This window comes from Melozone crissalis, unplaced genomic scaffold, assembly GCF_028551555.1.
Source record: "Melozone crissalis strain CALT ecotype California unplaced genomic scaffold, PUWL_Pcris_2 ptg000005l_1, whole genome shotgun sequence".
Lineage (NCBI taxonomy): Eukaryota > Metazoa > Chordata > Aves > Passeriformes > Passerellidae > Melozone > Melozone crissalis.
This window is the reverse complement of record NW_026535783.1, coordinates 24,103,606-24,383,796: the sequence shown is the minus strand read 5'-3', so window position 1 is coordinate 24,383,796 and position 280,191 is coordinate 24,103,606.

Sequence of the window (280,191 nt, the reverse complement as noted above, 5' to 3'; positions counted from 1 at the left end):
CCCTTGCAGACGCTGCCGAAGCCGCCGCGCCCCAGCAGAGAGCCCAGCCGGTTTCACCCCTGCAGGGCCTCCTGTGCCTTCCCTGGGGCCGAACGCGGCTGGCGGCGCTCGGCCCGGGTCCAGGAACGGCCCCCGACCGCCCCTCAAGTGTCCCAGGACAGGCAGCTCTGTCTGAATGGGGCACCCTATTTCTCCTGAGCTCTATCACCAGCTGTCCTAAGCAGAAATGGCAAGTTTGGAAAGAAATTGAAATCTATGCCTTAAATGTCAGACACGCTCAGGAGACCCATTAGACAGTCCGAGGTGTGCTTCTGAAGGAGACATTTCACCCTGGCTGCAATAAGCACGCAATCTTCTCTCGGAAGATCTCAACTTTTATCTGATTAAAACTTCTGAAATGGAAAATTTGAAATCTGAGTGCGATTCCTTTATTCCTACTGATGTGGACACTGAAGTTTTACAGCCTTCACTGAAGAGCCTTCAGAGCGGCAGCCAAAGCAAGCACTGCAGCTGCTGCTGCTGTGCCAGACAGCCCCGGCTGGGGAGGGATGGCCTGACCGTGCCGCGGGCTGCTTCTCCTTCCACAGCCTGGCGGTGCTTTTGAGCCAGTAATGACAAGTGGTAGGAGAACAAAGGAGACTTTTCCAGCTCCAGCACTTACGGAGGCATTAGGGCCACCTTCAGGGCAGAGTTCCGGCTTGCAAAAATAAAGCAGAAGGACACAGTTGGAAAATGCCTCCCTTGAGGTCTTCTTCTGTGTTGGAAAGGAGGGAGCCAAGTGCCGGGAGGAGCAGCAGGGCCCGGTCCCTCCTCTGTGCCTGCAGTGAGGGGCGGCTGCCGCTGGGCGGCGCCATGGGAAAGGAGAGCCCCTGTGCGGGGTGGGCGGGGCGGGGCAGCCGCCAGGGGACGCCCGGGGCAGGGCGGGGCCTGTCTGTGAGGGGGGAGAGCCTCGGGCAGCTACATCAGGGCAAAGCACAGCGCCAGGGCAAAGCACAGCGCCAGGGCAAAGCACAGCTCTAGGGCAAAGCACAGCGCCAGGGCAAAGCACAGGGCCGAGGTAGAGCAGAACGCCAGGGCAACGCACACGCCAGGGCAAAGCACAGCGCCGAGGCAAAGCACAGCGCCAGGGCAATGCACAGCACCGGGCAATGCAAAGCGCCAGGGCAATGCACAGCGCCGCGACAATGCACAGCTTCAGCGCAGGCTGACCAGCAAGGGAATGTTCCCGTGGAGTGCAGGATTTAGGCCTTTTGATTGCCAGTCCTGTGCTGAGCTGGCCCAGCACAAAGCCTCCTCAAGCCCTGCTGCCTCCTCTGCAGGCTTCCTGCAAGGCCTTTGCTGACTGGGTCCAATCAGCCAGGCTGGAGGCAGGCTCAGCTGATGTTGCAAGAGCTGCTGTCCAAAACAAAAAACTACAAAAGCCAAACCAGAAAGGCACTATTAGTTCCCAGGCCCAGTTCCTCCCAGGCGGAGGCCGGATTCCTCTGGTTCCCGGAAAGATGCAGGAATAGGACATGAGGGCACTTTGTGCCCCTTACCTTCATGTCCAGCACCTTGCCATTGCAGGCCAACTTAGCTCAAAATCACAGTGGCCCCTTTATCCAGAGTCTTCAGCTTGTTGGGATTTTCCCTGTGGGAGCAGCCTGGGAATGCTGCTTGCTGTCACAGGGCTTTGTTCCTTGCAGGAAACTCCAGAGACTCACTTAGGTCCCTCCTGTCTAAAACATGGCCTGGGTTAGCTGCCAAGAGGATGAGCAGTGTAAATCGTTCCTCAGCACATGCCAATCTCTGTAAGAAATGCTGATTCCAGTGGGATTGAGGTGTTGTTCTCAAGAGCACTGCAGTTCAGGCTTTCAGCAGCAAGACAAGAGCAGGCAGCTTGGCAGGCCTCCAGCATCCCCAGCACTCACCTGCCTTGCAAATTCCTCTGCTTCCTGTAGCCATGGGCTGAGGCCCTGTTCCTGACCTGCGGCCTTCTCCGGTTCCCCATGGCAGTGGCACCTGTTTGCTCCTGCCTGTGGCATATTGTGGGGAAGTCTAGAATGAAATGACAGCGGAGCATTGCACAAAACCTGAACTTTGGATCATTTGCCCCATTTGGTGGTTGCAGCCATCCCCAGCAGACATGGAGTTTGCAGTTCTGTGAGCTGTGCCATCCAGGAAGGAAAAACTAAGTTGGCCCAGGAAAAGCGCAATCAATGTACTAAGCTCCTGCAGGCCAGAAATGAGAGTGCAGCAAAGGACTGAAAAATGGAGTACTATGCAGTATGCACTGTGGGCAGGATAGAGACTTAAAAGCCGCTTCCGTGGAGGAATCTGACCTTGCCCATTTCCCACAAGCTGAAGGGAGTGGGCTTCTGCAAAGGCACCAGGAGTGCCTTCAGTGTTGGACAGAGAACTTTTTCAGGAGAAGAGCTGCCTTGGGAGCTGGAGAGAAGGAGCAAATGCGCCCATGCGTGCACCCACAGAGTGAGGGCTGCTCCAAGGGCACTCCCTGCCATGCCGAGGACACGGGCACTGCCCGGTGCAGAGGATGTGTCCCTGTCATATTGACAACACCAACACTTTTCCAGTGCCATGCAAACACCTCTGGGTAGTTTGTTACTCAGGTTACTTTCTCCACTAAGGTGTCGTTCTTCCTTGAGCGAGCCCTAGAGTTTTCTGGTAGATGTTAGCCATGCAGTAAGTGGGCAGGAAGGAGAGGCAATCCAATTTAGGGAACTCTCAGGGATATTACCAAGGCGTGATTTTATCCACAGAGCTGAAGCAAGGGTTGCTTGTTTTAGTCAGAAGCATTGGTGGCCAAAGTGCTGTGTGTGTGCGCGCTTGGTGCCTGCTTTGTGTTCCTTTGGGATCCCTTGAGCTAGGGGTTATGGACTGAAGGAGAGGATTGTGCTGCTTTGGGACGGAGGAGAACTTTCCAGGCTCTCTTTTGTGTTAGCTGTAGAGAAGGTTTGGTTGCTAGGCATGAACTGACAGAGCAACCCAGAGCTGCTGCTATTGTGATGTCAGTGCAGAGCTGCCACGTCACAGCGTGGTCATCAGGAGGTTGCCCTGGTGCAGGCAAGGCCTCAACGTCCAGAACAGCTGTTGGCGTTCTCGTTGCAGGAGGATCCTGTTCAGAGGAGTTCTCTGCCAACAGTCTGTGCCCTGAAAAGGGAGTCTTTTTCTTTTGCCTGCCGTTGTACGAGTCGGCGCAGACTCGTCTAGGCATCCTTTTGTTTCCCCTGCGGTTGTAGGGTCTGCAGACACCTACAGGTGTCTTTTTATTTTCCTTTTCTTGTTGTACGGTCTGCAGACTTGTGCAGGTGTCGTTTGTTTTTTCGCTTCTGTTTGTACAGTCCGCAGAGTGCCGCGGGTCTCCTTTTTTCTTCTTTTCCTTGCAGAGTCTGGGGACTTGTGCAAGTGAGTTTTTCTTCCATTTTTGTTTTACGGCCCGACGACTGAAGCAGCCCTGCTGAAACGATGGAGCGAGTCCGTAGAGCAGTCAGCAGGGCTTTTTCAGCGATATCAGCCCGCAAAATTGTTAGCGGTCTGAGACGTAAGTAGAAGTTTTTTCCTTGGGGGCAGAACAATGAAAGAAAAGTGCCATGAAGATGCCATAACTTTGGTAAAGCTCCTGGCAACAGTTTCAGCCAAAAAGGGGGTGTGCCTTGTCCAGCAGGGTGTGGACAACTTCCAAAATGCAGACTGGAAAAGTTGTGCAGGTGTCCTTCTGAAAACTGTGCAGTTCTCTGAGGAACTTAAGGAAGGCATCGTTTTTCTGCATTCCCTCCTTAAAGGACGTGCCTCTCTAACTGGCCCCCCTCTGTGCGCTACAAGAGGGATTGGCTTTGCAGTGAAGGGCAAACTGCAGAGCAGATAGTGTGGGCTCCTGAACCCCAGCTCTGGGCCTGTGCTGTGTCCAAACAAAGCTGCAAGCGCCAAGAGGGGTTCAGTGGAAGCTTTTGTGGGGAATTGTTTACAGCAACCACGGGGCACATGCTGCATGCAATTTACAAAAAGAAAAGGAAGTGCAGGAAGGAGAAGAGAAGGAAGCTGCTTTAGTTGTAGGGGGGACAAAGAGCTCCAATGCAGGCAGTGACTGCTAAGGAACAATTTGCATCTTCCTGGCCCCAAGTCTCTAGTTCCTTAGTGGCAAAGCCGAGCAAAAGGTAGACGCAGCCTAGGATACTGGCCTGCAGTCCTGCTTGCTGGGCTACAGAACTGCTGCTCCCGGTAGGGAGGTTGTGCAAGGAAAATGCTCTCTGCTTGGCTGGCCTGGTTCTGTGGCATTCCTCAGCACCAGCAGTCTTGTAACAGCACCTGGTTTGTTCTCTCTTGCCGCGGCAGGTCGCCTCAGAGGTGGAAGGAGTCAAGTCTACGGTTCGGTGAGTGGGACGGGCACCCTTGACATTCCTGGTGCCTGAGGATTATGCAGCAAGCTGTGGGCTTGGCCTGTTGTAGTTGAGTCCAGGCTGGCAGGCCAAAGGAAAGTCCACACCAGTCCACGTCTGCATGTGCACTACCAAAACAATTCCCTCAGTTTCTTCCTTTTCTGTTGAAGAGGATTTAACTAATGTAACTGATGAAACTACGTTTAGCTGACAGAAGGCTACATGCTGATTGTAGCCTGGCTGAAATATCTCCTTCAGAAGCACATGGAGTCCTGTTGAAACATTAGTCTCATCAGCCCACTTGAAATGAGTATTAGAGACTGAGGATCCCATCTGTATTGAAATTCATGGCTTCTCATTAGGACCACTGGTGATAGAGCTCAGGAGAAATAAGGTTCTCTATGACAGCTTACTGCCTGTCCCTCATGCTGCTCTCTGTCTGCAGAGCACCACAGTAGCAGCCGCAGCAGCAGAAGCTGCTCTGGCTCGCTCTCTTCCACCAGAGGGTAAAGGGGAGGCAAAGCACAACAAACCTCCAACTGTGTTGTCAGTCCAGGCCTGAGCATCCTGCAGCAATCAGTGGCAGCTTTGGTTGTTTCAGTGCAAAGCTTTGGTGCAGTGCAGAGCTGGGTGTTTCTGAGCAGGCAGCACTTGCCCTTTGTGGCTGAAGATGCTGAGGGCTGGAGTTCTGCCATGACCTAGCGCTTCAGCCCAGCCACTGACACGTGGGAAATGGGGTCTGAACTCTCACATGCAGGCATCATTTTCCTGCCATTCTGACAGGGACTGTGAACTTGCCTTGGTGTCAAAATAGCTGCAGCGTGATGTCCTTTAGTGCTGCTGGGGAGAAAGTGAGCCCCGTGTTGCACAGTGTGTGTGCAGGCTCCCTGCTGCCAGCAGAGAGAGCGGTGCCAAGGCGCAGTTCACAGCCTTGTGGGGAGCACAGGAGCCACCGTTGCTGCAGGGACTTGCCCATCTCCAAGCACTGTCTAAGGAGCTACAGTCTCTTCTTTGACTACACCCTTAACTTTGACAAGAGCCAAGTATGCTGAGAATCCTGAGCAGCTCTGCATGGCTGAGACATTCCAGAAGGGCTGGAATGCAGTTCCTATTGGCTGCTTCCTAATGCTTGAAATCCTGAGGGGAAGCCTTTTGACCAGAGCTGAGCAGGGAAATATTCCCTGCTTCCATCCTGAGCCATTCCAAGCAACACAGGCTTAGTTGGTTACCCACATAAACAGCCCCACACAACAGCTTTTGCCTTCAGGTGAGCTGTGTGTGGCCGCTTGTTGCTTCTTGCAGCTCTCAGGAGCCAACTTCCCTGCTCCTTATTGCTTGTTTTCCTTTTCCATGTCCATTCCTTGCAGGCCCCGCTAGGAGAGCTTCTTGCCTCTCAGAACTCCTCGGCCCAGGCGGGAAAGGCAGAGAGGGAGCAGAGCACAGATAGAGTGTGCAGTGCCCAGCAGTTCAGGTGTGTGTTAAGCTTTCTCGCTTTCTCTGAGCAGGGTTGGGCATTGCTGGGCTTCAGGAGGTTCAGAGTCAAAGAAGAAATGTGGCTTTCTCATGGTTTGACTTGCTCAGCATAGACAGGGGAAGGCAATCTGTGGGCGGGTGTGGCTGCCTCCTGGGACTCACTTCTCCAACCTTCTCAAACCTTGACAAAAAGTATGCTGAACTGGACCAGAGGAAAAGCAAGGGAGGTTCAGGCTGGGTTGATGGAAAGGAAACCTTTGGACTGCAGAGGCAGCAGAACAAGTGCCTCAAAGAGCTTTTGCAGATTCCACCCTTGGAAATTTGGAAACCCCAGCTGGATAGGGCCTTGAGCGGCCTGTCCAGATGCCATAGCTGACTCCAAGTGCTTGGAGCTGAAGATGGGCCTAGAGGCTCCCTGGGGTCCCTGCCAGGCTAAACCATCTTGGGATCCTTTGATTATTGGATTGGAAATTTGTACCCACGTTCTCCCCAGGCTACAGCTTGCGGGCTCTTTCCTTGTTGCGCTAGTGAAAGCAAGAGTAATTGTGGGAGTGCTCATCTGGACTTACCAGGCCTCTCTTAGCCAAAGAGGAACTTTTGCAAGTCCGGTATCCACTGTATCAGAGAGGAGCACTAGCAGGCAGGAAGCTGCTAAGCTGAGAGTACCTGAGCATTCTGGAAATGTTTGGTGGCTTCTGAAAGCTAATTTGACTTCCTCCCTGGTGATTCTTTCACCTGCAGAAATGACAAAGAGAGATGGTGGTCTAGAGAGGGAATGGCAGCACTCTCTTGAGGTGGAAGTAGAGGGCTGTTGGAAGGCCCTGAGACTGCCCTGTGAGGGACATGGTGTGTAGTCCTGGTCTTCTTGCAAGGAGACTGTGTTTCAATTAAAGGCTTGCTTGTCTGTCCCCTTGTTGTAGAGGGAAGGAGGTGGCTGCATTTGAGAGCAGGCGCCACTCCTCACGAGAGAGGGCCTTGCAAGTGGCAGCAGAGACAGCAGAGGAACCAGAGCTTGCGAGGAACCTGCTGAAGGAAGAGGTTCCTCTGGCGGTGCCAAAGGTACGCTCACCTTATTCCTAGGCAGCACTTATGGGACAGGGAGCTGCCCCTAGCAAGACCGCCCCAAAGGCTGCTTCTGGCAGCAAGCCAAGAGTGAGACTGTGCTGTTGTTGTTCCTCTTGAAAAATGGTGCCCCCTCCACTTCCAGGTTTGCCGCCGGCAGCGGCCAGCCCACAGGGGTCTGGAGAAGCTGCTCCAGGAGTTCTCTCGCCAAGGGCACACACTGCCCCGGGGGTGCAGAGACAAGGCGGCACAGGCACAAGAGAACGCTGCCCTGGAAGCCCGACTGGCAGCCACGGAGCGGGAGCTACGAGGCCTTTCAGAGCAGCTGGCAGAGGCCAGGTAAGGGCAGGGAGGAGCACCTGGGTGGGACATTATTGAGGGTCTGGAATGACAAAGGGGGTGAGCATTAAGTCAGGATTTACTGCCTCCTGTTTGCACTGCAGATGTGTCTCTGTCTGAGAAGTGAAGAGACAAGAGAAAAAAGAAAAGGATACTGTCACCTGAGTGTTACTTTTCTGACAGCTCCAGCTGTCAAAGCTCTTCTGGGCGCCCGCCTGGGACCCCCTTGCACATTCCTGGGCCATGTGCAAAGCAAGCCATCTAGGCACTGATATGAGAACTAGGGAAACTGTGCAGATGTTTGCTGATATCAGGAATTTCCCACAGGCTTTGGTTTCTCCTTCAGTGCATCTTCACTTCAATCTTTCTTTGCCAAGTAGTTGGACATGGCATTTTCAGAATTCAAGGCTCTTACATGTGAATGTTATCAGTAGGGTGCTGATGCTTCAGGTGAAAGCTGCAGGGTTGAGCTGATAATCTTGAGACCCTTCTGACATAACTCTTGTAAGTTATGGTGCAGGAACCTGGAGTTGCTTACAATGGAGCAGCAGAAGAAGGCAAAGGTCTTGTGGCTTCTCGACAATGTCCAGGGATTCTTGCTGAGCACTTGTCCACCCACCTCTGTTACCTGTCAAGGTCCTCAGGCAGCTCCCTTCTTAAAGAGTATCAAGACATTTGGGCATTGCTGGCTCAGTTTACCAAAAATCAAGGGAGCAAGCATTCTTGCTCATGAAAATCCAGTAATTGAAATGGCAGGACACCTGACATCCCTCCTCCAAGACAGTGCCAACCAATTTGGATAAAACCTAGTTCTGGTTTCTTACTCACACTTGTAGAAGGTGGAGCTTTCATATATCATTCCTTTAGTCCCTTTGAGTCACTTTGAGAGCATCTGGTAAACAAAGTATCTCTACGTGCACTAGGAATAACAGTAAACATTGAGGAGGCAGTGCTCAGGAGAACACTGGCTTCTGTCCCCCTGCAGAGTGACTTGGAAGGGCTGATGAGCTCAGGGCTCTGAGCACGGGCTGGGCTTTTGCTTGTTGGCAGAGACTTTGTGGGCACAGCCACCCATGAGGACTGTGTCTGGCAACAGCAATTTGAGCACTGACTGCTGAGCTCAAACTCAGCTGGCCTTTCTGCGCTGGCCTAGGTCATGAGGAAAAGCTGGCCAACCACCTGGATGGTCCTGCTTTGCTATTTTAAGTAACAGAAACAATCTTGCTGGAGCTGAGTTTCCATGCATGCCCTTTTCCATGCTCAGGACATGTAACTGAAGGTATGTCCAACTGGAGAAACTGCCCCTGTGTGCCAGGAACAATTTCTCCTCATCTTCACACCTTGTAGGTCAGAGAAGGAGAGCCTGCAAAGCAGCCTGCTGCAGGCTCAGCAGCACGTATCGGAGCTGGAGATCACCAGGAGCCGTCTGGAAGCCCAAGTGCGCACGGCCACACGGGCCCAGGAGGTGATACTCGGTGAGAGCCTGGTGTGCTTTGTTTCTGGTGATGGCCCAGCCTAGTGCAGTTGCTCCAAAGGCAGCTCTGTCCACAGGGCTCCTGAGGAGGAAGGGAACTGAGCACAGGTCCCTCCTTGCCTGAGACTGAAAGGGCTTAAGGTCAGTAGAGTCTCTGCTTGTGTAGTCTCTGACTGTTGCCGTTTGTCATGTTTGCAGAGGATGTGAAGGGCCTCCGTCAGGAGCTGCAAGCTGTAAGATCTCTCAGCAAGCAGCAATGTGAAGAAATGGCTCAAGAGCTCCGCTGGGCAGAAGAGCAGTGCTGCAAGGCTCTCAGACACTGGCAATCTGCTCAGAAAGAGGAAAAAAGGAAGCTCCAGCAAGAAATGGTAAGCGACAATATGCACGGAAGTTTTCAGGCCAACTTGGTGGGCTGGCTTAGCAGAAGAGCAGCCTGGGTGACATGGCTGCAAGCATCTGCTGTAGTCTACACATTACTGGGCTACACACAGCAGGGGGCTTCAAGGGCTCCTACTAGAAAGCCTGTGAAGACCAAGAGGATGGTGCCGGGACAGTACCTGCAGCCTCGGTTTCAGGCTGGGTGTAAGCCAAGTTCCCCAGAGAGCTGGGTGGTTGCCACCCAAAGCATGGCAGCGAAGGATCTTGCCCACAGGCTGGTGCCATGCAGCAGGCAGCTGCTGACCTTGCTGCACTCTGCAGTCCCAGCAACTGGGTTCCTTGCATTCTGTCCTTCCACGGTGGACAGAGAGTCTCCCCTTTGGGCTTGAAGCATACGCAACAGGCCCCGTGTTGCTGGTATTCCAGCTGGTGGCCTGTCTTGTGACTAGGGCATTGGGGTGCTGGCTTCCTCCTCATGCTGCAGTCCACCTGCAGGTTTTCCTTGATCCAAGGGCTGCGGCACTTTGAGAAGACAGCCTGTGAGAGCAGGCAGAAATCCTGAGGAGACAGGGGCTAGGAAACAGGCAGCCCTCAGAGTGGGGAAGGAAGGCGGAATCTCCTTTCCTTCCACCTGCTGACCCTCCTGTGAAGTTCCTGGTTAGAAGTGCTGGAGGGCACAAAGCCACTACTGGGGACTCTTCAGGTGGGGGGCTTGTGGGAGGGATGAAGCTGTCATTTTTTTCTTTGAGGAGCACGGCTGGGACTTCATCTGGAAGTGTCTCTTCCTCTCCTCAGAAGCAATGTCTGGAACGGCAGCGCTTGGAGGCGCAGGCGATGCTGGAGGAACGGGAAAGCTTCCTGGCAGAGGTACAGAGGGAGCAGGAGAAAAGGCTGCTTGAGATGAAGCAGGATGTTGCCATCAGGCAACCTGAACAAGAAAAGATAGGAACCAGAGTCAGTCAAGAGGCAGCACAGAGTGTGAAAAGAGAGTTTGTGTGTTGCTTCGGTCTCCTCTGGGCTCCTTATGGGCACTGCTTCTGTGGACACTGTCTGTCTGAGTGGGACTGCCTCTTAGCTGGCCCGTGGTGAACATGAGGAGGAGAACAAAGTGTTTTTGGAAAGCGTGCGCACCTCAATCTTGGTGGCCACACAAGTGGTGTGTGGGACATTGAAAGGCGTCTTCTCTTTGTTCCTGTGCAGCTCCAGGGTGAGAATACTGCTGTCTTAGCCAAGGTGCAGCAGCTGCAATGGGAGCTAGAGCAAAGCCGGCAGCAGCTGGAGCAGCTGAGGCAGCAGCTGAATGCGGAGCGTCTGAATGGGCAGGTGAGCCTGACCAGGCAGGGTGCAGAGGGAAGGGCAGTGATGGGGGCATGAGCTGGACATCTCAGGAAAGGGGAGGCAAGGACTACTGCAGGCACTGGGAGCACAGAGCCGGGCAGGCTCCAGCGCTGTGCACCAGGAAGAAGAGTTGAGGTGAAAGAGTGAGAGCTGGGTGGAGAAGCAGAATGGAAGTGCCTACGAGACTTGGAATTGAGAAGGCTGAGCATGATGGCAGGAGCTAGTGAGACTTTTCTTGACAGAATATCAAGGACAAGATGCAGGCAGAGCTGCAGAAAGCTTGGAGCGTGATGAAGGCAGTGGAGGAGAGGTGCATAGAAGAAATGGAAAGGATGTGCAGGATCCAGCTGCAGTACAGGCTGGCAGAACAACAGCAGGTGAGTGAGAGAGCAGTAGGCACTGCAGTCATGCAACAAGTGGTCTCTGCTCTTCTCACCTTTCCCCTGCAGAGCAGCAGGTGGATGGCGGCAAGGCCCCTGACTGCCAAGCTCTGTGGTCTGCGTTGCAGCTCGCCAGCACAACACTTACTGGGCCACTGAAGCACAGCTTTGCTGCCCTGGGCATCAAAGCTAGTGCTTTGGCTGGTGGGCCAGCAATCCTGTGAATGTATTTCTGCTGGCTTCTTAGTGCCCACTTTGTTTATTGAGGAGTTTGCTCAGGTGAACGTGGTGACCCATGCACATTCTGAACAAGTTGTCCCTTTCCATGGCGAATGCAGGTCTCAGAACGGGGTGAAATTTTAAGGTCTTCTTTCCCTTTCACCATCTCTACTATGGCTGGCTGTGACAAGCTGTAGTCTCTGACTGCTTGTTTGGCTTTGACTTGAGGTGGAAGAGTTGACAGCTCAGTGTGCAGCCAAACACCAGTGTTGTTCCTGATGGCATGCCTGTGAAATGTGCTGTCAGGGGCATCTCTGCCAGCCACTTTTCTGACACAAACAAATTTCTTGTCCCAGATGGACGAGGGCTCTGCCGTTGAAGGCGCCGCTGCAGCAGCACCCTCCGAAGAAGCCTCCCCTCCGCAGCCTGAGAACCCGAGCAGGAGCAGCTGGCTCCGCTCCGGCCAGGAGAGCGAGAAGCAGTGCCTGAGGCTGCTGAGTAAGTCCTGGGGATTTCTTGTGCAATCCAGCAGTGTATTATGGGGTGTGTGCCTCAGCATGAGCTGTAGCGCATCTTCCTCCTGACCCTGGTGTCGGGGAGACATTCTGGACTCCCTACAGGAGCCATTGTTGTGCTTGGAGGCAGCCAGGGAGCATTTTGGGGCACTCCTTTTGCCTTTGAGGGCAGCTGGGTGTGGGTGGCCTTTGCCTGAGGTTCCATGTGCGCTAAAGGCAAAAGCAGGGATTGTTTCCTGAGCAGCAGAAGGCTGCAACCTAGCCAATGACTGAGTCAGCTTGTGTGTGCTGGTCTGGCCATATTGATCATAGTAGTTGGCTTCCTAGATTGCCTTTGGACTGCATTTGGAGACAAAAGACTTCAGAGAAATTGTTTGGCTGTGGGGCTGGTTTCATACTGGTAGTGTATTCATGACTTCTACTATTCCTTCTACAGTTTGCTTGGATAAAAATTCTACATTTTTGTTAGTGTGACCTCCTTGGAAGGAGCTTCAGGTGATAGCAAAACAACAGAGGAAGGGGTCTTTTCAGCACACCCCAAATGTTAAGAAATTGTATTCTTAGAACAATCCCTGGGAATCAGAGAGCAAGAGGTGTTTTCACAGTGCAGCCAACAAAGAAAAACACAATTTGTTTTTCCAATCCCTCTTGGAGAGTTCAGTTGTATGCCTAGGGAGACGCATCAAGAGACACTTCTAGGTGGCAGGGCCAGATAAAACTGCCCTGCAGGCAATTCTCAGGAGGAAGCCTGCAGCCCCTCTGCTGCATCTTCCTCCAGTAGAAGGCACTTTGTCAGGGCTAAAGCCCAGCCGGTAAATCCTCTTGGGATAGTAAGGATTGGCCTCAATCCCTGCACTCTTGGAAAGCACAGCAAGGCCTTGGTGACTCTGCAGTGCAACTCAGTTGCTCCTTGCAACTGGTCATAGCTGCCAGTGCAGCGCTGTCAGAGAATAAGAAGCGGGCAGGTACAGAACAGAGCCCAGTTTACTCAGTGTCGGCCATCAGCTGTAGGGACAAGAGGTGAATGGATGGACTTCTGCTTGGCTCTGAACTCAGTGACACCCATGTTGTGTCTCGAGTGGGGTCAACAGCTTGTAGCAGTGCTCAGTCTGGCTCTGGCTTCTTCACAGTGCCTGTCAGTGGCCATTTGTGGGCTCTGCCCAGGTTTTGGTCATACCTGCCCTGCCACTGATGGCTGCTGTGACTGCAGGGGCTGGAGCCTTCCTTAGCTGTGAGGTTTCAGCAGCCACCGCGTTGCTGCAGCTTTGCCTGGACTCGTCAGAGGATCAGCAGCTCGTTTGTGCAGGTGTCTGAGCCACGGCAGCGCCTGAGGAGCGGCGCTGTCCTTGTTACCCGTCTGGGCTGTGCCCTTGGGGAAGATGGGGCACGTGGCTGGTGTCCAAGGGGCCGAGGGCAGTGCCAGTGACTGCTGCAGCCCAGGCTGAAGACATGGACTTGTTGTTCTTCACTAAATGGGGAATGGGCAAAATCATCTTCAGAACTTAGCCTGCTCGTAACAGAAGAGGGTCCTAATTCTTACAGCCATTGTTTTGGATGTAGCACAGCATGAGCTGCTGTTCTCTGAAAATATCAAGGCATTCTTTAGGCAAACTGCTGCGAGGTAGAGGAAATCCCCTCCTCTCCTGGATTTCACTTTGCAATATTCCTTCAGCTCTGCAAAAAGCAGCTGTTGATAAAACTTCATCCCAGATGGCAGGGTGCATTGAAATCTTGGAATTCTGAAACCTTTTGTTGAACCTCACAAGAGAGTGTTATCTCTCAGGAGAATGAAGGGTCCTGATTTTTCAGCCCTCCTTCCCCTTTGTGGACCACAAGCACTTGCCACGGTGCCAGTTCTTTTCTGGTCTCTGTCTGCTCTGACGGTTTCTCCGCGGGCTTAGTCTCCTCTTCAGAGGATTGTGCAGAATCAGACTCTGTGCAGGCCACGTGTGTTACAGAGCTGCCTGTCTTCTTACTGCGGCTGCTCTTGTTGTTCTTGTTGACACTGTTGTTTGGCAACCGACCAGAAATTGCTCCGAGCCCCTGAGAGTGGAGCTGAGATTCTGATCCACTGGAAGTCAGGATCTCTGTTTTGAAGTTTGCTTCTTGCATTTTCTTTCTTTCAGGGAGTGTGGTGAGCGGGGCAGATCCAGAAAAGAAATACACTGGATGGAAAATTATTGGCAGGGGGTGAGTTCAGCCACGCTTACTCCTCCAGAACCATGAGTCACGTACGTGGCTGCTGGAATATCAAGAGGGAAGTCAGGCAAGCTGCAAGCATCTTCAGACCCTGGCTTTAGATTGTCCCTGTCTCAGTACTGGTCACAAGGCATCATCAAAGATAACTGCATGCTGGCAACCAATGTCTTGCCTGCCCTCAAGGAGGCACTTGCCTGTCCCTCAAGCGTGTGGCACAAGATTCCTTATTTTCCCAGCAGATCATGGTTTTGCCTGATTCTAAGTAATATGGCCCCACAACTGAAGGAAGAAAAAACTGAGAGAGCAGCTTCCCCCCTGAGAGCCGTCAGACAGCAGCTCTCAGCAGCATTTCTTTCCAGTATTTTGCTGAACACAACTTTCAGTGCTCAGGACAATAAGACAGGCTGTGTGGCGCTGCCTGAGTTTGGCAGGCAGAATCAAAAGAGAGCTCTGAGTGCAACAGGACTATGTGTGTTTCATTGCTTGGAAAGGCGCCCCACACGCACAAGCGCAAAAAGGAAGAGGCAAAGCAAACCCTCACATCCATAGACTAGTGTGTACATTTGAGATTTGTAGCAGCTCTTTTTTCTTCCTGTTGGACTCAGTTTGCTCTTGGACAAGCTGCATGGCAGAGGGTTGCTGGGCTGCTGTGGTATTGTCTGAAGAGTAGACAAAGGCTGGTGTTTGAGGGACGCTCCAGGCAGCAGAGAGCTCCTGCCTGGGCTGCCTTTTGCTTCTCAGCACTGAACAGCTCCTCTGTTCTTGCTGCTGTTCTGTTCCTAGGGGTTTTGGAACCGTTTATAAGGCCTTGGATGCTGCCACAGGACAAGCGGTAAGTGCCAACAGCCCTTGCAGATTTCGCAGCTCTTGAGCGCTTTCCCTTGGGATGTCATCTGTGGCCAGAGCTTTGTGTTACCGGTCTTTGCTGCAAAGGCTGCCTAGAGGCAGGCTGGAAAATGCATGGTGGACAGACTTTGTCTCGCATTCTGAATCAATGTGAGGATGGCAGTGGTGTCTTTCCAAGAAGACCATGCTGTCTTGGACTGACTGGATAAGTGTGCAGAGATTAGCTGATGGCAGCAGCCGTCATTCTGGCCCAATTGCTCTTAAGCCCAGGTTGAGACACAGATAGGATTTGCCATTGTTTCCCATCACGAGGTACACTTTGAAAAGACCTAAAGAAGGAGAGGCCTTGTCTGGAGCGCACTTTTGCCTTGCAGTCCTAGGGAGCCAGGGTCACACACACACACAGACACTGGCACACGGATCAGTGAGAAGAAGTTGATGAAGAGCCTTAAGTAATACCGCCTTGTGTTGGTCCTTTGTTGCTGACATTCCATTACAGAGATGCTTTTTGTGCTGAACTGACATGCTGGTGTCTTGGAGAGTCCCATGCTCTTTGGGGCTAACCATTCAGAGTCCTGAATTCTCCTTTCTGGCTCTCAGCAAATACAACTCCATCTTCCTGGTAGCTCCTTATCCACCTGCAGTGCTGTGCTCAGCAACTGCACTTGGAGGGATGTCTACAAGGAGTCTGAAAGCCCTAAGCCCTGCTTATCACCTGGAGTGCATCCGTAGTGGTCCACAGAAAGGATTCTTCATTTTTTAATGCACTCAATCATTACACATCTAAACCGTGTTGGGGAATGCTCTTCAGAGATGCAAAATCCAGAAGAAGTTAGGATGTGCTAGGATGTTAACTTTCCTTTGAGTTGCCTTGGAGTTGTTCTTTTTCAGACAGCATTTTCTCTGTAATGGATTGGTGTATTTACTTTGGAGCACAATCAAGAATGGCAGCAGTTTCTGAAACACTGATCAAATCCCCTAGAAATGCTAACCTATTTTCCACAAGTTGAGTTTCATTTCACAGAAGCAAAATTCCTTTGGCTTGCAAAACGCGTGTAAATGATAAGAGTAGTGAGAAAGGAGGTCTCACGGAGGAGTCTGCAAGGGCTGAGAGTGCTGTTAGCACATTGTGGCTGATGCTTTAGAGTCCCTTTTCACCGAGGTGACAAGGCATCCTGGCCCGTGAGTGCACGGAGGAAGAGGCTCTTGTAATGTCTGTTCCTAACGGCTTTCAACGTCATTGTAGGTGGCCGTAAAGGAAATTAATCTCCAGCACCAGCGCTGCAAGGAAGTATTGAAAGAAATCCTGGTCATGAGGGAAATGAGGAACCCCAATATTGTCACCTACCTAGAAAGGTAAGTAGTTCTGTATTTTTATGGGAATGTCAGTTTCCATACTTGCAAGACAAAGGTTTCAAGCACTTTGCTCGGTGGCAGAAAATTGATCTTGCTGTGAACATCAGTCCACTGCTGTATGAGGCATGGGAGGAGATTGCATTCTTCTGGTTCCCGGCGGAAATAGCTTAAAGATAGTTCTCAGAAACCTGGCTCTCTTACTAAGCCAGCAGCCTCGATGTTCACTTGCTGAATGTTCCTTTGCTGTTTTGGGGCGTGATTGTTTTTCTGAGTGTCGGAAGAGAAGTGCTGAGAAAGCAACCCAGAAATTATTTCCCTTGTGCTGTTCCCACTATTTTCTATTGCCTTGCATGCCAAAAGGCTAGCCAAAGAGACACATTATTTGCCGGGTTTGAAGTAGTTTTTTCCTGTTGGTGACTGTCCTTTATGCAAGGCTTCCCAAAGGGTGTTGGCAGTGCTGCACCTCCACCTCCCCTGTGAAAAAGCTGTGAAAACTGTGTCTCCTTGCTGTTGGAGTTAATGGTGCAATTTGTGTATGAAGACAATGGGGCAGCTGCTGGGATGTGTCCGCTTCCAGATCTGCCTCTGCTATCACAAACTGCCGTTTTCCCCTGCTTGCCCGCTAAGCCGTCTCCTTTCCCACGGGTGTGCAATTAGATGGCACAGATTGCAAGCTCTGGATAGCCTGGGTGGAGCGTGTCTCCATTTTATTCCGTCTTCATTTCCCAGTGACCTGCAAGCAAAACTCAGCTGTAGTCTTTTCATCCGTATGGCAATTTAGCTGTGCCCATTTCGGTCTACGCTGTTGTTTTCATCTTCCAGCTACCTTGTCAATGAGTTTGTCCTGCTGGTGTTGGAGTACATGGATGGAGGCTCTTTAGCAAAAGTGGTCAGCGAGAAAAGGATGGCTGTAGGACACATGGCAACTGTCTGTCAGGAGGTAAGGGATCCTGCTTGTGCTTGGGATGCCTTGGACAGCCTCATAGTTCAAAAGCGCCGCTAAGTGAGTGATTCCGTGTTCAGAGCTTTCTTGCTGTGCCGCTCTTTTGCTTCAGAGAAGAAAGAGCATCTGGACGGAATGCCTGCCAGTGTCCCTGCCCTTACTATAGTCTGCTCTTTAGCTGCTTTTGGCTTCCGTGCTCTCTGTCTCTCTTCAATTATTTTGTTTTCTGTTCTGCGCTTTGCCCCTCCAAGCCTTTGCCCAGAACCTTTCTGCATTGCCTTCTTTGCCTGTAAGCGCAAAGATGCCGGTGTGTGAGTTCTAAACCAACAGCAAAGGCAAAGAGAGACTCATCTCTCACGGGTCTCAGCTTCAAAGGAGGGCATGGCACCCACCACGGTTCTTGCTGCTGAAAACGGACAAATGACTTGAAATGTCTTTCAAATCTGCTGGCCAGGCAGCCTTACAGCCCTTTACCTCCAGTCTCCCACCTGAGAGTGATGCCCTTGGTACCCAGAGCAGGGACTTTTCCTCTTTTGGCCAACCGTTGTTTGTCCTCGGAATGGGGAGAGCGCATCGGCTGCAGCAGCGGTCATTCTGACTGGCTTTGCAGGGGACAGTCTCGAGCAGCAACTGCTGTTTCCCCCTCAAAGCCAATATGCCTTGCCTTAGAGAGATCCTGCGCTCCCAGGCTTGCAGCAGCAAGCTCTTCCTCTTGCCAGCACTCACTGCTCCTCTGAGATCCATGAATCTTCAGGAGCACTTTCCTTTTGTGCATGATGAACTCAGATCAGGCTAACTTTTGGCCTCCTGCTTCTTTTTTTCTCTCTCAGTGCCTGAAAGGCCTGGCTTTCCTTCATGCCAACCAGGTGATCCACAGAGACATCAAAAGCGACAACATCCTTCTGGGCCGGGATGGCTCCGTCAAGTTGGGTGGGTATTCTTGCTCAGGGCGCAGCTGTAGGCTGCTGGGAGTCTGAAAGAGCAACAAGTATCAAGGGGAACTGTGGTTTGTGTGTATCCCTTCCAGAGGGAGGGAGGCTACAGTGGAAACCTTCAGTGTAGATGAAGAAAAGCCACCACCCTGGGAATGGTGGTGGGTTTGTTAAATGGACAATTGCTAGTTTCCTTGGCTGCATCCCTGAGGAAAGAGAGCACAGCTGCTTTTCCAGCTCGATTCAGTACTACATTCTGAGACTTAGAGTGAGGAAATCTTTTCCTTGGTTTCCTACTTGAAGCAGTGTTTGTTTTTCTCCTCAGCTGATTTTGGCCTCTGTGCTCTGCTCACACCTGAGCAGAGTGAACGGAGGTCAATGGTGGGGACAACTTGCTGGATGGCACCCGAGGTGGTGAGAAAAGAGCCTTACGGTCCCAAAGTGGACACCTGGTCCCTTGGCATCGTGGGAATTGAAATGGCCAAAGGAGAGCCTCCTTATGTTTGGGAGACCAGTGACAGGGTAAGGTACAAATATGCTTCCGAATCCGGTATCCTTCTGGTCTGTCTCCATTAGACAAAATCCCATTCCCGCAGCTTGGATGAGTTCCAAGAAGGTCCACTCCTAAAAAGGTCCCTGCGGCTCACATCAGCTGTCAAGGCAAGACCTGTTGCCCCTTGGAATAGCTGGAGTTGCACTGGGGCCTTTTCACTTTTGGGGAAGAAGGCTCGTCTCTAACCATCTGCTAGGCAAGGAATTGCCACTGCAGACTGGGGCTGAAAAGAAGGGGTCTAGGTGAGCACTGAAGGCTGTGGAAGAATCACGTAGAGTCTTGTGTTTCCTTTCACTTCAGGCTAACCGCCTGATAGGCACGCAAGGCATACCAGATCTGCACGAGCTCAGCCTACCCCCTGCCTTGTGTGAATTTCTGGGCTGCTGCCTGCAGATGGATGTGGACAGGCGAGGCTCTGCCAAGGAACTTCTGCAGGTACAAGGCAAAGGGGCTGCAGGCCAAAGAGCTGCTCCCTGTCTGGGTTTGCTCCTCGGCCCAACTCCAGGGCATCAGATGGGTCCCCCACAGGGTAATCTCTGCTCTGGCAGCTTTTCAAATGAGAACCAAGTAGGATCCAAGACTAGTTAAGGTTAGAAGGGAGTGGTGGAGGTCATCTAGTCCAAACCCCCTGCCACTGGCAAGGACATCTTCAAATAGGTCCGGTTGCTCAGAGCCCCAGCTCACCTGACCTTGAATGCTGACGGCGGGGCACCTCCCAGCTCTCTGGGCAGCCTGAGCCAGTGTTTCAGCACTCTCCTCATAATGAGTTTCTTCCTTAGAGCCTTTCTGAATTGACTCTCTTTTAGTTTAAAACCATTCTCCCTTGTTCTCTCAATTGGCCCTACTAATAGATATGTCGCCATCTTTCTTCTAGGCCCCTTCAAATATTGAAAGGTCCCCTTGGAGACCTTGCCCTTCTGCAAGCTAAACAAGCCCAATTCTCACAGCCATTCCTCAGAGGAGAGTTCCCACCTTCTGGTCATTGCTGAGGCCCCCTTTTGCTCTCGGCTGCTGTTTTCAGGTTTAGCTGGTAGCAAAGGAACTGAAGTACAGCATTGCTGGGGAAGGAGGCCTGCAGTGGGGCTTGAAGAACACAACAAAAGCACTCCCTGCCAAGCGCTTCTAGATTGGTCTGTGGGAAGGTGGGGCCTTTGCGGGGGCTGACTGAGCATCCAAGGGCATCCAGTTTGTCCTTCCTGCCCCACTCTTAGAGGCTTCTGCCAGCCAAAGAGAGACAGCTGAGCAGGATTTGTGCCAGCCTCACGTGCTGCCTGGCCCGCTCAAGTAGATGAGAACCACTGCAGCTTTGCTGCCACCTTTTGTGGCAGACAGGCAGCTGGCGACCGCGCCACTTCCTTGGCTCTCCCTGCTGTGAAGGAAGATGCCAGCCAGGCCAGGAGGAGGGGGGCATGCCAAGGCAGAAGACACTGCTCTCCTTGCAAGCCAGAGCTGAGTCCATCTGCGCTCTGCCCCTTCTGACGGTGTGTTTCTGGGCCCTAGAAGAACCCAGCTTGACCCTGTTGGAAGCTCAGTTTGGAAAATAATGGTTCCTTCTCCCTTGGTCTCTTTTAATTTGGTTGCTTTGGTTTCTTTTTCCCTTTGGGCAGCATCCATTTCTCAAGCTAGCGGAGCCTCTCTTCAGCCTCCTCTGAGAGCCTGATTGCTGTCATCCCTGCAGCAAAGTAATGCAGGAAGCAGAGGAGATGACAAGGACCGCTTCAGCACAAAGAGAACGGAGCCTCTGAGAACAGGCAGGAATCCTGGGGAGAGAGGGCCCAGCAAACAGGCAGACTGAGACAGAGCGGGAAAAGAAGGTGCCACCTCCTGTTCTCCCATCTGCTGGTCCTTCTAATTTTCTGCTTAGGACAGCATAGCTGGAGGGCACAAAGTCACTAATGTTGTGCAGATTTGAGCAAGGCAGGAGTGGCATTGCAGGCGTGAAGGGAATGGGAAGGCCAGAGCTGTGTCTCAGGAGAAGGGAGCTCCCACAGGATGCCACCGGCAGAGCCAGGCTAGAGCTGTGGGAGACGGCTGGATGTTCCCAGCTGCGGAGGAGGTGCCTGAAGCGGCTGGAAACATCCTGTGCATTCTTTGACCCATGGAGCAGGGTGCTGCGTCTGTGCTTGTCTGGCCAAATTGTTCAGAATAGTTGGCTTCCCGGTTTCCTTTTAGACTCCTGCCTTGTTGGCAGTCACTGGAAACAAAATTCTTGAGAGAAATGGATTGGCTTTGGGGCTGGTGGCATACTGGTGTTGTATCATGACTGTTTCATGACTTCTACTATTCCTCCTACAGATCACCATGCAACTCTCCACTCCAGATGCTTTTCAAATGAAAAGGAAGGAAAGAGGCAGTGAATCAATTGGAGAAGTGGAGCACATGACCAGGAGCACTTCAGGATTCCTTTCTCCGATGCCAGCTCGGAGCCCACCTCAGAAGAAAAATCCTAGACATCCACAAGCCATTTGGAAGAATCCCTTCCTTGACCATTCCAGGCACACCTCTGTGGCTCATTGGTGTACCCATGACTGGCAGCAAAGAGGGGGAATGTCCAGTGCCACAGCCAGCTTGGGCCGTTTAAGGTTGACCCATGAGATGCCAGGACCGTGAGCCAAGGCCTGGGTGGGCTCACCTAGAAATTGTGTGCAGACTTGGAGGCAGGTGCCACAGGCAAAGTCCATCAGTTTTGCCTGTCCGCTGGCCAGGTGGAGGAGGATGTTGTCAGCTTTGATGTCCCTGTGCAGGACCTCGCAGCTGCTGCAGTGCCTCACAGCCTCCAGCACATGGCGGAACAGCCCCCGCCCCAGTCTGCCGACAGGAATGCCGGCACACGAAGGAAATCAAAGAGGTCGTGGGATCGCTCTGGGCGCTTCATCACCAACAAGAAGTTTTGGCAGCGCCTAAACCAATCCAGGAGCTGGACAACACCATGCAACCCAGTGGACACCCAGCCCAGCAGTTTGATCTCCAGGGGCACGCAGGAGTTGGGCTGCTGGAAGACCACGATGCTGTCAGTGGGACTGATGCCGTAGCAGGGCTCTGGAAGCTCTCAGCCATCCTGGGATGCTCTGTGCCCTCTACTAATCGCCCTTTGCTCTCCCTCGAGGCGTGCTGGCGGCTTCCACCCTGCCGAGCCTCAGCTTATCCCGCCCAGCACAAGCTGGTTTCTGCTGCTGACCCCACTCCCTCACCAGCTCACCCCAAAGATGGGTGCAATCCCCTGACACACATTTGACGGCCACCTGCTAGCCAAGGGGAGCAGCGGGCTGAGCTTCCCGCCCGCTCTGCCGAGCCCCATCCTCCTCCCCCCTCACCCTCCTCTGCCCCCCGCCAGACCCCCACTCACCGGGGCGCTGTGCTCCAGGCACGTCCCCTTGCAGATGCTGCCGAAGCCGCCGCGCCCCAGCAGAGAGCCCAGCCGGTTTCACCCCTGCAGGGCCTCCTGTGCCTTCCCTGGGGCCAAACGCGGCTGGCGGCGCTCGGCCCGGGTCCAGGAACGGCCCCCGACCGCCCCTCAAGTGTCCCAGGACAGGCAGCTCTGTCTGAATGGGGCACCCTATTTCTCCTGAGCTCTATCACCAGCTGTCCTAAGCAGAAATGGCAAGTTTGGAAAGAAATTGAAATCTATGCCTTAAATGTCAGACAGGCTCAGGAGACCCATTAGACAGTCCGAGGTGTGCTTCTGAAGGAGACATTTCACCCTGGCTGCAATATGCACGCAATCTTCTCTCAGAAGATCTCAACTTTTATCTGATTAAAACTTCTGAAATGGAAAATTTGAAATCTGAGTGCGATTACTTTATTCCTACTGATGTGGACACTGAAGTTTTACAGCCTTCACTGAAGAGCCTTCAGAGCGGCAGCCAAAGCAAGCACTGCAGCTGCTGCTGCTGTGCCAGACAGCCCCGGCTGGGGAGGGATGGCCTGACCGTGCCACGGGCTGCTTCTCCTTCCACAGCCTGGCGGTGCTTTTGAGCCAGTAATGACAAGTGGTAGGAGAACAAAGGAGACTTTTCCAGCTCCAGCACTTACGAAGGCATTAGGGCCACCTTCAGGGCAGAGTTCCGGCTTGCAAAAATAAAGCAGAAGGACACAGTTGGAAAATGCCTCCCTTGAGGTCTTCTTCTGTGTTGGAAAGGAGGGAGCCAAGTGCCGGGAGGAGCAGCAGGGCCCGGTCCCTCCTCTGTGCCTGCAGTGAGGGGCGGCTGCCGCTGGGCGGCGCCATGGGAAAGGAGAGCCCCTGTGCGGGGTGGGCGGGGCGGGGCAGCCGCCAGGGGACGCCCGGGGCAGGGCGGGGCCTGTCTGTGAAGGGGGAGAGCCTCGGGCAGCTACATCAGGGCAAAGCACAGCGCCAGGGCAAAGCACAGCTCTAGGGCAAAGCACAGCGGCAGGGCAAAGCACAGGGCCGAGGTAGAGCAGAACGCCAGGGCAACGCACACGCCAGGGCAAAGCACAGCGCCGAGGCAAAGCACAGCGCCAGGGCAATGCACAGCACCGGGCAATGCAAAGCGCCAGGGCAATGCACAGTGCCGCGACAATGCACAGCTTCAGCGCAGGCTGACCAGCAAGGGAATGTTCCCGTGGAGTGCAGGATTTAGGCCTTTTGATTGCCAGTCCTGTGCTGAGCTGGCCCAGCACAAAGCCTCCTCAAGCCCTGCTGCCTCCTCTGCAGGCTTCCTGCAAGGCCTTTGCTGACTGGGTCCAATCAGCCAGGCTGGAGGCAGGCTCAGCTGATGTTGCAAGAGCTGCTGTCCAAAACAAAAAACTACAAAAGCCAAACCAGAAAGGCACTATTAGTTCCCAGGCCCAGTTCCTCCCAGGCGGAGGCCGGATTCCTCTGGTTCCCGGAAAGATGCAGGAATAGGACATGAGGGCACTTTGTGCCCCTTACCTTCATGTCCAGCACCTTGCCATTGCAGGCCAACTTAGCTCAAAATCACAGTGGCCCCTTTATCCAGAGTCTTCAGCTTGTTGGGATTTTCCCTGTGGGAGCAGCCTGGGAATGCTGCTTGCTGTCACAGGGCTTTGTTCCTTGCAGGAAACTCCAGAGACTCACTTAGGTCCCTCCTGTCTAAAACATGGCCTGGGTTAGCTGCCAAGAGGATGAGCAGTGTAAATCGTTCCTCAGCACATGCCAATCTCTGTAAGAAATGCTGATTCCAGTGGGATTGAGGTGTTGTTCTCAAGAGCACTGCAGTTCAGGCTTTCAGCAGCAAGACAAGAGCAGGCAGCTTGGCAGGCCTCCAGCATCCCCAGCACTCACCTGCCTTGCAAATTCCTCTGCTTCCTGTAGCCATGGGCTGAGGCCCTGTTCCTGACCTGCGGCCTTCTCCGGTTCCCCATGGCAGTGGCACCTGTTTGCTCCTGCCTGTGGCATATTGTGGGGAAGTCTAGAATGAAATGACAGCGGAGCATTGCACAAAACCTGAACTTTGGATCATTTGCCCCATTTGGTGGTTGCAGCCATCCCCAGCAGACATGGAGTTTGCAGTTCTGTGAGCTGTGCCATCCAGGAAGGAAAAACTAAGTTGGCCCAGGAAAAGCGCAATCAATGTACTAAGCTCCTGCAGGCCAGAAATGAGAGTGCAGCAAAGGACTGAAAAATGGAGTACTATGCAGTATGCACTGTGGGCAGGATAGAGACTTAAAAGCCGCTTCCGTGGAGGAATCTGACCTTGCCCATTTCCCACAAGCTGAAGGGAGTGGGCTTCTGCAAAGGCACCAGGAGTGCCTTCAGTGTTGGACAGAGAACTTTTTCAGGAGAAGAGCTGCCTTGGGAGCTGGAGAGAAGGAGCAAATGCGCCCATGCGTGCACCCACAGAGTGAGGGCTGCTCCAAGGGCACTCCCTGCCATGCCGAGGACACGGGCACTGCCCCGTGCAGAGGATGTGTCCCTGTCATATTGACAACACCAACACTTTTCCAGTGCCATGCAAACACCTCTGGGTAGTTTGTTACTCAGGTTACTTTCTCCACTAAGGTGTCGTTCTTCCTTGAGCGAGCCCTAGAGTTTTCTGGTAGATGTTAGCCATGCAGGAAGTGGGCAGGAAGGAGAGGCAATCCAATTTAGGGAACTCTCAGGGATATTACCAAGGCGTGATTTTATCCACAGAGCTGAAGCAAGGGTTGCTTGTTTTAGTCAGAAGCATTGGTGGCCAAAGTGCTGTGTGTGTGCGCGCTTGGTGCCTGCTTTGTGTTCCTTTGGGATCCCTTGAGCTACGGGTTATGGACTGAAGGAGAGGATTGTGCTGCTTTGGGACGGAGGAGAACTTTCCAGGCTCTCTTTTGTGTTAGCTGTAGAGAAGGTTTGGTTGCTAGGCATGAACTGACAGAGCAACCCAGAGCTGCTGCTATTGTGATGTCAGTGCAGAGCTGCCACGTCACAGCGTGGTCATCAGGAGGTTGCCCTGGTGCAGGCAAGGCCTCAACGTCCAGAACAGCTGTTGGCGTTCTCGTTGCAGGAGGATCCTGTTCAGAGGAGTTCTCTGCCAACAGTCTGTGCCCTGAAAAGGGAGTCTTTTTCTTTTGCCTGCCGTTGTACGAGTCGGCGCAGACTCGTCTAGGCATCCTTTTGTTTCCCCTGCGGTTGTAGGGTCTGCAGACACCTACAGGTGTCTTTTTATTTTCCTTTTCTTGTTGTACGGTCTGCAGACTTGTGCAGGTGTCGTTTGTTTTTCCGCTTCTGTTTGTACAGTCCGCAGAGTGCCGCGGGTCTCCTTTTTTCTTCTTTTCCTTGCAGAGTCTGGGGACTTGTGCAAGTGAGTTTTTCTTCCATTTTTGTTTTACGGCCCGACGACTGAAGCAGCCCTGCTGAAACGATGGAGCGAGTCCGTAGAGCAGTCAGCAGGGCTTTTTCAGCGATATCAGCCCGCAAAATTGTTAGCGGTCTGAGACGTAAGTAGAAGTTTTTTCCTTGGGGGCAGAACAATGAAAGAAAAGTGCCATGAAGATGCCATAACTTTGATAAAGCTCCTGGCAACAGTTTCAGCCAAAAAGGGGGTGTCCCTTGTCCAGCAGGGTGTGGACAACTTCCAAAATGCAGACTGGAAAAGTTGTGCAGGTGTCCTTCTGAAAACTGTGCAGTTCTCTGAGGAACTTAAGGAAGGCATCGTTTTTCTGCATTCCCTCCTTAAAGGACATGCCTCTCTAACTGGCCCCCCTCTGTGCGCTACAAGAGGGATTGGCTTTGCAGTGAAGGGCAAACTGCAGAGCAGATAGTGTGGGCTCCTGAACCCCAGCTCTGGGCCTGTGCTGTGTCCAAACAAAGCTGCAAGCGCCAAGAGGGGTTCAGTGGAAGCTTTTGTGGGGAATTGTTTACAGCAACCACGGGGCACATGCTGCATGCAATTTACAAAAAGAAAAGGAAGTGCAGGAAGGAGAAGAGAAGGAAGCTGCTTTAGTTGTAGGGGGGACAAAGAGCTCCAATGCAGGCAGTGACTGCTAAGGAACAATTTGCATCTTCCTGGCCCCAAGTCTCTAGTTCCTTAGTGGCAAAGCCGAGCAAAAGGTAGACGCAGCCTAGGATACTGGCCTGCAGTCCTGCTTGCTGGGCTACAGAACTGCTGCTCCCGGTAGGGAGGTTGTGCAAGGAAAATGCTCTCTGCTTGGCTGGCCTGGTTCTGTGGCATTCCTCAGCACCAGCAGTCTTGTAACAGCACCTGGTTTGTTCTCTCTTGCCGCGGCAGGTCGCCTCAGAGGTGGAAGGAGTCAAGTCTACGGTTCGGTGAGTGGGACGGGCACCCTTGACATTCCTGGTGCCTGAGGATTATGCAGCAAGCTGCGGGCTTGGCCTGTTGTAGTTGAGTCCAGGCTGGCAGGCCAAAGGAAAGTCCACACCAGTCCACGTCTGCATGTGCACTACCAAAACAATTCCCTCAGTTTCTTCCTTTTCTGTTGAAGAGGATTTAACTAATGTAACTGATGAAACTACGTTTAGCTGACAGAAGGCTACATGCTGATTGTAGCCTGGCTGAAATATCTCCTTCAGAAGCACATGGAGTCCTGTTGAAACATTAGTCTCATCAGCCCACTTGAAATGAGTATTAGAGACTGAGGATCTCATCTGTATTGAAATTCATGGCTTCTCATTAGGACCACTGGTGATAGAGCTCAGGAGAAATAAGGTTCTCTATGACAGCTTACTGCCTGTCCCTCATGCTGCTCTCTGTCTGCAGAGCACCACAGTAGCAGCTGCAGCAGCAGAAGCTGCTCTGGCTCGCTCTCTTCCACCAGAGGGTAAAGGGGAGGCAAAGCACAACAAACCTCCAACTGTGTTGTCAGTCCAGGCCTGAGCATCCTGCAGCAATCAGTGGCAGCTTTGGTTGTTTCAGTGCAAAGCTTTGGTGCAGTGCAGAGCTGGGTGTTTCTGAGCAGGCAGCACTTGCCCTTTGTGGCTGAAGATGCTGAGGGCTGGAGTTCTGCCATGACCTAGCGCTTCAGCCCAGCCACTGACACGTGGGAAATGGGGTCTGAACTCTCACATGCAGGCATCATTTTCCTGCCATTCTGACAGGGACTGTGAACTTGCCTTGGTGTCAAAATAGCTGCAGCGTGATGTCCTTTAGTGCTGCTGGGGAGAAAGTGAGCCCCGTTGTGCACAGTGTGTGTGCAGGCTCCCTGCTGCCAGCAGGGAGAGCGGTGCCAAGGCGCAGTTCACAGCCTTGTGGGGAGCACAGGAGCCACCGTTGCTGCAGGGACTTGCCCATCTCCAAGCACTGTCTAAGGAGCTACAGTCTCTTCTTTGACTACACCCTTAACTTTGACAAGAGCCAAGTATGCTGAGAATCCTGAGCAGCTCTGCATGGCTGAGACATTCCAGAAGGGCTGGAATGCAGTTCCTATTGGCTGCTTCCTAATGCTTGAAATCCTGAGGGGAAGCCTTTTGACCAGAGCTGAGCAAGGAAATATTCCCTGCTTCCATCCTGAGCCATTCCAAGCAACACAGGCTTAGTTGGTTACCCACATAAACAGCCCCACACAACAGCTTTTGCCTTCAGGTGAGCTGTGTGTGGCCGCTTGTTGCTTCTTGCAGCTCTCAGGAGCCAACTTCCCTGCTCCTTATTGCTTGTTTTCCTTTTCCATGTCCATTCCTTGCAGGCCCCGCTAGGAGAGCTTCTTGCCTCTCAGAACTCCTCGGCCCAGGCGGGAAAGGCAGAGAGGGAGCAGAGCACAGATAGAGTGTGCAGTGCCCAGCAGTTCAGGTGTGTGTTAAGCTTTCTCGCTTTCTCTGAGCAGGGTTGGGCATTGCTGGGCTTCAGGAGGTTCAGAGTCAAAGAAGAAATGTGGCTTTCTCATGGTTTGACTTGCTCAGCATAGACAGGGGAAGGCAATCTGTGGGCGGGTGTGGCTGCCTCCTGGGACTCACTTCTCCAACCTTCTCAAACCTTGACAAAAAGTATGCTGAACTGGACCAGAGGAAAAGCAAGGGAGGTTCAGGCTGGGTTGATGGAAAGGAAACCTTTGGACTGCAGAGGCAGCAGAACAAGTGCCTCAAAGAGCTTTTGCAGATTCCACCCTTGGAAATTTGGAAACCCCAGCTGGATAGGGCCTTGAGCGGCCTGTCCAGATGCCATAGCTGACTCCAAGTGCTTGGAGCTGAAGATGGGCCTAGAGGCTCCCTGGGGTCCCTGCCAGGCTAAACCATCTTGGGATCCTTTGATTATTGGATTGGAAATTTGTACCCACGTTCTCCCCAGGCTACAGCTTGCGGGCTCTTTCCTTGTTGCGCTAGTGAAAGCAAGAGTAATTGTGGGAGTGCTCATCTGGACTTACCAGGCCTCTCTTAGGCAAAGAGGAACTTTTGCAAGTCCGGTATCCGCTGTATCAGAGAGGAGCACTAGCAGGCAGGAAGCTGCTAAGCTGAGAGTACCTGAGCATTCTGGAAATGTTTGGTGGCTTCTGAAAGCTAATTTGACTTCCTCCCTGGTGATTCTTTCACCTGCAGAAATGACAAAGAGAGATGGTGGTCTAGAGAGGGAATGGCAGCACTCTCTTGAGGTGGAAGTAGAGGGCTGTTGGAAGGCCCTGAGACTGCCCTGTGAGGGACATGGTGTGTAGTCCTGGTCTTCTTGCAAGGAGACTGTGTTTCAATTAAAGGCTTGCTTGTCTGTCCCCTTGTTGTAGAGGGAAGGAGGTGGCTGCATTTGAGAGCAGGCGCCACTCCTCACGAGAGAGGGCCTTGCAAGTGGCAGCAGAGACAGCAGAGGAACCAGAGCTTGCGAGGAACCTGCTGAAGGAAGAGGTTCCTCTGGCGGTGCCAAAGGTACGCTCACCTTATTCCTAGGCAGCACTTATGGACAGGGAGCTGCCCCTAGCAAGACCGCCCCAAAGGCTGCTTCTGGCAGCAAGCCAAGACTGAGACTGTGCTGTTGTTGTTCCTCTTGAAAAATGGTGCCCCCTCCACTTCCAGGTTTGCCGCCGGCAGGGGCCAGCCCACAGGGGTCTGGAGAAGCTGCTCCAGGAGTTCTCTCGCCAAGGGCACACACTGCCCCGGGGGTGCAGAGACAAGGCGGCACAGGCACAAGAGAACGCTGCCCTGGAAGCCCGACTGGCAGCCACGGAGCGGGAGCTACGAGGCCTTTCAGAGCAGCTGGCAGAGGCCAGGTAAGGGCAGGGAGGAGCACCTGGGTGGGACATTATTGAGGGTCTGGAATGACAAAGGGGGTGAGCATTAAGTCAGGATTTACTGCCTCCTGTTTGCACTGCAGATGTGTCTCTGTCTGAGAAGTGAAGAGACAAGAGAAAAAAGAAAAGGATACTGTCACCTGAGTGTTACTTTTCTGACAGCTCCAGCTGTCAAAGCTCTTCTGGGCGCCCGCCTGGGACCCCCTTGCACATTCCTGGGCCATGTGCAAAGCAAGCCATCTAGGCACTGATATGAGAACTAGGGAAACTGTGCAGATGTTTGCTGATATCAGGAATTTCCCACAGGCTTTGGTTTCTCCTTCAGTGCATCTTCACTTCAATCTTTCTTTGCCAAGTAGTTGGACATGGCATTTTCAGAATTCAAGGCTCTTACATGTGAATGTTATCAGTAGGGTGCTGATGCTTCAGGTGAAAGCTGCAGGGTTGAGCTGATAATCTTGAGACCCTTCTGACATAACTCTTGTCAGTTATGGTGCAGGAACCTGGAGTTGCTTACAATGGAGCAGCAGAAGAAGGCAAAGGTCTTGTGGCTTCTCGACAATGTCCAGGGATTCTTGCTGAGCACTTGTCCACCCACCTCTGTTACCTGTCAAGGTCCTCAGGCAGCCCCCTTCTTAAAGAGTATCAAGACATTTGGGCATTGCTGGCTCAGTTTACCAAAAATCAAGGGAGCAAGCATTCTTGTTCATGAAAATCCAGTAATTGAAATGGCAGGATACCTGACATCCCTCCTCCAAGACAGTGCCAACCAATTTGGATAAAACCTAGTTCTGGTTTCTTACTCACACTTGTAGAAGGTGGAGCTTTCATATATCATTCCTTTAGTCCCTTTGAGTCACTTTGAGAGCATCTGGTAAACAAAGTATCTCTACGTGCACTAGGAATAACAGTAAACATTGAGGAGGCAGTGCTCAGGAGAACACTGGCTTCTGTCCCCCTGCAGAGTGACTTGGAAGGGCTGATGAGCTCAGGGCTCTGAGCACGGGCTGGGCTTTTGCTTGTTGGCAGAGACTTTGTGGGCACAGCCACCCATGAGGACTGTGTCTGGCAACAGCAATTTGAGCACTGACTGCTGAGCTCAAACTCAGCTGGCCTTTCTGCGCTGGGCTAGGTCATGAGGAAAAGCTGGCCAACCACCTGGATGGTCCTGCTTTGCTATTTTAAGTAACAGAAACAATCTTGCTGGAGCTGAGTTTCCATGCACGCCCTTTTCCATGCTCAGGACATGTAACTGAAGGTATGTCCAACTGGAGAAACTGCCCCTGTGTGCCAGGAACAATTTCTCCTCATCTTCACACCTTGTAGGTCAGAGAAGGAGAGCCTGCAAAGCAGCCTGCTGCAGGCTCAGCAGCACGTATCGGAGCTGGAGATCACCAGGAGCCGTCTGGAAGCCCAAGTGCGCACGGCCACACGGGCCCAGGAGGTGATACTCGGTGAGAGCCTGGTGGGCTTTGTTTCTGGTGATGGCCCAGCCTAGTGCAGTTGCTCCAAAGGCAGCTCTGTCCACAGGGCTCCTGAGGAGGAAGGGAACTGAGCACAGGTCCCTCCTTGCCTGAGACTGAAAGGGCTTAAGATCAGTAGAGTCTCTGCTTGTGTAGTCTCTGACTGTTGCCGTTTGTCATGTTTGCAGAGGATGTGAAGGGCCTCCGTCAGGAGCTGCAAGCTGTAAGATCTCTCAGCAAGCAGCAATGTGAAGAAATGGCTCAAGAGCTCCGCTGGGCAGAAGAGCAGTGCTGCAAGGCTCTCAGACACTGGCAATCTGCTCAGAAAGAGGAAAAAAGGAAGCTCCAGCAAGAAATGGTAAGCGACAATATGCACGGAAGTTTTCAGGCCAACTTGGTGGGCTGGCTTAGCAGAAGAGCAGCCTGGGTGACATGGCTGCAAGCATCTGCTGTAGTCTACACATTACTGGGCTACACACAGCAGAGGGCTTCAAGGGCTCCTACTAGAAAGCCTGTGAAGACCAAGAGGATGGTGCCGGGACAGTACCTGCAGCCTCGGTTTCAGGCTGGGTGTAAGCCAAGTTCCCCAGAGAGCTGGGTGGTTGCCACCCAAAGCATGGCAGCGAAGGATCTTGCCCACAGGCTGGTGCCATGCAGCAGGCAGCTGCTGACCTTGCTGCACTCTGCAGTCCCAGCAACTGGGTTCCTTGCATTCTGTCCTTCCACGGTGGACAGAGAGTCTCCCCTTTGGGCTTGAAGCATACGCAACAGGCCCCGTGTTGCTGGTATTCCAGCTGGTGGCCTGTCTTGTGACTAGGGCATTGGGGTGCTGGCTTCCTCCTCATGCTGCAGTCCACCTGCAGGTTTTCCTTGATCCAAGGGCTGCGGCACTTTGAGAAGACAGCCTGTGAGAGCAGGCAGAAATCCTGAGGAGACAGGGGCTAGGAAACAGGCAGCCTTCAGAGTGGGGAAGGAAGGCGGAATCTCCTTTCCTTCCACCTGCTGACCCTCCTGTGAAGTTCCTGGTTAGAAGTGCTGGAGGGCACAAAGCCACTACTGGGGACTCTTCAGGTGGGGGGCTTGTGGGAGGGATGAAGCTGTCATTTTTTTATTTGGGGAGCACGGCTGGGACTTCATCTGGAAGTGTCTCTTCCTCTCCTCAGAAGCAATGTCTGGAACGGCAGCGCTTGAAGGCGCAGGCGATGCTGGAGGAACGGGAAAGCTTCCTGGCAGAGGTACAGAGGGAGCAGGAGAAAAGGCTGCTTGAGATGAAGCAGGATGTTGCCATCAGGCAACCTGAACAAGAAAAGATAGGAACCAGAGCCAGTCAAGAGGCAGCACAGAGTGTGAAAAGAGAGTTTGTGTGTTGCTTTGGTCTCCTCTGGGCTCCTTATGGGCACTGCTTCTGTGGACACTGTCTGTCTGAGTGGGACTGCCTCTTAGCTGGCCCGTGGTGAACATGAGGAGGAGAACAAAGTGTTTTTGGAAAGCGCGCGCACCTCAATCTTGGTGGCCACACAGGTGGTGTGTGGGACATTGAAAGGCGTCTTCTCTTTGTTCCTGTGCAGCTCCAGGGTGAGAATGCTGCTGTCTTAGCCAAGGTGCAGCAGCTGCAATGGGAGCTAGAGCAAAGCCGGCAGGAGCTGGAGCAGCTGAGGCAGCAGCTGAATGCGGAGCGTCTGAATGGGCAGGTGAGCCTGACCAGGCAGGGTGCAGAGGGAAGGGCAGTGATGGGGGCATGAGCTGGACATCTCAGGAAAGGGGAGGCAAGGACTACTGCAGGCACTGGGAGCACAGAGCCGGGCAGGCTCCAGCGCTGTGCACCAGGAAGAAGAGTTGAGGTGAAAGAGTGAGAGCTGGGTGGAGAAGCAGAATGGAAGTGCCTACGAGACTTGGAATTGAGAAGGCTGAGCATGATGGCAGGAGCTAGTGAGACTTTTCTTGACAGAATATCAAGGACAAGATGCAGGCAGAGCTGCAGAAAGCTTGGAGCGTGATGAAGGCAGTGGAGGAGAGGTGCATAGAAGAAATGGAAAGGATGTGCAGGATCCAGCTGCAGTACAGGCTGGCAGAACAACAGCAGGTGAGTGAGAGAGCAGTAGGCACTGCAGTCATGCAACAAGTGGTCTCTGCTCTTCTCACCTTTCCCCTGCAGAGCAGCAGGTGGATGGCGGCAAGGCCCCTGACTGCCAAGCTCTGTGGTCTGCGTTGCAGCTCGCCAGCACAACACTTACTGGGCCACTGAAGCACAGCTTTGCTGCCCTGGGCATCAAAGCTAGTGCTTTGGCTGGTGGGCCAGCAATCCTGTGAATGTATTTCTGCTGGCTTCTTAGTGCCCACTTTGTTTATTGAGGAGTTTGCTCAGGTGAACGTGGTGACCCATGCACATTCTGAACAAGTTGTCCCTTTCCATGGCGAATGCAGGTCTCAGAACGGGGTGAAATTTTAAGGTCTTCTTTCCCTTTCACCATCTCTACTATGGCTGGCTGTGACAAGCTGTAGTCTCTGACTGCTTGTTTGGCTTTGACTTGAGGTGGAAGAGTTGACAGCTCAGTGTGCAGCCAAACACCAGTGTTGTTCCTGATGGCATGCCTGTGAAATGTGCTGTCAGGGGCATCTCTGCCAGCCACTTTTCTGACACAAACAAATTTCTTGTCCCAGATGGACGAGGGCTCTGCCGTTGAAGGCGCCGCTGCAGCAGCACCCTCCGAAGAAGCCTCCCCTCCGCAGCCTGAGAACCCGAGCAGGAGCAGCTGGCTCCGCTCCGGCCAGGAGAGCGAGAAGCAGTGCCTGAGGCTGCTGAGTAAGTCCTGGGGATTTCTTGTGCAATCCAGCAGTGTATTATGGGGTGTGTGCCTCAGCATGAGCTGTAGCGCATCTTCCTCCTGACCCTGGTGTCGGGGAGACATTCTGGACTCCCTACAGGAGCCATTGTTGTGCTTGGAGGCAGCCAGGGAGCATTTTGGGGCACTCCTTTTGCCTTTGAGGGCAGCTGGGTGTGGGTGGCCTTTGCCTGAGGTTCCATGTGCGCTAAAGGCAAAAGCAGGGATTGTTTCCTGAGCAGCAGAAGGCTGCAACCTAGCCAATGACTGAGTCAGCTTGTGTGTGCTGGTCTGGCCATATTGATCATAGTAGTTGGCTTCCTAGATTGCCTTTGGACTGCATTTGGAGACAAAAGACTTCAGAGAAATTGTTTGGCTGTGGGGCTGGTTTCATACTGGTGGTGTTTTCATGACTTCTACTATTCCTTCTACAGTTTGCTTGGATAAAAATTCTACAATTTTGTTAGTGTGACCTCCTTGGAAGGAGCATCAGGTGATAGCAAAACAACAGAGGAAGGGGTCTTTTCAGCACACCATAAATGTTAAGAAATTGTATTCTTAGAACAATCCCTGGGAATCAGAGAGCAAGAGGTGTTTTCACAGTGCAGCCAACAAAGAAAAACACAATTTGTTTTTCCAATCCCTCTTGGAGAGTTCAGTTGTATGCCTAGGGAGACGCATCAAGAGACACTTCTATGTGGCAGGGCCAGATAAAACTGCCCTGCAGGCAATTCTCAGGAGGAAGCCTGCAGCCCCTCTGCTGCATCTTCCTCCAGTAGAAGGCACTTTGTCAGGGCTAAAGCCCAGCCGGTAAATACTCTTGGGATAGTAAGGATTGGCCTCAATCCCTGCACTCTTGGAAAGCACAGCAAGGCCTTGGTGACTCTGCAGTGCAACTCAGTTGCTCCTTGCAACTGGTCATAGCTGCCAGTGCAGCGCTGTCAGAGAATAAGAAGCGGGCAGGTACAGAACAGAGCCCAGTTTACTCAGTGTCGGCCATCAGCTGTAGGGACAAGAGGTGAATGGATGGACTCCTGCTTGGCTCTGAACTCAGTGACACCCATGTTGTGTCTCGAGTGGGGTCAACAGCTTGTAGCAGTGCTCAGTCTGGCTCTGGCTTCTTCACAGTGCCTGTCAGTGGCCATTTGTGGGCTCTGCCCAGGTTTTGGTCATACCTGCCCTGCCACTGATGGCTGCTGTGACTGCAGGGGCTGGAGCCTTCCTTAGCTGTGAGGTTTCAGCAGCCACCGCGTTGCTGCAGCTTTGCCTGGACTCGTCAGAGGATCAGCAGCTCGTTTGTGCAGGTGTCTGAGCCACGGCAGCGCCTGAGGAGCGGCGCTGTCCTTGTTACCCGTCTGGGCTGTGCCCTTGGGGAAGATGGGGCACGTGGCTGGTGTCCAAGGGGCCGAGGGCAGTGCCAGTGACTGCTGCAGCCCAGGCTGAAGACATGGACTTGTTGTTCTTCACTAAATGGGGAATGGGCAAAATCATCTTCAGAACTTAGCCTGCTCGTAACAGAAGAGGGTCCTAATTCTTACAGCCATTGTTTTGGATGTAGCACAGCATGAGCTGCTGTTCTCTGAAAATGTCAAGGCATTCTTTAGGCAAACTGCTGCGAGGTAGAGGAAATCCCCTCCTCTCCTGGATTTCACTTTGCAATATTCCTTCAGCTCTGCAAAAAGCAGCTGTTGATAAAACTTCATCCCAGATGGCAGGGTGCATTGAAATCTTGGAATTCTGAAACCTTTTGTTGAACCTCACAAGAGAGTGTTATCTCTCAGGAGAATGAAGGGTCCTGATTTTTCAGCCCTCCTTCCCCTTTGTGGACCACAAGCACTTGCCACGGTGCCAGTTCTTTTCTGGTCTCTGTCTGCTCTGACGGTTTCTCCGCGGGCTTAGTCTCCTCTTCAGAGGATTGTGCAGAATCAGACTCTGTGCAGGCCACGTGTGTTACAGAGCTGCCTGTCTTCTTACTGCGGCTGCTCTTGTTGTTCTTGTTGACACTGTTGTTAGGCAACCGACCAGAAATTGCTCCGAGCCCCTGAGAGTGGAGCTGAGATTCTGATCCACTGGAAGTCAGGATCTCTGTTTTGAAGTTTGCTTCTTGCATTTTCTTTCTTTCAGGGAGTGTGGTGAGCGTGGCAGATCCAGAAAAGAAATACACTGGATGGAAAATTATTGGCAGGGGGTGAGTTCAGCCACGCTTACTCCTCCAGAACCATGGGTCACGTACGTGGCTGCTGGAATATCAAGAGGGAAGTCAGGCAAGCTGCAAGCATCTTCAGACCCTGGCTTTAGATTGTCCCTGTCTCAGTACTGGTCACAAGGCATCATCAAAGATAACTGCATGCTGGCAACCAATGTCTTGCCTGCCCTCAAGGAGGCACTTGCCTGTCCCTCAAGCGTGTGGCACAAGATTCCTTATTTTCCCAGCAGATCATGGTTTTGCCTGATTCTAAGTAATATGGCCCCACAACTGAAGGAAGAAAAAGCTGAGAGAGCAGCTTCCCCCCTGAGAGCCGTCAGACAGCAGCTCTCAGCAGCATTTCTTTCCAGTATTTTGCTGAACACAACTTTCAGTGCTCAGGACAATAAGACAGGCTGTGTGGCGCTGCCTGAGTTTGGCAGGCAGAATCAAAAGAGAGCTCTGAGTGCAACAGGACTATGTGTGTTTCATTGCTTGGAAAGGCGCCCCACACGCACAAGCGCAAAAAGGAAGAGGCAAAGCAAACCCTCACATCCATAGTCTAGTGTGTACATTTGAGATTTGTAGCAGCTCTTTTTTCTTCCTGTTGGACTCAGTTTGCTCTTGGACAAGCTGCATGGCAGAGGGTTGCTGGGCTGCTGTGGTATTGTCTGAAGAGTAGACAAAGGCTGGTGTTTGAGGGACGCTCCAGGCAGCAGAGAGCTCCTGCCTGGGCTGCCTTTTGCTTCTCAGCACTGAACAGCTCCTCTGTTCTTGCTGCTGTTCTGTTCCTAGGGGTTTTGGAACCGTTTATAAGGCCTTGGATGCTGCCACAGGACAAGCGGTAAGTGCCAACAGCCCTTGCAGATTTCGCAGCTCTTGAGCGCTTTCCCTTGGGATGTCATCTGTGGCCAGAGCTTTGTGTTACCGGTCTTTGCTGCAAAGGCTGCCTAGAGGCAGGCTGGAAAATGCATGGTGGACAGACTTTGTCTCGCATTCTGAATCAATGTGAGGATGGCAGTGGTGTCTTTCCAAGAAGACCATGCTGTCTTGGACTGACTGGATAAGTGTGCAGAGATTAGCTGATGGCAGCAGCCGTCATTCTGGCCCAATTGCTCTTAAGCCCAGGTTGAGACACAGATAGGATTTGCCATTGTTTCCCATCACGAGGTACACTTTGAAAAGACCTAAAGATGGAGAGGCCTTGTCTGGAGCGCACTTTTGCCTTGCAGTCCTAGGGAGCCAGGGTCACACACACACACAGACACTGGCACACGGATCAGTGAGAAGAAGTTGATGAAGAGCCTTAAGTAATACCGCCTTGTGTTGGTCCTTTGTTGCTGACATTCCATTACAGAGATGCTTTTTGTGCTGAACTGACATGCTGGTGTCTTGGAGAGTCCCATGCTCTTTGGGGCTAACCATTCAGAGTCCTGAATTCTCCTTTCTGGCTCTCAGCAAATACAACTCCATCTTCCTGGTAGCTCCTTATCCACCTGCAGTGCTGTGCTCAGCAACTGCACTTGGAGGGATGTCTACAAGGAGTCTGAAAGCCCTAAGCCCTGCTTATCACCTGGAGTGCATCCGTAGTGGTCCACAGAAAGGATTCTTCATTTTTTAATGCACTCAATCATTACACATCTAAACCGTGTTGGGGAATGCTCTTCAGAGATGCAAAATCCAGAAGAAGTTAGGATGTGCTAGGATGTTAACTTTCCTTTGAGTTGCCTTGGAGTTGTTCTTTTTCAGACAGCATTTTCTCTGTAATGGATTGGTGTATTTACTTTGGAGCACAATCAAGAATGGCAGCAGTTTCTGAAACACTGATCAAATCCCCTAGAAATGCTAACCTATTTTCCACAAGTTGAGTTTCATTTCACAGAAGCAAAATTCCTTTGGCTTGCAAAACGCGTGTAAATGATAAGAGTAGTGAGAAAGGAGGTCTCACGGAGGAGTCTGCAAGGGCTGAGAGTGCTGTTAGCACATTGTGGCTGATGCTTTAGAGTCCCTTTTCACCGAGGTGACAAGGCATCCTGGCCCGTGAGTGCACGGAGGAAGAGGCTCTTGTAATGTCTGTTCCTAACGGCTTTCAACGTCATTGTAGGTGGCCGTAAAGGAAATTAATCTCCAGCACCAGCGCTGCAAGGAAGTATTGAAAGAAATCCTGGTCATGAGGGAAATGAGGAACCCCAATATTGTCACCTACCTAGAAAGGTAAGTAGTTCTGTATTTTTATGGGAATGTCAGTTTCCATACTTGCAAGACAAAGGTTTCAAGCACTTTGCTCGGTGGCAGAAAATTGATCTTGCTATGAACATCAGTCCACTGCTGTATGAGGCATGGGAGGAGATTGCATTCTTCTGCTTCCCGGCAGAAATAGCTTAAAGATAGTTCTCAGAAACCTGGCTCTCTTACTAAGCCAGCAGCCTCGATGTTCACTTGCTGAATGTTCCTTTGCTGTTTTGGGGCGTGATTGTTTTTCTGAGTGTCGGAAGAGAAGTGCTGAGAAAGCAACCCAGAAATTATTTCCCTTGTGCTGTTCCCACTATTTTCTATTGCCTTGCATGCCAAAAGGCTAGCCAAAGAGACACATTATTTGCCGGGTTTGAAGTAGTTTTTTCCTGTTGGTGACTGTCCTTTATGCAAGGCTTCCCAAAGGGTGTTGGCAGTGCTGCACCTCCACCTCCCCTGTGAAAAAGCTGTGAAAACTGTGTCTCCTTGCTGTTGGAGTTAATGGTGCAATTTGTGTATGAAGGCAATGGGGCAGCTGCTGGGATGTGTCCGCTTCCAGATCTGCCTCTGCTATCACAAACTGCCGTTTTCCCCTGCTTGCCCGCTAAGCCGTCTCCTTTCCCACGGGTGTGCGATTAGATGGCACAGATTGCAAGCTCTGGATAGCCTGGGTGGAGCGTGTCTCCATTTTATTCCGTCTTCATTTCCCAGTGACCTGCAAGCAAAACTCAGCTGTAGTCTTTTCATCCGTATGGCAATTTAGCTGTGCCCATTTCGGTCTACGCTGTTGTTTTCATCTTCCAGCTACCTTGTCAATGAGTTTGTCCTGCTGGTGTTGGAGTACATGGATGGAGGCTCTTTAGCAAAAGTGGTCAGCGAGAAAAGGATGGCTGTAGGACACATGGCAACTGTCTGTCAGGAGGTAAGGGATCCTGCTTGTGCTTGGGATGCCTTGGACAGCCTCATAGTTCAAAAGCGCCGCTAAGTGAGTGATTCCGTGTTCAGAGCTTTCTTGCTGTGCCGCTCTTTTGCTTCAGAGAAGAAAGAGCATCTGGACGGAATGCCTGCCAGTGTCCCTGCCCTTACTATAGTCTGCTCTTTAGCTGCTTTTGGCTTCCGTGCTCTCTGTCTCTCTTCAATTATTTTGTTTTCTGTTCTGCGCTTTGCCCCTCCAAGCCTTTGCCCAGAACCTTTCTGCATTGCCTTCTTTGCCTGTAAGCGCAAAGATGCCGGTGTGTGAGTTCTAAACCAACAGCAAAGGCAAAGAGAGACTCATCTCTCACGGGTCTCAGCTTCAAAGGAGGGCATGGCACCCACCACGGTTCTTGCTGCTGAAAACGGACAAATGACTTGAAATGTCTTTCAAATCTGCTGGCCAGGCAGCCTTACAGCCCTTTACCTCCAGTCTCCCACCTGAGAGTGATGCCCTTGGTACCCAGAGCAGGGACTTTTCCTCTTTTGGCCAACCGTTGTTTGTCCTCGGAATGGGGAGAGCGCATCGGCTGCAGCAGCGGTCATTCTGACTGGCTTTGCAGGGGACAGTCTCGAGCAGCAACTGCTGTTTCCCCCTCAAAGCCAATATGCCTTGCCTTAGAGAGATCCTGCGCTCCCAGGCTTGCAGCAGCAAGCTCTTCCTCTTGCCAGCACTCACTGCTCCTCTGAGATCCATGAATCTTCAGGAGCACTTTCCTTTTGTGCATGATGAACTCAGATCAGGCTAACTTTTGGCCTCCTGCTTCTTTTTTTCTCTCTCAGTGCCTGAAAGGCCTGGCTTTCCTTCATGCCAACCAGGTGATCCACAGAGACATCAAAAGCGACAACATCCTTCTGGGCCGGGATGGCTCCGTCAAGTTGGGTGGGTATTCTTGCTCAGGGCACAGCTGTAGGCTGCTGGGAGTCTGAAAGAGCAACAAGTATCAAGGGGAACTGTGGTTTGTGTGTATCCCTTCCAGAGGGAGGGAGGCTACAGTGGAAACCTTCAGTGTAGATGAGGAAAAGCCACCACCCTGGGAATGGTGGTGGGTTTGTTAAATGGACAATTGCTAGTTTCCTTGGCTGCATCCCTGAGGAAAGAGAGCACAGCTGCTTTTCCAGCTCGATTCAGTACTACATTCTGAGACTTAGAGTGAGGAAATCTTTTCCTTGGTTTCCTACTTGAAGCAGTGTTTGTTTTTCTCCTCAGCTGATTTTGGCCTCTGTGCTCTGCTCACACCTGAGCAGAGTGAACGGAGGTCAATGGTGGGGACAACTTGCTGGATGGCACCCGAGGTGGTGAGAAAAGAGCCTTACGGTCCCAAAGTGGACACCTGGTCCCTTGGCATCGTGGGAATTGAAATGGCCAAAGGAGAGCCTCCTTATGTTTGGGAGACCAGTGACAGGGTAAGGTACAAATATGCTTCCGAATCCGGTATCCTTCTGGTCTGTCTCCATTAGACAAAATCCCATTCCCGCAGCTTGGATGAGTTCCAAGAAGGTCCACTCCTAAAAAGGTCCCTGCGGCTCACATCAGCTGTCAAGGCAAGACCTGTTGCCCCTTGGAATAGCTGGAGTTGCACTGGGGCCTTTTCACTTTTGGGGAAGAAGGCTCGTCTCTAACCATCTGCTAGGCAAGGAATTGCCACTGCAGACTGGGGTTGAAAAGAAGGGGTCTAGGTGAGCACTGAAGGCTGTGGAAGAATCACGTAGAGTCTTGTGTTTCCTTTCACTTCAGGCTAACCGCCTGATAGGCACGCAAGGCATACCAGATCTGCACGAGCTCAGCCTACCCCCTGCCTTGTGTGAATTTCTGGGCTGCTGCCTGCAGATGGATGTGGACAGGCGAGGCTCTGCCAAGGAACTTCTGCAGGTACAAGGCAAAGGGGCTGCAGGCCAAAGAGCTGCTCCCTGTCTGGGTTTGCTCCTCGGCCCAACTCCAGGGCATCAGATGGGTCCCCCACAGGGTAATCTCTGCTCTGGCAGCTTTTCAAATGAGAACCAAGTAGGATCCAAGACTAGTTAAGGTTAGAAGGGAGTGGTGGAGGTCATCTAGTCCAAACCCCCTGCCACTGGCAAGGACATCTTCAAATAGGTCCGGTTGCTCAGAGCCCCAGCTCACCTGACCTTGAATGCTGACAGCGGGGCACCTCCCAGCTCTCTGGGCAGCCTGAGCCAGTGTTTCAGCACTCTCCTCATAATGAGTTTCTTCCTTAGAGCCTTTCTGAATTGACTCTCTTTTAGTTTAAAACCATTCTCCCTTTTCTCTCAATTGGCCCTGCTAATAGATATGTCGCCATCTTTCTTCTACGCCCCTTCAAATATTGAAAGGTCCCCTTGGAGACCTTGCCCTTCTGCAAGCTAAACAAGCCCAATTCTCACAGCCATTCCTCAGAGGAGAGCTCCCACCTTCTGGTCATTGCTGAGGCCCCCTTTTGCTCTCGGCTGCTGTTTTCAGGTTTAGCTGGTAGCAAAGGAACTGAAGTACAGCAGTGCTGGGGAAGGAGGCCTGCAGTGGGGCTTGAAGAACACAACAAAAGCACTCCCTGCCAAGCGCTTCTAGATTGGTCTGTGGGAAGGTGGGGCCTTTGCGGGGGCTGACTGAGCATCCAAGGGCATCCAGTTTGTCCTTCCTGCCCCACTCTTAGAGGCTTCTGCCAGCCAAAGAGAGACAGCTGAGCAGGATTTGTGCCAGCCTCACGTGCTGCCTGGCCCGCTCAAGTAGATGAGAACCACTGCAGCTTTGCTGCCACCTTTTGTGGCAGACAGGCAGCTGGCGACCGCGCCACTTCCTTGGCTCTCCCTGCTGTGAAGGAAGATGCCAGCCAGGCCAGGAGGAGGGGGGCATGCCAAGGCAGAAGACACTGCTCTCCTTGCAAGCCAGAGCTGAGTCCATCTGCGCTCTGCCCCTTCTGACGGTGTGTTTCTGGGCCCTAGAAGAACCCAGCTTGACCCTGTTGGAAGCTCAGTTTGGAAAATAATGGTTCCTTCTCCCTTGGTCTCTTTTAATTTGGTTGCTTTGGTTTCTTTTTCCCTTTGGGCAGCATCCATTTCTCAAGCTAGCGGAGCCTCTCTTCAGCCTCCTCTGAGAGCCTGATTGCTGTCATCCCTGCAGCAAAGTAATGCAGGAAGCAGAGGAGATGACAAGGACCGCTTCAGCACAAAGAGAACGGAGCCTCTGAGAACAGGCAGGAATCCTGGGGAGAGAGGGCCCAGCAAACAGGCAGACTGAGACAGAGCGGGAAAAGAAGGTGCCACCTCCTGTTCTCCCATCTGCTGGTCCTTCTAATTTTCTGCTTAGGACAGCATAGCTGGAGGGCACAAAGTCACTAATGTTGTGCAGATTTGAGCAAGGCAGGAGTGGCATTGCAGGCGTGAAGGGAATGGGAAGGCCAGAGCTGTGTCTCAGGAGGAGGGAGCTCCCACAGGATGCCACCGGCAGAGCCAGGCTAGAGCTGTGGGAGACGGCTGGATGTTCCCAGCTGCGGAGGAGGTGCCTGAAGCGGCTGGAAACATCCTGTGCATTCTTTGACCCATGGAGCAGGGTGCTGCGTCTGTGCTTGTCTGGCCAAATTGTTCAGAATAGTTGGCTTCCCGGTTTCCTTTTAGACTCCTGCCTTGTTGGCAGTCACTGGAAACAAAATTCTTGAGAGAAATGGATTGGCTTTGGGGCTGGTGGCATACTGGTGTTGTATCATGACTGTTTCATTACTTCTACTATTCCTCCTACAGATCACCATGCAACTCTCCACTCCAGATGCTTTTCAAATGAAAAGGAAGGAAAGAGGCAGTGAATCAATTGGAGAAGTGGAGCACATGACCAGGAGCACTTCAGGATTCCTTTCTCCGATGCCAGCTCGGAGCCCACCTCAGAAGAAAAATCCTAGACATCCACAAGCCATTTGGAAGAATCCCTTCCTTGACCATTCCAGGCACACCTCTGTGGCTCATTGGTGTACCCATGACTGGCAGCAAAGAGGGGGAATGTCCAGTGCCACAGCCAGCTTGGGCCGTTTAAGGTTGACCCATGAGATGCCAGGACCGTGAGCCAAGGCCTGGGTGGGCTCACCTAGAAATTGTGTGCAGACTTGGAGGCAGGTGCCACAGGCAAAGTCCATCAGTTTTGCCTGTCCGCTGGCCAGGTGGAGGAGGATGTTGTCAGCTTTGATGTCCCTGTGCAGGACCTCGCAGCTGCTGCAGTGCCTCACAGCCTCCAGCACATGGCGGAACAGCCCCCGCCCCAGTCTGCCGACAGGAATGCCGGCACACGAAGGAAATCAAAGAGGTCGTGGGATCGCTCTGGGCGCTTCATCACCAACAAGAAGTTTTGGCAGCGCCTAAACCAATCCAGGAGCTGGACAACACCATGCAACCCAGTGGACACCCAGCCCAGCAGTTTGATCTCCAGGGGCACGCAGGAGTTGGGCTGCTGGAAGACCACGATGCTGTCAGTGGGACTGATGCCGTAGCAGGGCTCTGGAAGCTCTCAGCCATCCTGGGATGCTCTGTGCCCTCTACTAATCGCCCTTTGCTCTCCCTCGAGGCGTGCTGGCGGCTTCCACCCTGCCGAGCCTCAGCTTATCCCGCCCAGCACAAGCTGGTTTCTGCTGCTGACCCCACTCCCTCACCAGCTCACCCCAAAGATGGGTGCAATCCCCTGACACACATTTGACGGCCACCTGCTAGCCAAGGGGAGCAGCGGGCTGAGCTTCCCGCCCGCTCTGCCGAGCCCCATCCTCCTCCCCCCTCACCCTCCTCTGCCCCCCGCCAGACCCCCACTCACCGGGGCGCTGTGCTCCAGGCACGTCCCCTTGCAGATGCTGCCGAAGCCGCCGCGCCCCAGCAGAGAGCCCAGCCGGTTTCACCCCTGCAGGGCCTCCTGTGCCTTCCCTGGGGCCAAACGCGGCTGGCGGCGCTCGGCCCGGGTCCAGGAACGGCCCCCGACCGCCCCTCAAGTGTCCCAGGACAGGCAGCTCTGTCTGAATGGGGCACCCTATTTCTCCTGAGCTCTATCACCAGCTGTCCTAAGCAGAAATGGCAAGTTTGGAAAGAAATTGAAATCTATGCCTTAAATGTCAGACAGGCTCAGGAGACCCATTAGACAGTCCGAGGTGTGCTTCTGAAGGAGACATTTCACCCTGGCTGCAATATGCACGCAATCTTCTCTCAGAAGATCTCAACTTTTATCTGATTAAAACTTCTGAAATGGAAAATTTGAAATCTGAGTGCGATTACTTTATTCCTACTGATGTGGACACTGAAGTTTTACAGCCTTCACTGAAGAGCCTTCAGAGCGGCAGCCAAAGCAAGCACTGCAGCTGCTGCTGCTGTGCCAGACAGCCCCGGCTGGGGAGGGATGGCCTGACCGTGCCACGGGCTGCTTCTCCTTCCACAGCCTGGCGGTGCTTTTGAGCCAGTAATGACAAGTGGTAGGAGAACAAAGGAGACTTTTCCAGCTCCAGCACTTACGAAGGCATTAGGGCCACCTTCAGGGCAGAGTTCCGGCTTGCAAAAATAAAGCAGAAGGACACAGTTGGAAAATGCCTCCCTTGAGGTCTTCTTCTGTGTTGGAAAGGAGGGAGCCAAGTGCCGGGAGGAGCAGCAGGGCCCGGTCCCTCCTCTGTGCCTGCAGTGAGGGGCGGCTGCCGCTGGGCGGCGCCATGGGAAAGGAGAGCCCCTGTGCGGGGTGGGCGGGGCGGGGCAGCCGCCAGGGGACGCCCGGGGCAGGGCGGGGCCTGTCTGTGAAGGGGGAGAGCCTCGGGCAGCTACATCAGGGCAAAGCACAGCGCCAGGGCAAAGCACAGCTCTAGGGCAAAGCACAGCGGCAGGGCAAAGCACAGGGCCGAGGTAGAGCAGAACGCCAGGGCAACGCACACGCCAGGGCAAAGCACAGCGCCGAGGCAAAGCACAGCGCCAGGGCAATGCACAGCACCGGGCAATGCAAAGCGCCAGGGCAATGCACAGTGCCGCGACAATGCACAGCTTCAGCGCAGGCTGACCAGCAAGGGAATGTTCCCGTGGAGTGCAGGATTTAGGCCTTTTGATTGCCAGTCCTGTGCTGAGCTGGCCCAGCACAAAGCCTCCTCAAGCCCTGCTGCCTCCTCTGAAGGCTTCCTGCAAGGCCTTTGCTGACTGGGTCCAATCAGCCAGGCTGGAGGCAGGCTCAGCTGATGTTGCAAGAGCTGCTGTCCAAAACAAAAAACTACAAAAGCCAAACCAGAAAGGCACTATTAGTTCCCAGGCCCAGTTCCTCCCAGGCGGAGGCCGGATTCCTCTGGTTCCCGGAAAGATGCAGGAATAGGACATGAGGGCACTTTGTGCCCCTTACCTTCATGTCCAGCACCTTGCCATTGCAGGCCAACTTAGCTCAAAATCACAGTGGCCCCTTTATCCAGAGTCTTCAGCTTGTTGGGATTTTCCCTGTGGGAGCAGCCTGGGAATGCTGCTTGCTGTCACAGGGCTTTGTTCCTTGCAGGAAACTCCAGAGACTCACTTAGGTCCCTCCTGTCTAAAACATGGCCTGGGTTAGCTGCCAAGAGGATGAGCAGTGTAAATCGTTCCTCAGCACATGCCAATCTCTGTAAGAAATGCTGATTCCAGTGGGATTGAGGTGTTGTTCTCAAGAGCACTGCAGTTCAGGCTTTCAGCAGCAAGACAAGAGCAGGCAGCTTGGCAGGCCTCCAGCATCCCCAGCACTCACCTGCCTTGCAAATTCCTCTGCTTCCTGTAGCCATGGGCTGAGGCCCTGTTCCTGACCTGCGGCCTTCTCCGGTTCCCCATGGCAGTGGCACCTGTTTGCTCCTGCCTGTGGCATATTGTGGGGAAGTCTAGAATGAAATGACAGCGGAGCATTGCACAAAACCTGAACTTTGGATCATTTGCCCCATTTGGTGGTTGCAGCCATCCCCAGCAGACATGGAGTTTGCAGTTCTGTGAGCTGTGCCATCCAGGAAGGAAAAACTAAGTTGGCCCAGGAAAAGCGCAATCAATGTACTAAGCTCCTGCAGGCCAGAAATGAGAGTGCAGCAAAGGACTGAAAAATGGAGTACTATGCAGTATGCACTGTGGGCAGGATAGAGACTTAAAAGCCGCTTCCGTGGAGGAATCTGACCTTGCCCATTTCCCACAAGCTGAAGGGAGTGGGCTTCTGCAAAGGCACCAGGAGTGCCTTCAGTGTTGGACAGAGAACTTTTTCAGGAGAAGAGCTGCCTTGGGAGCTGGAGAGAAGGAGCAAATGCGCCCATGCGTGCACCCACAGAGTGAGGGCTGCTCCAAGGGCACTCCCTGCCATGCCGAGGACACGGGCACTGCCCCGTGCAGAGGATGTGTCCCTGTCATATTGACAACACCAACACTTTTCCAGTGCCATGCAAACACCTCTGGGTAGTTTGTTACTCAGGTTACTTTCTCCACTAAGGTGTCGTTCTTCCTTGAGCGAGCCCTAGAGTTTTCTGGTAGATGTTAGCCATGCAGGAAGTGGGCAGGAAGGAGAGGCAATCCAATTTAGGGAACTCTCAGGGATATTACCAAGGCGTGATTTTATCCACAGAGCTGAAGCAAGGGTTGCTTGTTTTAGTCAGAAGCATTGGTGGCCAAAGTGCTGTGTGTGTGCGCGCTTGGTGCCTGCTTTGTGTTCCTTTGGGATCCCTTGAGCTACGGGTTATGGACTGAAGGAGAGGATTGTGCTGCTTTGGGACGGAGGAGAACTTTCCAGGCTCTCTTTTGTGTTAGCTGTAGAGAAGGTTTGGTTGCTAGGCATGAACTGACAGAGCAACCCAGAGCTGCTGCTATTGTGATGTCAGTGCAGAGCTGCCACGTCACAGCGTGGTCATCAGGAGGTTGCCCTGGTGCAGGCAAGGCCTCAACGTCCAGAACAGCTGTTGGCGTTCTCGTTGCAGGAGGATCCTGTTCAGAGGAGTTCTCTGCCAACAGTCTGTGCCCTGAAAAGGGAGTCTTTTTCTTTTGCCTGCCGTTGTACGAGTCGGCGCAGACTCGTCTAGGCATCCTTTTGTTTCCCCTGCGGTTGTAGGGTCTGCAGACACCTACAGGTGTCTTTTTATTTTCCTTTTCTTGTTGTACGGTCTGCAGACTTGTGCAGGTGTCGTTTGTTTTTTCGCTTCTGTTTGTACAGTCCGCAGAGTGCCGCGGGTCTCCTTTTTTCTTCTTTTCCTTGCACAGTCTGGGGACTTGTGCAAGTGAGTTTTTCTTCCATTTTTGTTTTACGGCCCGACGACTGAAGCAGCCCTGCTGAAACGATGGAGCGAGTCCGTAGAGCAGTCAGCAGGGCTTTTTCAGCGATATCAGCCCGCAAAATTGTTAGCGGTCTGAGACGTAAGTAGAAGTTTTTTCCTTGGAGGCAGAACAATGAAAGAAAAGTGCCATGAAGATGCCATAACTTTGATAAAGCTCCTGGCAACAGTTTCAGCCAAAAAGGGGGTGTCCCTTGTCCAGCAGGGTGTGGACAACTTCCAAAATGCAGACTTGGAAGAGTTGTGCAGGTGTCCTTCTGAAAACTGTGCAGTTCTCTGAGGAACTTAAGGAAGGCATCGTTTTTCTGCATTCCCTCCTTAAAGGACGTGCCTCTCTAACTGGCCCCCCTCTGTGCGCTACAAGAGGGATTGGCTTTGCAGTGAAGGGCAAACTGCAGAGCAGATAGTGTGGGCTCCTGAACCCCAGCTCTGGGCCTGTGCTGTGTCCAAACAAAGCTGCAAGCGCCAAGAGGGGTTCAGTGGAAGCTTTTGTGGGGAATTGTTTACAGCAACCACGGGGCACATGCTGCATGCAATTTACAAAAAGAAAAGGAAGTGCAGGAAGGAGAAGAGAAGGAAGCTGCTTTAGTTGTAGGGGGGACAAAGAGCTCCAATGCAGGCAGTGACTGCTAAGGAACAATTTGCATCTTCCTGGCCCCAAGTCTCTAGTTCCTTAGTGGCAAAGCCGAGCAAAAGGTAGACGCAGCCTAGGATACTGGCCTGCAGTCCTGCTTGCTGGGCTACAGAACTGCTGCTCCCGGTAGGGAGGTTGTGCAAGGAAAATGCTCTCTGCTTGGCTGGCCTGGTTCTGTGGCATTCCTCAGCACCAGCAGTCTTGTAACAGCACCTGGTTTGTTCTCTCTTGCCGCGGCAGGTCGCCTCAGAGGTGGAAGGAGTCAAGTCTACGGTTCGGTGAGTGGGACGGGCACCCTTGACATTCCTGGTGCCTGAGGATTATGCAGCAAGCTGCGGGCTTGGCCTGTTGTAGTTGAGTCCAGGCTGGCAGGCCAAAGGAAAGTCCACACCAGTCCACGTCTGCATGTGCACTACCCAAACAATTCCCTCAGTTTCTTCCTTTTCTGTTGAAGAGGATTTAACTAATGTAACTGATGAAACTACGTTTAGCTGACAGAAGGCTACATGCTGATTGTAGCCTGGCTGAAATATCTCCTTCAGAAGCACATGGAGTCCTGTTGAAACATTAGTCTCATCAGCCCACTTGAAATGAGTATTAGAGACTGAGGATCCCATCTGTATTGAAATTCATGGCTTCTCATTAGGACCACTGGTGATAGAGCTCAGGAGAAATAGGGTTCTCTATGACAGCTTACTGCCTGTCCCTCATGCTGCTCTCTGTCTGCAGAGCACCACAGTAGCATCCGCAGCAGCAGAAGCTGCTCTGGCTCGCTCTCTTCCACCAGAGGGTAAAGGGGAGGCAAAGCACAACAAACCTCCAACTGTGTTGTCAGTCCAGGCCTGAGCATCCTGCAGCAATCAGTGGCAGCTTTGGTTGTTTCAGTGCAAAGCTTTGGTGCAGTGCAGAGCTGGGTGTTTCTGAGCAGGCAGCACTTGCCCTTTGTGGCTGAAGATGCTGAGGGCTGGAGTTCTGCCATGACCTAGCGCTTCAGCCCAGCCACTGACACGTGGGAAATGGGGTCTGAACTCTCACATGCAGGCATCATTTTCCTGCCATTCTGACAGGGACTGTGAACTTGCCTTGGTGTCAAAATAGCTGCAGCGTGATGTCCTTTAGTGCTGCTGGGGAGAAAGTGAGCCCCGTTGTGCACAGTGTCTGTGCAGGCTCCCTGCTGCCAGCAGGGAGAGCGGTGCCAAGGCGCAGTTCACAGCCTTGTGGGGAGCACAGGAGCCACCGTTGCTGCAGGGACTTGCCCATCTCCAAGCACTGTCTAAGGAGCTACAGTCTCTTCTTTGACTACACCCTTAACTTTGACAAGAGCCAAGTATGCTGAGAATCCTGAGCAGCTCTGCATGGCTGAGACATTCCAGAAGGGCTGGAATGCAGTTCCTATTGGCTGCTTCCTAATGCTTGAAATCCTGAGGGGAAGCCTTTTGACCAGAGCTGAGCAGGGAAATATTCCCTGCTTCCATCCTGAGCCATTCCAAGCAACACAGGCTTAGTTGGTTACCCACATAAACAGCCCCACACAACAGCTTTTGCCTTCAGGTGAGCTGTGTGTGGCCGCTTGTTGCTTCTTGCAGCTCTCAGGAGCCAACTTCCCTGCTCCTTATTGCTTGTTTTCCTTTTCCATGTCCATTCCTTGCAGGCCCCGCTAGGAGAGCTTCTTGCCTCTCAGAACTCCTCGGCCCAGGCGGGAAAGGCAGAGAGGGAGCAGAGCACAGATAGAGTGTGCAGTGCCCAGCAGTTCAGGTGTGTGTTAAGCTTTCTCGCTTTCTCTGAGCAGGGTTGGGCATTGCTGGGCTTCAGGAGGTTCAGAGTCAAAGAAGAAATGTGGCTTTCTCATGGTTTGACTTGCTCAGCATAGACAGGGGAAGGCAATCTGTGGGCGGGTGTGGCTGCCTCCTGGGACTCACTTCTCCAACCTTCTCAAACCTTGACAAAAAGTATGCTGAACTGGACCAGAGGAAAAGCAAGGGAGGTTCAGGTTGGGTTGATGGAAAGGAAACCTTTGGACTGCAGAGGCAGCAGAACAAGTGCCTCAAAGAGCTTTTGCAGATTCCACCCTTGGAAATTTGGAAACCCCAGCTGGATAGGGCCTTGAGCGGCCTGTCCAGATGCCATAGCTGACTCCAAGTGCTTGGAGCTGAAGATGGGCCTAGAGGCTCCCTGGGGTCCCTGCCAGGCTAAACCATCTTGGGATCCTTTGATTATTGGATTGGAAATTTGTACCCACGTTCTCCCCAGGCTACAGCTTGCGGGCTCTTTCCTTGTTGCGCTAGTGAAAGCAAGAGTAATTGTGGGAGTGCTCATCTGGACTTACCAGGCCTCTCTTAGCCAAAGAGGAACTTTTGCAAGTCCGGTATCCGCTGTATCAGAGAGGAGCACTAGCAGGCAGGAAGCTGCTAAGCTGAGAGTACCTGAGCATTCTGGAAATGTTTGGTGGCTTCTGAAAGCTAATTTGACTTCCTCCCTGGTGATTCTTTCACCTGCAGAAATGACAAAGAGAGATGGTGGTCTAGAGAGGGAATGGCAGCACTCTCTTGAGGTGGAAGTAGAGGGCTGTTGGAAGGCCCTGAGACTGCCCTGTGAGGGACATGGTGTGTAGTCCTGGTCTTCTTGCAAGGAGACTGTGTTTCAATTAAAGGCTTGCTTGTCTGTCCCCTTGTTGTAGAGGGAAGGAGGTGGCTGCATTTGAGAGCAGGCGCCACTCCTCACGAGAGAGGGCCTTGCAAGTGGCAGCAGAGACAGCAGAGGAACCAGAGCTTGCGAGGAACCTGCTGAAGGAAGAGGTTCCTCTGGCGGTGCCAAAGGTACGCTCACCTTATTCCTAGGCAGCACTTATGGGACAGGGAGCTGCCCCTAGCAAGACCGCCCCAAAGGCTGCTTCTGGCAGCAAGCCAAGAGTGAGACTGTGCTGTTGTTGTTCCTCTTGAAAAATGGTGCCCCCTCCACTTCCAGGTTTGCCGCCGGCAGCGGCCAGCCCACAGGGGTCTGGAGAAGCTGCTCCAGGAGTTCTCTCGCCAAGGGCACACACTGCCCCGGGGGTGCAGAGACAAGGCGGCACAGGCACAAGAGAACGCTGCCCTGGAAGCCCGACTGGCAGCCACGGAGCGGGAGCTACGAGGCCTTTCAGAGCAGCTGGCAGAGGCCAGGTAAGGGCAGGGAGGAGCACCTGGGTGGGACATTATTGAGGGTCTGGAATGACAAAGGGGGTGAGCATTAAGTCAGGATTTACTGCCTCCTGTTTGCACTGCAGATGTGTCTCTGTCTGAGAAGTGAAGAGACAAGAGAAAAAAGAAAAGGATACTGTCACCTGAGTGTTACTTTTCTGACAGCTCCAGCTGTCAAAGCTCTTCTGGGCGCCCGCCTGGGACCCCCTTGCACATTCCTGGGCCATGTGCAAAGCAAGCCATCTAGGCACTGATATGAGTACTAGGGAAACTGTGCAGATGTTTGCTGATATCAGGAATTTCCCACAGGCTTTGGTTTCTCCTTCAGTGCATCTTCACTTCAATCTTTCTTTGCCAAGTAGTTGGACATGGCATTTTCAGAATTCAAGGCTCTTACATGTGAATGTTATCAGTAGGGTGCTGATGCTTCAGGTGAAAGCTGCAGGGTTAAGCTGATAATCTTGAGACCCTTCTGACATAACTCTTGTCAGTTATGGTGCAGGAACCTGGAGTTGCTTACAATGGAGCAGCAGAAGAAGGCAAAGGTCTTGTGGCTTCTCGACAATGTCCAGGGATTCTTGCTGAGCACTTGTCCACCCACCTCTGTTACCTGTCAAGGTCCTCAGGCAGCTCCCTTCTTAAAGAGTATCAAGACATTTGGGCATTGCTGGCTCAGTTTACCAAAAATCAAGGGAGCAAGCATTCTTGTTCATGAAAATCCAGTAATTGAAATGGCAGGATACCTGACATCCCTCCTCCAAGACAGTGCCAACCAATTTGGATAAAACCTAGTTCTGGTTTCTTACTCACACTTGTAGAAGGTGGAGCTTTCATATATCATTCCTTTAGTCCCTTTGAGTCACTTTGAGAGCATCTGGTAAACAAAGTATCTCTACGTGCACTAGGAATAACAGTAAACATTGAGGAGGCAGTGCTCAGGAGAACACTGGCTTCTGTCCCCCTGCAGAGTGACTTGGAAGGGCTGATGAGCTCAGGGCTCTGAGCACAGGCTGGGCTTTTGCTTGTTGGCAGAGACTTTGTGGGCACAGCCACCCATGAGGACTGTGTCTGGCAACAGCAATTTGAGCACTGACTGCTGAGCTCAAACTCAGCTGGCCTTTCTGCGCTGGCCTAGGTCATGAGGAAAAGCTGGCCAACCACCTGGATGGTCCTGCTTTGCTATTTTAAGTAACAGAAACAATCTTGCTGGAGCTGAGTTTCCATGCATGCCCTTTTCCATGCTCAGGATATGTAACTGAAGGTATGTCCAACTGGAGAAACTGCCCCTGTGTGCCAGGAACAATTTCTCCTCATCTTCACACCTTGTAGGTCAGAGAAGGAGAGCCTGCAAAGCAGCCTGCTGCAGGCTCAGCAGCACGTATCGGAGCTGGAGATCACCAGGAGCCGTCTGGAAGCCCAAGTGCGCACGGCCACACGGGCCCAGGAGGTGATACTCGGTGAGAGCCTGGTGTACTTTGTTTCTGGTGATGGCCCAGCCTAGTGCAGTTGCTCCAAAGGCAGCTCTGTCCACAGGGCTCCTGAGGAGGAAGGGAACTGAGCACAGGTCCCTCCTTGCCTGAGACTGAAAGGGCTTAAGGTCAGTAGAGTCTCCGCTTGTGTAGTCTCTGACTGTTGCCGTTTGTCATGTTTGCAGAGGATGTGAAGGGCCTCCGTCAGGAGCTGCAAGCTGTAAGATCTCTCAGCAAGCAGCAATGTGAAGAAATGGCTCAAGAGCTCCGCTGGGCAGAAGAGCAGTGCTGCAAGGCTCTCAGACACTGGCAATCTGCTCAGAAAGAGGAAAAAAGGAAGCTCCAGCAAGAAATGGTAAGCGACAATATGCACGGAAGTTTTCAGGCCAACTTGCTGGGCTGGCTTAGCAGAAGAGCAGCCTGGGTGACATGGCTGCAAGCATCTGCTGCAGTCTACACATTACTGGGCTACACACAGCAGGGGGCTTCAAGGGCTCCTACTAGAAAGCCTGTGAAGACCAAGAGGATGGTGCCGGGACAGTACCTGCAGCCTCGGTTTCAGGCTGGGTGTAAGCCAAGTTCCCCAGAGAGCTGGGTGGTTGCCACCCAAAGCATGGCAGCGAAGGATCTTGCCCACAGCCTGGTGCCATGCAGCAGGCAGCTGCTGACCTTGCTGCACTCTGCAGTCCCAGCAACTGGGTTCCTTGCATTCTGTCCTTCCACGGTGGACAGAGAGTCTCCCCTTTGGGCTTGAAGCATACGCAACAGGCCCCGTGTTGCTGGTATTCCAGGGGGTGGCCTGTCTTGTGACTAGGGCATTGGAGTGCTGGCTTCCTCCTCATGCTGCAGTCCACCTGCAGGTTTTCCTTGATCCTAGGGCTGCGGCACTTTGAGAAGACAGCCTGTGAGAGCAGGCAGAAATCCTGAGGAGACAGGGGCTAGGAAACAGGCAGCCTTCAGAGTGGGGAAGGAAGGCGGAATCTCCTTTCCTTCCACCTGCTGACCCTCCTGTGAAGTTCCTGGTTAGAAGTGCTGGAGGGCACAAAGCCACTACTGGGGAATCTTTAGGTGGGGGCTTGTGGGAGGGATGAAGCTGTCATTTTTTTTTCTTTGGGGAGCACGGCTGGGACTTCATCTGGAAGTGTCTCTTCCTCTCCTCAGAAGCAATGTCTGGAACGGCAGCGCTTGGAGGCGCAGGCGATGCTGGAGGAACGGGAAAGCTTCCTGGCAGAGGTACAGAGGGAGCAGGAGAAAAGGCTGCTTGAGATGAAGCAGGATGTTGCCATCAGGCAACCTGAACAAGAAAAGATAGAAACCAAAGCCAGTCAAGAGGCAGCACAGAGTGTGAAAAGAGAGTTTGTGTGTTGCTTTGGTCTCCTCTGGGCTCCTTATGGGCACTGCTTCTGTGGACACTGTCTGTCTGAGTGGGACTGCCTCTTAGCTGGCCCGTGGTGAACATGAGGAGGAGAACAAAGTGCTTTTGGAAAGCGTGCGCACCTCAATCTTGGTGGCCACACAAGTGGTGTGTGGGACATTGAAAGGCGTCTTCTCTTTGTTCCTGTGCAGCTCCAGGGTGAGAATGCTGCTGTCTTAGCCAAGGTGCAGCAGCTGCAATGGGAGCTAGAGCAAAGCCGGCAGGAGCTGGAGCAGCTGAGGCAGCAGCTGAATGCGGAGCGTCTGAATGGGCAGGTGAGCCTGACCAGGCAGGGTGCAGAGGGAAGGGCAGTGATGGGGGCATGAGCTGGACATCTCAGGAAAGGGGAGGCAAGGACTACTGCAGGCACTGGGAGCACAGAGCCGGGCAGGCTCCAGCGCTGTGCACCAGGAAGAAGAGTTGAGGTGAAAGAGTGAGAGCTGGGTGGAGAAGCAGAATGGAAGTGCCTACGAGACTTGGAATTGAGAAGGCTGAGCGTGATGGCAGGAGCTAGTGAGACTTTTCTTGACAGAATATCAAGGACAAGATGCAGGCAGAGCTGCAGAAAGCTTGGAGCGTGATGAAGGCAGTGGAGGAGAGGTGCATAGAAGAAATGGAAAGGATGTGCAGGATCCAGCTGCAGTACAGGCTGGCAGAACAACAGCAGGTGAGTGAGAGAGCAGTAGGCACTGCAGTCATGCAACAAGTGGTCTCTGCTCTTCTCACCTTTCCCCTGCAGAGCAGCAGGTGGATGGGGGCAAGGCTCCTGACTGCCAAGCTCTGTGGTCTGCGTTGCAGCTCGCCAGCACAACACTTACTGGGCCACTGAAGCACAGCTTTGCTGCCCTGGGCATCAAAGCTAGTGCTTTGGCTGGTGGGCCAGCAATCCTGTGAATGTATTTCTGCTGGCTTCTTAGTGCCCACTTTGTTTATTGAGGAGTTTGCTCAGGTGAACGTGGTGACCCATGCACATTCTGAACAAGTTGTCCCTTTCCATGGCGAATGCAGGTCTCAGAACGGGGTGAAATTTTAAGGTCTTCTTTCCCTTTCACCATCTCTACTATGGCTGGCTGTGACAAGCTGTAGTCTCTGACTGCTTGTTTGGCTTTGACTTGAGGTGGAAGAGTTGACAGCTCAGTGTGCAGCCAAACACCAGTGTTGTTCCTGATGGCATGCCTGTGAAATGTGCTGTCAGGGGCATCTCTGCCAGCCACTTTTCTGACACAAACAAATTTCTTGTCCCAGATGGACGAGGGCTCTGCCGTTGAAGGCGCCGCTGCAGCAGCACCCTCCGAAGAAGCCTCCCCTCCGCAGCCTGAGAACCCGAGCAGGAGCAGCTGGCTCCGCTCCGGCCAGGAGAGCGAGAAGCAGTGCCTGAGGCTGCTGAGTAAGTCCTGGGGATTTCTTGTGCAATCCAGCAGTGTATTATGGGGTGTGTGCCTCAGCATGAGCTGTAGCGCATCTTCCTCCTGACCCTGGTGTCGGGGAGACATTCTGGACTCCCTACAGGAGCCATTGTTGTGCTTGGAGGCAGCCAGGGAGCATTTTGGGGCACTCCTTTTGCCTTTGAGGGCAGCTGGGTGTGGGTGGCCTTTGCCTGAGGTTCCATGTGCGCTAAAGGCAAAAGCAGGGATTGTTTCCTGAGCAGCAGAAGGCTGCAACCTAGCCAATGACTGAGTCAGCTTGTGTGTGCTGGTCTGGCCATATTGATCATAGTAGTTGGCTTCCTAGATTGCCTTTGGACTGCATTTGGAGACAAAAGACTTCAGAGAAATTGTTTGGCTGTGGGGCTGGTTTCATACTGGTAGTGTATTCATGACTTCTACTATTCCTTCTACAGTTTGCTTGGATAAAAATTCTACATTTTTGTTAGTGTGACCTCCTTGGAAGGAGCTTCAGGTGATAGCAAAACAACAGAGGAAGGGGTCTTTTCAGCACACCCCAAATGTTAAGAAATTGTATTCTTAGAACAATCCCTGGGAATCAGAGAGCAAGAGGTGTTTTCACAGTGCAGCCAACAAAGAAAAACACAATTTGTTTTTCCAATCCCTCTTGGAGAGTTCAGTTGTATGCCTAGGGAGACGCATCAAGAGACACTTCTATGTGGCAGGGCCAGATAAAACTGCCCTGCAGGCAATTCTCAGGAGGAAGCCTGCAGCCCCTCTGCTGCATCTTCCTCCAGTAGAAGGCACTTTGTCAGGGCTAAAGCCCAGCCGGTAAATACTCTTGGGATAGTAAGGATTGGCCTCAATCCCTGCACTCTTGGAAAGCACAGCAAGGCCTTGGTGACTCTGCAGTGCAACTCAGTTGCTCCTTGCAACTGGTCATAGCTGCCAGTGCAGCGCTGTCAGAGAATAAGAAGCGGGCAGGTACAGAACAGAGCCCAGTTTACTCAGTGTCGGCCATCAGCTGTAGGGACAAGAGGTGAATGGATGGACTCCTGCTTGGCTCTGAACTCAGTGACACCCATGTTGTGTCTCGAGTGGGGTCAACAGCTTGTAGCAGTGCTCAGTCTGGCTCTGGCTTCTTCACAGTGCCTGTCAGTGGCCATTTGTGGGCTCTGCCCAGGTTTTGGTCATACCTGCCCTGCCACTGATGGCTGCTGTGACTGCAGGGGCTGGAGCCTTCCTTAGCTGTGAGGTTTCAGCAGCCACCGCGTTGCTGCAGCTTTGCCTGGACTCGTCAGAGGATCAGCATCTCGTTTGTGCAGGTGTCTGAGCCACGGCAGCGCCTGAGGAGCGGCGCTGTCCTTGTTACCCGTCTGGGCTGTGCCCTTGGGGAAGATGGGGCACGTGGCTGGTGTCCAAGGGGCCGAGGGCAGTGCCAGTGACTGCTGCAGCCCAGGCTGAAGACATGGACTTGTTGTTCTTCACTAAATGGGGAATGGGCAAAATCATCTTCAGAACTTAGCCTGCTCGTAAAAGAAGAGGGTCCTAATTCTTACAGCCATTGTTTTGGATGTAGCACAGCATGAGCTGCTGTTCTCTGAAAATGTCAAGGCATTCTTTAGGCAAACTGCTGCGAGGTAGAGGAAATCCCCTCCTCTCCTGGATTTCACTTTGCAATATTCCTTCAGCTCTGCAAAAAGCAGCTGTTGATAAAACTTCATCCCAGATGGCAGGGTGCATTGAAATCTTGGAATTCTGAAACCTTTTGTTGAACCTCACAAGAGAGTGTTATCTCTCAGGAGAATGAAGGGTCCTGATTTTTCAGCCCTCCTTCCCCTTTGTGGACCACAAGCACTTGCCACGGTGCCAGTTCTTTTCTGGTCTCTGTCTGCTCTGACGGTTTCTCCGCGGGCTTAGTCTGCTCTTCAGAGGAGTGTGCAGAATCAGACTCTGTGCAGGCCACGTGTGTTACAGAGCTGCCTGTCTTCTTACTGCGGCTGCTCTTGTTGTTCTTGTTGACACTGTTGTTAGGCAACCGACCAGAAATTGCTCCGAGCCCCAGAGAGTGGAGCTGAGATTCTGATCCACTGGAAGTCAGGATCTCTGTTTTGAAGTTTGCTTCTTGCATTTTCTTTCTTTCAGGGAGTGTGGTGAGCGTGGCAGATCCAGAAAAGAAATACACTGGATGGAAGATTATTGGCAGAGGGTGAGTTCAGCCACGCTTACTCCTCCAGAACCATGGGTCATGTACGTGGCTGCTGGAATATCAAGAGGGAAGTCAGGCAAGCTGCAAGCATCTTCAGACCCTGGCTTTAGATTGTCCCTGTCTCAGTACTGGTCACAAGGCATCATCAAAGATAACTGCATGCTGGCAACCAATGTCTTGCCTGCCCTCAAGGAGGCACTTGCCTGTCCCTCAAGTGTGTGGCACGAGATTCCTTATTTTCCCAGCAGACATGGTTTTGCCTGATTCTAAGTAATATGGCCCCACAACTGAAGGAAGGAAAAACTGAGAGAGCAGCTTCCCCCCTGAGAGCCGTCAGACAGCAGCTCTCAGCAGCATTTCTTTCCAGTATTTTGCTGAACACAACTTTCAGTGCTTAGGACAATAAGACAGGCTGTGTGGCGCTGCCTGAGTTTGGCAGGCAGAATCAAAAGAGAGCTCTGAGTGCAACAGGACTGTGTGTGTTTCATTGCTTGGAAAGGCGCCCCACACGCACAAGCGCAAAAAGGAAGAGGCAAAGCAAACCCTCACATCCATAGACTAGTGTGTACATTTGAGATTTGTAGCAGCTCTTTTTTCTTCCTGTTGGACTCAGTTTGCTCTTGGACAAGCTGCATGGCAGAGGGTTGCTGGGCTGCTGTGGTATTGTCTGAAGAGTAGACAAAGGCTGGTGTTTGAGGGACGCTCCAGGCAGCAGAGAGCTCCTGCCTGGGCTGCCTTTTGCTTCTCAGCACTGAACAGCTCCTCTGTTCTTGCTGCTGTTCTGTTCCTAGGGGTTTTGGAACCGTTTATAAGGCCTTGGATGCTGCCACAGGACAAGCGGTAAGTGCCAACAGCCCTTGCAGATTTCGCAGCTCTTGAGCGCTTTCCCTTGGGATGTCATCTGTGGCCAGAGCTTTGTGTTACCGGTCTTTGCTGCAAAGGCTGCCTAGAGGCAGGCTGAAAAATGCATGGTGGACAGACTTTGTCTCGCATTCTGAATCAATGTGAGGATGGCAGTGGTGTCTTTCCAAGAAGACCATGCTGTCTTGGACTGACTGGATAAGTGTGCAGAGATTAGCTGATGGCAGCAGCCGTCATTCTGGCCCAATTCCTCTTAAGCCCAGGTTGAGACACAGATAGGATTTGCCATTGTTTCCCATCACGAGATACACTTTGAAAAGACCTAAAGGAGAGGCCTTGTCTGGAGCGCACTTTTGCCTTGCAGTCCTAGGGAGCCAGGGTCACACACACACACAGACACTGGCACACGGATCAGTGAGAAGAAGTTGATGAAGAGCCTTAAGTAATACCGCCTTGTGTTGGTCCTTTGTTGCTGACATTCCATTACAGAGATGCTTTTTGTGCTGAACTGACATGCTGGTGTCTTGGAGAGTCCCATGCTCTTTGGGGCTAACCATTCAGAGTCCTGAATTCTCCTTTCTGGCTCTCAGCAAATACAACTCCATCTTCCTGGTAGCTCCTTATCCACCTGCAGTGCTGTGCTCAGCAACTGCACTTGGAGGGATGTCTACAAGGAGTCTGAAAGCCCTAAGCCCTGCTTATCACCTGGAGTGCATCCGTAGTGGTCCACAGAAAGGATTCTTCATTTTTTAATGCACTCAATCATTACACATCTAAACCGTGTTGGGGAATGCTCTTCAGAGATGCAAAATCCAGAAGAAGTTAGGATGTGCTAGGATGTTAACTTTCCTTTGAGTTGCCTTGGAGTTGTTCTTTTTCAGACAGCATTTTCTCTGTAATGGATTGGTGTATTTACTTTGGAGCACAATCAAGAATGGCAGCAGTTTCTGAAACACTGATCAAATCCCCTAGAAATGCTAACCTATTTTCCACAAGTTGAGTTTCATTTCACAGAAGCAAAATTCCTTTGGCTTGCAAAACGCGTGTAAATGATAAGAGTAGTGAGAAAGGAGGTCTCACGGAGGAGTCTGCAAGGGCTGAGAGTGCTGTTAGCACATTGTGGCTGATGCTTTAGAGTCCCTTTTCACCGAGGTGACAAGGCATCCTGGCCCGTGAGTGCACGGAGGAAGAGGCTCTTGTAATGTCTGTTCCTAACGGCTTTCAACGTCATTGTAGGTGGCCGTAAAGGAAATTAATCTCCAGCACCAGCGCTGCAAGGAAGTATTGAAAGAAATCCTGGTCATGAGGGAAATGAGGAACCCCAATATTGTCACCTACCTAGAAAGGTAAGTAGTTCTGTATTTTTATGGGAATGTCAGTTTCCATACTTGCAAGACAAAGGTTTCAAGCACTTTGCTCGGTGGCAGAAAATTGATCTTGCTATGAACATCAGTCCACTGCTGTATGAGGCATGGGAGGAGATTGCATTCTTCTGCTTCCCGGCAGAAATAGCTTAAAGATAGTTCTCAGAAACCTGGCTCTCTTACTAAGCCAGCAGCCTCGATGTTCACTTGCTGAATGTTCCTTTGCTGTTTTGGGGCGTGATTTTTTTTCTGAGTGTCGGAAGAGAAGTGCTGATAAGCAACACAGAAATTATTTCCCTTGTGCTGTTCCCACTATTTTCTATTGCCTTGCATGCCAAAAGGCTAGCCAAAGAGACACATTATTTGCCGGGTTTGAAGTAGTTTTTTCCTGTTGGTGACTGTCCTTTATGCAAGGCTTCCCAAAGGGTGTTGGCAGTGCTGCACCTCCACCTCCCCTGTGAAAAAGCTGTGAAAACTGTGTCTCCTTGCTGTTGGAGTTAATGGTGCAATTTGTGTATGAAGGCAATGGGGCAGCTGCTGGGATGTGTCCGCTTCCAGATCTGCCTCTGCTATCACAAACTGCCGTTTTCCCCTGCTTGCCCGCTAAGCCGTCTCCTTTCCCACGGGTGTGCGATTAGATGGCACAGATTGCAAGCTCTGGATAGCCTGGGTGGAGCGTGTCTCCATTTTATTCCGTCTTCATTTCCCAGTGACCTGCAAGCAAAACTCAGCTGTAGTCTTTTCATCCGTATGGCAATTTAGCTGTGCCCATTTCAGTCTACGCTGTTGTTTTCATCTTCCAGCTACCTTGTCAATGAGTTTGTCCTGCTGGTGTTGGAGTACATGGATGGAGGCTCTTTAGCAAAAGTGGTCAGTGAGAAAAGGATGGCTGTAGGACACATGGCAACTGTCTGTCAGGAGGTAAGGGATCCTGCTTGTGCTTGGGATGCCTTGGACAGCCTCATAGTTCAAAAGCGCCGCTAAGTGAGTGATTCCGTGTTCAGAGCTTTCTTGCTGTGCCGCTCTTTTGCTTCAGAGAAGAAAGAGCATCTGGACGGAATGCCTGCCAGTGTCCCTGCCCTTACTATAGTCTGCTCTTTATCTGCTTTTGGCCTCTGTGCTCTCTGTCTCTCTTCAATTATTTTGTTTTCTGTTCTGTGCTTTGCCCCTCCAAGCCTTTGCCCAGAACCTTTCTGCATTGCCTTCTTTGCCTGTAAGCGCAAAGATGCCGGTGTGTGAGTTCTAAACCAACAGCAAAGGCAAAGAGAGACTCATCTCTCACGGGTCTCAGCTTCAAAGGAGGGCATGGCACCCACCACGGTTCTTGCTGCTGAAAACGGACAAATGACTTGAAATGTCTTTCAAATCTGCTGGCCAGGCAGCCTTACAGCCCTTTACCTCCAGTCTCCCACCTGAGAGTGATGCCCTTGGTACCCAAAGCAGGGACTTTTCCTCTTTTGGCCAACCGTTGTTTGTCCTCGGAATGGGGAGAGCGCATCGGCTGCAGCAGCGGTCATTCTGACTGGCTTTGCAGGGGACAGTCTCGAGCAGCAACTGCTGTTTCCCCCTCAAAGCCAATATGCCTTGCCTTAGAGAGATCCTGCGCTCCCAGGGTTGCAGCAGCAAGCTCTTCCTCTTGCCAGCACTCACTGCTCCTCTGAGATCCATGAATCTTCAGGAGCACTTTCCTTTTGCGCGTGATGAACTCAGATCAGGCTAACTTTTGGCCTTCTGCTTCTTTCTTTCTCTCTCAGTGCCTGAAAGGCCTGGCTTTCCTTCATGCCAACCAGGTGATCCACAGAGACATCAAAAGCGACAACATCCTTCTGGGCCGGGATGGCTCCGTCAAGTTGGGTGGGTATTCTTGCTCAGGGCACAGCTGTAGGCTGCTGGGAGTCTGAAAGAGCAACAAGTATCAAGGGGAACTGTGGTTTGTGTGTGTGTCCCTTCCAGAGGGAGGGAGGCTACAGTGGAAACCTTCAGTGTAGATGAGGAAAAGCCACCACCCTGGGAATGGTGGTGGGTTTGTTAAATGGACAATTGCTAGTTTCCTTGGCTGCATCCCTGAGGAAAGAGAGCACAGCTGCTTTTCCAGCTCGATTCAGTACTACATTCTGAGACTTAGAGTGAGGAAATCTTTTCCTTGGTTTCCTACTTGAAGCAGTGTTTGTTTTTCTCCTCAGCTGATTTTGGCCTCTGTGCTCTGCTCACACCTGAGCAGAGTGAACGGAGGTCAATGGTGGGGACAACTTGCTGGATGGCACCCGAGGTGGTGAGAAAAGAGCCTTACGGTCCCAAAGTGGACACCTGGTCCCTTGGCATCGTGGGAATTGAAATGGCCAAAGGAGAGCCTCCTTATGTTTGGGAGACCAGTGACAGGGTAAGGTACAAATATGCTTCCGAATCCGGTATCCTTCTGGTCTGTCTCCATTAGACAAAATCCCATTCCCGCAGCTTGGATGAGTTCCAAGAAGGTCCACTCCTAAAAAGGTCCCTGCGGCTCACATCAGCTGTCAAGGCAAGACCTGTTGCCCCTTGGAATAGCTGGAGTTGCACTGGGGCCTTTTCACTTTTGGGGAAGAAGGCTCGTCTCTAACCATCTGCTAGGCAAGGAATTGCCACTGCAGACTGGGGCTGAAAAGAAGGGGTCTAGGTGAGCACTGAAGGCTGTGGAAGAATCACGTAGAGTCTTGTGTTTCCTTTCACTTCAGGCTAACCGCCTGATAGGCACGCAAGGCATACCAGATCTGCACGAGCTCAGCCTACCCCCTGCCTTGTGTGAATTTCTGGGCTGCTGCCTGCAGATGGATGTGGACAGGCGAGGCTCTGCCAAGGAACTTCTGCAGGTACAAGGCAAAGGGGCTGCAGGCCAAAGAGCTGCTCCCTGTCTGGGTTTGCTCCTCGGCCCAACTCCAGGGCATCAGATGGGCCCCCCACAGGGTAATCTCTGCTCTGGCAGCTTTTCAAATGAGAACCAAGTAGGATCCAAGACTAGTTAAGGTTAGAAGGGAGTGGTGGAGGTCATCTAGTCCAAACCCCCTGCCACTGGCAAGGACATCTTCAAATAGGTCCGGTTGCTCAGAGCCCCAGCTCACCTGACCTTGAATGCTGACAGCGGGGCACCTCCCAGCTCTCTGGGCAGCCTGAGCCAGTGTTTCAGCACTCTCCTCATAATGAGTTTCTTCCTTAGAGCCTTTCTGAATTGACTCTCTTTTAGTTTAAAACCATTCTCCCTTGTTCTCTCAATTGGCCCTGCTAATAGATATGTCCCCATCTTTCTTCTAGGCCCCTTCAAATATTGAAAGGTCCCCTTGGAGACCTTGCCCTTCTGCAAGCTAAACAAGCCCAATTCTCACAGCCATTCCTCAGAGGAGAGCTCCCACCTTCTGGTCATTGCTGGGGCCCCCTTTTGCTCTCGGCTGCTGTTTTCAGGTTTAGCTGGTAGCAAAGGAACTGAAGTACAGCAGTGCTGGGGAAGGAGGCCTGCAGTGGGGCTTGAAGAACACAACAAAAGCACTCCCTGCCAAGCGGTTCTAGATTGGTCTGTGGGAAGGTGGGGCCTTTGCGGGGGCTGACTGAGCATCCAAGGGCATCCAGTTTGTCCTTCCTGCCCCACTCTTAGAGGCTTCTGCCAGCCAAAGAGAGACAGCTGAGCAGGATTTGTGCCAGCCTCACGTGCTGCCTGGCCCGCTCAAGTAGATGAGAACCACTGCAGCTTTGCTGCCACCTTTTGTGGCAGACAGGCAGCTGGCGACCGCGCCACTTCCTTGGCTCTCCCTGCTGTGAAGGAAGATGCCAGCCAGGCCAGGAGGAGGGGGGCATGCCAAGGCAGACACTGCTCTCCTTGCAAGCCAGAGCTGAGTCCATCTGCGCTCTGCCCCTTCTGACGGTGTGTTTCTGGGCCCTAGAAGAAGCCAGCTTGACCCTGTTGGAAGCTCAGTTTGGAAAATAATGGTTCCTTCTCCCTTGGTCTCTTTTAATTTGGTTGCTTTGGTTTCTTTTTCCCTTTGGGCAGCATCCATTTCTCAAGCTAGCGGAGCCTCTCTTCAGCCTCCTCTGAGAGCCTGATTGCTGTCATCCCTGCAGCAAAGTAATGCAGGAAGCAGAGGAGATGACAAGGACCGCTTCAGCACCAAGAGAACGGAGCCTCTGAGAACAGGCAGGAATCCTGGGGAGAGAGGGCCCAGCAAACAGGCAGACTGAGACAGAGCGGGAAAAGAAAGTGCCACCTCCTGTTCTCCCATCTGCTGGTCCTTCTAATTTTCTGCTTAGGACAGCATAGCTGGAGGGCACAAAGTCACTAATGTTGTGCAGATTTGAGCAAGGCAGGAGTGGCATTGCAGGCGTGAAGGGAATGGGAAGGCCAGAGCTGTGTCTCAGGAGGAGGGAGCTCCCACAGGATGCCACCGGCAGAGCCAGGCTAGAGCTGTGGGAGACGGCTGGATGTTCCCAGCTGCGGAGGAGGTGCCTGAAGCGGCTGGAAACATCCTGTGCATTCTTTGACCCATGGAGCAGGGTGCTGCGTGTGTGCTTGTCTGGCCAAATTGTTCAGAATAGTTGGCTTCCCGGTTTCCTTTTAGACTCCTGCCTTGTTGGCAGTCACTGGAAACAAAATTCTTGAGAGAAATGGATTGGCTTTGGGGCTGGTGGCATACTGGTGTTGTATCATGACTGTTTCATGACTTCTACTATTCCTCCTACAGATCACCATGCAACTCTCCACTCCAGATGCTTTTCAAATGAAAAGGAAGGAAAGAGGCAGTGAATCAATTGGAGAAGTGGAGCACATGACCAGGAGCACTTCAGGATTCCTTTCTCCGATGCCAGCTCGGAGCCCACCTCAGAAGAAAAATCCTAGACATCCACAAGCCATTTGGAAGAATCCCTTCCTTGACCATTCCAGGCACACCTCTGTGGCTCATTGGTGTACCCATGACTGGCAGCAAAGAGGGGGAATGTCCAGTGCCACAGCCAGCTTGGGCCGTTTAAGGTTGACCCATGAGATGCCAGGACCGTGAGCCAAGGCCTGGGTGGGCTCACCTAGAAATTGTGTGCAGACTTGGAGGCAGGTGCCACAGGCAAAGTCCATCAGTTTTGCCTGTCCACTGGCCAGGTGGAGGAGGATGTTGTCAGCTTTGATGTCCCTGTGCAGGACCTCGCAGCTGCTGCAGTGCCTCACAGCCTCCAGCACATGGCGGAACAGCCCCTGCACCAGTCTGCCGACAGGAATGCCGGCACACAAAGGAAATCAAAGAGGTCGTGGGATCGCTCTGGGCGCTTCATCACCAACAAGAAGTTTTGGCAGCGCCTAAACCAATCCAGGAGCTGGACAACACCATGCAACCCAGTGGACACCCAGCTCAGCAGTTTGATCTCCAGGGGCACGCAGGAGTTGGGCTGCTGGAAGACCACGATGCTGTCAGTGGGACTGATGCCGTGGCAGGGCTCTGGAAGCTCTCAGCCAGCCTGGGATGCTCTGTGCCCTCTACTAATCGCCCTTTGCTCTCCCTCGAGGCGTGCTGGCGGCTTCCACCCTGCCGAGCCTCAGCTTATCCCGCCCAGCACAAGCTGGTTTCTGCTGCTGACCTCACTCCCTCACCAGCTCACCCCAAAGATGGGTGCAATCCCCTGACACACATTTGACGGCCACCTGCTAGCCATGGGGAGCAGCGGGCTGAGCTTCCCGCCCGCTCTGCCGAGCCCCATCCTCCTCCCCCCTCACCCTCCTCTGCCCCCCGCCAGACCCCCACTCACCGGGGCGCTGTGCTCCAGGCACGTCCCCTTGCAGACGCTGCCGAAGCCGCCGCGCCCCAGCAGAGAGCCCAGCCGGTTTCACCCCTGCAGGGCCTCCTGTGCCTTCCCTGGGGCCGAACGCGGCTGGCGGCGCTCGGCCCGGGTCCAGGAACGGCCCCCGACCGCCCCTCAAGTGTCCCAGGACAGGCAGCTCTGTCTGAATGGGGCACCCTATTTCTCCTGAGCTCTATCACCAGCTGTCCTAAGCAGAAATGGCAAGTTTGGAAAGAAATTGAAATCTATGCCTTAAATGTCAGACAGGCTCAGGAGACCCATTAGACAGTCCGAGGTGTGCTTCTGAAGGAGACATTTCACCCTGGCTGCAATAAGCACGCAATCTTCTCTCGGAAGATCTCAACTTTTATCTGATTAAAACTTCTGAAATGGAAAATTTGAAATCTGAGTGCGATTCCTTTATTCCTACTGATGTGGACACTGAAGTTTTACAGCCTTCACTGAAGAGCCTTCAGAGCGGCAGCCAAAGCAAGCACTGCAGCTGCTGCTGCTGTGCCAGACAGCCCCGGCTGGGGAGGGATGGCCTGACCGTGCCGCGGGCTGCTTCTCCTTCCACAGCCTGGCGGTGCTTTTGAGCCAGTAATGACAAGTGGTAGGAGAACAAAGGAGACTTTTCCAGCTCCAGCACTTACGGAGGCATTAGGGCCACCTTCAGGGCAGAGTTCCGGCTTGCAAAAATAAAGCAGAAGGACACAGTTGGAAAATGCCTCCCTTGAGGTCTTCTTCTGTGTTGGAAAGGAGGGAGCCAAGTGCCGGGAGGAGCAGCAGGGCCCGGTCCCTCCTCTGTGCCTGCAGTGAGGGGCGGCTGCCGCTGGGCGGCGCCGTGGGAAAGGAGAGCCCCTGTGCGGGGTGGGCGGGGCGGGGCAGCCGCCAGGGGACCCCCGGGGCAGGGCGGGGCCTGTCTGTGAGGGGGGAGAGCCTCGGGCAGCTACATCAGGGCAAAGCACAGCGCCAGGGCAAAGCACAGCTCTAGGGCAAAGCACAGCGCCAGGGCAAAGCACAGGGCCGAGGTAGAGCAGAACGCCAGGGCAACGCACACGCCAGGGTAAAGCACAGCGCCGAGGCAAAGCACAGCGCCAGGGCAATGAACAGCACCGGGCAATGCAAAGCGCCAGGGCAATGCACAGTGCCGCGACAATGCACAGCTTCAGCGCAGGCTGACCAGCAAGGGAATGTTCCCATGGAGTGCAGGATTTAGGCCTTTTGATTGCCAGTCCTGTGCTGAGCTGGCCCAGCACAAAGCCTCCTCAAGCCCTGCTGCCTCCTCTGCAGGCTTCCTGCAAGGCCTTTGCTGACTGGGTCCAATCAGCCAGGCTGGAGGCAGGCTCAGCTGATGTTGCAAGAGCTGCTGTCCAAAACAAAAAACTACAAAAGCCAAACCAGAAAGGCACTATTAGTTCCCGGGCCCAGTTCCTCCCAGGCGGAGGCCGGATTCCTCTGGTTCCCGGAAAGATGCAGGAATAGGACATGAGGGCACTTTGTGCCCCTTACCTTCATGTCCAGCACCTTGCCATTGCAGGCCAACTTAGCTCAAAATCACAGTGGCCCCTTTATCCAGAGTCTTCAGCTTGTTGGGATTTTCCCTGTGGGAGCAGCCTGGGAATGCTTCTTGCTGTCACAGGGCTTTGTTCCTTGCAGGAAACTCCAGAGACTCACTTAGGTCCCTCCTGTCTAAAACATGGCCTGGGTTAGCTGCCAAGAGGATGAGCAGTGTAAATCGTTCCTCAGCACATGCCAATCTCTGTAAGAAATGCTGATTCCAGTGGGATTGAGGTGTTGTTCTCAAGAGCACTGCAGTTCAGGCTTTCAGCAGCAAGACAAGAGCAGGCAGCTTGGCAGGCCTCCAGCATCCCCAGCACTCACCTGCCTTGCAAATTCCTCTGCTTCCTGTAGCCATGGGCTGAGGCCCTGTTCCTGACCTGCGGCCTTCTCCGGTTCCCCATGGCAGTGGCACCTGTTTGCTCCTGCCTGTGGCATATTGTGGGGAAGTCTAGAATGAAATGACAGCGGAGCATTGCACAAAACCTGAACTTTGGATCATTTGCCCCATTTGGTGGTTGCAGCCATCCCCAGCAGACATGGAGTTTGCAGTTCTGTGAGCTGTGCCATCCAGGAAGGAAAAACTAAGTTGGCCCAGGAAAAGCGCAATCAATGTACTAAGCTCCTGCAGGCCAGAAATGAGAGTGCAGCAAAGGACTGAAAAATGGAGTACTATGCAGTATGCACTGTGGGCAGGATAGAGACTTAAAAGCCGCTTCCGTGGAGGAATCTGACCTTGCCCATTTCCCACAAGCTGAAGGGAGTGGGCTTCTGCAAAGGCACCAGGAGTGCCTTCAGTGTTGGACAGAGAACTTTTTCAGGAGAAGAGCTGCCTTGGGAGCTGGAGAGAAGGAGCAAATGCGCCCATGCGTGCACCCACAGAGTGAGGGCTGCTCCAAGGGCACTCCCTGCCATGCCAAGGACACGGGCACTGCCCCGTGCAGAGGATGTGTCCCTGTCATATTGACAACACCAACACTTTTCCAGTGCCATGCAAACACCTCTGGGTAGTTTGTTACTCAGGTTACTTTCTCCACTAAGGTGTCGTTCTTCCTTGAGCGAGCCCTAGAGTTTTCTGGTAGATGTTAGCCATGCAGGAAGTGGGCAGGAAGGAGAGGCAATCCAATTTAGGGAACTCTCAGGGATATTACCAAGGCGTGATTTTATCCACAGAGCTGAAGCAAGGGTTGCTTGTTTTAGTCAGAAGCATTGGTGGCCAAAGTGCTGTGTGTGTGCGCGCTTGGTGCCTGCTTTGTGTTCCTTTGGGATCCTTTGAGCTACGGGTTATGGACTGAAGGAGAGGATTGTGCTGCTTTGGGACGGAGGAGAACTTTCCAGGCTCTCTTTTGTGTTAGCTGTAGAGAAGGTTTGGTTGCTAGGCATGAACTGACAGAGCAACCCAGAGCTGCTGCTATTGTGATGTCAGTGCAGAGCTGCCACGTCACAGCGTGGTCATCAAGAGGTTGCCCTGGTGCAGGCAAGGCCTCAACGTCCAGAACAGCTGTTGGCGTTCTCGTTGCAGGAGGATCCTGTTCAGAGGAGTTCTCTGCCAACAGTCTGTGCCCTGAAAAGGGAGTCTTTTTCTTTTGCCTGCCGTTGTACGAGTCGGCGCAGACTCGTCTAGGCATCCTTTTGTTTCCCCTGCGGTTGTAGGGTCTGCAGACACCTACAGGTGTCTTTTTATTTTCCTTTTCTTGTTGTACGGTCTGCAGACTTGTGCAGGTGTTGTTTGTTTTTTCGCTTCTGTTTGTAGAGTCCGCAGAGTGCCGCGGGTCTCCTTTTTTCTTCTTTTCCTTGCACAGTCTGGGGACTTGTGCAAGTGAGTTTTTCTTCCATTTTTGTTTTACGGCCCGACGACTGAAGCAGCCCTGCTGAAACGATGGAGCGAGTCCGTAGAGCAGTCAGCAGGGCTTTTTCAGCGATATCAGCCCGCAAAATTGTTAGCGGTCTGAGACGTAAGTAGAAGTTTTTTCCTTGGAGGCAGAACAATGAAAGAAAAGTGCCATGAAGATGCCATAACTTTGATAAAGCTCCTGGCAACAGTTTCAGCCAAAAAGGGGGTGTCCCTTGTCCAGCAGGGTGTGGACAACTTCCAAAATGCAGACTGGAAAAGTTGTGCAGGTGTCCTTCTGAAAACTGTGCAGTTCTCTGAGGAACTTAAGGAAGGCATCGTTTTTCTGCATTCCCTCCTTAAAGGACGTGCCTCTCTAACTGGCCCCCCTCTGTGCGCTACAAGAGGGATTGGCTTTGCAGTGAAGGGCAAACTGCTGAGCAGATAGTGTGGGCTCCTGAACCCCAGCTCTGGGCCTGTGCTGTGTCCAAACAAAGCTGCAAGCGCCAAGAGGGGTTCAGTGGAAGCTTTTGTGGGGAATTGTTTACAGCAACCACGGGGCACATGCTGCATGCAATTTACAAAAAGAAAAGGAAGTGCAGGAAGGAGAAGAGAAGGAAGCTGCTTTAGTTGTAGGGGGGACAAAGAGCTCCAATGCAGGCAGTGACTGCTAAGGAACAATTTGCATCTTCCTGGCCCCAAGTCTCTAGTTCCTTAGTGGCAAAGCCGAGCAAAAGGTAGACGCAGCCTAGGATACTGGCCTGCAGTCCTGCTTGCTGGGCTACAGAACTGCTGCTCCCGGTAGGGAGGTTGTGCAAGGAAAATGCTCTCTGCTTGGCTGGCCTGGTTCTGTGGCATTCCTCAGCACCAGCAGTCTTGTAACAGCACCTGGTTTGTTCTCTCTTGCCGCGGCAGGTCGCCTCAGAGGTGGAAGGAGTCAAGTCTACGGTTCGGTGAGTGGGACGGGCACCCTTGACATTCCTGGTGCCTGAGGATTATGCAGCAAGCTGTGGGCTTGGCCTGTTGTAGTTGAGTCCAGGCTGGCAGGCCAAAGGAAAGTCCACACCAGTCCACGTCTGCATGTGCACTACCCAAACAATTCCCTCAGTTTCTTCCTTTTCTGTTGAAGAGGATTTAACTAATGTAACTGATGAAACTACGTTTAGCTGACAGAAGGCTACATGCTGATTGTAGCCTGGCTGAAATATCTCCTTCAGAAGCACATGGAGTCCTGTTGAAACATTAGTCTCATCAGCCCACTTGAAATGAGTATTAGAGACTGAGGATCCCATCTGTATTGAAATTCATGGCTTCTCATTAGGACCACTGGTGATAGAGCTCAGGAGAAATAAGGTTCTCTATGACAGCTTACTGCCTGTCCCTCATGCTGCTCTCTGTCTGCAGAGCACCACAGTAGCAGCCGCAGCAGCAGAAGCTGCTCTGGCTCGCTCTCTTCCACCAGAGGGTAAAGGGGAGGCAAAGCACAACAAACCTCCAACTGTGTTGTCAGTCCAGGCCTGAGCATCCTGCAGCAATCAGTGGCAGCTTTGGTTGTTTCAGTGCAAAGCTTTGGTGCAGTGCAGAGCTGGGTGTTTCTGAGCAGGCAGCACTTGCCCTTTGTGGCTGAAGATGCTGAGGGCTGGAGTTCTGCCATGACCTAGCGCTTCAGCCCAGCCACTGACACGTGGGAAATGGGGTCTGAACTCTCACATGCAGGCATCATTTTCCTGCCATTCTGACAGGGACTGTGAACTTGCCTTGGTGTCAAAATAGCTGCAGCGTGATGTCCTTTAGTGCTGCTGGGGAGAAAGTGAGCCCCGTTGTGCACAGTGTCTGTGCAGGCTCCCTGCTGCCAGCAGAGAGAGCGGTGCCAAGGCGCAGTTCACAGCCTTGTGGGGAGCACAGGAGCCACCGTTGCTGCAGGGACTTGCCCATCTCCAAGCACTGTCTAAGGAGCTACAGTCTCTTCTTTGACTACACCCTTAACTTTGACAAGAGCCAAGTATGCTGAGAATCCTGAGCAGCTCTGCATGGCTGAGACATTCCAGAAGGGCTGGAATGCAGTTCCTATTGGCTGCTTCCTAATGCTTGAAATCCTGAGGGGAAGCCTTTTGACCAGAGCTGAGCAGGGAAATATTCCCTGCTTCCATCCTGAGCCATTCCAAGCAACACAGGCTTAGTTGGTTACCCACATAAACAGCCCCACACAACAGCTTTTGCCTTCAGGTGAGCTGTGTGTGGCCGCTTGTTGCTTCTTGCAGCTCTCAGGAGCCAACTTCCCTGCTCCTTATTGCTTGTTTTCCTTTTCCATGTCCATTCCTTGCAGGCCCCGCTAGGAGAGCTTCTTGCCTCTCAGAACTCCTCGGCCCAGGCGGGAAAGGCAGAGAGGGAGCAGAGCACAGATAGAGTGTGCAGTGCCCAGCAGTTCAGGTGTGTGTTAAGCTTTCTCGCTTTCTCTGAGCAGGGTTGGGCATTGCTGGGCTTCAGGAGGTTCAGAGTCAAAGAAGAAATGTGGCTTTCTCATGGTTTGACTTGCTCAGCATAGACAGGGGAAGGCAATCTGTGGGCGGGTGTGGCTGCCTCCTGGGACTCACTTCTCCAACCTTCTCAAACCTTGACAAAAAGTATGCTGAACTGGACCAGAGGTAAAGCAAGGGAGGTTCAGGCTGGGTTGATGGAAAGGAAACCTTTGGACTGCAGAGGCAGCAGAACAAGTGCCTCAAAGAGCTTTTGCAGATTCCACCCTTGGAAATTTGGAAACCCCAGCTGGATAGGGCCTTGAGCGGCCTGTCCAGATGCCATAGCTGACTCCAAGTGCTTGGAGCTGAAGATGGGCCTAGAGGCTCCCTGGGGTCCCTGCCAGGCTAAACCATCTTGGGATCCTTTGATTATTGGATTGGAAATTTGTACCCACGTTCTCCCCAGGCTACAGCTTGCGGGCTCTTTCCTTGTTGCGCTAGTGAAAGCAAGAGTAATTGTGGGAGTGCTCATCTGGACCTACCAGGCCTCTCTTAGGCAAAGAGGAACTTTTGCAAGTCCGGTATCCACTGTATCAGAGAGGAGCACTAGCAGGCAGGAAGCTGCTAAGCTGAGAGTACCTGAGCATTCTGGAAATGTTTGGTGGCTTCTGAAAGCTAATTTGACTTCCTCCCTGGTGATTCTTTCACCTGCAGAAATGACAAAGAGAGATGGTGGTCTAGAGAGGGAATGGCAGCACTCTCTTGAGGTGGAAGTAGAGGGCTGTTGGAAGGCCCTGAGACTGCCCTGTGAGGGACATGGTGTGTAGCCCTGGTCTTCTTGCAAGGAGACTGTGTTTCAATTAAAGGCTTGCTTGTCTGTCCCCTTGTTGTAGAGGGAAGGAGGTGGCTGCATTTGAGAGCAGGCGCCACTCCTCACGAGAGAGGGCCTTGCAAGTGGCAGCAGAGACAGCAGAGGAACCAGAGCTTGCGAGGAACCTGCTGAAGGAAGAGGTTCCTCTGGCGGTGCCAAAGGTACGCTCACCTTATTCCTAGGCAGCACTTATGGGACAGGGAGCTGCCCCTAGCAAGACCGCCCCAAAGGCTGCTTCTGGCAGCAAGCCAAGACTGAGACTGTGCTGTTGTTGTTCCTCTTGAAAAATGGTGCCCCCTCCACTTCCAGGTTTGCCGCCGGCAGCGGCCAGCCCACAGGGGTCTGGAGAAGCTGCTCCAGGAGTTCTCTCGCCAAGGGCACACACTGCCCCGGGGGTGCAGAGACAAGGCGGCACAGGCACAAGAGAACGCTGCCCTGGAAGCCCGATTGGCAGCCACGGAGCGGGAGCTACGAGGCCTTTCAGAGCAGCTGGCAGAGGCCAGGTAAGGGCAGGGAGGAGCACCTGGGTGGGACATTATTGAGGGTCTGGAATGACAAAGGGGGTGAGCATTAAGTCAGGATTTACTGCCTCCTGCACTGCAGATGTGTCTCTGTCTGAGAAGTGAAGAGACAAGAGAAAAAAGAAAAGGATACTGTCACCTGAGTGTTACTTTTCTGACAGCTCCAGCTGTCAAAGCTCTTCTGGGCGCCCGCCTGGGACCCCCTTGCACATTCCTGGGCCATGTGCAAAGCAAGCCATCTAGGCACTGATATGAGAACTAGGGAAACTGTGCAGATGTTTGCTGATATCAGGAATTTCCCACAGGCTTTGGTTTCTCCTTCAGTGTATCTTAACTTCAATCTTTCTTTGCCAAGTAGTTGGACATGGCATTTTCAGAATTCAAGGCTCTTACATGTGAATGTTATCAGTAGGGTGCTGATGCTTCAGGTGAAAGCTGCAGGGTTGAGCTGATAATCTTGAGACCCTTCTGACATAACTCTTGTCAGTTATGGTGCAGGAACCTGGAGTTGCTTACAATGGAGCAGCAGAAGAAGGCAAAGGTCTTGTGGCTTCTCGACAATGTCCAGGGATTCTTGCTGAGCACTTGTCCACCCACCTCTGTTACCTGTCAAGGTCCTCAGGCAGCTCCCTTCTTAAAGAGTATCAAGACATTTGGGCATTGCTGGCTCAGTTTACCAAAAATCAAGGGAGCAAGCATTCTTGTTCATGAAAATCCAGTAATTGAAATGGCAGGATACCTGACATCCCTCCTCCAAGACAGTGCCAACCAATTTGGATAAAACCTAGTTCTGGTTTCTTACTCACACTTGTAGAAGGTGGAGCTTTCATATATCATTCCTTTAGTCCCTTTGAGTCACTTTGAGAGCATCTGGTAAACAAAGTATCTCTACGTGCACTAGGAATAACAGTAAACATTGAGGAGGCAGTGCTCAGGAGAACACTGGCTTCTGTCCCCCTGCAGAGTGACTTGGAAGGGCTGATGAGCTCAGGGCTCTGAGCACGGGCTGGGCTTCTGCTTGTTGGCAGAGACTTTGTGGGCACAGCCACCCATGAGGACTGTGTCTGGCAACAGCAATTTGAGCACTGACTGCTGAGCTCAAACTCAGCTGGCCTTTCTGCGCTGGCCTAGGTCATGAGGAAAAGCTGGCCAACCACCTGGATGGTCCTGCTTTGCTATTTTAAGTAACAGAAACAATCTTGCTGGAGCTGAGTTTCCATGCATGCCCTTTTCCATGCTCAGGATATGTAACTGAAGGTATGTCCAACTGGAGAAACTGCCCCTGTGTGCCAGGAACAATTTCTCCTCATCTTCACACCTTGTAGGTCAGAGAAGGAGAGCCTGCAAAGCAGCCTGCTGCAGGCTCAGCAGCACGTATCGGAGCTGGAGATCACCAGGAGCCGTCTGGAAGCCCAAGTGCGCACGGCCACACGGGCCCAGGAGGTCATACTCGGTGAGAGCCTGGTGTGCTTTGTTTCTGGTGATGGCCCAGCCTAGTGCAGTTGCTCCAAAGGCAGCTCTGTCCACAGGGCTCCTGAGGAGGAAGGGAACTGAGCACAGGTCCCTCCTTGCCTGAGACTGAAAGGGCTTAAGGTCAGTAGAGTCTCTGCTTGTGTAGTCTCTGACTGTTGCCGTTTGTCATGTTTGCAGAGGATGTGAAGGGCCTCCGTCAGGAGCTGCAAGCTGTAAGATCTCTCAGCAAGCAGCAATGTGAAGAAATGGCTCAAGAGCTCCGCTGGGCAGAAGAGCAGTGCTGCAAGGCTCTCAGACACTGGCAATCTGCTCAGAAAGAGGAAAAAAGGAAGCTCCAGCAAGAAATGGTAAGCGACAATGTGCACGGAAGTTTTCAGGCCAACTTGGTGGGCTGGCTTAGCAGAAGAGCAGCCTGGGTGACATGGCTGCAAGCATCTGCTGTAGGCTACACATTACTGGGCTACACACAGCAGGGGGCTTCAAGGGCTCCTACTAGAAAGCCTGTGAAGTCCAAGAGGATGGTGCCGGGACAGTACCTGCAGCCTCGGTTTCAGGCTGGGTGTAAGCCAAGTTCCCCAGAGAGCTGGGTGGTTGCCACCCAAAGCATGGCAGCGAAGGATCTTGCCCACAGCCTGGTGCCATGCAGCAGGCAGCTGCTGACCTTGCTGCACTCTGCAGTCCCAGCAACTGGGTTCCTTGCATTCTGTCCTTCCACGGTGGACAGAGAGTCTCCCCTTTGGGCTTGAAGCATACGCAACAGGCCCCGTGTTGCTGGTATTCCAGCTGGTGGCCTGTCTTGTGACTAGGGCATTGGGGTGCTGGCTTCCTCCTCATGCTGCAGTCCACCTGCAGGTTTTCCTTGATCCAAGGGCTGCGGCACTTTGAGAAGACAGCCTGTGAGAGCAGGCAGAAATCCTGAGGAGACAGGGGCTAGGAAACAGGCAGCCCTCAGAGTGGGGAAGGAAGGCGGAACCTCCTTTCCTTCCACCTGCTGACCCTCCTGTGAAGTTCCTGGTTAGAAGTGCTGGAGGGCACAAAGCCACTACTGGGGACTCTTCAGGTGGGGGGCTTGTGGGAGGGATGAAGCTGTCATTTTTTTCTTTGGGGAGCACGGCTGGGACTTCATCTGGAAGTGTCTCTTCCTCTCCTCAGAAGCAATGTCTGGAACGGCAGCGCTTGGAGGCGCAGGTGATGCTGGAGGAACGGGAAAGCTTCCTGGCAGAGGTACAGAGGGAGCAGGAGAAAAGGCTGCTTGAGATGAAGCAGGATGTTGCCATCAGGCAACCTGAACAAGAAAAGATAGGAACCAGAGCCAGTCAAGAGGCAGCACAGAGTGTGAAAAGAGAGTTTGTGTGTTGCTTCGGTCTCCTCTGGGCTCCTTATGGGCACTGCTTCTGTGGACACTGTCTGTCTGAGTGGGACTGCCTCTTAGCTGGCCCGTGGTGAACATGAGGAGGAGAACAAAGTGTTTTTGGAAAGCGTGCGCACCTCAATCTTGGTGGCCACACAAGTGGTGTGTGGGACATTGAAAGGCGTCTTCTCTTTGTTCCTGTGCAGCTCCAGGGTGAGAATGCTGCTGTCTTAGCCAAGGTGCAGCAGCTGCAATGGGAGCTAGAGCAAAGCCGGCAGGAGCTGGAGCAGCTGAGGCAGCAGCTGAATGCGGAGCGTCTGAATGGGCAGGTGAGCCTGACCAGGCAGGGTGCAGAGGGAAGGGCAGTGATGGGGGCATGAGCTGGACATCTCAGGAAAGGGGAGGCAAGGACTACTGCAGGCACTGGGAGCACAGAGCCGGGCAGGCTCCAGCGCTGTGCACCAGGAAGAAGAGTTGAGGTGAAAGAGTGAGAGCTGGGTGGAGAAGCAGAATGGAAGTGCCTACGAGACTTGGAATTGAGAAGGCTGAGCATGATGGCAGGAGCTAGTGAGACTTTTCTTGACAGAATATCAAGGACAAGATGCAGGCAGAGCTGCAGAAAGCTTGGAGCGTGATGAAGGCAGTGGAGGAGAGGTGCATAGAAGAAATGGAAAGGATGTGCAGGATCCAGCTGCAGTACAGGCTGGCAGAACAACAGCAGGTGAGTGAGAGAGCAGTAGGCACTGCAGTCATGCAACAAGTGGTCTCTGCTCTTCTCACCTTTCCCCTGCAGAGCAGCAGGTGGATGGGGGCAAGGCCCCTGACTGCCAAGCTCTGTGCTCTGCGTTGCAGCTCGCCAGCACAACACTTACTGGGCCACTGAAGCACAGCTTTGCTGCCCTGGGCATCAAAGCTAGTGCTTTGGCTGGTGGGCCAGCAATCCTGTGAATGTATTTCTGCTGGCTTCTTAGTGCCCACTTTGTTTATTGAGGAGTTTGCTCAGGTGAACGTGGTGACCCATGCACATTCTGAACAAGTTGTCCCTTTCCATGGCGAATGCAGGTCTCAGAACGGGGTGAAATTTTAAGGTCTTCTTTCCCTTTCACCATCTCTACTATGGCTGGCTGTGACAAGCTGTAGTCTCTGACTGCTTGTTTGGCTTTGACTTGAGGTGGAAGAGTTGACAGCTCAGTGTGCAGCCAAACACCAGTGTTGTTCCTGATGGCATGCCTGTGAAATGTGCTGTCAGGGGCATCTCTGCCAGCCACTTTTCTGACACAAACAAATTTCTTGTCCCAGATGGACGAGGGCTCTGCCGTTGAAGGCGCCGCTGCAGCAGCACCCTCCGAAGAAGCCTCCCCTCCGCAGCCTGAGAACCCGAGCAGGAGCAGCTGGCTCCGCTCCGGCCAGGAGAGCGAGAAGCAGTGCCTGAGGCTGCTGAGTAAGTCCTGGGGATTTCTTGTGCAATCCAGCAGTGTATTATGGGGTGTGTGCCTCAGCATGAGCTGTAGCGCATCTTCCTCCTGACCCTGGTGTCGGGGAGACATTCTGGACTCCTTACAGGAGCCATTGTTGTGCTTGGAGGCAGCCAGGGAGCATTTTGGGGCACTCCTTTTGCCTTTGAGGGCAGCTGGGTGTGGGTGGCCTTTGCCTGAGGTTCCATGTGCGCTAAAGGCAAAAGCAGGGATTGTTTCCTGAGCAGCAGAAGGCTGCAACCTAGCCAATGACTGAGTCAGCTTGTGTGTGCTGGTCTGGCCATATTGATCATAGTAGTTGGCTTCCTAGATTGCCTTTGGACTGCATTTGGAGACAAAAGACTTCAGAGAAATTGTTTGGCTGTGGGGCTGGTTTCATACTGGTGGTGTTTTCATGACTTCTACTATTCCTTCTACAGTTTGCTTGGATAAAAATTCTACAATTTTGTTAGTGTGACCTCCTTGGAAGGAGCATCAGGTGATAGCAAAACAACAGAGGAAGGGGTCTTTTCAGCACACCCCAAATGTTAAGAAATTGTATTCTTAGAACAATCCCTGGGAATCAGAGAGCAAGAGGTGTTTTCACAGTGCAGCCAACAAAGAAAAACACAATTTGTTTTTCCAATCCCTCTTGGAGAGTTCAGTTGTATGCCTAGGGAGACGCATCAAGAGACACTTCTATGTGGCAGGGCCAGATAAAACTGCCCTGCAGGCAATTCTCAGGAGGAAGCCTGCAGCCCCTCTGCTGCATCTTCCTCCAGTAGAAGGCACTTTGTCAGGGCTAAAGCCCAGCCGGTAAATACTCTTGGGATAGTAAGGATTGGCCTCAATCCCTGCACTCTTGGAAAGCACAGCAAGGCCTTGGTGACTCTGCAGTGCAACTCAGTTGCTCCTTGCAACTGGTCATAGCTGCCAGTGCAGCGCTGTCAGAGAATAAGAAGCGGGCAGGTACAGAACAGAGCCCAGTTTACTCAGTGTCGGCCATCAGCTGTAGGGACAAGAGGTGAATGGATGGACTCCTGCTTGGCTCTGAACTCAGTGACACCCATGTTGTGTCTCGAGTGGGGTCAACAGCTTGTAGCAGTGCTCAGTCTGGCTCTTGCTTCTTCACAGTGCCTGTCAGCGGCCATTTGTGGGCTCTGCCCAGGTTTTGGTCATACCTGCCCTGCCACTGATGGCTGCTGTGACTGCAGGGGCTGGAGCCTTCCTTAGCTGTGAGGTTTCAGCAGCCACCGCGTTGCTGCAGCTTTGCCTGGACTCGTCAGAGGATCAGCATCTCGTTTGTGCAGGTGTCTGAGCCACGGCAGCGCCTGAGGAGCGGCGCTGTCCTTGTTACCCGTCTGGGCTGTGCCCTTGGGGAAGATGGGGCACGTGGCTGGTGTCCAAGGGGCCGAGGGCAGTGCCAGTGACTGCTGCAGCCCAGGCTGAAGACATGGACTTGTTGTTCTTCACTAAATGGGGAATGGGCAAAATCATCTTCAGAACTTAGCCTGCTCGTAACAGAAGAGGGTCCTAATTCTTACAGCCATTGTTTTGGATGTAGCACAGCATGAGCTGCTGTTCTCTGAAAATGTCAAGGCATTCTTTAGGCAAACTGCTGCGAGGTAGAGGAAATCCCCTCCTCTCCTGGATTTCACTTTGCAATATTCCTTCAGCTCTGCAAAAAGCAGCTGTTGATAAAACTTCATCCCAGATGGCAGGGTGCATTGAAATCTTGGAATTCTGAAACCTTTTGTTGAACCTCACAAGAGAGTGTTATCTCTCAGGAGAATGAAGGGTCCTGATTTTTCAGCCCTCCTTCCCCTTTGTGGACCACAAGCACTTGCCACGGTGCCAGTTCTTTTCTGGTCTCTGTCTGCTCTGACGGTTTCTCCGCGGGCTTAGTCTCCTCTTCAGAGGAGTGTGCAGAATCAGACTCTGTGCAGGCCACGTGTGTTACAGAGCTGCCTGTCTTCTTACTGCGGCTGCTCTTGTTGTTCTTGTTGACACTGTTGTTAGGCAACCGACCAGAAATTGCTCCGAGCCCCAGAGAGTGGAGCTGAGATTCTGATCCACTGGAAGTCAGGATCTCTGTTTTGAAGTTTGCTTCTTGCATTTTCTTTCTTTCAGGGAGTGTGGTGAGCGGGGCAGATCCAGAAAAGAAATACACTGGATGGAAAATTATTGGCAGAGGGTGAGTTCAGCCACGCTTACTCCTCCAGAACCATGGGTCACGTACGTGGCTGCTGGAATATCAAGAGGGAAGTCAGGCAAGCTGCAAGCATCTTCAGACCCTGGCTTTAGATTGTCCCTGTCTCAGTACTGGTCACAAGGCATCATCAAAGATAACTGCATGCTGGCAACCAATGTCTTGCCTGCCTCAAGGAGGCACTTGCCTGTCCCTCAAGCGTGTGGCACGAGATTCCTTATTTTCTCAGCAGACATGGTTTTGCCTGATTCCAAGTAATATGGCCCCACAACTGAAGGAAGGAAAAACTGAGAGAGCAGCTTCCCCCCTGAGAGCCGTCAGACAGCAGCTCTCAGCAGCATTTCTTTCCAGTATTTTGCTGAACACAACTTTCAGTGCTCAGGACAATAAGACAGGCTGTGTGGCGCTGCCTGAGTTTGGCAGGCAGAATCAAAAGAGAGCTCTGAGTGCAACAGGACTGTGTGTGTTTCATTGCTTGGAAAGGCGCCCCACACGCACAAGCGCAAAAAGGAAGAGGCAAAGCAAACCCTCACATCCATAGACTAGTGTGTACATTTGAGATTTGTAGCAGCTCTTTTTTCTTCCTGTTGGACTCAGTTTGCTCTTGGACAAGCTGCATGGCAGAGGGTTGCTGGGCTGCTGTGGTATTGTCTGAAGAGTAGACAAAGGCTGGTGTTTGAGGGACGCTCCAGGCAGCAGAGAGCTCCTGCCTGGGCTGCCTTTTGCTTCTCAGCACTGAACAGCTCCTCTGTTCTTGCTGCTGTTCTGTTCCTAGGGGTTTTGGAACCGTTTATAAGGCCTTGGATGCTGCCACAGGACAAGCGGTAAGTGCCAACAGCCCTTGCAGATTTCGCAGCTCTTGAGCGCTTTCCCTTGGGATGTCATCTGTGGCCAGAGCTTTGTGTTACCGGTCTTTGCTGCAAAGGCTGCCTAGAGGCAGGCTGAAAAATGCATGGTGGACAGACTTTGTCTCGCATTCTGAATCAATGTGAGGATGGCAGTGGTGTCTTTCCAAGAAGACCATGCTGTCTTGGACTGACTGGATAAGTGTGCAGAGATTAGCTGATGGCAGCAGCCGTCATTCTGGCCCAATTGCTCTTAAGCCCAGGTTGAGACACAGATAGGATTTGCCATTGTTTCCCATCACGAGGTACACTTTGAAAAGACCTAAAGAAGGAGAGGCCTTGTCTGGAGCGCACTTTTGCCTTGCAGTCCTAGGGAGCCAGGGTCACACACACACACAGACACTGGCACACGGATCAGTGAGAAGAAGTTGATGAAGAGCCTTAAGTAATACCGCCTTGTGTTGGTCCTTTGTTGCTGACATTCCATTACAGAGATGCTTTTTGTGCTGAACTGACATGCTGGTGTCTTGGAGAGTCCCATGCTCTTTGGGGCTAACCATTCAGAGTCCTGAATTCTCCTTTCTGGCTCTCAGCAAACACAACTCCATCTTCCTGGTAGCTCCTTATCCACCTGCAGTGCTGTGCTCAGCAACTGCACTTGGAGGGATGTCTACAAGGAGTCTGAAAGCCCTAAGCCCTGCTTATCACCTGGAGTGCATCCGTAGTGGTCCACAGAAAGGATTCTTCATTTTTTAATGCACTCAATCATTACACATCTAAACCGTGTTGGGGAATGCTCTTCAGAGATGCAAAATCCAGAAGAAGTTAGGATGTGCTAGGATGTTAACTTTCCTTTGAGTTGCCTTGGAGTTGTTCTTTTTCAGACAGCATTTTCTCTGTAATGGATTGGTGTATTTACTTTGGAGCACAATCAAGAATGGCAGCAGTTTCTGAAACACTGATCAAATCCCCTAGAAATGCTAACCTATTTTCCACAAGTTGAGTTTCATTTCACAGAAGCAAAATTCCTTTGGCTTGCAAAACGCGTGTAAATGATAAGAGTAGTGAGAAAGGAGGTCTCACGGAGGAGTCTGCAAGGGCTGAGAGTGCTGTTAGCACATTGTGGCTGATGCTTTAGAGTCCCTTTTCACCGAGGTGACAAGGCATCCTGGCCCGTGAGTGCACGGAGGAAGAGGCTCTTGTAATGTCTGTTCCTAACGGCTTTCAACGTCATTGTAGGTGGCCGTAAAGGAAATTAATCTCCAGCACCAGCGCTGCAAGGAAGTATTGAAAGAAATCCTGGTCATGAGGGAAATGAGGAACCCCAATATTGTCACCTACCTAGAAAGGTAAGTAGTTCTGTATTTTTATGGGAATGTCAGTTTCCATACTTGCAAGACAAAGGTTTCAAGCACTTTGCTCGGTGGCAGAAAATTGATCTTGCTATGAACATCAGTCCACTGCTGTATGAGGCATGGGAGGAGATTGCATTCTTCTGGTTCCTGGCAGAAATAGCTTAAAGATAGTTCTCAGAAACCTGGCTCTCTTACTAAGCCAGCAGCCTCGATGTTCACTTGCTGAATGTTCCTTTGCTGTTTTGGGGCGTGATTGTTTTTCTGAGTGTCGGAAGAGAAGTGCTGAGAAAGCAACCCAGAAATTATTTCCCTTGTGCTGTTCCCACTATTTTCTATTGCCTTGCATGCCAAAAGGCTAGCCAAAGAGACACATTATTTGCCGGGTTTGAAGTAGTTTTTTCCTGTTGGTGACTGTCCTTTATGCAAGGCTTCCCAAAGGGTGTTGGCAGTGCTGCACCTCCACCTCCCCTGTGAAAAAGCTGTGAAAACTGTGTCTCCTTGCTGTTGGAGTTAATGGTGCAATTTGTGTATGAAGACAATGGGGCAGCTGCTGGGATGTGTCCGCTTCCAGATCTGCCTCTGCTATCACAAACTGCCGTTTTCCCCTGCTTGCCCGCTAAGCCGTCTCCTTTCCCACGGGTGTGCGATTAGATGGCACAGATTGCAAGCTCTGGATAGCCTGGGTGGAGCGTGTCTCCATTTTATTCCGTCTTCATTTCCCAGTGACCTGCAAGCAAAACTCAGCTGTAGTCTTTTCATCCGTATGGCAATTTAGCTGTGCCCATTTCGGTCTACGCTGTTGTTTTCATCTTCCAGCTACCTTGTCAATGAGTTTGTCCTGCTGGTGTTGGAGTACATGGATGGAGGCTCTTTAGCAAAAGTGGTCAGCGAGAAAAGGATGGCTGTAGGACACATGGCAACTGTCTGTCAGGAGGTAAGGGATCCTGCTTGTGCTTGGGATGCCTTGGACAGCCTCATAGTTCAAAAGCGCTGCTAAGTGAGTGATTCCGTGTTCAGAGCTTTCTTGCTGTGCCGCTCTTTTGCTTCAGAGAAGAAAGAGCATCTGGACGGAATGCCTGCCAGTGTCCCTGCCCTTACTATAGTCTGCTCTTTATCTCCTTTTGGCCTCCGTGCTCTCTGTCTCTCTTCAATTATTTTGTTTTCTGTTCTGCGCTTTGCCCCTCCAAGCCTCTGCCCAGAACCTTTCTGCATTGCCTTCTTTGCCTGTAAGCGCAAAGATGCCGGTGTGTGAGTTCTAAACCAACAGCAAAGGCAAAGAGAGACTCATCTCTCACGGGTCTCAGCTTCAAAGGAGGGCATGGCACCCACCACGGTTCTTGCTGCTGAAAACGGACAAATGACTTGAAATGTCTTTCAAATCTGCTGGCCAGGCAGCCTTACAGCCCTTTACCTCCAGTCTCCCACCTGAGAGTGATGCCCTTGGTACCCAGAGCAGGGACTTTTCCTCTTTTGGCCAACCGTTGTTTGTCCTCGGAATGGGGAGAGCGCATCGGCTGCAGCAGCGGTCATTCTGACTGGCTTTGCAGGGGACAGTCTCGAGCAGCAACTGCTGTTTCCCCCTCAAAGCCAATATGCCTTGCCTTAGAGAGATCCTGCGCTCCCAGGCTTGCAGCAGCAAGCTCTTCCTCTTGCCAGCACTCACTGCTCCTCTGAGATCCATGAATCTTCAGGAGCACTTTCCTTTTGTGCGTGATGAACTCAGATCAGGCTAACTTTTGGCCTCCTGCTTCTTTTGTTCTCTCTCAGTGCCTGAAAGGCCTGGCTTTCCTTCATGCCAACCAGGTGATCCACAGAGACATCAAAAGCGACAACATCCTTCTGGGCCGGGATGGCTCCGTCAAGTTGGGTGGGTATTCTTGCTCAGGGCACAGCTGTAGGCTGCTGGGAGTCTGAAAGAGCAACAAGTATCAAGGGGAACTGTGGTTTGTGTGTATCCCTTCCAGAGGGAGGGAGGCTACAGTGGAAACCTTCAGTGTAGATGAGGAAAAGCCACCACCCTGGGAATGGTGGTGGGTTTGTTAAATGGACAATTGCTAGTTTCCTTGGCTGCATCCCTGAGGAAAGAGAGCACAGCTGCTTTTCCAGCTCGATTCAGTACTACATTCTGAGACTTAGAGTGAGGAAATCTTTTCCTTGGTTTCCTACTTGAAGCAGTGTTTGTTTTTCTCCTCAGCTGATTTTGGCCTCTGTGCTCTGCTCACACCTGAGCAGAGTGAACGGAGGTCAATGGTGGGGACAACTTGCTGGATGGCACCCGAGGTGGTGAGAAAAGAGCCTTACGGTCCCAAAGTGGACACCTGGTCCCTTGGCATCGTGGGAATTGAAATGGCCAAAGGAGAGCCTCCTTATGTTTGGGAGACCAGTGACAGGGTAAGGTACAAATATGCTTCCGAATCCGGTATCCTTCTGGTCTGTCTCCATTAGACAAAATCCCATTCCCGCAGCTTGGATGAGTTCCAAGAAGGTCCACTCCTAAAAAGGTCCCTGCGGCTCACATCAGCTGTCAAGGCAAGACGTGTTGCCCCTTGGAATAGCTGGAGTTGCACTGGGGCCTTTTCACTTTTGGGGAAGAAGGCTCGTCTCTAACCATCTGCTAGGCAAGGAATTGCCACTGCAGACTGGGGCTGAAAAGAAGGGGTCTAGGTGAGCACTGAAGGCTGTGGAAGAATCACGTAGAGTCTTGTGTTTCCTTTCACTTCAGGCTAACCGCCTGATAGGCACGCAAGGCATACCAGATCTGCACGAGCTCAGCCTACCCCCTGCCTTGTGTGAATTTCTGGGCTGCTGCCTGCAGATGGATGTGGACAGGCGAGGCTCTGCCAAGGAACTTCTGCAGGTACAAGGCAAAGGGGCTGCAGGCCAAAGAGCTGCCCCCTGTCTGGGTTTGCTCCTCGGCCCAACTCCAGGGCATCAGATGGGCCCCCCACAGGGTAATCTCTGCTCTGGCAGCTTTTCAAATGAGAACCAAGTAGGATCCAAGACTAGTTAAGGTTAGAAGGGAGTGGTGGAGGTCATCTAGTCCAAACCCCCTGCCACTGGCAAGGACATCTTCAAATAGGTCCGGTTGCTCAGAGCCCCAGCTCACCTGACCTTGAATGCTGACAGCGGGGCACCTCCCAGCTCTCTGGGCAGCCTGAGCCAGTGTTTCAGCACTCTCCTCATAATGAGTTTCTTCCTTAGAGCCTTTCTGAATTGACTCTCTTTTAGTTTAAAACCATTCTCCCTTGTTCTCTCAATTGGCCCTGCTAATAGATATGTCGCCATCTTTCTTCTAGGCCCCTTCAAATATTGAAAGGTCCCCTTGGAGAGCTTGCCCTTCTGCAAGCTAAACAAGCCCAATTCTCACAGCCATTCCTCAGAGGAGAGCTCCCACCTTCTGGTCATTGCTGAGGCCCCCTTTTGCTCTCGGCTGCTGTTTTCAGGTTTAGCTGGTAGCAAAGGAACTGAAGTACAGCAGTGCTGGGGAAGGAGGCCTGCAGTGGGGCTTGAAGAACACAACAAAAGCACTCCCTGCCAAGCGCTTCTAGATTGGTCTGTGGGAAGGTGGGGCCTTTGCGGGGGCTGACTGAGCATCCAAGGGCATCCAGTTTGTCCTTCCTGCCCCACTCTTAGAGGCTTCTGCCAGCCAAAGAGAGACAGCTGAGCAGGATTTGTGCCAGCCTCACGTGCTGCCTGGCCCGCTCAAGTAGATGAGAACCACTGCAGCTTTGCTGCCACCTTTTGTGGCAGACAGGCAGCTGGCGACCGCGCCACTTCCTTGGCTCTCCCTGCTGTGAAGGAAGATGCCAGCCAGGCCAGGAGGAGGGGGGCATGCCAAGGCAGACACTGCTCTCCTTGCAAGCCAGAGCTGAGTCCATCTGCACTCTGCCCCTTCTGTCGGTGTGTTTCTGGGCCCTAGAAGAACCCAGCTTGACCCTGTTGGAAGCTCAGTTTGGAAAATAATGGTTCCTTCTCCCTTGGTCTCTTTTAATTTGGTTGCTTTGGTTTCTTTTTCCCTTTGGGCAGCATCCATTTCTCAAGCTAGCGGAGCCTCTCTTCAGCCTCCTCTGAGAGCCTGATTGCTGTCATCCCTGCAGCAAAGTAATGCAGGAAGCAGAGGAGATGACAAGGACCGCTTCAGCACAAAGAGAACGGAGCCTCTGAGAACAGGCAGGAATCCTGGGGAGAGAGGGCCCAGCAAACAGGCAGACTGAGACAGAGTGGGAAAAGAAGGTGCCACCTCCTGTTCTCCCATCTGCTGGTCCTTCTAATTTTCTGCTTAGGACAGCATAGCTGGAGGGCACAAAGTCACTAATGTTGTGCAGATTTGAGCAAGGCAGGAGTGGCATTGCAGGCGTGAAGGGAATGGGAAGGCCAGAGCTGTGTCTCAGGAGGAGGGAGCTCCCACAGGATGCCACCGGCAGAGCCAGGCTAGAGCTGTGGGAGACGGCTGGATGTTCCCAGCTGCGGAGGAGGTGCCTGAAGCGGCTGGAAACATCCTGTGCATTCTTTGACCCATGGAGCAGGGTGCTGCGTGTGTGCTTGTCTGGCCAAATTGTTCAGAATAGTTGGCTTCCCGGTTTCCTTTTAGACTCCTGCCTTGTTGGCAGTCACTGGAAACAAAATTCTTGAGAGAAATGGATTGGCTTTGGGGCTGGTGGCATACTGGTGTTGTATCATGACTGTTTCATGACTTCTACTATTCCTCCTACAGATCACCATGCAACTCTCCACTCCAGATGCTTTTCAAATGAAAAGGAAGGAAAGAGGCAGTGAATCAATTGGAGAAGTGGAGCACATGACCAGGAGCACTTCAGGATTCCTTTCTCCGATGCCAGCTCGGAGCCCACCTCAGAAGAAAAATCCTAGACATCCACAAGCCATTTGGAAGAATCCCTTCCTTGACCATTCCAGGCACACCTCTGTGGCTCATTGGTGTACCCATGACTGGCAGCAAAGAGGGGGAATGTCCAGTGCCACAGCCAGCTTGGGCCGTTTAAGGTTGACCCATGAGATGCCAGGACCGTGAGCCAAGGCCTGGGTGGGCTCACCTAGAAATTGTGTGCAGACTTGGAGGCAGGTGCCACAGGCAAAGTCCATCAGTTTTGCCTGTCCGCTGGCCAGGTGGAGGAGGATGTTGTCAGCTTTGATGTCCCTGTGCAGGACCTCGCAGCTGCTGCAGTGCCTCACAGCCTCCAGCACATGGCGGAACAGCCCCCGCACCAGTCTGCCGACAGGAATGCCGGCACACAAAGGAAATCAAAGAGGTCGTGGGATCGCTCTGGGCGCTTCATCACCAACAAGAAGTTTTGGCAGCGCCTAAACCAATCCAGGAGCTGGACAACACCATGCAACCCAGTGGATACCCAGCCCAGCAGTTTGATCTCCAGGGGCACGCAGGAGTTGGGCTGCTGGAAGACCACGATGCTGTCAGTGGGACTGATGCCGTGGCAGGGCTCTGGAAGCTCTCAGCCAGCCTGGGATGCTCTGTGCCCTCTGCTAATCGCCCTTTGCTCTCCCTCGAGGCGTGCTGGCGGCTTCCACCGTGCCGAGCCTCAGCTTATCCCGCCCAGCACAAGCTGGTTTCTGCTGCTGACCCCACTCCCTCACCAGCTCACCCCAAAGATGGGTGCAATCCCCTGACACACATTTGACGGCCACCTGCTAGCCAAGGGGAGCAGCGGGCTGAGCTTCCAGCCCGCTCTGCCGAGCCCCATCCTCCTCCCCCCTCACCCTCCTCTGCCCCCCGCCAGACCCCCACTCACCGGGGCGCTGTGCTCCAGGCACGTCCCCTTGCAGACGCTGCCGAAGCCGCCGCGCCCCAGCAGAGAGCCCAGCCGGTTTCACCCCTGCAGGGCCTCCTGTGCCTTCCCTGGGGCCAAACGCGGCTGGCGGCGCTCGGCCCGGGTCCAGGAACGGCCCCCGACCGCCCCTCAAGTGTCCCAGGACAGGCAGCTCTGTCTGAATGGGGCACCCTATTTCTCCTGAGCTCTATCACCAGCTGTCCTAAGCAGAAATGGCAAGTTTGGAAAGAAATTGAAATCTATGCCTTAAATGTCAGACACGCTCAGGAGACCCATTAGACAGTCCGAGGTGTGCTTCTGAAGGAGACATTTCACCCTGGCTGCAATAAGCACGCAATCTTCTCTTGGAAGATCTCAACTTTTATCTGATTAAAACTTCTGAAATGGAAAATTTGAAATCTGAGTGCGATTCCTTTATTCCTACTGATGTGGACACTGAAGTTTTACAGCCTTCACTGAAGAGCCTTCAGAGCGGCAGTCAAAGCAAGCACTGCAGCTGCTGCTGCTGTGCCAGACAGCCCCGGCTGGGGAGGGATGGCCTGACCGTGCCGCGGGCTGCTTCTCCTTCCACAGCCTGGCGGTGCTTTTGAGCCAGTAATGACAAGTGGTAGGAGAACAAAGGAGACTTTTCCAGCTCCAGCACTTACGGAGGCATTAGGGCCACCTTCAGGGCAGAGTTCCGGCTTGCAAAAATAAAGCAGAAGGACACAGTTGGAAAATGCCTCCCTTGAGGTCTTCTTCTGTGTTGGAAAGGAGGGAGCCAAGTGCCGGGAGGAGCAGCAGGGCCCGGTCCCTCCTCTGTGCCTGCAGTGAGGGGCGGCTGCCGCTGGGCGGCGCCATGGGAAAGGAGAGCCCCTGTGCGGGGTGGGCGGGGCGGGGCAGCCGCCAGGGGACGCCCGGGGCAGGGCGGGGCCTGTCTGTGAGGGGGGAGAGCCTCGGGCAGCTACATCAGGGCAAAGCACAGCGCCAGGGCAAAGCACAGCTCTAGGGCAAAGCACAGCGGCAGGGCAAAGCACAGGGCCGAGGTAGAGCAGAACGCCAGGGCAACGCACACGCCAGGGCAAAGCACAGCGCCGAGGCAAAGCACAGCGCCAGGGCAATGCACAGCACCGGGCAATGCAAAGCGCCAGGGCAATGCACAGTGCCGCGACAATGCACAGCTTCAGCGCAGGCTGACCAGCAAGGGAATGTTCCCGTGGAGTGCAGGATTTAGGCCTTTTGATTGCCAGTCCTGTGCTGAGCTGGCCCAGCACAAAGCCTCCTCAAGCCCTGCTGCCTCCTCTGCAGGCTTCCTGCAAGGCCTTTGCTGACTGGGTCCAATCAGCCAGGCTGGAGGCAGGCTCAGCTGATGTTGCAAGAGCTGCTGTCCAAAACAAAAAACTACAAAAGCCAAACCAGAAAGGCACTATTAGTTCCCAGGCCCAGTTCCTCCCAGGCGGAGGCCGGATTCCTCTGGTTCCTAGAAAGATGCAGGAATAGGATATGAGGGCACTTTGTGCCCCTTACCTTCATGTCCAACACCTTGCCATTGCAGGCCAACTTAGCTCAAAATCATAGTCACCCCTTTATCCAGAGTCTTCAGCTTGTTGGGATTTTCCCTGTGGGAGCAGCCTGGGAATGCTGCTTGCTGTCACAGGGCTTTGTTCCTTGCAGGAAACTCCAGAGACTCACTTAGGTCCCTCCTGTCTAAAACATGGCCTGGGTTAGCTGCCAAGAGGATGAGCAGTGTAAATCGTTCCTCAGCACATGCCAATCTCTGTAAGAAATGCTGATTCCAGTGGGATTGAGGTGTTGTTCTCAAGAGCACTGCAGTTCAGGCTTTCAGCAGCAAGACAAGAGCAGGCAGCTTGGCAGGCCTCCAGCATCCCCAGCACTCACCTGCCTTGCAAATTCCTCTGCTTCCTGTAGCCATGGGCTGAGGCCCTGTTCCTGACCTGCGGCCTTCTCCGGTTCCCCATGGCAGTGGCACCTGTTTGCTCCTGCCTGTGGCATATTGTGGGGAAGTCTAGAATGAAATGACAGCGGAGCATTGCACAAAACCTGAACTTTGGATCATTTGCCCCATTTGGTGGTTGCAGCCATCCCCAGCAGACATGGAGTTTGCAGTTCTGTGAGCTGTGCCATCCAGGAAGGAAAAACTAAGTTGGCCCAGGAAAAGCGCAATCAATGTACTAAGCTCCTGCAGGCCAGAAATGAGAGTGCAGCAAAGGACTGAAAAATGGAGTACTATGCAGTATGCACTGTGGGCAGGATAGAGACTTAAAAGCCGCTTCCGTGGAGGAATCTGACCTTGCCCATTTCCCACAAGCTGAAGGGAGTGGGCTTCTGCAAAGGCACCAGGAGTGCCTTCAGTGTTGGACAGAGAACTTTTTCAGGAGAAGAGCTGCCTTGGGAGCTGGAGAGAAGGAGCAAATGCGCCCATGCGTGCACCCACAGAGTGAGGGCTGCTCCAAGGGCACTCCCTGCCATGCCGAGGACACGGGCACTGCCCCGTGCAGAGGATGTGTCCCTGTCATATTGACAACACCAACACTTTTCCAGTGCCATGCAAACACCTCTGGGTAGTTTGTTACTCAGGTTACTTTCTCCACTAAGGTGTCGTTCTTCCTTGAGCGAGCCCTAGAGTTTTCTGGTAGATGTTAGCCATGCAGGAAGTGGGCAGGAAGGAGAGGCAATCCAATTTAGGGAACTCTCAGGGATATTACCAAGGCGTGATTTTATCCACAGAGCTGAAGCAAGGGTTGCTTGTTTTAGTCAGAAGCATTGGTGGCCAAAGTGCTGTGTGTGTGCGCGCTTGGTGCCTGCTTTGTGTTCCTTTGGGATCCTTTGAGCTACGGGTTATGGACTGAAGGAGAGGATTGTGCTGCTTTGGGACGGAGGAGAACTTTCCAGGCTCTCTTTTGTGTTAGCTGTAGAGAAGGTTTGGTTGCTAGGCATGAACTGACAGAGCAACCCAGAGCTGCTGCTATTGTGATGTCAGTGCAGAGCTGCCACGTCACAGCGTGGTCATCAGGAGGTTGCCCTGGTGCAGGCAAGGCCTCAACGTCCAGAACAGCTGTTGGCGTTCTCGTTGCAGGAGGATCCTGTTCAGAGGAGTTCTCTGCCAACAGTCTGTGCCCTGAAAAGGGAGTCTTTTTCTTTTGCCTGCCGTTGTACGAGTCGGCGCAGACTCGTCTAGGCATCCTTTTGTTTCCCCTGCGGTTGTAGGGTCTGCAGACACCTACAGGTGTCTTTTTATTTTCCTTTTCTTGTTGTACGGTCTGCAGACTTGTGCAGGTGTCGTTTGTTTTTTCGCTTCTGTTTGTACAGTCCGCAGAGTGCCGCGGGTCTCCTTTTTTCTTCTTTTCCTTGCACAGTCTGGGGACTTGTGCAAGTGAGTTTTTCTTCCATTTTTGTTTTACGGCCCGACGACTGAAGCAGCCCTGCTGAAACGATGGAGCGAGTCCGTAGAGCAGTCAGCAGGGCTTTTTCAGCGATATCAGCCCGCAAAATTGTTAGCGGTCTGAGACGTAAGTAGAAGTTTTTTCCTTGGAGGCAGAACAATGAAAGAAAAGTGCCATGAAGATGCCATAACTTTGATAAAGCTCCTGGCAACAGTTTCAGCCAAAAAGGGGGTGTCCCTTGTCCAGCAGGGTGTGGACAACTTCCAAAATGCAGACTTGGAAGAGTTGTGCAGGTGTCCTTCTGAAAACTGTGCAGTTCTCTGAGGAACTTAAGGAAGGCATCGTTTTTCTGCATTCCCTCCTTAAAGGACGTGCCTCTCTAACTGGCCCCCCTCTGTGCGCTACAAGAGGGATTGGCTTTGCAGTGAAGGGCAAACTGCAGAGCAGATAGTGTGGGCTCCTGAACCCCAGCTCTGGGCCTGTGCTGTGTCCAAACAAAGCTGCAAGCGCCAAGAGGGGTTCAGTGGAAGCTTTTGTGGGGAATTGTTTACAGCAACCACGGGGCACATGCTGCATGCAATTTACAAAAAGAAAAGGAAGTGCAGGAAGGAGAAGAGAAGGAAGCTGCTTTAGTTGTAGGGGGGACAAAGAGCTCCAATGCAGGCAGTGACTGCTAAGGAACAATTTGCATCTTCCTGGCCCCAAGTCTCTAGTTCCTTAGTGGCAAAGCCGAGCAAAAGGTAGACGCAGCCTAGGATACTGGCCTGCAGTCCTGCTTGCTGGGCTACAGAACTGCTGCTCCCGGTAGGGAGGTTGTGCAAGGAAAATGCTCTCTGCTTGGCTGGCCTGGTTCTGTGGCATTCCTCAGCACCAGCAGTCTTGTAACAGCACCTGGTTTGTTCTCTCTTGCCGCGGCAGGTCGCCTCAGAGGTGGAAGGAGTCAAGTCTACGGTTCGGTGAGTGGGACGGGCACCCTTGACATTCCTGGTGCCTGAGGATTATGCAGCAAGCTGTGGGCTTGGCCTGTTGTAGTTGAGTCCAGGCTGGCAGGCCAAAGGAAAGTCCACACCAGTCCACGTCTGCATGTGCACTACCCAAACAATTCCCTCAGTTTCTTCCTTTTCTGTTGAAGAGGATTTAACTAATGTAACTGATGAAACTACGTTTAGCTGACAGAAGGCTACATGCTGATTGTAGCCTGGCTGAAATATCTCCTTCAGAAGCACATGGAGTCCTGTTGAAACATTAGTCTCATCAGCCCACTTGAAATGAGTATTAGAGACTGGGGATCCCATCTGTATTGAAATTCATGGCTTCTCATTAGGACCACTGGTGATAGAGCTCAGGAGAAATAGGGTTCTCTATGACAGCTTACTGCCTGTCCCTCATGCTGCTCTCTGTCTGCAGAGCACCACAGTAGCAGCCGCAGCAGCAGAACCTGCTCTGGCTCGCTCTCTTCCACCAGAAGGTGAAAGGGAGGCAAAGCACAACAAACCTCCAACTGTGTTGTCAGCCCAGGCCTGAGCATCCTGCAGCAATCAGTGGCAGCTTTGGTTGTTTCAGTGCAAAGCTTTGGTGCAGTGCAGAGCTGGGTGTTTCTGAGCAGGCAGCACTTGCCCTTTGTGGCTGAAGATGCTGAGGGCTGGAGTTCTGCCATGACCTAGCGCTTCAGCCCAGCCACTGACACGTGGGAAATGGGGTCTGAACTCTCACATGCAGGCATCATTTTCCTGCCATTCTGACAGGGACTGTGAACTTGCCTTGGTGTCAAAATAGCTGCAGCGTGATGTCCTTTAGTGCTGCTGGGGAGAAAGTGAGCCCCGTTGTGCACAGTGTCTGTGCAGGCTCCCTGCTGCCAGCAGAGAGAGCGGTGCCAAGGCGCAGTTCACAGCCTTGTGGGGAGCACAGGAGCCACCGTTGCTGCAGGGACTTGCCCATCTCCAAGCACTGTCTAAGGAGCTACAGTCTCTTCTTTGACTACACCCTTAACTTTGACAAGAGCCAAGTATGCTGAGAATCCTGAGCAGCTCTGCATGGCTGAGACATTCCAGAAGGGCTGGAATGCAGTTCCTATTGGCTGCTTCCTAATGCTTGAAATCCTGAGGGGAAGCCTTTTGACCAGAGCTGAGCAGGGAAATATTCCCTGCTTCCATCCTGAGCCATTCCAAGCAACACAGGCTTAGTTGGTTACCCACATAAACAGCCCCACACAACAGCTTTTGCCTTCAGGTGAGCTGTGTGTGGCCGCTTGTTGCTTCTTGCAGCTCTCAGGAGCCAACTTCCCTGCTCCTTATTGCTTGTTTTCCTTTTCCATGTCCATTCCTTGCAGGCCCCGCTAGGAGAGCTTCTTGCCTCTCAGAACTCCTCGGCCCAGGCGGGAAAGGCAGAGAGGGAGCAGAGCACAGATAGAGTGTGCAGTGCCCAGCAGTTCAGGTGTGTGTTAAGCTTTCTCGCTTTCTCTGAGCAGGGTTGGGCATTGCTGGGCTTCAGGAGGTTCAGAGTCAAAGAAGAAATGTGGCTTTCTCATGGTTTGACTTGCTCAGCATAGACAGGGGAAGGCAATCTGTGGGCGGGTGTGGCTGCCTCCTGGGACTCACTTCTCCAACCTTCTCAAACCTTGACAAAAAGTATGCTGAACTGGACCAGAGGAAAAGCAAGGGAGGTTCAGGCTGGGTTGATGGAAAGGAAACCTTTGGACTGCAGAGGCAGCAGAACAAGTGCCTCAAAGAGCTTTTGCAGATTCCACCCTTGGAAATTTGGAAACCCCAGCTGGATAGGGCCTTGAGCGGCCTGTCCAGATGCCATAGCTGACTCCAAGTGCTTGGAGCTGAAGATGGGCCTAGAGGCTCCCTGGGGTCCCTGCCAGGCTAAACCATCTTGGGATCCTTTGATTATTGGATTGGAAATTTGTACCCACGTTCTCCCCAGGCTACAGCTTGCGGGCTCTTTCCTTGTTGCGCTAGTGAAAGCAAGAGTAATTGTGGGAGTGCTCATCTGGACTTACCAGGCCTCTCTTAGGCAAAGAGGAACTTTTGCAAGTCCGGTATCCACTGTATCAGAGAGGAGCACTAGCAGGCAGGAAGCTGCTAAGCTGAGAGTACCTGAGCATTCTGGAAATGTTTGGTGGCTTCTGAAAGCTAATTTGACTTCCTCCCTGGTGATTCTTTCACCTGCAGAAATGACAAAGAGAGATGGTGGTCTAGAGAGGGAATGGCAGCACTCTCTTGAGGTGGAAGTAGAGGGCTGTTGGAAGGCCCTGAGACTGCCCTGTGAGGGACATGGTGTGTAGTCCTGGTGTTCTTGCAAGGAGACTGTGTTTCAATTAAAGGCTTGCTTGTCTGTCCCCTTGTTGTAGAGGGAAGGAGGTGGCTGCATTTGAGAGCAGGCGCCACTCCTCACGAGAGAGGGCCTTGCAAGTGGCAGCAGAGACAGCAGAGGAACCAGAGCTTGCGAGGAACCTGCTGAAGGAAGAGGTTCCTCTGGCGGTGCCAAAGGTACGCTCACCTTATTCCTAGGCAGCACTTATGGGACAGGGAGCTGCCCCTAGCAAGACCGCCCCAAAGGCTGCTTCTGGCAGCAAGCCAAGACTGAGACTGTGCTGTTGTTGTTCCTCTTGAAAAATGGTGCCCCCTCCACTTCCAGGTTTGCCGCCGGCAGCGGCCAGCCCACAGGGGTCTGGAGAAGCTGCTCCAGGAGTTCTCTCGCCAAGGGCACACACTGCCCCGGGGGTGCAGAGACAAGGCGGCACAGGCACAAGAGAACGCTGCCCTGGAAGCCCGACTGGCAGCCACGGAGCGGGAGCTACGAGGCCTTTCAGAGCAGCTGGCAGAGGCCAGGTAAGGGCAGGGAGGAGCACCTGGGTGGGACATTATTGAGGGTCTGGAATGACAAAGGGGGTGAGCATTAAGTCAGGATTTACTGCCTCCTGTTTGCACTGCAGATGTGTCTCTGTCTGAGAAGTGAAGAGACAAGAGAAAAAAGAAAAGGATACTGTCACCTGAGTGTTACTTTTCTGACAGCTCCAGCTGTCAAAGCTCTTCTGGGCGCCCGCCTGGGACCCCCTTGCACATTCCTGGGCCATGTGCAAAGCAAGCCATCTAGGCACTGATATGAGAACTAGGGAAACTGTGCAGATGTTTGCTGATATCAGGAATTTCCCACAGGCTTTGGTTTCTCCTTCAGTGCATCTTCACTTCAATCTTTCTTTGCCAAGTAGTTGGACATGGCATTTTCAGAATTCAAGGCTCTTACATGTGAATGTTATCAGTAGGGTGCTGATGCTTCAGGTGAAAGCTGCAGGGTTGAGCTGATAATCTTGAGACCCTTCTGACATAACTCTTGTCAGTTATGGTGCAGGAACCTGGAGTTGCTTACAATGGAGCAGCAGAAGAAGGCAAAGGTCTTGTGGCTTCTCGACAATGTCCAGGGATTCTTGCTGAGCACTTGTCCACCCACCTCTGTTACCTGTCAAGGTCCTCAGGCAGCTCCCTTCTTAAAGAGTATCAAGACATTTGGGCATTGCTGGCTCAGTTTACCAAAAATCAAGGGAGCAAGCATTCTTGCTCATGAAAATCCAGTAATTGAAATGGCAGGATACCTGACATCCCTCCTCCAAGACAGTGCCAACCAATTTGGATAAAACCTAGTTCTGGTTTCTTACTCACACTTGTAGAAGGTGGAGCTTTCATATATCATTCCTTTAGTCCCTTTGAGTCACTTTGAGAGCATCTGGTAAACAAAGTATCTCTACGTGCACTAGGAATAACAGTAAACATTGAGGAGGCAGTGCTCAGGAGAACACTGGCTTCTGTCCCCCTGCAGAGTGACTTGGAAGGGCTGATGAGCTCAGGGCTCTGAGCACGGGCTGGGCTTTTGCTTGTTGGCAGAGACTTTGTGGGCACAGCCACCCATGAGGACTGTGTCTGGCAACAGCAATTTGAGCACTGACTGCTGAGCTCAAACTCAGCTGGCCTTTCTGCGCTGGCCTAGGTCATGAGGAAAAGCTGGCCAACCACCTGGATGGTCCTGCTTTGCTATTTTAAGTAACAGAAACAATCTTGCTGGAGCTGAGTTTCCATGCATGCCCTTTTCCATGCTCAGGATATGTAACTGAAGGTATGTCCAACTGGAGAAACTGCCCCTGTGTGCCAGGAACAATTTCTCCTCATCTTCACACCTTGTAGGTCAGAGAAGGAGAGCCTGCAAAGCAGCCTGCTGCAGGCTCAGCAGCACGTATCGGAGCTGGAGATCACCAGGAGCCGTCTGGAAGCCCAAGTGCGCACGGCCACACGGGCCCAGGAGGTCATACTCGGTGAGAGCCTGGTGTACTTTGTTTCTGGTGATGGCCCAGCCTAGTGCAGTTGCTCCAAAGGCAGCTCTGTCCACAGGGCTCCTGAGGAGGAAGGGAACTGAGCACAGGTCCCTCCTTGCCTGAGACTGAAAGGGCTTAAGGTCAGTAGAGTCTCCGCTTGTGTAGTCTCTGACTGTTGCCGTTTGTCATGTTTGCAGAGGATGTGAAGGGCCTCCGTCAGGAGCTGCAAGCTGTAAGATCTCTCAGCAAGCAGCAATGTGAAGAAATGGCTCAAGAGCTCCGCTGGGCAGAAGAGCAGTGCTGCAAGGCTCTCAGACACTGGCAATCTGCTCAGAAAGAGGAAAAAAGGAAGCTCCAGCAAGAAATGGTAAGCGACAATATGCATGGAAGTTTTCAGGCCAACTTGGTGGGCTGGCTTAGCAGAAGAGCAGCCTGGGTGACATGGCTGCAAGCATCTGCTGTAGTCTACACATTACTGGGCTACACACAGCAGAGGGCTTCAAGGGCTCCTACTAGAAAGCCTGTGAAGACCAAGAGGATGGTGCCGGGACAGTACCTGCAGCCTCGGTTTCAGGCTGGGTGTAAGCCAAGTTCCCCAGAGAGCTGGGTGGTTGCCACCCAAAGCATGGCAGCGAAGGATCTTGCCCACAGCCTGGTGCCATGAAGCAGACGGCTGCTGACCTTGCTGCACTCTGCAGTCCCAGCAACTGGGTTCCTTGCATTCTGTCCTTCCACGGTGGACAGAGAGTCTCCCCTTTGGGCTTGAAGCATACGCAACAGGCCCCGTGTTGCTGGTATTCCAGCTGGTGGCCTGTCTTGTGACTAGGGCATTGGAGTGCTGGCTTCCTCCTCATGCTGCAGTCCACCTGCAGGTTTTCCTTGATCCTAGGGCTGCGGCACTTTGAGAAGACAGCCTGTGAGAGCAGGCAGAAATCCTGAGGAGACAGGGGCTAGGAAACAGGCAGCCCTCAGAGTGGGGAAGGAAGGCGGAATCTCCTTTCCTTCCACCTGCTGACCCTCCTGTGAAGTTCCTGGTTAGAAGTGCTGGAGGGCACAAAGCCACTACTGGGGACTCTTCAGGTGGGGGGCTTGTGGGAGGGATGAAGCTGTCATTTTTTTCTTTGAGGAGCACGGCTGGGACTTCATCTGGAAGTGTCTCTTCCTCTCCTCAGAAGCAATGTCTGGAACGGCAGCGCTTGGAGGCGCAGGCGATGCTGGAGGAACGGGAAAGCTTCCTGGCAGAGGTACAGAGGGAGCAGGAGAAAAGGCTGCTTGAGATGAAGCAGGATGTTGCCATCAGGCAACCTGAACAAGAAAAGATAGAAACCAGAGCCAGTCAAGAGGCAGCACAGAGTGTGAAAAGAGAGTTTGTGTGTTGCTTTGGTCTCCTCTGGGCTCCTTATGGGCACTGCTTCTGTGGACACTGTCTGTCTGAGTGGGACTGCCTCTTAGCTGGCCCGTGGTGAACATGAGGAGGAGAACAAAGTGTTTTTGGAAAGCGTGCGCACCTCAATCTTGGTGGCCACACAAGTGGTGTGTGGGACATTGAAAGGCGTCTTCTCTTTGTTCCTGTGCAGCTCCAGGGTGAGAATGCTGCTGTCTTAGCCAAGGTGCAGCAGCTGCAATGGGAGCTAGAGCAAAGCCGGCAGGAGCTGGAGCAGCTGAGGCAGCAGCTGAATGCGGAGCGTCTGAATGGGCAGGTGAGCCTGACCAGGCAGGGTGCAGAGGGAAGGGCAGTGATGGGGGCATGAGCTGGACATCTCAGGAAAGGGGAGGCAAGGACTACTGCAGGCACTGGGAGCACAGAGCCGGGCAGGCTCCAGCACTGTGCACCAGGAAGAAGAGTTGAGGTGAAAGAGTGAGAGCTGGGTGGAGAAGCAGAATGGAAGTGCCTACGAGACTTGGAATTGAGAAGGCTGAGCATGATGGCAGGAGCTAGTGAGACTTTTCTTGACAGAATATCAAGGACAAGATGCAGGCAGAGCTGCAGAAAGCTTGGAGCGTGATGAAGGCAGTGGAGGAGAGGTGCATAGAAGAAATGGAAAGGATGTGCAGGATCCAGCTGCAGTACAGGCTGGCAGAACAACAGCAGGTGAGTGAGAGAGCAGTAGGCACTGCAGTCATGCAACAAGTGGTCTCTGCTCTTCTCACCTTTCCCCTGCAGAGCAGCAGGTGGATGGGGGCAAGGCCCCTGACTGCCAAGCTCTGTGCTCTGCGTTGCAGCTCGCCAGCACAACACTTACTGGGCCACTGAAGCACAGCTTTGCTGCCCTGGGCATCAAAGCTAGTGCTTTGGCTGGTGGGCCAGCAATCCTGTGAATGTATTTCTGCTGGCTTCTTAGTGCCCACTTTGTTTATTGAGGAGTTTGCTCAGGTGAACGTGGTGACCCATGCACATTCTGAACAAGTTGTCCCTTTCCATGGTGAATGCAGGTCTCAGAACGGGGTGAAATTTTAAGGTCTTCTCTCCCTTTCACCATCTCTGCTATGGCTGGCTGTGACAAGCTGTAGTCTCTGACTGCTTGTTTGGCTTTGACTTGAGGTGGAAGAGTTGACAGCTCAGTGTGCAGCCAAACACCAGTGTTGTTCCTGATGGCATGCCTGTGAAATGTGCTGTCAGGGGCATCTCTGCCAGCCACTTTTCTGACACAAACAAATTTCTTGTCCCAGATGGACGAGGGCTCTGCCGTTGAAGGCGCCGCTGCAGCAGCACCCTCCGAAGAAGCCTCCCCTCCGCAGCCTGAGAACCCGAGCAGGAGCAGCTGGCTCCGCTCCGGCCAGGAGAGCGAGAAGCAGTGCCTGAGGCTGCTGAGTAAGTCCTGGGGATTTCTTGTGCAATCCAGCAGTGTATTATGGGGTGTGTGCCTCAGCATGAGCTGTAGCGCATCTTCCTCCTGACCCTGGTGTCGGGGAGACATTCTGGACTCCCTACAGGAGCCATTGTTGTGCTTGGAGGCAGCCAGGGAGCATTTTGGGGCACTCCTTTTGCCTTTGAGGGCAGCTGGGTGTGGGTGGCCTTTGCCTGAGGTTCCATGTGCGCTAAAGGCAAAAGCAGGGATTGTTTCCTGAGCAGCAGAAGGCTGCAACCTAGCCAATGACTGAGTCAGCTTGTGTGTGCTGGTCTGGCCATATTGATCATAGTAGTTGGCTTCCTAGATTGCCTTTGGACTGCATTTGGAGACAAAAGACTTCAGAGAAATTGTTTGGCTGTGGGGCTGGTTTCATACTGGTGGTGTTTTCATGACTTCTACTATTCCTTCTACAGTTTGCTTGGATAAAAATTCTACAATTTTGTTAGTGTGACCTCCTTGGAAGGAGCATCAGGTGATAGCAAAACAACAGAGGAAGGGGTCTTTTCAGCACACCCCAAATGTTAAGAAATTGTATTCTTAGAACAATCCCTGGGAATCAGAGAGCAAGAGGTGTTTTCACAGTGCAGCCAACAAAGAAAAACACAATTTGTTTTTCCAATCCCTCTTGGAGAGTTCAGTTGTATGCCTAGGGAGACGCATCAAGAGACACTTCTATGTGGCAGGGCCAGATAAAACTGCCCTGCAGGCAATTCTCAGGAGGAAGCCTGCAGCCCCTCTGCTGCATCTTCCTCCAGTAGAAGGCACTTTGTCAGGGCTAAAGCCCAGCCGGTAAATACTCTTGGGATAGTAAGGATTGGCCTCAATCCCTGCACTCTTGGAAAGCACAGCAAGGCCTTGGTGACTCTGCAGTGCAACTCAGTTGCTCCTTGCAACTGGTCATAGCTGCCAGTGCAGCGCTGTCAGAGAATAAGAAGCGGGCAGGTACAGAACAGAGCCCAGTTTACTCAGTGTCGGCCATCAGCTGTAGGGACAAGAGGTGAATGGATGGACTCCTGCTTGGCTCTGAACTCAGTGACACCCATGTTGTGTCTCGAGTGGGGTCAACAGCTTGTAGCAGTGCTCAGTCTGGCTCTGGCTTCTTCACAGTGCCTGTCAGTGGCCATTTGTGGGCTCTGCCCAGGTTTTGGTCATACCTGCCCTGCCACTGATGGCTGCTGTGACTGCAGGGGCTGGAGCCTTCCTTAGCTGTGAGGTTTCAGCAGCCACCGCGTTGCTGCAGCTTTGCCTGGACTCGTCAGAGGATCAGCATCTCGTTTGTGCAGGTGTCTGAGCCACGGCAGCGCCTGAGGAGCGGCGCTGTCCTTGTTACCCGTCTGGGCTGTGCCCTTGGGGAAGATGGGGCACGTGGCTGGTGTCCAAGGGGCCGAGGGCAGTGCCAGTGACTGCTGCAGCCCAGGCTGAAGACATGGACTTGTTGTTCTTCACTAAATGGGGAATGGGCAAAATCATCTTCAGAACTTAGCCTGCTCGTAACAGAAGAGGGTCCTAATTCTTACAGCCATTGTTTTGGATGTAGCACAGCATGAGCTGCTGTTCTCTGAAAATGTCAAGGCATTCTTTAGGCAAACTGCTGCGAGGTAGAGGAAATCCCCTCCTCTCCTGGATTTCACTTTGCAATATTCCTTCAGCTCTGCAAAAAGCAGCTGTTGATAAAACTTCATCCCAGATGGCAGGGTGCATTGAAATCTTGGAATTCTGAAACCTTTTGTTGAACCTCACAAGAGAGTGTTATCTCTCAGGAGAATGAAGGGTCCTGATTTTTCAGCCCTCCTTCCCCTTTGTGGACCACAAGCACTTGCCACGGTGCCAGTTCTTTTCTGGTCTCTGTCTGCTCTGACGGTTTCTCCGCGGGCTTAGTCTCCTCTTCAGAGGAGTGTGCAGAATCAGACTCTGTGCAGGCCACGTGTGTTACAGAGCTGCCTGTCTTCTTACTGCGGCTGCTCTTGTTGTTCTTGTTGACACTGTTGTTAGGCAACCGACCAGAAATTGCTCCGAGCCCCAGAGAGTGGAGCTGAGATTCTGATCCACTGGAAGTCAGGATCTCTGTTTTGAAGTTTGCTTCTTGCATTTTCTTTCTTTCAGGGAGTGTGGTGAGCGGGGCAGATCCAGAAAAGAAATACACTGGATGGAAAATTATTGGCAGAGGGTGAGTTCAGCCACGCTTACTCCTCCAGAACCATGGGTCACGTACGTGGCTGCTGGAATATCAAGAGGGAAGTCAGGCAAGCTGCAAGCATCTTCAGACCCTGGCTTTAGATTGTCCCTGTCTCAGTACTGGTCACAAGGCATCATCAAAGATAACTGCATGCTGGCAACCAATGTCTTGCCTGCCTCAAGGAGGCACTTGCCTGTCCCTCAAATGTGTGGCACGAGATTCCTTATTTTCTCAGCAGACATGGTTTTGCCTGATTCCAAGTAATATGGCCCCACAACTGAAGGAAGGAAAAACTGAGAGAGCAGCTTCCCCCCTGAGAGCCGTCAGACAGCAGCTCTCAGCAGCATTTCTTTCCAGTATTTTGCTGAACACAACTTTCAGTGCTCAGGACAATAAGACAGGCTGTGTGGCGCTGCCTGAGTTTGGCAGGCAGAATCAAAAGAGAGCTCTGAGTGCAACAGGACTGTGTGTGTTTCATTGCTTGGAAAGGCGCCCCACACGCACAAGCGCAAAAAGGAAGAGGCAAAGCAAACCCTCACATCCATAGACTAGTGTGTACATTTGAGATTTGTAGCAGCTCTTTTTTCTTCCTGTTGGACTCAGTTTGCTCTTGGACAAGCTGCATGGCAGAGGGTTGCTGGGCTGCTGTGGTATTGTCTGAAGAGTAGACAAAGGCTGGTGTTTGAGGGACGCTCCAGGCAGCAGAGAGCTCCTGCCTGGGCTGCCTTTTGCTTCTCAGCACTGAACAGCTCCTCTGTTCTTGCTGCTGTTCTGTTCCTAGGGGTTTTGGAACCGTTTATAAGGCCTTGGATGCTGCCACAGGACAAGCGGTAAGTGCCAACAGCCCTTGCAGATTTCGCAGCTCTTGAGCGCTTTCCCTTGGGATGTCATCTGTGGCCAGAGCTTTGTGTTACCGGTCTTTGCTGCAAAGGCTGCCTAGAGGCAGGCTGGAAAATGCATGGTGGACAGACTTTGTCTCGCATTCTGAATCAATGTGAGGATGGCAGTGGTGTCTTTCCAAGAAGACCATGCTGTCTTGGACTGACTGGATAAGTGTGCAGAGATTAGCTGATGGCAGCAGCCGTCATTCTGGCCCAATTGCTCTTAAGCCCAGGTTGAGACACAGATAGGATTTGCCATTGTTTCCCATCACGAGGTACACTTTGAAAAGACCTAAAGAAGGAGAGGCCTTGTCTGGAGCGCACTTTTGCCTTGCAGTCCTAGGGAGCCAGGGTCACACACACACACAGACACTGGCACACGGATCAGTGAGAAGAAGTTGATGAAGAGCCTTAAGTAATACCGCCTTGTGTTGGTCCTTTGTTGCTGACATTCCATTACAGAGATGCTTTTTGTGCTGAACTGACATGCTGGTGTCTTGGAGAGTCCCATGCTCTTTGGGGCTAACCATTCAGAGTCCTGAATTCTCCTTTCTGGCTCTCAGCAAATACAACTCCATCTTCCTGGTAGCTCCTTATCCACCTGCAGTGCTGTGCTCAGCAACTGCACTTGGAGGGATGTCTACAAGGAGTCTGAAAGCCCTAAGCCCTGCTTATCACCTGGAGTGCATCCGTAGTGGTCCACAGAAAGGATTCTTCATTTTTTAATGCACTCAATCATTACACATCTAAACCGTGTTGGGGAATGCTCTTCAGAGATGCAAAATCCAGAAGAAGTCAGGATGTGCTAGGATGTTAACTTTCCTTTGAGTTGCCTTGGAGTTGTTCTTTTTCAGACAGCATTTTCTCTGTAATGGATTGGTGTATTTACTTTGGAGCACAATCAAGAATGGCAGCAGTTTCTGAAACACTGATCAAATCCCCTAGAAATGCTAACCTATTTTCCACAAGTTGAGTTTCATTTCACAGAAGCAAAATTCCTTTGGCTTGCAAAACGCGTGTAAATGATAAGAGTAGTGAGAAAGGAGGTCTCACGGAGGAGTCTGCAAGGGCTGAGAGTGCTGTTAGCACATTGTGGCTGATGCTTTAGAGTCCCTTTTCACCGAGGTGACAAGGCATCCTGGCCCGTGAGTGCACGGAGGAAGAGGCTCTTGTAATGTCTGTTCCTAACGGCTTTCAACGTCATTGTAGGTGGCCGTAAAGGAAATTAATCTCCAGCACCAGCGCTGCAAGGAAGTATTGAAAGAAATCCTGGTCATGAGGGAAATGAGGAACCCCAGTATTGTCACCTACCTAGAAAGGTAAGTAGTTCTGTATTTTTATGGGAATGTCAGTTTCCATACTTGCAAGACAAAGGTTTCAAGCACTTTGCTCGGTGGCAGAAAATTGATCTTGCTGTGAACATCAGTCCACTGCTGTATGAGGCATGGGAGGAGATTGCATTCTTCTGGTTCCCGGCAGAAATAGCTTAAAGATAGTTCTCAGAAACCTGGCTCTCTTACTAAGCCAGCAGCCTCGATGTTCACTTGCTGAATGTTCCTTTGCTGTTTTGGGGCGTGATTTTTTTTCTGAGTGTCGGAAGAGAAGTGCTGATAAGCAACCCAGAAATTATTTCCCTTGTGCTGTTCCCACTATTTTCTATTGCCTTGCATGCCAAAAGGCTAGCCAAAGAGACACATTATTTGCCGGGTTTGAAGTAGTTTTTTCCTGTTGGTGACTGTCCTTTATGCAAGGCTTCCCAAAGGGTGTTGGCAGTGCTGCACCTCCACCTCCCCTGTGAAAAAGCTGTGAAAACTGTGTCTCCTTGCTGTTGGAGTTAATGGTGCAATTTGTGTATGAAGGCAATGGGGCAGCTGCTGGGATGTGTCCGCTTCCAGATCTGCCTCTGCTATCACAAACTGCCGTTTTCCCCTGCTTGCCCGCTAAGCCGTCTCCTTTCCCACGGGTGTGCGATTAGATGGCACAGATTGCAAGCTCTGGATAGCCTGGGTGGAGCGTGTCTCCATTTTATTCCGTCTTCATTTCCCAGTGACCTGCAAGCAAAACTCAGCTGTAGTCTTTTCATCCGTATGGCAATTTAGCTGTGCCCATTTCGGTCTACGCTGTTGTTTTCATCTTCCAGCTACCTTGTCAATGAGTTTGTCCTGCTGGTGTTGGAGTACATGGATGGAGGCTCTTTAGCAAAAGTGGTCAGTGAGAAAAGGATGGCTGTAGGACACATGGCAACTGTCTGTCAGGAGGTAAGGGATCCTGCTTGTGCTTGGGATGCCTTGGACAGCCTCATAGTTCAAAAGCGCCGCTAAGTGAGTGATTCCGTGTTCAGAGCTTTCTTGCTGTGCCGCTCTTTTGCTTCAGAGAAGAAAGAGCATCTGGACGGAATGCCTGCCAGTGTCCCTGCCCTTACTATAGTCTGCTCTTTATCTGCTTTTGGCCTCTGTGCTCTCTGTCTCTCTTCAATTATTTTGTTTTCTGTTCTGCGCTTTGCCCCTCCAAGCCTTTGCCCAGAACCTTTCTGCATTGCCTTCTTTGCCTGTAAGCGCAAAGATGCCGGTGTGTGAGTTCTAAACCAACAGCAAAGGCAAAGAGAGACTCATCTCTCACGGGTCTCAGCTTCAAAGGAGGGCATGGCACCCACCACGGTTCTTGCTGCTGAAAACGGACAAATGACTTGAAATGTCTTTCAAATCTGCTGGCCAGGCAGCCTTACAGCCCTTTACCTCCAGTCTCCCACCTGAGAGTGATGCCCTTGGTACCCAGAGCAGGGACTTTTCCTCTTTTGGCCAACCGTTGTTTGTCCTCGGAATGGGGAGAGCGCATCGGCTGCAGCAGCGGTCATTCTGACTGGCTTTGCAGGGGACAGTCTCGAGCAGCAACTGCTGTTTCCCCCTCAAAGCCAATATGCCTTGCCTTAGAGAGATCCTGCGCTCCCAGGCTTGCAGCAGCAAGCTCTTCCTCTTGCCAGCACTCACTGCTCCTCTGAGATCCATGAATCTTCAGGAGCACTTTCCTTTTGTGCATGATGAACTCAGATCAGGCTAACTTTTGGCCTCCTGCTTCTTTTTTTCTCTCTCAGTGCCTGAAAGGCCTGGCTTTCCTTCATGCCAACCAGGTGATCCACAGAGACATCAAAAGCGACAACATCCTTCTGGGCCGGGATGGCTCCGTCAAGTTGGGTGGGTATTCTTGCTCAGGGCGCAGCTGTAGGCTGCTGGGAGTCTGAAAGAGCAACAAGTATCAAGGGGAACTGTGGTTTGTGTGTGTGTCCCTTCCAGAGGGAGGGAGGCTACAGTGGAAACCTTCAGTGTAGATGAGGAAAAGCCACCACCCTGGGAATGGTGGTGGGTTTGTTAAATGGACAATTGCTAGTTTCCTTGGCTGCATCCCTGAGGAAAGAGAGCACAGCTGCTTTTCCAGCTCGATTCAGTACTACATTCTGAGACTTAGAGTGAGGAAATCTTTTCCTTGGTTTCCTACTTGAAGCAGTGTTTGTTTTTCTCCTCAGCTGATTTTGGCCTCTGTGCTCTGCTCACACCTGAGCAGAGTGAACGGAGGTCAATGGTGGGGACAACTTGCTGGATGGCACCCGAGGTGGTGAGAAAAGAGCCTTACGGTCCCAAAGTGGACACCTGGTCCCTTGGCATCGTGGGAATTGAAATGGCCAAAGGAGAGCCTCCTTATGTTTGGGAGACCAGTGACAGGGTAAGGTACAAATATGCTTCCGAATCCGGTATCCTTCTGGTCTGTCTCCATTAGACAAAATCCCATTCCCGCAGCTTGGATGAGTTCCAAGAAGGTCCACTCCTAAAAAGGTCCCTGCGGCTCACATCAGCTGTCAAGGCAAGACCTGTTGCCCCTTGGAATAGCTGGAGTTGCACTGGGGCCTTTTCACTTTTGGGGAAGAAGGCTCGTCTCTAACCATCTGCTAGGCAAGGAATTGCCACTGCAGACTGGGGCTGAAAAGAAGGGGTCTAGGTGAGCACTGAAGGCTGTGGAAGAATCACGTAGAGTCTTGTGTTTCCTTTCACTTCAGGCTAACCGCCTGATAGGCACGCAAGGCATACCAGATCTGCACGAGCTCAGCCTACCCCCTGCCTTGTGTGAATTTCTGGGCTGCTGCCTGCAGATGGATGTGGACAGGCGAGGCTCTGCCAAGGAACTTCTGCAGGTACAAGGCAAAGGGGCTGCAGGCCAAAGAGCTGCTCCCTGTCTGGGTTTGCTCCTCGGCCCAACTCCAGGGCATCAGATGGGCCCCCCACAGGGTAATCTCTGCTCTGGCAGCTTTTCAAATGAGAACCAAGTAGGATCCAAGACTAGTTAAGGTTAGAAGGGAGTGGTGGAGGTCATCTAGTCCAAACCCCCTGCCACTGGCAAGGACATCTTCAAATAGGTCCGGTTGCTCAGAGCCCCAGCTCACCTGACCTTGAATGCTGACAGCGGGGCACCTCCCAGCTCTCTGGGCAGCCTGAGCCAGTGTTTCAGCACTCTCCTCATAATGAGTTTCTTCCTTAGAGCCTTTCTGAATTGACTCTCTTTTAGTTTAAAACCATTCTCCCTTGTTCTCTCAATTGGCCCTGCTAATAGATATGTCGCCATCTTTCTTCTAGGCCCCTTCAAATATTGAAAGGTCCCCTTGGAGACCTTGCCCTTCTGCAAGCTAAACAAGCCCAATTCTCACAGCCATTCCTCAGAGGAGAGCTCCCACCTTCTGGTCATTGCTGAGGCCCCCTTTTGCTCTCGGCTGCTGTTTTCAGGTTTAGCTGGTAGCAAAGGAACTGAAGTACAGCAGTGCTGGGGAAGGAGGCCTGCAGTGGGGCTTGAAGAACACAACAAAAGCACTCCCTGCCAAGCGCTTCTAGATTGGTCTGTGGGAAGGTGGGGCCTTTGCGGGGGCTGACTGAGCATCCAAGGGCATCCAGTTTGTCCTTCCTGCCCCACTCTTAGAGGCTTCTGCCAGCCAAAGAGAGACAGCTGAGCAGGATTTGTGCCAGCCTCACGTGCTGCCTGGCCCGCTCAAGTAGATGAGAACCACTGCAGCTTTGCTGCCACCTTTTGTGGCAGACAGGCAGCTGGCGACCGCGCCACTTCCTTGGCTCTCCCTGCTGTGAAGGAAGATGCCAGCCAGGCCAGGAGGAGGGGGGCATGCCAAGGCAGACACTGCTCTCCTTGCAAGCCAGAGCTGAGTCCATCTGCGCTCTGCCCCTTCTGTCGGTGTGTTTCTGGGCCCTAGAAGAACCCAGCTTGACCCTGTTGGAAGCTCAGTTTGGAAAATAATGGTTCCTTCTCCCTTGGTCTCTTTTAATTTGGTTGCTTTGGTTTCTTTTTCCCTTTGGGCAGCATCCATTTCTCAAGCTAGCGGAGCCTCTCTTCAGCCTCCTCTGAGAGCCTGATTGCTGTCATCCCTGCAGCAAAGTAATGCAGGAAGCAGAGGAGATGACAAGGACCGCTTCAGCACGAAGAGAACGGAGCCTCTGAGAACAGGCAGGAATCCTGGGGAGAGAGGGCCCAGCAAACAGGCAGACTGAGACAGAGCGGGAAAAGAAGGTGCCACCTCCTGTTCTCCCATCTGCTGGTCCTTCTAATTTTCTGCTTAGGACAGCATAGCTGGAGGGCACAAAGTCACTAATGTTGTGCAGATTTGAGCAAGGCAGGAGTGGCATTGCAGGCGTGAAGGGAATGGGAAGGCCAGAGCTGTGTCTCAGGAGGAGGGAGCTCCCACAGGATGCCACCGGCAGAGCCAGGCTAGAGCTGTGGGAGACGGCTGGATGTTCCCAGCTGCGGAGGAGGTGCCTGAAGCGGCTGGAAACATCCTGTGCATTCTTTGACCCATGGAGCAGGGTGCTGCGTGTGTGCTTGTCTGGCCAAATTGTTCAGAATAGTTGGCTTCCCGGTTTCCTTTTAGACTCCTGCCTTGTTGGCAGTCACTGGAAACAAAATTCTTGAGAGAAATGGATTGGCTTTGGGGCTGGTGGCATACTGGTGTTGTATCATGACTGTTTCATGACTTCTACTATTCCTCCTACAGATCACCATGCAACTCTCCACTCCAGATGCTTTTCAAATGAAAAGGAAGGAAAGAGGCAGTGAATCAATTGGAGAAGTGGAGCACATGACCAGGAGCACTTCAGGATTCCTTTCTCCGATGCCAGCTCGGAGCCCACCTCAGAAGAAAAATCCTAGACATCCACAAGCCATTTGGAAGAATCCCTTCCTTGACCATTCCAGGCACACCTCTGTGGCTCATTGGTGTACCCATGACTGGCAGCAAAGAGGGGGAATGTCCAGTGCCACAGCCAGCTTGGGCCGTTTAAGGTTGACCCATGAGATGCCAGGACCGTGAGCCAAGGCCTGGGTGGGCTCACCTAGAAATTGTGTGCAGACTTGGAGGCAGGTGCCACAGGCAAAGTCCATCAGTTTTGCCTGTCCGCTGGCCAGGTGGAGGAGGATGTTGTCAGCTTTGATGTCCCTGTGCAGGACCTCGCAGCTGCTGCAGTGCCTCACAGCCTCCAGCACATGGCGGAACAGCCCCCGCCCCAGTCTGCCGACAGGAATGCCGGCACACGAAGGAAATCAAAGAGGTCGTGGGATCGCTCTGGGCGCTTCATCACCAACAAGAAGTTTTGGCAGCGCCTAAACCAATCCAGGAGCTGGACAACACCATGCAACCCAGTGGACACCCAGCCCAGCAGTTTGATCTCCAGGGGCACGCAGGAGTTGGGCTGCTGGAAGACCACGATGCTGTCAGTGGGACTGATGCCGTGGCAGGGCTCTGGAAGCTCTCAGCCAGCCTGGGATGCTCTGTGCCCTCTGCTAATCGCCCTTTGCTCTCCCTCGAGGCGTGCTGGCGGCTTCCACCCTGCCGAGCCTCAGCTTATCCCGCCCAGCACAAGCTGGTTTCTGCTGCTGACCCCACTCCCTCACCAGCTCACCCCAAAGATGGGTGCAATCCCCTGACACACATTTGACGGCCACCTGCTAGCCAAGGGGAGCAGCGGGCTGAGCTTCCAGCCCGCTCTGCCGAGCCTCATCCTCCTCCCCCCTCACCCTCCTCTGCCCCCCGCCAGACCCCCACTCACCGGGGCGCTGTGCTCCAGGCACGTCCCCTTGCAGACGCTGCCGAAGCCGCCGCGCCCCAGCAGAGAGCCCAGCCGGTTTCACCCCTGCAGGGCCTCCTGTGCCTTCCCTGGGGCCAAACGCGGCTGGCGGCGCTCGGCCCGGGTCCAGGAACGGCCCCCGACCGCCCCTCAAGTGTCCCAGGACAGGCAGCTCTGTCTGAATGGGGCACCCTATTTCTCCTGAGCTCTATCACCAGCTGTCCTAAGCAGAAATGGCAAGTTTGGAAAGAAATTGAAATCTATGCCTTAAATGTCAGACACGCTCAGGAGACCCATTAGACAGTCCAAGGTGTGCTTCTGAAGGAGACATTTCACCCTGGCTGCAATAAGCACGCAATCTTCTCTCGGAAGATCTCAACTTTTATCTGATTAAAACTTCTGAAATGGAAAATTTGAAATCTGAGTGCGATTCCTTTATTCCTACTGATGTGGACACTGAAGTTTTACAGCCTTCACTGAAGAGCCTTCAGAGCGGCAGCCAAAGCAAGCACTGCAGCTGCTGCTGCTGTGCCAGACAGCCCCGGCTGGGGAGGGATGGCCTGACCGTGCCACGGGCTGCTTCTCCTTCCACAGCCTGGCGGTGCTTTTGAGCCAGTAATGACAAGTGGTAGGAGAACAAAGGAGACTTTTCCAGCTCCAGCACTTACGGAGGCATTAGGGCCACCTTCAGGGCAGAGTTCCGGCTTGCAAAAATAAAGCAGAAGGACACAGTTGGAAAATGCCTCCCTTGAGGTCTTCTTCTGTGTTGGAAAGGAGGGAGCCAAGTGCCGGGAGGAGCAGCAGGGCCCGGTCCCTCCTCTGTGCCTGCAGTGAGGGGCGGCTGCCGCTGGGCGGCGCCGTGGGAAAGGAGAGCCCCTGTGCGGGGTGGGCGGGGCGGGGCAGCCGCCAGGGGACGCCCGGGGCAGGGCGGGGCCTGTCTGTGAAGGGGGAGAGCCTCGGGCAGCTACATCAGGGCAAAGCACAGCGCCAGGGCAAAGCACAGCTCTAGGGCAAAGCACAGCGGCAGGGCAAAGCACAGGGCCGAGGTAGAGCAGAACGCCAGGGCAACGCACACGCCAGGGCAAAGCACAGCGCCGAGGCAAAGCACAGCGCCAGGGCAATGCACAGCACCGGGCAATGCAAAGCGCCAGGGCAATGCACAGTGCCGCGACAATGCACAGCTTCAGCGCAGGCTGACCAGCAAGGGAATGTTCCCGTGGAGTGCAGGATTTAGGCCTTTTGATTGCCAGTCCTGTGCTGAGCTGGCCCAGCACAAAGCCTCCTCAAGCCCTGCTGCCTCCTCTGCAGGCTTCCTGCAAGGCCTTTGCTGACTGGGTCCAATCAGCCAGGCTGGAGGCAGGCTCAGCTGATGTTGCAAGAGCTGCTGTCCAAAACAAAAAACTACAAAAGCCAAACCAGAAAGGCACTATTAGTTCCCAGGCCCAGTTCCTCCCAGGCGGAGGCCGGATTCCTCTGGTTCCCGGAAAGATGCAGGAATAGGACATGAGGGCACTTTGTGCCCCTTACCTTCATGTCCAGCACCTTGCCATTGCAGGCCAACTTAGCTCAAAATCACAGTGGCCCCTTTATCCAGAGTCTTCAGCTTGTTGGGATTTTCCCTGTGGGAGCAGCCTGGGAATGCTGCTTGCTGTCACAGGGCTTTGTTCCTTGCAGGAAACTCCAGAGACTCACTTAGGTCCCTCCTGTCTAAAACATGGCCTGGGTTAGCTGCCAAGAGGATGAGCAGTGTAAATCGTTCCTCAGCACATGCCAATCTCTGTAAGAAATGCTGATTCCAGTGGGATTGAGGTGTTGTTCTCAAGAGCACTGCAGTTCAGGCTTTCAGCAGCAAGACAAGAGCGGGCAGCTTGGCAGGCCTCCAGCATCCCCAGCACTCACCTGCCTTGCAAATTCCTCTGCTTCCTGTAGCCATGGGCTGAGGCCCTGTTCCTGACCTGCGGCCTTCTCCGGTTCCCCATGGCAGTGGCACCTGTTTGCTCCTGCCTGTGGCATATTGTGGGGAAGTCTAGAATGAAATGACAGCGGAGCATTGCACAAAACCTGAACTTTGGATCATTTGCCCCATTTGGTGGTTGCAGCCATCCCCAGCAGACATGGAGTTTGCAGTTCTGTGAGCTGTGCCATCCAGGAAGGAAAAACTAAGTTGGCCCAGGAAAAGCGCAATCAATGTACTAAGCTCCTGCAGGCCAGAAATGAGAGTGCAGCAAAGGACTGAAAAATGGAGTACTATGCAGTATGCACTGTGGGCAGGATAGAGACTTAAAAGCCGCTTCCGTGGAGGAATCTGACCTTGCCCATTTCCCACAAGCTGAAGGGAGTGGGCTTCTGCAAAGGCACCAGGAGTGCCTTCAGTGTTGGACAGAGAACTTTTTCAGGAGAAGAGCTGCCTTGGGAGCTGGAGAGAAGGAGCAAATGCGCCCATGCGTGCACCCACAGAGTGAGGGCTGCTCCAAGGGCACTCCCTGCCATGCCGAGGACACGGGCACTGCCCCGTGCAGAGGATGTGTCCCTGTCATATTGACAACACCAACACTTTTCCAGTGCCATGCAAACACCTCTGGGTAGTTTGTTACTCAGGTTACTTTCTCCACTAAGGTGTCGTTCTTCCTTGAGCGAGCCCTAGAGTTTTCTGGTAGATGTTAGCCATGCAGGAAGTGGGCAGGAAGGAGAGGCAATCCAATTTAGGGAACTCTCAGGGATATTACCAAGGCGTGATTTTATCCACAGAGCTGAAGCAAGGGTTGCTTGTTTTAGTCAGAAGCATTGGTGGCCAAAGTGCTGTGTGTGTGCGCGCTTGGTGCCTGCTTTGTGTTCCTTTGGGATCCCTTGAGCTACGGGTTATGGACTGAAGGAGAGGATTGTGCTGCTTTGGGACGGAGGAGAACTTTCCAGGCTCTCTTTTGTGTTAGCTGTAGAGAAGGTTTGGTTGCTAGGCATGAACTGACAGAGCAACCCAGAGCTGCTGCTATTGTGATGTCAGTGCAGAGCTGCCACGTCACAGCGTGGTCATCAGGAGGTTGCCCTGGTGCAGGCAAGGCCTCAACGTCCAGAACAGCTGTTGGCGTTCTCGTTGCAGGAGGATCCTGTTCAGAGGAGTTCTCTGCCAACAGTCTGTGCCCTGAAAAGGGAGTCTTTTTCTTTTGCCTGCCGTTGTACGAGTCGGCGCAGACTCGTCTAGGCATCCTTTTGTTTCCCCTGCGGTTGTAGGGTCTGCAGACACCTACAGGTGTCTTTTTATTTTCCTTTTCTTGTTGTACGGTCTGCAGACTTGTGCAGGTGTCGTTTGTTTTTCCGCTTCTGTTTGTACAGTCCGCAGAGTGCCGCGGGTCTCCTTTTTTCTTCTTTTCCTTGCACAGTCTGGGGACTTGTGCAAGTGAGTTTTTCTTCCATTTTTGTTTTACGGCCCGACGACTGAAGCAGCCCTGCTGAAACGATGGAGCGAGTCCGTAGAGCAGTCAGCAGGGCTTTTTCAGCGATATCAGCCCGCAAAATTGTTAGCGGTCTGAGACGTAAGTAGAAGTTTTTTCCTTGGAGGCAGAACAATGAAAGAAAAGTGCCATGAAGATGCCATAACTTTGATAAAGCTCCTGGCAACAGTTTCAGCCAAAAAGGGGGTGTCCCTTGTCCAGCAGGGTGTGGACAACTTCCAAAATGCAGACTTGGAAGAGTTGTGCAGGTGTCCTTCTGAAAACTGTGCAGTTCTCTGAGGAACTTAAGGAAGGCATCGTTTTTCTGCATTCCCTCCTTAAAGGACGTGCCTCTCTAACTGGCCCCCCTCTGTGCGCTACAAGAGGGATTGGCTTTGCAGTGAAGGGCAAACTGCAGAGCAGATAGTGTGGGCTCCTGAACCCCAGCTCTGGGCCTGTGCTGTGTCCAAACAAAGCTGCAAGCGCCAAGAGGGGTTCAGTGGAAGCTTTTGTGGGGAATTGTTTACAGCAACCACGGGGCACATGCTGCATGCAATTTACAAAAAGAAAAGGAAGTGCAGGAAGGAGAAGAGAAGGAAGCTGCTTTAGTTGTAGGGGGGACAAAGAGCTCCAATGCAGGCAGTGACTGCTAAGGAACAATTTGCATCTTCCTGGCCCCAAGTCTCTAGTTCCTTAGTGGCAAAGCCGAGCAAAAGGTAGACGCAGCCTAGGATACTGGCCTGCAGTCCTGCTTGCTGGGCTACAGAACTGCTGCTCCCGGTAGGGAGGTTGTGCAAGGAAAATGCTCTCTGCTTGGCTGGCCTGGTTCTGTGGCATTCCTCAGCACCAGCAGTCTTGTAACAGCACCTGGTTTGTTCTCTCTTGCCGCGGCAGGTCGCCTCAGAGGTGGAAGGAGTCAAGTCTACGGTTCGGTGAGTGGGACGGGCACCCTTGACATTCCTGGTGCCTGAGGATTATGCAGCAAGCTGCGGGCTTGGCCTGTTGTAGTTGAGTCCAGGCTGGCAGGCCAAAGGAAAGTCCACACCAGTCCACGTCTGCATGTGCACTACCCAAACAATTCCCTCAGTTTCTTCCTTTTCTGTTGAAGAGGATTTAACTAATGTAACTGATGAAACTACGTTTAGCTGACAGAAGGCTACATGCTGATTGTAGCCTGGCTGAAATATCTCCTTCAGAAGCACATGGAGTCCTGTTGAAACATTAGTCTCATCAGCCCACTTGAAATGAGTATTAGAGACTGAGGATCCCATCTGTATTGAAATTCATGGCTTCTCATTAGGACCACTGGTGATAGAGCTCAGGAGAAATAAGGTTCTCTATGACAGCTTACTGCCTGTCCCTCATGCTGCTCTCTGTCTGCAGAGCACCACAGTAGCAGCCGCAGCAGCAGAAGCTGCTCTGGCTCGCTCTCTTCCACCAGAGGGTAAAGGGGAGGCAAAGCACAACAAACCTCCAACTGTGTTGTCAGCCCAGGCCTGAGCATCCTGCAGCAATCAGTGGCAGCTTTGGTTGTTTCAGTGCAAAGCTTTGGTGCAGTGCAGAGCTGGGTGTTTCTGAGCAGGCAGCACTTGCCCTTTGTGGCTGAAGATGCTGAGGGCTGGAGTTCTGCCATGACCTAGCGCTTCAGCCCAGCCACTGACACGTGGGAAATGGGGTCTGAACTCTCACATGCAGGCATCATTTTCCTGCCATTCTGACAGGGACTGTGAACTTGCCTTGGTGTCAAAATAGCTGCAGCGTGATGTCCTTTAGTGCTGCTGGGGAGAAAGTGAGCCCCGTTGTGCACAGTGTGTGTGCAGGCTCCCTGCTGCCAGCAGAGAGAGCGGTGCCAAGGCGCAGTTCACAGCCTTGTGGGGAGCACAGGAGCCACCGTTGCTGCAGGGACTTGCCCATCTCCAAGCACTGTCTAAGGAGCTACAGTCTCTTCTTTGACTACACCCTTAACTTTGACAAGAGCCAAGTATGCTGAGAATCCTGAGCAGCTCTGCATGGCTGAGACATTCCAGAAGGGCTGGAATGCAGTTCCTATTGGCTGCTTCCTAATGCTTGAAATCCTGAGGGGAAGCCTTTTGACCAGAGCTGAGCAGGGAAATATTCCCTGCTTCCATCCTGAGCCATTCCAAGCAACACAGGCTTAGTTGGTTACCCACATAAACAGCCCCACACAACAGCTTTTGCCTTCAGGTGAGCTGTGTGTGGCCGCTTGTTGCTTCTTGCAGCTCTCAGGAGCCAACTTCCCTGCTCCTTATTGCTTGTTTTCCTTTTCCATGTCCATTCCTTGCAGGCCCCGCTAGGAGAGCTTCTTGCCTCTCAGAACTCCTCGGCCCAGGCGGGAAAGGCAGAGAGGGAGCAGAGCACAGATAGAGTGTGCAGTGCCCAGCAGTTCAGGTGTGTGTTAAGCTTTCTCGCTTTCTCTGAGCAGGGTTGGGCATTGCTGGGCTTCAGGAGGTTCAGAGTCAAAGAAGAAATGTGGCTTTCTCATGGTTTGACTTGCTCAGCATAGACAGGGGAAGGCAATCTGTGGGCGGGTGTGGCTGCCTCCTGGGACTCACTTCTCCAACCTTCTCAAACCTTGACAAAAAGTATGCTGAACTGGACCAGAGGAAAAGCAAGGGAAGTTCAGGCTGGGTTGATGGAAAGGAAACCTTTGGACTGCAGAGGCAGCAGAACAAGTGCCTCAAAGAGCTTTTGCAGATTCCACCCTTGGAAATTTGGAAACCCCAGCTGGATAGGGCCTTGAGCGGCCTGTCCAGATGCCATAGCTGACTCCAAGTGCTTGGAGCTGAAGATGGGCCTAGAGGCTCCCTGGGGTCCCTGCCAGGCTAAACCATCTTGGGATCCTTTGATTATTGGATTGAAATTTGTACCCACGTTCTCCCCAGGCTACAGCTTGCGGGCTCTTTCCTTGTTGCGCTAGTGAAAGCAAGAGTAATTGTGGGAGTGCTCATCTGGACTTACCAGGCCTCTCTTAGGCAAAGAGGAACTTTTGCAAGTCCGGTATCCACTGTATCAGAGAGGAGCACTAGCAGGCAGGAAGCTGCTAAGCTGAGAGTACCTGAGCATTCTGGAAATGTTTGGTGGCTTCTGAAAGCTAATTTGACTTCCTCCCTGGTGATTCTTTCACCTGCAGAAATGACAAAGAGAGATGGTGGTCTAGAGAGGGAATGGCAGCACTCTCTTGAGGTGGAAGTAGAGGGCTGTTGGAAGGCCCTGAGACTGCCCTGTGAGGGACATGGTGTGTAGTCCTGGTCTTCTTGCAAGGAGACTGTGTTTCAATTAAAGGCTTGCTTGTCTGTCCCCTTGTTGTAGAGGGAAGGAGGTGGCTGCATTTGAGAGCAGGCGCCACTCCTCACGAGAGAGGGCCTTGCAAGTGGCAGCAGAGACAGCAGAGGAACCAGAGCTTGCAAGGAACCTGCTGAAGGAAGAGGTTCCTCTGGCGGTGCCAAAGGTACGCTCACCTTATTCCTAGGCAGCACTTATGGGACAGGGAGCTGCCCCTAGCAAGACCGCCCCAAAGGCTGCTTCTGGCAGCAAGCCAAGAGTGAGACTGTGCTGCTGTTGTTCCTCTTGAAAAATGGTGCCCCCTCCACTTCCAGGTTTGCCGCCGGCAGCGGCCAGCCCACAGGGGTCTGGAGAAGCTGCTCCAGGAGTTCTCTCGCCAAGGGCACACACTGCCCCGGGGGTGCAGAGACAAGGCGGCACAGGCACAAGAGAACGCTGCCCTGGAAGCCCGACTGGCAGCCACGGAGCGGGAGCTACGAGGCCTTTCAGAGCAGCTGGCAGAGGCCAGGTAATGGCAGGGAGGAGCACCTGGGTGGGACATTATTGAGGGTCTGGAATGACAAAGGGGGTGAGCATTAAGTCAGGATTTACTGCCTCCTGTTTGCACTGCAGATGTGTCTCTGTCTGAGAAGTGAAGAGACAAGAGAAAAAAGAAAAGGATACTGTCACCTGAGTGTTACTTTTCTGACAGCTCCAGCTGTCAAAGCTCTTCTGGGCGCCCGCCTGGGACCCCCTTGCACATTCCTGGGCCATGTGCAAAGCAAGCCATCTAGGCACTGATATGAGAACTAGGGAAACTGTGCAGATGTTTGCTGATATCAGGAATTTCCCACAGGCTTTGGTTTCTCCTTCAGTGCATCTTCACTTCAATCTTTCTTTGCCAAGTAGTTGGACATGGCATTTTCAGAATTCAAGGCTCTTACATGTGAATGTTATCAGTAGGGTGCTGATGCTTCAGGTGAAAGCTGCAGGGTTGAGCTGATAATCTTGAGACCCTTCTGACATAACTCTTGTCAGTTATGGTGCAGGAACCTGGAGTTGCTTACAATGGAGCAGCAGAAGAAGGCAAAGGTCTTGTGGCTTCTCGACAATGTCCAGGGATTCTTGCTGAGCACTTGTCCACCCACCTCTGTTACCTGTCAAGGTCCTCAGGCAGCTCCCTTCTTAAAGAGTATCAAGACATTTGGGCATTGCTGGCTCAGTTTACCAAAAATCAAGGGAGCAAGCATTCTTGCTCATGAAAATCCAGTAATTGAAATGGCAGGACACCTGACATCCCTCCTCCAAGACAGTGCCAACCAATTTGGATAAAACCTAGTTCTGGTTTCTTACTCACACTTGTAGAAGGTGGAGCTTTCATATATCATTCCTTTAGTCCCTTTGAGTCACTTTGAGAGCATCTGGTAAACAAAGTATCTCTACGTGCACTAGGAATAACAGTAAACATTGAGGAGGCAGTGCTCAGGAGAACACTGGCTTCTGTCCCCCTGCAGAGTGACTTGGAAGGGCTGATGAGCTCAGGGCTCTGAGCACGGGCTGGGCTTTTGCTTGTTGGCAGAGACTTTGTGGGCACAGCCACCCATGAGGACTGTGTCTGGCAACAGCAATTTGAGCACTGACTGCTGAGCTCAAACTCAGCTGGCCTTTCTGCGCTGGCCTAGGTCATGAGGAAAAGCTGGCCAACCACCTGGATGGTCCTGCTTTGCTATTTTAAGTAACAGAAACAATCTTGCTGGAGCTGAGTTTCCATGCACGCCCTTTTCCATGCTCAGGATATGTAACTGAAGGTATGTCCAACTGGAGAAACTGCCCCTGTGTGCCAGGAACAATTTCTCCTCATCTTCACACCTTGTAGGTCAGAGAAGGAGAGCCTGCAAAGCAGCCTGCTGCAGGCTCAGCAGCACGTATCGGAGCTGGAGATCACCAGGAGCCGTCTGGAAGCCCAAGTGCGCACGGCCACACGGGCCCAGGAGGTGATACTCGGTGAGAGCCTGGTGTACTTTGTTTCTGGTGATGGCCCAGCCTAGTGCAGTTGCTCCAAAGGCAGCTCTGTCCACAGGGCTCCTGAGGAGGAAGGGAACTGAGCACAGGTCCCTCCTTGCCTGAGACTGAAAGGGCTTAAGGTCAGTAGAGTCTCCGCTTGTGTAGTCTCTGACTGTTGCCGTTTGTCATGTTTGCAGAGGATGTGAAGGGCCTCCGTCAGGAGCTGCAAGCTGTAAGATCTCTCAGCAAGCAGCAATGTGAAGAAATGGCTCAAGAGCTCCGCTGGGCAGAAGAGCAGTGCTGCAAGGCTCTCAGACACTGGCAATCTGCTCAGAAAGAGGAAAAAAGGAAGCTCCAGCAAGAAATGGTAAGCGACAATATGCATGGAAGTTTTCAGGCCAACTTGGTGGGCTGGCTTAGCAGAAGAGCAGCCTGGGTGACATGGCTGCAAGCATCTGCTGTAGTCTACACATTACTGGGCTACACACAGCAGAGGGCTTCAAGGGCTCCTACTAGAAAGCCTGTGAAGACCAAGAGGATGGTGCCGGGACAGTACCTGCAGCCTCGGTTTCAGGCTGGGTGTAAGCCAAGTTCCCCAGAGAGCTGGGTGGTTGCCACCCAAAGCATGGCAGCGAAGGATCTTGCCCACAGCCTGGTGCCATGAAGCAGACGGCTGCTGACCTTGCTGCACTCTGCAGTCCCAGCAACTGGGTTCCTTGCATTCTGTCCTTCCACGGTGGACAGAGAGTCTCCCCTTTGGGCTTGAAGCATACGCAACAGGCCCCGTGTTGCTGGTATTCCAGCTGGTGGCCTGTCTTGTGACTAGGGCATTGGAGTGCTGGCTTCCTCCTCATGCTGCAGTCCACCTGCAGGTTTTCCTTGATCCTAGGGCTGCGGCACTTTGAGAAGACAGCCTGTGAGAGCAGGCAGAAATCCTGAGGAGACAGGGGCTAGGAAACAGGCAGCCCTCAGAGTGGGGAAGGAAGGCGGAATCTCCTTTCCTTCCACCTGCTGACCCTCCTGTGAAGTTCCTGGTTAGAAGTGCTGGAGGGCACAAAGCCACTACTGGGGACTCTTCAGGTGGGGGGCTTGTGGGAGGGATGAAGCTGTCATTTTTTTCTTTGGGGAGCACGGCTGGGACTTCATCTGGAAGTGTCTCTTCCTCTCCTCAGAAGCAATGTCTGGAACGGCAGCGCTTGGAGGCGCAGGCGATGCTGGAGGAACGGGAAAGCTTCCTGGCAGAGGTACAGAGGGAGCAGGAGAAAAGGCTGCTTGAGATGAAGCAGGATGTTGCCATCAGGCAACCTGAACAAGAAAAGATAGAAACCAGAGCCAGTCAAGAGGCAGCACAGAGTGTGAAAAGAGAGTTTGTGTGTTGCTTTGGTCTCCTCTGGGCTCCTTATGGGCACTGCTTCTGTGGACACTGTCTGTCTGAGTGGGACTGCCTCTTAGCTGGCCCGTGGTGAACATGAGGAGGAGAACAAAGTGCTTTTGGAAAGCGTGCGCACCTCAATCTTGGTGGCCACACAAGTGGTGTGTGGGACATTGAAAGGCGTCTTCTCTTTGTTCCTGTGCAGCTCCAGGGTGAGAATGCTGCTGTCTTAGCCAAGGTGCAGCAGCTGCAATGGGAGCTAGAGCAAAGCCGGCAGGAGCTGGAGCAGCTGAGGCAGCAGCTGAATGCGGAGCGTCTGAATGGGCAGGTGAGCCTGACCAGGCAGGGTGCAGAGGGAAGGGCAGTGATGGGGGCATGAGCTGGACATCTCAGGAAAGGGGAGGCAAGGACTACTGCAGGCACTGGGAGCACAGAGCCGGGCAGGCTCCAGCGCTGTGCACCAGGAAGAAGAGTTGAGGTGAAAGAGTGAGAGCTGGGTGGAGAAGCAGAATGGAAGTGCCTACGAGACTTGGAATTGAGAAGGCTGAGCATGATGGCAGGAGCTAGTGAGACTTTTCTTGACAGAATATCAAGGACAAGATGCAGGCAGAGCTGCAGAAAGCTTGGAGCGTGATGAAGGCAGTGGAGGAGAGGTGCATAGAAGAAATGGAAAGGATGTGCAGGATCCAGCTGCAGTACAGGCTGGCAGAACAACAGCAGGTGAGTGAGAGAGCAGTAGGCACTGCAGTCATGCAACAAGTGGTCTCTGCTCTTCTCACCTTTCCCCTGCAGAGCAGCAGGTGGATGGGGGCAAGGCCCCTGACTGCCAAGCTCTGTGCTCTGCGTTGCAGCTCGCCAGCACAACACTTACTGGGCCACTGAAGCACAGCTTTGCTGCCCTGGGCATCAAAGCTAGTGCTTTGGCTGGTGGGCCAGCAATCCTGTGAATGTATTTCTGCTGGCTTCTTAGTGCCCACTTTGTTTATTGAGGAGTTTGCTCAGGTGAACGTGGTGACCCATGCACATTCTGAACAAGTTGTCCCTTTCCATGGTGAATGCAGGTCTCAGAACGGGGTGAAATTTTAAGGTCTTCTCTCCCTTTCACCATCTCTGCTATGGCTGGCTGTGACAAGCTGTAGTCTCTGACTGCTTGTTTGGCTTTGACTTGAGGTGGAAGAGTTGACAGCTCAGTGTGCAGCCAAACACCAGTGTTGTTCCTGATGGCATGCCTGTGAAATGTGCTGTCAGGGGCATCTCTGCCAGCCACTTTTCTGACACAAACAAATTTCTTGTCCCAGATGGACGAGGGCTCTGCCGTTGAAGGCGCCGCTGCAGCAGCACCCTCCGAAGAAGCCTCCCCTCCACAGCCTGAGAACCCGAGCAGGAGCAGCTGGCTCCGCTCCGGCCAGGAGAGCGAGAAGCAGTGCCTGAGGCTGCTGAGTAAGTCCTGGGGATTTCTTGTGCAATCCAGCAGTGTATTATGGGGTGTGTGCCTCAGCATGAGCTGTAGCGCATCTTCCTCCTGACCCTGGTGTCGGGGAGACATTCTGGACTCCCTACAGGAGCCATTGTTGTGCTTGGAGGCAGCCAGGGAGCATTTTGGGGCACTCCTTTTGCCTTTGAGGGCAGCTGGGTGTGGGTGGCCTTTGCCTGAGGTTCCATGTGCGCTAAAGGCAAAAGCAGGGATTGTTTCCTGAGCAGCAGAAGGCTGCAACCTAGCCAATGACTGAGTCAGCTTGTGTGTGCTGGTCTGGCCATATTGATCATAGTAGTTGGCTTCCTAGATTGCCTTTGGACTGCATTTGGAGACAAAAGACTTCAGAGAAATTGTTTGGCTGTGGGGCTGGTTTCATACTGGTGGTGTTTTCATGACTTCTACTATTCCTTCTACAGTTTGCTTGGATAAAAATTCTACAATTTTGTTAGTGTGACCTCCTTGGAAGGAGCATCAGGTGATAGCAAAACAACAGAGGAAGGGGTCTTTTCAGCACACCCCAAATGTTAAGAAATTGTATTCTTAGAACAATCCCTGGGAATCAGAGAGCAAGAGGTGTTTTCACAGTGCAGCCAACAAAGAAAAACACAATTTGTTTTTCCAATCCCTCTTGGAGAGTTCAGTTGTATGCCTAGGGAGACGCATCAAGAGACACTTCTATGTGGCAGGGCCAGATAAAACTGCCCTGCAGGCAATTCTCAGGAGGAAGCCTGCAGCCCCTCTGCTGCATCTTCCTCCAGTAGAAGGCACTTTGTCAGGGCTAAAGCCCAGCCGGTAAATACTCTTGGGATAGTAAGGATTGGCCTCAATCCCTGCACTCTTGGAAAGCACAGCAAGGCCTTGGTGACTCTGCAGTGCAACTCAGTTGCTCCTTGCAACTGGTCATAGCTGCCAGTGCAGCGCTGTCAGAGAATAAGAAGCGGGCAGGTACAGAACAGAGCCCAGTTTACTCAGTGTCGGCCATCAGCTGTAGGGACAAGAGGTGAATGGATGGACTCCTGCTTGGCTCTGAACTCAGTGACACCCATGTTGTGTCTCGAGTGGGGTCAACAGCTTGTAGCAGTGCTCAGTCTGGCTCTGGCTTCTTCACAGTGCCTGTCCGTGGCCATTTGTGGGCTCTGCCCAGGTTTTGGTCATACCTGCCCTGCCACTGATGGCTGCTGTGACTGCAGGGGCTGGAGCCTTCCTTAGCTGTGAGGTTTCAGCAGCCACCGCGTTGCTGCAGCTTTGCCTGGACTCGTCAGAGGATCAGCATCTCGTTTGTGCAGGTGTCTGAGCCACGGCAGCGCCTGAGGAGCGGCGCTGTCCTTGTTACCCGTCTGGGCTGTGCCCTTGGGGAAGATGGGGCACGTGGCTGGTGTCCAAGGGGCCGAGGGCAGTGCCAGTGACTGCTGCAGCCCAGGCTGAAGACATGGACTTGTTGTTCTTCACTAAATGGGGAATGGGAAAAATCATCTTCAGAACTTAGCCTGCTCGTAACAGAAGAGGGTCCTAATTCTTACAGCCATTGTTTTGGATGTAGCACAGCATGAGCTGCTGTTCTCTGAAAATGTCAAGGCATTCTTTAGGCAAACTGCTGCGAGGTAGAGGAAATCCCCTCCTCTCCTGGATTTCACTTTGCAATATTCCTTCAGCTCTGCAAAAAGCAGCTGTTGATAAAACTTCATCCCAGATGGCAGGGTGCATTGAAATCTTGGAATTCTGAAACCTTTTGTTGAACCTCACAAGAGAGTGTTATCTCTCAGGAGAATGAAGGGTCCTGATTTTTCAGCCCTCCTTCCCCTTTGTGGACCACAAGCACTTGCCACGGTGCCAGTTCTTTTCTGGTCTCTGTCTGCTCTGACGGTTTCTCCGCGGGCTTAGTCTCCTCTTCAGAGGAGTGTGCAGAATCAGACTCTGTGCAGGCCACGTGTGTTACAGAGCTGCCTGTCTTCTTACTGCGGCTGCTCTTGTTGTTCTTGTTGACACTGTTGTTAGGCAACCGACCAGAAATTGCTCCGAGCCCCAGAGAGTGGAGCTGAGATTCTGATCCACTGGAAGTCAGGATCTCTGTTTTGAAGTTTGCTTCTTGCATTTTCTTTCTTTCAGGGAGTGTGGTGAGCGGGGCAGATCCAGAAAAGAAATACACTGGATGGAAAATTATTGGCAGAGGGTGAGTTCAGCCACGCTTACTCCTCCAGAACCATGGGTCATGTACGTGGCTGCTGGAATATCAAGAGGGAAGTCAGGCAAGCTGCAAGCATCTTCAGACCCTGGCTTTAGATTGTCCCTGTCTCAGTACTGGTCACAAGGCATCATCAAAGATAACTGCATGCTGGCAACCAATGTCTTGCCTGCCTCAAGGAGGCACTTGCCTGTCCCTCAAATGTGTGGCACGAGATTCCTTATTTTCTCAGCAGACATGGTTTTGCCTGATTCCAAGTAATATGGCCCCACAACTGAAGGAAGGAAAAACTGAGAGAGCAGCTTCCCCCCTGAGAGCCGTCAGACAGCAGCTCTCAGCAGCATTTCTTTCCAGTATTTTGCTGAACACAACTTTCAGTGCTCAGGACAATAAGACAGGCTGTGTGGCGCTGCCTGAGTTTGGCAGGCAGAATCAAAAGAGAGCTCTGAGTGCAACAGGACTGTGTGTGTTTCATTGCTTGGAAAGGCGCCCCACACGCACAAGCGCAAAAAGGAAGAGGCAAAGCAAACCCTCACATCCATAGACTAGTGTGTACATTTGAGATTTGTAGCAGCTCTTTTTTCTTCCTGTTGGACTCAGTTTGCTCTTGGACAAGCTGCATGGCAGAGGGTTGCTGGGCTGCTGTGGTATTGTCTGAAGAGTAGACAAAGGCTGGTGTTTGAGGGACGCTCCAGGCAGCAGAGAGCTCCTGCCTGGGCTGCCTTTTGCTTCTCAGCACTGAACAGCTCCTCTGTTCTTGCTGCTGTTCTGTTCCTAGGGGTTTTGGAACCGTTTATAAGGCCTTGGATGCTGCCACAGGACAAGCGGTAAGTGCCAACAGCCCTTGCAGATTTCGCAGCTCTTGAGCGCTTTCCCTTGGGATGTCATCTGTGGCCAGAGCTTTGTGTTACCGGTCTTTGCTGCAAAGGCTGCCTAGAGGCAGGCTGGAAAATGCATGGTGGACAGACTTTGTCTCGCATTCTGAATCAATGTGAGGATGGCAGTGGTGTCTTTCCAAGAAGACCATGCTGTCTTGGACTGACTGGATAAGTGTGCAGAGATTAGCTGATGGCAGCAGCCGTCATTCTGGCCCAATTGCTCTTAAGCCCAGGTTGAGACACAGATAGGATTTGCCATTGTTTCCCATCACGAGATACACTTTGAAAAGACCTAAAGAAGGAGAGGCCTTGTCTGGAGCGCACTTTTGCCTTGCAGTCCTAGGGAGCCAGGGTCACACACACACACAGACACTGGCACACGGATCAGTGAGAAGAAGTTGATGAAGAGCCTTAAGTAATACCGCCTTGTGTTGGTCCTTTGTTGCTGACATTCCATTACAGAGATGCTTTTTGTGCTGAACTGACATGCTGGTGTCTTGGAGAGTCCCATGCTCTTTGGGGCTAACCATTCAGAGTCCTGAATTCTCCTTTCTGGCTCTCAGCAAATACAACTCCATCTTCCTGGTAGCTCCTTATCCACCTGCAGTGCTGTGCTCAGCAACTGCACTTGGAGGGATGTCTACAAGGAGTCTGAAAGCCCTAAGCCCTGCTTATCACCTGGAGTGCATCCGTAGTGGTCCACAGAAAGGATTCTTCATTTTTTAATGCACTCAATCATTACACATCTAAACCGTGTTGGGGAATGCTCTTCAGAGATGCAAAATCCAGAAGAAGTTAGGATGTGCTAGGATGTTAACTTTCCTTTGAGTTGCCTTGGAGTTGTTCTTTTTCAGACAGCATTTTCTCTGTAATGGATTGGTGTATTTACTTTGGAGCACAATCAAGAATGGCAGCAGTTTCTGAAACACTGATCAAATCCCCTAGAAATGCTAACCTATTTTCCACAAGTTGAGTTTCATTTCACAGAAGCAAAATTCCTTTGGCTTGCAAAACGCGTGTAAATGATAAGAGTAGTGAGAAAGGAGGTCTCACGGAGGAGTCTGCAAGGGCTGAGAGTGCTGTTAGCACATTGTGGCTGATGCTTTAGAGTCCCTTTTCACCGAGGTGACAAGGCATCCTGGCCCGTGAGTGCACGGAGGAAGAGGCTCTTGTAATGTCTGTTCCTAACGGCTTTCAACGTCATTGTAGGTGGCCGTAAAGGAAATTAATCTCCAGCACCAGCGCTGCAAGGAAGTATTGAAAGAAATCCTGGTCATGAGGGAAATGAGGAACCCCAGTATTGTCACCTACCTAGAAAGGTAAGTAGTTCTGTATTTTTATGGGAATGTCAGTTTCCATACTTGCAAGACAAAGGTTTCAAGCACTTTGCTCGGTGGCAGAAAATTGATCTTGCTGTGAACATCAGTCCACTGCTATATGAGGCATGGGAGGAGATTGCATTCTTCTGGTTCCCGGCAGAAATAGCTTAAAGATAGTTCTCAGAAACCTGGCTCTCTTACTAAGCCAGCAGCCTCGATGTTCACTTGCTGAATGTTCCTTTGCTGTTTTGGGGCGTGATTTTTTTTCTGAGTGTCGGAAGAGAAGTGCTGATAAGCAACCCAGAAATTATTTCCCTTGTGCTGTTCCCACTATTTTCTATTGCCTTGCATGCCAAAAGGCTAGCCAAAGAGACACATTATTTGCCGGGTTTGAAGTAGTTTTTTCCTGTTGGTGACTGTCCTTTATGCAAGGCTTCCCAAAGGGTGTTGGCAGTGCTGCACCTCCACCTCCCCTGTGAAAAAGCTGTGAAAACTGTGTCTCCTTGCTGTTGGAGTTAATGGTGCAATTTGTGTATGAAGGCAATGGGGCAGCTGCTGGGATGTGTCCGCTTCCAGATCTGCCTCTGCTATCACAAACTGCCGTTTTCCCCTGCTTGCCCGCTAAGCCGTCTCCTTTCCCACGGGTGTGCGATTAGATGGCACAGATTGCAAGCTCTGGATAGCCTGGGTGGAGCGTGTCTCCATTTTATTCCGTCTTCATTTCCCAGTGACCTGCAAGCAAAACTCAGCTGTAGTCTTTTCATCCGTATGGCAATTTAGCTGTGCCCATTTCGGTCTACGCTGTTGTTTTCATCTTCCAGCTACCTTGTCAATGAGTTTGTCCTGCTGGTGTTGGAGTACATGGATGGAGGCTCTTTAGCAAAAGTGGTCAGCGAGAAAAGGATGGCTGTAGGACACATGGCAACTGTCTGTCAGGAGGTAAGGGATCCTGCTTGTGCTTGGGATGCCTTGGACAGCCTCATAGTTCAAAAGCGCCGCTAAGTGAGTGATTCCGTGTTCAGAGCTTTCTTGCTGTGCCGCTCTTTTGCTTCAGAGAAGAAAGAGCATCTGGACGGAATGCCTGCCAGTGTCCCTGCCCTTACTATAGTCTGCTCTTTATCTGCTTTTGGCCTCTGTGCTCTCTGTCTCTCTTCAATTATTTTGTTTTCTGTTCTGCGCTTTGCCCCTCCAAGCCTTTGCCCAGAACCTTTCTGCATTGCCTTCTTTGCCTGTAAGCGCAAAGATGCCGGTGTGTGAGTTCTAAACCAACAGCAAAGGCAAAGAGAGACTCATCTCTCACGGGTCTCAGCTTCAAAGGAGGGCATGGCACCCACCACGGTTCTTGCTGCTGAAAACGGACAAATGACTTGAAATGTCTTTCAAATCTGCTGGCCAGGCAGCCTTACAGCCCTTTACCTCCAGTCTCCCACCTGAGAGTGATGCCCTTGGTACCCAGAGCAGGGACTTTTCCTCTTTTGGCCAACCGTTGTTTGTCCTCGGAATGGGGAGAGCGCATCGGCTGCAGCAGCGGTCATTCTGACTGGCTTTGCAGGGGACAGTCTCGAGCAGCAACTGCTGTTTCCCCCTCAAAGCCAATATGCCTTGCCTTAGAGAGATCCTGCGCTCCCAGGCTTGCAGCAGCAAGCTCTTCCTCTTGCCAGCACTCACTGCTCCTCTGAGATCCATGAATCTTCAGGAGCACTTTCCTTTTGTGCATGATGAACTCAGATCAGGCTAACTTTTGGCCTCCTGCTTCTTTTTTTCTCTCTCAGTGCCTGAAAGGCCTGGCTTTCCTTCATGCCAACCAGGTGATCCACAGAGACATCAAAAGCGACAACATCCTTCTGGGCCGGGATGGCTCCGTCAAGTTGGGTGGGTATTCTTGCTCAGGGCGCAGCTGTAGGCTGCTGGGAGTCTGAAAGAGCAACAAGTATCAAGGGGAACTGTGGTTTGTGTGTGTGTCCCTTCCAGAGGGAGGGAGGCTACAGTGGAAACCTTCAGTGTAGATGAGGAAAAGCCACCACCCTGGGAATGGTGGTGGGTTTGTTAAATGGACAATTGCTAGTTTCCTTGGCTGCATCCCTGAGGAAAGAGAGCACAGCTGCTTTTCCAGCTCGATTCAGTACTACATTCTGAGACTTAGAGTGAGGAAATCTTTTCCTTGGTTTCCTACTTGAAGCAGTGTTTGTTTTTCTCCTCAGCTGATTTTGGCCTCTGTGCTCTGCTCACACCTGAGCAGAGTGAACGGAGGTCAATGGTGGGGACAACTTGCTGGATGGCACCCGAGGTGGTGAGAAAAGAGCCTTACGGTCCCAAAGTGGACACCTGGTCCCTTGGCATCGTGGGAATTGAAATGGCCAAAGGAGAGCCTCCTTATGTTTGGGAGACCAGTGACAGGGTAAGGTACAAATATGCTTCCGAATCCGGTATCCTTCTGGTCTGTCTCCATTAGACAAAATCCCATTCCCGCAGCTTGGATGAGTTCCAAGAAGGTCCACTCCTAAAAAGGTCCCTGCGGCTCACATCAGCTGTCAAGGCAAGACCTGTTGCCCCTTGGAATAGCTGGAGTTGCACTGGGGCCTTTTCACTTTTGGGGAAGAAGGCTCGTCTCTAACCATCTGCTAGGCAAGGAATTGCCACTGCAGACTGGGGCTGAAAAGAAGGGGTCTAGGTGAGCACTGAAGGCTGTGGAAGAATCACGTAGAGTCTTGTGTTTCCTTTCACTTCAGGCTAACCGCCTGATAGGCACGCAAGGCATACCAGATCTGCACGAGCTCAGCCTACCCCCTGCCTTGTGTGAATTTCTGGGCTGCTGCCTGCAGATGGATGTGGACAGGCGAGGCTCTGCCAAGGAACTTCTGCAGGTACAAGGCAAAGGGGCTGCAGGCCAAAGAGCTGCTCCCTGTCTGGGTTTGCTCCTCGGCCCAACTCCAGGGCATCAGATGGGCCCCCCACAGGGTAATCTCTGCTCTGGCAGCTTTTCAAATGAGAACCAAGTAGGATCCAAGACTAGTTAAGGTTAGAAGGGAGTGGTGGAGGTCATCTAGTCCAAACCCCCTGCCACTGGCAAGGACATCTTCAAATAGGTCCGGTTGCTCAGAGCCCCAGCTCACCTGACCTTGAATGCTGACAGCGGGGCACCTCCCAGCTCTCTGGGCAGCCTGAGCCAGTGTTTCAGCACTCTCCTCATAATGAGTTTCTTCCTTAGAGCCTTTCTGAATTGACTCTCTTTTAGTTTAAAACCATTCTCCCTTGTTCTCTCAATTGGCCCTGCTAATAGATATGTTGCCATCTTTCTTCTAGGCCCCTTCAAATATTGAAAGGTCCCCTTGAAGAGCTTGCCCTTCTGCAAGCTAAACAAGCCCAATTCTCACAGCCATTCCTCAGAGGAGAGTTCCCACCTTCTGGTCATTGCTGAGGCCCCCTTTTGCTCTCGGCTGCTGTTTTCAGGTTTAGCTGGTAGCAAAGGAACTGAAGTACAGCAGTGCTGGGGAAGGAGGCCTGCAGTGGGGCTTGAAGAACACAACAAAAGCACTCCCTGCCAAGCGCTTCTAGATTGGTCTGTGGGAAGGTGGGGCCTTTGCGGGGGCTGACTGAGCATCCAAGGGCATCCAGTTTGTCCTTCCTGCCCCACTCTTAGAGGCTTCTGCCAGCCAAAGAGAGACAGCTGAGCAGGATTTGTGCCAGCCTCACGTGCTGCCTGGCCCGCTCAAGTAGATGAGAACCACTGCAGCTTTGCTGCCACCTTTTGTGGCAGACAGGCAGCTGGCGACCGCGCCACTTCCTTGGCTCTCCCTGCTGTGAAGGAAGATGCCAGCCAGGCCAGGAGGAGGGGGGCATGCCAAGGCAGACACTGCTCTCCTTGCAAGCCAGAGCTGAGTCCATCTGCACTCTGCCCCTTCTGTCGGTGTGTTTCTGGGCCCTAGAAGAACCCAGCTTGACCCTGTTGGAAGCTCAGTTTGAAAAATAATGGTTCCTTCTCCCTTGGTCTCTTTTAATTTGGTTGCTTTGGTTTCTTTTTCCCTTTGGGCAGCATCCATTTCTCAAGCTAGCGGAGCCTCTCTTCAGCCTCCTCTGAGAGCCTGATTGCTGTCATCCCTGCAGCAAAGTAATGCAGGAAGCAGAGGAGATGACAAGGACCGCTTCAGCACCAAGAGAACGGAGCCTCTGAGAACAGGCAGGAATCCTGGGGAGAGAGGGCCCAGCAAACAGGCAGACTGAGACAGAGCGGGAAAAGAAGGTGCCACCTCCTGTTCTCCCATCTGCTGGTCCTTCTAATTTTCTGCTTAGGACAGCATAGCTGGAGGGCACAAAGTCACTAATGTTGTGCAGATTTGAGCAAGGCAGGAGTGGCATTGCAGGCGTGAAGGGAATGGGAAGGCCAGAGCTGTGTCTCAGGAGGAGGGAGCTCCCACAGGATGCAACCGGCAGAGCCAGGCTAGAGCTGTGGGAGACGGCTGGATGTTCCCAGCTGCGGAGGAGGTGCCTGAAGCGGCTGGAAACATCCTGTGCATTCTTTGACCCATGGAGCAGGGTGCTGCGTGTGTGCTTGTCTGGCCAAATTGTTCAGAATAGTTGGCTTCCCGGTTTCCTTTTAGACTCCTGCCTTGTTGGCAGTCACTGGAAACAAAATTCTTGAGAGAAATGGATTGGCTTTGGGGCTGGTGGCATACTGGTGTTGTATCATGACTGTTTCATGACTTCTACTATTCCTCCTACAGATCACCATGCAACTCTCCACTCCAGATGCTTTTCAAATGAAAAGGAAGGAAAGAGGCAGTGAATCAATTGGAGAAGTGGAGCACATGACCAGGAGCACTTCAGGATTCCTTTCTCCGATGCCAGCTCGGAGCCCACCTCAGAAGAAAAATCCTAGACATCCACAAGCCATTTGGAAGAATCCCTTCCTTGACCATTCCAGGCACACCTCTGTGGCTCATTGGTGTACCCATGACTGGCAGCAAAGAGGGGGAATGTCCAGTGCCACAGCCAGCTTGGGCCGTTTAAGGTTGACCCATGAGATGCCAGGACCGTGAGCCAAGGCCTGGGTGGGCTCACCTAGAAATTGTGTGCAGACTTGGAGGCAGGTGCTACAGGCAAAGTCCATCAGTTTTGCCTGTCCGCTGGCCAGGTGGAGGAGGATGTTGTCAGCTTTGATGTCCCTGTGCAGGACCTCGCAGCTGCTGCAGTGCCTCACAGCCTCCAGCACATGGCGGAACAGCCCCCGCCCCAGTCTGCCGACAGGAATGCCGGCACACGAAGGAAATCAAAGAGGTCGTGGGATCGCTCTGGGCGCTTCATCACCAACAAGAAGTTTTGGCAGCGCCTAAACCAATCCAGGAGCTGGACAACACCATGCAACCCAGTGGACACCCAGCCCAGCAGTTTGATCTCCAGGGGCACGCAGGAGTTGGGCTGCTGGAAGACCACGATGCTGTCAGTGGGACTGATGCCGTGGCAGGGCTCTGGAAGCTCTCAGCCAGCCTGGGATGCTCTGTGCCCTCTGCTAATCGCCCTTTGCTCTCCCTCGAGGCGTGCTGGCGGCTTCCACCCTGCCGAGCCTCAGCTTATCCCGCCCAGCACACCCCGGTTTCTGCTGCTGACCCCACTCCCTCACCAGCTCACCCCAAAGATGGGTGCAATCCCCTGACACACATTTGACGGCCACCTGCTAGCCAAGGGGAGCAGCGGGCTGAGCTTCCCGCCCGCTCTGCCGAGCCTCATCCTCCTCCCCCCTCACCCTCCTCTGCCCCCCGCCAGACCCCCACTCACCGGGGCGCTGTGCTCCAGGCACGTCCCCTTGCAGACGCTGCCGAAGCCGCCGCGCCCCAGCAGAGAGCCCAGCCGGTTTCACCCCTGCAGGGCCTCCTGTGCCTTCCCTGGGGCCAAACGCGGCTGGCGGCGCTCGGCCCGGGTCCAGGAACGGCCCCCGACCGCCCCTCAAGTGTCCCAGGACAGGCAGCTCTGTCTGAATGGGGCACCCTATTTCTCCTGAGCTCTATCACCAGCTGTCCTAAGCAGAAATGGCAAGTTTGGAAAGAAATTGAAATCTATGCCTTAAATGTCAGACACGCTCAGGAGACCCATTAGACAGTCCAAGGTGTGCTTCTGAAGGAGACATTTCACCCTGGCTGCAATAAGCACGCAATCTTCTCTCGGAAGATCTCAACTTTTATCTGATTAAAACTTCTGAAATGGAAAATTTGAAATCTGAGTGCAATTCCTTTATTCCTACTGATGTGGACACTGAAGTTTTACAGCCTTCACTGAAGAGCCTTCAGAGCGGCAGCCAAAGCAAGCACTGCAGCTGCTGCTGCTGTGCCAGACAGCCCCGGCTGGGGAGGGATGGCCTGACCGTGCCGCGGGCTGCTTCTCCTTCCACAGCCTGGCGGTGCTTTTGAGCCAGTAATGACAAGTGGTAGGAGAACAAAGGAGACTTTTCCAGCTCCAGCACTTACGGAGGCATTAAGGCCACCTTAAGGGCAGAATTCCGGCTTGCAAAAATAAAGCAGAAAGACACAGTTGGAAAATGCCTCCCTTGAGGTCTTCTTCTGTGTTGGAAAGGAGGGAGCCAAGTGCCGGGAGGAGCAGCAGGGCCCGGTCCCTCCTCTGTGCCTGCAGTGAGGGGCGGCTGCCGCTGGGCGGCGCCGTGGGAAAGGAGAGCCCCTGTGCGGGGTGGGCGGGGCGGGGCAGCCGCCAGGGGACGCCCGGGGCAGGGCGGGGCCTGTCTGTGAAGGGGGAGAGCCTCGGGCAGCTACATCAGGGCAAAGCACAGCGCCAGGGCAAAGCACAGCTCTAGGGCAAAGCACAGCGCCAGGGCAAAGCACAGGGCCGAGGTAGAGCAGAACGCCAGGGCAACGCACACGCCAGGGCAAAGCACAGCGCCGAGGCAAAGCACAGCGCCAGGGCAATGCACAGCACCGGGCAATGCAAAGCGCCAGGGCAATGCACAGTGCCGCGACAATGCACAGCTTCAGCGCAGGCTGACCAGCAAGGGAATGTTCCCGTGGAGTGCAGGATTTAGGCCTTTTGATTGCCAGTCCTGTGCTGAGCTGGCCCAGCACAAAGCCTCCTCAAGCCCTGCTGCCTCCTCTGCAGGCTTCCTGCAAGGCCTTTGCTGACTGGGTCCAATCAGCCAGGCTGGAGGCAGGCTCAGCTGATGTTGCAAGAGCTGCTGTCCAAAACAAAAAACTACAAAAGCCAAACCAGAAAGGCACTATTAGTTCCCAGGCCCAGTTCCTCCCAGGCGGAGGCCGGATTCCTCTGGTTCCCGGAAAGATGCAGGAATAGGACATGAGGGCACTTTGTGCCCCTTACCTTCATGTCCAGCACCTTGCCATTGCAGGCCAACTTAGCTCAAAATCACAGTGGCCCCTTTATCCAGAGTCTTCAGCTTGTTGGGATTTTCCCTGTGGGAGCAGCCTGGGAATGCTGCTTGCTGTCACAGGGCTTTGTTCCTTGCAGGAAACTCCAGAGACTCACTTAGGTCCCTCCTGTCTAAAACATGGCCTGGGTTAGCTGCCAAGAGGATGAGCAGTGTAAATCGTTCCTCAGCACATGCCAATCTCTGTAAGAAATGCTGATTCCAGTGGGATTGAGGTGTTGTTCTCAAGAGCACTGCAGTTCAGGCTTTCAGCAGCAAGACAAGAGCAGGCAGCTTGGCAGGCCTCCAGCATCCCCAGCACTCACCTGCCTTGCAAATTCCTCTGCTTCCTGTAGCCATGGGCTGAGGCCCTGTTCCTGACCTGCGGCCTTCTCCGGTTCCCCATGGCAGTGGCACCTGTTTGCTCCTGCCTGTGGCATATTGTGGGGAAGTCTAGAATGAAATGACAGCGGAGCATTGCACAAAACCTGAACTTTGGATCATTTGCCCCATTTGGTGGTTGCAGCCATCCCCAGCAGACATGGAGTTTGCAGTTCTGTGAGCTGTGCCATCCAGGAAGGAAAAACTAAGTTGGCCCAGGAAAAGCGCAATCAATGTACTAAGCTCCTGCAGGCCAGAAATGAGAATGGAGTACTATGCAGTATGCACTGTGGGCAGGATAGAGACTTAAAAGCCGCTTCCGTGGAGGAATCTGACCTTGCCCATTTCCCACAAGCTGAAGGGAGTGGGCTTCTGCAAAGGCACCAGGAGTGCCTTCAGTGTTGGACAGAGAACTTTTTCAGGAGAAGAGCTGCCTTGGGAGCTGGAGAGAAGGAGCAAATGCGCCCATGCGTGCACCCACAGAGTGAGGGCTGCTCCAAGGGCACTCCCTGCCATGCCGAGGACACGGGCACTGCCCCGTGCAGAGGATGTGTCCCTGTCATATTGACAACACCAACACTTTTCCAGTGCCATGCAAACACCTCTGGGTAGTTTGTTACTCAGGTTACTTTCTCCACTAAGGTGTCGTTCTTCCTTGAGCGAGCCCTAGAGTTTTCTGGTAGATGTTAGCCATGCAGGAAGTGGGCAGGAAGGAGAGGCAATCCAATTTAGGGAACTCTCAGGGATATTACCAAGGCGTGATTTTATCCACAGAGCTGAAGCAAGGGTTGCTTGTTTTAGTCAGAAGCATTGGTGGCCAAAGTGCTGTGTGTGTGCGCGCTTGGTGCCTGCTTTGTGTTCCTTTGGGATCCTTTGAGCTACGGGTTATGGACTGAAGGAGAGGATTGTGCTGCTTTGGGACGGAGGAGAACTTTCCAGGCTCTCTTTTGTGTTAGCTGTAGAGAAGGTTTGGTTGCTAGGCATGAACTGACAGAGCAACCCAGAGCTGCTGCTATTGTGATGTCAGTGCAGAGCTGCCACGTCACAGCGTGGTCATCAGGAGGTTGCCCTGGTGCAGGCAAGGCCTCAACGTCCAGAACAGCTGTTGGCGTTCTCGTTGCAGGAGGATCCTGTTCAGAGGAGTTCTCTGCCAACAGTCTGTGCCCTGAAAAGGGAGTCTTTTTCTTTTGCCTGCCGTTGTACGAGTCGGCGCAGACTCGTCTAGGCATCCTTTTGTTTCCCCTGCGGTTGTAGGGTCTGCAGACACCTACAGGTGTCTTTTTATTTTCCTTTTCTTGTTGTACGGTCTGCAGACTTGTGCAGGTGTCGTTTGTTTTTCCGCTTCTGTTTGTACAGTCCGCAGAGTGCCGCGGGTCTCCTTTTTTCTTCTTTTCCTTGCACAGTCTGGGGACTTGTGCAAGTGAGTTTTTCTTCCATTTTTGTTTTACGGCCCGACGACTGAAGCAGCCCTGCTGAAACGATGGAGCGAGTCCGTAGAGCAGTCAGCAGGGCTTTTTCAGCGATATCAGCCCGCAAAATTGTTAGCGGTCTGAGACGTAAGTAGAAGTTTTTTCCTTGGAGGCAGAACAATGAAAGAAAAGTGCCATGAAGATGCCATAACTTTGATAAAGCTCCTGGCAACAGTTTCAGCCAAAAAGGGGGTGTCCCTTGTCCAGCAGGGTGTGGACAACTTCCAAAATGCAGACTGGAAAAGTTGTGCAGGTGTCCTTCTGAAAACTGTGCAGTTCTCTGAGGAACTTAAGGAAGGCATCGGTTTTCTGCATTCCCTCCTTAAAGGACGTGCCTCTCTAACTGGCCCCCCTCTGTGCGCTACAAGAGGGATTGGCTTTGCAGTGAAGGGCAAACTGCAGAGCAGATAGTGTGGGCTCCTGAACCCCAGCTCTGGGCCTGTGCTGTGTCCAAACAAAGCTGCAAGCGCCAAGAGGGGTTCAGTGGAAGCTTTTGTGGGGAATTGTTTACAGCAACCACGGGGCACATGCTGCATGCAATTTACAAAAAGAAAAGGAAGTGCAGGAAGGAGAAGAGAAGGAAGCTGCTTTAGTTGTAGGGGGGACAAAGAGCTCCAATGCAGGCAGTGACTGCTAAGGAACAATTTGCATCTTCCTGGCCCCAAGTCTCTAGTTCCTTAGTGGCAAAGCCGAGCAAAAGGTAGACGCAGCCTAGGATACTGGCCTGCAGTCCTGCTTGCTGGGCTACAGAACTGCTGCTCCCGGTAGGGAGGTTGTGCAAGGAAAATGCTCTCTGCTTGGCTGGCCTGGTTCTGTGGCATTCCTCAGCACCAGCAGTCTTGTAACAGCACCTGGTTTGTTCTCTCTTGCCGCGGCAGGTCGCCTCAGAGGTGGAAGGAGTCAAGTCTACGGTTCGGTGAGTGGGACGGGCACCCTTGACATTCCTGGTGCCTGAGGATTATGCAGCAAGCTGCGGGCTTGGCCTGTTGTAGTTGAGTCCAGGCTGGCAGGCCAAAGGAAAGTCCACACCAGTCCACGTCTGCATGTGCACTACCCAAACAATTCCCTCAGTTTCTTCCTTTTCTGTTGAAGAGGATTTAACTAATGTAACTGATGAAACTACGTTTAGCTGACAGAAGGCTACATGCTGATTGTAGCCTGGCTGAAATATCTCCTTCAGAAGCACATGGAGTCCTGTTGAAACATTAGTCTCATCAGCCCACTTGAAATGAGTATTAGAGACTGAGGATCCCATCTGTATTGAAATTCATGGCTTCTCATTAGGACCACTGGTGATAGAGCTCAGGAGAAATAAGGTTCTCTATGACAGCTTACTGCCTGTCCCTCATGCTGCTCTCTGTCTGCAGAGCACCACAGTAGCAGCTGCAGCAGCAGAAGCTGCTCTGGCTCGCTCTCTTCCACCAGAGGGTAAAGGGGAGGCAAAGCACAACAAACCTCCAACTGTGTTGTCAGTCCAGGCCTGAGCATCCTGCAGCAATCAGTGGCAGCTTTGGTTGTTTCAGTGCAAAGCTTTGGTGCAGTGCAGAGCTGGGTGTTTCTGAGCAGGCAGCACTTGCCCTTTGTGGCTGAAGATGCTGAGGGCTGGAGTTCTGCCATGACCTAGCGCTTCAGCCCAGCCACTGACACGTGGGAAATGGGGTCTGAACTCTCACATGCAGGCATCATTTTCCTGCCATTCTGACAGGGACTGTGAACTTGCCTTGGTGTCAAAATAGCTGCAGCGTGATGTCCTTTAGTGCTGCTGGGGAGAAAGTGAGCCCCGTTGTGCACAGTGTCTGTGCAGGCTCCCTGCTGCCAGCAGAGAGAGCGGTGCCAAGGCGCAGTTCACAGCCTTGTGGGGAGCACAGGAGCCACCGTTGCTGCAGGGACTTGCCCATCTCCAAGCACTGTCTAAGGAGCTACAGTCTCTTCTTTGACTACACCCTTAACTTTGACAAGAGCCAAGTATGCTGAGAATCCTGAGCAGCTCTGCATGGCTGAGACATTCCAGAAGGGCTGGAATGCAGTTCCTATTGGCTGCTTCCTAATGCTTGAAATCCTGAGGGGAAGCCTTTTGACCAGAGCTGAGCAGGGAAATATTCCCTGCTTCCATCCTGAGCCATTCCAAGCAACACAGGCTTAGTTGGTTACCCACATAAACAGCCCCACACAACAGCTTTTGCCTTCAGGTGAGCTGTGTGTGGCCGCTTGTTGCTTCTTGCAGCTCTCAGGAGCCAACTTCCCTGCTCCTTATTGCTTGTTTTCCTTTTCCATGTCCATTCCTTGCAGGCCCCGCTAGGAGAGCTTCTTGCCTCTCAGAACTCCTCGGCCCAGGCGGGAAAGGCAGAGAGGGAGCAGAGCACAGATAGAGTGTGCAGTGCCCAGCAGTTCAGGTGTGTGTTAAGCTTTCTCGCTTTCTCTGAGCAGGGTTGGGCATTGCTGGGCTTCAGGAGGTTCAGAGTCAAAGAAGAAATGTGGCTTTCTCATGGTTTGACTTGCTCAGCATAGACAGGGGAAGGCAATCTGTGGGCGGGTGTGGCTGCCTCCTGGGACTCACTTCTCCAACCTTCTCAAACCTTGACAAAAAGTATGCTGAACTGGACCAGAGGAAAAGCAAGGGAGGTTCAGGCTGGGTTGATGGAAAGGAAACCTTTGGACTGCAGAGGCAGCAGAACAAGTGCCTCAAAGAGCTTTTGCAGATTCCACCCTTGGAAATTTGGAAACCCCAGCTGGATAGGGCCTTGAGCGGCCTGTCCAGATGCCATAGCTGACTCCAAGTGCTTGGAGCTGAAGATGGGCCTAGAGGCTCCCTGGGGTCCCTGCCAGGCTAAACCATCTTGGGATCCTTTGATTATTGGATTGGAAATTTGTACCCACGTTCTCCCCAGGCTACAGCTTGCGGGCTCTTTCCTTGTTGCGCTAGTGAAAGCAAGAGTAATTGTGGGAGTGCTCATCTGGACTTACCAGGCCTCTCTTAGGCAAAGAGGAACTTTTGCAAGTCCGGTATCCACTGTATCAGAGAGGAGCACTAGCAGGCAGGAAGCTGCTAAGCTGAGAGTACCTGAGCATTCTGGAAATGTTTGGTGGCTTCTGAAAGCTAATTTGACTTCCTTCCTGGTGATTCTTTCACCTGCAGAAATGACAAAGAGAGATGGTGGTCTAGAGAGGGAATGGCAGCACTCTCTTGAGGTGGAAGTAGAGGGCTGTTGGAAGGCCCTGAGACTGCCCTGTGAGGGACATGGTGTGTAGTCCTGGTCTTCTTGCAAGGAGACTGTGTTTCAATTAAAGGCTTGCTTGTCTGTCCCCTTGTTGTAGAGGGAAGGAGGTGGCTGCATTTGAGAGCAGGCGCCACTCCTCACGAGAGAGGGCCTTGCAAGTGGCAGCAGAGACAGCAGAGGAACCAGAGCTTGCGAGGAACCTGCTGAAGGAAGAGGTTCCTCTGGCGGTGCCAAAGGTACGCTCACCTTATTCCTAGGCAGCACTTATGGGACAGGGAGCTGCCCCTAGCAAGACCGCCCCAAAGGCTGCTTCTGGCAGCAAGCCAAGACTGAGACTGTGCTGTTGTTGTTCCTCTTGAAAAATGGTGCCCCCTCCACTTCCAGGTTTGCCGCCGGCAGCGGCCAGCCCACAGGGGTCTGGAGAAGCTGCTCCAGGAGTTCTCTCGCCAAGGGCACACACTGCCCCGGGGGTGCAGAGACAAGGCGGCACAGGCACAAGAGAACGCTGCCCTGGAAGCCCGACTGGCAGCCACGGAGCGGGAGCTACGAGGCCTTTCAGAGCAGCTGGCAGAGGCCAGGTAAGGGCAGGGAGGAGCACCTGGGTGGGACATTATTGAGGGTCTGGAATGACAAAGGGGGTGAGCATTAAGTCAGGATTTACTGCCTCCTGTTTGCACTGCAGATGTGTCTCTGTCTGAGAAGTGAAGAGACAAGAGAAAAAAGAAAAGGATACTGTCACCTGAGTGTTACTTTTCTGACAGCTCCAGCTGTCAAAGCTCTTCTGGGCGCCCGCCTGGGACCCCCTTGCACATTCCTGGGCCATGTGCAAAGCAAGCCATCTAGGCACTGATATGAGAACTAGGGAAACTGTGCAGATGTTTGCTGATATCAGGAATTTCCCACAGGCTTTGGTTTCTCCTTCAGTGCATCTTCACTTCAATCTTTCTTTGCCAAGTAGTTGGACATGGCATTTTCAGAATTCAAGGCTCTTACATGTGAATGTTATCAGTAGGGTGCTGATGCTTCAGGTGAAAGCTGCAGGGTTGAGCTGATAATCTTGAGACCCTTCTGACATAACTCTTGTCAGTTATGGTGCAGGAACCTGGAGTTGCTTACAATGGAGCAGCAGAAGAAGGCAAAGGTCTTGTGGCTTCTCGACAATGTCCAGGGATTCTTGCTGAGCACTTGTCCACCCACCTCTGTTACCTGTCAAGGTCCTCAGGCAGCTCCCTTCTTAAAGAGTATCAAGACATTTGGGCATTGCTGGCTCAGTTTACCAAAAATCAAGGGAGCAAGCATTCTTGTTCATGAAAATCCAGTAATTGAAATGGCAGGATACCTGACATCCCTCCTCCAAGACAGAGCCAACCAATTTGGATAAAACCTAGTTCTGGTTTCTTACTCACACTTGTAGAAGGTGGAGCTTTCATATATCATTCCTTTAGTCCCTTTGAGTCACTTTGAGAGCATCTGGTAAACAAAGTATCTCTACGTGCACTAGGAATAACAGTAAACATTGAGGAGGCAGTGCTCAGGAGAACACTGGCTTCTGTCCCCCTGCAGAGTGACTTGGAAGGGCTGATGAGCTCAGGGCTCTGAGCACGGGCTGGGCTTTTGCTTGTTGGCAGAGACTTTGTGGGCACAGCCACCCATGAGGACTGTGTCTGGCAACAGCAATTTGAGCACTGACTGCTGAGCTCAAACTCAGCTGGCCTTTCTGCGCTGGGCTAGGTCATGAGGAAAAGCTGGCCAACCACCTGGATGGTCCTGCTTTGCTATTTTAAGTAACAGAAACAATCTTGCTGGAGCTGAGTTTCCATGCACGCCCTTTTCCATGCTCAGGATATGTAACTGAAGGTATGTCCAACTGGAGAAACTGCCCCTGTGTGCCAGGAACAATTTCTCCTCATCTTCACACCTTGTAGGTCAGAGAAGGAGAGCCTGCAAAGCAGCCTGCTGCAGGCTCAGCAGCACGTATCGGAGCTGGAGATCACCAGGAGCCGTCTGGAAGCCCAAGTGCGCACGGCCACACGGGCCCAGGAGGTGATACTCGGTGAGAGCCTGGTGTACTTTGTTTCTGGTGATGGCCCAGCCTAGTGCAGTTGCTCCAAAGGCAGCTCTGTCCACAGGGCTCCTGAGGAGGAAGGGAACTGAGCACAGGTCCCTCCTTGCCTGAGACTGAAAGGGCTTAAGGTCAGTAGAGTCTCCGCTTGTGTAGTCTCTGACTGTTGCCGTTTGTCATGTTTGCAGAGGATGTGAAGGGCCTCCGTCAGGAGCTGCAAGCTGTAAGATCTCTCAGCAAGCAGCAATGTGAAGAAATGGCTCAAGAGCTCCGCTGGGCAGAAGAGCAGTGCTGCAAGGCTCTCAGACACTGGCAATCTGCTCAGAAAGAGGAAAAAAGGAAGCTCCAGCAAGAAATGGTAAGCGACAATATGCACGGAAGTTTTCAGGCCAACTTGGTGGGCTGGCTTAGCAGAAGAGCAGCCTGGGTGACATGGCTGCAAGCATCTGCTGCAGTCTACACATTACTGGGCTACACACAGCAGAGGGCTTCAAGGGCTCCTACTAGAAAGCCTGTGAAGACCAAGAGGATGGTGCCGGGACAGTACCTGCAGCCTCGGTTTCAGGCTGGGTGTAAGCCAAGTTCCCCAGAGAGCTGGGTGGTTGCCACCCAAAGCATGGCAGCGAAGGATCTTGCCCACAGCCTGGTGCCATGCAGCAGGCAGCTGCTGACCTTGCTGCACTCTGCAGTCCCAGCAACTGGGTTCCTTGCATTCTGTCCTTCCACGGTGGACAGAGAGTCTCCCCTTTGGGCTTGAAGCATACGCAACAGGCCCCGTGTTGCTGGTATTCCAGCTGGTGGCCTGTCTTGTGACTAGGGCATTGGGGTGCTGGCTTCCTCCTCATGCTGCAGTCCACCTGCAGGTTTTCCTTGATCCAAGGGCTGCGGCACTTTGAGAAGACAGCCTGTGAGAGCAGGCAGAAATCCTGAGGAGACAGGGGCTAGGAAACAGGCAGCCTTCAGAGTGGGGAAGGAAGGCGGAATCTCCTTTCCTTCCACCTGCTGACCCTCCTGTGAAGTTCCTGGTTAGAAGTGCTGGAGGGCACAAAGCCACTACTGGGGACTCTTTAGGTGGGGGCTTGTGGGAGGGATGAAGCTGTCATTTTTTTTTCTTTGGGGAGCACGGCTGGGACTTCATCTGGAAGTGTCTCTTCCTCTCCTCAGAAGCAACGTCTGGAACGGCAGCGCTTGGAGGCGCAGGCGATGCTGGAGGAACGGGAAAGCTTCCTGGCAGAGGTACAGAGGGAGCAGGAGAAAAGGCTGCTTGAGATGAAGCAGGATGTTGCCATCAGGCAACCTGAACAAGAAAAGATAGAAACCAAAGCCAGTCAAGAGGCAGCACAGAGTGTGAAAAGAGAGTTTGTGTGTTGCTTTGGTCTCCTCTGGGCTCCTTATGGGCACTGCTTCTGTGGACACTGTCTGTCTGAGTGGGACTGCCTCTTAGCTGGCCCGTGGTGAACATGAGGAGGAGAACAAAGTGCTTTTGGAAAGCGTGCGCACCTCAATCTTGGTGGCCACACAAGTGGTGTGTGGGACATTGAAAGGCGTCTTCTCTTTGTTCCTGTGCAGCTCCAGGGTGAGAATGCTGCTGTCTTAGCCAAGGTGCAGCAGCTGCAATGGGAGCTAGAGCAAAGCCGGCAGGAGCTGGAGCAGCTGAGGCAGCAGCTGAATGCGGAGCGTCTGAATGGGCAGGTGAGCCTGACCAGGCAGGGTGCAGAGGGAAGGGCAGTGATGGGGGCATGAGCTGGACATCTCAGGAAAGGGGAGGCAAGGACTACTGCAGGCACTGGGAGCACAGAGCCGGGCAGGCTCCAGCGCTGTGCACCAGGAAGAAGAGTTGAGGTGAAAGAGTGAGAGCTGGGTGGAGAAGCAGAATGGAAGTGCCTACGAGACTTGGAATTGAGAAGGCTGAGCATGATGGCAGGAGCTAGTGAGACTTTTCTTGACAGAATATCAAGGACAAGATGCAGGCAGAGCTGCAGAAAGCTTGGAGCGTGATGAAGGCAGTGGAGGAGAGGTGCATAGAAGAAATGGAAAGGATGTGCAGGATCCAGCTGCAGTACAGGCTGGCAGAACAACAGCAGGTGAGTGAGAGAGCAGTAGGCACTGCAGTCATGCAACAAGTGGTCTCTGCTCTTCTCACCTTTCCCCTGCAGAGCAGCAGGTGGATGGGGGCAAGGCCCCTGACTGCCAAGCTCTGTGCTCTGCGTTGCAGCTCGCCAGCACAACACTTACTGGGCCACTGAAGCACAGCTTTGCTGCCCTGGGCATCAAAGCTAGTGCTTTGGCTGGTGGGCCAGCAATCCTGTGAATGTATTTCTGCTGGCTTCTTAGTGCCCACTTTGTTTATTGAGGAGTTTGCTCAGGTGAACGTGGTGACCCATGCACATTCTGAACAAGTTGTCCCTTTCCATGGCGAATGCAGGTCTCAGAACGGGGTGAAATTTTAAGGTCTTCTTTCCCTTTCACCATCTCTACTATGGCTGGCTGTGACAAGCTGTAGTCTCTGACTGCTTGTTTGGCTTTGACTTGAGGTGGAAGAGTTGACAGCTCAGTGTGCAGCCAAACACCAGTGTTGTTCCTGATGGCATGCCTGTGAAATGTGCTGTCAGGGGCATCTCTGCCAGCCACTTTTCTGACACAAACAAATTTCTTGTCCCAGATGGACGAGGGCTCTGCCGTTGAAGGCGCCGCTGCAGCAGCACCCTCCGAAGAAGCCTCCCCTCCGCAGCCTGAGAACCCGAGCAGGAGCAGCTGGCTCCGCTCCGGCCAGGAGAGCGAGAAGCAGTGCCTGAGGCTGCTGAGTAAGTCCTGGGGATTTCTCGTGCAATCCAGCAGTGTATTATGGGGTGTGTGCCTCAGCATGAGCTGTAGCGCATCTTCCTCCTGACCCTGGTGTCGGGGAGACATTCTGGACTCCCTACAGGAGCCATTGTTGTGCTTGGAGGCAGCCAGGGAGCATTTTGGGGCACTCCTTTTGCCTTTGAGGGCAGCTGGGTGTGGGTGGCCTTTGCCTGAGGTTCCATGTGCGCTAAAGGCAAAAGCAGGGATTGTTTCCTGAGCAGCAGAAGGCTGCAACCTAGCCAATGACTGAGTCAGCTTGTGTGTGCTGGTCTGGCCATATTGATCATAGTAGTTGGCTTCCTAGATTGCCTTTGGACTGCATTCGGAGACAAAAGACTTCAGAGAAATTGTTTGGCTGTGGGGCTGGTTTCATACTGGTGGTGTTTTCATGACTTCTACTATTCCTTCTACAGTTTGCTTGGATAAAAATTCTACATTTTTGTTAGTGTGACCTCCTTGGAAGGAGCTTCAGGTGATAGCAAAACAACAGAGGAAGGGGTCTTTTCAGCACGCCCCAAATGTTAAGAAATTGTATTCTTAGAACAATCCCTGGGAATCAGAGAGCAAGAGGTGTTTTCACAGTGCAGCCAACAAAGAAAAACACAATTTGTTTTTCCAATCCCTCTTGGAGAGTTCAGTTGTATGCCTAGGGAGACGCATCAAGAGACACTTCTAGGTGGCAGGGCCAGATAAAACTGCCCTGCAGGCAATTCTCAGGAGGAAGCCTGCAGCCCCTCTGCTGCATCTTCCTCCAGTAGAAGGCACTTTGTCAGGGCTAAAGCCCAGCCGGTAAATACTCTTGGGATAGTAAGGATTGGCCTCAATCCCTGCACTCTTGGAAAGCACAGCAAGGCCTTGGTGACTCTGCAGTGCAACTCAGTTGCTCCTTGCAACTGGTCATAGCTGCCAGTGCAGCGCTGTCAGAGAATAAGAAGCGGGCAGGTACAGAACAGAGCCCAGTTTACTCAGTGTCGGCCATCAGCTGTAGGGACAAGAGGTGAATGGATGGACTCCTGCTTGGCTCTGAACTCAGTGACACCCATGTTGTGTCTCGAGTGGGGTCAACAGCTTGTAGCAGTGCTCAGTCTGGCTCTGGCTTCTTCACAGTGCCTGTCAGTGGCCATTTGTGGGCTCTGCCCAGGTTTTGGTCATACCTGCCCTGCCACTGATGGCTGCTGTGACTGCAGGGGCTGGAGCCTTCCTTAGCTGTGAGGTTTCAGCAGCCACCGCGTTGCTGCAGCTTTGCCTGGACTCGTCAGAGGATCAGCATCTCGTTTGTGCAGGTGTCTGAGCCACGGCAGCGCCTGAGGAGCGGCACTGTCCTTGTTACCCGTCTGGGCTGTGCCCTTGGGGAAGATGGGGCACGTGGCTGGTGTCCAAGGGGCCGAGGGCAGTGCCAGTGACTGCTGCAGCTCAGGCTGAAGACATGGACTTGTTGTTCTTCACTAAATGGGGAATGGGCAAAATCATCTTCAGAACTTAGCCTGCTCGTAAAAGAAGAGGGTCCTAATTCTTACAGCCATTGTTTTGGATGTAGCACAGCATGAGCTGCTGTTCTCTGAAAATGTCAAGGCATTCTTTAGGCAAACTGCTGCGAGGTAGAGGAAATCCCCTCCTCTCCTGGATTTCACTTTGCAATATTCCTTCAGCTCTGCAAAAAGCAGCTGTTGATAAAACTTCATCCCAGATGGCAGGGTGCATTGAAATCTTGGAATTCTGAAACCTTTTGTTGAACCTCACAAGAGAGTGTTATCTCTCAGGAGAATGAAGGGTCCTGATTTTTCAGCCCTCCTTCCCCTTTGTGGACCACAAGCACTTGCCACGGTGCCAGTTCTTTTCTGGTCTCTGTCTGCTCTGACGGTTTCTCCGCGGGCTTAGTCTCCTCTTCAGAGGAGTGTGCAGAATCAGACTCTGTGCAGGCCACGTGTGTTACAGAGCTGCCTGTCTTCTTACTGCGGCTGCTCTTGTTGTTCTTGTTGACACTGTTGTTAGGCAACCGACCAGAAATTGCTCCGAGCCCCTGAGAGTGGAGCTGAGATTCTGATCCACTGGAAGTCAGGATCTCTGTTTTGAAGTTTGCTTCTTGCATTTTCTTTCTTTCAGGGAGTGTGGTGAGCGGGGCAGATCCAGAAAAGAAATACACTGGATGGAAGATTATTGGCAGAGGGTGAGTTCAGCCACGCTTACTCCTCCAGAACCATGGGTCATGTACGTGGCTGCTGGAATATCAAGAGGGAAGTCAGGCAAGCTGCAAGCATCTTCAGACCCTGGCTTTAGATTGTCCCTGTCTCAGTACTGGTCACAAGGCATCATCAAAGATAACTGCATGCTGGCAACCAATGTCTTGCCTGCCCTCAAGGAGGCACTTGCCTGTCCCTCAAGTGTGTGGCACGAGATTCCTTATTTTCCCAGCAGACATGGTTTTGCCTGATTCCAAGTAATATGGCCCCACAACTGAAGGAAGAAAAAGCTGAGAGAGCAGCTTCCCCCCTGAGAGCCGTCAGACAGCAGCTCTCAGCAGCATTTCTTTCCAGTATTTTGCTGAACACAACTTTCAGTGCTCAGGACAATAAGACAGGCTGTGTGGCGCTGCCTGAGTTTGGCAGGCAGAATCAAAAGAGAGCTCTGAGTGCAACAGGACTGTGTGTGTTTCATTGCTTGGAAAGGCGCCCCACACGCACAAGCGCAAAAAGGAAGAGGCAAAGCAAACCCTCACATCCATAGTCTAGTGTGTACATTTGAGATTTGTAGCAGCTCTTTTTTCTTCCTGTTGGACTCAGTTTGCTCTTGGACAAGCTGCATGGCAGAGGGTTGCTGGGCTGCTGTGGTATTGTCTGAAGAGTAGACAAAGGCTGGTGTTTGAGGGACGCTCCAGGCAGCAGAGAGCTCCTGCCTGGGCTGCCTTTTGCTTCTCAGCACTGAACAGCTCCTCTGTTCTTGCTGCTGTTCTGCTCCTAGGGGTTTTGGAACCGTTTATAAGGCCTTGGATGCTGCCACAGGACAAGCGGTAAGTGCCAACAGCCCTTGCAGATTTCGCAGCTCTTGAGCGCTTTCCCTTGGGATGTCATCTGTGGCCAGAGCTTTGTGTTACCGGTCTTTGCTGCAAAGGCTGCCTAGAGGCAGGCTGGAAAATGCATGGTGGACAGACTTTGTCTCGCATTCTGAATCAATGTGAGGATGGCAGTGGTGTCTTTCCAAGAAGACCATGCTGTCTTGGACTGACTGGATAAGTGTGCAGAGATTAGCTGATGGCAGCAGCCGTCATTCTGGCCCAATTGCTCTTAAGCCCAGGTTGAGACACAGATAGGATTTGCCATTGTTTCCCATCACGAGGTACACTTTGAAAAGACCTAAAGATGGAGAGGCCTTGTCTGGAGCGCACTTTTGCCTTGCAGTCCTAGGGAGCCAGGGTCACACACACACACAGACACTGGCACACGGATCAGTGAGAAGAAGTTGATGAAGAGCCTTAAGTAATACCGCCTTGTGTTGGTCCTTTGTTGCTGACATTCCATTACAGAGATGCTTTTTGTGCTGAACTGACATGCTGGTGTCTTGGAGAGTCCCATGCTCTTTGGGGCTAACCATTCAGAGTCCTGAATTCTCCTTTCTGGCTCTCAGCAAATACAACTCCATCTTCCTGGTAGCTCCTTATCCACCTGCAGTGCTGTGCTCAGCAACTGCACTTGGAGGGATGTCTACAAGGAGTCTGAAAGCCCTAAGCCCTGCTTATCACCTGGAGTGCATCCGTAGTGGTCCACAGAAAGGATTCTTCATTTTTTAATGCACTCAATCATTACACATCTAAACCGTGTTGGGGAATGCTCTTCAGAGATGCAAAATCCAGAAGAAGTTAGGATGTGCTAGGATGTTAACTTTCCTTTGAGTTGCCTTGGAGTTGTTCTTTTTCAGACAGCATTTTCTCTGTAATGGATTGGTGTATTTACTTTGGAGCACAATCAAGAATGGCAGCAGTTTCTGAAACACTGATCAAATCCCCTAGAAATGCTAACCTATTTTCCACAAGTTGAGTTTCATTTCACAGAAGCAAAATTCCTTTGGCTTGCAAAACGCGTGTAAATGATAAGAGTAGTGAGAAAGGAGGTCTCACGGAGGAGTCTGCAAGGGCTGAGAGTGCTGTTAGCACATTGTGGCTGATGCTTTAGAGTCCCTTTTCACCGAGGTGACAAGGCATCCTGGCCCGTGAGTGCATGGAGGAAGAGGCTCTTGTAATGTCTGTTCCTAACGGCTTTCAACGTCATTGTAGGTGGCCGTAAAGGAAATTAATCTCCAGCACCAGCGCTGCAAGGAAGTATTGAAAGAAATCCTGGTCATGAGGGAAATGAGGAACCCCAATATTGTCACCTACCTAGAAAGGTAAGTAGTTCTGTATTTTTATGGGAATGTCAGTTTCCATACTTGCAAGACAAAGGTTTCAAGCACTTTGCTCGGTGGCAGAAAATTGATCTTGCTGTGAACATCAGTCCACTGCTGTATGAGGCATGGGAGGAGATTGCATTCTTCTGGTTCCCGGCAGAAATAGCTTAAAGATAGTTCTCAGAAACCTGGCTCTCTTACTAAGCCAGCAGCCTCGATGTTCACTTGCTGAATGTTCCTTTGCTGTTTTGGGGCGTGATTTTTTTTCTGAGTGTCGGAAGAGAAGTGCTGATAAGCAACACAGAAATTATTTCCCTTGTGCTGTTCCCACTATTTTCTATTGCCTTGCATGCCAAAAGGCTAGCCAAAGAGACACATTATTTGCCGGGTTTGAAGTAGTTTTTTCCTGTTGGTGACTGTCCTTTATGCAAGGCTTCCCAAAGGGTGTTGGCAGTGCTGCACCTCCACCTCCCCTGTGAAAAAGCTGTGAAAACTGTGTCTCCTTGCTGTTGGAGTTAATGGTGCAATTTGTGTATGAAGGCAATGGGGCAGCTGCTGGGATGTGTCCGCTTCCAGATCTGCCTCTGCTATCACAAACTGCCGTTTTCCCCTGCTTGCCCGCTAAGCCGTCTCCTTTCCCACGGGTGTGCGATTAGATGGCACAGATTGCAAGCTCTGGATAGCCTGGGTGGAGCGTCTCTCCATTTTATTCCGTCTTCATTTCCCAGTGACCTGCAAGCAAAACTCAGCTGTAGTCTTTTCATCCGTATGGCAATTTAGCTGTGCCCATTTCGGTCTACGCTGTTGTTTTCATCTTCCAGCTACCTTGTCAATGAGTTTGTCCTGCTGGTGTTGGAGTACATGGATGGAGGCTCTTTAGCAAAAGTGGTCAGTGAGAAAAGGATGGCTGTAGGACACATGGCAACTGTCTGTCAGGAGGTAAGGGATCCTGCTTGTGCTTGGGATGCCTTGGACAGCCTCATAGTTCAAAAGCGCCGCTAAGTGAGTGATTCCGTGTTCAGAGCTTTCTTGCTGTGCCGCTCTTTTGCTTCAGAGAAGAAAGAGCATCTGGACGGAATGCCTGCCAGTGTCCCTGCCCTTACTATAGTCTGCTCTTTATCTGCTTTTGGCCTCTGTGCTCTCTGTCTCTCTTCAATTATTTTGTTTTCTGTTCTGTGCTTTGCCCCTCCAAGCCTTTGCCCAGAACCTTTCTGCATTGCCTTCTTTGCCTGTAAGCGCAAAGATGCCGGTGTGTGAGTTCTAAACCAACAGCAAAGGCAAAGAGAGACTCATCTCTCACGGGTCTCAGCTTCAAAGGAGGGCATGGCACCCACCACGGTTCTTGCTGCTGAAAACAGACAAATGACTTGAAATGTCTTTCAAATCTGCTGGCCAGGCAGCCTTACAGCCCTTTACCTCCAGTCTCCCACCTGAGAGTGATGCCCTTGGTACCCAGAGCAGGGACTTTTCCTCTTTTGGCCAACCGTTGTTTGTCCTCGGAATGGGGAGAGCGCATCGGCTGCAGCAGCGGTCATTCTGACTGGCTTTGCAGGGGACAGTCTCGAGCAGCAACTGCTGTTTCCCCCTCAAAGCCAATATGCCTTGCCTTAGAGAGATCCTGCGCTCCCAGGCTTGCAGCAGCAAGCTCTTCCTCTTGCCAGCACTCACTGCTCCTCTGAGATCCATGAATCTTCAGGAGCACTTTCCTTTTGTGCGTGATGAACTCAGATCAGGCTAACTTTTGGCCTCCTGCTTCTTTTTTTCTCTCTCAGTGCCTGAAAGGCCTGGCTTTCCTTCATGCCAACCAGGTGATCCACAGAGACATCAAAAGCGACAACATCCTTCTGGGCCGGGATGGCTCCGTCAAGTTGGGTGGGTATTCTTGCTCAGGGCACAGCTGTAGGCTGCTGGGAGTCTGAAAGAGCAACAAGTATCAAGGGGAACTGTGGTTTGTGTGTGTCCCTTCCAGAGGGAGGGAGGCTACAGTGGAAACCTTCAGTGTAGATGAGGAAAAGCCACCACCCTGGGAATGGTGGTGGGTTTGTTAAATGGACAATTGCTAGTTTCCTTGGCTGCATCCCTGAGGAAAGAGAGCACAGCTGCTTTTCCAGCTCGATTCAGTACTACATTCTGAGACTTAGAGTGAGGAAATCTTTTCCTTGGTTTCCTACTTGAAGCAGTGTTTGTTTTTCTCCTCAGCTGATTTTGGCCTCTGTGCTCTGCTCACACCTGAGCAGAGTGAACGGAGGTCAATGGTGGGGACAACTTGCTGGATGGCACCCGAGGTGGTGAGAAAAGAGCCTTACGGTCCCAAAGTGGACACCTGGTCCCTTGGCATCGTGGGAATTGAAATGGCCAAAGGAGAGCCTCCTTATGTTTGGGAGACCAGTGACAGGGTAAGGTACAAATATGCTTCCGAATCCGGTATCCTTCTGGTCTGTCTCCATTAGACAAAATCCCATTCCCGCAGCTTGGATGAGTTCCAAGAAGGTCCACTCCTAAAAAGGTCCCTGCGGCTCACATCAGCTGTCAAGGCAAGACCTGTTGCCCCTTGGAATAGCTGGAGTTGCACTGGGGCCTTTTCACTTTTGGGGAAGAAGGCTCGTCTCTAACCATCTGCTAGGCAAGGAATTGCCACTGCAGACTGGGGCTGAAAAGAAGGGGTCTAGGTGAGCACTGAAGGCTGTGGAAGAATCACGTAGAGTCTTGTGTTTCCTTTCACTTCAGGCTAACCGCCTGATAGGCACGCAAGGCATACCAGATCTGCACGAGCTCAGCCTACCCCCTGCCTTGTGTGAATTTCTGGGCTGCTGCCTGCAGATGGATGTGGACAGGCGAGGCTCTGCCAAGGAACTTCTGCAGGTACAAGGCAAAGGGGCTGCAGGCCAAAGAGCTGCTCCCTGTCTGGGTTTGCTCCTCGGCCCAACTCCAGGGCATCAGATGGGCCCCCCACAGGGTAATCTCTGCTCTGGCAGCTTTTCAAATGAGAACCAAGTAGGATCCAAGACTAGTTAAGGTTAGAAGGGAGTGGTGGAGGTCATCTAGTCCAAACCCCCTGCCACTGGCAAGGACATCTTCAAATAGGTCCGGTTGCTCAGAGCCCCAGCTCACCTGACCTTGAATGCTGACAGCGGGGCACCTCCCAGCTCTCTGGGCAGCCTGAGCCAGTGTTTCAGCACTCTCCTCATAATGAGTTTCTTCCTTAGAGCCTTTCTGAATTGACTCTCTTTTAGTTTAAAACCATTCTCCCTTGTTCTCTCAATTGGCCCTGCTAATAGATATGTCACCATCTTTCTTCTAGGCCCCTTCAAATATTGAAAGGTCCCCTTGGAGACCTTGCCCTTCTGCAAGCTAAACAAGCCCAATTCTCACAGCCATTCCTCAGAGGAGAGCTCCCACCTTCTGGTCATTGCTGAGGCCCCCTTTTGCTCTCGGCTGCTGTTTTCAGGTTTAGCTGGTAGCAAAGGAACTGAAGTACAGCAGTGCTGGGGAAGGAGGCCTGCAGTGGGGCTTGAAGAACACAACAAAAGCACTCCCTGCCAAGCGCTTCTAGATTGGTCTGTGGGAAGGTGGGGCCTTTGCGGGGGCTGACTGAGCATCCAAGGGCATCCAGTTTGTCCTTCCTGCCCCACTCTTAGAGGCTTCTGCCAGCCAAAGAGAGACAGCTGAGCAGGATTTGTGCCAGCCTCACGTGCTGCCTGGCCCGCTCAAGTAGATGAGAACCACTGCAGCTTTGCTGCCACCTTTTGTGGCAGACAGGCAGCTGGCGACCGCGCCACTTCCTTGGCTCTCCCTGCTGTGAAGGAAGATGCCAGCCAGGCCAGGAGGAGGGGGGCATGCCAAGGCAGACACTGCTCTCCTTGCAAGCCAGAGCTGAGTCCATCTGCGCTCTGCCCCTTCTGACGGTGTGTTTCTGGGCCCTAGAAGAACCCAGCTTGACCCTGTTGGAAGCTCAGTTTGGAAAATAATGGTTCCTTCTCCCTTGGTCTCTTTTAATTTGGTTGCTTTGGTTTCTTTTTCCCTTTGGGCAGCATCCATTTCTCAAGCTAGCGGAGCCTCTCTTCAGCCTCCTCTGAGAGCCTGATTGCTGTCATCCCTGCAGCAAAGTAATGCAGGAAGCAGAGGAGATGACAAGGACCGCTTCAGCACGAAGAGAACGGAGCCTCTGAGAACAGGCAGGAATCCTGGGGAGAGAGGGCCCAGCAAACAGGCAGACTGAGACAGAGCGGGAAAAGAAGGTGCCACCTCCTGTTCTCCCATCTGCTGGTCCTTCTAATTTTCTGCTTAGGACAGCATAGCTGGAGGGCACAAAGTCACTAATGTTGTGCAGATTTGAGCAAGGCAGGAGTGGCATTGCAGGCGTGAAGGGAATGGGAAGGCCAGAGCTGTGTCTCAGGAGGAGGGAGCTCCCACAGGATGCCACCGGCAGAGCCAGGCTAGAGCTGTGGGAGACGGCTGGATGTTCCCAGCTGCGGAGGAGGTGCCTGAAGCGGCTGGAAACATCCTGTGCATTCTTTGACCCATGGAGCAGGGTGCTGCGTCTGTGCTTGTCTGGCCAAATTGTTCAGAATAGTTGGCTTCCCGGTTTCCTTTTAGACTCCTGCCTTGTTGGCAGTCACTGGAAACAAAATTCTTGAGAGAAATGGATTGGCTTTGGGGCTGGTGGCATACTGGTGTTGTATCATGACTGTTTCATGACTTCTACTATTCCTCCTACAGATCACCATGCAACTCTCCACTCCAGATGCTTTTCAAATGAAAAGGAAGGAAAGAGGCAGTGAATCAATTGGAGAAGTGGAGCACATGACCAGGAGCACTTCAGGATTCCTTTCTCCGATGCCAGCTCGGAGCCCACCTCAGAAGAAAAATCCTAGACATCCACAAGCCATTTGGAAGAATCCCTTCCTTGACCATTCCAGGCACACCTCTGTGGCTCATTGGTGTACCCATGACTGGCAGCAAAGAGGGGGAATGTCCAGTGCCACAGCCAGCTTGGGCCGTTTAAGGTTGACCCATGAGATGCCAGGACCGTGAGTCAAGGCCTGGGTGGGCTCACCTAGAAATTGTGTGCAGACTTGGAGGCAGGTGCCACAGGCAAAGTCCATCAGTTTTGCCTGTCCGCTGGCCAGGTGGAGGAGGATGTTGTCAGCTTTGATGTCCCTGTGCAGGACCTCGCAGCTGCTGCAGTGCCTCACAGCCTCCAGCACATGGCGGAACAGCCCCCGCCCCAGTCTGCCGACAGGAATGCCGGCACACGAAGGAAATCAAAGAGGTCGTGGGATCGCTCTGGGCGCTTCATCACCAACAAGAAGTTTTGGCAGCGCCTAAACCAATCCAGGAGCTGGACAACACCATGCAACCCAGTGGACACCCAGCCCAGCAGTTTGATCTCCAGGGGCACGCAGGAGTTGGGCTGCTGGAAGACCACGATGCTGTCAGTGGGACTGATGCCGTGGCAGGGCTCTGGAAGCTCTCAGCCAGCCTGGGATGCTCTGTGCCCTCTGCTAATCGCCCTTTGCTCTCCCTCGAGGCGTGCTGGCGGCTTCCACCCTGCCGAGCCTCAGCTTATCCCGCCCAGCACAAGCTGGTTTCTGCTGCTGACCCCACTCCCTCACCAGCTCACCCCAAAGAAGGGTGCAATCCCCTGACACACATTTGACGGCCACCTGCTAGCCAAGGGGAGCAGCGGGCTGAGCTTCCAGCCCGCTCTGCCGAGCCCCATCCTCCTCCCCCCTCACCCTCCTCTGCCCCCCGCCAGACCCCCACTCACCGGGGCGCTGTGCTCCAGGCACGTCCCCTTGCAGACGCTGCCGAAGCCGCCGCGCCCCAGCAGAGAGCCCAGCCGGTTTCACCCCTGCAGGGCCTCCTGTGCCTTCCCTGGGGCCAAACGCGGCTGGCGGCGCTCGGCCCGGGTCCAGGAACGGCCCCCGACCGGCCCTCAAGTGTCCCAGGACAGGCAGCTCTGTTTGAATGGGGCACCCTATTTCTCCTGAGCTCTATCACCAGCTGTCCTAAGCAGAAATGGCAAGTTTGGAAAGAAATTGAAATCTATGCCTTAAATGTCAGACACGCTCAGGAGACCCATTAGACAGTCCGAGGTGTGCTTCTGAAGGAGACATTTCACCCTGGCTGCAATAAGCACGCAATCTTCTCTCGGAAGATCTCAACTTTTATCTGATTAAAACTTCTGAAATGGAAAATTTGAAATCTGAGTGCGATTCCTTTATTCCTACTGATGTGGACACTGAAGTTTTACAGCCTTCACTGAAGAGCCTTCAGAGCGGCAGCCAAAGCAAGCAGTGCCAGACAGCCCCGGCTGGGGAGGGATGGCCTGACCGTGCCGCGGGCTGCTTCTCCTTCCACAGCCTGGCGGTGCTTTTGAGCCAGTAATGACAAGTGGTAGGAGAACAAAGGAGACTTTTCCAGCTCCAGCACTTACGGAGGCATTAGGGCCACCTTCAGGGCAGAGTTCCGGCTTGCAAAAATAAAGCAGAAGGACACAGTTGGAAAATGCCTCCCTTGAGGTCTTCTTCTGTGTTGGAAAGGAGGGAGCCAAGTGCCGGGAGGAGCAGCAGGGCCCGGTCCCTCCTCTGTGCCTGCAGTGAGGGGCGGCTGCCGCTGGGCGGCGCCGTGGGAAAGGAGAGCCCCTGTGCGGGGTGGGCGGGGCGGGGCAGCCGCCAGGGGACGCCCGGGGCAGGGCGGGGCCTGTCTGTGAGGGGGGAGAGCCTCGGGCAGCTACATCAGGGCAAAGTACAGCGCCAGGGCAAAGCACAGCTCTAGGGCAAAGCACAGCTCTAGGGCAAAGCACAGCGCCAGGGCAAAGCACAGGGCCGAGGTAGAGCAGAACGCCAGGGCAACGCACACGCCAGGGCAAAGCACAGCGCCGAGGCAAAGCACAGCGCCAGGGCAATGCACAGCACCGGGCAATGCAAAGCGCCAGGGCAATGCACAGTGCCGCGACAATGCACAGCTTCAGCGCAGGCTGACCAGCAAGGGAATGTTCCCGTGGAGTGCAGGATTTAGGCCTTTTGATTGCCAGTCCTGTGCTGAGCTGGCCCAGCACAAAGCCTCCTCAAGCCCTGCTGCCTCCTCTGCAGGCTTCCTGCAAGGCCTTTGCTGACTGGGTCCAATCAGCCAGGCTGGAGGCAGGCTCAGCTGATGTTGCAAGAGCTGCTGTCCAAAACAAAAAACTACAAAAGCCAAACCAGAAAGGCACTATTAGTTCCCAGGCCCAGTTCCTCCCAGGCGGAGGCCGGATTCCTCTGGTTCCCAGAAAGATGCAGGAATAGGACATGTGGGCACTTTGTGCCCCTTACCTTCATGTCCAGCACCTTGCCATTGCAGGCCAACTTAGCTCAAAATCACAGTGGCCCCTTTATCCAGAGTCTTCAGCTTGTTGGGATTTTCCCTGTGGGAGCAGCCTGGGAATGCTGCTTGCTGTCACAGGGCTTTGTTCCTTGCAGGAAACTCCAGAGACTCACTTAGGTCCCTCCTGTCTAAAACATGGCCTGGGTTAGCTGCCAAGAGGATGAGCAGTGTAAATCGTTCCTCAGCACATGCCAATCTCTGTAAGAAATGCTGATTCCAGTGGGATTGAGGTGTTGTTCTCAAGAGCACTGCAGTTCAGGCTTTCAGCAGCAAGACAAGAGCAGGCAGCTTGGCAGGCCTCCAGCATCCCCAGCACTCACCTGCCTTGCAAATTCCTCTGCTTCCTGTAGCCATGGGCTGAGGCCCTGTTCCTGACCTGCGGCCTTCTCCGGTTCCCCATGGCAGTGGCACCTGTTTGCTCCTGCCTGTGGCATATTGTGGGGAAGTCTAGAATGAAATGACAGCGGAGCATTGCACAAAACCTGAACTTTGGATCATTTGCCCCATTTGGTGGTTGCAGCCATCCCCAGCAGACATGGAGTTTGCAGTTCTGTGAGCTGTGCCATCCAGGAAGGAAAAACTAAGTTGGCCCAGGAAAAGCGCAATCAATGTACTAAGCTCCTGCAGGCCAGAAATGAGAGTGCAGCAAAGGACTGAAAAATGGAGTACTATGCAGTATGCACTGTGGGCAGGATAGAGACTTAAAAGCCGCTTCCGTGGAGGAATCTGACCTTGCCCATTTCCCACAAGCTGAAGGGAGTGGGTTTCTGCAAAGGCACCAGGAGTTCCTTCAGTGTTGGACAGAGAACTTTTTCAGGAGAAGAGCTGCCTTGGGAGCTGGAGAGAAGGAGCAAATGCGCCCATGCGTGCACCCACAGAGTGAGGGCTGCTCCAAGGGCACTCCCTGCCATGCCGAGGACACGGGCACTGCCCCGTGCAGAGGATGTGTCCCTGTCATATTGACAACACCAACACTTTTCCAGTGCCATGCAAACACCTCTGGGTAGTTTGTTACTCAGGTTACTTTCTCCACTAAGGTGTCGTTCTTCCTTGAGCGAGCCCTAGAGTTTTCTGGTAGATGTTAGCCATGCAGTAAGTGGGCAGGAAGGAGAGGCAATCCAATTTAGGGAACTCTCAGGGATATTACCAAGGCGTGATTTTATCCACAGAGCTGAAGCAAGGGTTGCTTGTTTTAGTCAGAAGCATTGGTGGCCAAAGTGCTGTGTGTGCGCGCTTGGTGCCTGCTTTGTGTTCCTTTGGGATCCCTTGAGCTACGGGTTATGGACTGAAGGAGAGGATTGTGCTGCTTTGGGACGGAGGAGAACTTTCCAGGCTCTCTTTTGTGTTAGCTGTAGAGAAGGTTTGGTTGCTAGGCATGAACTGAAAGAGCAACCCAGAGCTGCTGCTATTGTGATGTCAGTGCAGAGCTGCCACGTCACAGCGTGATCATCAGGAGGTTGCCCTGGTGCAGGCAAGGCCTCAACGTCCAGAACAGCTGTTGGCGTTCTCGTTGCAGGAGGATCCTGTTCAGAGGAGTTCTCTGCCAACAGTCTGTGCCCTGAAAAGGGAGTCTTTTTCTTTTGCCTGCCGTTGTACGAGTCGGCGCAGACTCGTCTAGGCATCCTTTTGTTTCCCCTGCGGTTGTAGGGTCTGCAGACACCTACAGGTGTCTTTTTATTTTCCTTTTCTTGTTGTACGGTCTGCAGACTTGTGCAGGTGTCGTTTGTTTTTCCGCTTCTGTTTGTACAGTCCGCAGAGTGCCGCGGGTCTCCTTTTTTCTTCTTTTCCTTGCACAGTCTGGGGACTTGTGCAAGTGAGTTTTTCTTCCATTTTTGTTTTACGGCCCGACGACTGAAGCAGCCCTGCTGAAACGATGGAGCGAGTCCGTAGAGCAGTCAGCAGGGCTTTTTCAGCGATATCAGCCCGCAAAATTGTTAGCGGTCTGAGACGTAAGTAGAAGTTTTTTTCCTTGGGGGCAGAACAATGAAAGAAAAGTGCCATGAAGATGCCATAACTTTGGTAAAGCTCCTGGCAACAGTTTCAGCCAAAAAGGGGGTGTCCCTTGTCCAGCAGGGTGTGGACAACTTCCAAAATGCAGACTGGAAGAGTTGTGCAGGTGTCCTTCTGAAAACTGTGCAGTTCTCTGAGGAACTTAAGGAAGGCATCGTTTTTCTGCATTCCCTCCTTAAAGGACGTGCCTCTCTAACTGGCCCCCCTCTGTGCGCTACAAGAGGGATTGGCTTTGCAGTGAAGGGCAAACTGCTGAGCAGATAGTGTGGGCTCCTGAACCCCAGCTCTGGGCCTGTGCTGTGTCCAAACAAAGCTGCAAGCGCCAAGAGGGGTTCAGTGGAAGCTTTTGTGGGGAATTGTTTACAGCAACCACGGGGCACATGCTGCATGCAATTTACAAAAAGAAAAGGAAGTGCAGGAAGGAGAAGAGAAGGAAGCTGCTTTAGTTGTAGGGGGGACAAAGAGCTCCAATGCAGGCAGTGACTGCTAAGGAACAATTTGCATCTTCCTGGCCCCAAGTCTCTAGTTCCTTAGTGGCAAAGCCGAGCAAAAGGTAGACGCAGCCTAGGATACTGGCCTGCAGTCCTGCTTGCTGGGCTACAGAACTGCTGCTCCCGGTAGGGAGGTTGTGCAAGGAAAATGCTCTCTGCTTGGCTGGCCTGGTTCTGTGGCATTCCTCAGCACCAGCAGTCTTGTAACAGCACCTGGTTTGTTCTCTCTTGCCGCGGCAGGTCGCCTCAGAGGTGGAAGGAGTCAAGTCTACAGTTCGGTGAGTGGGACGGGCACCCTTGACATTCCTGGTGCCTGAGGATTATGCAGCAAGCTGCGGGCTTGGCCTGTTGTAGTTGAGTCCAGGCTGGCAGGCCAAAGGAAAGTCCACACCAGTCCACGTCTGCATGTGCACTACCAAAACAATTCCCTCAGTTTCTTCCTTTTCTGTTGAAGAGGATTTAACTAATGTAACTGATGAAACTACGTTTAGCTGACAGAAGGCTACATGCTGATTGTAGCCTGGCTGAAATATCTCCTTCAGAAGCACATGGAGTCCTGTTGAAACATTAGTCTCATCAGCCCACTTGAAATGAGTATTAGAGACTGGGGATCCCATCTGTATTGAAATTCATGGCTTCTCATTAGGACCACTGGTGATAGAGCTCAGGAGAAATAGGGTTCTCTATGACAGCTTACTGCCTGTCCCTCATGCTGCTCTCTGTCTGCAGAGCACCACAGTAGCAGCCGCAGCAGCAGAAGCTGCTCTGGCTCGCTCTCTTCCACCAGACGGTAAAAGGGAGGCAAAGCACAACAAACCTCCAACTGTGTTGTCAGCCCAGGCCTGAGCATCCTGCAGCAATCAGTGGCAGCTTTGGTTGTTTCAGTGCAAAGCTTTGGTGCAGTGCAGAGCTGGGTGTTTCTGAGCAGGCAGCACTTGCCCTTTGTGGCTGAAGATGCTGAGGGCTGGAGTTCTGCCATGACCTAGCGCTTCAGCCCAGCCACTGACACGTGGGAAATGGGGTCTGAACTCTCACATGCAGGCATCATTTTCCTGCCATTCTGACAGGGACTGTGAACTTGCCTTGGTGTCAAAATAGCTGCAGCGTGATGTCCTTTAGTGCTGCTGGGGAGAAAGTGAGCCCCGTTGTGCACAGTGTGTGTGCAGGCTCCCTGCTGCCAGCAGGGAGAGCGGTGCCAAGGCGCAGTTCACAGCCTTGTGGGGAGCACAGGAGCCACCGTTGCTGCAGGGACTTGCCCATCTCCAAGCACTGTCTAAGGAGCTACAGTCTCTTCTTTGACTACACCCTTAACTTTGACAAGAGCCAAGTATGCTGAGAATCCTGAGCAGCTCTGCATGGCTGAGACATTCCAGAAGGGCTGGAATGCAGTTCCTATTGGCTGCTTCCTAATGCTTGAAATCCTGAGGGGAAGCCTTTTGACCAGAGCTGAGCAGGGAAATATTCCCTGCTTCCATCCTGAGCCATTCCAAGCAACACAGGCTTAGTTGGTTACCCACATAAACAGCCCCACACAACAGCTTTTGCCTTCAGGTGAGCTGTGTGTGGCCGCTTGTTGCTTCTTGCAGCTCTCAGGAGCCAACTTCCCTGCTCCTTATTGCTTGTTTTCCTTTTCCATGTCCATTCCTTGCAGGCCCCGCTAGGAGAGCTTCTTGCCTCTCAGAACTCCTCGGCCCAGGCGGGAAAGGCAGAGAGGGAGCAGAGCACAGATAGAGTGTGCAGTGCCCAGCAGTTCAGGTGTGTGTTAAGCTTTCTCGCTTTCTCTGAGCAGGGTTGGGCATTGCTGGGCTTCAGGAGGTTCAGAGTCAAAGAAGAAATGTGGCTTTCTCATGGTTTGACTTGCTCAGCATAGACAGGGGAAGGCAATCTGTGGGCGGGTGTGGCTGCCTCCTGGGACTCACTTCTCCAACCTTCTCAAACCTTGACAAAAAGTATGCTGAACTGGACCAGAGGAAAAGCAAGGGAGGTTCAGGCTGGGTTGATGGAAAGGAAACCTTTGGACTGCAGAGGCAGCAGAACAAGTGCCTCAAAGAGCTTTTGCAGATTCCACCCTTGGAAATTTGGAAACCCCAGCTGGATAGGGCCTTGAGCGGCCTGTCCAGATGCCATAGCTGACTCCAAGTGCTTGGAGCTGAAGATGGGCCTAGAGGCTCCCTGGGGTCCCTGCCAGGCTAAACCATCTTGGGATCCTTTGATTATTGGATTGGAAATTTGTACCCACGTTCTCCCCAGGCTACAGCTTGCGGGCTCTTTCCTTGTTGCGCTAGTGAAAGCAAGAGTAATTGTGGGAGTGCTCATCTGGACTTACCAGGCCTCTCTTAGGCAAAGAGGAACTTTTGCAAGTCCGGTATCCACTGTATCAGAGAGGAGCACTAGCAGGCAGGAAGCTGCTAAGCTGAGAGTACCTGAGCATTCTGGAAATGTTTGGTGGCTTCTGAAAGCTAATTTGACTTCCTCCCTGGTGATTCTTTCACCTGCAGAAATGACAAAGAGAGATGGTGGTCTAGAGAGGGAATGGCAGCACTCTCTTGAGGTGGAAGTAGAGGGCTGTTGGAAGGCCCTGAGACTGCCCTGTGAGGGACATGGTGTGTAGCCCTGGTCTTCTTGCAAGGAGACTGTGTTTCAATTAAAGGCTTGCTTGTCTGTCCCCTTGTTGTAGAGGGAAGGAGGTGGCTGCATTTGAGAGCAGGCGCCACTCCTCACGAGAGAGGGCCTTGCAAGTGGCAGCGGAGACAGCAGAGGAACCAGAGCTTGCGAGGAACCTGCTGAAGGAAGAGGTTCCTCTGGCGGTGCCAAAGGTACGCTCACCTTATTCCTAGGCAGCACTTATGGGACAGGGAGCTGCCCCTAGCAAGACCGCCCCAAAGGCTGCTTCTGGCAGCAAGCCAAGACTGAGACTGTGCTGTTGTTGTTCCTCTTGAAAAATGGTGCCCCCTCCACTTCCAGGTTTGCCGCCGGCAGCGGCCAGCCCACAGGGGTCTGGAGAAGCTGCTCCAGGAGTTCTCTCGCCAAGGGCACACACTGCCCCGGGGGTGCAGAGACAAGGCGGCACAGGCACAAGAGAACGCTGCCCTGGAAGCCCGACTGGCAGCCACGGAGCGGGAGCTACGAGGCCTTTCAGAGCAGCTGGCAGAGGCCAGGTAAGGGCAGGGAGGAGCACCTGGGTGGGACATTATTGAGGGTCTGGAATGACAAAGGGGGTGAGCATTAAGTCAGGATTTACTGCCTCCTGTTTGCACTGCAGATGTGTCTCTGTCTGAGAAGTGAAGAGACAAGAGAAAAAAGAAAAGGATACTGTCACCTGAGTGTTACTTTTCTGACAGCTCCAGCTGTCAAAGCTCTTCTGGGCGCCCGCCTGGGACCCCCTTGCACATTCCTGGGCCATGTGCAAAGCAAGCCATCTAGGCACTGATATGAGTACTAGGGAAACTGTGCAGATGTTTGCTGATATCAGGAATTTCCCACAGGCTTTGGTTTCTCCTTCAGTGCATCTTCACTTCAATCTTTCTTTGCCAAGTAGTTGGACATGGCATTTTCAGAATTCAAGGCTCTTACATGTGAATGTTATCAGTAGGGTGCTGATGCTTCAGGTGAAAGCTGCAGGGTTGAGCTGATAATCTTGAGACCCTTCTGACATAACTCTTGTCAGTTATGGTGCAGGAACCTGGAGTTGCTTACAATGGAGCAGCAGAAGAAGGCAAAGGTCTTGTGGCTTCTCGACAATGTCCAGGGATTCTTGCTGAGCACTTGTCCACCCACCTCTGTTACCTGTCAAGGTCCTCAGGCAGCCCCCTTCTTAAAGAGTATCAAGACATTTGGGCATTGCTGGCTCAGTTTACCAAAAATCAAGGGAGCAAGCATTCTTGTTCATGAAAATCCAGTAATTGAAATGGCAGGATACCTGACATCCCTCCTCCAAGACAGTGCCAACCAATTTGGATAAAACCTAGTTCTGGTTTCTTACTCACACTTGTAGAAGGTGGAGCTTTCATATATCATTCCTTTAGTCCCTTTGAGTCACTTTGAGAGCATCTGGTAAACAAAGTATCTCTACGTGCACTAGGAATAACAGTAAACATTGAGGAGGCAGTGCTCAGGAGAACACTGGCTTCTGTCCCCCTGCAGAGTGACTTGGAAGGGCTGATGAGCTCAGGGCTCTGAGCACGGGCTGGGCTTTTGCTTGTTGGCAGAGACTTTGTGGGCACAGCCACCCATGAGGACTGTGTCTGGCAACAGCAATTTGAGCACTGACTGCTGAGCTCAAACTCAGGTGGCCTTTCTGCGCTGGCCTAGGTCATGAGGAAAAGCTGGCCAACCACCTGGATGGTCCTGCTTTGCTATTTTAAGTAACAGAAACAATCTTGCTGGAGCTGAGTTTCCATGCATGCCCTTTTCCATGCTCAGGATATGTAACTGAAGGTATGTCCAACTGGAGAAACTGCCCCTGTGTGCCAGGAACAATTTCTCCTCATCTTCACACCTTGTAGGTCAGAGAAGGAGAGCCTGCAAAGCAGCCTGCTGCAGGCTCAGCAGCACGTATCGGAGCTGGAGATCACCAGGAGCCGTCTGGAAGCCCAAGTGCGCACGGCCACACGGGCCCAGGAGGTCATACTCGGTGAGAGCCTGGTGTACTTTGTTTCTGGTGATGGCCCAGCCTAGTGCAGTTGCTCCAAAGGCAGCTCTGTCCACAGGGCTCCTGAGGAGGAAGGGAACTGAGCACAGGTCCCTCCTTGCCTGAGACTGAAAGGGCTTAAGGTCAGTAGAGTCTCCGCTTGTGTAGTCTCTGACTGTTGCCGTTTGTCATGTTTGCAGAGGATGTGAAGGGCCTCCGTCAGGAGCTGCAAGCTGTAAGATCTCTCAGCAAGCAGCAATGTGAAGAAATGGCTCAAGAGCTCCGCTGGGCAGAAGAGCAGTGCTGCAAGGCTCTCAGACACTGGCAATCTGCTCAGAAAGAGGAAAAAAGGAAGCTCCAGCAAGAAATGGTAAGCGACAATATGCACGGAAGTTTTCAGGCCAACTTGCTGGGCTGGCTTAGCAGAAGAGCAGCCTGGGTGACATGGCAGCAAGCATCTGCTGTAGTCTACACATTACTGGGCTACACACAGCAGAGGGCTTCAAGGGCTCCTACTAGAAAGCCTGTGAAGACCAAGAGGATGGTGCCGGGACAGTACCTGCAGCCTCGGTTTCAGGCTGGGTGTAAGCCAAGTTCCCCAGAGAGCTGGGTGGTTGCCACCCAAAGCATGGCAGCGAAGGATCTTGCCCACAGCCTGGTGCCATGAAGCAGACGGCTGCTGACCTTGCTGCACTCTGCAGTCCCAGCAACTGGGTTCCTTGCATTCTGTCCTTCCACGGTGGACAGAGAGTCTCCCCTTTGGGCTTGAAGCATACGCAACAGGCCCCGTGTTGCTGGTATTCCAGCTGGTGGCCTGTCTTGTGACTAGGGCATTGGAGTGCTGGCTTCCTCCTCATGCTGCAGTCCACCTGCAGGTTTTCCTTGATCCTAGGGCTGCGGCACTTTGAGAAGACAGCCTGTGAGAGCAGGCAGAAATCCTGAGGAGACAGGGGCTAGGAAACAGGCAGCCCTCAGAGTGGGGAAGGAAGGCGGAATCTCCTTTCCTTCCACCTGCTGACCCTCCTGTGAAGTTCCTGGTTAGAAGTGCTGGAGGGCACAAAGCCACTACTGGGGACTCTTCAGGTGGGGGGCTTGTGGGAGGGATGAAGCTGTCATTTTTTTCTTTGGGGAGCACGGCTGGGACTTCATCTGGAAGTGTCTCTTCCTCTCCTCAGAAGCAATGTCTGGAACGGCAGCGCTTGGAGGCGCAGGCGATGCTGGAGGAACGGGAAAGCTTCCTGGCAGAGGTACAGAGGGAGCAGGAGAAAAGGCTGCTTGAGATGAAGCAGGATGTTGCCATCAGGCAACCTGAACAAGAAAAGATAGGAACCAGAGCCAGTCAAGAGGCAGCACAGAGTGTGAAAAGAGAGTTTGTGTGTTGCTTTGGTCTCCTCTGGGCTCCTTATGGGCACTGCTTCTGTGGACACTGTCTGTCTGAGTGGGACTGCCTCTTAGCTGGCCCGTGGTGAACATGAGGAGGAGAACAAAGTGCTTTTGGAAAGCGTGCGCACCTCAATCTTGGTGGCCACACAAGTGGTGTGTGGGACATTGAAAGGCGTCTTCTCTTTGTTCCTGTGCAGCTCCAGGGTGAGAATGCTGCTGTCTTAGCCAAGGTGCAGCAGCTGCAATGGGAGCTAGAGCAAAGCCGGCAGCAGCTGGAGCAGCTGAGGCAGCAGCTGAATGCGGAGCGTCTGAATGGGCAGGTGAGCCTGACCAGGCAGGGTGCAGAGGGAAGGGCAGTGATGGGGGCATGAGCTGGACATCTCAGGAAAGGGGAGGCAAGGACTACTGCAGGCACTGGGAGCACAGAGCCGGGCAGGCTCCAGCGCTGTGCACCAGGAAGAAGAGTTGAGGTGAAAGAGTGAGAGCTGGGTGGAGAAGCAGAATGGAAGTGCCTACGAGACTTGGAATTGAGAAGGCTGAGCATGATGGCAGGAGCTAGTGAGACTTTTCTTGACAGAATATCAAGGACAAGATGCAGGCAGAGCTGCAGAAAGCTTGGAGCGTGATGAAGGCAGTGGAGGAGAGGTGCATAGAAGAAATGGAAAGGATGTGCAGGATCCAGCTGCAGTACAGGCTGGCAGAACAACAGCAGGTGAGTGAGAGAGCAGTAGGCACTGCAGTCATGCAACAAGTGGTCTCTGCTCTTCTCACCTTTCCCCTGCAGAGCAGCAGGTGGATGGGGGCAAGGCCCCTGACTGCCAAGCTCTGTGGTCTGCGTTGCAGCTCGCCAGCACAACACTTACTGGGCCACTGAAGCACAGCTTTGCTGCCCTGGGCATCAAAGCTAGTGCTTTGGCTGGTGGGCCAGCAATCCTGTGAATGTATTTCTGCTGGCTTCTTAGTGCCCACTTTGTTTATTGAGGAGTTTGCTCAGGTGAACGTGGTGACCCATGCACATTCTGAACAAGTTGTCCCTTTCCATGGCGAATGCAGGTCTCAGAACGGGGTGAAATTTTAAGGTCTTCTTTCCCTTTCACCATCTCTACTATGGCTGGCTGTGACAAGCTGTAGTCTCTGACTGCTTGTTTGGCTTTGACTTGAGGTGGAAGAGTTGACAGCTCAGTGTGCAGCCAAACACCAGTGTTGTTCCTGATGGCATGCCTGTGAAATGTGCTGTCAGGGGCATCTCTGCCAGCCACTTTTCTGACACAAACAAATTTCTTGTCCCAGATGGACGAGGGCTCTGCCGTTGAAGGCGCCGCTGCAGCAGCACCCTCCGAAGAAGCCTCCCCTCCGCAGCCTGAGAACCCGAGCAGGAGCAGCTGGCTCCGCTCCGGCCAGGAGAGCGAGAAGCAGTGCCTGAGGCTGCTGAGTAAGTCCTGGGGATTTCTTGTGCAATCCAGCAGTGTATTATGGGGTGTGTGCCTCAGCATGAGCTGTAGCGCATCTTCCTCCTGACCCTGGTGTCGGGGAGACATTCTGGACTCCCTACAGGAGCCATTGTTGTGCTTGGAGGCAGCCAGGGAGCATTTTGGGGCACTCCTTTTGCCTTTGAGGGCAGCTGGGTGTGGGTGGCCTTTGCCTGAGGTTCCATGTGCGCTAAAGGCAAAAGCAGGGATTGTTTCCTGAGCAGCAGAAGGCTGCAACCTAGCCAATGACTGAGTCAGCTTGTGTGTGCTGGTCTGGCCATATTGATCATAGTAGTTGGCTTCCTAGATTGCCTTTGGACTGCATTTGGAGACAAAAGACTTCAGAGAAATTGTTTGGCTGTGGGGCTGGTTTCATACTGGTGGTGTTTTCATGACTTCTACTATTCCTTCTACAGTTTGCTTGGATAAAAATTCTACAATTTTGTTAGTGTGACCTCCTTGGAAGGAGCATCAGGTGATAGCAAAACAACAGAGGAAGGGGTCTTTTCAGCACACCCCAAATGTTAAGAAATTGTATTCTTAGAACAATCCATGGGAATCAGAGAGCAAGAGGTGTTTTCACAGTGCAGCCAACAAAGAAAAACACAATTTGTTTTCCAATCCCTCTTGGAGAGTTCAGTTGTATGCCTAGGGAGACGCATCAAGAGACACTTCTATGTGGCAGGGCCAGATAAAACTGCCCTGCAGGCAATTCTCAGGAGGAAGCCTGCAGCCCCTCTGCTGCATCTTCCTCCAGTAGAAGGCACTTTGTCAGGGCTAAAGCCCAGCCGGTAAATACTCTTGGGATAGTAAGGATTGGCCTCAATCCCTGCACTCTTGGAAAGCACAGCAAGGCCTTGGTGACTCTGCAGTGCAACTCAGTTGCTCCTTGCAACTGGTCATAGCTGCCAGTGCAGCGCTGTCAGAGAATAAGAAGCGGGCAGGTACAGAACAGAGCCCAGTTTACTCAGTGTCGGCCATCAGCTGTAGGGACAAGAGGTGAATGGATGGACTCCTGCTTGGCTCTGAACTCAGTGACACCCATGTTGTGTCTCGAGTGGGGTCAACAGCTTGTAGCAGTGCTCAGTCTGGCTCTGGCTTCTTCACAGTGCCTGTCAGTGGCCATTTGTGGGCTCTGCTCAGGTTTTGGTCATACCTGCCCTGCCACTGATGGCTGCTGTGACTGCAGGGGCTGGAGCCTTCCTTAGCTGTGAGGTTTCAGCAGCCACCGCGTTGCTGCAGCTTTGCCTGGACTCGTCAGAGGATCAGCAGCTCGTTTGTGCAGGTGTCTGAGCCACGGCAGCGCCTGAGGAGCGGCGCTGTCCTTGTTACCCGTCTGGGCTGTGCCCTTGGGGAAGATGGGGCACGTGGCTGGTGTCCAAGGGGCCGAGGGCAGTGCCAGTGACTGCTGCAGCCCAGGCTGAAGACATGGACTTGTTGTTCTTCACTAAATGGGGAATGGGCAAAATCATCTTCAGAACTTAGCCTGCTCGTAAAAGAAGAGGGTCCTAATTCTTACAGCCATTGTTTTGGATGTAGCACAGCATGAGCTGCTGTTCTCTGAAAATGTCAAGGCATTCTTTAGGCAAACTGCTGCGAGGTAGAGGAAATCCCCTCCTCTCCTGGATTTCACTTTGCAATATTCCTTCAGCTCTGCAAAAAGCAGCTGTTGATAAAACTTCATCCCAGATGGCAGGGTGCATTGAAATCTTGGAATTCTGAAACCTTTTGTTGAACCTCACAAGAGAGTGTTATCTCTCAGGAGAATGAAGGGTCCTGATTTTTCAGCCCTCCTTCCCCTTTGTGGACCACAAGCACTTGCCACGGTGCCAGTTCTTTTCTGGTCTCTGTCTGCTCTGACGGTTTCTCCGCGGGCTTAGTCTCCTCTTCAGAGGAGTGTGCAGAATCAGACTCTGTGCAGGCCACGTGTGTTACAGAGCTGCCTGTCTTCTTACTGCGGCTGCTCTTGTTGTTCTTGTTGACACTGTTGTTAGGCAACCGACCAGAAATTGCTCCGAGCCCCTGAGAGTGGAGCTGAGATTCTGATCCACTGGAAGTCAGGATCTCTGTTTTGAAGTTTGCTTCTTGCATTTTCTTTCTTTCAGGGAGTGTGGTGAGCGTGGCAGATCCAGAAAAGAAATACACTGGATGGAAAATTATTGGCAGAGGGTGAGTTCAGCCACGCTTACTCCTCCAGAACCATGGGTCATGTACGTGGCTGCTGGAATATCAAGAGGGAAGTCAGGCAAGCTGCAAGCATCTTCAGACCCTGGCTTTAGATTGTCCCTGTCTCAGTACTGGTCACAAGGCATCATCAAAGATAACTGCATGCTGGCAACCAATGTCTTGCCTGCCCTCAAGGAGGCACTTGCCTGTCCCTCAAATGTGTGGCACGAGATTCCTTATTTTCCCAGCAGACATGGTTTTGCCTGATTCCAAGTAATATGGCCCCACAACTGAAGGAAGAAAAAGCTGAGAGAGCAGCTTCCCCCCTGAGAGCCGTCAGACAGCAGCTCTCAGCAGCATTTCTTTCCAGTATTTTGCTGAACACAACTTTCAGTGCTCAGGACAATAAGACAGGCTGTGTGGCGCTGCCTGAGTTTGGCAGGCAGAATCAAAAGAGAGCTCTGAGTGCAACAGGACTGTGTGTGTTTCATTGCTTGGAAAGGCGCCCCACACGCACAAGCGCAAAAAGGAAGAGGCAAAGCAAACCCTCACATCCATAGACTAGTGTGTACATTTGAGATTTGTAGCAGCTCTTTTTTCTTCCTGTTGGACTCAGTTTGCTCTTGGACAAGCTGCATGGCAGAGGGTTGCTGGGCTGCTGTGGTATTGTCTGAAGAGTAGACAAAGGCTGGTGTTTGAGGGACGCTCCAGGCAGCAGAGAGCTCCTGCCTGGGCTGCCTTTTGCTTCTCAGCACTGAACAGCTCCTCTGTTCTTGCTGCTGTTCTGTTCCTAGGGGTTTTGGAACCGTTTATAAGGCCTTGGATGCTGCCACAGGACAAGCGGTAAGTGCCAACAGCCCTTGCAGATTTCGCAGCTCTTGAGCGCTTTCCCTTGGGATGTCATCTGTGGCCAGAGCTTTGTGTTACCGGTCTTTGCTGCAAAGGCTGCCTAGAGGCAGGCTGAAAAATGCATGGTGGACAGACTTTGTCTCGCATTCTGAATCAATGTGAGGATGGCAGTGGTGTCTTTCCAAGAAGACCATGCTGTCTTGGACTGACTGGATAAGTGTGCAGAGATTAGCTGATGGCAGCAGCCGTCATTCTGGCCCAATTGCTCTTAAGCCCAGGTTGAGACACAGATAGGATTTGCCATTGTTTCCCATCACGAGATACACTTTGAAAAGACCTAAAGGAGAGGCCTTGTCTGGAGCGCACTTTTGCCTTGCAGTCCTAGGGAGCCAGGGTCACACACACACACAGACACTGGCACACGGATCAGTGAGAAGAAGTTGATGAAGAGCCTTAAGTAATACCGCCTTGTGTTGGTCCTTTGTTGCTGACATTCCATTACAGAGATGCTTTTTGTGCTGAACTGACATGCTGGTGTCTTGGAGAGTCCCATGCTCTTTGGGGCTAACCATTCAGAGTCCTGAATTCTCCTTTCTGGCTCTCAGCAAATACAACTCCATCTTCCTGGTAGCTCCTTATCCACCTGCAGTGCTGTGCTCAGCAACTGCACTTGGAGGGATGTCTACAAGGAGTCTGAAAGCCCTAAGCCCTGCTTATCACCTGGAGTGCATCCGTAGTGGTCCACAGAAAGGATTCTTCATTTTTTAATGCACTCAATCATTACACATCTAAACCGTGTTGGGGAATGCTCTTCAGAGATGCAAAATCCAGAAGAAGTTAGGATGTGCTAGGATGTTAACTTTCCTTTGAGTTGCCTTGGAGTTGTTCTTTTTCAGACAGCATTTTCTCTGTAATGGATTGGTGTATTTACTTTGGAGCACAATCAAGAATGGCAGCAGTTTCTGAAACACTGATCAAATCCCCTAGAAATGCTAACCTATTTTCCACAAGTTGAGTTTCATTTCACAGAAGCAAAGTTCCTTTGGCTTGCAAAACGCGTGTAAATGATAAGAGTAGTGAGAAAGGAGGTCTCACGGAGGAGTCTGCAAGGGCTGAGAGTGCTGTTAGCACATTGTGGCTGATGCTTTAGAGTCCCTTTTCACCGAGGTGACAAGGCATCCTGGCCCGTGAGTGCACGGAGGAAGAGGCTCTTGTAATGTCTGTTCCTAACGGCTTTCAACGTCATTGTAGGTGGCCGTAAAGGAAATTAATCTCCAGCACCAGCGCTGCAAGGAAGTATTGAAAGAAATCCTGGTCATGAGGGAAATGAGGAACCCCAATATTGTCACCTACCTAGAAAGGTAAGTAGTTCTGTATTTTTATGGGAATGTCAGTTTCCATACTTGCAAGACAAAGGTTTCAAGCACTTTGCTCGGTGGCAGAAAATTGATCTTGCTGTGAACATCAGTCCACTGCTATATGAGGCTTGGGAGGAGATTGCATTCTTCTGGTTCCCGGCAGAAATAGTTTAAAGATAGTTCTCAGAAACCTGGCTCTCTTACTAAGCCAGCAGCCTCGATGTTCACTTGCTGAATGTTCCTTTGCTGTTTTGGGGCGTGATTTTTTTTCTGAGTGTCGGAAGAGAAGTGCTGAGAAAGCAACCCAGAAATTATTTCCCTTGTGCTGTTCCCACTATTTTCTATTGCCTTGCATGCCAAAAGGCTAGCCAAAGAGACACATTATTTGCCGGGTTTGAAGTAGTTTTTTCCTGTTGGTGACTGTCCTTTATGCAAGGCTTCCCAAAGGGTGTTGGCAGTGCTGCACCTCCACCTCCCCTGTGAAAAAGCTGTGAAAACTGTGTCTCCTTGCTGTTGGAGTTAATGGTGCAATTTGTGTATGAAGACAATGGGGCAGCTGCTGGGATGTGTCCGCTTCCAGATCTGCCTCTGCTATCACAAACTGCCGTTTTCCCCTGCTTGCCCGCTAAGCCGTCTCCTTTCCCACGGGTGTGCGATTAGATGGCACAGATTGCAAGCTCTGGATAGCCTGGGTGGAGCGTGTCTCCATTTTATTCCGTCTTCATTTCCCAGTGACCTGCAAGCAAAACTCAGCTGTAGTCTTTTCATCCGTATGGCAATTTAGCTGTGCCCATTTCGGTCTACGCTGTTGTTTTCATCTTCCAGCTACCTTGTCAATGAGTTTGTCCTGCTGGTGTTGGAGTACATGGATGGAGGCTCTTTAGCAAAAGTGGTCAGCGAGAAAAGGATGGCTGTAGGACACATGGCAACTGTCTGTCAGGAGGTAAGGGATCCTGCTTGTGCTTGGGATGCCTTGGACAGCCTCATAGTTCAAAAGCGCCGCTAAGTGAGTGATTCCGTGTTCAGAGCTTTCTTGCTGTGCCGCTCTTTTGCTTCAGAGAAGAAAGAGCATCTGGACGGAATGCCTGCCAGTGTCCCTGCCCTTACTATAGTCTGCTCTTTATCTGCTTTTGGCCTCTGTGCTCTCTGTCTCTCTTCAATTATTTTGTTTTCTGTTCTGCGCTTTGCCCCTCCAAGCCTTTGCCTAGAACCTTTCTGCATTGCCTTCTTTGCCTGTAAGCGCAAAGATGCCGGTGTGTGAGTTCTAAACCAACAGCAAAGGCAAAGAGAGACTCATCTCTCACGGGTCTCAGCTTCAAAGGAGGGCATGGCACCCACCACGGTTCTTGCTGCTGAAAACGGACAAATGACTTGAAATGTCTTTCAAATCTGCTGGCCAGGCAGCCTTACAGCCCTTTACCTCCAGTCTCCCACCTGAGAGTGATGCCCTTGGTACCCAGAGCAGGGACTTTTCCTCTTTTGGCCAACCGTTGTTTGTCCTCGGAATGGGGAGAGCGCATCGGCTGCAGCAGCGGTCATTCTGACTGGCTTTGCAGGGGACAGTCTCGAGCAGCAACTGCTGTTTCCCCCTCAAAGCCAATATGCCTTGCCTTAGAGAGATCCTGCGCTCCCAGGCTTGCAGCAGCAAGCTCTTCCTCTTGCCAGCACTCACTGCTCCTCTGAGATCCATGAATCTTCAGGAGCACTTTCCTTTTGTGCATGATGAACTCAGATCAGGCTAACTTTTGGCCTCCTGCTTCTTTTTTTCTCTCTCAGTGCCTGAAAGGCCTGGCTTTCCTTCATGCCAACCAGGTGATCCACAGAGACATCAAAAGCGACAACATCCTTCTGGGCCGGGATGGCTCCGTCAAGTTGGGTGGGTATTCTTGCTCAGGGCACAGCTGTAGGCTGCTGGGAGTCTGAAAGAGCAACAAGTATCAAGGGGAACTGTGGTTTGTGTGTGTCCCTTCCAGAGGGAGGGAGGCTACAGTGGAAACCTTCAGTGTAGATGAGGAAAAGCCACCACCCTGGGAATGGTGGTGGGTTTGTTAAATGGACAATTGCTAGTTTCCTTGGCTGCATCCCTGAGGAAAGAGAGCACAGCTGCTTTTCCAGCTCGATTCAGTACTACATTCTGAGACTTAGAGTGAGGAAATCTTTTCCTTGGTTTCCTACTTGAAGCAGTGTTTGTTTTTCTCCTCAGCTGATTTTGGCCTCTGTGCTCTGCTCACACCTGAGCAGAGTGAACGGAGGTCAATGGTGGGGACAACTTGCTGGATGGCACCCGAGGTGGTGAGAAAAGAGCCTTACGGTCCCAAAGTGGACACCTGGTCCCTTGGCATCGTGGGAATTGAAATGGCCAAAGGAGAGCCTCCTTATGTTTGGGAGACCAGTGACAGGGTAAGGTACAAATATGCTTCCGAATCCGGTATCCTTCTGGTCTGTCTCCATTAGACAAAATCCCATTCCCGCAGCTTGGATGAGTTCCAAGAAGGTCCACTCCTAAAAAGGTCCCTGCGGCTCACATCAGCTGTCAAGGCAAGACGTGTTGCCCCTTGGAATAGCTGGAGTTGCACTGGGGCCTTTTCACTTTTGGGGAAGAAGGCTCGTCTCTAACCATCTGCTAGGCAAGGAATTGCCACTGCAGACTGGGGCTGAAAAGAAGGGGTCTAGGTGAGCACTGAAGGCTGTGGAAGAATCACGTAGAGTCTTGTGTTTCCTTTCACTTCAGGCTAACCGCCTGATAGGCACGCAAGGCATACCAGATCTGCACGAGCTCAGCCTACCCCCTGCCTTGTGTGAATTTCTGGGCTGCTGCCTGCAGATGGATGTGGACAGGCGAGGCTCTGCCAAGGAACTTCTGCAGGTACAAGGCAAAGGGGCTGCAGGCCAAAGAGCTGCTCCCTGTCTGGGTTTGCTCCTCGGCCCAACTCCAGGGCATCAGATGGGCCCCCCACAGGGTAATCTCTGCTCTGGCAGCTTTTCAAATGAGAACCAAGTAGGATCCAAGACTAGTTAAGGTTAGAAGGGAGTGGTGGAGGTCATCTAGTCCAAACCCCCTGCCACTGGCAAGGACATCTTCAAATAGGTCCGGTTGCTCAGAGCCCCAGCTCACCTGACCTTGAATGCTGACAGCGGGGCACCTCCCAGCTCTCTGGGCAGCCTGAGCCAGTGTTTCAGCACTCTCCTCATAATGAGTTTCTTCCTTAGAGCCTTTCTGAATTGACTCTCTTTTAGTTTAAAACCATTCTCCCTTGTTCTCTCAATTGGCCCTGCTAATAGATATGTCGCCATCTTTCTTCTAGGCCCCTTCAAATATTGAAAGGTCCCCTTGGAGACCTTGCCCTTCTGCAAGCTAAACAAGCCCAATTCTCACAGCCATTCCTCAGAGGAGAGCTCCCACCTTCTGGTCATTGCTGAGGCCCCCTTTTGCTCTCGGCTGCTGTTTTCAGGTTTAGCTGGTAGCAAAGGAACTGAAGTACAGCAGTGCTGGGGAAGGAGGCCTGCAGTGGGGCTTGAAGAACACAACAAAAGCACTCCCTGCCAAGCGCTTCTAGATTGGTCTGTGGGAAGGTGGGGCCTTTGCGGGGGCTGACTGAGCATCCAAGGGCATCCAGTTTGTCCTTCCTGCCCCACTCTTAGAGGCTTCTGCCAGCCAAAGAGAGACAGCTGAGCAGGATTTGTGCCAGCCTCACGTGCTGCCTGGCCCGCTCAAGTAGATGAGAACCACTGCAGCTTTGCTGCCACCTTTTGTGGCAGACAGGCAGCTGGCGACCGCGCCACTTCCTTGGCTCTCCCTGCTGTGAAGGAAGATGCCAGCCAGGCCAGGAGGAGGGGGGCATGCCAAGGCAGACACTGCTCTCCTTGCAAGCCAGAGCTGAGTCCATCTGCGCTCTGCCCCTTCTGACGGTGTGTTTCTGGGCCCTAGAAGAACCCAGCTTGACCCTGTTGGAAGCTCAGTTTGGAAAATAATGGTTCCTTCTCCCTTGGTCTCTTTTAATTTGGTTGCTTTGGTTTCTTTTTCCCTTTGGGCAGCATCCATTTCTCAAGCTAGCGGAGCCTCTCTTCAGCCTCCTCTGAGAGCCTGATTGCTGTCATCCCTGCAGCAAAGTAATGCAGGAAGCAGAGGAGATGACAAGGACCGCTTCAGCACCAAGAGAACGGAGCCTCTGAGAACAGGCAGGAATCCTGGGGAGAGAGGGCCCAGCAAACAGGCAGACTGAGACAGAGCGGGAAAAGAAGGTGCCACCTCCTGTTCTCCCATCTGCTGGTCCTTCTAATTTTCTGCTTAGGACAGCATAGCTGGAGGGCACAAAGTCACTAATGTTGTGCAGATTTGAGCAAGGCAGGAGTGGCATTGCAGGCGTGAAGGGAATGGGAAGGCCAGAGCTGTGTCTCAGGAGGAGGGAGCTCCCACAGGATGCCACCGGCAGAGCCAGGCTAGAGCTGTGGGAGACGGCTGGATGTTCCCAGCTGCGGAGGAGGTGCCTGAAGCGGCTGGAAACATCCTGTGCATTCTTTGACCCATGGAGCAGGGTGCTGCGTCTGTGCTTGTCTGGCCAAATTGTTCAGAATAGTTGGCTTCCCGGTTTCCTTTTAGACTCCTGCCTTGTTGGCAGTCACTGGAAACAAAATTCTTGAGAGAAATGGATTGGCTTTGGGGCTGGTGGCATACTGGTGTTGTATCATGACTGTTTCATGACTTCTACTATTCCTCCTACAGATCACCATGCAACTCTCCACTCCAGATGCTTTTCAAATGAAAAGGAAGGAAAGAGGCAGTGAATCAATTGGAGAAGTGGAGCACATGACCAGGAGCACTTCAGGATTCCTTTCTCCGATGCCAGCTCGGAGCCCACCTCAGAAGAAAAATCCTAGACATCCACAAGCCATTTGGAAGAATCCCTTCCTTGACCATTCCAGGCACACCTCTGTGGCTCATTGGTGTACCCATGACTGGCAGCAAAGAGGGGGAATGTCCAGCGCCACAGCCAGCTTGGGCCGTTTAAGGTTGACCCATGAGATGCCAGGACCGTGAGCCAAGGCCTGGGTGGGCTCACCTAGAAATTGTGTGCAGACTTGGAGGCAGGTGCCACAGGCAAAGTCCATCAGTTTTGCCTGTCCGCTGGCCAGGTGGAGGAGGATGTTGTCAGCTTTGATGTCCCTGTGCAGGACCTCGCAGCTGCTGCAGTGCCTCACAGCCTCCAGCACATGGCGGAACAGCCCCCGCCCCAGTCTGCCGACAGGAATGCCGGCACACGAAGGAAATCAAAGAGGTCGTGGGATCGCTCTGGGCGCTTCATCACCAACAAGAAGTTTTGGCAGCGCCTAAACCAATCCAGGAGCTGGACAACACCATGCAACCCAGTGGACACCCAGCCCAGCAGTTTGATCTCCAGGGGCACGCAGGAGTTGGGCTGCTGGAAGACCACGATGCTGTCAGTGGGACTGATGCCGTGGCAGGGCTCTGGAAGCTCTCAGCCAGCCTGGGATGCTCTGTGCCCTCTGCTAATCGCCCTTTGCTCTCCCTCGAGGCGTGCTGGCGGCTTCCACCGTGCCGAGCCTCAGCTTATCCTGCCCAGCACAAGCTGGTTTCTGCTGCTGACCCCACTCCCTCACCAGCTCACCCCAAAGATGGGTGCAATCCCCTGACACACATTTGACGGCCACCTGCTAGCCAAGGGGAGCAGCGGGCTGAGCTTCCAGCCCGCTCTGCCGAGCCTCATCCTCCTCCCCCCTCACCCTCCTCTGCCCCCCGCCAGACCCCCACTCACTGGGGCGCTGTGCTCCAGGCACGTCCCCTTGCAGACGCTGCCGAAGCCGCCGCGCCCCAGCAGAGAGCCCAGCCGGTTTCACCCCTGCAGGGCCTCCTGTGCCTTCCCTGGGGCCAAACGCGGCTGGCGGCGCTCGGCCCGGGTCCAGGAACGGCCCCCGACCGGCCCTCAAGTGTCCCAGGACAGGCAGCTCTGTTTGAATGGGGCACCCTATTTCTCCTGAGCTCTATCACCAGCTGTCCTAAGCAGAAATGGCAAGTTTGGAAAGAAATTGAAATCTATGCCTTAAATGTCAGACACGCTCAGGAGACCCATTAGACAGTCCGAGGTGTGCTTCTGAAGGAGACATTTCACCCTGGCTGCAATAAGCACGCAATCTTCTCTCGGAAGATCTCAACTTTTATCTGATTAAAACTTCTGAAATGGAAAATTTGAAATCTGAGTGCGATTCCTTTATTCCTACTGATGTGGACACTGAAGTTTTACAGCCTTCACTGAAGAGCCTTCAGAGCGGCAGCCAAAGCAAGCACTGCAGCTGCTGCTGCTGTGCCAGACAGCCCCGGCTGGGGAGGGATGGCCTGACCGTGCCGCGGGCTGCTTCTCCTTCCACAGCCTGGCGGTGCTTTTGAGCCAGTAATGACAAGTGGTAGGAGAACAAAGGAGACTTTTCCAGCTCCAGCACTTACGGAGGCATTAGGGCCACCTTCAGGGCAGAATTCCGGCTTGCAAAAATAAAGCAGAAAGACACAGTTGGAAAATGCCTCCCTTGAGGTCTTCTTCTGTGTTGGAAAGGAGGGAGCCAAGTGCCGGGAGGAGCAGCAGGGCCCGGTCCCTCCTCTGTGCCTGCAGTGAGGGGCGGCTGCCGCTGGGCGGCGCCGTGGGAAAGGAGAGCCCCTGTGCGGGGTGGGCGGGGCGGGGCAGCCGCCAGGGGACGCCCGGGGCAGGGCGGGGCCTGTCTGTGAAGGGGGAGAGCCTCGGGCAGCTACATCAGGGCAAAGCACAGCTCTAGGGCAAAGCACAGCTCTAGGGCAAAGCACAGCGCCAGGGCAAAGCACAGGGCCGAGGTAGAGCAGAACGCCAGGGCAACGCACACGCCAGGGCAAAGCACAGCGCCGAGGCAAAGCACAGCGCCAGGGCAATGCACAGCACCGGGCAATGCAAAGCGCCAGGGCAATGCACAGTGCCGCGACAATGCACAGCTTCAGCGCAGGCTGACCAGCAAGGGAATGTTCCCGTGGAGTGCAGGATTTAGGCCTTTTGATTGCCAGTCCTGTGCTGAGCTGGCCCAGCACAAAGCCTCCTCAAGCCCTGCTGCCTCCTCTGCAGGCTTCCTGCAAGGCCTTTGCTGACTGGGTCCAATCAGCCAGGCTGGAGGCAGGCTCAGCTGATGTTGCAAGAGCTGCTGTCCAAAACAAAAAACTACAAAAGCCAAACCAGAAAGGCACTATTAGTTCCCAGGCCCAGTTCCTCCCAGGCGGAGGCCGGATTCCTCTGGTTCCCAGAAAGATGCAGGAATAGGACATGTGGGCACTTTGTGCCCCTTACCTTCATGTCCAGCACCTTGCCATTGCAGGCCAACTTAGCTCAAAATCACAGTGGCCCCTTTATCCAGAGTCTTCAGCTTGTTGGGATTTTCCCTGTGGGAGCAGCCTGGGAATGCTGCTTGCTGTCACAGGGCTTTGTTCCTTGCAGGAAACTCCAGAGACTCACTTAGGTCCCTCCTGTCTAAAACATGGCCTGGGTTAGCTGCCAAGAGGATGAGCAGTGTAAATCGTTCCTCAGCACATGCCAATCTCTGTAAGAAATGCTGATTCCAGTGGGATTGAGGTGTTGTTCTCAAGAGCACTGCAGTTCAGGCTTTCAGCAGCAAGACAAGAGCAGGCAGCTTGGCAGGCCTCCAGCATCCCCAGCACTCACCTGCCTTGCAAATTCCTCTGCTTCCTGTAGCCATGGGCTGAGGCCCTGTTCCTGACCTGCGGCCTTCTCCGGTTCCCCATGGCAGTGGCACCTGTTTGCTCCTGCCTGTGGCATATTGTGGGGAAGTCTAGAATGAAATGACAGCGGAGCATTGCACAAAACCTGAACTTTGGATCATTTGCCCCATTTGGTGGTTGCAGCCATCCCCAGCAGACATGGAGTTTGCAGTTCTGTGAGCTGTGCCATCCAGGAAGGAAAAACTAAGTTGGCCCAGGAAAAGCGCAATCAATGTACTAAGCTCCTGCAGGCCAGAAATGAGAGTGCAGCAAAGGACTGAAAAATGGAGTACTATGCAGTATGCACTGTGGGCAGGATAGAGACTTAAAAGCCGCTTCCGTGGAGGAATCTGACCTTGCCCATTTCCCACAAGCTGAAGGGAGTGGGTTTCTGCAAAGGCACCAGGAGTTCCTTCAGTGTTGGACAGAGAACTTTTTCAGGAGAAGAGCTGCCTTGGGAGCTGGAGAGAAGGAGCAAATGCGCCCATGCGTGCACCCACAGAGTGAGGGCTGCTCCAAGGGCACTCCCTGCCATGCCGAGGACACGGGCACTGCCCCGTGCAGAGGATGTGTCCCTGTCATATTGACAACACCAACACTTTTCCAGTGCCATGCAAACACCTCTGGGTAGTTTGTTACTCAGGTTACTTTCTCCACTAAGGTGTCGTTCTTCCTTGAGCGAGCCCTAGAGTTTTCTGGTAGATGTTAGCCATGCAGTAAGTGGGCAGGAAGGAGAGGCAATCCAATTTAGGGAACTCTCAGGGATATTACCAAGGCGTGATTTTATCCACAGAGCTGAAGCAAGGGTTGCTTGTTTTAGTCAGAAGCATTGGTGGCCAAAGTGCTGTGTGTGCGCGCTTGGTGCCTGCTTTGTGTTCCTTTGGGATCCCTTGAGCTACGGGTTATGGACTGAAGGAGAGGATTGTGCTGCTTTGGGACGGAGGAGAACTTTCCAGGCTCTCTTTTGTGTTAGCTGTAGAGAAGGTTTGGTTGCTAGGCATGAACTGAAAGAGCAACCCAGAGCTGCTGCTATTGTGATGTCAGTGCAGAGCTGCCACGTCACAGCGTGATCATCAGGAGGTTGCCCTGGTGCAGGCAAGGCCTCAACGTCCAGAACAGCTGTTGGCGTTCTCGTTGCAGGAGGATCCTGTTCAGAGGAGTTCTCTGCCAACAGTCTGTGCCCTGAAAAGGGAGTCTTTTTCTTTTGCCTGCCGTTGTACGAGTCGGCGCAGACTCGTCTAGGCATCCTTTTGTTTCCCCTGCGGTTGTAGGGTCTGCAGACACCTACAGGTGTCTTTTTATTTTCCTTTTCTTGTTGTACGGTCTGCAGACTTGTGCAGGTGTCGTTTGTTTTTCCGCTTCTGTTTGTACAGTCCGCAGAGTGCCGCGGGTCTCCTTTTTTCTTCTTTTCCTTGCACAGTCTGGGGACTTGTGCAAGTGAGTTTTTCTTCCATTTTTGTTTTACGGCCCGACGACTGAAGCAGCCCTGCTGAAACGATGGAGCGAGTCCGTAGAGCAGTCAGCAGGGCTTTTTCAGCGATATCAGCCCGCAAAATTGTTAGCGGTCTGAGACGTAAGTAGAAGTTTTTTTCCTTGGGGGCAGAACAATGAAAGAAAAGTGCCATGAAGATGCCATAACTTTGGTAAAGCTCCTGGCAACAGTTTCAGCCAAAAAGGGGGTGTCCCTTGTCCAGCAGGGTGTGGACAACTTCCAAAATGCAGACTGGAAGAGTTGTGCAGGTGTCCTTCTGAAAACTGTGCAGTTCTCTGAGGAACTTAAGGAAGGCATCGTTTTTCTGCATTCCCTCCTTAAAGGACGTGCCTCTCTAACTGGCCCCCCTCTGTGCGCTACAAGAGGGATTGGCTTTGCAGTGAAGGGCAAACTGCTGAGCAGATAGTGTGGGCTCCTGAACCCCAGCTCTGGGCCTGTGCTGTGTCCAAACAAAGCTGCAAGCGCCAAGAGGGGTTCAGTGGAAGCTTTTGTGGGGAATTGTTTACAGCAACCACGGGGCACATGCTGCATGCAATTTACAAAAAGAAAAGGAAGTGCAGGAAGGAGAAGAGAAGGAAGCTGCTTTAGTTGTAGGGGGGACAAAGAGCTCCAATGCAGGCAGTGACTGCTAAGGAACAATTTGCATCTTCCTGGCCCCAAGTCTCTAGTTCCTTAGTGGCAAAGCCGAGCAAAAGGTAGACGCAGCCTAGGATACTGGCCTGCAGTCCTGCTTGCTGGGCTACAGAACTGCTGCTCCCGGTAGGGAGGTTGTGCAAGGAAAATGCTCTCTGCTTGGCTGGCCTGGTTCTGTGGCATTCCTCAGCACCAGCAGTCTTGTAACAGCACCTGGTTTGTTCTCTCTTGCCGCGGCAGGTCGCCTCAGAGGTGGAAGGAGTCAAGTCTACGGTTCGGTGAGTGGGACGGGCACCCTTGACATTCCTGGTGCCTGAGGATTATGCAGCAAGCTGCGGGCTTGGCCTGTTGTAGTTGAGTCCAGGCTGGCAGGCCAAAGGAAAGTCCACACCAGTCCACGTCTGCATGTGCACTACCAAAACAATTCCCTCAGTTTCTTCCTTTTCTGTTGAAGAGGATTTAACTAATGTAACTGATGAAACTACGTTTAGCTGACAGAAGGCTACATGCTGATTGTAGCCTGGCTGAAATATCTCCTTCAGAAGCACATGGAGTCCTGTTGAAACATTAGTCTCATCAGCCCACTTGAAATGAGTATTAGAGACTGGGGATCCCATCTGTATTGAAATTCATGGCTTCTCATTAGGACCACTGGTGATAGAGCTCAGGAGAAATAGGGTTCTCTATGACAGCTTACTGCCTGTCCCTCATGCTGCTCTCTGTCTGCAGAGCACCACAGTAGCAGCCGCAGCAGCAGAAGCTGCTCTGGCTCGCTCTCTTCCACCAGACGGTAAAAGGGAGGCAAAGCACAACAAACCTCCAACTGTGTTGTCAGCCCAGGCCTGAGCATCCTGCAGCAATCAGTGGCAGCTTTGGTTGTTTCAGTGCAAAGCTTTGGTGCAGTGCAGAGCTGGGTGTTTCTGAGCAGGCAGCACTTGCCCTTTGTGGCTGAAGATGCTGAGGGCTGGAGTTCTGCCATGACCTAGCGCTTCAGCCCAGCCACTGACACGTGGGAAATGGGGTCTGAACTCTCACATGCAGGCATCATTTTCCTGCCATTCTGACAGGGACTGTGAACTTGCCTTGGTGTCAAAATAGCTGCAGCGTGATGTCCTTTAGTGCTGCTGGGGAGAAAGTGAGCCCCGTTGTGCACAGTGTGTGTGCAGGCTCCCTGCTGCCAGCAGGGAGAGCGGTGCCAAGGCGCAGTTCACAGCCTTGTGGGGAGCACAGGAGCCACCGTTGCTGCAGGGACTTGCCCATCTCCAAGCACTGTCTAAGGAGCTACAGTCTCTTCTTTGACTACACCCTTAACTTTGACAAGAGCCAAGTATGCTGAGAATCCTGAGCAGCTCTGCATGGCTGAGACATTCCAGAAGGGCTGGAATGCAGTTCCTATTGGCTGCTTCCTAATGCTTGAAATCCTGAGGGGAAGCCTTTTGACCAGAGCTGAGCAGGGAAATATTCCCTGCTTCCATCCTGAGCCATTCCAAGCAACACAGGCTTAGTTGGTTACCCACATAAACAGCCCCACACAACAGCTTTTGCCTTCAGGTGAGCTGTGTGTGGCCGCTTGTTGCTTCTTGCAGCTCTCAGGAGCCAACTTCCCTGCTCCTTATTGCTTGTTTTCCTTTTCCATGTCCATTCCTTGCAGGCCCCGCTAGGAGAGCTTCTTGCCTCTCAGAACTCCTCGGCCCAGGCGGGAAAGGCAGAGAGGGAGCAGAGCACAGATAGAGTGTGCAGTGCCCAGCAGTTCAGGTGTGTGTTAAGCTTTCTCGCTTTCTCTGAGCAGGGTTGGGCATTGCTGGGCTTCAGGAGGTTCAGAGTCAAAGAAGAAATGTGGCTTTCTCATGGTTTGACTTGCTCAGCATAGACAGGGGAAGGCAATCTGTGGGCGGGTGTGGCTGCCTCCTGGGACTCACTTCTCCAACCTTCTCAAACCTTGACAAAAAGTATGCTGAACTGGACCAGAGGAAAAGCAAGGGAGGTTCAGGCTGGGTTGATGGAAAGGAAACCTTTGGACTGCAGAGGCAGCAGAACAAGTGCCTCAAAGAGCTTTTGCAGATTCCACCCTTGGAAATTTGGAAACCCCAGCTGGATAGGGCCTTGAGCGGCCTGTCCAGATGCCATAGCTGACTCCAAGTGCTTGGAGCTGAAGATGGGCCTAGAGGCTCCCTGGGGTCCCTGCCAGGCTAAACCATCTTGGGATCCTTTGATTATTGGATTGGAAATTTGTACCCACGTTCTCCCCAGGCTACAGCTTGCGGGCTCTTTCCTTGTTGCGCTAGTGAAAGCAAGAGTAATTGTGGGAGTGCTCATCTGGACTTACCAGGCCTCTCTTAGGCAAAGAGGAACTTTTGCAAGTCCGGTATCCACTGTATCAGAGAGGAGCACTAGCAGGCAGGAAGCTGCTAAGCTGAGAGTACCTGAGCATTCTGGAAATGTTTGGTGGCTTCTGAAAGCTAATTTGACTTCCTCCCTGGTGATTCTTTCACCTGCAGAAATGACAAAGAGAGATGGTGGTCTAGAGAGGGAATGGCAGCACTCTCTTGAGGTGGAAGTAGAGGGCTGTTGGAAGGCCCTGAGACTGCCCTGTGAGGGACATGGTGTGTAGCCCTGGTCTTCTTGCAAGGAGACTGTGTTTCAATTAAAGGCTTGCTTGTCTGTCCCCTTGTTGTAGAGGGAAGGAGGTGGCTGCATTTGAGAGCAGGCGCCACTCCTCACGAGAGAGGGCCTTGCAAGTGGCAGCGGAGACAGCAGAGGAACCAGAGCTTGCGAGGAACCTGCTGAAGGAAGAGGTTCCTCTGGCGGTGCCAAAGGTACGCTCACCTTATTCCTAGGCAGCACTTATGGGACAGGGAGCTGCCCCTAGCAAGACCGCCCCAAAGGCTGCTTCTGGCAGCAAGCCAAGACTGAGACTGTGCTGTTGTTGTTCCTCTTGAAAAATGGTGCCCCCTCCACTTCCAGGTTTGCCGCCGGCAGCGGCCAGCCCACAGGGGTCTGGAGAAGCTGCTCCAGGAGTTCTCTCGCCAAGGGCACACACTGCCCCGGGGGTGCAGAGACAAGGCGGCACAGGCACAAGAGAACGCTGCCCTGGAAGCCCGACTGGCAGCCACGGAGCGGGAGCTACGAGGCCTTTCAGAGCAGCTGGCAGAGGCCAGGTAAGGGCAGGGAGGAGCACCTGGGTGGGACATTATTGAGGGTCTGGAATGACAAAGGGGGTGAGCATTAAGTCAGGATTTACTGCCTCCTGTTTGCACTGCAGATGTGTCTCTGTCTGAGAAGTGAAGAGACAAGAGAAAAAAGAAAAGGATACTGTCACCTGAGTGTTACTTTTCTGACAGCTCCAGCTGTCAAAGCTCTTCTGGGCGCCCGCCTGGGACCCCCTTGCACATTCCTGGGCCATGTGCAAAGCAAGCCATCTAGGCACTGATATGAGTACTAGGGAAACTGTGCAGATGTTTGCTGATATCAGGAATTTCCCACAGGCTTTGGTTTCTCCTTCAGTGCATCTTCACTTCAATCTTTCTTTGCCAAGTAGTTGGACATGGCATTTTCAGAATTCAAGGCTCTTACATGTGAATGTTATCAGTAGGGTGCTGATGCTTCAGGTGAAAGCTGCAGGGTTGAGCTGATAATCTTGAGACCCTTCTGACATAACTCTTGTCAGTTATGGTGCAGGAACCTGGAGTTGCTTACAATGGAGCAGCAGAAGAAGGCAAAGGTCTTGTGGCTTCTCGACAATGTCCAGGGATTCTTGCTGAGCACTTGTCCACCCACCTCTGTTACCTGTCAAGGTCCTCAGGCAGCCCCCTTCTTAAAGAGTATCAAGACATTTGGGCATTGCTGGCTCAGTTTACCAAAAATCAAGGGAGCAAGCATTCTTGTTCATGAAAATCCAGTAATTGAAATGGCAGGATACCTGACATCCCTCCTCCAAGACAGTGCCAACCAATTTGGATAAAACCTAGTTCTGGTTTCTTACTCACACTTGTAGAAGGTGGAGCTTTCATATATCATTCCTTTAGTCCCTTTGAGTCACTTTGAGAGCATCTGGTAAACAAAGTATCTCTACGTGCACTAGGAATAACAGTAAACATTGAGGAGGCAGTGCTCAGGAGAACACTGGCTTCTGTCCCCCTGCAGAGTGACTTGGAAGGGCTGATGAGCTCAGGGCTCTGAGCACGGGCTGGGCTTTTGCTTGTTGGCAGAGACTTTGTGGGCACAGCCACCCATGAGGACTGTGTCTGGCAACAGCAATTTGAGCACTGACTGCTGAGCTCAAACTCAGGTGGCCTTTCTGCGCTGGCCTAGGTCATGAGGAAAAGCTGGCCAACCACCTGGATGGTCCTGCTTTGCTATTTTAAGTAACAGAAACAATCTTGCTGGAGCTGAGTTTCCATGCATGCCCTTTTCCATGCTCAGGATATGTAACTGAAGGTATGTCCAACTGGAGAAACTGCCCCTGTGTGCCAGGAACAATTTCTCCTCATCTTCACACCTTGTAGGTCAGAGAAGGAGAGCCTGCAAAGCAGCCTGCTGCAGGCTCAGCAGCACGTATCGGAGCTGGAGATCACCAGGAGCCGTCTGGAAGCCCAAGTGCGCACGGCCACACGGGCCCAGGAGGTCATACTCGGTGAGAGCCTGGTGTACTTTGTTTCTGGTGATGGCCCAGCCTAGTGCAGTTGCTCCAAAGGCAGCTCTGTCCACAGGGCTCCTGAGGAGGAAGGGAACTGAGCACAGGTCCCTCCTTGCCTGAGACTGAAAGGGCTTAAGGTCAGTAGAGTCTCCGCTTGTGTAGTCTCTGACTGTTGCCGTTTGTCATGTTTGCAGAGGATGTGAAGGGCCTCCGTCAGGAGCTGCAAGCTGTAAGATCTCTCAGCAAGCAGCAATGTGAAGAAATGGCTCAAGAGCTCCGCTGGGCAGAAGAGCAGTGCTGCAAGGCTCTCAGACACTGGCAATCTGCTCAGAAAGAGGAAAAAAGGAAGCTCCAGCAAGAAATGGTAAGCGACAATATGCACGGAAGTTTTCAGGCCAACTTGCTGGGCTGGCTTAGCAGAAGAGCAGCCTGGGTGACATGGCAGCAAGCATCTGCTGTAGTCTACACATTACTGGGCTACACACAGCAGAGGGCTTCAAGGGCTCCTACTAGAAAGCCTGTGAAGACCAAGAGGATGGTGCCGGGACAGTACCTGCAGCCTCGGTTTCAGGCTGGGTGTAAGCCAAGTTCCCCAGAGAGCTGGGTGGTTGCCACCCAAAGCATGGCAGCGAAGGATCTTGCCCACAGCCTGGTGCCATGAAGCAGACGGCTGCTGACCTTGCTGCACTCTGCAGTCCCAGCAACTGGGTTCCTTGCATTCTGTCCTTCCACGGTGGACAGAGAGTCTCCCCTTTGGGCTTGAAGCATACGCAACAGGCCCCGTGTTGCTGGTATTCCAGCTGGTGGCCTGTCTTGTGACTAGGGCATTGGAGTGCTGGCTTCCTCCTCATGCTGCAGTCCACCTGCAGGTTTTCCTTGATCCTAGGGCTGCGGCACTTTGAGAAGACAGCCTGTGAGAGCAGGCAGAAATCCTGAGGAGACAGGGGCTAGGAAACAGGCAGCCCTCAGAGTGGGGAAGGAAGGCGGAATCTCCTTTCCTTCCACCTGCTGACCCTCCTGTGAAGTTCCTGGTTAGAAGTGCTGGAGGGCACAAAGCCACTACTGGGGACTCTTCAGGTGGGGGGCTTGTGGGAGGGATGAAGCTGTCATTTTTTTCTTTGGGGAGCACGGCTGGGACTTCATCTGGAAGTGTCTCTTCCTCTCCTCAGAAGCAATGTCTGGAACGGCAGCGCTTGGAGGCGCAGGCGATGCTGGAGGAACGGGAAAGCTTCCTGGCAGAGGTACAGAGGGAGCAGGAGAAAAGGCTGCTTGAGATGAAGCAGGATGTTGCCATCAGGCAACCTGAACAAGAAAAGATAGGAACCAGAGCCAGTCAAGAGGCAGCACAGAGTGTGAAAAGAGAGTTTGTGTGTTGCTTTGGTCTCCTCTGGGCTCCTTATGGGCACTGCTTCTGTGGACACTGTCTGTCTGAGTGGGACTGCCTCTTAGCTGGCCCGTGGTGAACATGAGGAGGAGAACAAAGTGCTTTTGGAAAGCGTGCGCACCTCAATCTTGGTGGCCACACAAGTGGTGTGTGGGACATTGAAAGGCGTCTTCTCTTTGTTCCTGTGCAGCTCCAGGGTGAGAATGCTGCTGTCTTAGCCAAGGTGCAGCAGCTGCAATGGGAGCTAGAGCAAAGCCGGCAGCAGCTGGAGCAGCTGAGGCAGCAGCTGAATGCGGAGCGTCTGAATGGGCAGGTGAGCCTGACCAGGCAGGGTGCAGAGGGAAGGGCAGTGATGGGGGCATGAGCTGGACATCTCAGGAAAGGGGAGGCAAGGACTACTGCAGGCACTGGGAGCACAGAGCCGGGCAGGCTCCAGCGCTGTGCACCAGGAAGAAGAGTTGAGGTGAAAGAGTGAGAGCTGGGTGGAGAAGCAGAATGGAAGTGCCTACGAGACTTGGAATTGAGAAGGCTGAGCATGATGGCAGGAGCTAGTGAGACTTTTCTTGACAGAATATCAAGGACAAGATGCAGGCAGAGCTGCAGAAAGCTTGGAGCGTGATGAAGGCAGTGGAGGAGAGGTGCATAGAAGAAATGGAAAGGATGTGCAGGATCCAGCTGCAGTACAGGCTGGCAGAACAACAGCAGGTGAGTGAGAGAGCAGTAGGCACTGCAGTCATGCAACAAGTGGTCTCTGCTCTTCTCACCTTTCCCCTGCAGAGCAGCAGGTGGATGGGGGCAAGGCCCCTGACTGCCAAGCTCTGTGGTCTGCGTTGCAGCTCGCCAGCACAACACTTACTGGGCCACTGAAGCACAGCTTTGCTGCCCTGGGCATCAAAGCTAGTGCTTTGGCTGGTGGGCCAGCAATCCTGTGAATGTATTTCTGCTGGCTTCTTAGTGCCCACTTTGTTTATTGAGGAGTTTGCTCAGGTGAACGTGGTGACCCATGCACATTCTGAACAAGTTGTCCCTTTCCATGGCGAATGCAGGTCTCAGAACGGGGTGAAATTTTAAGGTCTTCTTTCCCTTTCACCATCTCTACTATGGCTGGCTGTGACAAGCTGTAGTCTCTGACTGCTTGTTTGGCTTTGACTTGAGGTGGAAGAGTTGACAGCTCAGTGTGCAGCCAAACACCAGTGTTGTTCCTGATGGCATGCCTGTGAAATGTGCTGTCAGGGGCATCTCTGCCAGCCACTTTTCTGACACAAACAAATTTCTTGTCCCAGATGGACGAGGGCTCTGCCGTTGAAGGCGCCGCTGCAGCAGCACCCTCCGAAGAAGCCTCCCCTCCGCAGCCTGAGAACCCGAGCAGGAGCAGCTGGCTCCGCTCCGGCCAGGAGAGCGAGAAGCAGTGCCTGAGGCTGCTGAGTAAGTCCTGGGGATTTCTTGTGCAATCCAGCAGTGTATTATGGGGTGTGTGCCTCAGCATGAGCTGTAGCGCATCTTCCTCCTGACCCTGGTGTCGGGGAGACATTCTGGACTCCCTACAGGAGCCATTGTTGTGCTTGGAGGCAGCCAGGGAGCATTTTGGGGCACTCCTTTTGCCTTTGAGGGCAGCTGGGTGTGGGTGGCCTTTGCCTGAGGTTCCATGTGCGCTAAAGGCAAAAGCAGGGATTGTTTCCTGAGCAGCAGAAGGCTGCAACCTAGCCAATGACTGAGTCAGCTTGTGTGTGCTGGTCTGGCCATATTGATCATAGTAGTTGGCTTCCTAGATTGCCTTTGGACTGCATTTGGAGACAAAAGACTTCAGAGAAATTGTTTGGCTGTGGGGCTGGTTTCATACTGGTGGTGTTTTCATGACTTCTACTATTCCTTCTACAGTTTGCTTGGATAAAAATTCTACAATTTTGTTAGTGTGACCTCCTTGGAAGGAGCATCAGGTGATAGCAAAACAACAGAGGAAGGGGTCTTTTCAGCACACCCCAAATGTTAAGAAATTGTATTCTTAGAACAATCCATGGGAATCAGAGAGCAAGAGGTGTTTTCACAGTGCAGCCAACAAAGAAAAACACAATTTGTTTTCCAATCCCTCTTGGAGAGTTCAGTTGTATGCCTAGGGAGACGCATCAAGAGACACTTCTATGTGGCAGGGCCAGATAAAACTGCCCTGCAGGCAATTCTCAGGAGGAAGCCTGCAGCCCCTCTGCTGCATCTTCCTCCAGTAGAAGGCACTTTGTCAGGGCTAAAGCCCAGCCGGTAAATACTCTTGGGATAGTAAGGATTGGCCTCAATCCCTGCACTCTTGGAAAGCACAGCAAGGCCTTGGTGACTCTGCAGTGCAACTCAGTTGCTCCTTGCAACTGGTCATAGCTGCCAGTGCAGCGCTGTCAGAGAATAAGAAGCGGGCAGGTACAGAACAGAGCCCAGTTTACTCAGTGTCGGCCATCAGCTGTAGGGACAAGAGGTGAATGGATGGACTCCTGCTTGGCTCTGAACTCAGTGACACCCATGTTGTGTCTCGAGTGGGGTCAACAGCTTGTAGCAGTGCTCAGTCTGGCTCTGGCTTCTTCACAGTGCCTGTCAGTGGCCATTTGTGGGCTCTGCTCAGGTTTTGGTCATACCTGCCCTGCCACTGATGGCTGCTGTGACTGCAGGGGCTGGAGCCTTCCTTAGCTGTGAGGTTTCAGCAGCCACCGCGTTGCTGCAGCTTTGCCTGGACTCGTCAGAGGATCAGCAGCTCGTTTGTGCAGGTGTCTGAGCCACGGCAGCGCCTGAGGAGCGGCGCTGTCCTTGTTACCCGTCTGGGCTGTGCCCTTGGGGAAGATGGGGCACGTGGCTGGTGTCCAAGGGGCCGAGGGCAGTGCCAGTGACTGCTGCAGCCCAGGCTGAAGACATGGACTTGTTGTTCTTCACTAAATGGGGAATGGGCAAAATCATCTTCAGAACTTAGCCTGCTCGTAAAAGAAGAGGGTCCTAATTCTTACAGCCATTGTTTTGGATGTAGCACAGCATGAGCTGCTGTTCTCTGAAAATGTCAAGGCATTCTTTAGGCAAACTGCTGCGAGGTAGAGGAAATCCCCTCCTCTCCTGGATTTCACTTTGCAATATTCCTTCAGCTCTGCAAAAAGCAGCTGTTGATAAAACTTCATCCCAGATGGCAGGGTGCATTGAAATCTTGGAATTCTGAAACCTTTTGTTGAACCTCACAAGAGAGTGTTATCTCTCAGGAGAATGAAGGGTCCTGATTTTTCAGCCCTCCTTCCCCTTTGTGGACCACAAGCACTTGCCACGGTGCCAGTTCTTTTCTGGTCTCTGTCTGCTCTGACGGTTTCTCCGCGGGCTTAGTCTCCTCTTCAGAGGAGTGTGCAGAATCAGACTCTGTGCAGGCCACGTGTGTTACAGAGCTGCCTGTCTTCTTACTGCGGCTGCTCTTGTTGTTCTTGTTGACACTGTTGTTAGGCAACCGACCAGAAATTGCTCCGAGCCCCTGAGAGTGGAGCTGAGATTCTGATCCACTGGAAGTCAGGATCTCTGTTTTGAAGTTTGCTTCTTGCATTTTCTTTCTTTCAGGGAGTGTGGTGAGCGTGGCAGATCCAGAAAAGAAATACACTGGATGGAAAATTATTGGCAGAGGGTGAGTTCAGCCACGCTTACTCCTCCAGAACCATGGGTCATGTACGTGGCTGCTGGAATATCAAGAGGGAAGTCAGGCAAGCTGCAAGCATCTTCAGACCCTGGCTTTAGATTGTCCCTGTCTCAGTACTGGTCACAAGGCATCATCAAAGATAACTGCATGCTGGCAACCAATGTCTTGCCTGCCCTCAAGGAGGCACTTGCCTGTCCCTCAAATGTGTGGCACGAGATTCCTTATTTTCCCAGCAGACATGGTTTTGCCTGATTCCAAGTAATATGGCCCCACAACTGAAGGAAGAAAAAGCTGAGAGAGCAGCTTCCCCCCTGAGAGCCGTCAGACAGCAGCTCTCAGCAGCATTTCTTTCCAGTATTTTGCTGAACACAACTTTCAGTGCTCAGGACAATAAGACAGGCTGTGTGGCGCTGCCTGAGTTTGGCAGGCAGAATCAAAAGAGAGCTCTGAGTGCAACAGGACTGTGTGTGTTTCATTGCTTGGAAAGGCGCCCCACACGCACAAGCGCAAAAAGGAAGAGGCAAAGCAAACCCTCACATCCATAGACTAGTGTGTACATTTGAGATTTGTAGCAGCTCTTTTTTCTTCCTGTTGGACTCAGTTTGCTCTTGGACAAGCTGCATGGCAGAGGGTTGCTGGGCTGCTGTGGTATTGTCTGAAGAGTAGACAAAGGCTGGTGTTTGAGGGACGCTCCAGGCAGCAGAGAGCTCCTGCCTGGGCTGCCTTTTGCTTCTCAGCACTGAACAGCTCCTCTGTTCTTGCTGCTGTTCTGTTCCTAGGGGTTTTGGAACCGTTTATAAGGCCTTGGATGCTGCCACAGGACAAGCGGTAAGTGCCAACAGCCCTTGCAGATTTCGCAGCTCTTGAGCGCTTTCCCTTGGGATGTCATCTGTGGCCAGAGCTTTGTGTTACCGGTCTTTGCTGCAAAGGCTGCCTAGAGGCAGGCTGAAAAATGCATGGTGGACAGACTTTGTCTCGCATTCTGAATCAATGTGAGGATGGCAGTGGTGTCTTTCCAAGAAGACCATGCTGTCTTGGACTGACTGGATAAGTGTGCAGAGATTAGCTGATGGCAGCAGCCGTCATTCTGGCCCAATTGCTCTTAAGCCCAGGTTGAGACACAGATAGGATTTGCCATTGTTTCCCATCACGAGATACACTTTGAAAAGACCTAAAGGAGAGGCCTTGTCTGGAGCGCACTTTTGCCTTGCAGTCCTAGGGAGCCAGGGTCACACACACACACAGACACTGGCACACGGATCAGTGAGAAGAAGTTGATGAAGAGCCTTAAGTAATACCGCCTTGTGTTGGTCCTTTGTTGCTGACATTCCATTACAGAGATGCTTTTTGTGCTGAACTGACATGCTGGTGTCTTGGAGAGTCCCATGCTCTTTGGGGCTAACCATTCAGAGTCCTGAATTCTCCTTTCTGGCTCTCAGCAAATACAACTCCATCTTCCTGGTAGCTCCTTATCCACCTGCAGTGCTGTGCTCAGCAACTGCACTTGGAGGGATGTCTACAAGGAGTCTGAAAGCCCTAAGCCCTGCTTATCACCTGGAGTGCATCCGTAGTGGTCCACAGAAAGGATTCTTCATTTTTTAATGCACTCAATCATTACACATCTAAACCGTGTTGGGGAATGCTCTTCAGAGATGCAAAATCCAGAAGAAGTTAGGATGTGCTAGGATGTTAACTTTCCTTTGAGTTGCCTTGGAGTTGTTCTTTTTCAGACAGCATTTTCTCTGTAATGGATTGGTGTATTTACTTTGGAGCACAATCAAGAATGGCAGCAGTTTCTGAAACACTGATCAAATCCCCTAGAAATGCTAACCTATTTTCCACAAGTTGAGTTTCATTTCACAGAAGCAAAGTTCCTTTGGCTTGCAAAACGCGTGTAAATGATAAGAGTAGTGAGAAAGGAGGTCTCACGGAGGAGTCTGCAAGGGCTGAGAGTGCTGTTAGCACATTGTGGCTGATGCTTTAGAGTCCCTTTTCACCGAGGTGACAAGGCATCCTGGCCCGTGAGTGCACGGAGGAAGAGGCTCTTGTAATGTCTGTTCCTAACGGCTTTCAACGTCATTGTAGGTGGCCGTAAAGGAAATTAATCTCCAGCACCAGCGCTGCAAGGAAGTATTGAAAGAAATCCTGGTCATGAGGGAAATGAGGAACCCCAATATTGTCACCTACCTAGAAAGGTAAGTAGTTCTGTATTTTTATGGGAATGTCAGTTTCCATACTTGCAAGACAAAGGTTTCAAGCACTTTGCTCGGTGGCAGAAAATTGATCTTGCTGTGAACATCAGTCCACTGCTATATGAGGCTTGGGAGGAGATTGCATTCTTCTGGTTCCCGGCAGAAATAGTTTAAAGATAGTTCTCAGAAACCTGGCTCTCTTACTAAGCCAGCAGCCTCGATGTTCACTTGCTGAATGTTCCTTTGCTGTTTTGGGGCGTGATTTTTTTTCTGAGTGTCGGAAGAGAAGTGCTGAGAAAGCAACCCAGAAATTATTTCCCTTGTGCTGTTCCCACTATTTTCTATTGCCTTGCATGCCAAAAGGCTAGCCAAAGAGACACATTATTTGCCGGGTTTGAAGTAGTTTTTTCCTGTTGGTGACTGTCCTTTATGCAAGGCTTCCCAAAGGGTGTTGGCAGTGCTGCACCTCCACCTCCCCTGTGAAAAAGCTGTGAAAACTGTGTCTCCTTGCTGTTGGAGTTAATGGTGCAATTTGTGTATGAAGACAATGGGGCAGCTGCTGGGATGTGTCCGCTTCCAGATCTGCCTCTGCTATCACAAACTGCCGTTTTCCCCTGCTTGCCCGCTAAGCCGTCTCCTTTCCCACGGGTGTGCGATTAGATGGCACAGATTGCAAGCTCTGGATAGCCTGGGTGGAGCGTGTCTCCATTTTATTCCGTCTTCATTTCCCAGTGACCTGCAAGCAAAACTCAGCTGTAGTCTTTTCATCCGTATGGCAATTTAGCTGTGCCCATTTCGGTCTACGCTGTTGTTTTCATCTTCCAGCTACCTTGTCAATGAGTTTGTCCTGCTGGTGTTGGAGTACATGGATGGAGGCTCTTTAGCAAAAGTGGTCAGCGAGAAAAGGATGGCTGTAGGACACATGGCAACTGTCTGTCAGGAGGTAAGGGATCCTGCTTGTGCTTGGGATGCCTTGGACAGCCTCATAGTTCAAAAGCGCCGCTAAGTGAGTGATTCCGTGTTCAGAGCTTTCTTGCTGTGCCGCTCTTTTGCTTCAGAGAAGAAAGAGCATCTGGACGGAATGCCTGCCAGTGTCCCTGCCCTTACTATAGTCTGCTCTTTATCTGCTTTTGGCCTCTGTGCTCTCTGTCTCTCTTCAATTATTTTGTTTTCTGTTCTGCGCTTTGCCCCTCCAAGCCTTTGCCTAGAACCTTTCTGCATTGCCTTCTTTGCCTGTAAGCGCAAAGATGCCGGTGTGTGAGTTCTAAACCAACAGCAAAGGCAAAGAGAGACTCATCTCTCACGGGTCTCAGCTTCAAAGGAGGGCATGGCACCCACCACGGTTCTTGCTGCTGAAAACGGACAAATGACTTGAAATGTCTTTCAAATCTGCTGGCCAGGCAGCCTTACAGCCCTTTACCTCCAGTCTCCCACCTGAGAGTGATGCCCTTGGTACCCAGAGCAGGGACTTTTCCTCTTTTGGCCAACCGTTGTTTGTCCTCGGAATGGGGAGAGCGCATCGGCTGCAGCAGCGGTCATTCTGACTGGCTTTGCAGGGGACAGTCTCGAGCAGCAACTGCTGTTTCCCCCTCAAAGCCAATATGCCTTGCCTTAGAGAGATCCTGCGCTCCCAGGCTTGCAGCAGCAAGCTCTTCCTCTTGCCAGCACTCACTGCTCCTCTGAGATCCATGAATCTTCAGGAGCACTTTCCTTTTGTGCATGATGAACTCAGATCAGGCTAACTTTTGGCCTCCTGCTTCTTTTTTTCTCTCTCAGTGCCTGAAAGGCCTGGCTTTCCTTCATGCCAACCAGGTGATCCACAGAGACATCAAAAGCGACAACATCCTTCTGGGCCGGGATGGCTCCGTCAAGTTGGGTGGGTATTCTTGCTCAGGGCACAGCTGTAGGCTGCTGGGAGTCTGAAAGAGCAACAAGTATCAAGGGGAACTGTGGTTTGTGTGTGTCCCTTCCAGAGGGAGGGAGGCTACAGTGGAAACCTTCAGTGTAGATGAGGAAAAGCCACCACCCTGGGAATGGTGGTGGGTTTGTTAAATGGACAATTGCTAGTTTCCTTGGCTGCATCCCTGAGGAAAGAGAGCACAGCTGCTTTTCCAGCTCGATTCAGTACTACATTCTGAGACTTAGAGTGAGGAAATCTTTTCCTTGGTTTCCTACTTGAAGCAGTGTTTGTTTTTCTCCTCAGCTGATTTTGGCCTCTGTGCTCTGCTCACACCTGAGCAGAGTGAACGGAGGTCAATGGTGGGGACAACTTGCTGGATGGCACCCGAGGTGGTGAGAAAAGAGCCTTACGGTCCCAAAGTGGACACCTGGTCCCTTGGCATCGTGGGAATTGAAATGGCCAAAGGAGAGCCTCCTTATGTTTGGGAGACCAGTGACAGGGTAAGGTACAAATATGCTTCCGAATCCGGTATCCTTCTGGTCTGTCTCCATTAGACAAAATCCCATTCCCGCAGCTTGGATGAGTTCCAAGAAGGTCCACTCCTAAAAAGGTCCCTGCGGCTCACATCAGCTGTCAAGGCAAGACGTGTTGCCCCTTGGAATAGCTGGAGTTGCACTGGGGCCTTTTCACTTTTGGGGAAGAAGGCTCGTCTCTAACCATCTGCTAGGCAAGGAATTGCCACTGCAGACTGGGGCTGAAAAGAAGGGGTCTAGGTGAGCACTGAAGGCTGTGGAAGAATCACGTAGAGTCTTGTGTTTCCTTTCACTTCAGGCTAACCGCCTGATAGGCACGCAAGGCATACCAGATCTGCACGAGCTCAGCCTACCCCCTGCCTTGTGTGAATTTCTGGGCTGCTGCCTGCAGATGGATGTGGACAGGCGAGGCTCTGCCAAGGAACTTCTGCAGGTACAAGGCAAAGGGGCTGCAGGCCAAAGAGCTGCTCCCTGTCTGGGTTTGCTCCTCGGCCCAACTCCAGGGCATCAGATGGGCCCCCCACAGGGTAATCTCTGCTCTGGCAGCTTTTCAAATGAGAACCAAGTAGGATCCAAGACTAGTTAAGGTTAGAAGGGAGTGGTGGAGGTCATCTAGTCCAAACCCCCTGCCACTGGCAAGGACATCTTCAAATAGGTCCGGTTGCTCAGAGCCCCAGCTCACCTGACCTTGAATGCTGACAGCGGGGCACCTCCCAGCTCTCTGGGCAGCCTGAGCCAGTGTTTCAGCACTCTCCTCATAATGAGTTTCTTCCTTAGAGCCTTTCTGAATTGACTCTCTTTTAGTTTAAAACCATTCTCCCTTGTTCTCTCAATTGGCCCTGCTAATAGATATGTCGCCATCTTTCTTCTAGGCCCCTTCAAATATTGAAAGGTCCCCTTGGAGACCTTGCCCTTCTGCAAGCTAAACAAGCCCAATTCTCACAGCCATTCCTCAGAGGAGAGCTCCCACCTTCTGGTCATTGCTGAGGCCCCCTTTTGCTCTCGGCTGCTGTTTTCAGGTTTAGCTGGTAGCAAAGGAACTGAAGTACAGCAGTGCTGGGGAAGGAGGCCTGCAGTGGGGCTTGAAGAACACAACAAAAGCACTCCCTGCCAAGCGCTTCTAGATTGGTCTGTGGGAAGGTGGGGCCTTTGCGGGGGCTGACTGAGCATCCAAGGGCATCCAGTTTGTCCTTCCTGCCCCACTCTTAGAGGCTTCTGCCAGCCAAAGAGAGACAGCTGAGCAGGATTTGTGCCAGCCTCACGTGCTGCCTGGCCCGCTCAAGTAGATGAGAACCACTGCAGCTTTGCTGCCACCTTTTGTGGCAGACAGGCAGCTGGCGACCGCGCCACTTCCTTGGCTCTCCCTGCTGTGAAGGAAGATGCCAGCCAGGCCAGGAGGAGGGGGGCATGCCAAGGCAGACACTGCTCTCCTTGCAAGCCAGAGCTGAGTCCATCTGCGCTCTGCCCCTTCTGACGGTGTGTTTCTGGGCCCTAGAAGAACCCAGCTTGACCCTGTTGGAAGCTCAGTTTGGAAAATAATGGTTCCTTCTCCCTTGGTCTCTTTTAATTTGGTTGCTTTGGTTTCTTTTTCCCTTTGGGCAGCATCCATTTCTCAAGCTAGCGGAGCCTCTCTTCAGCCTCCTCTGAGAGCCTGATTGCTGTCATCCCTGCAGCAAAGTAATGCAGGAAGCAGAGGAGATGACAAGGACCGCTTCAGCACCAAGAGAACGGAGCCTCTGAGAACAGGCAGGAATCCTGGGGAGAGAGGGCCCAGCAAACAGGCAGACTGAGACAGAGCGGGAAAAGAAGGTGCCACCTCCTGTTCTCCCATCTGCTGGTCCTTCTAATTTTCTGCTTAGGACAGCATAGCTGGAGGGCACAAAGTCACTAATGTTGTGCAGATTTGAGCAAGGCAGGAGTGGCATTGCAGGCGTGAAGGGAATGGGAAGGCCAGAGCTGTGTCTCAGGAGGAGGGAGCTCCCACAGGATGCCACCGGCAGAGCCAGGCTAGAGCTGTGGGAGACGGCTGGATGTTCCCAGCTGCGGAGGAGGTGCCTGAAGCGGCTGGAAACATCCTGTGCATTCTTTGACCCATGGAGCAGGGTGCTGCGTCTGTGCTTGTCTGGCCAAATTGTTCAGAATAGTTGGCTTCCCGGTTTCCTTTTAGACTCCTGCCTTGTTGGCAGTCACTGGAAACAAAATTCTTGAGAGAAATGGATTGGCTTTGGGGCTGGTGGCATACTGGTGTTGTATCATGACTGTTTCATGACTTCTACTATTCCTCCTACAGATCACCATGCAACTCTCCACTCCAGATGCTTTTCAAATGAAAAGGAAGGAAAGAGGCAGTGAATCAATTGGAGAAGTGGAGCACATGACCAGGAGCACTTCAGGATTCCTTTCTCCGATGCCAGCTCGGAGCCCACCTCAGAAGAAAAATCCTAGACATCCACAAGCCATTTGGAAGAATCCCTTCCTTGACCATTCCAGGCACACCTCTGTGGCTCATTGGTGTACCCATGACTGGCAGCAAAGAGGGGGAATGTCCAGCGCCACAGCCAGCTTGGGCCGTTTAAGGTTGACCCATGAGATGCCAGGACCGTGAGCCAAGGCCTGGGTGGGCTCACCTAGAAATTGTGTGCAGACTTGGAGGCAGGTGCCACAGGCAAAGTCCATCAGTTTTGCCTGTCCGCTGGCCAGGTGGAGGAGGATGTTGTCAGCTTTGATGTCCCTGTGCAGGACCTCGCAGCTGCTGCAGTGCCTCACAGCCTCCAGCACATGGCGGAACAGCCCCCGCCCCAGTCTGCCGACAGGAATGCCGGCACACGAAGGAAATCAAAGAGGTCGTGGGATCGCTCTGGGCGCTTCATCACCAACAAGAAGTTTTGGCAGCGCCTAAACCAATCCAGGAGCTGGACAACACCATGCAACCCAGTGGACACCCAGCCCAGCAGTTTGATCTCCAGGGGCACGCAGGAGTTGGGCTGCTGGAAGACCACGATGCTGTCAGTGGGACTGATGCCGTGGCAGGGCTCTGGAAGCTCTCAGCCAGCCTGGGATGCTCTGTGCCCTCTGCTAATCGCCCTTTGCTCTCCCTCGAGGCGTGCTGGCGGCTTCCACCGTGCCGAGCCTCAGCTTATCCTGCCCAGCACAAGCTGGTTTCTGCTGCTGACCCCACTCCCTCACCAGCTCACCCCAAAGATGGGTGCAATCCCCTGACACACATTTGACGGCCACCTGCTAGCCAAGGGGAGCAGCGGGCTGAGCTTCCAGCCCGCTCTGCCGAGCCTCATCCTCCTCCCCCCTCACCCTCCTCTGCCCCCCGCCAGACCCCCACTCACTGGGGCGCTGTGCTCCAGGCACGTCCCCTTGCAGACGCTGCCGAAGCCGCCGCGCCCCAGCAGAGAGCCCAGCCGGTTTCACCCCTGCAGGGCCTCCTGTGCCTTCCCTGGGGCCAAACGCGGCTGGCGGCGCTCGGCCCGGGTCCAGGAACGGCCCCCGACCGCCCCTCAAGTGTCCCAGGACAGGCAGCTCTGTCTGAATGGGGCACCCTATTTCTCCTGAGCTCTATCACCAGCTGTCCTAAGCAGAAATGGCAAGTTTGGAAAGAAATTGAAATCTATGCCTTAAATGTCAGACACGCTCAGGAGACCCATTAGACAGTCCGAGGTGTGCTTCTGAAGGAGACATTTCACCCTGGCTGCAATAAGCACGCAATCTTCTCTCGGAAGATCTCAACTTTTATCTGATTAAAACTTCTGAAATGGAAAATTTGAAATCTGAGTGCGATTCCTTTATTCCTACTGATGTGGACACTGAAGTTTTACAGCCTTCACTGAAGAGCCTTCAGAGCGGCAGCCAAAGCAAGCACTGCAGCTGCTGCTGCTGTGCCAGACAGCCCCGGCTGGGGAGGGATGGCCTGACCGTGCCGCGGGCTGCTTCTCCTTCCACAGCCTGGCGGTGCTTTTGAGCCAGTAATGACAAGTGGTAGGAGAACAAAGGAGACTTTTCCAGCTCCAGCACTTACGGAGGCATTAGGGCCACCTTCAGGGCAGAATTCCGGCTTGCAAAAATAAAGCAGAAAGACACAGTTGGAAAATGCCTCCCTTGAGGTCTTCTTCTGTGTTGGAAAGGAGGGAGCCAAGTGCCGGGAGGAGCAGCAGGGCCCGGTCCCTCCTCTGTGCCTGCAGTGAGGGGCGGCTGCCGCTGGGCGGCGCCGTGGGAAAGGAGAGCCCCTGTGCGGGGTGGGCGGGGCGGGGCAGCCGCCAGGGGACGCCCGGGGCAGGGCGGGGCCTGTCTGTGAAGGGGGAGAGCCTCGGGCAGCTACATCAGGGCAAAGCACAGCTCTAGGGCAAAGCACAGCTCTAGGGCAAAGCACAGCGCCAGGGCAAAGCACAGGGCCGAGGTAGAGCAGAACGCCAGGGCAACGCACACGCCAGGGCAAAGCACAGCGCCGAGGCAAAGCACAGCGCCAGGGCAATGCACAGCACCGGGCAATGCAAAGCGCCAGGGCAATGCACAGTGCCGCGACAATGCACAGCTTCAGCGCAGGCTGACCAGCAAGGGAATGTTCCCGTGGAGTGCAGGATTTAGGCCTTTTGATTGCCAGTCCTGTGCTGAGCTGGCCCAGCACAAAGCCTCCTCAAGCCCTGCTGCCTCCTCTGCAGGCTTCCTGCAAGGCCTTTGCTGACTGGGTCCAATCAGCCAGGCTGGAGGCAGGCTCAGCTGATGTTGCAAGAGCTGCTGTCCAAAACAAAAAACTACAAAAGCCAAACCAGAAAGGCAGTATTAGTTCCCAGGCCCAGTTCCTCACAGGCGGAGGCCGGATTCCTCTGGTTCCCAGAAAGATGCAGGAATAGGACATGAGGGCACTTTGTGCCCCTTACCTTCATGTCCAGCACCTTGCCATTGCAGGCCAACTTAGCTCAAAATCACAGTGGCCCCTTTATCCAGAGTCTTCAGCTTGTTGGGATTTTCCCTGTGGGAGCAGCCTGGGAATGCTGCTTGCTGTCACAGGGCTTTGTTCCTTGCAGGAAACTCCAGAGACTCACTTAGGTCCCTCCTGTCTAAAACATGGCCTGGGTTAGCTGCCAAGAGGATGAGCAGTGTAAATCGTTCCTCAGCACATGCCAATCTCTGTAAGAAATGCTGATTCCAGTGGGATTGAGGTGTTGTTCTCAAGAGCACTGCAGTTCAGGCTTTCAGCAGCAAGACAAGAGCAGGCAGCTTGGCAGGCCTCCAGCATCCCCAGCACTCACCTGCCTTGCAAATTCCTCTGCTTCCTGTAGCCATGGGCTGAGGCCCTGTTCCTGACCTGCGGCCTTCTCCGGTTCCCCATGGCAGTGGCACCTGTTTGCTCCTGCCTGTGGCATATTGTGGGGAAGTCTAGAATGAAATGACAGCGGAGCATTGCACAAAACCTGAACTTTGGATCATTTGCCCCATTTGGTGGTTGCAGCCATCCCCAGCAGACATGGAGTTTGCAGTTCTGTGAGCTGTGCCATCCAGGAAGGAAAAACTAAGTTGGCCCAGGAAAAGCGCAATCAATGTACTAAGCTCCTGCAGGCCAGAAATGAGAGTGCAGCAAAGGACTGAAAAATGGAGTACTATGCAGTATGCACTGTGGGCAGGATAGAGACTTAAAAGCCGCTTCCGTGGAGGAATCTGACCTTGCCCATTTCCCACAAGCTGAAGGGAGTGGGCTTCTGCAAAGGCACCAGGAGTGCCTTCAGTGTTGGACAGAGAACTTTTTCAGGAGAAGAGCTGCCTTGGGAGCTGGAGAGAAGGAGCAAATGCACCCATGCGTGCACCCACAGAGTGAGGGCTGCTCCAAGGGCACTCCCTGCCATGCCGAGGACACGGGCACTGCCCCGTGCAGAGGATGTGTCCCTGTCATATTGACAACACCAACACTTTTCCAGTGCCATGCAAACACCTCTGGGTAGTTTGTTACTCAGGTTACTTTCTCCACTAAGGTGTCGTTCTTCCTTGAGCGAGCCCTAGAGTTTTCTGGTAGATGTTAGCCATGCAGGAAGTGGGCAGGAAGGAGAGGCAATCCAATTTAGGGAACTCTCAGGGATATTACCAAGGCGTGATTTTATCCACAGAGCTGAAGCAAGGGTTGCTTGTTTTAGTCAGAAGCATTGGTGGCCAAAGTGCTGTGTGTGTGCGTGCTTGGTGCCTGCTTTGTGTTCCTTTGGGATCCTTTGAGCTACGGGTTATGGACTGAAGGAGAGGATTGTGCTGCTTTGGGACGGAGGAGAACTTTCCAGGCTCTCTTTTGTGTTAGCTGTAGAGAAGGTTTGGTTGCTAGGCATGAACTGACAGAGCAACCCAGAGCTGCTGCTATTGTGATGTCAGTGCAGAGCTGCCACGTCACAGCGTGGTCATCAGGAGGTTGCCCTGGTGCAGGCAAGGCCTCAACGTCCAGAACAGCTGTTGGCGTTCTCGTTGCAGGAGGATCCTGTTCAGAGGAGTTCTCTGCCAACAGTCTGTGCCCTGAAAAGGGAGTCTTTTTCTTTTGCCTGCCGTTGTACGAGTCGGCGCAGACTCGTCTAGGCATCCTTTTGTTTCCCCTGCGGTTGTAGGGTCTGCAGACACCTACAGGTGTCTTTTTATTTTTCTTTTCTTGTTGTACGGTCTGCAGACTTGTGCAGGTGTCGTTTGTTTTTTCGCTTCTGTTTGTACAGTCCGCAGAGTGCCGCGGGTCTCCTATTTTCTTCTTTTCCTTGCACAGTCTGGGGACTTGTGCAAGTGAGTTTGTCTTCCATTTTTGTTTTACGGCCCAACGACTGAAGCAGCCCTGCTGAAACGATGGAGCGAGTCCGTAGAGCAGTCAGCAGGGCTTTTTCAGCGATATCAGCCCGCAAAATTGTTAGCGGTCTGAGACGTAAGTAGAAGTTTTTTCCTTGGGGGCAGAACAATGAAAGAAAAGTGCCATCAAGATGCCATAACTTTGGTAAAGCTCCTGGCAACAGTTTCAGCCAAAAAGGGGGTGTTCCTTGTCCAGCAGGGTGTGGACAACTTCCAAAATGCAGACTTGGAAGAGTTGTGCAGGTGTCCTTCTGAAAACTGTGCAGTTCTCTGAGGAACTTAAGGAAGGCATCGTTTTTCTGCATTCCCTCCTTAAAGGACGTGCCTCTCTAACTGGCCCCCCTCTGTGCGCTACAAGAGGGATTGGCTTTGCAGTGAAGGGCAAACTGCAGAGCAGATAGTGTGGGCTCCTGAACCCCAGCTCTGGGCCTGTGCTGTGTCCAAACAAAGCTGCAAGCGCCAAGAGGGGTTCAGTGGAAGCTTTTGTGGGGAATTGTTTACAGCAACCACGGGGCACATGCTGCATGCAATTTACAAAAAGAAAAGGAAGTGCAGGAAGGAGAAGAGAAGGAAGCTGCTTTAGTTGTAGGGGGGACAAAGAGCTCCAATGCAGGCAGTGACTGCTAAGGAACAATTTGCATCTTCCTGGCCCCAAGTCTCTAGTTCCTTAGTGGCAAAGCCGAGCAAAAGGTAGACGCAGCCTAGGATACTGGCCTGCAGTCCTGCTTGCTGGGCTACAGAACTGCTGCTCCCGGTAGGGAGGTTGTGCAAGGAAAATGCTCTCTGCTTGGCTGGCCTGGTTCTGTGGCATTCCTCAGCACCAGCAGTCTTGTAACAGCACCTGGTTTGTTCTCTCTTGCCGCGGCAGGTCGCCTCAGAGGTGGAAGGAGTCAAGTCTACGGTTCGGTGAGTGGGACGGGCACCCTTGACATTCCTGGTGCCTGAGGATTATGCAGCAAGCTGCGGGCTTGGCCTGTTGTAGTTGAGTCCAGGCTGGCAGGCCAAAGGAAAGTCCACACCAGTCCACGTCTGCATGTGCACTACCAAAACAATTCCCTCAGTTTCTTCTTCTTTTTCTGTTGAAGAGGATTTAACTAATGTAACTGATGAAACTACGTTTAGCTGACAGAAGGCTACATGCTGATTGTAGCCTGGCTGAAATATCTCCTTCAGAAGCACATGGAGTCCTGTTGAAACATTAGTCTCATCAGCCCACTTGAAATGAGTATTAGAGACTGAGGATCCCATCTGTATTGAAATTCATGGCTTCTCATTAGGACCACTGGTGATAGAGCTCAGGAGAAATAAGGTTCTCTATGACAGCTTACTGCCTGTCCCTCATGCTGCTCTCTGTCTGCAGAGCACCACAGTAGCAGCTGCAGCAGCAGAAGCTGCTCTGGCTCGCTCTCTTCCACCAGAGGGTAAAGGGGAGGCAAAGCACAACAAACCTCCAACTGTGTTGTCAGTCCAGGCCTGAGCATCCTGCAGCAATCAGTGGCAGCTTTGGTTGTTTCAGTGCAAAGCTTTGGTGCAGTGCAGAGCTGGGTGTTTCTGAGCAGGCAGCACTTGCCCTTTGTGGCTGAAGATGCTGAGGGCTGGAGTTCTGCCATGACCTAGCACTTCAGCCCAGCCACTGACACGTGGGAAATGGGGTCTGAACTCTCACATGCAGGCATCATTTTCCTGCCATTCTGACAGGGACTGTGAACTTGCCTTGGTGTCAAAATAGCTGCAGTGTGATGTCCTTTAGTGCTGCTGGGGAGAAAGTGAGCCCCGTTGTGCACAGTGTGTGTGCAGGCTCCCTGCTGCCAGCAGAGAGAGCGGTGCCAAGGCGCAGTTCACAGCCTTGTGGGGAGCACAGGAGCCACCGTTGCTGCAGGGACTTGCCCATCTCCAAGCACTGTCTAAGGAGCTACAGTCTCTTCTTTGACTACACCCTTAACTTTGACAAGAGCCAAGTATGCTGAGAATCCTGAGCAGCTCTGCATGGCTGAGACATTCCAGAAGGGCTGGAATGCAGTTCCTATTGGCTGCTTCCTAATGCTTGAAATCCTGAGGGGAAGCCTTTTGACCAGAGCTGAGCAGGGAAATATTCCCTGCTTCCATCCTGAGCCATTCCAAGCAACACAGGCTTAGTTGGTTACCCACATAAACAGCCCCACACAACAGCTTTTGCCTTCAGGTGAGCTGTGTGTGGCCGCTTGTTGCTTCTTGCAGCTCTCAGGAGCCAACTTCCCTGCTCCTTATTGCTTGTTTTCCTTTTCCATGTCCATTCCTTGCAGGCCCCGCTAGGAGAGCTTCTTGCCTCTCAGAACTCCTCGGCCCAGGCGGGAAAGGCAGAGAGGGAGCAGAGCACAGATAGAGTGTGCAGTGCCCAGCAGTTCAGGTGTGTGTTAAGCTTTCTCGCTTTCTCTGAGCAGGGTTGGGCATTGCTGGGCTTCAGGAGGTTCAGAGTCAAAGAAGAAATGTGGCTTTCTCATGGTTTGACTTGCTCAGCATAGACAGGGGAAGGCAATCTGTGGGCGGGTGTGGCTGCCTCCTGGGACTCACTTCTCCAACCTTCTCAAACCTTGACAAAAAGTATGCTGAACTGGACCAGAGGAAAAGCAAGGGAGGTTCAGGCTGGGTTGATGGAAAGGAAACCTTTGGACTGCAGAGGCAGCAGAACAAGTGCCTCAAAGAGCTTTTGCAGATTCCACCCTTGGAAATTTGGAAACCCCAGCTGGATAGGGCCTTGAGCGGCCTGTCCAGATGCCATAGCTGACTCCAAGTGCTTGGAGCTGAAGATGGGCCTAGAGGCTCCCTGGGGTCCCTGCCAGGCTAAACCATCTTGGGATCCTTTGATTATTGGATTGGAAATTTGTACCCACGTTCTCCCCAGGCTACAGCTTGCGGGCTCTTTCCTTGTTGCGCTAGTGAAAGCAAGAGTAATTGTGGGAGTGCTCATCTGGACTTACCAGGCCTCTCTTAGCCAAAGAGGAACTTTTGCAAGTCCGGTATCCACTGTATCAGAGAGGAGCACTAGCAGGCAGGAAGCTGCTAAGCTGAGAGTACCTGAGCATTCTGGAAATGTTTGGTGGCTTCTGAAAGCTAATTTGTCTTCCTCCCTGGTGATTCTTTCACCTGCAGAAATGACAAAGAGAGATGGTGGTCTAGAGAGGGAATGGCAGCACTCTCTTGAGGTGGAAGTAGAGGGCTGTTGGAAGGCCCTGAGACTGCCCTGTGAGGGACATGGTGTGTAGTCCTGGTCTTCTTGCAAGGAGACTGTGTTTCAATTAAAGGCTTGCTTGTCTGTCCCCTTGTTGTAGAGGGAAGGAGGTGGCTGCATTTGAGAGCAGGCGCCACTCCTCACGAGAGAGGGCCTTGCAAGTGGCAGCAGAGACAGCAGAGGAACCAGAGCTTGCGAGGGACCTGCTGAAGGAAGAGGTTCCTCTGGCGGTGCCAAAGGTACGCTCACCTTATTCCTAGGCAGCACTTATGGGACAGGGAGCTGCCCCTAGCAAGACCGCCCCAAAGGCTGCTTCTGGCAGCAAGCCAAGACTGAGACTGTGCTGTTGTTGTTCCTCTTGAAAAATGGTGCCCCCTCCACTTCCAGGTTTGCCGCCGGCAGCGGCCAGCCCACAGGGGTCTGGAGAAGCTGCTCCAGGAGTTCTCTCGCCAAGGGCACACACTGCCCCGGGGGTGCAGAGACAAGGCGGCACAGGCACAAGAGAACGCTGCCCTGGAAGCCCGACTGGCAGCCACGGAGCGGGAGCTACGAGGCCTTTCAGAGCAGCTGGCAGAGGCCAGGTAAGGGCAGGGAGGAGCACCTGGGTGGGACATTATTGAGGGTCTGGAATGACAAAGGGGGTGAGCATTAAGTCAGGATTTACTGCCTCCTGTTTGCACTGCAGATGTGTCTCTGTCTGAGAAGTGAAGAGACAAGAGAAAAAAGAAAAGGATACTGTCACCTGAGTGTTACTTTTCTGACAGCTCCAGCTGTCAAAGCTCTTCTGGGCGCCCGCCTGGGACCCCCTTGCACATTCCTGGGCCATGTGCAAAGCAAGCCATCTAGGCACTGATATGAGTACTAGGGAAACTGTGCAGATGTTTGCTGATATCAGGAATTTCCCACAGGCTTTGGTTTCTCCTTCAGTGCATCTTCACTTCAATCTTTCTTTGCCAAGTAGTTGGACATGGCATTTTCAGAATTCAAGGCTCTTACATGTGAATGTTATCAGTAGGGTGCTGATGCTTCAGGTGAAAGCTGCAGGGTTGAGCTGATAATCTTGAGACCCTTCTGACATAACTCTTGTCAGTTATGGTGCAGGAACCTGGAGTTGCTTACAATGGAGCAGCAGAAGAAGGCAAAGGTCTTGTGGCTTCTCGACAATGTCCAGGGATTCTTGCTGAGCACTTGTCCACCCACCTCTGTTACCTGTCAAGGTCCTCAGGCAGCCCCCTTCTTAAAGAGTATCAAGACATTTGGGCATTGCTGGCTCAGTTTACCAAAAATCAAGGGAGCAAGCATTCTTGTTCATGAAAATCCAGTAATTGAAATGGCAGGATACCTGACATCCCTCCTCCAAGACAGTGCCAACCAATTTGGATAAAACCTAGTTCTGGTTTCTTACTCACACTTGTAGAAGGTGGAGCTTTCATATATCATTCCTTTAGTCCCTTTGAGTCACTTTGAGAGCATCTGGTAAACAAAGTATCTCTACGTGCACTAGGAATAACAGTAAACATTGAGGAGGCAGTGCTCAGGAGAACACTGGCTTCTGTCCCCCTGCAGAGTGACTTGGAACGGTTGATGAGCTCAGGGCTCTGAGCACGGGCTGGGCTTTTGCTTGTTGGCAGAGACTTTGTGGGCACAGCCACCCATGAGGACTGTGTCTGGCAACAGCAATTTGAGCACTGACTGCTGAGCTCAAACTCAGCTGGCCTTTCTGCGCTGGGCTAGGTCATGAGGAAAAGCTGGCCAACCACCTGGATGGTCCTGCTTTGCTATTTTAAGTAACAGAAACAATCTTGCTGGAGCTGAGTTTCCATGCACGCCCTTTTCCATGCTCAGGACATGTAACTGAAGGTATGTCCAACTGGAGAAACTGCCCCTGTGTGCCAGGAACAATTTCTCCTCATCTTCACACCTTGTAGGTCAGAGAAGGAGAGCCTGCAAAGCAGCCTGCTGCAGGCTCAGCAGCACGTATCGGAGCTGGAGATCACCAGGAGCCGTCTGGAAGCCCAAGTGCGCACGGCCACACGGGCCCAGGAGGTCATACTCGGTGAGAGCCTGGTGTGCTTTGTTTCTGGTGATGGCCCAGCCTAGTGCAGTTGCTCCAAAGGAAGCTCTGTCCACAAGGCTCCTGAGGAGGAAGGGAACTGAGCACAGGTCCCTCCTTGCCTGAGACTGAAAGGGCTTAAGGTCAGTAGAGTCTCTGCTTGTGTAGTCTCTGACTGTTGCCGTTTGTCATGTTTGCAGAGGATGTGAAGGGCCTCCGTCAGGAGCTGCAAGCTGTAAGATCTCTCAGCAAGCAGCAATGTGAAGAAATGGCTCAAGAGCTCCGCTGGGCAGAAGAGCAGTGCTGCAAGGCTCTCAGACACTGGCAATCTGCTCAGAAAGAGGAAAAAAGGAAGCTCCAGCAAGAAATGGTAAGCGACAATATGCACGGAAGTTTTCAGGCCAACTTGCTGGGCTGGCTTAGCAGAAGAGCAGCCTGGGTGACATGGCTGCAAGCATCTGCTGTAGTCTACACATTGCTGGGCTACACACAGCAGGGGGCTTCAAGGGCTCCTACTAGAAAGCCTGTGAAGACCAAGAGGATGGTGCCGGGACAGTACCTGCAGCCTCGGTTTCAGGCTGGGTGTAAGCCAAGTTCCCCAGAGAGCTGGGTGGTTGCCACCCAAAGCATGGCAGCGAAGGATCTTGCCCACAGCCTGGTGCCATGCAGCAGGCAGCTGCTGACCTTGCTGCACTCTGCAGTCCCAGCAACTGGGTTCCTTGCATTCTGTCCTTCCACGGTGGACAGAGAGTCTCCCCTTTGGGCTTGAAGCATACGCAACAGGCCCCGTGTTGCTGGTATTCCAGCTGGTGGCCTGTCTTGTGACTAGGGCATTGGGGTGCTGGCTTCCTCCTCATGCTGCAGTCCACCTGCAGGTTTTCCTTGATCCAAGGGCTGCGGCACTTTGAGAAGACAGCCTGTGAGAGCAGGCAGAAATCCTGAGGAGACAGGGGCTAGGAAACAGGCAGCCTTCAGAGTGGGGAAGGAAGGCGGAATCTCCTTTCCTTCCACCTGCTGACCCTCCTGTGAAGTTCCTGGTTAGAAGTGCTGGAGGGCACAAAGCCACTACTGGGGACTCTTCAGGTGGGGGGCTTGTGGGAGGGATGAAGCTGTCATTTTTTTCTTTGGGGAGCACGGCTGGGACTTCATCTGGAAGTGTCTCTTCCTCTCCTCAGAAGCAATGTCTGGAACGGCAGCGCTTGGAGGCGCAGGCGATGCTGGAGGAACGGGAAAGCTTCCTGGCAGAGGTACAGAGGGAGCAGGAGAAAAGGCTGCTTGAGATGAAGCAGGATGTTGCCATCAGGCAACCTGAACAAGAAAAGATAGGAACCAGAGCCAGTCAAGAGGCAGCACAGAGTGTGAAAAGAGAGTTTGTGTGTTGCTTTGGTCTCCTCTGGGCTCCTTATGGGCACTGCTTCTGTGGACACTGTCTGTCTGAGTGGGACTGCCTCTTAGCTGGCCCGTGGTGAACATGAGGAGGAGAACAAAGTGTTTTTGGAAAGCGCGCGCACCTCAATCTTGGTGGCCACACAGGTGGTGTGTGGGACATTGAAAGGCGTCTTCTCTTTGTTCCTGTGCAGCTCCAGGGTGAGAATGCTGCTGTCTTAGCCAAGGTGCAGCAGCTGCAATGGGAGCTAGAGCAAAGCCGGCAGCAGCTGGAGCAGCTGAGGCAGCAGCTGAATGCGGAGCGTCTGAATGGGCAGGTGAGCCTGACCAGGCAGGGTGCAGAGGGAAGGGCAGTGATGGGGGCATGAGCTGGACATCTCAGGAAAGGGGAGGCAAGGACTACTGCAGGCACTGGGAGCACAGAGCCGGGCAGGCTCCAGCGCTGTGCACCAGGAAGAAGAGTTGAGGTGAAAGAGTGAGAGCTGGGTGGAGAAGCAGAATGGAAGTGCCTACGAGACTTGGAATTGAGAAGGCTGAGCATGATGGCAGGAGCTAGTGAGACTTTTCTTGACAGAATATCAAGGACAAGATGCAGGCAGAGCTGCAGAAAGCTTGGAGCGTGATGAAGGCAGTGGAGGAGAGGTGCATAGAAGAAATGGAAAGGATGTGCAGGATCCAGCTGCAGTACAGGCTGGCAGAACAACAGCAGGTGAGTGAGAGAGCAGTAGGCACTGCAGTCATGCAACAAGTGGTCTCTGCTCTTCTCACCTTTCCCCTGCAGAGCAGCAGGTGGATGGGGGCAAGGCCCCTGACTGCCAAGCTCTGTGGTCTGCGTTGCAGCTCGCCAGCACAACACTTACTGGGCCACTGAAGCACAGCTTTGCTGCCCTGGGCATCAAAGCTAGTGCTTTGGCTGGTGGGCCAGCAATCCTGTGAATGTATTTCTGCTGGCTTCTTAGTGCCCACGTTGTTTATTGAGGAGTTTGCTCAGGTGAACATGGTGACCCATGCACATTCTGAACAAGTTGTCCCTTTCCATGGCGAATGCAGGTCTCAGAACGGGGTGAAATTTTAAGGTCTTCTTTCCCTTTCACCATCTCTACTATGGCTGGCTGTGACAAGCTGTAGTCTCTGACTGCTTGTTTGGCTTTGACTTGAGGTGGAAGAGTTGACAGCTCAGTGTGCAGCCAAACACCAGTGTTGTTCCTGATGGCATGCCTGTGAAATGTGCTGTCAGGGGCATCTCTGCCAGCCACTTTTCTGACACAAACAAATTTCTTGTCCCAGATGGACGAGGGCTCTGCCGTTGAAGGCGCCGCTGCAGCAGCACCCTCCGAAGAAGCCTCCCCTCCACAGCCTGAGAACCCGAGCAGGAGCAGCTGGCTCCGCTCCGGCCAGGAGAGCGAGAAGCAGTGCCTGAGGCTGCTGAGTAAGTCCTGGGGATTTCTTGTGCAATCCAGCAGTGTATTATGGGGTGTGTGCCTCAGCATGAGCTGTAGCGCATCTTCCTCCTGACCCTGGTGTCGGGGAGACATTCTGGACTCCCTACAGGAGCCATTGTTGTGCTTGGAGGCAGCCAGGGAGCATTTTGGGGCACTCCTTTTGCCTTTGAGGGCAGCTGGGTGTGGGTGGCCTTTGCCTGAGGTTCCATGTGCGCTAAAGGCAAAAGCAGGGATTGTTTCCTGAGCAGCAGAAGGCTGCAACCTAGCCAATGACTGAGTCAGCTTGTGTGTGCTGGTCTGGCCATATTGATCATAGTAGTTGGCTTCCTAGATTGCCTTTGGACTGCATTTGGAGACAAAAGACTTCAGAGAAATTGTTTGGCTGTGGGGCTGGTTTCATACTGGTGGTGTTTTCATGACTTCTACTATTCCTTCTACAGTTTGCTTGGATAAAAATTCTACAATTTTGTTAGTGTGACCTCCTTGGAAGGAGCATCAGGTGATAGCAAAACAACAGAGGAAGGGGTCTTTTCAGCACACCCCAAATGTTAAGAAATTGTATTCTTAGAACAATCCCTGGGAATCAGAGAGCAAGAGGTGTTTTCACAGTGCAGCCAACAAAGAAAAACACAATTTGTTTTTCCAATCCCTCTTGGAGAGTTCAGTTGTATGCCTAGGGAGACGCATCAAGAGACACTTCTATGTGGCAGGGCCAGATAAAACTGCCCTGCAGGCAATTCTCAGGAGGAAGCCTGCAGCCCCTCTGCTGCATCTTCCTCCAGTAGAAGGCACTTTGTCAGGGCTAAAGCCCAGCCGGTAAATACTCTTGGGATAGTAAGGATTGGCCTCAATCCCTGCACTCTTGGAAAGCACAGCAAGGCCTTGGTGACTCTGCAGTGCAACTCAGTTGCTCCTTGCAACTGGTCATAGCTGCCAGTGCAGCGCTGTCAGAGAATAAGAAGCGGGCAGGTACAGAACAGAGCCCAGTTTACTCAGTGTCGGCCATCAGCTGTAGGGACAAGAGGTGAATGGATGGACTCCTGCTTGGCTCTGAACTCAGTGACACCCATGTTGTGTCTCGAGTGGGGTCAACAGCTTGTAGCAGTGCTCAGTCTGGCTCTGGCTTCTTCACAGTGCCTGTCCGTGGCCATTTGTGGGCTCTGCCCAGGTTTTGGTCATACCTGCCCTGCCACTGATGGCTGCTGTGACTGCAGGGGCTGGAGCCTTCCTTAGCTGTGAGGTTTCAGCAGCCACCGCGTTGCTGCAGCTTTGCCTGGACTCGTCAGAGGATCAGCAGCTCGTTTGTGCAGGTATCTGAGCCACGGCAGCGCCTGAGGAGCGGCGCTGTCCTTGTTACCCGTCTGGGCTGTGCCCTTGGGGAAGATGGGGCACGTGGCTGGTGTCCAAGGGGCCGAGGGCAGTGCCAGTGACTGCTGCAGCCCAGGCTGAAGACATGGACTTGTTGTTCTTCACTAAATGGGGAATGGGCAAAATCATCTTCAGAACTTAGCCTGCTCGTAAAAGAAGAGGGTCCTAATTCTTACAGCCATTGTTTTGGATGTAGCACAGCATGAGCTGCTGTTCTCTGAAAATGTCAAGGCATTCTTTAGGCAAACTTTTGCGAGGTAGAGGAAATCCCCTCCTCTCCTGGATTTCACTTTGCAATATTCCTTCAGCTCTGCAAAAAGCAGCTGTTGATAAAACTTCATCCCAGATGGCAGGGTGCATTGAAATCTTGGAATTCTGAAACCTTTTGTTGAACCTCACAAGAGAGTGTTATCTCTCAGGAGAATGAAGGGTCCTGATTTTTCAGCCCTCCTTCCCCTTTGTGGACCACAAGCACTTGCCACGGTGCCAGTTCTTTTCTGGTCTCTGTCTGCTCTGACGGTTTCTCCGCGGGCTTAGTCTCCTCTTCAGAGGATTGTGCAGAATCAGACTCTGTGCAGGCCACGTGTGTTACAGAGCTGCCTGTCTTCTTACTGCGGCTGCTCTTGTTGTTCTTGTTGACACTGTTGTTAGGCAACCGACCAGAAATTGCTCCGAGCCCCTGAGAGTGGAGCTGAGATTCTGATCCACTGGAAGTCAGGATCTCTGTTTTGAAGTTTGCTTCTTGCATTTTCTTTCTTTCAGGGAGTGTGGTGAGCGTGGCAGATCCAGAAAAGAAATACACTGGATGGAAAATTATTGGCAGGGGGTGAGTTCAGCCACGCTTACTCCTCCAGAACCATGGGTCACGTACGTGGCTGCTGGAATATCAAGAGGGAAGTCAGGCAAGCTGCAAGCATCTTCAGACCCTGGCTTTAGATTGTCCCTGTCTCAGTACTGGTCACAAGGCATCATCAAAGATAACTGCATGCTGGCAACCAATGTCTTGCCTGCCCTCAAGGAGGCACTTGCCTGTCCCTCAAATGTGTGGCACGAGATTCCTTATTTTCTCAGCAGACATGGTTTTGCCTGATTCTAAGTAATATGGCCCCACAACTGAAGGAAGAAAAAACTGAGAGAGCAGCTTCCCCCCTGAGAGCCGTCAGACAGCAGCTCTCAGCAGCATTTCTTTCCAGTATTTTGCTGAACACAACTTTCAGTGCTCAGGACAATAAGACAGGCTGTGTGGCGCTGCCTGAGTTTGGCAGGCAGAATCAAAAGAGAGCTCTGAGTGCAACAGGACTGTGTGTGTTTCATTGCTTGGAAAGGCGCCCCACACGCACAAGCGCAAAAAGGAAGAGGCAAAGCAAACCCTCACATCCATAGTCTAGTGTGTACATTTGAGATTTGTAGCAGCTCTTTTTTCTTCCTGTTGGACTCAGTTTGCTCTTGGACAAGCTGCATGGCAGAGGGTTGCTGGGCTGCTGTGGTATTGTCTGAAGAGTAGACAAAGGCTGGTGTTTGAGGGACGCTCCAGGCAGCAGAGAGCTCCTGCCTGGGCTGCCTTTTGCTTCTCAGCACTGAACAGCTCCTCTGTTCTTGCTGCTGTTCTGTTCCTAGGGGTTTTGGAACCGTTTATAAGGCCTTGGATGCTGCCACAGGACAAGCGGTAAGTGCCAACAGCCCTTGCAGATTTCGCAGCTCTTGAGCGCTTTCCCTTGGGATGTCATCTGTGGCCAGAGCTTTGTGTTACCAGTCTTTGCTGCAAAGGCTGCCTAGAGGCAGGCTGGAAAATGCATGGTGGACAGACTTTGTCTCGCATTCTGAATCAATGTGAGGATGGCAGTGGTGTCTTTCCAAGAAGACCATGCTGTCTTGGACTGACTGGATAAGTGTGCAGAGATTAGCTGATGGCAGCAGCCGTCATTCTGGCCCAATTGCTCTTAAGCCCAGGTTGAGACACAGATAGGATTTGCCATTGTTTCCCATCACGAGGTACACTTTGAAAAGCCCTAAAGATGGAGAGGCCTTGTCTGGAGCGCACTTTTGCCTTGCAGTCCTAGGGAGCCAGGGTCACACACACACACAGACACTGGCACACGGATCAGTGAGAAGAAGTTGATGAAGAGCCTTAAGTAATATCGCCTTGTGTTGGTCCTTTGTTGCTGACATTCCATTACAGAGATGCTTTTTGTGCTGAACTGACATGCTGGTGTCTTGGAGAGTCCCATGCTCTTTGGGGCTAACCATTCAGAGTCCTGAATTCTCCTTTCTGGCTCTCAGCAAATACAACTCCATCTTCCTGGTAGCTCCTTATCCACCTGCAGTGCTGTGCTCAGCAACTGCACTTGGAGGGATGTCTACAAGGAGTCTGAAAGCCCTAAGCCCTGCTTATCACCTGGAGTGCATCCGTAGTGGTCCACAGAAAGGATTCTTCATTTTTTAATGCACTCAATCATTACACATCTAAACCGTGTTGGGGAATGCTCTTCAGAGATGCAAAATCCAGAAGAAGTTAGGATGTGCTAGGATGTTAACTTTCCTTTGAGTTGCCTTGGAGTTGTTCTTTTTCAGACAGCATTTTCTCTGTAATGGATTGGTGTATTTACTTTGGAGCACAATCAAGAATGGCAGCAGTTTCTGAAACACTGATCAAATCCCCTAGAAATGCTAACCTATTTTCCACAAGTTGAGTTTCATTTCACAGAAGCAAAATTCCTTTGGCTTGCAAAACGCGTGTAAATGATAAGAGTAGTGAGAAAGGAGGTCTCACGGAGGAGTCTGCAAGGGCTGAGAGTGCTGTTAGCACATTGTGGCTGATGCTTTAGAGTCCCTTTTCACCGAGGTGACAAGGCATCCTGGCCCGTGAGTGCACGGAGGAAGAGGCTCTTGTAATGTCTGTTCCTAACGGCTTTCAACGTCATTGTAGGTGGCCGTAAAGGAAATTAATCTCCAGCACCAGCGCTGCAAGGAAGTATTGAAAGAAATCCTGGTCATGAGGGAAATGAGGAACCCCAGTATTGTCACCTACCTAGAAAGGTAAGTAGTTCTGTATTTTTATGGGAATGTCAGTTTCCATACTTGCAAGACAAAGGTTTCAAGCACTTTGCTCGGTGGCAGAAAATTGATCTTGCTATGAACATCAGTCCACTGCTGTATGAGGCATGGGAGGAGATTGCATTCTTCTGGTTCCTGGCAGAAATAGCTTAAAGATAGTTCTCAGAAACCTGGCTCTCTTACTAAGCCAGCAGCCTCGATGTTCACTTGCTGAATGTTCCTTTGCTGTTTTGGGGCGTGATTGTTTTTCTGAGTGTCGGAAGAGAAGTGCTGAGAAAGCAACCCAGAAATTATTTCCCTTGTGCTGTTCCCACTATTTTCTATTGCCTTGCATGCCAAAAGGCTAGCCAAAGAGACACATTATTTGCCGGGTTTGAAGTAGTTTTTTCCTGTTGGTGACTGTCCTTTATGCAAGGCTTCCCAAAGGGTGTTGGCAGTGCTGCACCTCCACCTCCCCTGTGAAAAAGCTGTGAAAACTGTGTCTCCTTGCTGTTGGAGTTAATGGTGCAATTTGTGTATGAAGGCAATGGGGCAGCTGCTGGGATGTGTCCGCTTCCAGATCTGCCTCTGCTATCACAAACTGCCGTTTTCCCCTGCTTGCCCGCTAAGCCGTCTCCTTTCCCACGGGTGTGCGATTAGATGGCACAGATTGCAAGCTCTGGATAGCCTGGGTGGAGCGTGTCTCCATTTTATTCCGTCTTCATTTCCCAGTGACCTGCAAGCAAAACTCAGCTGTAGTCTTTTCATCCGTATGGCAATTTAGCTGTGCCCATTTCGGTCTACGCTGTTGTTTTCATCTTCCAGCTACCTTGTCAATGAGTTTGTCCTGCTGGTGTTGGAGTACATGGATGGAGGCTCTTTAGCAAAAGTGGTCAGCGAGAAAAGGATGGCTGTAGGACACATGGCAACTGTCTGTCAGGAGGTAAGGGATCCTGCTTGTGCTTGGGATGCCTTGGACAGCCTCATAGTTCAAAAGCGCCGCTAAGTGAGTGATTCCGTGTTCAGAGCTTTCTTGCTGTGCCGCTCTTTTGCTTCAGAGAAGAAAGAGCATCTGGACGGAATGCCTGCCAGTGTCCCTGCCCTTACTATAGTCTGCTCTTTAGCTGCTTTTGACTTCCGTGCTCTCTGTCTCTCTTCAATTATTTTGTTTTCTGTTCTGCGCTTTGCCCCTCCAAGCCTTTGCCCAGAACCTTTCTGCATTGCCTTCTTTGCCTGTAAGCGCAAAGATGCCGGTGTGTGAGTTCTAAACCAACAGCAAAGGCAAAGAGAGACTCATCTCTCACGGGTCTCAGCTTCAAAGGAGGGCATGGCACCCACCACGGTTCTTGCTGCTGAAAACGGACAAATGACTTGAAATGTCTTTCAAATCTGCTGGCCAGGCAGCCTTACAGCCCTTTACCTCCAGTCTCCCACCTGAGAGTGATGCCCTTGGTACCCAAAGCAGGGACTTTTCCTCTTTTGGCCAACCGTTGTTTGTCCTCGGAATGGGGAGAGCGCATCAGCTGCAGCAGCGGTCATTCTGACTGGCTTTGCAGGGGACAGTCTCGAGCAGCAACTGCTGTTTCCCCCTCAAAGCCAATATGCCTTGCCTTAGAGAGATCCTGCGCTCCCAGGCTTGCAGCAGCAAGCTCTTCCTCTTGCCAGCACTCACTGCTCCTCTGAGATCCATGAATCTTCAGGAGCACTTTCCTTTTGTGCATGATGAACTCAGATCAGGCTAACTTTTGGCCTCCTGCTTCTTTTTTTCTCTCTCAGTGCCTGAAAGGCCTGGCTTTCCTTCATGCCAACCAGGTGATCCACAGAGACATCAAAAGCGACAACATCCTTCTGGGCCGGGATGGCTCCGTCAAGTTGGGTGGGTATTCTTGCTCAGGGCGCAGCTGTAGGCTGCTGGGAGTCTGAAAGAGCAACAAGTATCAAGGGGAACTGTGGTTTGTGTGTATCCCTTCCAGAGGGAGGGAGGCTACAGTGGAAACCTTCAGTGTAGATGAGGAAAAGCCACCACCCTGGGAATGGTGGTGGGTTTGTTAAATGGACAATTGCTAGTTTCCTTGGCTGCATCCCTGAGGAAAGAGAGCACAGCTGCTTTTCCAGCTCGATTCAGTACTACATTCTGAGACTTAGAGTGAGGAAATCTTTTCCTTGGTTTCCTACTTGAAGCAGTGTTTGTTTTTCTCCTCAGCTGATTTTGGCCTCTGTGCTCTGCTCACACCTGAGCAGAGTGAACGGAGGTCAATGGTGGGGACAACTTGCTGGATGGCACCCGAGGTGGTGAGAAAAGAGCCTTACGGTCCCAAAGTGGACACCTGGTCCCTTGGCATCGTGGGAATTGAAATGGCCAAAGGAGAGCCTCCTTATGTTTGGGAGACCAGTGACAGGGTAAGGTACAAATATGCTTCCGAATCCGGTATCCTTCTGGTCTGTCTCCATTAGACAAAATCCCATTCCCGCAGCTTGGATGAGTTCCAAGAAGGTCCACTCCTAAAAAGGTCCCTGCGGCTCACATCAGCTGTCAAGGCAAGACCTGTTGCCCCTTGGAATAGCTGGAGTTGCACTGGGGCCTTTTCACTTTTGGGGAAGAAGGCTCGTCTCTAACCATCTGCTAGGCAAGGAATTGCCACTGCAGACTGGGGTTGAAAAGAAGGGGTCTAGGTGAGCACTGAAGGCTGTGGAAGAATCACGTAGAGTCTTGTGTTTCCTTTCACTTCAGGCTAACCGCCTGATAGGCACGCAAGGCATACCAGATCTGCACGAGCTCAGCCTACCCCCTGCCTTGTGTGAATTTCTGGGCTGCTGCCTGCAGATGGATGTGGACAGGCGAGGCTCTGCCAAGGAACTTCTGCAGGTACAAGGCAAAGGGGCTGCAGGCCAAAGAGCTGCTCCCTGTCTGGGTTTGCTCCTCGGCCCAACTCCAGGGCATCAGATGGGCCCCCCACAGGGTAATCTCTGCTCTGGCAGCTTTTCAAATGAGAACCAAGTAGGATCCAAGACTAGTTAAGGTTAGAAGGGAGTGGTGGAGGTCATCTAGTCCAAACCCCCTGCCACTGGCAAGGACATCTTCAAATAGGTCCGGTTGCTCAGAGCCCCAGCTCACCTGACCTTGAATGCTGACAGCGGGGCACCTCCCAGCTCTCTGGGCAGCCTGAGCCAGTGTTTCAGCACTCTCCTCATAATGAGTTTCTTCCTTAGAGCCTTTCTGAATTGACTCTCTTTTAGTTTAAAACCATTCTCCCTTTTCTCTCAATTGGCCCTACTAATAGATATGTCGCCATCTTTCTTCTAGGCCCCTTCAAATTTTGAAAGGTCCCCTTGGAGACCTTGCCCTTCTGCAAGCTAAACAAGCCCAATTCTCACAGCCATTCCTCAGAGGAGAGCTCCCACCTTCTGGTCATTGCTGAGGCCCCCTTTTGCTCTCGGCTGCTGTTTTCAGGTTTAGCTGGTAGCAAAGGAACTGAAGTACAGCAGTGCTGGGGAAGGAGGCCTGCAGTGGGGCTTGAAGAACACAACAAAAGCACTCCCTGCCAAGCGCTTCTAGATTGGTCTGTGGGAAGGTGGGGCCTTTGCGGGGGCTGACTGAGCATCCAAGGGCATCCAGTTTGTCCTTCCTGCCCCACTCTTAGAGGCTTCTGCCAGCCAAAGAGAGACAGCTGAGCAGGATTTGTGCCAGCCTCACGTGCTGCCTGGCCCGCTCAAGTAGATGAGAACCACTGCAGCTTTGCTGCCACCTTTTGTGGCAGACAGGCAGCTGGCGACCGCGCCACTTCCTTGGCTCTCCCTGCTGTGAAGGAAGATGCCAGCCAGGCCAGGAGGAGGGGGGCATGCCAAGGCAGAAGACACTGCTCTCCTTGCAAGCCAGAGCTGAGTCCATCTGCGCTCTGCCCCTTCTGACGGTGTGTTTCTGGGCCCTAGAAGAACCCAGCTTGACCCTGTTGGAAGCTCAGTTTGGAAAATAATGGTTCCTTCTCCCTTGGTCTCTTTTAATTTGGTTGCTTTGGTTTCTTTTTCCCTTTGGGCAGCATCCATTTCTCAAGCTAGCGGAGCCTCTCTTCAGCCTCCTCTGAGAGCCTGATTGCTGTCATCCCTGCAGCAAAGTAATGCAGGAAGCAGAGGAGATGACAAGGACCGCTTCAGCACCAAGAGAACGGAGCCTCTGAGAACAGGCAGGAATCCTGGGGAGAGAGGGCCCAGCAAACAGGCAGACTGAGACAGAGCGGGAAAAGAAGGTGCCACCTCCTGTTCTCCCATCTGCTGGTCCTTCTAATTTTCTGCTTAGGACAGCATAGCTGGAGGGCACAAAGTCACTAATGTTGTGCAGATTTGAGCAAGGCAGGAGTGGCATTGCAGGCGTGAAGGGAATGGGAAGGCCAGAGCTGTGTCTCAGGAGAAGGGAGCTCCCACAGGATGCCACCGGCAGAGCCAGGCTAGAGCTGTGGGAGACGGCTGGATGTTCCCAGCTGCGGAGGAGGTGCCTGAAGCGGCTGGAAACATCCTGTGCATTCTTTGACCCATGGAGCAGGGTGCTGCGTCTGTGCTTGTCTGGCCAAATTGTTCAGAATAGTTGGCTTCCCGGTTTCCTTTTAGACTCCTGCCTTGTTGGCAGTCACTGGAAACAAAATTCTTCAGAGAAATGGATTGGCTTTGGGGCTGGTGGCATACTGGTGTTGTATCATGACTGTTTCATGACTTCTACTATTCCTCCTACAGATCACCATGCAACTCTCCACTCCAGATGCTTTTCAAATGAAAAGGAAGGAAAGAGGCAGTGAATCAATTGGAGAAGTGGAGCACATGACCAGGAGCACTTCAGGATTCCTTTCTCCGATGCCAGCTCGGAGCCCACCTCAGAAGAAAAATCCTAGACATCCACAAGCCATTTGGAAGAATCCCTTCCTTGACCATTCCAGGCACACCTCTGTGGCTCATTGGTGTACCCATGACTGGCAGCAAAGAGGGGGAATGTCCAGCGCCACAGCCAGCTTGGGCCGTTTAAGGTTGACCCATGAGATGCCAGGACCGTGAGCCAAGGCCTGGGTGGGCTCACCTAGAAATTGTGTGCAGACTTGGAGGCAGGTGCTACAGGCAAAGTCCATCAGTTTTGCCTGTCCGCTGGCCAGGTGGAGGAGGATGTTGTCAGCTTTGATGTCCCTGTGCAGGACCTCGCAGCTGCTGCAGTGCCTCACAGCCTCCAGCACATGGCGGAACAGCCCCCCGCCCCAGTCTGCCGACAGGAATGCCGGCACACGAAGGAAATCAAAGAGGTCGTGGGATCGCTCTGGGCGCTTCATCACCAACAAGAAGTTTTGGCAGCGCCTAAACCAATCCAGGAGCTGGACAACACCATGCAACCCAGTGGACACCCAGCCCAGCAGTTTGATCTCCAGGGGCACGCAGGAGTTGGGCTGCTGGAAGACCACGATGCTGTCAGTGGGACTGATGCCGTGGCAGGGCTCTGGAAGCTCTCAGCCAGCCTGGGATGCTCTGTGCCCTCTACTAATCGCCCTTTGCTCTCCCTCGAGGCGTGCTGGCGGCTTCCACCCTGCCGAGCCTCAGCTTATCCCGCCCAGCACAAGCTGGTTTCTGCTGCTGACCCCACTCCCTCACCAGCTCACCCCAAAGATGGGTGCAATCCCCTGACACACATTTGACGGCCACCTGCTAGCCAAGGGGAGCAGCGGGCTGAGCTTCCCGCCCGCTCTGCCGAGCCCCATCCTCCTCCCCCCTCACCCTCCTCTGCCCCCCGCCAGACCCCCACTCACCGGGGCGCTGTGCTCCAGGCACGTCCCCTTGCAGACGCTGCCGAAGCCGCCGCGCCCCAGCAGAGAGCCCAGCCGGTTTCACCCCTGCAGGGCCTCCTGTGCCTTCCCTGGGGCCAAACACGGCTGGCAGCACTCGGCCCGGGTCCAGGAACGGCCCCCGACCGCCCCTCAAGTGTCCCAGGACAGGCAGCTCTGTCTGAATGGGGCACCCTATTTCTCCTGAGCTCTATCACCAGCTGTCCTAAGCAGAAATGGCAAGTTTGGAAAGAAATTGAAATCTATGCCTTAAATGTCAGACAGGCTCAGGAGACCCATTAGACAGTCCGAGGTGTGCTTCTGAAGGAGACATTTCACCCTGGCTGCAATAAGCACGCAATCTTCTCTCGGAAGATCTCAACTTTTATCTGATTAAAACTTCTGAAATGGAAAATTTGAAATCTGAGTGCGATTCCTTTATTCCTACTGATGTGGACACTGAAGTTTTACAGCCTTCACTGAAGAGCCTTCAGAGCGGCAGCCAAAGCAAGCACTGCAGCTGCTGCTGCTGTGCCAGACAGCCCCGGCTGGGGAGGGATGGCCTGACCGTGCCGCGGGCTGCTTCTCCTTCCACAGCCTGGCGGTGCTTTTGAGCCAGTAATGACAAGTGGTAGGAGAACAAAGGAGACTTTTCCAGCTCCAGCACTTACGGAGGCATTAGGGCCACCTTCAGGGCAGAGTTCCGGCTTGCAAAAATAAAGCAGAAGGACACAGTTGGAAAATGCCTCCCTTGAGGTCTTCTTCTGTGTTGGAAAGGAGGGAGCCAAGTGCCGGGAGGAGCAGCAGGGCCCGGTCCCTCCTCTGTGCCTGCAGTGAGGGGCGGCTGCCGCTGGGCGGCGCCATGGGAAAGGAGAGCCCCTGTGCGGGGTGGGCGGGGCGGGGCAGCCGCCAGGGGACGCCCGGGGCAGGGCGGGGCCTGTCTGTGAGGGGGGAGAGCCTCGGGCAGCTACATCAGGGCAAAGCACAGCGCCAGGGCAAAGCACAGCTCTAGGGCAAAGCACAGCGCCAGGGCAAAGCACAGGGCCGAGGTAGAGCAGAACGCCAGGGCAACGCACACGCCAGGGCAAAGCACAGCGCCGAGGCAAAGCACAGCGCCAGGGCAATGCACAGCACCGGGCAATGCAAAGCGCCAGGGCAATGCACAGTGCCGCGACAATGCACAGCTTCAGCGCAGGCTGACCAGCAAGGGAATGTTCCCGTGGAGTGCAGGATTTAGGCCTTTTGATTGCCAGTCCTGTGCTGAGCTGGCCCAGCACAAAGCCTCCTCAAGCCCTGCTGCCTCCTCTGCAGGCTTCCTGCAAGGCCTTTGCTGACTGGGTCCAATCAGCCAGGCTGGAGGCAGGCTCAGCTGATGTTGCAAGAGCTGCTGTCCAAAACAAAAAACTACAAAAGCCAAACCAGAAAGGCACTATTAGTTCCCAGGCCCAGTTCCTCCCAGGCGGAGGCCGGATTCCTCTGGTTCCCGGAAAGATGCAGGAATAGGACATGAGGGCACTTTGTGCCCCTTACCTTCATGTCCAGCACCTTGCCATTGCAGGCCAACTTAGCTCAAAATCACAGTGGCCCCTTTATCCAGAGTCTTCAGCTTGTTGGGATTTTCCCTGTGGGAGCAGCCTGGGAATGCTGCTTGCTGTCACAGGGCTTTGTTCCTTGCAGGAAACTCCAGAGACTCACTTAGGTCCCTCCTGTCTAAAACATGGCCTGGGTTAGCTGCCAAGAGGATGAGCAGTGTAAATCGTTCCTCAGCACATGCCAATCTCTGTAAGAAATGCTGATTCCAGTGGGATTGAGGTGTTGTTCTCAAGAGCACTGCAGTTCAGGCTTTCAGCAGCAAGACAAGAGCGGGCAGCTTGGCAGGCCTCCAGCATCCCCAGCACTCACCTGCCTTGCAAATTCCTCTGCTTCCTGTAGCCATGGGCTGAGGCCCTGTTCCTGACCTGCGGCCTTCTCCGGTTCCCCATGGCAGTGGCACCTGTTTGCTCCTGCCTGTGGCATATTGTGGGGAAGTCTAGAATGAAATGACAGCGGAGCATTGCACAAAACCTGAACTTTGGATCATTTGCCCCATTTGGTGGTTGCAGCCATCCCCAGCAGACATGGAGTTTGCAGTTCTGTGAGCTGTGCCATCCAGGAAGGAAAAACTAAGTTGGCCCAGGAAAAGCGCAATCAATGTACTAAGCTCCTGCAGGCCAGAAATGAGAGTGCAGCAAAGGACTGAAAAATGGAGTACTATGCAGTATGCACTGTGGGCAGGATAGAGACTTAAAAGCCGCTTCCGTGGAGGAATCTGACCTTGCCCATTTCCCACAAGCTGAAGGGAGTGGGCTTCTGCAAAGGCACCAGGAGTGCCTTCAGTGTTGGACAGAGAACTTTTTCAGGAGAAGAGCTGCCTTGGGAGCTGGAGAGAAGGAGCAAATGCGCCCATGCGTGCACCCACAGAGTGAGGGCTGCTCCAAGGGCACTCCCTGCCATGCCGAGGACACGGGCACTGCCCCGTGCAGAGGATGTGTCCCTGTCATATTGACAACACCAACACTTTTCCAGTGCCATGCAAACACCTCTGGGTAGTTTGTTACTCAGGTTACTTTCTCCACTAAGGTGTCGTTCTTCCTTGAGCGAGCCCTAGAGTTTCCTGGTAGATGTTAGCCATGCAGTAAGTGGGCAGGAAGGAGAGGCAATCCAATTTAGGGAACTCTCAGGGATATTACCAAGGCGTGATTTTATCCACAGAGCTGAAGCAAGGGTTGCTTGTTTTAGTCAGAAGCATTGGTGGCAAAGTGCTGTGTGTGTGCGCGCTTGGTGCCTGCTTTGTGTTCCTTTGGGATCCTTTGAGCTACGGGTTATGGACTGAAGGAGAGGATTGTGCTGCTTTGGGACGGAGGAGAACTTTCCAGGCTCTCTTTTGTGTTAGCTGTAGAGAAGGTTTGGTTGCTAGGCATGAACTGACAGAGCAACCCAGAGCTGCTGCTATTGTGATGTCAGTGCAGAGCTGCCACGTCACAGCGTGGTCATCAGGAGGTTGCCCTGGTGCAGGCAAGGCCTCAACGTCCAGAACAGCTGTTGGCGTTCTCGTTGCAGGAGGATCCTGTTCAGAGGAGTTCTCTGCCAACAGTCTGTGCCCTGAAAAGGGAGTCTTTTTCTTTTGCCTGCCGTTGTACGAGTCGGCGCAGACTCGTCTAGGCATCCTTTTGTTTCCCCTGCGGTTGTAGGGTCTGCAGACACCTACAGGTGTCTTTTTATTTTCCTTTTCTTGTTGTACGGTCTGCAGACTTGTGCAGGTGTCGTTTGTTTTTTCGCTTCTGTTTGTACAGTCCGCAGAGTGCCGCGGGTCTCCTTTTTTCTTCTTTTCCTTGCACAGTCTGGGGACTTGTGCAAGTGAGTTTTTCTTCCATTTTTGTTTTACGGCCCGACGACTGAAGCAGCCCTGCTGAAACGATGGAGCGAGTCCGTAGAGCAGTCAGCAGGGCTTTTTCAGCGATATCAGCCCGCAAAATTGTTAGCGGTCTGAGACGTAAGTAGAAGTTTTTTCCTTGGGGGCAGAACAATGAAAGAAAAGTGCCATGAAGATGCCATAACTTTGATAAAGCTCCTGGCAACAGTTTCAGCCAAAAAGGGGGTGTCCCTTGTCCAGCAGGGTGTGGACAACTTCCAAAATGCAGACTGGAAAAGTTGTGCAGGTGTCCTTCTGAAAACTGTGCAGTTCTCTGAGGAACTTAAGGAAGGCATCGTTTTTCTGCATTCCCTCCTTAAAGGACGTGCCTCTCTAACTGGCCCCCCTCTGTGCGCTACAAGAGGGATTGGCTTTGCAGTGAAGGGCAAACTGCAGAGCAGATAGTGTGGGCTCCTGAACCCCAGCTCTGGGCCTGTGCTGTGTCCAAACAAAGCTGCAAGCGCCAAGAGGGGTTCAGTGGAAGCTTTTGTGGGGAATTGTTTACAGCAACCACGGGGCACATGCTGCATGCAATTTACAAAAAGAAAAGGAAGTGCAGGAAGGAGAAGAGAAGGAAGCTGCTTTAGTTGTAGGGGGGACAAAGAGCTCCAATGCAGGCAGTGACTGCTAAGGAACAATTTGCATCTTCCTGGCCCCAAGTCTCTAGTTCCTTAGTGGCAAAGCCGAGCAAAAGGTAGACGCAGCCTAGGATACTGGCCTGCAGTCCTGCTTGCTGGGCTACAGAACTGCTGCTCCCGGTAGGGAGGTTGTGCAAGGAAAATGCTCTCTGCTTGGCTGGCCTGGTTCTGTGGCATTCCTCAGCACCAGCAGTCTTGTAACAGCACCTGGTTTGTTCTCTCTTGCCGCGGCAGGTCGCCTCAGAGGTGGAAGGAGTCAAGTCTACGGTTCGGTGAGTGGGACGGGCACCCTTGACATTCCTGGTGCCTGAGGATTATGCAGCAAGCTGCGGGCTTGGCCTGTTGTAGTTGAGTCCAGGCTGGCAGGCCAAAGGAAAGTCCACACCAGTCCACGTCTGCATGTGCACTACCAAAACAATTCCCTCAGTTTCTTCCTTTTCTGTTGAAGAGGATTTAACTAATGTAACTGATGAAACTACGTTTAGCTGACAGAAGGCTACATGCTGATTGTAGCCTGGCTGAAATATCTCCTTCAGAAGCACATGGAGTCCTGTTGAAACATTAGTCTCATCAGCCCACTTGAAATGAGTATTAGAGACTGAGGATTCCATCTGTATTGAAATTCATGGCTTCTCATTAGGACCACTGGTGATAGAGCTCAGGAGAAATAAGGTTCTCTATGACAGCTTACTGCCTGTCCCTCATGCTGCTCTCTGTCTGCAGAGCACCACAGTAGCAGCCGCAGCAGCAGAAGCTGCTCTGGCTCGCTCTCTTCCACCAGAGGGTAAAGGGGAGGCAAAGCACAACAAACCTCCAACTGTGTTGTCAGTCCAGGCCTGAGCATCCTGCAGCAATCAGTGGCAGCTTTGGTTGTTTCAGTGCAAAGCTTTGGTGCAGTGCAGAGCTGGGTGTTTCTGAGCAGGCAGCACTTGCCCTTTGTGGCTGAAGATGCTGAGGGCTGGAGTTCTGCCATGACCTAGCGCTTCAGCCCAGCCACTGACACGTGGGAAATGGGGTCTGAACTCTCACATGCAGGCATCATTTTCCTGCCATTCTGACAGGGACTGTGAACTTGCCTTGGTGTCAAAATAGCTGCAGCGTGATGTCCTTTAGTGCTGCTGGGGAGAAAGTGAGCCCCGTTGTGCACAGTGTGTGTGCAGGCTCCCTGCTGCCAGCAGAGAGAGCGGTGCCAAGGCGCAGTTCACAGCCTTGTGGGGAGCACAGGAGCCACCGTTGCTGCAGGGACTTGCCCATCTCCAAGCACTGTCTAAGGAGCTACAGTCTCTTCTTTGACTACACCCTTAACTTTGACAAGAGCCAAGTATGCTGAGAATCCTGAGCAGCTCTGCATGGCTGAGACATTCCAGAAGGGCTGGAATGCAGTTCCTATTGGCTGCTTCCTAATGCTTGAAATCCTGAGGGGAAGCCTTTTGACCAGAGCTGAGCAGGGAAATATTCCCTGCTTCCATCCTGAGCCATTCCAAGCAACACAGGCTTAGTTGGTTACCCACATAAACAGCCCCACACAACAGCTTTTGCCTTCAGGTGAGCTGTGTGTGGCCGCTTGTTGCTTCTTGCAGCTCTCAGGAGCCAACTTCCCTGCTCCTTATTGCTTGTTTTCCTTTTCCATGTCCATTCCTTGCAGGCCCCGCTAGGAGAGCTTCTTGCCTCTCAGAACTCCTCGGCCCAGGCGGGAAAGGCAGAGAGGGAGCAGAGCACAGATAGAGTGTGCAGTGCCCAGCAGTTCAGGTGTGTGTTAAGCTTTCTCGCTTTCTCTGAGCAGGGTTGGGCATTGCTGGGCTTCAGGAGGTTCAGAGTCAAAGAAGAAATGTGGCTTTCTCATGGTTTGACTTGCTCAGCATAGACAGGGGAAGGCAATCTGTGGGCGGGTGTGGCTGCCTCCTGGGACTCACTTCTCCAACCTTCTCAAACCTTGACAAAAAGTATGCTGAACTGGACCAGAGGAAAAGCAAGGGAGGTTCAGGCTGGGTTGATGGAAAGGAAACCTTTGGACTGCAGAGGCAGCAGAACAAGTGCCTCAAAGAGCTTTTGCAGATTCCACCCTTGGAAATTTGGAAACCCCAGCTGGATAGGGCCTTGAGCGGCCTGTCCAGATGCCATAGCTGACTCCAAGTGCTTGGAGCTGAAGATGGGCCTAGAGGCTCCCTGGGGTCCCTGCCAGGCTAAACCATCTTGGGATCCTTTGATTATTGGATTGGAAATTTGTACCCACGTTCTCCCCAGGCTACAGCTTGCGGGCTCTTTCCTTGTTGCGCTAGTGAAAGCAAGAGTAATTGTGGGAGTGCTCATCTGGACTTACCAGGCCTCTCTTAGCCAAAGAGGAACTTTTGCAAGTCCGGTATCCACTGTATCAGAGAGGAGCACTAGCAGGCAGGAAGCTGCTAAGCTGAGAGTACCTGAGCATTCTGGAAATGTTTGGTGGCTTCTGAAAGCTAATTTGACTTCCTCCCTGGTGATTCTTTCACCTGCAGAAATGACAAAGAGAGATGGTGGTCTAGAGAGGGAATGGCAGCACTCTCTTGAGGTGGAAGTAGAGGGCTGTTGGAAGGCCCTGAGACTGCCCTGTGAGGGACATGGTGTGTAGCCCTGGTCTTCTTGCAAGGAGACTGTGTTTCAATTAAAGGCTTGCTTGTCTGTCCCCTTGTTGTAGAGGGAAGGAGGTGGCTGCATTTGAGAGCAGGCGCCACTCCTCACGAGAGAGGGCCTTGCAAGTGGCAGCAGAGACAGCAGAGGAACCAGAGTTTGCGAGGAACCTGCTGAAGGAAGAGGTTCCTCTGGCGGTGCCAAAGGTACGCTCACCTTATTCCTAGGCAGCACTTATGGGACAGGGAGCTGCCCCTAGCAAGACCGCCCCAAAGGCTGCTTCTGGCAGCAAGCCAAGACTGAGACTGTGCTGTTGTTGTTCCTCTTGAAAAATGGTGCCCCCTCCACTTCCAGGTTTGCCGCCGGCAGCGGCCAGCCCACAGGGGTCTGGAGAAGCTGCTCCAGGAGTTCTCTCGCCAAGGGCACACACTGCCCCGAGGGTGCAGAGACAAGGCGGCACAGGCACAAGAGAACGCTGCCCTGGAAGCCCGACTGGCAGCCACAGAGCGGGAGCTACGAGGCCTTTCAGAGCAGCTGGCAGAGGCCAGGTAAGGGCAGGGAGGAGCACCTGGGTGGGACATTATTGAGGGTCTGGAATGACAAAGGGGGTGAGCATTAAGTCAGGATTTACTGCCTCCTGTTTGCACTGCAGATGTGTCTCTGTCTGAGAAGTGAAGAGACAAAAGAAAAAAGAAAAGGATACTGTCACCTGAGTGTTACTTTTCTGACAGCTCCAGCTGTCAAAGCTCTTCTGGGCGCCCGCCTGGGACCCCCTTGCACATTCCTGGGCCATGTGCAAAGCAAGCCATCTAGGCACTGATATGAGAACTAGGGAAACTGTGCAGATGTTTGCTGATATCAGGAATTTCCCACAGGCTTTGGTTTCTCCTTCAGTGCATCTTCACTTCAATCTTTCTTTGCCAAGTAGTTGGACATGGCATTTTCAGAATTCAAGGCTCTTACATGTGAATGTTATCAGTAGGGTGCTGATGCTTCAGGTGAAAGCTGCAGGGTTGAGCTGATAATCTTGAGACCCTTCTGACATAACTCTTGTCAGTTATGGTGCAGGAACCTGGAGTTGCTTACAATGGAGCAGCAGAAGAAGGCAAAGGTCTTGTGGCTTCTCGACAATGTCCAGGGATTCTTGCTGAGCACTTGTCCACCCACCTCTGTTACCTGTCAAGGTCCTCAGGCAGCTCCCTTCTTAAAGAGTATCAAGACATTTGGGCATTGCTGGCTCAGTTTACCAAAAATCAAGGGAGCAAGCATTCTTGTTCATGAAAATCCAGTAATTGAAATGGCAGGACACCTGACATCCCTCCTCCAAGACAGTGCCAACCAATTTGGATAAAACCTAGTTCTGGTTTCTTACTCACACTTGTAGAAGGTGGAGCTTTCATATATCATTCCTTTAGTCCCTTTGAGTCACTTTGAGAGCATCTGGTAAACAAAGTATCTCTACGTGCACTAGGAATAACAGTAAACATTGAGGAGGCAGTGCTCAGGAGAACACTGGCTTCTGTCCCCCTGCAGAGTGACTTGGAAGGGCTGATGAGCTCAGGGCTCTGAGCACAGGCTGGGCTTTTGCTTGTTGGCAGAGACTTTGTGGGCACAGCCACCCATGAGGACTGTGTCTGGCAACAGCAATTTGAGCACTGACTGCTGAGCTCAAACTCAGCTGGCCTTTCTGCGCTGGGCTAGGTCATGAGGAAAAGCTGGCCAACCACCTGGATGGTCCTGCTTTGCTATTTTAAGTAACAGAAACAATCTTGCTGGAGCTGAGTTTCCATGCACGCCCTTTTCCATGCTCAGGACATGTAACTGAAGGTATGTCCAACTGGAGAAACTGCCCCTGTGTGCCAGGAACAATTTCTCCTCATCTTCACACCTTGTAGGTCAGAGAAGGAGAGCCTGCAAAGCAGCCTGCTGCAGGCTCAGCAGCACGTATCGGAGCTGGAGATCACCAGGAGCCGTCTGGAAGCCCAAGTGCGCACGGCCACACGGGCCCAGGAGGTCATACTCGGTGAGAGCCTGGTGTACTTTGTTTCTGGTGATGGCCCAGCCTAGTGCAGTTGCTCCAAAGGCAGCTCTGTCCACAGGGCTCCTGAGGAGGAAGGGAACTGAGCACAGGTCCCTCCTTGCCTGAGACTGAAAGGGCTTAAGGTCAGTAGAGTCTCCGCTTGTGTAGTCTCTGACTGTTGCCGTTTGTCATGTTTGCAGAGGATGTGAAGGGCCTCCGTCAGGAGCTGCAAGCTGTAAGATCTCTCAGCAAGCAGCAATGTGAAGAAATGGCTCAAGAGCTCCGCTGGGCAGAAGAGCAGTGCTGCAAGGCTCTCAGACACTGGCAATCTGCTCAGAAAGAGGAAAAAAGGAAGCTCCAGCAAGAAATGGTAAGCGACAATATGCACGGAAGTTTTCAGGCCAACTTGCTGGGCTGGCTTAGCAGAAGAGCAGCCTGGGTGACATGGCTGCAAGCATCTGCTGCAGTCTACACATTACTGGGCTACACACAGCAGAGGGCTTCAAGGGCTCCTACTAGAAAGCCTGTGAAGACCAAGAGGATGGTGCCGGGACAGTACCTGCAGCCTCGGTTTCAGGCTGGGTGTAAGCCAAGTTCCCCAGAGAGCTGGGTGGTTGCCACCCAAAGCATGGCAGCGAAGGATCTTGCCCACAGCCTGGTGCCATGCAGCAGACGGCTGCTGACCTTGCTGCACTCTGCAGTCCCAGCAACTGGGTTCCTTGCATTCTGTCCTTCCACGGTGGACAGAGAGTCTCCCCTTTGGGCTTGAAGCATACGCAACAGGCCCCGTGTTGCTGGTATTCCAGCTGGTGGCCTGTCTTGTGACTAGGGCATTGGGGTGCTGGCTTCCTCCTCATGCTGCAGTCCACCTGCAGGTTTTCCTTGATCCTAGGGCTGCGGCACTTTGAGAAGACAGCCTGTGAGAGCAGGCAGAAATCCTGAGGAGACAGGGGCTAGGAAACAGGCAGCCCTCAGAGTGAGGAAGGAAGGCGGAATCTCCTTTCCTTCCACCTGCTGACCCTCCTGTGAAGTTCCTGGTTAGAAGTGCTGGAGGGCACAAAGCCACTACTGGGGACTCTTCAGGTGGGGGGCTTGTGGGAGGGATGAAGCTGTCATTTTTTTCTTTGGGGAGCACGGCTGGGACTTCATCTGGAAGTGTCTCTTCCTCTCCTCAGAAGCAATGTCTGGAACGGCAGCGCTTGGAGGCGCAGGCGATGCTGGAGGAACGGGAAAGCTTCCTGGCAGAGGTACAGAGGGAGCAGGAGAAAAGGCTGCTTGAGATGAAGCAGGATGTTGCCATCAGGCAACCTGAACAAGAAAAGATAGGAACCAGAGCCAGTCAAGAGGCAGCACAGAGTGTGAAAAGAGAGTTTGTGTGTTGCTTTGGTCTCCTCTGGGCTCCTTATGGGCACTGCTTCTGTGGACACTGTCTGTCTGAGTGGGACTGCCTCTTAGCTGGCCCGTGGTGAACATGAGGAGGAGAACAAAGTGTTTTTGGAAAGCGCGCGCACCTCAATCTTGGTGGCCACACAAGTGGTGTGTGGGACATTGAAAGGCGTCTTCTCTTTGTTCCTGTGCAGCTCCAGGGTGAGAATGCTGCTGTCTTAGCCAAGGTGCAGCAGCTGCAATGGGAGCTAGAGCAAAGCCGGCAGCAGCTGGAGCAGCTGAGGCAGCAGCTGAATGCGGAGCGTCTGAATGGGCAGGTGAGCCTGACCAGGCAGGGTGCAGAGGGAAGGGCAGTGATGGGGGCATGAGCTGGACATCTCAGGAAAGGGGAGGCAAGGACTACTGCAGGCACTGGGAGCACAGAGCCGGGCAGGCTCCAGCGCTGTGCACCAGGAAGAAGAGTTGAGGTGAAAGAGTGAGAGCTGGGTGGAGAAGCAGAATGGAAGTGCCTACGAGACTTGGAATTGAGAAGGCTGAGCATGATGGCAGGAGCTAGTGAGACTTTTCTTGACAGAATATCAAGGACAAGATGCAGGCAGAGCTGCAGAAAGCTTGGAGCGTGATGAAGGCAGTGGAGGAGAGGTGCATAGAAGAAATGGAAAGGATGTGCAGGATCCAGCTGCAGTACAGGCTGGCAGAACAACAGCAGGTGAGTGAGAGAGCAGTAGGCACTGCAGTCATGCAACAAGTGGTCTCTGCTCTTCTCACCTTTCCCCTGCAGAGCAGCAGGTGGATGGGGGCAAGGCCCCTGACTGCCAAGCTCTGTGGTCTGCGTTGCAGCTCGCCAGCACAACACTTACTGGGCCACTGAAGCACAGCTTTGCTGCCCTGGGCATCAAAGCTAGTGCTTTGGCTGGTGGGCCAGCAATCCTGTGAATGTATTTCTGCTGGCTTCTTAGTGCCCACGTTGTTTATTGAGGAGTTTGCTCAGGTGAACGTGGTGACCCATGCACATTCTGAACAAGTTGTCCCTTTCCATGGCGAATGCAGGTCTCAGAACGGGGTGAAATTTTAAGGTCTTCTTTCCCTTTCACCATCTCTGCTATGGCTGGCTGTGACAAGCTGTAGTCTCTGACTGCTTGTTTGGCTTTGACTTGAGGTGGAAGAGTTGACAGCTCAGTGTGCAGCCAAACACCAGTGTTGTTCCTGATGGCATGCCTGTGAAATGTGCTGTCAGGGGCATCTCTGCCAGCCACTTTTCTGACACAAACAAATTTCTTGTCCCAGATGGACGAGGGCTCTGCCGTTGAAGGCGCCGCTGCAGCAGCACCCTCCGAAGAAGCCTCCCCTCCGCAGCCTGAGAACCCGAGCAGGAGCAGCTGGCTCCGCTCCGGCCAGGAGAGCGAGAAGCAGTGCCTGAGGCTGCTGAGTAAGTCCTGGGGATTTCTTGTGCAATCCAGCAGTGTATTATGGGGTGTGTGCCTCAGCATGAGCTGTAGCGCATCTTCCTCCTGACCCTGGTGTCGGGGAGACATTCTGGACTCCCTACAGGAGCCATTGTTGTGCTTGGAGGCAGCCAGGGAGCATTTTGGGGCACTCCTTTTGCCTTTGAGGGCAGCTGGGTGTGGGTGGCCTTTGCCTGAGGTTCCATGTGCGCTAAAGGCAAAAGCAGGGATTGTTTCCTGAGCAGCAGAAGGCTGCAACCTAGCCAATGACTGAGTCAGCTTGTGTGTGCTGGTCTGGCCATATTGATCATAGTAGTTGGCTTCCTAGATTGCCTTTGGACTGCATTTGGAGACAAAAGACTTCAGAGAAATTGTTTGGCTGTGGGGCTGGTTTCATACTGGTGGTGTTTTCATGACTTCTACTATTCCTTCTACAGTTTGCTTGGATAAAAATTCTACAATTTTGTTAGTGTGACCTCCTTGGAAGGAGCATCAGGTGATAGCAAAACAACAGAGGAAGGGGTCTTTTCAGCACACCCCAAATGTTAAGAAATTGTATTCTTAGAACAATCCCTGGGAATCAGAGAGCAAGAGGTGTTTTCACAGTGCAGCCAACAAAGAAAAACACAATTTGTTTTTCCAATCCCTCTTGGAGAGTTCAGTTGTATGCCTAGGGAGACGCATCAAGAGACACTTCTATGTGGCAGGGCCAGATAAAACTGCCCTGCAGGCAATTCTCAGGAGGAAGCCTGCAGCCCCTCTGCTGCATCTTCCTCCAGTAGAAGGCACTTTTTCAGGGCTAAAGCCCAGCCGGTAAATACTCTTGGGATAGTAAGGATTGGCCTCAATCCCTGCACTCTTGGAAAGCACAGCAAGGCCTTGGTGACTCTGCAGTGCAACTCAGTTGCTCCTTGCAACTGGTCATAGCTGCCAGTGCAGCGCTGTCAGAGAATAAGAAGCGGGCAGGTACAGAACAGAGCCCAGTTTACTCAGTGTCGGCCATCAGCTGTAGGGACAAGAGGTGAATGGATGGACTCCTGCTTGGCTCTGAACTCAGTGACACCCATGTTGTGTCTCCAGTGGGGTCAACAGCTTGTAGCAGTGCTCAGTCTGGCTCTGGCTTCTTCACAGTGCCTGTCCGTGGCCATTTGTGGGCTCTGCCCAGGTTTTGGTCATACCTGCCCTGCCACTGATGGCTGCTGTGACTGCAGGGGCTGGAGCCTTCCTTAGCTGTGAGGTTTCAGCAGCCACCGCGTTGCTGCAGCTTTGCCTGGACTCGTCAGAGGATCAGCATCTCGTTTGTGCAGGTGTCTGAGCCACGGCAGCGCCTGAGGAGCAGCGCTGTCCTTGTTACCCGTCTGGGCTGTGCCCTTGGGGAAGATGGGGCACGTGGCTGGTGTCCAAGGGGCCGAGGGCAGTGCCAGTGACTGCTGCAGCCCAGGCTGAAGACATGGACTTGTTGTTCTTTACTAAATGGGGAATGGGCAAAATCATCTTCAGAACTTAGCCTGCTCGTAAAAGAAGAGGGTCCTAATTCTTACAGCCATTGTTTTGGATGTAGCACAGCATGAGCTGCTGTTCTCTGAAAATGTCAAGGCATTCTTTAGGCAAACTGCTGCGAGGTAGAGGAAATCCCCTCCTCTCCTGGATTTCACTTTGCAATATTCCTTCAGCTCTGCAAAAAGCAGCTGTTGATAAAACTTCATCCCAGATGGCAGGGTGCATTGAAATCTTGGAATTCTGAAACCTTTTGTTGAACCTCACAAGAGAGTGTTATCTCTCAGGAGAATGAAGGGTCCTGATTTTTCAGCCCTCCTTCCCCTTTGTGGACCACAAGCACTTGCCACGGTGCCAGTTCTTTTCTGGTCTCTGTCTGCTCTGACGGTTTCTCCGCGGGCTTAGTCTCCTCTTCAGAGGAGTGTGCAGAATCAGACTCTGTGCAGGCCACGTGTGTTACAGAGCTGCCTGTCTTCTTACTGCGGCTGCTCTTGTTGTTCTTGTTGACACTGTTGTTAGGCAACCGACCAGAAATTGCTCCGAGCCCCAGAGAGTGGAGCTGAGATTCTGATCCACTGGAAGTCAGGATCTCTGTTTTGAAGTTTGCTTCTTGCATTTTCTTTCTTTCAGGGAGTGTGGTGAGCGGGGCAGATCCAGAAAAGAAATACACTGGATGGAAAATTATTGGCAGAGGGTGAGTTCAGCCACGCTTACTCCTCCAGAACCATGGGTCACGTACGTGGCTGCTGGAATATCAAGAGGGAAGTCAGGCAAGCTGCAAGCATCTTCAGACCCTGGCTTTAGATTGTCCCTGTCTCAGTACTGGTCACAAGGCATCATCAAAGATAACTGCATGCTGGCAACCAATGTCTTGCCTGCCCTCAAGGAGGCACTTGCCTGTCCCTCAAATGTGTGGCACGAGATTCCTTATTTTCCCAGCAGACATGGTTTTGCCTGATTCCAAGTAATATGGCCCCACAACTGAAGGAAGAAAAAGCTGAGAGAGCAGCTTCCCCCCTGAGAGCCGTCAGACAGCAGCTCTCAGCAGCATTTCTTTCCAGTATTTTGCTGAACACAACTTTCAGTGCTCAGGACAATAAGACAGGCTGTGTGGCGCTGCCTGAGTTTGGCAGGCAGAATCAAAAGAGAGCTCTGAGTGCAACAGGACTGTGTGTGTTTCATTGCTTGGAAAGGCGCCCCACACGCACAAGCGCAAAAAGGAAGAGGCAAAGCAAACCCTCACATCCATAGTCTAGTGTGTACATTTGAGATTTGTAGCAGCTCTTTTTTCTTCCTGTTGGACTCAGTTTGCTCTTGGACAAGCTGCATGGCAGAGGGTTGCTGGGCTGCTGTGGTATTGTCTGAAGAGTAGACAAAGGCTGGTGTTTGAGGGACGCTCCAGGCAGCAGAGAGCTCCTGCCTGGGCTGCCTTTTGCTTCTCAGCACTGAACAGCTCCTCTGTTCTTGCTGCTGTTCTGTTCCTAGGGGTTTTGGAACCGTTTATAAGGCCTTGGATGCTGCCACAGGACAAGCGGTAAGTGCCAACAGCCCTTGCAGATTTCGCAGCTCTTGAGCGCTTTCCCTTGGGATGTCATCTGTGGCCAGAGCTTTGTGTTACCGGTCTTTGCTGCAAAGGCTGCCTAGAGGCAGGCTGAAAAATGCATGGTGGACAGACTTTGTCTCGCATTCTGAATCAATGTGAGGATGGCAGTGGTGTCTTTCCAAGAAGACCATGCTGTCTTGGACTGACTGGATAAGTGTGCAGAGATTAGCTGATGGCAGCAGCCGTCATTCTGGCCCAATTCCTCTTAAGCCCAGGTTGAGACACAGATAGGATTTGCCATTATTTCCCATCACGAGGTACACTTTGAAAAGACCTAAAGAAGGAGAGGCCTTGTCTGGAGCGCACTTTTGCCTTGCAGTCCTAGGGAGCCAGGGTCACACACACACACAGACACTGGCACACGGATCAGTGAGAAGAAGTTGATGAAGAGCCTTAAGTAATACCGCCTTGTGTTGGTCCTTTGTTGCTGACATTCCATTACAGAGATGCTTTTTGTACTGAACTGAAATGCTGGTGTCTTGGAGAGTCCCATGCTCTTTGGGGCTAACCATTCAGAGTCCTGAATTCTCCTTTCTGGCTCTCAGCAAATACAACTCCATCTTCCTGGTAGCTCCTTATCCACCTGCAGTGCTGTGCTCAGCAACTGCACTTGGAGGGATGTCTACAAGGAGTCTGAAAGCCCTAAGCCCTGCTTATCACCTGGAGTGCATCCGTAGTGGTCCACAGAAAGGATTCTTCATTTTTTAATGCACTCAATCATTACACATCTAAACCGTGTTGGGGAATGCTCTTCAGAGATGCAAAATCCAGAAGAAGTTAGGATGTGCTAGGATGTTAACTTTCCTTTGAGTTGCCTTGGAGTTGTTCTTTTTCAGACAGCATTTTCTCTGTAATGGATTGGTGTATTTACTTTGGAGCACAATCAAGAATGGCAGCAGTTTCTGAAACACTGATCAAATCCCCTAGAAATGCTAACCTATTTTCCACAAGTTGAGTTTCATTTCACAGAAGCAAAATTCCTTTGGCTTGCAAAACGCGTGTAAATGATAAGAGTAGTGAGAAAGGAGGTCTCACGGAGGAGTCTGCAAGGGCTGAGAGTGCTGTTAGCACATTGTGGCTGATGCTTTAGAGTCCCTTTTCACCGAGGTGACAAGGCATCCTGGCCCGTGAGTGCACGGAGGAAGAGGCTCTTGTAATGTCTGTTCCTAACGGCTTTCAACGTCATTGTAGGTGGCCGTAAAGGAAATTAATCTCCAGCACCAGCGCTGCAAGGAAGTATTGAAAGAAATCCTGGTCATGAGGGAAATGAGGAACCCCAATATTGTCACCTACCTAGAAAGGTAAGTAGTTCTGTATTTTTATGGGAATGTCAGTTTCCATACTTGCAAGGCAAAGGTTTCAAGCACTTTCCTCTGGTGGCAGAAAATTGATCTTGCTATGAACATCAGTCCACTGCTGTATGAGGCATGGGAGGAGATTGCATTCTTCTGGTTCCTGGCAGAAATAGCTTAAAGATTGTTCTCAGAAACCTGGCTCTCTTACTAAGCCAGCAGCCTCGATGTTCACTTGCTGAATGTTCCTTTGCTGTTTTGGGGCGTGATTTTTTTTTCTGAGTGTCGGAAGAGAAGTGCTGAGAAAGCAACCCAGAAATTATTTCCCTTGTGCTGTTCCCACTATTTTCTATTGCCTTGCATGCCAAAAGGCTAGCCAAAGAGACACATTATTTGCCGGGTTTGAAGTAGTTTTTTCCTGTTGGTGACTGTCCTTTATGCAAGGCTTCCCAAAGGGTGTTGGCAGTGCTGCACCTCCACCTCCCCTGTGAAAAAGCTGTGAAAACTGTGTCTCCTTGCTGTTGGAGTTAATGGTGCAATTTGTGTATGAAGACAATGGGGCAGCTGCTGGGATGTGTCCGCTTCCAGATCTGCCTCTGCTATCACAAACTGCCGTTTTCCCCTGCTTGCCCGCTAAGCCGTCTCCTTTCCCACGGGTGTGCAATTAGATGGCACAGATTGCAAGCTCTGGATAGCCTGGGTGGAGCGTCTCTCCATTTTATTCCGTCTTCATTTCCCAGTGACCTGCAAGCAAAACTCAGCTGTAGTCTTTTCATCCGTATGGCAATTTAGCTGTGCCCATTTCGGTCTACGCTGTTGTTTTCATCTTCCAGCTACCTTGTCAATGAGTTTGTCCTGCTGGTGTTGGAGTACATGGATGGAGGCTCTTTAGCAAAAGTGGTCAGCGAGAAAAGGATGGCTGTAGGACACATGGCAACTGTCTGTCAGGAGGTAAGGGATCCTGCTTGTGCTTGGGATGCCTTGGACAGCCTCATAGTTCAAAAGCGCCGCTAAGTGAGTGATTCCGTGTTCAGAGCTTTCTTGCTGTGCCGCTCTTTTGCTTCAGAGAAGAAAGAGCATCTGGACGGAATGCCTGCCAGTGTCCCTGCCCTTACTATAGTCTGCTCTTTATCTGCTTTTGGCCTCTGTGCTCTCTGTCTCTCTTCAATTATTTTGTTTTCTGTTCTGCGCTTTGCCCCTCCAAGCCTTTGCCCAGAACCTTTCTGCATTGCCTTCTTTGCCTGTAAGCGCAAAGATGCCGGTGTGTGAGTTCTAAACCAACAGCAAAGTCAAAGAGAGACTCATCTCTCACGGGTCTCAGCTTCAAAGGAGGGCATGGCACCCACCACGGTTCTTGCTGCTGAAAACAGACAAATGACTTGAAATGTCTTTCAAATCTGCTGGCCAGGCAGCCTTACAGCCCTTTACCTCCAGTCTCCCACCTGAGAGTGATGCCCTTGGTACCCAGAGCAGGGACTTTTCCTCTTTTGGCCAACCGTTGTTTGTCCTCGGAATGGGGAGAGCGCATCGGCTGCAGCAGCGGTCATTCTGACTGGCTTTGCAGGGGACAGTCTCGAGCAGCAACTGCTGTTTCCCCCTCAAAGCCAATATGCCTTGCCTTAGAGAGATCCTGCGCTCCCAGGCTTGCAGCAGCAAGCTCTTCCTCTTGCCAGCACTCACTGCTCCTCTGAGATCCATGAATCTTCAGGAGCACTTTCCTTTTGTGCATGATGAACTCAGATCAGGCTAACTTTTGGCCTCCTGCTTCTTTTTTTCTCTCTCAGTGCCTGAAAGGCCTGGCTTTCCTTCATGCCAACCAGGTGATCCACAGAGACATCAAAAGCGACAACATCCTTCTGGGCCGGGATGGCTCCGTCAAGTTGGGTGGGTATTCTTGCTCAGGGCACAGCTGTAGGCTGCTGGGAGTCTGAAAGAGCAACAAGTATCAAGGGGAACTGTGGTTTGTGTGTGTCCCTTCCAGAGGGAGGGAGGCTACAGTGGAAACCTTCAGTGTAGATGAGGAAAAGCCACCACCCTGGGAATGGTGGTGGGTTTGTTAAATGGACAATTGCTAGTTTCCTTGGCTGCATCCCTGAGGAAAGAGAGCACAGCTGCTTTTCCAGCTCGATTCAGTACTACATTCTGAGACTTAGAGTGAGGAAATCTTTTCCTTGGTTTCCTACTTGAAGCAGTGTTTGTTTTTCTCCTCAGCTGATTTTGGCCTCTGTGCTCTGCTCACACCTGAGCAGAGTGAACGGAGGTCAATGGTGGGGACAACTTGCTGGATGGCACCCGAGGTGGTGAGAAAAGAGCCTTACGGTCCCAAAGTGGACACCTGGTCCCTTGGCATCGTGGGAATTGAAATGGCCAAAGGAGAGCCTCCTTATGTTTGGGAGACCAGTGACAGGGTAAGGTACAAATATGCTTCCGAATCCGGTATCCTTCTGGTCTGTCTCCATTAGACAAAATCCCATTCCCGCAGCTTGGATGAGTTCCAAGAAGGTCCACTCCTAAAAAGGTCCCTGCGGCTCACATCAGCTGTCAAGGCAAGACCTGTTGCCCCTTGGAATAGCTGGAGTTGCACTGGGGCCTTTTCACTTTTGGGGAAGAAGGCTCGTCTCTAACCATCTGCTAGGCAAGGAATTGCCACTGCAGACTGGGGCTGAAAAGAAGGGGTCTAGGTGAGCACTGAAGGCTGTGGAAGAATCACGTAGAGTCTTGTGTTTCCTTTCACTTCAGGCTAACCGCCTGATAGGCACGCAAGGCATACCAGATCTGCACGAGCTCAGCCTACCCCCTGCCTTGTGTGAATTTCTGGGCTGCTGCCTGCAGATGGATGTGGACAGGCGAGGCTCTGCCAAGGAACTTCTGCAGGTACAAGGCAAAGGGGCTGCAGGCCAAAGAGCTGCTCCCTGTCTGGGTTTGCTCCTCGGCCCAACTCCAGGGCATCAGATGGGCCCCCCACAGGGTAATCTCTGCTCTGGCAGCTTTTCAAATGAGAACCAAGTAGGATCCAAGACTAGTTAAGGTTAGAAGGGAGTGGTGGAGGTCATCTAGTCCAAACCCCCTGCCACTGGCAAGGACATCTTCAAATAGGTCCGGTTGCTCAGAGCCCCAGCTCACCTGACCTTGAATGCTGACAGCGGGGCACCTCCCAGCTCTCTGGGCAGCCTGAGCCAGTGTTTCAGCACTCTCCTCATAATGAGTTTCTTCCTTAGAGCCTTTCTGAATTGACTCTCTTTTAGTTTAAAACCATTCTCCCTTGTTCTCTCAATTGGCCCTGCTAATAGATATGTCACCATCTTTCTTCTAGGCCCCTTCAAATATTGAAAGGTCCCCTTGGAGACCTTGCCCTTCTGCAAGCTAAACAAGCCCAATTCTCACAGCCATTCCTCAGAGGAGAGCTCCCACCTTCTGGTCATTGCTGAGGCCCCCTTTTGCTCTCGGCTGCTGTTTTCAGGTTTAGCTGGTAGCAAAGGAACTGAAGTACAGCATTGCTGGGGAAGGAGGCCTGCAGTGGGGCTTGAAGAACACAACAAAAGCACTCCCTGCCAAGCGCTTCTAGATTGGTCTGTGGGAAGGTGGGGCCTTTGCGGGGGCTGACTGAGCATCCAAGGGCATCCAGTTTGTCCTTCCTGCCCCACTCTTAGAGGCTTCTGCCAGCCAAAGAGAGACAGCTGAGCAGGATTTGTGCCAGCCTCACGTGCTGCCTGGCCCGCTCAAGTAGATGAGAACCACTGCAGCTTTGCTGCCACCTTTTGTGGCAGACAGGCAGCTGGCGACCGCGCCACTTCCTTGGCTCTCCCTGCTGTGAAGGAAGATGCCAGCCAGGCCAGGAGGAGGGGGGCATGCCAAGGCAGACACTGCTCTCCTTGCAAGCCAGAGCTGAGTCCATCTGCGCTCTGCCCCTTCTGACGGTGTGTTTCTGGGCCCTAGAAGAACCCAGCTTGACCCTGTTGGAAGCTCAGTTTGGAAAATAATGGTTCCTTCTCCCTTGGTCTCTTTTAATTTGGTTGCTTTGGTTTCTTTTTCCCTTTGGGCAGCATCCATTTCTCAAGCTAGCGGAGCCTCTCTTCAGCCTCCTCTGAGAGCCTGATTGCTGTCATCCCTGCAGCAAAGTAATGCAGGAAGCAGAGGAGATGACAAGGACCGCTTCAGCACAAAGAGAACGGAGCCTCTGAGAACAGGCAGGAATCCTGGGGAGAGAGGGCCCAGCAAACAGGCAGACTGAGACAGAGCGGGAAAAGAAGGTGCCACCTCCTGTTCTCCCATCTGCTGGTCCTTCTAATTTTCTGCTTAGGACAGCATAGCTGGAGGGCACAAAGTCACTAATGTTGTGCAGATTTGAGCAAGGCAGGAGTGGCATTGCAGGCGTGAAGGGAATGGGAAGGCCAGAGCTGTGTCTCAGGAGGAGGGAGCTCCCACAGGATGCCACCGGCAGAGCCAGGCTAGAGCTGTGGGAGACGGCTGGATGTTCCCAGCTGCGGAGGAGGTGCCTGAAGCGGCTGGAAACATCCTGTGCATTCTTTGACCCATGGAGCAGGGTGCTGCGTCTGTGCTTGTCTGGCCAAATTGTTCAGAATAGTTGGCTTCCCGGTTTCCTTTTAGACTCCTGCCTTGTTGGCAGTCACTGGAAACAAAATTCTTGAGAGAAATGCATTGGCTTTGGGGCTGGTGGCATACTGGTGTTGTATCATGACTGTTTCATGACTTCTACTATTCCTCCTACAGATCACCATGCAACTCTCCACTCCAGATGCTTTTCAAATGAAAAGGAAGGAAAGAGGCAGTGAATCAATTGGAGAAGTGGAGCACATGACCAGGAGCACTTCAGGATTCCTTTCTCCGATGCCAGCTCGGAGCCCACCTCAGAAGAAAAATCCTAGACATCCACAAGCCATTTGGAAGAATCCCTTCCTTGACCATTCCAGGCACACCTCTGTGGCTCATTGGTGTACCCATGACTGGCAGCAAAGAGGGGGAATGTCCAGTGCCACAGCCAGCTTGGGCCGTTTAAGGTTGACCCATGAGATGCCAGGACCGTGAGCCAAGGCCTGGGTGGGCTCACCTAGAAATTGTGTGCAGACTTGGAGGCAGGTGCCACAGGCAAAGTCCATCAGTTTTGCCTGTCCGCTGGCCAGGTGGAGGAGGATGTTGTCAGCTTTGATGTCCCTGTGCAGGACCTCGCAGCTGCTGCAGTGCCTCACAGCCTCCAGCACATGGCGGAACAGCCCCCGCCCCAGTCTGCCGACAGGAATGCCGGCACACGAAGGAAATCAAAGAGGTCGTGGGATCGCTCTGGGCGCTTCATCACCAACAAGAAGTTTTGGCAGCGCCTAAACCAATCCAGGAGCTGGACAACACCATGCAACCCAGTGGACACCCAGCCCAGCAGTTTGATCTCCAGGGGCACGCAGGAGTTGGGCTGCTGGAAGACCACGATGCTGTCAGTGGGACTGATGCCGTGGCAGGGCTCTGGAAGCTCTCAGCCAGCCTGGGATGCTCTGTGCCCTCTGCTAATCGCCCTTTGCTCTCCCTCGAGGCGTGCTGGCGGCTTCCACCCTGCCGAGCCTCAGCTTATCCCGCCCAGCACAAGCTGGTTTCTGCTGCTGACCCCACTCCCTCACCAGCTCACCCCAAAGATGGGTGCAATCCCCTGACACACATTTGACGGCCACCTGCTAGCCAAGGGGAGCAGCGGGCTGAGCTTCCCGCCCGCTCTGCCGAGCCCCATCCTCCTCCCCCCTCACCCTCCTCTGCCCCCCGCCAGACCCCCACTCACCGGGGCGCTGTGCTCCAGGCACGTCCCCTTGCAGACGCTGCCGAAGCCGCCGCGCCCCAGCAGAGAGCCCAGCCAGTTTCACCCCTGCAGGGCCTCCTGTGCCTTCCCTGGGGCCAAACGCGGCTGGCAGCGCTCGGCCTGGGTCCAGGAACGGCCCCCGACCGCCCCTCAAGTGTCCCAGGACAGGCAGCTCTGTCTGAATGGGGCACCCTATTTCTCCTGAGCTCTATCACCAGCTGTCCTAAGCAGAAATGGCAAGTTTGGAAAGAAATTGAAATCTATGCCTTAAATGTCAGACACGCTCAGGAGACCCATTAGACAGTCCGAGGTGTGCTTCTGAAGGAGACATTTCACCCTGGCTGCAATAAGCACGCAATCTTCTCTTGGAAGATCTCAACTTTTATCTGATTAAAACTTCTGAAATGGAAAATTTGAAATCTGAGTGCGATTCCTTTATTCCTACTGATGTGGACACTGAAGTTTTACAGCCTTCACTGAAGAGCCTTCAGAGCGGCAGGATCCTTTGAGCTACGGGTTATGGACTGAAGGAGAGGATTGTGCTGCTTTGGGACGGAGGAGAACTTTCCAGGCTCTCTTTTGTGTTAGCTGTAGAGAAGGTTTGGTTGCTAGGCATGAACTGACAGAGCAACCCAGAGCTGCTGCTATTGTGATGTCAGTGCAGAGCTGCCACGTCACAGCGTGGTCATCAGGAGGTTGCCCTGGTGCAGGCAAGGCCTCAACGTCCAGAACAGCTGTTGGCGTTCTCGTTGCAGGAGGATCCTGTTCAGAGGAGTTCTCTGCCAACAGTCTGTGCCCTGAAAAGGGAGTCTTTTTCTTTTGCCTGCCGTTGTACGAGTCGGCGCAGACTCGTCTAGGCATCCTTTTGTTTCCCCTGCGGTTGTAGGGTCTGCAGACACCTACAGGTGTCTTTTTATTTTCCTTTTCTTGTTGTACGGTCTGCAGACTTGTGCAGGTGTCGTTTGTTTTTTCGCTTCTGTTTGTACAGTCCGCAGAGTGCCGCGGGTCTCCTTTTTTCTTCTTTTCCTTGCACAGTCTGGGGACTTGTGCAAGTGAGTTTTCCTTCCATTTTTGTTTTACGGCCCGACGACTGAAGCAGCCCTGCTGAAACGATGGAGCGAGTCTGTAGAGCAGTCAGCAGGGCTTTTTCAGCGATATCAGCCCGCAAAATTGTTAGCGGTCTGAGACGTAAGTAGAAGTTTTTTCCTTGGGGGCAGAACAATGAAAGAAAAGTGCCATCAAGATGCCATAACTTTGGTAAAGCTCCTGGCAACAGTTTCAGCCAAAAAGGGGGTGTCCCTTGTCCAGCAGGGTGTGGACAACTTCCAAAATGCAGACTTGGAAGAGTTGTGCAGGTGTCCTTCTGAAAACTGTGCAGTTCTCTGAGGAACTTAAGGAAGGCATCGTTTTTCTGCATTCCCTCCTTAAAGGACGTGCCTCTCTAACTGGCCCCCCTCTGTGCGCTACAAGAGGGATTGGCTTTGCAGTGAAGGGCAAACTGCTGAGCAGATAGTGTGGGCTCCTGAACCCCAGCTCTGGGCCTGTGCTGTGTCCAAACAAAGCTGCAAGCGCCAAGAGGGGTTCAGTGGAAGCTTTTGTGGGGAATTGTTTACAGCAACCACGGGGCACATGCTGCATGCAATTTACAAAAAGAAAAGGAAGTGCAGGAAGGAGAAGAGAAGGAAGCTGCTTTAGTTGTAGGGGGGACAAAGAGCTCCAATGCAGGCAGTGACTGCTAAGGAACAATTTGCATCTTCCTGGCCCCAAGTCTCTAGTTCCTTAGTGGCAAAGCCGAGCAAAAGGTAGACGCAGCCTAGGATACTGGCATGCAGTCCTTCTTGCTGGGCTACAGAACTGCTGCTCCCGGTAGGGAGGTTGTGAAAGGAAAATGCTCTCTGCTTGGCTGGCCTGGTTCTGTGGCATTCCTCAGCACCAGCAGTCTTGTAACAGCACCTGGTTTGTTCTCTCTTGCCGTGGCAGGTCGCCTCAGAGGTGGAAGGAGTCAAGTCTACGGTTCGGTGAGTGGGACGGGCACCCTTGACATTCCTGGTGCCTGAGGATTATGCAGCAAGCTGCGGGCTTGGCCTGTTGTAGTTGAGTCCAGGCTGGCAGGCCAAAGGAAAGTCCACACCAGTCCACGTCTGCATGTGCACTACCAAAAGAATTCCCTCAGTTTCTTCCTTTTCCGTTGAAGAGGCTTTAACTAATGTAACTGATGAAACTACGTTTAGCTGACAGAAGGCTACATGCTGATTGTAGCCTGGCTGAAATATCTCCTTCAGAAGCACATGGAGTCCTGTTGAAACATTAGTCTCATCAGCCCACTTGAAATGAGTATTAGAGACTGAGGATCCCATCTGTATTGAAATTCATGGCTTCTCATTAGGACCACTGGTGATAGAGCTCATGAGAAATAAGGTTCTCTATGACAGCTTACTGCCTGTCCCTCATGCTGCTCTCTGTCTGCAGAGCACCACAGTAGCAGCCGCAGCAGCAGAAGCTGCTCTGGCTCGCTCTCTTCCACCAGAGGGTAAAGGGGAGGCAAAGCACAACAAACCTCCAACTGTGTTGTCAGTCCAGGCCTGAGCATCCTGCAGCAATCAGTGGCAGCTTTGGTTGTTTCAGTGCAAAGCTTTGGTGCAGTGCAGAGCTGGGTGTTTCTGAGCAGGCAGCACTTGCCCTTTGTGGCTGAAGATGCTGAGGGCTGGAGTTCTGCCATGACCTAGCGCTTCAGCCCAGCCACTGACACGTGGGAAATGGGGTCTGAACTCTCACATGCAGGCATCATTTTCCTGCCATTCTGACAGGGACTGTGAACTTGCCTTGGTGTCAAAATAGCTGCAGCGTGATGTCCTTTAGTGCTGCTGGGGAGAAAGTGAGCCCCGTTGTGCACAGTGTGTGTGCAGGCTCCCTGCTGCCAGCAGAGAGAGCGGTGCCAAGGCGCAGTTCACAGCCTTGTGGGGAGCACAGGAGCCACCGTTGCTGCAGGGACTTGCCCATCTCCAAGCACTGTCTAAGGAGCTACAGTCTCTTCTTTGACTACACCCTTAACTTTGACAAGAGCCAAGTATGCTGAGAATCCTGAGCAGCTCTGCATGGCTGAGACATTCCAGAAGGGCTGGAATGCAGTTCCTATTGGCTGCTTCCTAATGCTTGAAATCCTGAGGGGAAGCCTTTTGACCAGAGCTGAGCAGGGAAATATTCCCTGCTTCCATCCTGAGCCATTCCAAGCAACACAGGCTTAGTTGGTTACCCACATAAACAGCCCCACACAACAGCTTTTGCCTTCAGGTGAGCTGTGTGTGGCCGCTTGTTGCTTCTTGCAGCTCTCAGGAGCCAACTTCCCTGCTCCTTATTGCTTGTTTTCCTTTTCCATGTCCATTCCTTGCAGGCCCCGCTAGGAGAGCTTCTTGCCTCTCAGAACTCCTCGGCCCAGGCGGGAAAGGCAGAGAGGGAGCAGAGCACAGATAGAGTGTGCAGTGCCCAGCAGTTCAGGTGTGTGTTAAGCTTTCTCGCTTTCTCTGAGCAGGGTTGGGCATTGCTGGGCTTCAGGAGGTTCAGAGTCAAAGAAGAAATGTGGCTTTCTCATGGTTTGACTTGCTCAGCATAGACAGGGGAAGGCAATCTGTGGGCGGGTGTGGCTGCCTCCTGGGACTCACTTCTCCAACCTTCTCAAACCTTGACAAAAAGTATGCTGAACTGGACCAGAGGAAAAGCAAGGGAGGTTCAGGCTGGGTTGATGGAAAGGAAACCTTTGGACTGCAGAGGCAGCAGAACAAGTGCCTCAAAGAGCTTTTGCAGATTCCACCCTTGGAAATTTGGAAACCCCAGCTGGATAGGGCCTTGAGCGGCCTGTCCAGATGCCATAGCTGACTCCAAGTGCTTGGAGCTGAAGATGGGCCTAGAGGCTCCCTGGGGTCCCTGCCAGGCTAAACCATCTTGGGATCCTTTGATTATTGGATTGGAAATTTGTACCCACGTTCTCCCCAGGCTACAGCTTGCGGGCTCTTTCCTTGTTGCGCTAGTGAAAGCAAGAGTAATTGTGGGAGTGCTCATCTGGACTTACCAGGCCTCTCTTAGCCAAAGAGGAACTTTTGCAAGTCCGGTATCCACTGTATCAGAGAGGAGCACTAGCAGGCAGGAAGCTGCTAAGCTGAGAGTACCTGAGCATTCTGGAAATGTTTGGTGGCTTCTGAAAGCTAATTTGACTTCCTCCCTGGTGATTCTTTCACCTGCAGAAATGACAAAGAGAGATGGTGGTCTAGAGAGGGAATGGCAGCACTCTCTTGAGGTGGAAGTAGAGGGCTGTTGGAAGGCCCTGAGACTGCCCTGTGAGGGACATGGTGTGTAGCCCTGGTCTTCTTGCAAGGAGACTGTGTTTCAATTAAAGGCTTGCTTGTCTGTCCCCTTGTTGTAGAGGGAAGGAGGTGGCTGCATTTGAGAGCAGGCGCCACTCCTCACGAGAGAGGGCCTTGCAAGTGGCAGCAGAGACAGCAGAGGAACCAGAGTTTGCGAGGAACCTGCTGAAGGAAGAGGTTCCTCTGGCGGTGCCAAAGGTACGCTCACCTTATTCCTAGGCAGCACTTATGGGACAGGGAGCTGCCCCTAGCAAGACCGCCCCAAAGGCTGCTTCTGGCAGCAAGCCAAGACTGAGACTGTGCTGTTGTTGTTCCTCTTGAAAAATGGTGCCCCCTCCACTTCCAGGTTTGCCGCCGGCAGCGGCCAGCCCACAGGGGTCTGGAGAAGCTGCTCCAGGAGTTCTCTCGCCAAGGGCACACACTGCCCCGAGGGTGCAGAGACAAGGCGGCACAGGCACAAGAGAACGCTGCCCTGGAAGCCCGACTGGCAGCCACAGAGCGGGAGCTACGAGGCCTTTCAGAGCAGCTGGCAGAGGCCAGGTAAGGGCAGGGAGGAGCACCTGGGTGGGACATTATTGAGGGTCTGGAATGACAAAGGGGGTGAGCATTAAGTCAGGATTTACTGCCTCCTGTTTGCACTGCAGATGTGTCTCTGTCTGAGAAGTGAAGAGACAAAAGAAAAAAGAAAAGGATACTGTCACCTGAGTGTTACTTTTCTGACAGCTCCAGCTGTCAAAGCTCTTCTGGGCGCCCGCCTGGGACCCCCTTGCACATTCCTGGGCCATGTGCAAAGCAAGCCATCTAGGCACTGATATGAGAACTAGGGAAACTGTGCAGATGTTTGCTGATATCAGGAATTTCCCACAGGCTTTGGTTTCTCCTTCAGTGCATCTTCACTTCAGTCTTTCTTTGCCAAGTAGTTGGACATGGCATTTTCAGAATTCAAGGCTCTTACATGTGAATGTTATCAGTAGGGTGCTGATGCTTCAGGTGAAAGCTGCAGGGTTGAGCTGATAATCTTGAGACCCTTCTGACATAACTCTTGTCAGTTATGGTGCAGGAACCTGGAGTTGCTTACAATGGAGCAGCAGAAGAAGGCAAAGGTCTTGTGGCTTCTCGACAATGTCCAGGGATTCTTGCTGAGCACTTGTCCACCCACCTCTGTTACCTGTCAAGGTCCTCAGGCAGCTCCCTTCTTAAAGAGTATCAAGACATTTGGGCATTGCTGGCTCAGTTTACCAAAAATCAAGGGAGCAAGCATTCTTGTTCATGAAAATCCAGTAATTGAAATGGCAGGACACCTGACATCCCTCCTCCAAGACAGTGCCAACCAATTTGGATAAAACCTAGTTCTGGTTTCTTACTCACACTTGTAGAAGGTGGAGCTTTCATATATCATTCCTTTAGTCCCTTTGAGTCACTTTGAGAGCATCTGGTAAACAAAGTATCTCTACGTGCACTAGGAATAACAGTAAACATTGAGGAGGCAGTGCTCAGGAGAACACTGGCTTCTGTCCCCCTGCAGAGTGACTCGGAAGGGCTGATGAGCTCAGGGCTCTGAGCACAGGCTGGGCTTTTGCTTGTTGGCAGAGACTTTGTGGGCACAGCCACCCATGAGGACTGTGTCTGGCAACAGCAATTTGAGCACTGACTGCTGAGCTCAAACTCAGCTGGCCTTTCTGCGCTGGGCTAGGTCATGAGGAAAAGCTGGCCAACCACCTGGATGGTCCTGCTTTGCTATTTTAAGTAACAGAAACAATCTTGCTGGAGCTGAGTTTCCATGCACGCCCTTTTCCATGCTCAGGACATGTAACTGAAGGTATGTCCAACTGGAGAAACTGCCCCTGTGTGCCAGGAACAATTTCTCCTCATCTTCACACCTTGTAGGTCAGAGAAGGAGAGCCTGCAAAGCAGCCTGCTGCAGGCTCAGCAGCACGTATCGGAGCTGGAGATCACCAGGAGCCGTCTGGAAGCCCAAGTGCGCACGGCCACACGGGCCCAGGAGGTCATACTCGGTGAGAGCCTGGTGTACTTTGTTTCTGGTGATGGCCCAGCCTAGTGCAGTTGCTCCAAAGGCAGCTCTGTCCACAGGGCTCCTGAGGAGGAAGGGAACTGAGCACAGGTCCCTCCTTGCCTGAGACTGAAAGGGCTTAAGGTCAGTAGAGTCTCCGCTTGTGTAGTCTCTGACTGTTGCCGTTTGTCATGTTTGCAGAGGATGTGAAGGGCCTCCGTCAGGAGCTGCAAGCTGTAAGATCTCTCAGCAAGCAGCAATGTGAAGAAATGGCTCAAGAGCTCCGCTGGGCAGAAGAGCAGTGCTGCAAGGCTCTCAGACACTGGCAATCTGCTCAGAAAGAGGAAAAAAGGAAGCTCCAGCAAGAAATGGTAAGCGACAATATGCACGGAAGTTTTCAGGCCAACTTGGTGGGCTGGCTTAGCAGAAGAGCAGCCTGGGTGACATGGCTGCAAGCATCTGCTGCAGTCTACACATTGCTGGGCTACACACAGCAGAGGGCTTCAAGGGCTCCTACTAGAAAGCCTGTGAAGACCAAGAGGATGGTGCCGGGACAGTACCTGCAGCCTCGGTTTCAGGCTGGGTGTAAGCCAAGTTCCCCAGAGAGCTGGGTGGTTGCCACCCAAAGCATGGCAGCGAAGGATCTTGCCCACAGCCTGGTGCCATGCAGCAGACGGCTGCTGACCTTGCTGCACTCTGCAGTCCCAGCAACTGGGTTCCTTGCATTCTGTCCTTCCACGGTGGACAGAGAGTCTCCCCTTTGGGCTTGAAGCATACGCAACAGGCCCCGTGTTGCTGGTATTCCAGCTGGTGGCCTGTCTTGTGACTAGGGCATTGGGGTGCTGGCTTCCTCCTCATGCTGCAGTCCACCTGCAGGTTTTCCTTGATCCTAGGGCTGCGGCACTTTGAGAAGACAGCCTGTGAGAGCAGGCAGAAATCCTGAGGAGACAGGGGCTAGGAAACAGGCAGCCCTCAGAGTGGGGAAGGAAGGCGGAATCTTCTTTCCTTCCACCTGCTGGCCCTCCTGTGAAGTTCCTGGTTAGAAGTGCTGGAGGGCACAAAGCCACTACTGGGGACTCTTCAGGTGGGGGGCTTGTGGGAGGGATGAAGCTGTCATTTTTTTCTTTGGGGAGCACGGCTGGGACTTCATCTGGAAGTGTCTCTTCCTCTCCTCAGAAGCAATGTCTGGAACGGCAGCGCTTGGAGGCGCAGGCGATGCTGGAGGAACGGGAAAGCTTCCTGGCAGAGGTACAGAGGGAGCAGGAGAAAAGGCTGCTTGAGATGAAGCAGGATGTTGCCATCAGGCAACCTGAACAAGAAAAGATAGGAACCAGAGCCAGTCAAGAGGCAGCACAGAGTGTGAAAAGAGAGTTTGTGTGTTGCTTCGGTCTCCTCTGGGCTCCTTATGGGCACTGCTTCTGTGGACACTGTCTGTCTGAGTGGGACTGCCTCTTAGCTGGCCCGTGGTGAACATGAGGAGGAGAACAAAGTGTTTTTGGAAAGCGCGCGCACCTCAGTCTTGGTGGCCACACAAGTGGTGTGTGGGACATTGAAAGGCGTCTTCTCTTTGTTCCTGTGCAGCTCCAGGGTGAGAATGCTGCTGTCTTAGCCAAGGTGCAGCAGCTGCAATGGGAGCTAGAGCAAAGCCGGCAGCAGCTGGAGCAGCTGAGGCAGCAGCTGAATGCGGAGCGTCTGAATGGGCAGGTGAGCCTGACCAGGCAGGGTGCAGAGGGAAGGGCAGTGATGGGGGCATGAGCTGGACATCTCAGGAAAGGGGAGGCAAGGACTACTGCAGGCACTGGGAGCACAGAGCCGGGCAGGCTCCAGCGCTGTGCACCAGGAAGAAGAGTTGAGGTGAAAGAGTGAGAGCTGGGTGGAGAAGCAGAATGGAAGTGCCTACGAGACTTGGAATTGAGAAGGCTGAGCATGATGGCAGGAGCTAGTGAGACTTTTCTTGACAGAATATCAAGGACAAGATGCAGGCAGAGCTGCAGAAAGCTTGGAGCGTGATGAAGGCAGTGGAGGAGAGGTGCATAGAAGAAATGGAAAGGATGTGCAGGATCCAGCTGCAGTACAGGCTGGCAGAACAACAGCAGGTGAGTGAGAGAGCAGTAGGCACTGCAGTCATGCAACAAGTGGTCTCTGCTCTTCTCACCTTTCCCCTGCAGAGCAGCAGGTGGATGGGGGCAAGGCCCCTGACTGCCAAGCTCTGTGGTCTGCGTTGCAGCTCGCCAGCACGACACTTACTGGGCCACTGAAGCACAGCTTTGCTGCCCTGGGCATCAAAGCTAGTGCTTTGGCTGGTGGGCCAGCAATCCTGTGAATGTATTTCTGCTGGCTTCTTAGTGCCCACGTTGTTTATTGAGGAGTTTGCTCAGGTGAACGTGGTGACCCATGCATATTCTGAACAAGTTGTCCCTTTCCATGGCGAATGCAGGTCTCAGAACAGGGTGAAATTTTAAGGTCTTCTTTCCCTTTCACCATCTCTACTATGGCTGGCTGTGACAAGCTGTAGTCTCTGACTGCTTGTTTGGCTTTGACTTGAGGTGGAAGAGTTGACAGCTCAGTGTGCAGCCAAACACCAGTGTTGTTCCTGATGGCATGCCTGTGAAATGTGCTGTCAGGGGCATCTCTGCCAGCCACTTTTCTGACACAAACAAATTTCTTGTCCCAGATGGACGAGGGCTCTGCCGTTGAAGGCGCCGCTGCAGCAGCACCCTCCGAAGAAGCCTCCCCTCCGCAGCCTGAGAACCCGAGCAGGAGCAGCTGGCTCCGCTCCGGCCAGGAGAGCGAGAAGCAGTGCCTGAGGCTGCTGAGTAAGTCCTGGGGATTTCTTGTGCAATCCAGCAGTGTATTATGGGGTGTGTGCCTCAGCATGAGCTGTAGCGCATCTTCCTCCTGACCCTGGTGTCGGGGAGACATTCTGGACTCCCTACAGGAGCCATTGTTGTGCTTGGAGGCAGCCAGGGAGCATTTTGGGGCACTCCTTTTGCCTTTGAGGGCAGCTGGGTGTGGGTGGCCTTTGCCTGAGGTTCCATGTGCGCTAAAGGCAAAAGCAGGGATTGTTTCCTGAGCAGCAGAAGGCTGCAACCTAGCCAATGACTGAGTCAGCTTGTGTGTGCTGGTCTGGCCATATTGATCATAGTAGTTGGCTTCCTAGATTGCCTTTGGACTGCATTCGGAGACAAAAGACTTCAGAGAAATTGTTTGGCTGTGGGGCTGGTTTCATACTGGTGGTGTTTTCATGACTTCTACTATTCCTTCTACAGTTTGCTTGGATAAAAATTCTACAATTTTGTTAGTGTGACCTCCTTGGAAGGAGCATCAGGTGATAGCAAAACAACAGAGGAAGGGGTCTTTTCAGCACACCCCAAATGTTAAGAAATTGTATTCTTAGAACAATCCCTGGGAATCAGAGAGCAAGAGGTGTTTTCACAGTGCAGCCAACAAAGAAAAACACAATTTGTTTTTCCAATCCCTCTTGGAGAGTTCAGTTGTATGCCTAGGGAGACGCATCAAGAGACACTTCTATGTGGCAGGGCCAGATAAAACTGCCCTGCAGGCAATTCTCAGGAGGAAGCCTGCAGCCCCTCTGCTGCATCTTCCTCCAGTAGAAGGCACTTTGTCAGGGCTAAAGCCCAGCCGGTAAATACTCTTGGGATAGTAAGGATTGGCCTCAATCCCTGCACTCTTGGAAAGCACAGCAAGGCCTTGGTGACTCTGCAGTGCAACTCAGTTGCTCCTTGCAACTGGTCATAGCTGCCAGTGCAGCGCTGTCAGAGAATAAGAAGCGGGCAGGTACAGAACAGAGCCCAGTTTACTCAGTGTCGGCCATCAGCTGTAGGGACAAGAGGTGAATGGATGGACTCCTGCTTGGCTCTGAACTCAGTGACACCCATGTTGTGTCTCCAGTGGGGTCAACAGCTTGTAGCAGTGCTCAGTCTGGCTCTGGCTTCTTCACAGTGCCTGTCAGCGGCCATTTGTGGGCTCTGCCCAGGTTTTGGTCATACCTGCCCTGCCACTGATGGCTGCTGTGACTGCAGGGGCTGGAGCCTTCCTTAGCTGTGAGGTTTCAGCAGCCACCGCGTTGCTGCAGCTTTGCCTGGACTCGTCAGAGGATCAGCATCTCGTTTGTGCAGGTGTCTGAGCCACGGCAGCGCCTGAGGAGCGGCGCTGTCCTTGTTACCCGTCTGGGCTGTGCCCTTGGGGAAGATGGGGCACGTGGCTGGTGTCCAAGGGGCCGAGGGCAGTGCCAGTGACTGCTGCAGCCCAGGCTGAAGACATGGACTTGTTGTTCTTCACTAAATGGGGAATGGGCAAAATCATCTTCAGAACTTAGCCTGCTCGTAAAAGAAGAGGGTCCTAATTCTTACAGCCATTGTTTTGGATGTAGCACAGCATGAGCTGCTGTTCTCTGAAAATGTCAAGGCATTCTTTAGGCAAACTGCTGCGAGGTAGAGGAAATCCCCTCCTCTCCTGGATTTCACTTTGCAATATTCCTTCAGCTCTGCAAAAAGCAGCTGTTGATAAAACTTCATCCCAGATGGCAGGGTGCATTGAAATCTTGGAATTCTGAAACCTTTTGTTGAACCTCACAAGAGAGTGTTATCTCTCAGGAGAATGAAGGGTCCTGATTTTTCAGCCCTCCTTCCCCTTTGTGGACCACAAGCACTTGCCACGGTGCCAGTTCTTTTCTGGTCTCTGTCTGCTCTGACGGTTTCTCCGCGGGCTTAGTCTCCTCTTCAGAGGAGTGTGCAGAATCAGACTCTGTGCAGGCCACGTGTGTTACAGAGCTGCCTGTCTTCTTACTGCGGCTGCTCTTGTTGTTCTTGTTGACACTGTTGTTAGGCAACCGACCAGAAATTGCTCCGAGCCCCAGAGAGTGGAGCTGAGATTCTGATCCACTGGAAGTCAGGATCTCTGTTTTGAAGTTTGCTTCTTGCATTTTCTTTCTTTCAGGGAGTGTGGTGAGCGGGGCAGATCCAGAAAAGAAATACACTGGATGGAAAATTATTGGCAGAGGGTGAGTTCAGCCACGCTTACTCCTCCAGAACCATGGGTCACGTACGTGGCTGCTGGAATATCAAGAGGGAAGTCAGGCAAGCTGCAAGCATCTTCAGACCCTGGCTTTAGATTGTCCCTGTCTCAGTACTGGTCACAAGGCATCATCAAGATAACTGCATGCTGGCAACCAATGTCTTGCCTGCCTCAAGGAGGCACTTGCCTGTCCCTCAAGCGTGTGGCACGAGATTCCTTATTTTCTCAGCAGACATGGTTTTGCCTGATTCCAAGTAATATGGCCCCACAACTGAAGGAAGAAAAAACTGAGAGAGCAGCTTCCCCCCTGAGAGCCATCAGACAGCAACTCTCAGCAGCATTTCTTTCCAGTATTTTGCTGAACACAACTTTCAGTGCTCAGGACAATAAGACAGGCTGTGTGGCGCTGCCTGAGTTTGGCAGGCAGAATCAAAAGAGAGCTCTGAGTGCAACAGGACTGTGTGTGTTTCATTGCTTGGAAAGGCGCCCCACACGCACAAGCGCAAAAAGGAAGAGGCAAAGCAAACCCTCACATCCATAGTCTAGTGTGTACATTTGAGATTTGTAGCAGCTCTTTTTTCTTCCTGTTGGACTCAGTTTGCTCTTGGACAAGCTGCATGGCAGAGGGTTGCTGGGCTGCTGTGGTATTGTCTGAAGAGTAGACAAAGGCTGGTGTTTGAGGGACGCTCCAGGCAGCAGAGAGCTCCTGCCTGGGCTGCCTTTTGCTTCTCAGCACTGAACAGCTCCTCTGTTCTTGCTGCTGTTCTGTTCCTAGGGGTTTTGGAACCGTTTATAAGGCCTTGGATGCTGCCACAGGACAAGCGGTAAGTGCCAACAGCCCTTGCAGATTTCGCAGCTCTTGAGCGCTTTCCCTTGGGATGTCATCTGTGGCCAGAGCTTTGTGTTACCGGTCTTTGCTGCAAAGGCTGCCTAGAGGCAGGCTGGAAAATGCATGGTGGACAGACTTTGTCTCGCATTCTGAATCAATGTGAGGATGGCAGTGGTGTCTTTCCAAGAAGACCATGCTGTCTTGGACTGACTGGATAAGTGTGCAGAGATTAGCTGATGGCAGCAGCCGTCATTCTGGCCCAATTCCTCTTAAGCCCAGGTTGAGACACAGATAGGATTTGCCATTATTTCCCATCACGAGGTACACTTTGAAAAGACCTAAAGAAGGAGAGGCCTTGTCTGGAGCGCACTTTTGCCTTGCAGTCCTAGGGAGCCAGGGTCACACACACACACAGACACTGGCACACGGATCAGTGAGAAGAAGTTGATGAAGAGCCTTAAGTAATACCGCCTTGTGTTGGTCCTTTGTTGCTGACATTCCATTACAGAGATGCTTTTTGTACTGAACTGAAATGCTGGTGTCTTGGAGAGTCCCATGCTCTTTGGGGCTAACCATTCAGAGTCCTGAATTCTCCTTTCTGGCTCTCAGCAAATACAACTCCATCTTCCTGGTAGCTCCTTATCCACCTGCAGTGCTGTGCTCAGCAACTGCACTTGGGGGGATGTCTACAAGGAGTCTGAAAGCCCTAAGCCCTGCTTATCACCTGGAGTGCATCCGTAGTGGTCCACAGAAAGGATTCTTCATTTTTTAATGCACTCAATCATTACACATCTAAACCGTGTTGGGGAATGCTCTTCAGAGATGCAAAATCCAGAAGAAGTTAGGATGTGCTAGGATGTTAACTTTCCTTTGAGTTGCCTTGGAGTTGTTCTTTTTCAGACAGCATTTTCTCTGTAATGGATTGGTGTATTTACTTTGGAGCACAATCAAGAATGGCAGCAGTTTCTGAAACACTGATCAAATCCCCTAGAAATGCTAACCTATTTTCCACAAGTTGAGTTTCATTTCACAGAAGCAAAATTCCTTTGGCTTGCAAAACGCGTGTAAATGATAAGAGTAGTGAGAAAGGAGGTCTCACGGAGGAGTCTGCAAGGGCTGAGAGTGCTGTTAGCACATTGTGGCTGATGCTTTAGAGTCCCTTTTCACCGAGGTGACAAGGCATCCTGGCCCGTGAGTGCACGGAGGAAGAGGCTCTTGTAATGTCTGTTCCTAACGGCTTTCAACGTCATTGTAGGTGGCCGTAAAGGAAATTAATCTCCAGCACCAGCGCTGCAAGGAAGTATTGAAAGAAATCCTGGTCATGAGGGAAATGAGGAACCCCAATATTGTCACCTACCTAGAAAGGTAAGTAGTTCTGTATTTTTATGGGAATGTCATTTTCCATACTTGCAAGACAAAGGTTTCAAGCACTTTGCTCGGTGGCAGAAAATTGATCTTGCTATGAACATCAGTCCACTGCTATATGAGGCATGGGAGGAGATTGCATTCTTCTGGTTCCCGGCAGAAATAGCTTAAAGATAGTTCTCAGAAACCTGGCTCTCTTACTAAGCCAGCAGCCTCGATGTTCACTTGCTGAATGTTCCTTTGCTGTTTTGGGGCGTGATTTTTTTTCTGAGTGTCGGAAGAGAAGTGCTGAGAAAGCAACACAGAAATTATTTCCCTTGTGCTGTTCCCACTATTTTCTATTGCCTTGCATGCCAAAAGGCTAGCCAAAGAGACACATTATTTGCCGGGTTTGAAGTAGTTTTTTCCTGTTGGTGACTGTCCTTTATGCAAGGCTTCCCAAAGGGTGTTGGCAGTGCTGCACCTCCACCTCCCCTGTGAAAAAGCTGTGAAAACTGTGTCTCCTTGCTGTTGGAGTTAATGGTGCAATTTGTGTATGAAGGCAATGGGGCAGCTGCTGGGATGTGTCCGCTTCCAGATCTGCCTCTGCTATCACAAACTGCCGTTTTCCCCTGCTTGCCCGCTAAGCCGTCTCCTTTCCCACGGGTGTGCAATTAGATGGCACAGATTGCAAGCTCTGGATAGCCTGGGTGGAGCGTGTCTCCATTTTATTCCGTCTTCATTTCCCAGTGACCTGCAAGCAAAACTCAGCTGTAGTCTTTTCATCCGTATGGCAATTTAGCTGTGCCCATTTCGGTCTACGCTGTTGTTTTCATCTTCCAGCTACCTTGTCAATGAGTTTGTCCTGCTGGTGTTGGAGTACATGGATGGAGGCTCTTTAGCAAAAGTGGTCAGCGAGAAAAGGATGGCTGTAGGACACATGGCAACTGTCTGTCAGGAGGTAAGGGATCCTGCTTGTGCTTGGGATGCCTTGGACAGCCTCATAGTTCAAAAGCGCCGCTAAGTGAGTGATTCCGTGTTCAGAGCTTTCTTGCTGTGCCGCTCTTTTGCTTCAGAGAAGAAAGAGCATCTGGACGGAATGCCTGCCAGTGTCCCTGCCCTTACTATAGTCTGCTCTTTATCTGCTTTTGGCCTCCGTGCTCTCTGTCTCTCTTCAATTATTTTGTTTTCTGTTCTGCGCTTTGCCCCTCCAAGCCTTTGCCCAGAACCTTTCTGCATTGCCTTCTTTGCCTGTAAGCGCAAAGATGCCGGTGTGTGAGTTCTAAACCAACAGCAAAGGCAAAGAGAGACTCATCTCTCACGGGTCTCAGCTTCAAAGGAGGGCATGGCACCCACCACGGTTCTTGCTGCTGAAAACGGACAAATGACTTGAAATGTCTTTCAAATCTGCTGGCCAGGCAGCCTTACAGCCCTTTACCTCCAGTCTCCCACCTGAGAGTGATGCCCTTGGTACCCAGAGCAGGGACTTTTCCTCTTTTGGCCAACCGTTGTTTGTCCTTGGAATGGGGAGAGCGCATCGGCTGCAGCAGCGGTCATTCTGACTGGCTTTGCAGGGGACAGTCTCGAGCAGCAACTGCTGTTTCCCCCTCAAAGCCAATATGCCTTGCCTTAGAGAGATCCTGCGCTCCCAGGCTTGCAGCAGCAAGCTCTTCCTCTTGCCAGCACTCACTGCTCCTCTGAGATCCATGAATCTTCAGGAGCACTTTCCTTTTGTGCGTGATGAACTCAGATCAGGCTAACTTTTGGCCTCCTGCTTCTTTTTTTCTCTCTCAGTGCCTGAAAGGCCTGGCTTTCCTTCATGCCAACCAGGTGATCCACAGAGACATCAAAAGCGACAACATCCTTCTGGGCCGGGATGGCTCCGTCAAGTTGGGTGGGTATTCTTGCTCAGGGCACAGCTGTAGGCTGCTGGGAGTCTGAAAGAGCAACAAGTATCAAGGGGAACTGTGGTTTGTGTGTGTGTCCCTTCCAGAGGGAGGGAGGCTACAGTGGAAACCTTCAGTGTAGATGAGGAAAAGCCACCACCCTGGGAATGGTGGTGGGTTTGTTAAATGGACAATTGCTAGTTTCCTTGGCTGCATCCCTGAGGAAAGAGAGCACAGCTGCTTTTCCAGCTCGATTCAGTACTACATTCTGAGACTTAGAGTGAGGAAATCTTTTCCTTGGTTTCCTACTTGAAGCAGTGTTTGTTTTTCTCCTCAGCTGATTTTGGCCTCTGTGCTCTGCTCACACCTGAGCAGAGTGAACGGAGGTCAATGGTGGGGACAACTTGCTGGATGGCACCCGAGGTGGTGAGAAAAGAGCCTTACGGTCCCAAAGTGGACACCTGGTCCCTTGGCATCGTGGGAATTGAAATGGCCAAAGGAGAGCCTCCTTATGTTTGGGAGACCAGTGACAGGGTAAGGTACAAATATGCTTCCGAATCCGGTATCCTTCTGGTCTGTCTCCATTAGACAAAATCCCATTCCCGCAGCTTGGATGAGTTCCAAGAAGGTCCACTCCTAAAAAGGTCCCTGCGGCTCACATCAGCTGTCAAGGCAAGACCTGTTGCCCCTTGGAATAGCTGGAGTTGCACTGGGGCCTTTTCACTTTTGGGGAAGAAGGCTCGTCTCTAACCATCTGCTAGGCAAGGAATTGCCACTGCAGACTGGGGTTGAAAAGAAGGGGTCTAGGTGAGCACTGAAGGCTGTGGAAGAATCACGTAGAGTCTTGTGTTTCCTTTCACTTCAGGCTAACCGCCTGATAGGCACGCAAGGCATACCAGATCTGCACGAGCTCAGCCTACCCCCTGCCTTGTGTGAATTTCTGGGCTGCTGCCTGCAGATGGATGTGGACAGGCGAGGCTCTGCCAAGGAACTTCTGCAGGTACAAGGCAAAGGGGCTGCAGGCCAAAGAGCTGCTCCCTGTCTGGGTTTGCTCCTCGGCCCAACTCCAGGGCATCAGATGGGCCCCCCACAGGGTAATCTCTGCTCTGGCAGCTTTTCAAATGAGAACCAAGTAGGATCCAAGACTAGTTAAGGTTAGAAGGGAGTGGTGGAGGTCATCTAGTCCAAACCCCCTGCCACTGGCAAGGACATCCTCAAATAGGTCCGGTTGCTCAGAGCCCCAGCTCACCTGACCTTGAATGCTGACAGCGGGGCACCTCCCAGCTCTCTGGGCAGCCTGAGCCAGTGTTTCAGCACTCTCCTCATAATGAGTTTCTTCCTTAGAGCCTTTCTGAATTGACTCTCTTTTAGTTTAAAACCATTCTCCCTTGTTCTCTCAATTGGCCCTGCTAATAGATATGTCCCCATCTTTCTTCTAAGCCCCTTCAAATATTGAAAGGTCCCCTTGGAGACCTTGCCCTTCTGCAAGCTAAACAAGCCCAATTCTCACAGCCATTCCTCAGAGGAGAGCTCCCACCTTCTGGTCATTGCTGAGGCCCCCTTTTGCTCTCGGCTGCTGTTTTCAGGTTTAGCTGGTAGCAAAGGAACTGAAGTACAGCAGTGCTGGGGAAGGAGGCCTGCAGTGGGGCTTGAAGAACACAACAAAAGCACTCCCTGCCAAGCGCTTCTAGATTGGTCTGTGGGAAGGTGGGGCCTTTGCAGGGGCTGACTGAGCATCCAAGGGCATCCAGTTTGTCCTTCCTGCCCCACTCTTAGAGGCTTCTGCCAGCCAAAGAGAGACAGCTGAGCAGGATTTGTGCCAGCCTCACGTGCTGCCTGGCCCGCTCAAGTAGATGAGAACCACTGCAGCTTTGCTGCCACCTTTTGTGGCAGACAGGCAGCTGGCGACCGCGCCACTTCCTTGGCTCTCCCTGCTGTGAAGGAAGATGCCAGCCAGGCCAGGAGGAGGGGGGCATGCCAAGGCAGACACTGCTCTCCTTGCAAGCCAGAGCTGAGTCCATCTGCGCTCTGCCCCTTCTGACGGTGTGTTTCTGGGCCCTAGAAGAACCCAGCTTGACCCTGTTGGAAGCTCAGTTTGGAAAATAATGGTTCCTTCTCCCTTGGTCTCTTTTAATTTGGTTGCTTTGGTTTCTTTTTCCCTTTGGGCAGCATCCATTTCTCAAGCTAGCGGAGCCTCTCTTCAGCCTCCTCTGAGAGCCTGATTGCTGTCATCCCTGCAGCAAAGTAATGCAGGAAGCAGAGGAGATGACAAGGACCGCTTCAGCACCAAGAGAACGGAGCCTCTGAGAACAGGCAGGAATCCTGGGGAGAGAGGGCCCAGCAAACAGGCAGACTGAGACAGAGCGGGAAAAGAAGGTGCCACCTCCTGTTCTCCCATCTGCTGGTCCTTCTAATTTTCTGCTTAGGATAGCATAGCTGGAGGGCACAAAGTCACTAATGTTGTGCAGATTTGAGCAAGGCAGGAGTGGCATTGCAGGCGTGAAGGGAATGGGAAGGCCAGAGCTGTGTCTCAGGAGGAGGGAGCTCCCACAGGATGCCACCGGCAGAGCCAGGCTAGAGCTGTGGGAGACGGCTGGATGTTCCCAGCTGCGGAGGAGGTGCCTGAAGCGGCTGGAAACATCCTGTGCATTCTTTGACCCATGGAGCAGGGTGCTGCGTGTGTGCTTGTCTGGCCAAATTGTTCAGAATCGATGGCTTCCCGGTTTCCTTTTAGACTCCTGCCTTGTTGGCAGTCACTGGAAACAAAATTCTTCAGAGAAATGGATTGGCTTTGGGGCTGGTGGCATACTGGTGTTGTATCATGACTGTTTCATGACTTCTACTATTCCTCCTACAGATCACCATGCAACTCTTCACTCCAGATGCTTTTCAAATGAAAAGGAAGGAAAGAAGCAGTGAATCAATTGGAGAAGTGGAGCACATGACCAGGAGCACATCAGGATTCCTTTCTCCGATGCCAGCTCGGAGCCCACCTCAGAAGAAAAATCCTAGACATCCACAAGCCATTTGGAAGAATCCCTTCCTTGACCATTCCAGGCACACCTCTGTGGCTCATTGGTGTACCCATGACTGGCAGCAAAGAGGGGGAATGTCCAGTGCCACAGCCAGCTTGGGCCGTTTAAGGTTGACCCATGAGATGCCAGGACCGTGAGCCAAGGCCTGGGTGGGCTCACCTAGAAATTGTGTGCAGACTTGGAGGCAGGTGCCACAGGCAAAGTCCATCAGTTTTGCCTGTCCGCTGGCCAGGTGGAGGAGGATGTTGTCAGCTTTGATGTCCCTGTGCAGGACCTCGCAGCTGCTGCAGTGCCTCACAGCCTCCAGCACATGGCGGAACAGCCCCCGCACCAGTCTGCCGACAGGAATGCCGGCACACGAAGGAAATCAAAGAGGTCGTGGGATCGCTCTGGGCGCTTCATCACCAACAAGAAGTTTTGGCAGCGCCTAAACCAATCCAGGAGCTGGACAACACCATGCAACCCAGTGGACACCCAGCCCAGCAGTTTGATCTCCAGGGGCACGCAGGAGTTGGGCTGCTGGAAGACCACGATGCTGTCAGTGGGACTGATGCCGTGGCAGGGCTCTGGAAGCTCTCAGCCAGCCTGGGATGCTCTGTGCCCTCTGCTAATCGCCCTTTGCTCTCCCTCGAGGCGTGCTGGCGGCTTCCACCCTGCCGAGCCTCAGCTTATCCCGCCCAGCACAAGCTGGTTTCTGCTGCTGACCCCACTCCCTCACCAGCTCACCCCAAAGATGGGTGCAATCCCCTGACACACATTTGACGGCCACCTGCTAGCCAAGGGGAGCAGCGGGCTGAGCTTCCAGCCCGCTCTGCCGAGCCCCATCCTCCTCCCCCCTCACCCTCCTCTGCCCCCCGCCAGACCCCCACTCACCGGGGCGCTGTGCTCCAGGCACGTCCCCTTGCAGACGCTGCCGAAGCCGCCGCGCCCCAGCAGAGAGCCCAGCCGGTTTCACCCCTGCAGGGCCTCCTGTGCCTTCCCTGGGGCCAAACGCGGCTGGCGGCGCTCGGCCCGGGTCCAGGAACGGCCCCCGACCGCCCCTCAAGTGTCCCAGGACAGGCAGCTCTGTCTGAATGGGGCACCCTATTTCTCCTGAGCTCTATCACCAGCTGTCCTAAGCAGAAATGGCAAGTTTGGAAAGAAATTGAAATCTATGCCTTAAATGTCAGACAGGCTCAGGAGACCCATTAGACAGTCCGAGGTGTGCTTCTGAAGGAGACATTTCACCCTGGCTGCAATAAGCACGCAATCTTCTCTTGGAAGATCTCAACTTTTATCTGATTAAAACTTCTGAAATGGAAAATTTGAAATCTGAGTGCGATTCCTTTATTCCTACTGATGTGGACACTGAAGTTTTACAGCCTTCACTGAAGAGCCTTCAGAGCGGCAGCCAAAGCAAGCACTGCAGCTGCTGCTGCTGTGCCAGACAGCCCCGGCTGGGGAGGGATGGCCTGACCGTGCCACGGGCTGCTTCTCCTTCCACAGCCTGGCGGTGCTTTTGAGCCAGTAATGACAAGTGGTAGGAGAACAAAGGAGACTTTTCCGGCTCCAGCACTTACGGAGGCATTAGGGCCACCTTCAGGGCAGAGTTCCGGCTTGCAAAAATAAAGCAGAAGGACACAGTTGGAAAATGCCTCCCTTGAGGTCTTCTTCTGTGTTGGAAAGGAGGGAGCCAAGTGCCGGGAGGAGCAGCAGGGCCCGGTCCCTCCTCTGTGCCTGCAGTGAGGGGCGGCTGCCGCTGGGCGGCGCCATGGGAAAGGAGAGCCCCTGTGCGGGGTGGGCGGGGCGGGGCAGCCGCCAGGGGACGCCCGGGGCAGGGCGGGGCCTGTCTGTGAGGGGGGAGAGCCTCGGGCAGCTACATCAGGGCAAAGCACAGCTCTAGGGCAAAGCACAGCGCCAGGGCAAAGCACAGGGCCGAGGTAGAGCAGAACGCCAGGGCAACGCACACGCCAGGGCAAAGCACAGCGCCGAGGGAAAGCACAGCGCCAGGGCAATGCACAGCACCGGGCAATGCAAAGCGCCAGGGCAATGCACAGCGCCGCGACAATGCACAGCTTCAGCGCAGGCTGACCAGCAAGGGAATGTTCCCGTGGAGTGCAGGATTTAGGCCTTTTGATTGCCAGTCCTGTGCTGAGCTGGCCCAGCACAAAGCCTCCTCAAGCCCTGCTGCCTCCTCTGCAGGCTTCCTGCAAGGCCTTTGCTGACTGGGTCCAATCAGCCAGGCTGGAGGCAGGCTCAGCTGATGTTGCAAGAGCTGCTGTCCAAAACAAAAAACTACAAAAGCCAAACCAGAAAGGCAGTATTAGTTCCCGGGCCCAGTTCCTCCCAAGCGGAGGCCGGATTCCTCTGGTTCCCGGAAAGATGCAGGAATAGGACATGAGGGCACTTTGTGCCCCTTACCTTCATGTCCAGCACCTTGCCATTGCAGGCCAACTTAGCTCAAAATCACAGTGGCCCCTTTATCCAGAGTCTTCAGCTTGTTGGGATTTTCCCTGTGGGAGCAGCCTGGGAATGCTGCTTGCTGTCACAGGGCTTTGTTCCTTGCAGGAAACTCCAGAGACTCACTTAGGTCCCTCCTGTCTAAAACATGGCCTGGGTTAGCTGCCAAGAGGATGAGCAGTGTAAATCGTTCCTCAGCACATGCCAATCTCTGTAAGAAATGCTGATTCCAGTGGGATTGAGGTGTTGTTCTCAAGAGCACTGCAGTTCAGGCTTTCAGCAGCAAGACAAGAGCAGGCAGCTTGGCAGGCCTCCAGCATCCCCAGCACTCACCTGCCTTGCAAATTCCTCTGCTTCCTGTAGCCATGGGCTGAGGCCCTGTTCCTGACCTGCGGCCTTCTCCGGTTCCCCATGGCAGTGGCACCTGTTTGCTCCTGCCTGTGGCATATTGTGGGGAAGTCTAGAATGAAATGACAGCGGAGCATTGCACAAAACCTGAACTTTGGATCATTTGCCCCATTTGGTGGTTGCAGCCATCCCCAGCAGACATGGAGTTTGCAGTTCTGTGAGCTGTGCCATCCAGGAAGGAAAAACTAAGTTGGCCCAGGAAAAGCGCAATCAATGTACTAAGCTCCTGCAGGCCAGAAATGAGAGTGCAGCAAAGGACTGAAAAATGGAGTACTATGCAGTATGCACTGTGGGCAGGATAGAGACTTAAAAGCCGCTTCCGTGGAGGAATCTGACCTTGCCCATTTCCCACAAGCTGAAGGGAGTGGGCTTCTGCAAAGGCACCAGGAGTGCCTTCAGTGTTGGACAGAGAACTTTTTCAGGAGAAGAGCTGCCTTGGGAGCTGGAGAGAAGGAGCAAATGCGCCCATGCGTGCACCCACAGAGTGAGGGCTGCTCCAAGGGCACTCCCTGCCATGCCGAGGACACGGGCACTGCCCCGTGCAGAGGATGTGTCCCTGTCATATTGACAACACCAACACTTTTCCAGTGCCATGCAAACACCTCTGGGTAGTTTGTTACTCAGGTTACTTTCTCCACTAAGGTGTCGTTCTTCCTTGAGCGAGCCCTAGAGTTTTCTGGTAGATGTTAGCCATGCAGGAAGTGGGCAGGAAGGAGAGGCAATCCAATTTAGGGAACTCTCAGGGATATTACCAAGGCGTGATTTTATCCACAGAGCTGAAGCAAGGGTTGCTTGTTTTAGTCAGAAGCATTGGTGGCCAAAGTGCTGTGTGTGTGCGCGCTTGGTGCCTGCTTTGTGTTCCTTTGGGATCCTTTGAGCTACGGGTTATGGACTGAAGGAGAGGATTGTGCTGCTTTGGGACGGAGGAGAACTTTCCAGGCTCTCTTTTGTGTTAGCTGTAGAGAAGGTTTGGTTGCTAGGCATGAACTGACAGAGCAACCCAGAGCTGCTGCTATTGTGATGTCAGTGCAGAGCTGCCACGTCACAGCGTGGTCATCAGGAGGTTGCCCTGGTGCAGGCAAGGCCTCAACGTCCAGAACAGCTGTTGGCGTTCTCGTTGCAGGAGGATCCTGTTCAGAGGAGTTCTCTGCCAACAGTCTGTGCCCTGAAAAGGGAGTCTTTTTCTTTTGCCTGCCGTTGTACGAGTCTGCGCAGACTCGTCTAGGCATCCTTTTGTTTCCCCTGCGGTTGTAGGGTCTGCAGACACCTACAGGTGTCTTTTTATTTTCCTTTTCTTGTTGTACGGTCTGCAGACTTGTGCAGGTGTCGTTTGTTTTTCCGCTTCTGTTTGTACAGTCCGCAGAGTGCCGCGGGTCTCCTTTTTTCTTCTTTTCCTTGCACAGTCTGGGGACTTGTGCAAGTGAGTTTTTCTTCCATTTTTGTTTTACGGCCCGACGACTGAAGCAGCCCTGCTGAAACGATGGAGCGAGTCCGTAGAGCAGTCAGCAGGGCTTTTTCAGCGATATCAGCCCGCAAAATTGTTAGCGGTCTGAGACGTAAGTAGAAGTTTTTTCCTTGGAGGCAGAACAATGAAAGAAAAGTGCCATGAAGATGCCATAACTTTGATAAAGCTCCTGGCAACAGTTTCAGCCAAAAAGGGGGTGTCCCTTGTCCAGCAGGGTGTGGACAACTTCCAAAATGCAGACTGGAAAAGTTGTGCAGGTGTCCTTCTGAAAACTGTGCAGTTCTCTGAGGAACTTAAGGAAGGCATCGGTTTTCTGCATTCCCTCCTTAAAGGACGTGCCTCTCTAACTGGCCCCCCTCTGTGCGCTACAAGAGGGATTGGCTTTGCAGTGAAGGGCAAACTGCAGAGCAGATAGTGTGGGCTCCTGAACCCCAGCTCTGGGCCTGTGCTGTGTCCAAACAAAGCTGCAAGCGCCAAGAGGGGTTCAGTGGAAGCTTTTGTGGGGAATTGTTTACAGCAACCACGGGGCACATGCTGCATGCAATTTACAAAAAGAAAAGGAAGTGCAGGAAGGAGAAGAGAAGGAAGCTGCTTTAGTTGTAGGGGGGACAAAGAGCTCCAATGCAGGCAGTGACTGCTAAGGAACAATTTGCATCTTCCTGGCCCCAAGTCTCTAGTTCCTTAGTGGCAAAGCCGAGCAAAAGGTAGACGCAGCCTAGGATACTGGCCTGCAGTCCTGCTTGCTGGGCTACAGAACTGCTGCTCCCGGTAGGGAGGTTGTGCAAGGAAAATGCTCTCTGCTTGGCTGGCCTGGTTCTGTGGCATTCCTCAGCACCAGCAGTCTTGTAACAGCACCTGGTTTGTTCTCTCTTGCCGCGGCAGGTCGCCTCAGAGGTGGAAGGAGTCAAGTCTACGGTTCGGTGAGTGGGACGGGCACCCTTGACATTCCTGGTGCCTGAGGATTATGCAGCAAGCTGCGGGCTTGGCCTGTTGTAGTTGAGTCCAGGCTGGCAGGCCAAAGGAAAGTCCACACCAGTCCACGTCTGCATGTGCACTACCAAAACAATTCCCTCAGTTTCTTCCTTTTCTGTTGAAGAGGATTTAACTAATGTAACTGATGAAACTACGTTTAGCTGACAGAAGGCTACATGCTGATTGTAGCCTGGCTGAAATATCTCCTTCAGAAGCACATGGAGTCCTGTTGAAACATTAGTCTCATCAGCCCACTTGAAATGAGTATTAGAGACTGAGGATCCCATCTGTATTGAAATTCATGGCTTCTCATTAGGACCACTGGTGATAGAGCTCATGAGAAATAAGGTTCTCTATGACAGCTTACTGCCTGTCCCTCATGCTGCTCTCTGTCTGCAGAGCACCACAGTAGCAGCCGCAGCAGCAGAAGCTGCTCTGGCTCGCTCTCTTCCACCAGAGGGTAAAGGGGAGGCAAAGCACAACAAACCTCCAACTGTGTTGTCAGTCCAGGCCTGAGCATCCTGCAGCAATCAGTGGCAGCTTTGGTTGTTTCAGTGCAAAGCTTTGGTGCAGTGCAGAGCTGGGTGTTTCTGAGCAGGCAGCACTTGCCCTTTGTGGCTGAAGATGCTGAGGGCTGGAGTTCTGCCATGACCTAGCGCTTCAGCCCAGCCACTGACACGTGGGAAATGGGGTCTGAACTCTCACATGCAGGCATCATTTTCCTGCCATTCTGACAGGGACTGTGAACTTGCCTTGGTGTCAAAATAGCTGCAGCGTGATGTCCTTTAGTGCTGCTGGGGAGAAAGTGAGCCCCGTTGTGCACAGTGTGTGTGCAGGCTCCCTGCTGCCAGCAGAGAGAGCGGTGCCAAGGCGCAGTTCACAGCCTTGTGGGGAGCACAGGAGCCACCGTTGCTGCAGGGACTTGCCCATCTCCAAGCACTGTCTAAGGAGCTACAGTCTCTTCTTTGACTACACCCTTAACTTTGACAAGAGCCAAGTATGCTGAGAATCCTGAGCAGCTCTGCATGGCTGAGACATTCCAGAAGGGCTGGAATGCAGTTCCTATTGGCTGCTTCCTAATGCTTGAAATCCTGAGGGGAAGCCTTTTGACCAGAGCTGAGCAGGGAAATATTCCCTGCTTCCATCCTGAGCCATTCCAAGCAACACAGGCTTAGTTGGTTACCCACATAAACAGCCCCACACAACAGCTTTTGCCTTCAGGTGAGCTGTGTGTGGCCGCTTGTTGCTTCTTGCAGCTCTCAGGAGCCAACTTCCCTGCTCCTTATTGCTTGTTTTCCTTTTCCATGTCCATTCCTTGCAGGCCCCGCTAGGAGAGCTTCTTGCCTCTCAGAACTCCTCGGCCCTGGCGGGAAAGGCAGAGAGGGAGCAGAGCACAGATAGAGTGTGCAGTGCCCAGCAGTTCAGGTGTGTGTTAAGCTTTCTCGCTTTCTCTGAGCAGGGTTGGGCATTGCTGGGCTTCAGGAGGTTCAGAGTCAAAGAAGAAATGTGGCTTTCTCATGGTTTGACTTGCTCAGCATAGACAGGGGAAGGCAATCTGTGGGCGGGTGTGGCTGCCTCCTGGGACTCACTTCTCCAACCTTCTCAAACCTTGACAAAAAGTATGCTGAACTGGACCAGAGGAAAAGCAAGGGAGGTTCAGGCTGGGTTGATGGAAAGGAAACCTTTGGACTGCAGAGGCAGCAGAACAAGTGCCTCAAAGAGCTTTTGCAGATTCCACCCTTGGAAGTTTGGAAACCCCAGCTGGATAGGGCCTTGAGCGGCCTGTCCAGATGCCATAGCTGACTCCAAGTGCTTGGAGCTGAAGATGGGCCTAGAGGCTCCCTGGGGTCCCTGCCAGGCTAAACCATCTTGGGATCCTTTGATTATTGGATTGGAAATTTGTACCCACGTTCTCCCCAGGCTACAGCTTGCGGGCTCTTTCCTTGTTGCGCTAGTGAAAGCAAGAGTAATTGTGGGAGTGCTCATCTGGACTTACCAGGCCTCTCTTAGGCAAAGAGGAACTTTTGCAAGTCCGGTATCCACTGTATCAGAGAGGAGCACTAGCAGGCAGGAAGCTGCTAAGCTGAGAGTACCTGAGCATTCTGGAAATGTTTGGTGGCTTCTGAAAGCTAATTTGACTTCCTCCCTGGTGATTCTTTCACCTGCAGAAATGACAAAGAGAGATGGTGGTCTAGAGAGGGAATGGCAGCACTCTCTTGAGGTGGAAGTAGAGGGCTGTTGGAAGGCCCTGAGACTGCCCTGTGAGGGACATGGTGTGTAGTCCTGGTCTTCTTGCAAGGAGACTGTGTTTCAATTAAAGGCTTGCTTGTCTGTCCCCTTGTTGTAGAGGGAAGGAGGTGGCTGCATTTGAGAGCAGGCGCCACTCCTCACGAGAGAGGGCCTTGCAAGTGGCAGCAGAGACAGCAGAGGAACCAGAGCTTGCAAGGAACCTGCTGAAGGAAGAGGTTCCTCTGGCGGTGCCAAAGGTACGCTCACCTTATTCCTAGGCAGCACTTATGGGACAGGGAGCTGCCCCTAGCAAGACCGCCCCAAAGGCTGCTTCTGGCAGCAAGCCAAGACTGAGACTGTGCTGCTGTTGTTCCTCTTGAAAAATGGTGCCCCCTCCACTTCCAGGTTTGCCGCCGGCAGCGGCCAGCCCACAGGGGTCTGGAGAAGCTGCTCCAGGAGTTCTCTCGCCAAGGGCACACACTGCCCCGGGGGTGCAGAGACAAGGCGGCACAGGCACAAGAGAACGCTGCCCTGGAAGCCCGACTGGCAGCCACGGAGCGGGAGCTACGAGGCCTTTCAGAGCAGCTGGCAGAGGCCAGGTAATGGCAGGGAGGAGCACCTGGGTGGGACATTATTGAGGGTCTGGAATGACAAAGGGGGTGAGCATTAAGTCAGGATTTACTGCCTCCTGTTTGCACTGCAGATGTGTCTCTGTCTGAGAAGTGAAGAGACAAGAGAAAAAAGAAAAGGATACTGTCACCTGAGTGTTACTTTTCTGACAGCTCCAGCTGTCAAAGCTCTTCTGGGCGCCCGCCTGGGACCCCCTTGCACATTCCTGGGCCATGTGCAAAGCAAGCCATCTAGGCACTGATATGAGAACTAGGGAAACTGTGCAGATGTTTGCTGATATCAGGAATTTCCCACAGGCTTTGGTTTCTCCTTCAGTGCATCTTCACTTCAATCTTTCTTTGCCAAGTAGTTGGACATGGCATTTTCAGAATTCAAGGCTCTTACATGTGAATGTTATCAGTAGGGTGCTGATGCTTCAGGTGAAAGCTGCAGGGTTGAGCTGATAATCTTGAGACCCTTCTGACATAACTCTTGTCAGTTATGGTGCAGGAACCTGGAGTTGCTTACAATGGAGCAGCAGAAGAAGGCAAAGGTCTTGTGGCTTCTCGACAATGTCCAGGGATTCTTGCTGAGCACTTGTCCACCCACCTCTGTTACCTGTCAAGGTCCTCAGGCAGCTCCCTTCTTAAAGAGTATCAAGACATTTGGGCATTGCTGGCTCAGTTTACCAAAAATCAAGGGAGCAAGCATTCTTGTTCATGAAAATCCAGTAATTGAAATGGCAGGATACCTGACATCCCTCCTCCAAGACAGTGCCAACCAATTTGGATAAAACCTAGTTCTGGTTTCTTACTCACACTTGTAGAAGGTGGAGCTTTCATATATCATTCCTTTAGTCCCTTTGAGTCACTTTGAGAGCATCTGGTAAACAAAGTATCTCTACGTGCACTAGGAATAACAGTAAACATTGAGGAGGCAGTGCTCAGGAGAACACTGGCTTCTGTCCCCCTGCAGAGTGACTTGGAAGGGCTGATGATCCCAGGGCTCTGAGCACGGGCTGGGCTTTTGCTTGTTGGCAGAGACTTTGTGGGCACAGCCACCCATGAGGACTGTGTCTGGCAACAGCAATTTGAGCACTGACTGCTGAGCTCAAACTCAGCTGGCCTTTCTGCGCTGGGCTAGGTCATGAGGAAAAGCTGGCCAACCACCTGGATGGTCCTGCTTTGCTATTTTAAGTAACAGAAACAATCTTGCTGGAGCTGAGTTTCCATGCATGCCCTTTTCCATGCTCAGGATATGTAACTGAAGGTATGTCCAACTGGAGAAACTGCCCCTGTGTGCCAGGAACAATTTCTCCTCATCTTCACACCTTGTAGGTCAGAGAAGGAGAGCCTGCAAAGCAGCCTGCTGCAGGCTCAGCAGCACGTATCGGAGCTGGAGATCACCAGGAGCCGTCTGGAAGCCCAAGTGCGCACGGCCACACGGGCCCAGGAGGTGATACTCGGTGAGAGCCTGGTGTGCTTTGTTTCTGGTGATGGCCGAGCCTAGCGCAGTTGCTCCAAAGGCAGCTCTGTCCACAGGGCTCCTGAGGAGGAAGGGAACTGAGCACAGGTCCCTCCTTGCCTGAGACTGAAAGGGCTTAAGGTCAGTAGAGTCTCTGCTTGTGTAGTCTCTGACTGTTGCCGTTTGTCATGTTTGCAGAGGATGTGAAGGGCCTCCGTCAGGAGCTGCAAGCTGTAAGATCTCTCAGCAAGCAGCAATGTGAAGAAATGGCTCAAGAGCTCCGCTGGGCAGAAGAGCAGTGCTGCAAGGCTCTCAGACACTGGCAATCTGCTCAGAAAGAGGAAAAAAGGAAGCTCCAGCAAGAAATGGTAAGCGACAATATGCACGGAAGTTTTCAGGCCAACTTGGTGGGCTGGCTTAGCAGAAGAGCAGCCTGGGTGACATGGCAGCAAGCATCTGCTGTAGGCTACACATTACTGGGCTACACACAGCAGGGGGCTTCAAGGGCTCCTACTAGAAAGCCTGTGAAGTCCAAGAGGATGGTGCCGGGACAGTACCTGCAGCCTCGCTTTCAGGCTGGGTGTAAGCCAAGTTCCCCAGAGAGCTGGGTGGTTGCCACCCAAAGCATGGCAGCGAAGGATCTTGCCCACAGCCTGGTGCCATGCAGCAGGCAGCTGCTGACCTTGCTGCACTCTGCAGTCCCAGCAACTGGGTTCCTTGCATTCTGTCCTTCCACGGTGGACAGAGAGTCTCCCCTTTGGGCTTGAAGCATACGCAACAGGCCCCGTGTTGCTGGTATTCCAGCTGGTGGCCTGTCTTGTGACTAGGGCATTGGGGTGCTGGCTTCCTCCTCATGCTGCAGTCCACCTGCAGGTTTTCCTTGATCCAAGGGCTGCGGCACTTTGAGAAGACAGCCTGTGAGAGCAGGCAGAAATCCTGAGGAGACAGGGGCTAGGAAACAGGCAGCCTTCAGAGTGGGGAAGGAAGGCGGAATCTCCTTTCCTTCCACCTGCTGACCCTCCTGTGAAGTTCCTGGTTAGAAGTGCTGGAGGGCACAAAGCCACTACTGGGGACTCTTCAGGTGGGGGGCTTGTGGGAGGGATGAAGCTGTCATTTTTTTCTTTGGGGAGCACGGCTGGGACTTCATCTGGAAGTGTCTCTTCCTCTCCTCAGAAGCAATGTCTGGAACGGCAGCGCTTGGAGGCGCAGGCGATGCTGGAGGAACGGGAAAGCTTCCTGGCAGAGGTACAGAGGGAGCAGGAGAAAAGGCTGCTTGAGATGAAGCAGGATGTTGCCATCAGGCAACCTGAACAAGAAAAGATAGGAACCAGAGCCAGTCAAGAGGCAGCACAGAGTGTGAAAAGAGAGTTTGTGTGTTGCTTCGGTCTCCTCTGGGCTCCTTATGGGCACTGCTTCTGTGGACACTGTCTGTCTGAGTGGGACTGCCTCTTAGCTGGCCCGTGGTGAACATGAGGAGGAGAACAAAGTGTTTTTGGAAAGCGCGCGCACCTCAGTCTTGGTGGCCACACAAGTGGTGTGTGGGACATTGAAAGGCGTCTTCTCTTTGTTCCTGTGCAGCTCCAGGGTGAGAATGCTGCTGTCTTAGCCAAGGTGCAGCAGCTGCAATGGGAGCTAGAGCAAAGCCGGCAGCAGCTGGAGCAGCTGAGGCAGCAGCTGAATGCGGAGCGTCTGAATGGGCAGGTGAGCCTGACCAGGCAGGGTGCAGAGGGAAGGGCAGTGATGGGGGCATGAGCTGGACATCTCAGGAAAGGGGAGGCAAGGACTACTGCAGGCACTGGGAGCACAGAGCCGGGCAGGCTCCAGCGCTGTGCACCAGGAAGAAGAGTTGAGGTGAAAGAGTGAGAGCTGGGTGGAGAAGCAGAATGGAAGTGCCTACGAGACTTGGAATTGAGAAGGCTGAGCATGATGGCAGGAGCTAGTGAGACTTTTCTTGACAGAATATCAAGGACAAGATGCAGGCAGAGCTGCAGAAAGCTTGGAGCGTGATGAAGGCAGTGGAGGAGAGGTGCATAGAAGAAATGGAAAGGATGTGCAGGATCCAGCTGCAGTACAGGCTGGCAGAACAACAGCAGGTGAGTGAGAGAGCAGTAGGCACTGCAGTCATGCAACAAGTGGTCTCTGCTCTTCTCACCTTTCCCCTGCAGAGCAGCAGGTGGATGGGGGCAAGGCCTCTGACTGCCAAGCTCTGTGGTCTGCGTTGCAGCTCGCCAGCACAACACTTACTGGGCCACTGAAGCACAGCTTTGCTGCCCTGGGCATCAAAGCTAGTGCTTTGGCTGGTGGGCCAGCAATCCTGTGAATGTATTTCTGCTGGCTTCTTAGTGCCCACTTTGTTTATTGAGGAGTTTGCTCAGGTGAACGTGGTGACCCATGCACATTCTGAACAAGTTGTCCCTTTCCATGGCGAATGCAGGTCTCAGAACGGGGTGAAATTTTAAGGTCTTCTTTCCCTTTCACCATCTCTGCTATGGCTGGCTGTGACAAGCTGTAGTCTCTGACTGCTTGTTTGGCTTTGACTTGAGGTGGAAGAGTTGACAGCTCAGTGTGCAGCCAAACACCAGTGTTGTTCCTGATGGCATGCCTGTGAAATGTGCTGTCAGGGGCATCTCTGCCAGCCACTTTTCTGACACAAACAAATTTCTTGTCCCAGATGGACGAGGGCTCTGCCGTTGAAGGCGCCGCTGCAGCAGCACCCTCCGAAGAAGCCTCCCCTCCGCAGCCTGAGAACCCGAGCAGGAGCAGCTGGCTCCGCTCCGGCCAGGAGAGCGAGAAGCAGTGCCTGAGGCTGCTGAGTAAGTCCTGGGGATTTCTTGTGCAATCCAGCAGTGTATTATGGGGTGTGTGCCTCAGCATGAGCTGTAGCGCATCTTCCACCTGACCCTGGTGTCGGGGAGACATTCTGGACTCCCTACAGGAGCCATTGTTGTGCTTGGAGGCAGCCAGGGAGCATTTTGGGGCACTCCTTTTGCCTTTGAGGGCAGCTGGGTGTGGGTGGCCTTTGCCTGAGGTTCCATGTGCGCTAAAGGCAAAAGCAGGGATTGTTTCCTGAGCAGCAGAAGGCTGCAACCTAGCCAATGACTGAGTCAGCTTGTGTGTGCTGGTCTGGCCATATTGATCATAGTAGTTGGCTTCCTAGATTGCCTTTGGACTGCATTTGGAGACAAAAGACTTCAGAGAAATTGTTTGGCTGTGGGGCTGGTTTCATACTGGTGGTGTTTTCATGACTTCTACTATTCCTTCTACAGTTTGCTTGGATAAAAATTCTACATTTTTGTTAGTGTGACCTCCTTGGAAGGAGCTTCAGGTGATAGCAAAACAACAGAGGAAGGGGTCTTTTCAGCACACCCCAAATGTTAAGAAATTGTATTCTTAGAACAATCCCTGGGAATCAGAGAGCAAGAGGTGTTTTCACAGTGCAGCCAACAAAGAAAAACACAATTTGTTTTTCCAATCCCTCTTGGAGAGTTCAGTTGTATGCCTAGGGAGACGCATCAAGAGACACTTCTATGTGGCAGGGCCAGATAAAACTGCCCTGCAGGCAATTCTCAGGAGGAAGCCTGCAGCCCCTCTGCTGCATCTTCCTCCAGTAGAAGGCACTTTGTCAGGGCTAAAGCCCAGCCGGTAAATACTCTTGGGATAGTAAGGATTGGCCTCAATCCCTGCACTCTTGGAAAGCACAGCAAGGCCTTGGTGACTCTGCAGTGCAACTCAGTTGCTCCTTGCAACTGGTCATAGCTGCCAGTGCAGCGCTGTCAGAGAATAAGAAGCGGGCAGGTACAGAACAGAGCCCAGTTTACTCAGTGTCGGCCATCAGCTGTAGGGACAAGAGGTGAATGGATGGACTCCTGCTTGGCTCTGAACTCAGTGACACCCATGTTGTGTCTCCAGTGGGGTCAACAGCTTGTAGCAGTGCTCAGTCTGGCTCTGGCTTCTTCACAGTGCCTGTCAGCGGCCATTTGTGGGCTCTGCCCCGGTTTTTGTCATACCTTCCCTGCCACTGATGGCTGCTGTGACTGCAGGGGCTGGAGCCTTCCTTAGCTGTGAGGTTTCAGCAGCCACCGCGTTGCTGCAGCTTTGCCTGGACTCGTCAGAGGATCAGCAGCTCGTTTGTGCAGGTGTCTGAGCCACGGCAGCGCCTGAGGAGCGGCGCTGTCCTTGTTACCCGTCTGGGCTGTGCCCTTGGGGAAGATGGGGCACGTGGCTGGTGTCCAAGGGGCCGAGGGCAGTGCCAGTGACTGCTGCAGCCCAGGCTGAAGACATGGACTTGTTGTTCTTCACTAAATGGGGAATGGGCAAAATCATCTTCAGAACTTAGCCTGCTCATAAAAGAAGAGGGTCCTAATTCTTACAGCCATTGTTTTGGATGTAGCACAGCATGAGCTGCTGTTCTCTGAAAATGTCAGGGCATTCTTTAGGCAAACTGCTGCGAGGTAGAGGAAATCCCCTCCTCTCCTGGATTTCACTTTGCAATATTCCTTCAGCTCTGCAAAAAGCAGCTGTTGATAAAACTTCATCCCAGATGGCAGGGTGCATTGAAATCTTGGAATTCTGAAACCTTTTGTTGAACCTCACAAGAGAGTGTTATCTCTCAGGAGAATGAAGGGTCCTGATTTTTCAGCCCTCCTTCCCCTTTGTGGACCACAAGCACTTGCCACGGTGCCAGTTCTTTTCTGGTCTCTGTCTGCTCTGACGGTTTCTCCGCGGGCTTAGTCTCCTCTTCAGAGGAGTGTGCAGAATCAGACTCTGTGCAGGCCACGTGTGTTACAGAGCTGCCTGTCTTCTTACTGCGGCTGCTCTTGTTGTTCTTGTTGACACTGTTGTTAGGCAACCGACCAGAAATTGCTCCGAGCCCCAGAGAGTGGAGCTGAGATTCTGATCCACTGGAAGTCAGGATCTCTGTTTTGAAGTTTGCTTCTTGCATTTTCTTTCTTTCAGGGAGTGTGGTGAGCATGGCAGATCCAGAAAAGAAATACACTGGATGGAAAATTATTGGCAGAGGGTGAGTTCAGCCACGCTTACTCCTCCAGAACCATGGGTCACGTACGTGGCTGCTGGAATATCAAGAGGGAAGTCAGGCAAGCTGCAAGCATCTTCAGACGCTGGCTTTAGATTGTCCCTGTCTCAGTACTGGTCACAAGGCATCATCAAAGATAACTGCATGCTGGCAACCAATGTCTTGCCTGCCTCAAGGAGGCACTTGCCTGTCCCTCAAATGTGTGGCACGAGATTCCTTATTTTCCCAGCAGATCATGGTTTTGCCTGATTCCAAGTAATATGGCCCCACAACTGAAGGAAGGAAAAACTGAGAGAGCAGCTTCCCCCCTGAGAGCCGTCAGACAGCAGCTCTCAGCAGCATTTCTTTCCAGTATTTTGCTGAACACAACTTTCAGTGCTCAGGACAATAAGACAGGCTGTGTGGCGCTGCCTGAGTTTGGCAGGCAGAATCAAAAGAGAGCTCTGAGTGCAACAGGACTGTGTGTGTTTCATTGCTTGGAAAGGCGCCCCACACGCACAAGCGCAAAAAGGAAGAGGCAAAGCAAACCCTCACATCCATAGTCTAGTGTGTACATTTGAGATTTGTAGCAGCTCTTTTTTCTTCCTGTTGGACTCAGTTTGCTCTTGGACAAGCTGCATGGCAGAGGGTTGCTGGGCTGCTGTGGTATTGTCTGAAGAGTAGACAAAGGCTGGTGTTTGAGGGACGCTCCAGGCAGCAGAGAGCTCCTGCCTGGGCTGCCTTTTGCTTCTCAGCACTGAACAGCTCCTCTGTTCTTGCTGCTGTTCTGTTCCTAGGGGTTTTGGAACCGTTTATAAGGCCTTGGATGCTGCCACAGGACAAGCGGTAAGTGCCAACAGCCCTTGCAGATTTCGCAGCTCTTGAGCGCTTTCCCTTGGGATGTCATCTGTGGCCAGAGCTTTGTGTTACCGGTCTTTGCTGCAAAGGCTGCCTAGAGGCAGGCTGGAAAATGCATGGTGGACAGACTTTGTCTCGCATTCTGAATCAATGTGAGGATGGCAGTGGTGTCTTTCCAAGAAGACCATGCTGTCTTGGACTGACTGGATAAGTGTGCAGAGATTAGCTGATGGCAGCAGCCGTCATTCTGGCCCAATTCCTCTTAAGCCCAGGTTGAGACACAGATAGGATTTGCCATTATTTCCCATCACGAGATACACTTTGAAAAGACCTAAAGAAGGAGAGGCCTTGTCTGGAGCGCACTTTTGCCTTGCAGTCCTAGGGAGCCAGGGTCACACACACACACAGACACTGGCACACGGATCAGTGAGAAGAAGTTGATGAAGAGCCTTAAGTAATACCGCCTTGTGTTGGTCCTTTGTTGCTGACATTCCATTACAGAGATGCTTTTTGTGCTGAACTGACATGCTGGTGTCTTGGAGAGTCCCATGCTCTTTGGGGCTAACCATTCAGAGTCCTGAATTCTCCTTTCTGGCTCTCAGCAAACACAACTCCATCTTCCTGGTAGCTCCTTATCCACCTGCAGTGCTGTGCTCAGCAACTGCACTTGGAGGGATGTCTACAAGGAGTCTGAAAGCCCTAAGCCCTGCTTATCACCTGGAGTGCATCCGTAGTGGTCCACAGAAAGGATTCTTCATTTTTTAATGCACTCAATCATTACACATCTAAACCGTGTTGGGGAATGCTCTTCAGAGATGCAAAATCCAGAAGAAGTTAGGATGTGCTAGGATGTTAACTTTCCTTTGAGTTGCCTTGGAGTTGTTCTTTTTCAGACAGCATTTTCTCTGTAATGGATTGGTGTATTTACTTTGGAGCACAAATCAAGAATGGCAGCAGTTTCTGAAACACTGATCAAATCCCCTAGAAATGCTAACCTATTTTCCACAAGTTGAGTTTCATTTCACAGAAGCAAAATTCCTTTGGCTTGCAAAACGCGTGTAAATGATAAGAGTAGTGAGAAAGGAGGTCTCACGGAGGAGTCTGCAAGGGCTGAGAGTGCTGTTAGCACATTGTGGCTGATGCTTTAGAGTCCCTTTTCACCGAGGTGACAAGGCATCCTGGCCCGTGAGTGCACGGAGGAAGAGGCTCTTGTAATGTCTGTTCCTAACGGCTTTCAACGTCATTGTAGGTGGCCGTAAAGGAAATTAATCTCCAGCACCAGCGCTGCAAGGAAGTATTGAAAGAAATCCTGGTCATGAGGGAAATGAGGAACCCCAATATTGTCACCTACCTAGAAAGGTAAGTAGTTCTGTATTTTTATGGGAATGTCAGTTTCCATACTTGCAAGGCAAAGGTTTCAAGCACTTTGCTCGGTGGCAGAAAATTGATCTTGCTATGAACATCAGTCCACTGCTGTATGAGGCATGGGAGGAGATTGCATTCTTCTGGTTCCCGGCAGAAATAGCTTAAAGATAGTTCTCAGAAACCTGGCTCTCTTACTAAGCCAGCAGCCTCGATGTTCACTTGCTGAATGTTCCTTTGCTGTTTTGGGGCGTGATTTTTTTTCTGAGTGTCGGAAGAGAAGTGCTGAGAAAGCAACCCAGAAATTATTTCCCTTGTGCTGTTCCCACTATTTTCTATTGCCTTGCATGCCAAAAGGCTAGCCAAAGAGACACATTATTTGCCGGGTTTGAAGTAGTTTTTTCCTGTTGGTGACTGTCCTTTATGCAAGGCTTCCCAAAGGGTGTTGGCAGTGCTGCACCTCCACCTCCCCTGTGAAAAAGCTGTGAAAACTGTGTCTCCTTGCTGTTGGAGTTAATGGTGCAATTTGTGTATGAAGGCAATGGGGCAGCTGCTGGGATGTGTCCGCTTCCAGATCTGCCTCTGCTATCACAAACTGCCGTTTTCCCCTGCTTGCCCGCTAAGCCGTCTCCTTTTCCACGGGTGTGCGATTAGATGGCACAGATTGCAAGCTCTGGATAGCCTGGGTGGAGCGTCTCTCCATTTTATTCCGTCTTCATTTCCCAGTGACCTGCAAGCAAAACTCAGCTGTAGTCTTTTCATCCGTATGGCAATTTAGCTGTGCCCATTTCGGTCTACGCTGTTGTTTTCATCTTCCAGCTACCTTGTCAATGAGTTTGTCCTGCTGGTGTTGGAGTACATGGATGGAGGCTCTTTAGCAAAAGTGGTCAGCGAGAAAAGGATGGCTGTAGGACACATGGCAACTGTCTGTCAGGAGGTAAGGGATCCTGCTTGTGCTTGGGATGCCTTGGACAGCCTCATAGTTCAAAAGCGCCGCTAAGTGAGTGATTCCGTGTTCAGAGCTTTCTTGCTGTGCCGCTCTTTTGCTTCAGAGAAGAAAGAGCATCTGGACGGAATGCCTGCCAGTGTCCCTGCCCTTACTATAGTCTGCTCTTTATCTGCTTTTGGCCTCTGTGCTCTCTGTCTCTCTTCAATTATTTTGTTTTCTGTTCTGCGCTTTGCCCCTACCAGCCTCTGCCCAGAACCTTTCTGCATTGCCTTCTTTGCCTGTAAGCGCAAAGATGCCGGTGTGTGAGTTCTAAACCAACAGCAAAGGCAAAGAGAGACTCATCTCTCACGGGTCTCAGCTTCAAAGGAGGGCATGGCACCCACCACGGTTCTTGCTGCTGAAAACGGACAAATGACTTGAAATGTCTTTCAAATCTGCTGGCCAGGCAGCCTTACAGCCCTTTACCTCCAGTCTCCCACCTGAGAGTGATGCCCTTGGTACCCAGAGCAGAGACTTTTCCTCTTTTGGCCAACCGTTGTTTGTCCTCGGAATGGGGAGAGCGCATCGGCTGCAGCAGCGGTCATTCTGACTGGCTTTGCAGGGGACAGTCTCGAGCAGCAACTGCTGTTTCCCCCTCAAAGCCAATATGCCTTGCCTTAGAGAGATCCTGCGCTCCCAGGGTTGCAGCAGCAAGCTCTTCCTCTTGCCAGCACTCACTGCTCCTCTGAGATCCATGAATCTTCAGGAGCACTTTCCTTTTGCGCGTGATGAACTCAGATCAGGCTAACTTTTGGCCTCCTGCTTCTTTTTTTCTCTCTCAGTGCCTGAAAGGCCTGGCTTTCCTTCATGCCAACCAGGTGATCCACAGAGACATCAAAAGCGACAACATCCTTCTGGGCCGGGATGGCTCCGTCAAGTTGGGTGGGTATTCTTGCTCAGGGCACAGCTGTAGGCTGCTGGGAGTCTGAAAGAGCAACAAGTATCAAGGGGAACTGTGGTTTGTGTGTGTGTCCCTTCCAGAGGGAGGGAGGCTACAGTGGAAACCTTCAGTGTAGATGAGGAAAAGCCACCACCCTGGGAATGGTGGTGGGTTTGTTAAATGGACAATTGCTAGTTTCCTTGGCTGCATCCCTGAGGAAAGAGAGCACAGCTGCTTTTCCAGCTCGATTCAGTACTACATTCTGAGACTTAGAGTGAGGAAATCTTTTCCTTGGTTTCCTACTTGAAGCAGTGTTTGTTTTTCTCCTCAGCTGATTTTGGCCTCTGTGCTCTGCTCACACCTGAGCAGAGTGAACGGAGGTCAATGGTGGGGACAACTTGCTGGATGGCACCCGAGGTGGTGAGAAAAGAGCCTTACGGTCCCAAAGTGGACACCTGGTCCCTTGGCATCGTGGGAATTGAAATGGCCAAAGGAGAGCCTCCTTATGTTTGGGAGACCAGTGACAGGGTAAGGTACAAATATGCTTCCGAATCCGGTATCCTTCTGGTCTGTCTCCATTAGACAAAATCCCATTCCCGCAGCTTGGATGAGTTCCAAGAAGGTCCACTCCTAAAAAGGTCCCTGCGGCTCACATCAGCTGTCAAGGCAAGACCTGTTGCCCCTTGGAATAGCTGGAGTTGCACTGGGGCCTTTTCACTTTTGGGGAAGAAGGCTCGTCTCTAACCATCTGCTAGGCAAGGAATTGCCACTGCAGACTGGGGCTGAAAAGAAGGGGTGTAGGTGAGCACTGAAGGCTGTGGAAGAATCACGTAGAGTCTTGTGTTTCCTTTCACTTCAGGCTAACCGCCTGATAGGCACGCAAGGCATACCAGATCTGCACGAGCTCAGCCTACCCCCTGCCTTGTGTGAATTTCTGGGCTGCTGCCTGCAGATGGATGTGGACAGGCGAGGCTCTGCCAAGGAACTTCTGCAGGTACAAGGCAAAGGGGCTGCAGGCCAAAGAGCTGCCCCCTGTCTGGGTTTGCTCCTCGGCCCAACTCCAGGGCATCAGATGGGCCCCCCACAGGGTAATCTCTGCTCTGGCAGCTTTTCAAATGAGAACCAAGTAGGATCCAAGACTAGTTAAGGTTAGAAGGGAGTGGTGGAGGTCATCTAGTCCAAACCCCCTGCCACTGGCAAGGACATCTTCAAATAGGTCCGGTTGCTCAGAGCCCCAGCTCACCTGACCTTGAATGCTGACAGCGGGGCACCTCCCAGCTCTCTGGGCAGCCTGAGCCAGTGTTTCAGCACTCTCCTCATAATGAGTTTCTTCCTTAGAGCCTTTCTGAATTGACTCTCTTTTAGTTTAAAACCATTCTCCCTTGTTCTCTCAATTGGCCCTGCTAATAGATATGTCGCCATCTTTCTTCTAGGCCCCTTCAAATATTGAAAGGTCCCCTTGGAGACCTTGCCCTTCTGCAAGCTAAACAAGCCCAATTCTCACAGCCATTCCTCAGAGGAGAGCTCCCACTTTCTGGTCATTGCTGAGGCCCCCTTTTGCTCTCGGCTGCTGTTTTCAAGTTTAGCTGGTAGCAAAGGAACTGAAGTACAGCATTGCTGGGGAAGGAGGCCTGCAGTGGGGCTTGAAGAACACAACAAAAGCACTCCCTGCCAAGCGCTTCTAGATTGGTCTGTGGGAAGGTGGGGCCTTTGCGGGGGCTGACTGAGCATCCAAGGGCATCCAGTTTGTCCTTCCTGCCCCACTCTTAGAGGCTTCTGCCAGCCAAAGAGAGACAGCTGAGCAGGATTTGTGCCAGCCTCACGTGCTGCCTGGCCCGCTCAAGTAGATGAGAACCACTGCAGCTTTGCTGCCACCTTTTGTGGCAGACAGGCAGCTGGCGACCGCGCCACTTCCTTGGCTCTCCCTGCTGTGAAGGAAGATGCCAGCCAGGCCAGGAGGAGGGGGGCATGCCAAGGCAGACACTGCTCTCCTTGCAAGCCAGAGCTGAGTCCATCTGCGCTCTGCCCCTTCTGACGGTGTGTTTCTGGGCCCTAGAAGAACCCAGCTTGACCCTGTTGGAAGCTCAGTTTGGAAAATAATGGTTCCTTCTCCCTTGGTCTCTTTTAATTTGGTTGCTTTGGTTTCTTTTTCCCTTTGGGCAGCATCCATTTCTCAAGCTAGCGGAGCCTCTCTTCAGCCTCCTCTGAGAGCCTGATTGCTGTCATCCCTGCAGCAAAGTAATGCAGGAAGCAGAGGAGATGACAAGGACCGCTTCAGCACCAAGAGAACGGAGCCTCTGAGAACAGGCAGGAATCCTGGGGAGAGAGGGCCCAGCAAACAGGCAGACTGAGACAGAGCGGGAAAAGAAGGTGCCACCTCCTGTTCTCCCATCTGCTGGTCCTTCTAATTTTCTGCTTAGGACAGCATAGCTGGAGGGCACAAAGTCACTAATGTTGTGCAGATTTGAGCAAGGCAGGAGTGGCATTGCAGGCGTGAAGGGAATGGGAAGGCCAGAGCTGTGTCTCAGGAGGAGGGAGCTCCCACAGGATGCCACCGGCAGAGCCAGGCTAGAGCTGTGGGAGACGGCTGGATGTTCCCAGCTGCGGAGGAGGTGCCTGAAGCGGCTGGAAACATCCTGTGCATTCTTTGACCCATGGAGCAGGGTGCTGCGTGTGTGCTTGTCTGGCCAAATTGTTCAGAATAGTTGGCTTCCCGGTTTCCTTTTAGACTCCTGCCTTGTTGGCAGTCACTGGAAACAAAATTCTTGAGAGAAATGGATTGGCTTTGGGGCTGGTGGCATACTGGTGTTGTATCATGACTGTTTCATTACTTCTACTATTCCTCCTACAGATCACCATGCAACTCTCCACTCCAGATGCTTTTCAAATGAAAAGGAAGGAAAGAGGCAGTGAATCAATTGGAGAAGTGGAGCACATGACCAGGAGCACTTCAGGATTCCTTTCTCCGATGCCAGCTCGGAGCCCACCTCAGAAGAAAAATCCTAGACATCCACAAGCCATTTGGAAGAATCCCTTCCTTGACCATTCCAGGCACACCTCTGTGGCTCATTGGTGTACCCATGACTGGCAGCAAAGAGGGGGAATGTCCAGTGCCACAGCCAGCTTGGGCCGTTTAAGGTTGACCCATGAGATGCCAGGACCGTGAGCCAAGGCCTGGGTGGGCTCACCTAGAAATTGTGTGCAGACTTGGAGGCAGGTGCCACAGGCAAAGTCCATCAGTTTTGCCTGTCCGCTGGCCAGGTGGAGGAGGATGTTTTCAGCTTTGATGTCCCTGTGCAGGACCTCGCAGCTGCTGCAGTGCCTCACAGCCTCCAGCACCTGGCGGAACAGCCCCCGCCCCAGTCTGCCGACAGGAATGCCGGCACACAAAGGAAATCAAAGAGGTCGTGGGATCGCTCTGGGCGCTTCATCACCAACAAGAAGTTTTGGCAGCGCCTAAACCAATCCAGGAGCTGGACAACACCATGCAACCCAGTGGACACCCAGCCCAGCAGTTTGATCTCCAGGGGCACGCAGGAGTTGGGCTGCTGGAAGACCACGATGCTGTCAGTGGGACTGATGCCGTGGCAGGGCTCTGGAAGCTCTCAGCCAGCCTGGGATGCTCTGTGCCCTCTGCTAATCGCCCTTTGCTCTCCCTCGAGGCGTGCTGGCGGCTTCCACCCTGCCGAGCCTCAGCTTATCCCGCCCAGCACAAGCTGGTTTCTGCTGCTGACCCCACTCCCTCACCAGCTCACCCCAAAGATGGGTGCAATCCCCTGACACACATTTGACGGCCACCTGCTAGCCAAGGGGAGCAGCGGGCTGAGCTTCCAGCCCGCTCTGCCGAGCCCCATCCTCCTCCCCCCTCACCCTCCTCTGCCCCCCGCCAGACCCCCACTCACCGGGGCGCTGTGCTCCAGGCACGTCCCCTTGCAGACGCTGCCGAAGCCGCCGCGCCC